The sequence below is a fragment of the Agelaius tricolor genome, unplaced genomic scaffold (assembly GCF_023055355.1).
Source record: "Agelaius tricolor isolate 1412-34295 unplaced genomic scaffold, bAgeTri1.0.p SCAF_15, whole genome shotgun sequence".
Classification (NCBI taxonomy): domain Eukaryota; kingdom Metazoa; phylum Chordata; class Aves; order Passeriformes; family Icteridae; genus Agelaius; species Agelaius tricolor.
The window spans coordinates 21171654-21453591 of NW_027269275.1; the positions used below are offsets into that span (position 1 = coordinate 21171654).

At 47.2% G+C, this 281938-nt stretch overlaps 2 long non-coding RNA genes across 2 annotated transcripts; one reads left to right on the forward strand and one right to left on the reverse strand.

Annotated features, from left to right (window-relative positions):
- Window positions 1-36327: 36327 nt before the first annotated feature.
- LOC139596157 (uncharacterized) lies at window positions 36328-232998 on the forward strand. The gene is made up of 3 exons (XR_011681262.1): window positions 36328-36475; window positions 108756-108860; window positions 232889-232998. It is a non-coding gene; the product is annotated as an uncharacterized lncRNA (long non-coding RNA).
- Window positions 232999-236708: 3710 nt separating this feature from the next.
- LOC139596545 (uncharacterized) lies at window positions 236709-239727 on the reverse strand. The gene is made up of 2 exons (XR_011681341.1): window positions 237702-239727; window positions 236709-237117 (listed from the first exon to the last, which is right to left on the reverse strand). It is a non-coding gene; the product is annotated as an uncharacterized lncRNA (long non-coding RNA).
- Between the last annotated feature and the right edge of the window lie 42211 nt (window positions 239728-281938).

Consider the following 281938-nt stretch of genomic DNA (forward strand, 5'->3'; position numbering starts at 1 on the left):
GCTTCTGTGTTTCAAAACTGAGCTCCTGGCACGTTTCCCACATCACCTTTCTGATGACCAGGAACCCAAGGGCGGGAGCTCAGTGATGAGGACAGGCCCCATGGGCTCTGTCCAACACCGCTGAACTTCGCTTTGGTTTAGTCCCACAGGGATTCCGGGCTTCACGAAGCTGCTGCAACATGTTCTCTGTGTCCCTTTCCCAGCAAAAAAAAAAAGACTCCCTGCTGCTGGTGTGAATTTACAGCTGGAGGAGCCATTGGTGATGCACAACTGGTTCTTTCTGTTGTGCCATTCCCATTTGAGAAATGGGATTCATCCAGCTGGAGGGTTACTAGGCTCCTGGGCTGTTGGGAGCTGCTGGATGTCATTTTGGGTTGATGTGGTACTGCAAGGGGATCTCTCCTTTCTGTCCCCACCTCACTGACTTGGGAACAGGAGAAGGTGACTTTATCAGGCCTGAAAAAGTTGTGATGGCTTCTGGGCTGTGTAGGGCTTGCTGTGATTTTACCAAAGCCCTGGAGAACAGAAATACCAGTCTGGCTTCCTTTGTGTTCCTCATGGGAGGTTTATCCTAAGCCAGAGCCCAGGTTTATCAGACGTGACCATGTTTCAACATGCAGTGCCTTCGTGCATTGTTGCTCATGGGGCAGATGTTGAGGCTCTGGAAAATTCCCCGCTGATAAGGTGAGCAAAGGTTGGAGAGAAAAAAGCGTTGCTAATTTTTTCCCCTTCCAAATGTGCCTTGCCAATCCTTCCCAGCTGGTTTCTCACACTAGGGAAGAAAGTGAGCCCATAAATAAACCAGGGCAGGACACCTGGAAAGAATAAAGTGCCCTTCTCAGCCTTGCAGGGGAGGACAGCTTGGTGTCTGCCTGCTGGGACACGGAGGCATTGTGGGAAAGGAGCCAAACTCAGGGCTGGGCAGTGTGGGGACGCTTGGGAGACACCATCATGCTCTTCCATAACAATTTGTCTCATACAGCATGGCTTTTAGTGTTACTGATAGTGGTCTTCCGCTGAAACTCAGTATGACGAGCACCTGCAACTGTTCTGGTAACGCTGGTTTTAGTCAGAGTGGAGGCTGAAACCTGTTTCTTAGGATAACCCCAAATTTCAACCCCTTAAAGGCTTCAGCTCTGGGCGCTGCTCAGGTCAGAATTGGCAGGTTGCTTCCAAGTAAACAGGGCCATATGGTGATGAGACAGTCTAGTTGGAGTGTTTGCCTCTTTTTTTGTCACATCTTGGATTATCTTGTGTCCAAATTTCAGTGTGTGTGGTTTTGTCTATGAGGACAAAAACAATTCCTTCTAATAACCCCATTTTACTTTCTGATGGGAAAAAAATGCTCAACCACCTGAGATACTCCTTAGACAACTCCCTTCAGTAGAAATGGTCTCCTCCTGATTCTCAAACCCCCACTTTTAGGAGGGCCTGAAAAGGAATAGTGGACTTTGATCCAGGGACATGAAATACGGCCAGAAAAGCCCATTGTTTTACCAGCAGCCTTCTCTCTGATGCGCTCCCAGCCACTGTCAGAACCTGAGACTCTTTCCGGAGCACATCAGACCTGTGCATTCATTATCCACTCAGGGCACAGATAAATGAGTATACATGCTTTTCCTCAGGCTCTGGAAAATGCCTCGCCACGCTCCGGCCAGCGTCAGGAGGGGCTGTGCCAGCGATGTCCTTCTCTGTGGGGGCAGCACGTGCCTGGTGCAGGTTCTTTCACCGGCACCTTGGAGAGCCTCCAGCGTGGTCCTGCATTACGGACACATTTCTCTGCAAGGCATGTTTCATATTCTACATGCCATCCCACCTCTGCCTCCCTGCTGTTGGCCACTGAGGCATTCATTTCCCCTGGGCTGTGTCCTCTTCCATGTGTTGCCTCCCTGTTCTCTCTGCCATGCTGGGGTCCGTGTTCGGTGTTGCTGCTCGGTGCCCTGACAGGATGGCAGGCTCCCAGGCACTGCCTTTGAAAGGGAATGGGAGACACTGTGCTCATCTGAACTGAAGCTGCTGCAGGCAGGAAACCAAATTCAACAAATATGGAACCCAATAAACGATTGTATTTTGAAATAATGGGTCTAAGGGCTGATGAATTGCAATTCCAGTTTAACACCAAAATGTGGGGGCACTTCTGGAGAGAGGACTTCAGGCAGCTCCTTTGACCTTGGAGTTACAGAGTTGTCTTGAGATATTAAGAAAATTCCTCTTTTTAATTGTTTCCGGCCTTAATCATCCATTAGCCATTGCTTAGGTCCCATCGGTACATGAACCAGTATTCTGGGTTATTTGAGGAAGAATCCTATTTTCTGTTCCTTCTTGGTGAAGGTAAAATGGCTGCAGCGTGCTTTAAGATGGAGCCTCACTTCTGGAGGGATAGAAATGGAATTAGCAAACATAAATTGTATTCAAAATAGCAGTTTCTGCTTTATCTCACTGCACTCTGCTTTCCTCCCTGTCCTGCTCTCCCTCCCTCTGTCCCAGCCCCTTTCCAGAGCAGAGCAAGTAGTCATTATGGGGGGAGTTTTTTGTCCACTGGTTTAACTTTCATATTTCTGCAGCAGGGCTGCGAGTTAAAGTTACAGCACATTGGGTTTGCTCACGCTTTTCCTCAGAAGTCTTGTAAAATAGCCTGAGAGAGCTGACAGCAGGATAAGACCTGGCATGAAGTTGGGAATAATCTTTTTGAATGCTACAAAAAAATACCAAAATGCAATTTACTTTCCTGTTTTTAGCTTCGCATCCTTCAGGCTGCACACGTTTCTAAGCACCTTCGGTTCCTATTTATTTTAGTGCTCCCCATCTCCTAAGAGCAATTCAACATCTGAAAGCTTTGGATCCAAAAGGGGTTTGTAGGAATAATGCCAGACCCGGGGGGAGGGGGTCAGGGGATCAAAAGAGGGGGGGGGTTAATGTTGGCTGCCTGTGCCTAAATCTGTTTTTCCACCTGAAACCAATAACATTGTGGTGATAGGGATTCTGTAGGTACTAATTATTCTTCTCCTTATTCCTAATTCTACTGCAGGTTGGGCTGGCATTAGGTGTAATTGTTTTTATTAGAGAATAATACTGGAAGCAACCATTTATAAACTCACTAAAGCTGTAGAAACATTTACTCTCAAAGTTTTGTGAGGCTTTTTATGATTTCCGTGCATATTGTGGTTAATATTTCCAATTAAGCTATCACATGTGCCGCATATATTATGTAATTATACTGGAGGAGCAACTCAGAAATTACAAGACAAGGACACAACAAAAAGTTAATTAAAAATGTGAAAGCCTTAAGAGGCAGAGAGAACAACAAATTTCAGGAAATTAATAGTATAGATTAAAAATTATTCAGTGCCTTCACTCTAATGGGAGCCCGTTTTAATATTCAGCATTCCATGTCAATATTGGAAGTTTAAATCCTGAAATGTGAATTTCCACGCTTTTGTGACATTGGCTCACAATCTTAATGTCCTTTTAATGTACTTTTTGTTGTGTAAATCTGTATAAGTACCATCAGTCATCAAACCTGACATGTGCCTGCGTGCGGCAGCCCCAACCTGCATCTATTAGGGCTTTTTGTGTTTGTGCAGTGGAACCTCCTTAGACAAATTCCACTGAAGGCACAAACCTGCTAAAGGAATAAATTTGTTTTCCCCTGAAACAATAGACCTGCATCAAAGGAACATCCAGGGAAACAATAAGTCATTGCAAAAGATAAATTTCTTTCCTACAGCAAGGCAAAATGTACCAAAGGTCTGACTTGTTGAAGAGGTGAAGCTGTGGACTTACTAGGGCAGTGGGCAAACCCCATTAGAATATAGACCATCATTTAAGTAATTTAAAACTTATCAAAAAAGAATCCAGCCAACACCTTGTGCCTTTTCATATGGTGCTGTGGTTTGAGGTGTTTTAAGAAAATGCAAGGAAAACATGAGTGAGAACATTCCTCCCCTCTGAGCTTCAGCGCGTGGCTGAAGCTGAGCTTACTGGTCAACCACAAGCTGGCAGCCACATGGCACTTCATTTAAATGTATTCAAATTTAAGACACATTATGCCTATATCCACAAATAAACAACTGGAATAGAGCAAGGGTTTGGGGAGAGTGGGGCTGCCATAGTGAGCAGTGGGCATCTGTTTTTCCCCACCCCAGGACGGTGCTTTGCTGAGCTATAGTGCCCTGAGTGCTTTTAGCTCAGGGTGTGAGCCTGGCTGGGGCTGCAGGGGAGCCTTTCAGAGGCCACCAGCTGGGCAGAGGTACCTTCCAGCCACGCAGCTGAGAGGATGGAGCTGAAAGACTGTACTGGAAAACTTGTGACACAGCAGGCACCTGCAGCCATGGGGAAAGACGGGGAGGGGAAGGAGAAGGGAAGGGGCTCAGGACTTTCTGCTGCCGTGACAATATCTTTTTGCAATTTTTTATTTTAAAGATGGGACGGGTTGAGTCTTCACTGGCTATGGAGAGGTCTCTGGAAAGTGCCAGGGAAAAGCTTTATGAAGGTCTTCTCTCAATACATTGTCAAATATCCTTCCAAGTGTGTCTGTGGGGAGAGGTGAATGGCACAAGGTGCACCAAGAAAGGGAGAGTCACCCCACACACCTGGTGCCTCTCCAGTCCTGCTGAAGGGCCAGAGGTGTCCTGGCAGGTTTCTGGACTGGGTCCTTTGACATGGTGCTTGTGAGGATTGGCTAGCTGACACCTGGGCAGGGAAACCCTGGATGAGGATGGACGTGGTGAGTCCGTCACTGTGAGCTCCAGGCAACGCCAGCCTGGAATTGAAGGAATGCATTTTCCTGTCTGGATTTGAAGTAGATTATTTACCTACCTGACACAGTCGAGCTCTAAGAGTACTTTTATGGGTGTCTGCTCTGTACTTGGCACTCTAAACTGGATTTTTGGCCGAATTCTGTCCATAAGTAGATTCATTGCTGTCATTTGGATTTGTGGTGGCAGCATTTGCCCATTATTGTGTTATTTTAATTCCCTCAAGAATCTAATGAAAATTAAGTGAAAAAATAAGGCTTTCTGTATTCTATTTTCAAAATGATGGATTGATAGAAGGACAGGCGACTTTGACTTGTAGGCTGAAGATTTTATGCATATATACATAACAGATATGGAGACAGAATTTTTCCCTTATGGCAATGGAATGGTTTTGATAGTCTCCATTAAAATAGATTTGAAAATACCATTTGTTTTATGTTTAAACCTTAAATTAAATTTTTCAATAATAAAGTATGCTTATTATAACCCAATTCTATCAATCACTGAAATGAACAGCATATTGGTGGGTTCAAGCAAGTAAATAAATGTGTTATTTTACTGCATGTCAGGAAGGTTTATTGGGTAGAATTCTTCCCTCTGAACTGGTGGGTTAGAGGTTTAAGCATCACACCAAGGACTTGCAGTGATGCAGAGTGCTGAGCCTGCTTCTTAGGGCCTTGGGCAGAGAATGGCAGCTCAGACAAGGCATAAAAGTGTGCTGCTCTCTGTCCAAGCTGTTCCCATGGTTGCTTTGAGAAAGTACCTTCAGAGGTGTGGTGTTGGGAGAGCCACGTGATGTGCCGTGTTCTGCAAGGATGTTGTTTGAGTTGTTGCTATGGATCTTCCAGCTGCTGTGTTTGTCTGGGGTCATTGTGATCATTAAACTGATTATTTTAATACGTGCTTGGAGACATGATGAATGAGAAAATAGTTTTAGATAAGATTTGATTCTCAGCTGGAAGCAGGTGTGGGCATGGGGAACATCTCCCTGCTTGGTCATTGCTCAAGGCTTTGCAAAATCTTTCCTTTGCACAATGCAGTTATTGCCTATGGAGAAGGTGTGTCAGTGTTGTAGGACAGGGACCTTGGACTGAACAGGTACGCTTGAGTGGGCGTGGACATTTCCGGGTGCTGGGCTGGAACCTTCCGTGTCCCAGGGATCCCCTCCAGCATCAAAGCAGCTCTAGGAAGGAGGCACAGGCACTGTTGTACACCTGTGTCTCTGTGGCTGATGCTGTACCAGGCACATGTCCTGTTTTCCCTCATGTCACAGATGTTTATAGAGCACAGAGAGTGCCCAAAGCTGGCTGCAGCGGCTGGGTGCAGGTGTGGGATGGGAAACATCCCTCTGTTGTGTCCTGCAGTCCCACGCTGGCTCTGCACATGGAGTCTTGCTCTCCTTACCCAGCTTGGCCTGCCCTGCGTATCCTGGTGGCTCTGGACACACGGCCCCTGGCATGGAGCATCCCTGTGCAGCGTCAGTGTGCTCGTGGCTCGTGGGCAGGGGTACAGTCAGGGAGCACAGCTCCCTGTAACGCGCAGCTGGGAGCCTGTGCTCCTGCCTTCTGTTCCACTGGGCCCCCTGAGTGCTCTCTGAGAGGAGACCTGAATAAATCACATTACAGTAGCCTGAAGAAGAGGTCACAAATCTTTTTGAAGAGGAAGAAAGCCACTTATGTCCACTGCTGAAACATGAACTTCCACATGTATCCTGTTAGAAAAAATTAATTCCATGTTGGGAAACTTATCGACATGTTTGGGCATAGCTCATAGACAGGGAGAGCTACTAACACTCCGGTGACACTTTCCAGATGTTCTCCCTTCAATAATTATCCATCTGCTCCAGGCTGGCTTGCTGCTCCCTGGACATCCCGGGCAGGCGGGATGACAGCCGCTGAAGGCCACTGACAGGTTTGGCAGAGGTGGAAATATTCTGGCAAGTTGAATAAATTCTGAGTGTTCTGGGTTATCCATCACTAATGTGGCTCAAAAGAAAGAGCAGGGATGGAGTTTGGAGCTCACCTCTTGTTCAGACACAGTGAGGACACCATCCCTCCACCCTCTGCTGAGGAAAGCAGACTCTCCTGCCCAGGTTGTGTTCTTCCAGTCCCCACTGATCACCACGTGGAGTGTGCCCACCATGGTAACAGCTGTTAGAGGTGTTGATGTAGCAGATCATCAACTACCATGAGCATTGTGGAGAGAAAAATTGCCATGACAGGTTGAAGTCTTTTCCCAAATTACTGGAAAGCATGAGAAGGTGAGAGGTGCTCCCCACCAGTTGTTTTCGCAGAGCAGGTTGGTCCCAGTGCGTGGGGGTTAATTCAAGACCTCCAGCCTGTGCTTGCCAGGCCCTTCTCCCTTCAGCACCCTAGGGGTCTGTCCCACTGCCAGCCCACCCAGCCAGCACATTCACAGGGCTCCAGTCACTGCAGCCTCTAGGGACAAGCAGAAAGTTAAATAAGTATTTTTCCCAGAAAGATGAAGTAGAAGAAAGATGTGTTTCTGCAATGATGGGTGAAATCTCTTCGTACAGATACTTTGGAGATGAAGTGCACAAAGTGGAGCTCACACGGGTCTTTTGTTTTACAGAATGTGCAAAAGCTCTGCAAGCAGCTGTAGCAAAGCCACTGAAGGGCTTGCCTTGCCTGTGTGAACAGCGCTGAGGATAAGGGGTTATCAGTTCAAACCAAACAAGATAGTTGCTGATCTGGGTTAGCAGTTCTGGCCCTCTCCCCAATTTTGTGTCCCTTGGGGAGTAAAAGAACTGAGAAGATCAGAACTTAGTTAAAAAAAAAAAAAGCATATCACAAGATTCAGATTAACTGAAAACCTTCAGATCAGGAATATTCATCAAACATGAAATTTTTGGTGTGCAAAATTCTTTAGATTACTGTAATTGGGTTTTGCTGTTTGGGACTTGAGACTTATGATGTCATTTCATGTTTATCTATGAAGGAACCTGGGTATAACATCATGTGAACATGACCAAGTGTGATGGAATGCCAAAAGCTAAAGAGAAACACATGAGTTCTGGGCTGGATACCTGCTTTACCCTCATATCTAATAAGGAGAAAACTGGGATGTGGAAACAGGGTGAACAGTAAGAAGAGAAAAAAATTTGGCACGTCTTTTGTTGAAATTCAATCCTCCCCCTCCCTAGAATGCCCAGAAACCATCTGCAAACTTTTCAATCATTTTTTAGGATACAGTGAATTTTATCATAATTTTGTCAACCAAAACCATATGTGCTTTTTCTATTGACAACGTAGAATAACAAAATCATATTTGTTCAGACCACAAGGCAGGTAATAAATAACTGTGGACACACTTCTACAACCTAATGCTTTTTTTTTTTTTTAAAGGTATTGAATATTACCTAAAAATTTAATTTGGGAGGTAAAGTAAACTTCTGAAGAGAAAACCATCTGAGAGAAAGCTTGTGGCTCAATAACTTTCACCTTCCTGTTAGACTGATTCTAGCTCAGTGTCCTGAGGCCATAACAAAAGGAGCTCTTCCCCTGCCTGCCCACAGCCTTCCATGGTTATCCATGCACGTGGTTATCCATGCACGTGGTTATTCATAGTTATCCATGCACACGGTTATCCATGCACACGGTTATCCGTGTTATCCGTGCACGTGGTTATCCATGCACACGGTTATCTGTGCATATGGTTATCCATGCACACGGTTATCCATGCACACGGTTATCCATGCACACGGTTATCTGTGCATATGGTTATCCATGCACACGGTTATCCATGCACACAGTTATCCATGCGCACGGTTATCCGTGCACGTGGTTATCCGTGCACACGGTTATCCATGCACACAGTTATCCATGCACACGGTTATCTGTGCACACAGTTATCCATGCACATGGTTATCTGTGCACGTGGTTATCCATGCACACGGTTATCTGTGCACGTGGTTATCCATGCGCACGGTTATCCGTGCACGTGGTTATCCATGCACACGGTTATCCATGCACACAGTTATCCATGCACACGGTTATCTGTGCACACAGTTATCCATGCACACGGTTATCCATGCACATGGTTATCCATGCACATGGTTATTTGTGCACGTGGTTATCCATGCACATGGTTATCTGTGCACGTGGTTATCCATGCACACGGCTATCTGTGCACGTGGTTATCCATGCACACAATTATCTGTGCACGTGGTTATCTGTGCACACAGTTATCCATGCACACGGTTATCCATGCACACAGATATCCATGCACACGGTTATCCATGCACACAATTATCCATGCACACAGTTATCCATGCACACGGTTATCCATGCACACAGTTATCTGTGCACACAGTTATCTGTGCACGTGGTTATCCATGCACACGGTTATCCATGCACACGGTTATCTGTGCACGTGGTTGTCCATGCACACAATTATCTGTGCACACAGTTATCCATGCACATGATTATCTGTGCACACAGTTTTCCATGCACACGGTTATCCATGCACATGATTATCTGTGCACACAGTTATCCATGCACACGGTTATCCATGCACATGATTATCTGTGCACACAGTTATCCATGCACATGGTTATCCATGCACACGGTTATCTGTGTGCATGCGGACTGCTGGTCCCAGTCCCAGTGTGTTCCCTTTGTGCTCTGGCACCATTTTGGTCGGCTGTATGTTCATTGCTCCGAGAAGTTTGGGCCTGTGAGGTAAAAAGATGAAATGTGAATTAAAGTAATTCAGGATGTTCTTCCTCCTAATACACCAGCCATGAAATATCCCTCCTTACTGATATTAGACAAGTTAATCTTTCAGGTCTGACCAAATACTGCCAAAATCATGCAAAAATCCTTCCCTGTGAGTGTGGTGAGTTCCTGGCACAGGTGCCCAGAGCAGCTGTGGCTGCCCCATCCCTGGAAGCATCCAAGGCTGGGTTGGCTGGGGCTTGGAGCAACCTTGGATAGTTGAAGGTGTCCCTGCCCATGGCAGGGGTGGGATGAAATGGACTTTAAGGTCCCTTCCCTCCTAAACTATTCTGGGATTCTGGGATTCTATGAAAAATCTTTACTCTAGAGCATCAGAGTAGTCCTGCCCTGGGTTGGCTTTGCTGACAAGCAACATTTACTCATTCTCTGGGTCTGAAAAATGCAACAAATAGGAATGCAAGGAACCACCTAAAGCACATTAGAGAAGTCAGCCCTTTTTGTGGAGCGGGCTCAGCTTCTAATCACCAAACTCCAACAGGGAATATGACACAGATGTGTTAATACCAGTTAGCCACTGGAAAAGATTCCCAAAAAAGCTGGTGAACTCCTTTGTCTCAGACTGTCTATAACTTGGACAGGGTGAGAAACTTGCCACCCAAACTTGCCTGATGGGTGCTTTAGCAAGACTTTGAGCATAAAGAATGAGCATTACAGTGGGTTACAGTGATGTTTGGGTCAAATGAATTAAAGAAAATATCAGTGAACTCATGTGTAGACAAACACATGGTTTGAATATGATTCCATATATTACATTATTAAACATGCAGTTGTCATGGTATTAGCAGTGATAAACAGCCATAGGTTTTTATGTCAATGCCTCATTAGGATTCACTTGGGGACGTGGCTGGATCTCCACTGCTTGACTTTGCACTCTCCTCACTGTACCTGTTTTAGTGCAGCACCTCCTCACTCCTCGTCCTCAACCACAGCATTGGGCTCTGCCAGGTTGTTTTCATTGTTTCTTCCTAACACTGAGATAAACAGAAGGACAGAAACCTTGGGCTGAAGAATTTACCCATAAAGCTCTGCTTATCTGTTGTAATAATACCTCAAGACTTCAGCTGTGTTGTGGCCTAGGGCTTCACCTTAAACCTTCCCAAGCTACAGGACTCAGTGGAGGAAGGAGGAAAGGAGGAAAATCATACAATTTGTCAGCAATGATGATAAAATAATTAATAGACTTTGCAGGTCATTAAAGCCTTCCTTCTAAGTTCTTGATGATCATAACAAATAATCAAAGCCTTCTGAGATTAGCAGGCATTATTATCCCTGTTTTATGGATTAGGTGACTGAGGTACAAAGAGATTAAGTCCTCAGCCCTGTATCTTCCACCCAGGTCAGGGTCCTCCTGTCTGAAAACCTTGGACATCCATAGACGTGCCAGCACGCCACAAATGGAGGACTGGATGGTCTTGAGGGACCATCTTGTCCCTCAAGCTGGTCTCTTCCAGCCTTGATGATTCAGTGGCATGACAAGAGTAGGTCCTGGGCACTTCTGAGGATGACACATGGGAGGCAGTTGTTGGGCAGCCGAGCTGTTTGGAGTCTGTTCCTTTATCCATTAGTTACCACCTTCATCAAGGTCAAGCAGGACCCATCGGGTCACTGGAGCCGCTGCTGTGGAGGGGCTTTGGTCCCAGCAGTGAAAATCTCTGGCCTTGGGAGTGTGACTGCTCAGGAGTCTTGGGAATGGTCTGTCTGGGGAGTTTCCTGAACAGAGACCACAGAACCTACAAACAGAGGAGATGAAATGTCCCACCAGAATTAGTGATTAGTAACTGGCTTCATGTCTCTTAAATCTTGAAACCTGGCGTAACCATTAAGGAAACCAGCCCTTCCTTGGGAGTGCCTGGGAGGTCCCTTCACTGAGCAGAACGTGTGGATACCACGTTTCAGCAGGGACCTTTTGAGCTGTGGCTGTTGCTGGGAAGGTCAGAGCTGGGCTTGCCTCCCATCCTACCACAGTGTCAGCCCAGGGAGAGCGATTGGAAGAGGGTTGGTGGTGGTGATAGGGGATGCTGGGGAGTGTGTTTGAGAGGCTTGGAGGCCAAAAGTGGGTGTCCCCTCTGGCTGCAGGGCAGCCAAGGTGGCCAAGTGTTGGGTGGTGAATGTGCGTGCTGAGGTGGTGAGAGACAAGTCACCTGTGTGCCCTTGGCCCTCTCCTGCTGTCACCACTGACAGATGTTGCGCTTTGCTCGCAGCCTTCGTTGTCTGCCTCTGCATCTCTGGGGCTGGGCTGGGGGTGCCACCACCCTGCTGAAGGGCTCAGCTGAGACCTGAGAGCCCCACCAGGCCCCTCACCCCAAAGACCTTGTGGTGCCAATGCATCCCCTGCTGTGAGCTGTGCATGCAACTGGAGACTCTCTCACCTCCTGGGCTCCCCCAAACCACGGCTGGGCCCACCGTTCAACTGCCTGACAGCTGCTCCAGGGACTGAACCTGCTGATTGAACTTTTCACCACGCAAGGGCTTCTTCAATACGTGCTTTAGTAGCAAATCCAGGAGATTTAGGGGAAACGTGGCAACTGCTGGACTTGGGAAAGACATGTTGGAGATACCCAAAGGGTTTCAATTCCAAATGCAGTAGAAATGAGGGTTTGAGTGTTTTTTCGTCTTCCAACAGATGCTCTGTTTTCCATCCCTTTTGCTGTTTTCCAGCAGAAGTTCTGCCTCCTCCTATATGTGGAAATTCTTGCCCTGTTCCTGAAAAACAGGCCATTTTCTTAGAAATCTTCAGTTTTCAAGACAAAGCACCTGTGCCCAGGTTTCCTTTCAGGCAAATGGTAAGGGAGTACACATAGTCTGTTTTGCAGTGAAAATTAGACTATTTTTATCTCTGAAGAGCTCTCATTAACACCTAATTTCTAGGTAAAGGAGCCACTTGTTTTTCCTTCCTTTCTGAACATTGAATGAGGGATATTTCATAACTCTGTTCTGTAACGTGATCAAACCTGCAGGATCCACAACTCCTTTCATAACTCACCATGCCGATTGCTTTGTCTGGGTTATAAATTCAAGCTGTTGCCACCAGCCTCCTTTTTTCTCTTCAATATTTTAATATTACATCTAATATTTAACAAGCGTAGGAACGATGAAAATGCTATGGTATGTGTGACATAGGACTGTGAATTGGGTTGAGGCTGCTAAAAATCCATGTTTTTTGCAGAGGTTGCTGTTTTTGTGTTGGTTTGTTTTTAAACCAAAACAGAAACCACTCCAAGAACACGAAAGGAAATCTAAGAGGCAAAATGCTTCACAGGTCTGGGTGCTAATAAACACAAGAGCCCTGTTCTCAGTACACTTTAAAGAAAAACAAGATTAGGGTTTCTTTCACAGCTGCCTGAGTTTGAAGGCCAGAGTTTTAAAAAAAGCACCTTCTGCCTTCCAAAACCAGAAGGCAATTCCATTGGGGCAGCTCCTCTGTGCGAGCAGGGTGAGGGCCAGGAAGGGAAGCTGAGTTGAAGAAAGTGCTACTTAAAGTAAATGCTAATGATTTAAAATGTTATTCCTTCTGTGCTTTTAGAGACAAGGAAAAAAAAGAAAAAAAAAAAAAAAAAAAAAGAAAGAGTAATAAAGGCTTCCAGCCTGTACCTCATCTCCAGTCACTCCTGTGAAATTCCCAAGAGAGCATCCAGGCTCCCCTCTCCCCCTCTTTAAAAATGGTGGACCTGGAACCACTTACAAGAGAGGCTTAATAAGAGGCAAATGTGTTTTATATTTTGTATCTTGTTAAGTGAAAAAAGATGGATTCTCACAAGTAGTCTCCTGGTGCAGATTTGAGTGGTCTGTGCATGCAAATGTTGTGATGCTTCGGCTGCCAGCATCCTGCTCCAGTCCCCCTTGGCCACTTAAAATCCCACCCCCAGAGCGAGCTGAGATGAAATTGCTTCATTTGTACAATGGATCTGCAGATCTGGGGAGCTTGTTTCTATCTGATTTGCTGATAATTTACTCCTCATTTGATTTTTTTTCCTTTTCTTTTCCCCCCACCTTAGAAAGGAAACCGTGTCTCAGCTCACATCTCTTCCCTAAGGAGGGAGGAATTGTTTCACCGGGCTGAGAGGATGATTGAAAGCAACTGAAAAATATTAAAAAAGACCTACACAAAGATGAAACATTTTTTAGAGGGCCAGAAAACCCCTTTACATCTGAAAACTGATAGTAAAATTTTAATTTAAGCTCCTAATTGCTGAAAAATCTGCTAGAAAAATCCACAGTGCCTTTATGAAGGTGTGTGTTGAACAGTGAGACATGTTCCCCCTCATAATCATTTTTATGACCTTTTGGTGCAAGACAGTGCTGTGCTCACTGTCGGCTTTCACTAGTCAGTGGTGAGGAAACGCCTTCTATTTGTCTTTGATCCAGAGATCTGGATTGCTAAACCTGATGGCCACAATTAAAGACAGTCCCGCTGCAAACCTGACCTCTGCCTGCTCTCAACTTCATGTAAACTTTTCAATATGGATGTAATTTCGTATTAAATTACCCGTGCTTTATTGCTTTTTAGCACAGTGCTGTCCTGTTGCCTTTGAAAAATCCAAAGAGTAACAAAAAAGAAAACTTGCAGTGCATCTGCTCAATTATGTAATTATAGACTTGTTTTCCTGCATTTAGGAGCCTTTTTGGATGTGTTGTGTGTTGGAAAGCTGTGATACTTGTGCTGGATTGGTTTGCTGTGTCCTTGGAGCACATCCAGAATAAAACCTGGAGCTGCAGTTGCGGGTTTGCTGTCCTGAAGAGCTTGTGCTAACATGTGTCCTGTTTTCAGGGCTGTAAGGTTTTTCCTCCAAACCCTAAACAAAACCTTAGCCCATCATTTTTGCTCTGTGGTCACGTGGACCTGTTTAAATGAGGACTAAAACTCTTCAGCTTTAGGAGATAGTGGGAATCACATGCAGTGATTGGAAGGGACTAGGAGGCATCAACTGAGCCCCTACCACTTCCAAAAAGAGAAGAGAATTCAGTGGCCAGGAGACTCTGGGCTGCTGTTGGGTGCTGCCAGCTCTCCTGTGTTAGTGCCGGTGCCCCCCGTGAGCACCTCCCTTGCCTCACAACCACTCAGGCACTAAAGTGAATAAATAACCAGATATCAAAACACCTCACCCAAGGCAGGGAAATGTGATTTATTATAGACTTAAAATATAAAATTATAAGGTTAAAAATCATTCAAAATTGATCTAACAGGTGCAGTAATAAAGAAAGAGTTAAAGGTGTTTGCAGCCTAATCTGGTTGTGGCTGTTGCCTTCTCTGGCACTGCCTCACTTTGATCCTCTTCTCCTTTAAATGTAAATGCAGCTTTACCCAACTATTTATTTATTTATTGCTTTTTTGGGGCTAAAAAATTGCATTTACCGGGAAAAAACACACACTGCATGGAATTCTAGGAGCTGATGCAAAAACGGTACTACAGACCATCAGGCAACTGGTGAGAGTAGGTTTTACCTCTTGCCTGGCTTTTCTTGTGTATTTCTCAGTAAAGCTCTGACTGAATTCTAGTGCAAAGACACTTGTCCAAGTGTCCCATCCCTATGGATACTTGTGGTTCCCCTTCCCACAGTGAGTTCCCGAGCAGCGCCTGTGGTGTGGGGTCAGGGCCGAGGCTGCTGTTGTCCCATGCTGAGGCCTGGGGACAAAGAACAATAAAGCTAATGAGGTGGCTGCCTCATCCCTGGAAGTGTCCCAGACCAGGCTGGACAGGGCTTGGATAGGGCCTGGGATAGTGGAAGGTGTCCCTGCCCATGGCAGGGGGTGGAATGGGATGAGCTTTCAGGTCTCTTGCAATCCAGACTGTTCTGGGATTCTCTGATTATGCTGAGGAACAAATGTTTGAAAAAAGCTGCACTTGCCCTTTTTTCACAGCTAAAAATGATGTAGTAAGGAAATGGAATTTTTCACCTAAATATCTGTTTTGATTGAAAATCTTGGACCTTTAACATGAAAAACAACTAATTTTTGAAAACAGATTTTTTTTAAGTTTTTCTTTTTGATTAAACTGAGTCAAACAATTCTTTGTGGAAATGGACTGGGGTGGGTTTATTTCCCACATGAAAATGGGAGAATGCGCTTTGTGACAAGCTTTAATCAAAAGGCAGTTAAGGGGATGTTTTCTCATGTGGATTCCATTTCCTGGGATGCTGAGCCTAGGACCTGAGCTGTCTGGGTTTTCATCCAATGCATTTGCTCTGTAGTGAAGAGGGAAACACTGGGGCATTTTAAAGAATAACATCTACAACCAGCTTGGTGGGTGCAGTGTGAGCCTTCCTGGGGAGCTGCGGGGCTGCAGAGATGAAGGAAGTGTTTTTCATCTTGATTCCCTATAATTAGAAAGTGAATTGTATGAGGTAGCTGGGTTTTTAAAATTGTTGTCATTAACAACTACAATTCTGGATTTTAAAAATATTATTTTAGCATTACCAGAACTGTTCACTCCATTTTTGCATCTGTCTGTGCTCCTTTGCTTGGCATGTTCAGTGTCAGGGAGTCCCCAGGTTTAACTTGCATTTGTGGAAAGAAATTCCCCTGATTGGTTTCAAATGCATCACCTTTTAATTTCATGGAGGATGCCTAGGTACTTGTGTTATGAGATGGCCCAGAAGCCGCTGATCTACCCCCTGTAGGTTGTTCATTATCTTATCACTGTTGTTATGTCTCTTCTTATTTATTGCCTAGTTAATATTAGAAAAAAAAAATCTTTCACTCTGTCCGTACAAGAGATTTTCCATATCCCTGATCATCCCTGGCAGTTTGCTGTGAATCATGTCTAATTGTGCAATATGATTTTGGAAGTAGGATGGTCACTACTGTACATTGCAGCTGAAAATACTGCATTTCCATGTGTTACATGTTTCATTCCTGTATTACTGCCTGTCCTCCTGCACTGTTTCCTCTCTCTCCCTTGTGAACCTTGGGTTTGCTGCTTTGCAGTCCTGGAAGCTTCTTCTCACTCAAGGCCTTGGGCCGCTTCTCCTTTGTCCATTCCGTCTCCTGAAGCAGGGGGGTGGCCGCGCCTCCCGTGTGCGCAGCAGCAGCGCGCTGGACAGGCAGAGCAGCCGCTGCTCACCCACGGGCTGGGCACAGCGGACGGGACCATTTGAGGCAATGCTCTTTCCCATCTTGCTCCCAGTTTGCTGCCCTAGGGCTACGTGGCCACCAGCATCTGTGATGGTGCCAGGGGACGTCTGCTGCCAGTGCCGATTTCTCTGGAGAACTTTGGGGAGCCCTGGGTCCACCACTGTGTTCCTTTGTTGTTACTACAGCTTTTTTTTGTGTCTTCATGTGTGCAGATGGAAAAGGAAAGGGAAAGGAGAAGGGAAAGGGAAAGGCTGGGTTTTAAGACAACACCGAGATAGGTGGAAGTCGATAAATTTCCACTATGTGTGGATGGGATGGGCTGCAGGCTCAGGCCCTGCCTGTGGCTCTGCCTGCCCAGTGCCCATCAGGATCCCAGCAGGTTCCCACCAGACGCTCCTGTCGTGGTGGCTCTGCTGGTGACGCTGGGAAAGGCTGATGGAGACTGGGTGTCGGAGCTGTTTCCCTGGATTGCCAAACAGGGCAATTTTGTAATCATGCCAGTTGCCTGCTTTGTACTGAAATTCATTGACGTTTTGGGGTTTTGTGTTGTCACATTTGTCTGTCTTTTTTTTTTTTTTTTTTTAATTAATCTTTCAAATAGATGTAAAACCCAGCATAAAAATTGCAAAGTTATGTAGTGAAAATTTTGTAACATGGAAAATAAATTCTCAGTTTTTATCAAGAAGCAAAATTTTGCTTCTTTGGTTTGCATAATTTTTGGTTTGAGCTGAGTGGTTGAGGCTGAGATGTCTGTTTGATATTTAGGGAAAGATTTGATGCTTTAATAAGGGAATCCTCTACCTCCCTCATCCATCATTCGTCATCCTCATCCATCCAAACCCCACAGTAAATTTGTTAGAGCCTTTTTCATATTCAGGGCTTGTATAAATAATGGCTGTTGTGAATGGAAAAAGGAAATGGGAATTTTCTTGTTTGTGTTCTGTCTCTGGTCATAGCCAGAGAAATGTTTAGTGGTTTTTGCTTTTAGTGTTGCCCCTTATTGTGGTCACCACTTGCCCAGAGCCCCGAGTTCACGAGCCTTGCTCTAATATCTATATAATATATGTATGAAACTGCCTGTGCTCGTTACTGCGCGCTTTTATCCTGCTCCATCGTGTCTTGCTCCTTCTCTCTGCTATCTTAGGGATTATGCAGCTTCTCTGCAATATTCTGAAATTAATCAAACCAAGGCAAACCTCATGCTATATTATCCATCACTGGAGGAGAATGATTTCCACAAGCCAGGCAGCTTTACATTGTTTTGTCCAGGGGCTGCAGCAGAATTCCATTAACTGGAATACGCTGGAAATCTGATTTCTCACAAAACGCATTTGTTAAATATTCGCAAGCAGCAAATTTTTAGATTTGATGCCAAGTGTAGCCCTAAGCCCTAAGTTTCCTTTTCTCTTAGTTTAATTAGGCAGGGGACAAACACACTGTCCACTCCTTTCTGGGTGTTTTCCCCCATGGAGCAGCTGCCAGTGTGGATGCAGCCAGGCTGGAGCAGCTTTGCCCTGTGCTGAGGGATGTACAAACTGAATGGCTGCTTACCCGGACTATTTTATATTTCGTCTCTTATATAATCGAGCTCTACAGGTAATTTCTTTCACTAAATTAGTAACCATGCTGCAGATTGCAGACACTTAGTTTGATTGAAAGTAATAAAGGGAGATTATCCGCAGAGTTCGTTGAATGACGGTTCTGACTTGACCCACTGCCCAGAGAGATAAGAATTAATCTTATAAACCTCTCCACACTTCCAGGGCTCTGATCCGCCGAACAGCGGTGCGGGGGCCCGGCTGCCCCTCTTTGTTCCAGGGCAGCCCTGGCTGGGAGAGGGAGCCCAGTGCAGGCAGGGCTGATCTGGGTCCTGGGAAGGCCATGGATGATTTCTGAGTGGTGATGTGCTTTCCTGACAGTGGTACCCAAACCACACTGGAGGGGCAGCTGGGCCCCCAGCCACATGCAGGAGCAGAAGGATGGAAGTTGGAGACTGAAAGGGGAATATGACTATTCCCCAGACACATGTGCTTTTCCTCCAGACAGAGAGAAGCTGGATGGGTCTTTAGACACTTCCCATTGCTACAAAGCTGCTCCTGAGTTCAGATATAGTTTCTGTACCATTTTCCTTCCTGTCCTGCCCACATGTTTCTTTGAGTCCTACACTGCAACAGACTAATTTTTTTCCCAGGTATTTTGTCTTTGTCCAAGGTATTTTCTCTTTCTAAATGGCATTTTAATGAGTGCTTCCACAATTACTGACAATAAAGTAATTGATTTATTTTGCACAGCTTTTGCTAACACCTGTGAGCTCTTAAAGTGTGATGATCCTGACTTCTCTTCCTTGGCATTTTGGGTGCTGAGTGTTAGATTAAGTAGGGAAAGTGGGAATGCCAGGAAAGACCAGAATTGAACCACTCTGGCCCTTTGGGGAGTGATGATGCTGACCACGAATGGGAAGAGAGGCAGAGGAAAGGCTTGTGGTGTCCCCAGGGGACAGAGAGGACCTGGCACATCGCCGCGCCCGTACACTCAGCTCCTGAGCCTCCCTAGGGCAGAGGGACATGGAGAAGAGCTGCCTGGACTTGCCTTCCTTTGTGAAGCGAGGCATTGGTGCTCTGTGCTGTGCCATTGCACATCTGTGGTGTGCTGGTGCCTCCTGCCAAGGACGGGCAGCTGAGAGCAGGGATGTGGGCAGGGTGCAGAGTTACCTGGGGGAGAGGGGCTGGTGCATCTGAGCTGCCCTGGGTTCCTGCCCTTCCTAGGAAATCATATACCTCTGCTTCAGTTTGTGGAGAAATTATCAAACTTCTGTGTCCTTCCCTTCCTTCTTTCCTGAATTTTTCATCTCTGCTAAAATTCAAAGATTAGGAGAGCAGAAATCTGTTATTTAAGTATCTCAACCCTAGAAAAAGTAGTGTGCTTTGTATTGCCTCTGTTTCACGCTTTCCTAAGGGAGAGAAGGACTTCAGTCACTTCTGAATGATAAAACGTCAGAAAAACTGTCTCAGAGCCAAGGCAAAGTTAAACATGAATGATGCGAGTCAGCAGCATTTTCAGCTGACCTAACACCAGAGCCTTCTGCCACACCAAACCCAAGACCCTACAGACAAATAACCATCATTGTAAGTTAGTGTTGGTGAGGGGTTGGCTGTTCCTTCATTTCTTTTTTCTTGTTGCCAAATTTTCCTCTCCAGCTGGATGGCCTGGACCTGTGTGCCATTCTCCCCTGGCCAGACAGCCCCCCGTCCTCATTAACCATTCTGCAGGGACAATGCAGGGGTTAATGCAGCAGCTTCATGTCTGGTGGTGTGACATCCCCCCCAGCCCCATGTGCTGGTGAGCGAGATGTGGGTGATGGTGGCCTCACACAGATCTCTGGTGGACATTATTTTATGTCAAATCTTACGATTCCTCTGATTCAGTGCACAGTTTTTGCTTGGATACCAAAGAAGAAGGTCCAGCTCTGCAGTTTTGGGATGCTCTCATGTGAATCCAAGCAAACATTGTGCATTTCCCAGCACTTAAAATCATGAAGGAAACACTGAGTGCTTTCTCCTGCCACAGCTGGGTGCAGTGTTCCCAAATCCTTATCTCTGCTAGGCAGATAGACAAATGCAGATGTAGATGGACAACTTCCTGCCAGAAAGGGGGATCATCCTGTTGCAGGAATTCAGAGATACAATGACAAAGTGAATTATTGGGTGAACTGGGAGCTGTTGTGTGACTCACATTTGGTCATTCCCTGTGTGATACAGGCACACACACAACTCCATCTTTTATTATATTTTTCTTGTGGTAGGATAAGCTTTTTTCACATACTCCTAAAAAAACCCAAAAACCCACACCCAAAGCACAGAGGGGTGACAACGAGCCCTGAGCATCTGGGTGTGGGGCCAGTGTTGTGGCAACAGTGGAGTGGGGGTAAAGGGATATTCAGATGTCTGATGCAAATAACAGGTTTAAGTTCTGGCTTTGTCAGGACCCTCTGGGTGTTCTGCTTTGGGTTAAAAACATAGGAAAAAGGTCAAGCACCACTGAGCTGGCATGAGAGAGTAAACATGATTTCAAACGCTGGGGTGTGCTCACTTCTACCATGAGAGCTTCTGCTCACAGCAATCCAGTAGCATTCAAGTATTTAGGTCTCCTTAAAACTGTTTCTTCCCCCACTTGTGCTAATACAGATATTAAGCCTAATAGTATCTACTTAGCATAAACAAGAAGATAAAAATGATTTCTGTGATTGAAATGTTTGTTATTTAGCATTAAGCATCTTCATACTCTCATGTGTTTTGCATTTTAATCCACTCTGTGCTTGGTTTTGGGATTGATAGATTAGTTTTAATCCCCTGTCTAATAGTGGAGGACTGGTGAGATTTATTAAACAGGCAGGGTTTGGTACTTGGATTTAAGAGGACTCACATGCAGTGTTCATGCATATTAAATTTGGGAAACCACCGGTTCAGTTTATAAAGAGCTGTGATGTCCTTTATCACTGAGTGTTTCTGTTGTGCTTCACTAGCTTAGGAAGCCTTTATATTTCTGAAATGGAACAGTTTTGATGGTTCCTTTCCACTGCATAAATCTAATATTCCAAAGATGTATCTTTGCTGTTATTGAAATTCTGTTCATTTTATGCCAAGTTTGTGTTGTCCCTCTCCTTCTTGGCTCAGGAGCATGGAAGGTTGGCTGAGGATCCCATCATACCGTAGCTGGAGCTGAAATACAAGACATGTACCAAGGGCCTGGAGTGCCAAGACAAGGGGAAATGGCTTCCCACTATCAGAGGGAAGGGATAGGTGGGATATTGGGAAGGAATCCTTCCCTGTCAGGCTCTGGTGTGTCCAGAGGAGCTGTGGCTGCCCCATCCCTGAAAGTGTCCAAGGCCAGGTTGGAGAGGGCTTGGAGCACCCTGGGTCAAAGGAAGGTGTCCCTGCCCATGGTGGGGATGGAATGAGAAGAGCTTTAAGGTCCCTTCCAACGCAGCTCATTCCAGGATTCCTTGCAGTAGGTGTTCCACAAGCTGTGCCACACTGAGGGCTTTGTCATTGCTGCTCAGGGCTGAGCCTGCTGGGGAGGAGGTGCTCCCACTGCTGCTCCATGGAGAGCCCAGCAGGGACTGCCTGGCACTCCGAGGGTGTGCCCTGCCTAAAGGACAGCAGTGCAGGACAGCGCTCAGCAGATCTCTGGGGACAGCCCTGGCGTGTCCCTGGCTCTGGGCACTGCCGCAATGCCGCGGGTCGCTCTCCGCTCCACGCTTCCCTGCTGGCCTTACTGCAGGAGACAGCGGAAAAGGCCTGAGTGGTGATTAGAACAAGGCAATGGCTCCTGGGTGGGTTTTACTGGTACGCTGGGAAAAGCAGAAGCTCGACAATAGTTAAAAACCCACTGAAAACTTCCAGCCTGCCTAAATTACAGATTCCTGCCCTATCAGTGGAAGATGAGTTGACTTAATTTGCAGGTTTACTGGTTAATTTGCCATTAACGCTGTAATACCGGTAATGTAGTGAGAAATGGGGGAAATTTACTTTTTTGTTAATGTAATTATAGGATGGCTGTATGAAAGTTATTAACTGCAGAAGTGAAAACCAGGAAAAATGAGTTTAAATTTAATGATAAGTTAGAGAAACCACTCAAAGCTTTTTGCAAGAAGATGCTTTATTATTTTAGGCTGCTTCTTCATCTGTGATCTATTTTTGATTTACTAAATAAACGTGTAAAGCAGAGATTGCAAATACAAGTGGCACTGCTGTAATCACCAGCTTAGGAATTCCTGTATTTGATTAGAACACAGATAATAAAAAAAACAATCTTTCTGGAGTTTCACTTGGTTGCTGGGAACTGATCAGTCCTGTGAACTGAAGAAGAATATCAACACTTGGGTTTAAGATCTGGTAATGGAAGATAGTTAGAAACTGTAATTGCAAATAAATTCTGTGATATGCTGGATAACTGACAATTCCACCTCAGTTAGAGCAAATTTTTTGTTCTGCTTATGATATAAAAGGAAATACAGAAGGCTTATATTATGCAATTCTTCCTTCCCACTCCTTTCCTTTCCTTTTCCTTTTTCTTATGTAAGAAGCCAGTGACACTAAAAGGTGACAAATTTAAACACTGATGTTTTCACATTCTGGGCTTCCAGCCCTCAGAGTTCATCACCACCAGATGTTGATGCAACAAGATGGAAAATATTAGATGTTTTATTTTATGGCTAATGAGAACACCCATGCTAATATATGTAATTTCAATTAAATAATCAAAATTTGACAGCTCCAGGACATATGATGATCCCTAACCAATGGTGCTGGAGAGGAAACTCCCTTGTGGCCATGGTATTTCATAATTATCAGCTGCAGGTTTCTGGCCCATTTGTGGTGGATACTGAGCAAAATTAACCATTTGAGGTATGTGAAAGCTGGAAACCACTTGGATCATCAGCATTTTATGTCCCTCAAGAAAAACAGCCCCTTACAGTGCAAGGGTTTCCTGGGACCTTCCTTTCTGGTATGTGTAAATTCAGAAATTCTGCAATTATGATGTCATCAGAAGAGTAAAAAAAATCACTTTAATATATCTGCTTAACAATTTTCCCTTTGTTCTTGGAGCTTTAGCAATTTGGCACAGGCAAATTCATCCCAATGTAATGTCCTAAAAAAGAAAATTAGGCTGTTGTGTCAGAAGCTGTCCCAGCCTCTCCCCCATTGGCCCATGGTGGCCGTGCTGGTGGCCCAGGGGGGATGTTGGTCCCCTGAGGGGCTGGATTATGGCAGGATGTGATGCTTTGGCCCAGCACACCTGGGAGACTCCCCACAACACTCTGCTTTTTAGATGATGATCCAGGGTTTGAGCAAAATGAGGAAAACCATGCAAAGTCTGTACTTTGGTAGCTGTGATCTTCTGAATGAGCTGCATTTATCAGCCTAAACTTGGCTCCTGACTGATGGGAGGTGGCTGCTAAATCCCGGCTCCCAGGGGACTCTTTCTGCCCGGAGCTGCTGTGGCTGCCGCTGGTCCCTGGAAGTGCCCAAGGCCAGGCTGGAGGGGGCTTGGAGCAACCTGAGATAGGGGAAGGTGTCCCTGCCCATGGTGGGGTTGGAATGGGTGAGCTCTAAGGTCCCCCCAACCCAAAACATTCTGGGATTCTGTGATCCCATGTTCCTTGCACTTTGAAACATGTTTAGAGATGCAACTCCAAGAGCAAGCTCCTGCTTAGCACTAACCCTGAAGTGTTTCTCTTCCTCCCCTGTTCCCACAGAAGGTATTTTTTTCTCTGTGGATTGTTTTCAGAAGCTCCAGCCCTGTCAGTGCAGTCTTGACCCTATGTCCTTCTCCCCAGGACTGGTTCCAGTCCCTGCACACTGGGATGGGTGTTGTTTCAGCCCATAGATCTTGAGTTTTAAGTAGGAAACTCCCTGTTTTCTGCTTTTGATAGTACCAAAGTTGTGTGTGAGATGGTGGAGGCCCTGGGGTAGGCACACACCACCTTGGTTGCTGCTCTCTCTCTGCCTGGTGAATTTGGCTACTACAAATCTGCCTGTGTCCTCAGCTCTTTCAATTAGTTCAGTACAACATGACCACGTCACATGGGTAGATGTAAGAAAACATCTTCTGAGCTGATTTCTGGCTTGCCTCACTGTGTGCCAGCAGTTCTTGCCAGTTGAAGGAAAATTTTTTGTATCCTTTTATGTAAACACATCGTGTTAAAAAAGGCAAACTATAAAACATTAAAAACCCTGCAGGGTATTAAAAATACCGGTCTCAATGCACGTGTTCATTCCTTTCACTTTCTTTTTAGATCACTACTGTTGGTACAAAATGAGCTGAGCAAAGGCAAGAATTCTAATTAGGTTTAAAAAAGAAAAAATATGGCAGTTTATTTTGAGCGCATGTCTGCTTCACCAAGGCATCTCCCATTTCAGATGCAGGCAGAGTGAATGATTATTACACATTTATCATCATAAAAATGCTTATTTGGACTTTTTTTTTTTTAAGGAAAGGAAAAAAAAAATTAAAAGGGCAAAGCAAAGAGCCATCTCGGAAGGGCAGTTATTGCTTGCCCTTGCTTGGGAAAAAGCCTTCCTCAATGGGATTATGTCCCCACTCATAACCTATCAGCCGTCTGATCAGAAATTCATAACGCAGGCCATCCATTTCCAGCTCGGCGAGGGCTGCGTGATTGAATTTAAATAGGCAAATGCCAGACTTGAGCTTTGACATTCTCTCTGTCTCTCTCAATCTCTTTCCCCTGCCCTCCCCACCGTAGCCCATTTCTTATTCCCTCTCTTCCTGCCTTCCCTCTGCACGCCACCATTTCACAGGAGGCTGGAGCGTGTGCCGAGGAGTCAGCGGGAAATGGAGGATGGATGTGGGGGGAGCGGAGAGGAGGGAGGCGCAGCCACGGAGAAATATGGAGGGGACCGGACAGCAGAAAATTATAAATTGTTGCTGTCGTGCTTTCATTGGGACACTAAAACCTGTTTTCCAAGCCCCCCACCTTTTTTCCTAATTTAAAAAGAGATATTCCAGCAGACGTTTACCAGCGTGTCCTCAACCAACCCGCGTGGTGGCTGCAAGCACAAAGCTCCCCAGCAATTCTCTTTTTTCTGCATCTTTCAGAGCTGATAAGGATGAAAATGAATTCAAATCTGTGCGCTCTCACTCCCTGCACTCTCTTCCGAGGGGCAGAGACGGAAAAGCTGCCTGGTGGCAGGGGGTTACTGGGCAAGGGGCCGTCCTGTCCCATGTGACCTCTGTGCATGGCCTTGGGATGGCTGGAGATGGCACTGGGCACCATGACCTTGGGATGACACAGGGCACCACTGGGGACAGGGGCAAGGACAACAGCCAGGCTGAGCTGGTGCTTTGGAGAAGGCAGAACACGTGGGACGTGTCTGTGCCATGTGTTGTGTTCCTGCCATGCCCCGTGAACCGTGTGTGCCCCTGCTGAGGCACACAGCCTCGTGCTGCCCTGCCCTGCCCTGCCCTGCCCTGCCCATGATGGACTTTGGGGTATTGCAATGATATTTCTATTGCTTTATTCCCTGCTGGGCCTTTCATCCCCTCTCCAGCACAGGGATGTGGTTTCAGCCCAAATCCTTGCTGTAAATTGTGCTTCAAAACAAACATTTTAAAAGTCTCATTTCATCCTTCAGACAGCAGAAATGCTCCAGACCCTGCATTTGTAGCTGGCTCCACTTTACTGCCAAGAAAAAGGGCAGAGAAGTACCCCGAGTGCAAGAGAGTGCTTACACTGGAATGGTTGGGTTTGACTTGATAAGGGCACTCTGAGGGCATTTTTGTTGTTGTTGTGGTTTTGGGTTGGTTGGGGTTTTTTTCCTTTTCTTTTCTTTCCACCTTAGAATGTTAAGCTGCAGAAGTCTTGGGCTGCATGACCTCTCTCGAAATTGAGGTTTTCTTAATTACTGATTTTTCTAGTCCAAAACAAGATATTTACTTGGCTTCTGCTCAAGAATGGCACTGAAGTTAGGGTTAGAATTGTCCCATGGAGTATCAAACCCCCCTACCCAAACATTTTGCAGAAATTTATTACAGTTGTGGTAAGAAGTGTATCCTCTGATTCTCATTTGAGTTGTCTTCTAACTTCATCACCAGATCTTTGTTTTTCCTACAGTAAAGTACAAGACATAGAGGGGCAAGGACCTGGTGTGGCAGGACAAAGGGAATGGCTTCCCACTGCCAGAGGGCAGGGTTGGGAAGGAATCCTTCTCTGGGAGGGTGGGCAGGCCCTGGCACAGATTGCCCAGAGCAGCTGTGGTTGTCCCTGGATCTCTGGAAGTGTCCAAGTCCAGGGCAGGGGGTGGAATGAGAAGAGCTCTAAGGTCCCTTCCAAGCCCTTCTGTGGTTCTCGGACTCTGTGATTTCTACGTCATCTTAACCATCAATAATGTTATTATTATTATTATTATTATTATTATTATTATTATTATTATTATTAAACTGTTGCCCCAGGCTGTGCCTGGCACAGTCCTGCAGACACTGGTCTGTGCTCTTCATGGAGGGATCAGTTCTTTGCCCACCAGTCACTGCTCCCAGGTGGACCCTCCAGAGCCTCCTGAACCCTCAGCCAGCTGTGGGTGTTGGAGAACATCTGCTCTGCCCAGAACTGACCAACATTCTCCTTCCAGTTGCTAAAGCCTTATTTTTCACCAGAGCTCAGCACCACAAACCCCTTAAGTGCTTCATGGTTCTTTGGTAACTTTCTCAAAATCCATCATTTGAAGTAAGAACTGTGAAGACTTCTACGTTTTCTACTTCATATTTTCCATTTTGCCATCATCATCTCATTGTGGTTTTCTATCAGAGCTATGACTTCTGTGTGTTTTTCTAGAATTAAAAGCTGAGTATCCCAACTTTGTAACCATTTTCCTGCTCTCTTCAGCCTCCCCCACTCATGTCCTGCTGCCCACAGCTTCTGGTTCATTTTACTCATTACCTATTGCCCTTGTTTCCATTTGTCATCTGGGTTTTCTATTTTAATTGCTGACTTTATACCACTGATAAACCGAGACTCCTTTCAGCTGAAGTTGTCACCTTTCTTCATTGTCTAGTTGTCTTTTTAGACATTTAATATGTTTCTTTTGTGGTTTGGGTTGTTTCCCCCCTAAATCCTTCCTTATGATCAGTTTTCAGTGCTTTTTTTAGCTTTAGGAAATACCATGTCCATGTACTTTGGAACTGTGATCGGCATAAGCAGGTTAAAATAAAAGGTGAAAGTTCCTGAAGCCCTGGCTTTAGACTTCCAGATGGGAATTATTTGGTGCTAAACCATGTGTCCTTTATTCTGTGTGCCTTCTGTGAAAACTCATTCTCCTTTCTGAATAGCTTATCCGAAATTTAGGGTAGAAAGGAGGGTATAAAACTAGCAAAGGAAACTGTAATTTCAGATCTGAATTTAACAATGAAATACAGAGTAGAAAAATGTGAAGAGACTAATTTTAATTCAAATAATTAAATTTTGTTAATTCAAAATCTTATTTGAGAGTCCAGCTGTTTTTGCCTCCTGCTGTGAGACTGAGCTGGTGATATCAAGTAGAGCAATGGTGACATTTGGGATAATTCCTTCGCAGAGGCATTGTGGAGAGCGAAGCTGGTGGTGAGGTGGGATTGGAATCACAAAGTTTTTGATCGACTGAGTGAGGGATGAGCTTAGCTCACCTGGCAAAATCCACAGTTCTGCTGAAAACCAGCTGAGGTTTTTAATTCTTCTGAAGAAAAAACTTCCCTTAAGCCAAATTAAGTTATAATTAGCTGGGGCCAGTTGAGCTGTTCCTCCAAGATCACCCCTTCCAAACTGAGGTCATGGGTTTGGATGCAGAGGTCTCAGTCTGTGGTCACGGGGCCGAGGCACCGGCTGGAGCTGGCCCCAGATCTGCGTTCCATGGAAGGGGAGTCCTGAGGGGCAGCTGGGCTGGGCTGATTCTCTTCCAGTTAATGAACACGAACGTACCCTGGGTAGGGCTGGGCCTGCACTGCCTTATTTTGGAGTACATTTTCTTTGTGTACATTTCCACGTCTTTGTATAAAAACTGCCTGCACCATATGCCGCGACTTTGGAGATTAAATCTAAACTGTGCAGCAGAACGTCTGTGCTGCGTGTATAGTTTGTGGTTTTTGTTAAAGTCACAGTGCCAACACCCCCTGTATTTACAATTCCAGGAATAATCATGGAGTTAGTCGGAATATCTATTTCATCGTGCATGAGACTTGTCAGCTGGCACTTACAGGAGTAAGCTGCTGGTAAAGGGAATGGGCTTTGTGCTTTCTTGTTTAGAGGTGTGGCACAAGAGTTGCAGATAATATTTAATTGACTGTGTGTTCTTACAATGCCTTTCTTGATCTTTCTGGAAGAGATTTTGTTTATTCCCTATGTCATACATATCCAGTCGCTGGCAGAGGGAGGTGAGGAGCAAGCTTGAGACAGAAGCATGTAGGTTCAGTTTCATGGCTTCATACTCCAAATTTTCACCCAGATAATTTTACAATTTTTTATTTCTTTCACTTCTATTTTGTTATTTTTCAAATGGATGCATATCTATCTGAAAATATCTGGTTTAGGAACACAAAGGCCGTTGAGCTTCAGGAGGAGTTGAGCTGTTCAGGCCCTGTTGATGCAGGAAGGTTACACCTCCTGGGCCAGTATAGTTCTACTCATGATCACTCCATCCAGAATAATGGGCTTTTTTGGCTTAGTTTAACTTCTCCAAACCACTGGCTCTTTAACTATAGTCTCTAGAATTCCATTAAACAGTAAAATTTATGAACGAGTCGGCTCTGTGTGGTTGTGCAAGGTGACTCGAAGGAATTCCACTAATGGCAGCGGTTTCTTGGTCCCAACTTTAAGAACCATTAAATAGAATAAAATAAAGATGTCCTTATTCCAAGTTAAGGGCATCTGGGGAGTTACAACTGAGTATGTTTAAGTTCATGCCTAGGTTTTTATTAACGTAGGCCCCAACTCATTAAGGAAATCCAATCAGAATTACTCTGCACCTCTTACAGTGCAGAGCCACAGCCACACCCTTTAAGAAAGGAGAATGACACAAATATTGATATGATGTAGAATATTTTAGATCTTAATTTTGAAAGATAGGCACACTCATTCAATTTCTTAATAGCTAAATTGCAATATTGACTATATGATTCTGAAATTCTTATGCAACGCCAATAAAAAAGTAATGCCATTATTCTGCATCAACTGACCATTGAGGGTGTATGAGTTTCTATTTTTTTGATGTTCAGAAACCAGATTTTTGTGCTTATGACAGCTTGGAGTTGTAGCATGATCCTTAACAAAAAAGCTGAATATTTTTAATTTTCCCCTAACAACAAAGTCTTTTAGGCACTGAAATATCTTCCCAGAATCGGCCTAAAAAGGAGCAAGTTTCATCACTGAGACAAATTCAGCATCTTCCTCCATATCACTCTCAGTTGTAGTCAGGTGTGGGGATTTATTTAATGATTCATAGGCTTCCTTTTGTGTCCTTTGGTGGGAATCATGGTCTTCTCCAGGAGCTTCTCTATTCCATGCAGAACTGCCAGCTGCTCATGGAGGAGCCTCTTGTAAGGCAGAGGATTCTCCTGAACCAGGTGGTGCAGACACTGAAACACCCCGAGGCTTCTCTGTTCTCACCTCCTCGAGTCCCGTGGCACGTTTTCCTCCTGGAACAGCCTCATTTGAAAGACTGCTCTCTGCAGCTCTCACTCCTAATGCAGTTCTCTGCAGGGTTGAAATCCCAGTTGTGATCTCTGCTTTCCTGCTCTGTTTTGCACACGGATGCAGCACTGCTGGCTGTAAGTGGAGAGGAGGAAGCATTTCCCCAGTCACCCGCCCTGGACCGCTGCCTGGGTGTTTTTCTGCGTAGATGGTTTTGGCAGTGTTCAGATGACTGAAAACGGAGACTCTGCATTTCTGTGGCTGCAGTGTAGTCCTGGATATGCCACCACATTCTTATTCTTAGCACTCTAAAAGCGCTGAGACACCACAGCCCAGATCAGGGTTTCACTACACAGACACCTGAACTTGCTTAACCGACTGTGTGTGTTTATAAGGAGTGAGCCAAACTCACTGGGCTGTGAGGAGCTAAAATTTCACTCCCTGTCTTGTGGAGTTTTAGCTTAAATAGCTACAACAGATGAGACTTGGGGAAGATTGCTGCCCTCACGCTGCAGGAGCATTGAGGAACCATCCACAGCCCAGAATGCAGCAGGTGGCGTGTCCAGGGCCTGAAGCACACCTTCACCACAGAAACCCTGGCCTTCTGTACCAGTTCTGCACTCAAACCAGAATGAACAAAAAACCCAAACCCCTTCAGAACTTTTCAGAGGACACATGCAGGGGCTTAATATATTTAAGTACTAGGTTTTGGGTGCTAAAAGCTTTGCGAGCTGCTTTTCAGTAACTGAGAATGATACAGCTTAGAAAATTGAGCAGGTGAGTCCTGTTCTGTACAAAACAGTTGGTTTATTTTTCTGTTTCCCAAAAGAATGCCTTAAAACGCACCTGTATATTTGTTATGGATATAATAAAGTTACAGGATTAGTTGCAGAGTTTTCTGGCATTCTGCAGCTGTTTTAGGTGGCTGTGGGTTGCTGGGATATTCGGGAGCAGGGGAGGGCAGAACTAGAGTCCTGGCAGAAGGCTGCGGGAGACCAAGGCAGAATGGGGCTGTTGGCTCAGTGCCTCCTACCTGCTGTGGTCCTGCCTGTTGGGACTCTGTGCATGGGCACATCATGGAATTACAGATTTAGGAATGAGAACATACTTATTTGGGATGTACTGATAACTGGAGCAGAATTCAGTGGCAGGTGACACCCAGCACCTTCCACCTGCTCTCTGCCCAGTACAAAACCATAGCGACAATGTGGGCTCACAGCCAACAATTCCAAGTGTGTTAGACACTACAAAGGCAGGAGAAGCAGATTTTAGACTAATAGCATATGAATGAACTGTCTTTCAGCTGCAGGAAAGTAGATTTACATTAGATGCTGGAAAAAAATTCTTGCCTGTGAGGGTGGTGAGGCCCTGGCACAGGTGCCCAGAGCAGCTGTGGCTGCCCCTGGATCCCTGGAAGTGTCCCAGACCAGGCTGGATGGGGCTGGGAGCAGCCTGGGATAGTGGAAGGTGTCCCTGCCATGGCAGAGGGTGAGATGGAATGGGCTTTAAGGCCCTTCCAGCCCAGAACAATCTGTGATTCTGTGATTCCATTATAATCCAGAGAATCCAAAATGGCAAGAGAATCCTTGAAGAGTTTCAAGAAGTGAGGCAGGTAAACACCAGAGGGCCTTATGGGGGGACTGTACGCAGGGAATAATTTTGGCTTTTGTTTCTGTAAGTGTGGTTTTGATGTCCATTCAGGAGGACATTGCTGTGAGAGCTGCAGGGGATTAGAAACCCTCCAATCCACCCTCTCCTCTCTGGCAGCCTCGCTTTGCCTGGGTTCCTAAGGAGAAATAGTACTTTATATGGGATCAGCTGATAGAACTGAAAAAAATGGACATGAGATCAGAGTTTGGCAATCAGTTCTGAAAATTGTATTTTTAAATCCAGTAGAGTGTTGCCACGGTTCGAATACTCTTGTTACTTAAGCTTTACCACCTGAAGGCTGAGCACAAGAGCTGCTTAACACAGTCCTCTGAGTCTCCACACCTTTGATTTTACCCTGAAACATTTGGATATTCCAACTGAAATGTGGAGCATCATGCTTTTTGCTGTTATTATTACTTATAGGAGGGATAGGATTAAAAACGTGTATTTAAAAATGATCAAATACAGTGTAGGTAAGTGAGCCATATAATAATGTGTTGATAAAAGTTACTTCACCCTTTGGGGATGGAGGAGTTGGAAATGTCTGTATGTTCAGATGCTGATAGGACCTGTTTGGCTACTTTGGATGATTCATGAAATCAGGATGCCAGAAAGGGAATAATAACTGGGAGGGAGCAGCAAGGCCTCTGGTTTGTTTCTACCTCTTTGTCAGGTATCAGCTTTAATTCCTTGTTTATATTTGGTGCTTTCAAACACCTAGATTTCATTTCCTTGCCTTAACTGACAGTTGCCCCTTGCTCTGAAGCTTTTTGTTTGTGATTTGTTCTCCCACCATGCTTAGTTAGTATTTCAACCTGCTCTGTGCACTGATGCCACTGACTCTTGCTGGTTGTGATGGGGACAGGATGGTTTGGGACAGAAGTGATGGACATGTTCACACTGGGACCCGTTCAAGGTGTTGTGGGACACGCTGGCTCTCTGAGAGAGAGCTTGGTGTGCTCTGAGGGTCTCGTTTCAAGCCCCACCTCTGATCCATGAGTGTTCAGGACTATATGTATATCATTTACATTGTTTCAGTGTGTAATGGCAGTTACATGCATCTCATGAAATTTCCTTCACTGATTCCCACTGTAGCAAGGATGTCTCTGAATGTGCAGGAAAGCCCAGTTGCCTTGGACAGCTCAAGAATTGCTGTGGCTCTCGTGCTCTTAAGAATTCTCTCAAATCCCTCCAGTAGCTGATTTTGTGAATCCCTGACCATAAAGCACCCACCCCCTCAGCTCAGCTCCATGCAAGCCACCCTTGGCTCGGCCAATTGCCATGAACGGCTCAATCCTGTTCTGTATTTACCTTGAGGATGTTATTTATCATTGATCCCCGTTCTCAGCAATGTCTCCCATGTGCACTCAGCTGCTTTGCTGCAGAAAATTAATAATACTTGAGTCCCAGTTCTGGTAGGGGCTCCCCTGGCAGCAGCGGCTGCAGGCTCTGCCTGTGCCCTGCTGGTGCCAGATGGGCTCTGCAGACCCTCAGAGGTCAAGTTGAAAATGCCTGTCCATAAAAACTGACTCAGAGAAGGCAAACGCATCTGCAAGAGCAGCTCAGCTCAGTTTCTGTAAAATGTGATCTCTCAGGTGCCAGTATACATCACGGGATTGGTGTGTGTCTGCCCAGCGGGACCTAGCAGGGACCCTCTCTGGGGTGTCTCACCTGTTATCCTGGGAATGTTGTGGGAATCAGCACAGAGGGTGGAGGGTGTGTGCTGCAGGAGCAGTGGGAGCAGGGATGGAGACAAAGTAAATTTTTCCACCGTGTTCATCTTTGCCCCAAGATACCCAATGTCTCTGTATTTACAGACCGCAGAATCCTGGAATGATTTCAGGTGTTCTGACACCCTTTCACATGGCCCTGCTGAGGATGGCCCCACAATGCAGCAGGTCCTTTTGTGTTTCCATCATGCAGTCCCTGTTATCCACCATGTTGGGTGTTTTCAGCTCTGCTCACATCTGATGTAAATGTGGAGCGTGCTACTGGAAACGTTTGGGGCAGAGTTTGTTCCATAAGGCCTCAGCCTGATCTTAACTGTTTCACACCTTTCCTTTTTTCTGACCATTTGCCATAGTGGGGGAAAAATAGTCTTTTTTTATTTTTCTAAACCAGATTTTATTCAAATAATAAATAACAACCCATTAACCCAGCATGCTTTAATGCTCTGAATCTGAATCTAAAGACTAGAGAGAGCACAAACATACCATTAAAAAAGCGTGCGCGGTTCTTCCTCCTGCCCAGCCTCTCCCCCATCGCGCACGCAAGCTGTCTCTTTAATAATGCAAAGGAGCAGTAAATTTCAAGCTGAGGATGGGCAATAACAAGGAGAGTTATTTCCACAATGCCCCAGTGTCAGCCCCTGGCTTAGGCGCACACCTTATTAGTTCTAACAGGCTGGTTAGCATCGGGTCACCTCTGCGGCTCCGCTCCCCGCAGGGTCACCCGGCTCCAGGCGGCATTTGGGGAGGGGGAAGGGAGGCGAGATTTACAGATTCCCTTCTCACCCCGCATTTTTAGCACTGGTTATTTTTATTTACACCGCCCCCCCCGCCCCGCCTTCCCCTTTTACAATCCTTGCCTTTCTCTCACCCCCTCTCCCACCCAAAACCTGTGTAAATCCTGGTGGTGGGCAAAGCCCTCCCCAGTGTGTGTGGATAGAGGGACTCCTTGGAATGGGGGGTTCCTCTGCTTCTCTTCAGAAGAGAAATAATTCAAATTAATCAGCCTGGGCGTGTGTATGGACAAATAACAACATCCATAAGCCAGTGTTGATGAAAGCAAGCCCAAGGTGGTTGCACTCCCAATTAAGCATGACGGTAGCATGTCTGCAGTGAATACATGTGTGTGTGTGTGTGTGAGAGGCAGAGAGATGGGCGATGCCTCACTCCTCTCTCACTTTCTCGAGGCCACAGCAATTGTCTGTAGGATGGCTCTTTAAAGTGAGCTAACCCAGGGATGTGTTAAAAGGAATGTTCATTTTTTCCCTAACTGGAACGTAGGAGAAGCTGCCCATTATGGAAATGCACGGGCGGTTGTGGCCCTCTCCCAGCCCCCTCCCCCACCCGCCAGCTCCCATCCAAAAATGAATGCAAAGAAATACTATTAGGCTGTCTGGTTATGTATTTTTTATGAGGCCATACAAGACACTGCCTGACCTCGTCCAGCTCATGTTATAACCACATTGAAGATGCTTTTCATTTGGGTTCTGCTTTTCAGCCTGGGTGACCTCTATTAAATAAAAAAAAAAAGAAAAAAATGGCCTAATATGTGACCCCTGGGACGAGTCGCTTCAAGGATTACATTTAATTCATATGATAATATTGAAATATAATGTTTCTGTGTCTAATGTTTTGGATGTTTTTCTTTCTTCTTTATTTCAGGAATCCTTTGAGTCTTGTTGAGGATTTTTTTTTTCTTTTTTCTTTTTGGAGGGGGTAGAACAAGTAACTCATGCTTGGCAGACAGATTCTTAAAAATCATCTTTATTTCCCTTGGAAAGCCAGTGTGAACACAGCAGCCTGCTCTTCCCCTTCCTTTGAAGGAGAAGAGGAGAAACAAAGGCAGGGAAATTATTTTTTGTAAGAAAACATGTCTGGCTCGTCAAAATCCAGCCCCACGCTTTGTTTTGGCGTTTGCTTACCCAGTCGATAAGGAGTGACCTGCTTTCCTGGCCGGGGGGGCACGGGCAGACCCCTCTCTACCTCCCTGCTCGCCTCCAGCTCCCATTGTCTGCCTCGGCCCCCAGCTCCCCTGCACACGGAGCTGGGGCACGGACACCCCCGCCCGGGCTGAGCATCCCAGCCTTTCTGACACACAACGCCTGTTTCAGGGCCGTGTAACTTCCCCATAAAATGTACTCCAGCATGAAACACGACTTCAATGCTTCAGCTTAGGAGCACATTTGCTTTTGCCAATTGCAAAATTTAATTTGACTCTTTCCTAAATATTCAGCGTATGAAAAAACAGTCAAGAAAGTGCATTTTTCCCCCCCTGTCCTCACACTAAAATCCTGTTACCAGGTGTACAGGGCAATTCAGTCATCAGTCAGCAATCCAAGCCGAGACCTTGCACTGGGAAGCAACGAAGCCCTTAATCATTCCCGGTAATGACATGTTTGGAAAAAAGTGCCACACGTGTGCACCGTGTATTTTCAGCAAACATCTAATGCGAGTGTGTGAAACAGTGCTGCGGTGCACGGTGTGCTTGTGCAAGGGCTTCCCTCCCCTCTTCCTCCTCCTCCTCCTCCTGCTCCAGCCTGGCTGTGCTGCCCCGCTCACAAAAGCCGTGTCCTTAGAACAATAGGCCTGTGCTCCTGGAGACCCATCCCGGCACACGCGATGCTGCTTCTGTGACGTTTGCAAGGGGATACACAACCCTCATTATTAATTTTTTTTTTCCTTTTCCCCACTGTGAGTGGAGCTGTGAAATAGTAAAATTAATTTGTGCAAAAATACCCCTGGAACAGCGCTCGGGTTGAAATAGTCCAGGTCGGTGCCGCGTGGTTACGGCTGACCTGGGTCCCCGCCGTCGTGGGAGCTCTCGACGCGCCCCATAAACGCTCGCCCTCCTGGGCACCCGCTCCGGGAGGCTCGGGCAGGTGAGGGCTGAGCGCTGGGGGGCTCGGGGCAGGTGAGGGCTCATGAGTCCCAGCCCCGCTGCGTTCATTCGTGTCATAGGCTGAACCTCGACAGTTTTTGGCAAAAACCTAATTAGCGCCAGGTCTGGGGCCTGTGTTACGTGTATATGTGCGGCAGCGTTTTGTGTACGATATTAAAAAAAATATCCAGGCTTTGGGTTGCCTTTTGTAAGGCATGGAGCTGTGACCCTCCCTCCGCTGCTCCCTCCCCCCGGAGCCCCAGACTTCGCCGTGCCCTGGCTGCGAGCTTACATGGAGTTGTCTTTTTTTATTTTTTTTATAAACCCAGTCACAACACGGGAAGAGGAGGAGGAGGAGGAGGAAGAGAGAGAAAGACAGAACTAAAAACCCTTGAAGGATGGCTCTCCAAAATTCCTGGCGGAACCACGGGGAATCCCTGGTAGCGCGGGAGCGGAGGTAAGGCAGCCTGCGCCCACCCTCCCGCCGGCCCCCCGCGCCCTCGCTTTTGGGCTGGGAGCGCGGCTTGCGGGGAGCGGGAGGGAAGGTGGAGGTGGGAGCTGGGTGGTGGGTGGGTGGTGGGTGGTGGGTGGAGGAGACACCTTCGCCTCGCGCTGCTTAAGTGGGCGCGGCGCTGATGTGAATATGCAAATGGGCGGCCGGGCGCGTCACACGTGCGGCTGCTCCCCCTCCCCTCGCTCCCTCCCTCGCTCCTTTCCCACCCGGGGCTCGGGGGGAACGTGGGGACATGGGGGGCACCGGCCCCGTCCCGCCCGTCCCGTCTCACTCGTCCCGTCCCGTCCCGCCCTGGGAGCGGCGGAGGTGCGAGGCCGGGATGGGAGCGGGGGCGACTCCGACACGCGGGGAACGGACGCGATCGCTGCCGGGGGGCGCGGGGGGGGGCGGCTGGCTCCCCCCGCGTCGCTGATTGATGTCAGGGGCCAACAGGATCCGGCTTTCCTGGCGATGATGATGGTGATGGTGATTGCGATGATTACACTCATCATTAGTGGGAATTTGAATTTTGCGATGGTCAAGGCTGGGCGGGGGCGCGACCCCCGCGCCCGGGAACTTAAGGAAAGAAAATACAGGATTTGGAAAATGATTAATTTATGCACTGGAAGGGTCGAGTTACAAAGGTTTTCACGCAGCCCTGTTTTATTGCGAGTATACGCCGAGATCGGCAAAAAGATGGGAAAGGCGTTTTTGTTATTAAAGGAAAAGCCTTTATTGGAGGGATGATTTAGAAATTTACAGTCAATGGAATTTAATTTTATCCTTTGCCTTTTGCTTTATCCACATTTTAATAAAAGAGCCACGAAGAATAAGAGTAGCCAGGTGATTGCTGAACAAAGCAGATCTCGAGTCTGAATAGGATTTAAAATCGGTGCCTGCGCTCCCCACGCCTGGCAGGGCCACGGGTGGCACCCCCAGCTGTGCTGCCGGGCTGGGGGACACTGCGGTGACGACACACACCTTGATGCAAACTTAATATTTCCTGTGCAGGAGGCACAAACTTTGTGGTACATTTTTCCTTCCCCTCTGTTTGCTGACCTGGTGATTTGGGTACGCCTGATCACGTCTTAGGTTTCTATGTGGTTATTCCATGCAGAGAGTGATTTTCAGGGGAGTGGAGTGCTGCTGGGGATGTCTGCCAGCACCCCGAGGTGGCAGTGACCATGTGTGGTTCTGCAGAACATCACTGGCATTAATTCACTGGGAAAAAAAACAAATGCAAATCAACTCCATTAGTTTTTCTTAGGTTCTACCAGGGACTTTAAAAGGATCTACTAATGGGATAACCGTATTCACTAGATTGATAAATAAATAGAAAATCCCTAATTCTTTTGAGGCATGGGGCTGGAAGCAGCAGATGGAAGTCACTCCAGGGTAACTGAATAAAACCCCTGTGCTGATAGGGCCTGATTGATCATAGTGTAGTGCACTAAGAGACAAGGAGTCAGCTGAGGGGAGAAGAGGGAAAAGGCGAGAGATGGAGCAGGAGAGAAGTGAAACCCAGTTCCAGCAGGACAAACCAGCTGCCTGCGTGCCCTGCTCTCCAAAGCGTGCCCGGTGTCCCGCATGGCTCTGCCACCCAAACGCCACGCTGGCCTTCAGCTCTCAGGAGGTTTTCTCTCATTATCCCAGTCTCTGTGCTTTCCCTCGCTGTGGCGCAGGCCCGTCCTGGCTGCCCCGCGCTCTGGGCGCACCTGGCACAGCCCGGTGCCAAGGGCACCGTGCCCGGGGGCAGCGCGGCTGCCAGGGCGCAGCGTGGGCAGGCCGAGCCCCGAGGACGCGGCAGGGCAGAGGGGGCTCGGGGGCCCTTCGGGTGCCCGGCCCTCGGCCGGCACCTGCAGCCGTGCGCGCACTCCATTCCCCGCGCTCACTCCGCTCGCTCCGCCGTGCCAATAAAGAAGAAAGGCAGGGATGAGGATTGTTGCTATTGATCTGCCCAAGGGGATCATTAGGCATCAGTATCAATCTACAAATCAGTGGGCCTGTGTTACTTGCTTGGGCAGTCATTGCCAATTTGTTCCTATTAGATGGCCGAGCCCGGAGGTGTTTGATGAGCAGATTGGGTCTTTATCTCGGCGCTGGAGAGCAGGCGGGCGTGGGGAGATGCCGCAGCTTTGCAGGATTGCTGCTGTTTGTTTGTTTTCTTCTGCTGAAACCCTTTTCACTTCTCTGTACAGAATTTTGTAGGGGCTGAATGTGTTTCTGCTTTATGGATGGTTTTTCATATCATCAGATTAAACATATTGAGAGTTTAGGAGAAACTATTTTCAAATAATCCCCTAGCTTTTATTCGGTCTGTTTACCAGCAGCACTCCCTATAAAAATACATATTCATGCCAGATTCTTTTGTTATCCTTTCCAGGTCAGACCCAACATTAGGAACGCAAACAATTTTGCTTTTGCTATCCCAGTGCCCATTCCTTGGGATTTATTGAGTTGTGCTTAGTGAGATGATTGTTTTCACAATATTTCCCTCTGTGATTTAATTATTTAGGCCAAAAAATTAAAGCTTGTGGATAATATTTTATTTTCGAAGCATTTTTATGTGGAGGACAGCCCCAGGGGTTAGTGGCCCCTTGGACACAGCCCTGCTCTGTGTGGTGCCTTCCGGAGCTGCCTCCCTCATCTGCATATTTACAAATAAGAAAAATGTTTAATACCATGCAAAATTAATAATGAATTTAGACCATAACAGGAGAATGGAAATTAATGGCAAAAAAAAGGGAAAAAACCAGTTCACATGAATGTTTTGATCCGACATCAATGCCGTGTTATTTAATGCAAACCTTGATTCTGACTGTTCCATCTCACTCCTCACATGAGCATCGCACAGTTTAAACATCTGTCCAGCCGTTAAAGACCCTATTGATGCTGTGTTATTGGATTTCTAATTTCCAGGTTTTGTCAGGGGGTTTAACAGACTATATGAGTGTTTATAATTTCTAATGAGTTTAATCTCTAATTTGCCTCTATTACCTGGGACTGTCAAATCCCATTCTCAGCACTGGGTCTGTGAAAATTCAAAATACAGAAATACAGGTTTCTAAAGAACTCGAAATATTTGTCATATCTTTTATATACAAATATGTGTGCAGTAAACAGAACTATACATTCTTATTCTCTTTGAAGATCAAGCCTGATTTTAATCCTGCCTATCTGCTGCAATCACAATATATTACCTAAACCCAAGTTTCTTTGAGGACTTTTGGATAGATGTCACTATTTCATTGGAGATAAAATAGGGTGTGTTTTAGGATACCACATTATTGCTGCCTGATTAGTATTTGATCAAATCCTATCTGTTTTTTTGTCCCTGAGACAATCCAGCTCCTCCACATCCGGAGGCGAATTCGCCTCATTCTGTCTGACAAGTGTTTTGTTGGGGAGCAGCGGATCAGATCCGTGTAAACACGCGGCTGGGGCGGGGAGCCCCGCACTTTTAATTTATCATAAACTCCACAGAACTCATTAGCTTTCATCTTTACATCGCACGTATAGAAATGAATTCTGAGCTCACTCGGGGAGGCTTTTTTTTCTGTGGAGTTTGCTGTACAAATATTTATGGACCTTTTCCTTTGTAGTAGAGATTCCAGTGGCAACAGCTATCACACGGCGAACAGCAGCTTGTGACTTAGGGAAGAGGTTGCCAAAAGCTGTTGTTTATTTAGTTGCGTGGCATTTTGTCTTGAAATTTGTTTTGCTACTATTTGCAAAAAAATACAAGGCTCTCTTGGGAGGAGAAATCAGGATTTTTTGCCTATATTCCAGTAAAAGAAAAAAGGGAAAAAAGCCTCCCAGAAAATGAAATCTAAGTGTGTTTGTATGTATGAACATAACTTTATAATCAGCATATTCTGAGGATTTTCAGAGCAGGAGGCTGCTCACTGCCCATTCACAAAACACACATATGGTGATTTTATGGTAGGTTTTGTTTTAAAGATAATGATTTGTCTCCACGTTGCAGTTGTTTATGTTTCTGTCTATATCTCTTTCCTCACCCCTGTTTTATTTAGTAAGGTTTCAGCTGTGAAATTTCTCCATGAAACAATTGATACATTCTCCACACGCTGCAGCGAGGGAAAAAAAGCCCCTTAGATTAATGGTCAGTGTCTCATCCACACAAATTTGTGTTACGATACTACCGAGAAGCTGCGAATTACTGACAAGATCTAGAATAATTCCTAATGCTGTCGAAGGCTTCATTTTCTCCTCCGCATGATGGATGAGGCATAAGAAGTGCTTTCTGAGATCGTTAATGTGCATCATTCTGTTAAGTGTTATTAAAGTCCGTCTGTCTTCAGCAGCAGAAACAATGGCTTAGCCCTTATTTTGTCTCTCTCTTTGCTAAACTCCAACGTGCTTTTACTAATGTGGCCTGTTTGGGGCTCTTTCGGTGGCTGGTTTGTACCGCGGTGTTTCTGTTGCTTGGGGGAATTGTATTTTCCCTTCGAGTTTAATGTTGGCTTGTGGCACGGGGAGGCACGGCGAATTCGCGGTGATTCTGTCTGTAACCTGTGGATAATGTCCAAGCAGTGCAGGATCTGTACCAAAGCTTCCATTTAAGCCTGGAAAATAGGATTGAGCTTTCCCTTCGGAAGGCTGCTCCTGCGGAGTGACGCTGGGCTGTGAAACTACCCCAGGAGCAGCCGTGCCCGCTCGTTTTCCCCTGGATGAATTGTTTAAAAATCTGGGAATTGCTGTCTGAGGAGACAGTGAGCTGGTCCCCTGCTGGGAGGGAAGCTGGCACGGGGTGACCCAAACTCGTCCTGTTCGGGCAGAAATCGCTGCCCTGTCCTGGTCCCGTGGGCATCGCCCCATTCCCCAAGGGGGAGGAGACCAGGCCCACATTGCAGATGGATCATATTAAATCAAAAGTACTTTTAACCAAACAGAAGAATTCACTTTAAAGGTTTTTAACCTTTCTTAAGAGCCAATTTTTCCTTAAGCCCTGCGATAATAAAATACAATATAATTTATAGAGCACTCTCCACGGGTATGCATTCCTCCTCTCTTCTTTTTTTTGGTACAGTCAGATAAAACATCCAACAACTGGGATGATAATCAAGAAAAAACAAAAAGCAACTGATCATAAAGCATTTAGAAATGTAACATTCCTTTTACAAGGGATTCAGACATCCTTGGGAAGCTTCACTTCTATACTTTTAATAGAATTAGAGAAGTGTGATGCACAGCTGGTAAAAGCTCAGTCATCCACAGCGCAGCGAGTTTTTGAGTATTTAATTTTATATTTGAATAATTCTCCAGATCAGGCTATAATCATGGATGTCATATAAAAAGATTTTTTTCATAAATTACATTATTTCACAGATGTGCAAATACTTCTGTGAAAAAAATTACATTGATCAGTTTTTAATACCCCCCTGTCTCACCCTTCAGTCAAAAGGAAAAATAGCTTTTTTCCCATCTTTGTCTTCAGAAAGGTGCTAGATTGTAAACATCTGAAGGAAATGAAAGGGGGTTGGCCAGTCCACCCCAAATTCTTTCCAGATTTTCATTCCTTTCACCAGCAGCCTTCTGTTCTTGGAGGAGAGGGAGGAACAGCAGAAGAAAGAGAGAGATGTCTCTGTTTCTTATTAAAATTTAAAGTGCAAAGCAGGGGCTGTATTTTGCTAATTTTCAATCTGCTAATTGGGAAGGGGGTTAGGAGGTGAGGGGCCGCGGGGACACGGGAGGCTCGGTGGGACGAAGCCTGGCCAGTGCCACGGCCCGGCGGGGACAGCAGGGACAGGCACAGCCCCGGCCTCGCTGCCAGGGAGGGCTTGGACTGGCTGCGCTTTGGAATCCCACACTATAACCTCCTGTTTATTCTTCTAATTAGAAAGCGACTCGTTTAGCAAGAATAAACTTCCCAACAGGCTGGTGCTCTGCCTGCCCGGGGCTCCGGGGTGCCTGAAGGCCTCGCCCCCGGTGTGGGACCGGGGGCCTCAGGGCCACCTGGCCCCTGGAGCTTGTGTCCCTCCAGCTCCTGAGCTCTTCTCCTTTCATCTGCTCTGAACGTGGGAAACATTTCATCGAGGCACAGGCGATTCCTCAGCACATCCTCACATGCAGAGTATCTGGTTATCTTGGATATTGTTGTGAATGGAAAAGTTTGCCCTAATGTTAAATTCAGGAATGGCAGTTAAGATAAATGCCAGCTTCCCAGCTCTCTCATCCCATTTTCTATGAAGTTTAGGGGAAAGGAAGGCTGAAAATAACTTTATAAAAGTTACCAAGGTGTCACACCCTGCCTGCTTGGGCTTCAATCAGAGTTGCCAACTTGTTTTTCAGGGAATTTGAGTAGCAGATGCACTTGGAGAAAGCAAGCTAAACATCAGAGTTTATTTTCAATATGCAAGTGGTATAAAAATATGCAAGCCCTGATCTGAGTGCTATGGAAACTGCTCCACAAAAATGTGGAACGAAAGCTGTTACTGTAAGCGTGGTTCATGTCCTGTAACAGCTGTGACAGCCCGGCAAGCTCAACACTTGTCCAATTAGATGAAAATATTCAAAAGAAAACCTGATTTAAATAAGAGCTGTAATAATCTTTCACAATTACAGAGTATTCCAGTGACCAACACTGTTCCCCTGCCCGGGTTGCCCAGACCCTGCGTTGCCCTCGGCTCTGCGGACGCCGTCTCTCCCTCCTCGCACTGGCTCCAAAAGCATTTTTCAGGGCTTATGTTACAGTTATTTGCAGATTATTTTAGGTCTGTGTTCTTTTATATCCACTTAGCAACTTGGAAGGAATATTTCAGGAGCAGCCCATGCTTGATGTGCCCCTTTTTGGGGAGCAGGAGGACTAGGTGGGGCGGATTTAAAAGCTATTATTGTATTTATGACAGATGGTTTTCAGTTTAGGCAAGAAAGCCCCGATAGACACTAGCACAGAGACAGGAATGTGGACACGTATCATTAAACTCTTTCTGCTAATCAAATGCAAGAAATACAGTAAATTTCTTTTTATACCTGACCTGTGGAACAAATATGGCCAATGGATATTACACATAATAGGTCTTAAAAGGAACAATTATAGTTTCCCTTTAACTTTTCTGATTTGTTACAATTTGTATCTATTTCTAAGGTTTTAAGGATACCAACGATTAAAATCATCCTACTGCATAAATTTTAGTTATTTACCATAGTTCATAAGTATCGTGTGATGACCTTTTTCTGGCTTCATAAAATTGGTGACTTAATATAATTTAGGATCTGAGAGTGCAAGTTCCTCGATTCATTTATCATTTGATGCTGAAATTTGTTTAGTCTGGATCGAAGGCCCGACTCAGCTTTTCCTACTGGTCATAGATTCTTTTTACACTGGAAACTGGGAGATCTTTGTGTCTTGTCTCTTTCTTTCAAGTTTGACCAAAAATAGTCATTAAAGACTTCAGAAGCCCCTGACTTTATAAATAAAGGCTCTTGACTGACTCTGATGGGAGTTCCATGCACAGAACAGCCCCTATCACTAATTTTTCAGAATGGGAAAGTGTGTTAATATAGAATACACCTTGAATTAAGTGGTCAGTTTTGACTGTATTCCAGACAATTTTTTATGAGTGCAATTAAAGAGGGAGTTTTAATAGCTTCAGGAGAATTACATTTGAAATTGTTCTATAAACAATGTTTATAAATATATATATAGATAGATGATAGATGCATCTGAAAGCAGTAATTTATTTTAAAAATTCTTCTGTAGTCAGTGTGAGTGATTTCAAATGGGATCCCAGAATATCCAAGCCAAAGCTCTCATCTTCTAAGGAATTTCACCTGGAATAAAATGTTGCCTTAGAAATTGTTGACGTAATAGTCCCCTTGGGAACCCCAGAGCAGTCAAAGAGAAATCCAACAATAAATCCAGGGGCCACCTGGATAACTCCCATTAAAGGCTTTTTTTCAGCGGAAAAAATTCTTTAAAAGCTTAATTCTTCCTAAATGTAAAGTCCAGCGATCGTGTTTCTGTAGAACTTTTACAGTTGGGTGTTTCAGGTGGTTTTGTTTGAAGCGCTTCCCCAGGGCTCGGGGACAGTGACAGCAGCGCTGCGTGTTCCGTGTGCCCTGCACCCCTCTGCAGGGGCTGGGAACCGAGGGCACCGAGCACACCCGGGCTGGGCCTCGCGTGGGCTACGGGCGTGACCAGAGCCGGCCCGGTGCGGGCCCAGCAGTGTCCCCGACACGGGAGTGACCCTGAGCCCTGAGCGGGGCTGCGAGCTTTGAAACGCGGCTGCAGAGCGGCGCAGCCTGGGGCAGCCGCGGCAGCTCCGCAGCGCTGGGGATCACCCACAGCTGCTTTTCTCCAGAAAAATAAAACATGGGAAAAGCCCTTCTGTGCCCATGGCTGTCCCTGGTGTGCACGAGCAGCCCGGCGGAGCAGCTCGGCCGGCGAAGGCTGGAAGCGGCCGAGTTTCCGTGGCCGAGCCGGTCCCGGAGCGCTCCCTGCTCCGCAGCCCGGCCACCGCAGGGCTGAGCTGGGCGGCCCCTGCTTGTCAGAGGCACCCGCAGCCAGCCCGGGCAGTGCCCCTCGGACTGGGCCCTGTGCGTGCTGTGACCCGACTGAAACCCTGTCCTGTTTCTGAGGGGGCTCTGAGGGGACGTGCAGGGACCGCAGCACATCCTGGGCCCTGAGCGTGCGGACCCACAGAGCCACCGACTGCGCCCGCTCCTGTTCCCCACAGTCCCGGCTGTGCTCCGTGCTGCAGCAAAAAGGCACCGTGTGGCTTCTGATTGAAAATACCGGGCAGAAACAATCAGCCCACTAACCACTGGAAATTTTATCACAATTTAATTCTCTATCAACATTTTTAAAAGGCAAAAAGGGTCAAAAATGAAGGGTGTTATTCTTAGTTGTCTGTATTATTAGTTAACATCAGCTGTCTGCTATCCACACCTCCGTGCCCAGTACAAAGGACACTGTAAACCACATTTTTAAAAAAACAAACTTGATTTTTGTAGAAATACATATAAAAATAGATTCAGGATCTGTGGGTATTTACATATGGTCATTTTACAGATTTTCTGGTGTGGTGGCTGGAAGACAAACTTCTTTTAAACCCTGTGAAATTCAATATTTCACTGAATTTAACATATTCTGAGTTATACATAATATATATAGTGAAGCAGTTTTACACTGTTTCAATGGGCTTTGATTTTAAACAGTGTCTACTCTTCATATATAACAAAGGTATAATTTATAACAATATTTTAAACAGTCCAAGCCAGTTATTTATACTGGTTTTTATCTTGAAATGAGTTTTGCTGAGTCTTTTGCTTTTGCTTTATTTACCTCATCATTCCCTTATCACCCAGAGTCTTTTTTGCAATTGTATTTATTTAAAATGGTATTTTTTTACTTTTAATATAATCGTGTTGTTTAGACAAGAGGTTTTTTTTCTTGTGAGTATTGAGGAACTTGTTTTGCTGCTGTCCCCAGAGCAGTTGAGTGCAGCAATACGTGCAGTCAAACGGGGAATATTCCCAAATTGTCTGTTCTCATGCTTGGAATTCAGACAAGCAGGCACTGTCTCCGTTCCTGTAAGGAGCAGTGAAATTTGCTGTGGTGGATCTGGGCTTAAACGGTTCCAGAAGCAATTTCTGTTTATAGGCCACTGTTTTTCTGGACATTGTCCTGTGTTTTTGAGCAGAAAGCAAGTTTGCTGCACTAGGGACACAATCACTGAGTGTGGGCTGCTCTGGGTACAACGGGGCCATGTTCTCACTCTGGGATAATGCACAGAACCGTGTGGGACAAGGGCAGCAGAGCCACTTCTGTTCATCCTGGCCTTGCTCATCACCTCCCCTGCCACAGAGCCTCCCACAGCCGCCTGAGCTGTGTCTGCCTGCCACAAACATGGGGCAGCCCAGAGAGCTCAGCTCCAGCCCAGGGAACCCACCCCCATCCCATCCCATCCCATCCCATCCCATCCCATCCCATCCCATCCCATCCCATCCCATCCCATCCCCTCCCACCCCACCTCCAGCACCATGAGCCCACTGTGGAGCTCCTTGTGTGTCCTCTCCTGCCTGATCTGCCTCCTGCTCTCCCGCCCTGGCCTCAGGGATGAGCTCCCGCAGGAGGTGGGCAAGGGGCAGGTGTGGCAGGTGAGGTGGCCAAGGCCATGGATGGTGGCAGTGGTGTCCCTGGTCCTGAGTGACTCTTAGCTCCTTGTCTGTGTCCTTGCAGCCTCCTGGCTGCACAGAGCAAGGACAGGCCCTGCCTGCTGGGTCCGGGAGCTGGGACAAGCTGCATCCCCATCTCTGAAATAACCATGGATGGTTTTCCCACATTGTTACCAAAATTGAGATTTTTTTTCGGTTGGAAAAGCCCTCAGAGGGCATGGAGCACATGGCGGGGCCGGGCGATTCCCGGCGTTGTGGCCCCGGTGCCAGGGCCGGGCGATTCCCGGTGCCAGGGCCGGGCCATTCCCGCTGTCGGGCATTCCCCGCCGTTCCCGCCGCGCCCGGCAGGGGGCGGTGCCGCCCGCGCAGCGCCGCCGCCTCGCCGCCCCCGCCGCTCCCGCCGGGGCCGCGCGGGGCGGGAGCGCCCGGAGCCTTCCCGAGGGTCCGACACGCGGGGCCGGCACAGCGGGGCCGCCTCGGGCCCTTGGGCTCCCACCGCACCCATGCCATCCCATGCCATCCCATGCCATCCCATCCCACCCCCATGCCATCCCATGCCATCCCATGCCATCCCATGCCATCCCATCCCACCCCATCCCATCCCACCCCCATGCCATGCCATGCCATGCCATGCCATGCCATGCCATCCCATCCCCATCCCCATCCCATCCCATCCCATCCCATCCCATCCCATCCCATCCCATCCCCATCCCCATCCCCATCCCCATCCCCATCCCCATCCCATCCCATTCCCATCCCACTTGATCTCTGCCATCTCCTCCCAGGGAGCACAGGCACAACTCAAATTGTTTGGAGACTTTTGCATTCAAACGTTGTTTTCTATAACAATATCCCTAAACCCCACCTGCATTTATATGGAGATCATCCTCCTCTGGGCTGTTGGGGAACAAACTCAATTCCTGCCACAAAGACAGAGGTGGTGGCCAAATAATTTCCATATAATATTAATTTTATATGTGTATGGTTGTACACCTCGAAGTGTGAGATCACAGAAATGAGGTGGTTTTTGTGTGGGTGCATTGGGTTGCTGGGGGGAGCGGTGGCTATTCCAGCACTTCTGTTTCTGCCTCAAATATTTGTGTTTGTTTTTCAGGGGCTTTGTTAATACCTGAGGGAACCATTAATGCAGCCGAAATAACAGGAGATCTGATGTTCTCATGGTATTTTAGTATTTCACTTCCTCGATGGAAATGCCAGGAGAACACCAGATCTCGCGGTATTTGGGCCCCAGAAATAGCTCCCTTGGGAATTTTTAAAAAGCCCATAAAATACATAAACACAAATATGGAGATATCCAGGTTCCTGCCGAAGTTGCCTGCGCAGCCTTCCCTCGATTGAAGCCATCAGTCAGCAGCTTTCCCTCCCTTCCAGCTGATTTGTCTTTGTCACTGAGCGAAACTACTCGTTCTCCCTCAAACCGATGGCAGAGAACCAGACCCGTGTCGGTAATTGTGATTATGGAGAGGACAATTCTGGATTGCTCACACACACAGAAGATTTCCCCTAGTCCGCTTATTTTTTTTCCTAATATGGCTGTTTCCTTTTTAAAAACCATGTTATTATTTTTATTATTATTTTTGGTTTCACTATAATTTTCATTGGATATTTAGCTGTATCTAGTTAATTATCTAATCAAGCAAATGGTTTCTTTGGCTCTTAGCTAAAACAGGAAAACACCCCAGTATCGGGATTAAGTTTTCATCTCTATCAACTGGCTTAAAAATACTGAACTTGATTCCTTTTGAATTAACTGAGTCTTATTTTATTTTTTTTTTTCAATATCACCTATCACCATAGTAACCACCAGCTGTCAGTTCAGTTTCTGACATTTTTCTCATTTGGTAAGATTTCAGAATTGCCATCCTCCCTGCCAACATGTCATGAACAAGAAAAAAAAAAATTGCATGAAAAATCTAATGGGTGTCTGGTCTGATTGTCCTCACTCGTGGCAGGGAAGACAAAAACTGATGAATTGTGAAATGTATTCAGAGGGATTCAAGAAAAGCAAGTGTCTCGGACCCCCTCCTCACCCACACCTCCTCGTTTTCATCTTGTTATGCTTGATGCACCAGACATGCTTGCCCTGACACTCGGGTTTGTAGAAATTTAAGATTAACAGTTTTTACATTCACCTCGCTGATCCCCGGGTTTTAAAGTCATCATTAAAAATAAAGTTCGCAGAGCTCGTATTTAGCACCATTTCCCACTCATTGATGAGGTTTTAGCACCTGCGAATTCTCAACAAAACACTTCCCGTGCCTGAAGTCAACAGCCAGTTCGGTACATTCCCACATTTCCTCCCCGTTTCTGTATTTTATGTACATTAGAAAGCAACCTTTGAGCAGGCCTAAAGAGAAAGGCAAATTCTGGGTAACTCCCTGGGCTGGGGTTTTGTTTGTGCTGGAAAAAGGGCAGCAAATGGGAAAGTTTGACTTTTTTTATTTCTCCAATTGGTTTACCTGAAATAATATAAATTTAAGAAAAAATGGGTTCGTGTTCAGTAAATGACGCTGCACTTCCTGGATGGCAAAATATCGCTGAGAAACCTCCTCGCCAGTGCTGCAGGGAGGCAAGAGAAAGGGAAAGGACTCATTTACTTCTGGCAAAACAAATAAAACGCCAGCAATGCCTTTCTAACGTGTATTTTTGGGGGATTTTCTATACAAGACACACACATGGCGCTGGCACGTCGTGTTTCCGTAGGTATAAAACAAATCCCCCCAGCTGCCTCCATTGGGGCACAAAGAGCCGTCCCCTGGACGTGCTTCCAGGGGGGCTCTTTGGGGCTGTATCCATCTCTTTTTTCCCCCGACTGTCTGTGAATTCAGGCTCAGCAGCAGGAACTCATTTCAGGAACATAAACCTGATTTGATGAGCAGCTGCAGCGCTCGGGTCCCTGTGCTGCCGGGGACACCCCGGCGCTGCCGGGGCTCTGCCCCGCTCCCGGCTCACGTTTCACATTCGGGGGCTCAAACCGGCGCTTCAAACCCGGCCAGCCCAAAGGGGAATAATTGAAACAATCCCGGGACATTATAGCCACTTGGGAACATTTGGGGCAATTTGTATTTGTGAGTATATTCGCTCAGTTCTGCTGCATCTACACGGAGCAGGGAGGTAGCTCTTGCCAGGAAAAGTACCGACTCCCCTAGGAAGAGCCAGGGCTGCTGAACACTGTTAGTCGGTGTTTTCTCTGGGCAGTGGTCGCTTGCGCTGCCCCAGCCGCGTGGTCTGGGTGCTGCCGCTCGGGGTGCGAGGCGCCGGCTCCGCGGGGAGCAGCGGCGGCGGCAGCTCCGGGAGGGACGCGGAGCGGCGGCAGCGCCCGGCTGCGGGGCTGGGCGGGAGGGACCCCCGGACCGCGCACCGCTCCTCGTCCCAGCGCCTCGTCGAATTAGACATTTCAGATGTAGCTAGTGCTTAAATGTCTTCTCGGTTTTAAATGAAAAACCATCATCTTTGGGAAAAAAATGGAAAATGATCCCATTTTCCTGCCTGTTTCAGCCATGCATTTTGCCAGCTGTATTTTTTAAGTAGTTCTATAAATGTATCTCATGAAATAAATGCACTGGGAAAGTGTAACTCTTTTAATGATAAATAATATTGTTGTACATAATATTTGAAAACAAATGGGGTAAACAAAATGCACCTTAATGTCTTTATGGTTTGTGAGATTTATAACAATAATCAGCAACCGACTGTAACACTGTTTGCACCTTGTGTGCCCTAAAGCCATTGGATCCCTCCGTTAATTGTATAAATTCCATGCACTATGGAAAATCATGATGTATCATTTATATTCAGCTATGTCAGGTATATAAATATTAAAATATATTGGCCAAAAATGGCTGATTACCCCTCAAACATTTCATGATAAATCTTATCTTTTTACGGTGGTGGTAGCACTGAGGGTGGGGTGAGGGGGGGAATGGACTAAATATTTCATGTTATTTGGAAATATTCTTTAAACAACCCAGATATATTATTAATGTTTTACAACTGCTTCAAAAATCCGGCAGCTCGGTTCAGGTTTAGAGGATACAGTGGTTCAGTACCTGAAGAAAAAGTGATTTTTATATATGCAAAGCACCCCAATGGTGGGGATTATGTTATTTATTCAGCCTGGGATCCGTGTGGCTCGTGGAGGCTCCGAGCTGACGCCCTGGTATAAAATAGAGGTGACGTTCCCAGAGCCAGCGACAGCAGCACCTCCCTGCTCTGCTACGCCAAATATTCATGGGCATTTATCAGGGCCTTATTATTCACCTATAGTCTTATTTAATAAACTCCTGCTCTCCCCTGCCGCGATGTAAAGGTACAGGGACAGTGCTTGTGACAATCTTTTGCCTAAAAATATTTAATGAAATATGGCCTATTTCTCTGTGCTCCCCACACAGCCCCAGCCCGAGCCCCGGCCTGTGCAGGGACAGGGAGAAAATACTGTTATCCATATTTATTGATACTAATGCCTGTGTTTAATGGGTAAAGAAATACACCGTTGGGCTGTGGCTCCAATGTGTCAGGCAAGTGGCCGTCTGCAGTGCGGAGGGAGGAGATGTCGGCAAGGGGCTTGGAAATACGCGTGGCTGGGAAGAATGGAGCGGGAATGACGCCTTGCACCGACAAGCAGACTTGGGGTGTGTGATAGACTTTGTTCATTTGATTCTCAGAACTCAGTCGGGGTTAAATTGGAATCCAGACATCAAAGAATTCTTCCAGCAGCCCCAAATTTTGCCCGTATAATTTTTTTCTTGCAGTTGTCATAATTGTAGCTAATTTCACACTGCAAATTTTTTTTTTTCTGTTTGAAGTATTTTCCTAAATATGCACAGAATATGGGAGTGGGATTATTTGTTCTCTCTGGTGTTTCCCTGACAGTCACGGGCAGGCAGTTCCGAGCCCTTGGTGGCGTGAGGAACCCTTGGGTTTGGTGGGGTGTGTCCACGTCCCCTGGAACTCGGGGATCTGAGCAGGATCCTGAGATCTGAAGGGAGGGGAAGGCTCAGGGCTGGAAATAGCAACGCCCTTCTCCCTGTTCCTTTTTTTCGCCCGACTGTTGTGTCTGAACACAAGCGTGTGGTGCTGCATATTTGGTGGGTTTGCAGATTTCTGTGTGATTTTTATCTGAAGGTCAGGGCTGTGGAAATACATCAGGTTGGGATTTGGGATGTTTGCCATTTGCCATTTAGCCTCGCTCCTGCTTATCAGATCGCTGGGAGCACGGGCCTAATAAACCAGGGAGCTGCTCCGAAAAGGAAAAATAAATATTGTTCTGGTTTTATGGAGTCTCTTTACTATTACACAGCAGGAGATTTAAATGTATTTATTTAAGTTTTTCCCTTTTTGCTTTGGAATTGTGGAACTAGGGAAAAGAAATTAATGGTGGCTATTTATAATTTCACTGGATATTTGCATGCATTAATTTTTTAAAAGAAAAATTTATTTCCTTTTTTTTTCCACATTGGAAAAATAAAAAAGGTAAAGAGGTGTAGGGAGGCCATGTCAGAAAGGGGGAATGGGGAGGCCTTTTCTGCATCCAACATCAGCTTGAAACCAAAATGTGGTATTTGAGGTTGCTCCTGCTGGGGTTTTGGGCTGTTTCTCCCATGGAACAAGCCCCAGTGCCAAGTGCAGAGCTCCTGAGCTATGGGATTGCAAGTCAGTGCCAGGGCTGGCAGAGCCACAGCCAGGGCTGTGCTGGTCTCAGTCTCTGCACCCGCAGGACTGGCATTACAGACAGTGGCAATGCCATTTGCAGCTTTAATTCACCTTTCTAATGCTGTTTTTTATGGTCAGGATCAGGCCTAAACAAGTGCTCAAGAAGGGGGCAGCCTGCAAATGGTGTTTAAAGGCAGCACTTTCAGAGTAGCCTCCTGGAGGTGGCGACGGGTGCTGACAATGCTCTGACATCTGCAGGCCCTGTGGTGCAGGGGTGCCCCATGGCCCAGGGGTGCTGCTGGGTGGCACAGGGGTTACCCCATGGCACAGGGGTACCCCATGGCCCAGGGGTGCTGCTGGGTGGCACAGGGGTGCCCCATGGCCCAGGGGTGCCCCACGGCCCAGGCATGCCCATGGTCTGGCCAGCTGGAGGCAGTGGATGGCAGCAGCCCCATTGTGCCCCCAGCCGAGCACCCAGCTCTTGGGGACCCCATTTCCTGGTGTCACTGCAGGGCTGTTGGGGCAGGTTGTGGATGGCTCCGCTTGCACAAAGCCACCCCAGCTGTGGTCTGGGCACAAACCCCTTCCCTCCTGATCACCCCATGGCCAAAGCCCCTCTGACACAGGAGTCTGTTTTTCTCTGAGCTGGCTGGAGGGGGATGGCTGGAGGGGGAGGGAGAGGACTGAAAGGCCACGACAATCCTTAGGAAAACATTAGTTTGTTATTTTAATATTTTTGAGAGGAAAGCATTTTGCTCCTGTGTCGATACCTTTTTGTGGTTTATTATTTTGTTGCTAATTTACTTAACCATTAGCAAATTAAGGTGGATTATGGCTTGGATGCATTAAAAGCACCAAGGAGTTGCGGTCCTTGTGGCTATTTCGGGCAATGTCATAAGCACACTCTTTTTTTTTTATTGTCCTCCTAGGGAGCAGAATTTGAACTTAATATTCCATGAAATAAGCCATTGTAATCACGTTGGGTTAATAGAAGAAGTAAAATTGCCTCTCCTCTCACAAGACATTAGAGCAAGGCTGCATTATTAAAGTTTTCTTGCGGACAGGCGGTTTAAAATATATCCTCAGTGGCTGACGCAAGTCTTTTCAGCGGGGATGACAGCTTTTCAGATCTTAATAGGCTGTTCATTTCTGGCCTACGAGTTTTCAGCATTTCTTCTTTTCAAGCCAGGCTGTGACATGATGGCTAAAAACTGACATAAAGAAGTGCCATGTACTGTGAAAACCTTTATTCACTAAGTGGCTCCATGTAAATTGGTGTCAATAAGCAAACAATTAGAACTTAAAAAAAAATTGTTGGTTTAAATCCCTTTTCTCCTTAATCATTTGACCTAAAAATCTCTCCTTTCTCTCTCCTTTCTTTGGAAGTGGTGCATATAAACCAGTGACAAAGTGTTTTGCAAGTGAAAGTGGATCAGATCTTTGTTAGAAATCAGATAATGATATTTAGCCAAGGTGAGTTTGGCATAAGGTTTTTTGTCTTTGAAATAAAATTTACAGTGAACTAAATTCCAGGTAGACCATAAAGGATGAAGAAGGGGCTGGTTCTTCTGCCCTTTCACCCCACACTCCCAGTCTCCCCTGTTTTGGAGCCACAGCCTCCTGCAGCACGAACAGCCAGGAATTCCTTCCCAATATCCCATCTATCCCTGATCTCTGGCAGTGGGAGCCATTCCCTGGCTCCTGTCCCTCCAGGTCTTGTCCCCAGTCCCTCTCCAGCTCTCCTGGAGCCCTTTAGGGGCTCTGAGCTCTCCCTGCAGCCTTCTCCTGTCCAGGGGAGCACCCCCAGCTCTCCCAGCCTGGCTCCAGAGGGGCTCCAGCCCTGGGGCAGCTCCGTGGCCTCCTCTGAACTCACTCCAAGGGGTCTGGTCCTTACTTTTGGGGCTCCAGTGAGGAACTGGTCTAGGTCCACCTGTGTGCTCCAAATCACTTGATATCAGTGACCTTACATTAGTTTCCTAATTAAAGGCTATGTAAATGACTTCATCAGGAATTTCTCACAGACCAGGGCAGGAGTGAACATTTGAGGGTGCTTGGGCACTGCAGTGGGGGAGCAACAGGGAAACCTCTGGGTCCTGGAAAGGAATTTTTACAAAGGAAAAGAAAATGGCTGATTATTGCCTTTAGTTAATAAAAAAATCCGTGAAAAAATTATATTCTAATTTTAAAATAATATAACTTAGGAAGTGTATGAATGAAGAGGAATGTGGCAGCTGGCTCTGGAAACCTGGGTGTGGAAACCAGGTTGTTTTATTTTAGATCACTTGCAATGAAAATTATATTCAAAGACAGTTTAATTCCAAGCTTTCATTCAGATCTGCCTGGAGACAAGAGAGGCAGAACATCAAACAGGCTCTGGTTCTCCTCAGAATCCATGGGTTTTTCTCTCAAACTGAGCTGTAAGTGAGATCCCCTGCAAAGGCTCTGCAGGGCCCAGGGCAGCTGGGGTCCCTCAGTGCCAGCCCTGGCTGCTGCAGCCTCCCTGCTCCTCCTCAGACTTTCAGAACCAGATTCTGCTCACAGTCTGCTCAGAGGCCACAGGAAACGGCCCAGAAAGAATTAAAAGAATTAAAAGAAATCAAAGGTATAATGAAAGCTTTTGCGTTTACAGGAATTAAAGCAGCAAACATTTCTTAAAATTTCCAGAAATAACTGAAATTTATGTAGGTATAATAGGACAGGTTAGGACATACTGCTTACACTGAAAACATAATTCCAAAAATTATATCGATGATTTCTGACAGTTTTCTACAATTTGATAATTACACAACATTTGGCTATTTAAAAAATTATTCCTGTTGTTCCTTTTCAAGCAAAGAATAAGGAGCCATGGCTGTAGTCCTCGGAGGCGGGCTGGCCTCCCCCCAGATTTGTGTTTATATATCTTGCAATATTTTTCAGTAATCAAGGCAATGCCTTTAAATAAAACTGAAAAGTTATGTGACCTTGGTTGTCAGACTCAATTTAGACTCTGCTGCAACACTTTGCATTTTATTTTTTAAATTAGCTGTTGCCATCTTTTACAATTTGTTTATAGGCAGAAAGAGCCACATGGAATGGGAAGTATCAGGGAGGAGTTGAGAGGTGCTGCTTTGGCCTCAAATAGAGGTATTTTTAATAACTTTAACAACTTTTTCTTTTATTTTTCCCTTTAATCTCTTTTCTCAGGTGGTGCCTTGATTCATTCTGCTTTTCTTTGCAAAAAATTTGTTTCCATTTTGAAGAATGTTGCGGTTCTGTTCCCCCTTCTGAGGGAGCACATTGAATTTTTGGAAGCTAATTAAAGTTAAAAGGTGTGCAAGGTAATGTTCCCTCTTGGGTTACACTTACCAAACCATTTTGTTTCCCAGCTGTTTTTTGCCTGTTATCAGGATCAGGACAAAGGGAGTTTGCTGTGCCCATGGTGTCCATGGCCTCATGCTGGCACCACCTCCCTCCAGTGCCCCATTCCAGGCTGGATTTTTCTTCCTTGGACATTTGCACAGGTTTTGATATTGACTCTTCCCTTCCCTTCACTGCCACTATCTATGAGTTTTCCCCACCTTTATGGCTGAAGTAGGTCATCTGCTTTGCCAGAGACACCAATCAGCCCCTCTTGTATCTGACTTTTATTTTTCATAGGATACATTTTGAAAGCATATGTAAAATAGGACTGAAAATAGCATTCCAAATGTCAGCAGCCCTGTAGCATCTTGGCTGAGCTGCTCTGCTTTACTGTTTGGAACAGATAAAGTCATTCTGCTCAATGAAAACCAAAAGCAAACATGAATTGTAGCAAAACTACAACATTTTGTAGTTGTGGCCTGGCACACACGGCGGCAGCCTCTCTGCTTTTGAGGGTGGAATAGAAAAGGGAAAGTTTGAGGCTTGCATTCATGAAAAATACAAGAACTGTTTTGACCTAAATAGAATAAAAAATTAAGGAAGAGGAAGATCATATGGCAAACCACAAGCATCTGACCATGTTGTGCTTCTCTGGCTCCCTTTTGAATATGAGAATTCAGTGACTGTAAAATCAGGCTCTGACTGAAGACGGGGTGAGGGTGTGGGCAGCACCCCCAGAGCTGCTGCACAACAATGACATGGACATATCTCACATTTATCATTTCAGCCTTTACTCTCCCACAGCTCTGCATGCATTTTCAAGGGAATTGGTACATTAAAATGCATACTGGGGAGTATTTTAGGCTTGATAGAGTCAATTGGGTTGTTCCATATGACTCTTCTGCTACCAAAAATTATAATTAGATCATTTCAATTGGTTTTAATTTTGTACTTCTAATAAGAACAAAACTCTTATAGTCTACTTAAGTAAAAGTAGGAAATTAACACACATTAAAATACATCTTTAAAGCTTTAACCCAGCCTATCAGTGCGGGAGACGATGGGCTGCCAATTACTGTGTGATGCTGTGGCAGCACCTCACAGTTTGTGACTCTCTCTGCAATCCTGTTTGGGGACAGTGTTGCTTGCTTTTGAGAAAGGAGCTTTTTAAGATGCTGAGTGTGCGGCCGGGCTGAGGAGGCACCTGCTGTTCTCGTCGGACCGGCAGAGCCACCACATCTGGAGCAGGAAACGGCGGCGAAACGTGGCTCACCCAAAGGGCTCCTTTCTGTTCAGGCCCTGCCGTGCCCTGCAGGGGCTTTGCCTTTCTGTGCCCTTTCCCCAGCCCCAGGCTGCTGCTGGTGCTGCAGGTACGGCTGGGCTGGCTCGGCCATCAAAGAGCCGCCGGCTTCGGAACGCGGGGCCGGGCCCCCGCCCCCTCTTTGAGCATATTCTATCCCCACGTTATTGCATCAAACATCCCTTCCAATACAATACCACAGGAAACTAAGGGCCCTATTCAGAGATTACATGCACCCCATGGAAGGGTGCTTTTCATCTATTGGAAACCTGATTTAAAACCCAGCCCTACGTGACTCTTCCCTGTACTGTAACTTGCACAAAACGGGGAGTTCTTGAGGTTTCCTGTATTAGTCCCTGCTCCTTTGACACGCCTGGCACAGGCCCGACAGGGTCTCATTGTGGCATTTTTATTAAGAAAGAGGATGCTGATTCTTTTTTCTCTGTCAGCTGCTGAAATAAGAAGGTTTTAAGAACAAAGAAAAAACTTGTGCCAAGGGGAGACACAAGAGGATTATGATTCCCAAAGGAATGTGGATGTTCCCCACACCAAAACACTGTCCTAATGAGCGCATGGGTTTTTCTGGTAAATATGTTTAGGGAGAAGTACATTTGGGTGCCATCTCTACTCATTTATTCTTCAAACTGTAATGCCTCACATTTTGGGTTTCACTATATTGCATTTTAAAACTAATGATGCATTCATTCTCCGAGCAAATCTTATTTCTAAGCCCTAATTTAATAGAATTAAACTCTAAGCTGAATTGGTTTTATGAGATAAAACTCTGAAGTTGATAACTGCATTTAGGAATAGTTCAGGTATTGAGTTTCTAATTTGCTTCCTGAGCATGGAAATCCCTCAGATAGTCAATATTGACGCCCTGTAATTGGTAAGAGTGGGGCTTGCTGAGTTTCCTCTCGGTGCTGCAGCGATGCTCGGAGCACGGCCCCGGGGCTGCGGCCAAACCCTGCCCGGCCCAGCAGGGCTCTGCCTGCCAGGGGCCAGCTCCACAGCCCTTCCCAGCACCTGCTGTGCCAGCAGCAGTCCCTTGGCCTCCGAGGAAAATGGTGATTCCAGCTTTGCTGGGGGTCCAGCTCGGACATGGAGCCGTCGCTTCGTGCTGCCCTTTTCCTCAAGAAGAGCGAGACAGAACTTGACCATCTCTAGATGATCTAGAGCTGCTATTCAGATCTAACCCAGGTCTTAATTGTGCTGCTCAGAAGCCCCTGGATGCTCTCTCAGGAGATACCAGCCAGGTGGGGAATTGATGCCACTTGTGCTTTGTGGCACCTCCAGATTTTGCTCTGTGTTCCAAAGTACTTGATTTTGCTGCTTTATTACAAGAATGGTTTGGGAACTAAGCCTGAAGAAGAACAACAGACTTATAAAACATCTGGATTTTGCAAATTTACCAGTGTTTAATTACAGACAGGGAGAAATGCAAATAAAGTACAACCCTCTCTCAGGGAGATCACCAAATACTTCATTTGGAGCTCCCTGAAGCTTTGGTGACTGAGGGTGTGTGGACACAGATAATGCAGCAAGTTTCCACTTAGTGAAGTTTGTTGGTGGGTGGCTCTGTGGAGAAATCAGTTATCGAGCCTAGTTCCAAAAATAAAGTAAATCACAGAGTTGTGTGATTTAAAAAAAGAAGGGGAGAGAAAATAACTTATTTTTATTGTAGTTGCTTAATAAAAGGGTTTGGTTTGTACCTAATATGTAATGATGTAAAGCATTGGGAAGAGGTTTGCCAGATAGGTAATGAGATTTTTATTGAAATTTTCCCCAACCTTTTCCTGTTGCTCCAGGTATCTTCCTTGCATTTAAAACCCACTGTATAATATTAAATGAAGGAGAACACAGACCAGTTGATGCTTCCATGTTTTCTCAGGTCTAGAACCAGGCAGGGTTGATGATGTAAGGTCAGTTCATAGAGTCACAGAGTCACAGAATGGTTTGGGTTGGAGGTGACCTTAAAGATCATCCAATTCCAGCCTCCTGCTGTGGAGCAGTGGCTGGACTCCAGTGACAGCGATGGTGCTCAGTGCCTGCTGGGCAGCCTGGAGGGCTCCAGGGGCTGATTCTCACTCCTGTGTCATTGAAGCCTGGGGCCAGGGGTGCTGGTGGCATTGGGAAGGGCTGAAGCCATGCCAGGAGGGGAGGCTGCTCCGGCAGGGAGGAACGGCTGTCCTTGGCTCTGTCCATCCTTGGCTCTGTCCATCCTTGGCTCTGTCCATCCGTGGCTCTGTCCATCCTTGGGTTTGCCATCCTTGGCTCTGTCCATCCTTGGCCCTGTCCATCCTTGGCTCTGTCCATCCTTGGCTCTGTCCATCCGTGGCTCTGTCCATCCGTGGCTCTGTCCATCCATGGCTCTGTCCATCCTTGGCCCTGTCCATCCTTGGCCCTGTCCATCCTTGGCTCTGTCCATCCGTAGCCCTGTCCATCCTTGGGTTTGCCATCCTTGGCTCTGTCCATCCGTGGCTCTGTCCATCCTTGGCTCTGTCCATCCGTGGCTCTGTCCATCCTTGGCCCTGTCCATCCTTGGCCCTGTCCATCCTTGGCTCTGTCCATCCGTGGCTCTGTCCATCCTTGGCTCTGTCCATCCTTGGCCCTGTCCATCCTTGGGTTTGCCATCCTTGGCTCTGTCCATCCGTGGCTCTGTCCATCCGTGGCTCTGTCCATCCTTGGCTCTGTCCATCCGTGGCTCTGTCCATCCTTGGCCCTGTCCATCCTTGGCCCTGTCCATCCTTGGCTCTGCTTTGCCTCTCTGTGCTGTGACTCAGCCAAGCCCCTAATGCGAGGTTTCGCTTGGCTCTCAGCAGCGACACGAGCGGTTCCCTGGAACGCCTGGAAATTTCAGTCATTTTGTGAAATGACTGGTTTCATAATCCCACGGTAACATGTCCACTGAGCCAGCAGTCGGGTGACAGGGTAACGGGGGCTGCTCTTTCCTCCTGCAGTAAAGGCAGCTTCTCTTCTGCATGCTCAGGGATTAAAGTTTCTTCTCCCTACCAAGAGTATAAAGGCGGCTGTTTAGTGATAAACAGTTGCAAATGATAAATAAATCAATATTTGTTAATGTTATGATGCACTCGCATCTCTCAGATACACATGGAATGATTTATAGAGTACAGCATTTCAGGGCTGACCCTTGCAGGTCTCAGAAAGCACTTAAAAAATAAATTTACCCTGGCCTCTCTCACCCCATTTCAAAAAGGGTGACAAAGATGAAGTAATTTATAAGTCACACTTTTATTAATGCTTTTAACTTTCATATACTTGGCTTTCTTGCCCTCTGAGCAGCTAAGTGCAGCTCTTGGTCGAATGGTAACCTTCGGTGCTTTGAGAGGGGTTTTGTACAAATGATCAACTCATAAATAGGTGCTGTGCTCCGCATTATCCTGCCATAAATTCCCAGGACCTTTCAAGTACATCAAGAAAGAGCAACTTGAACTAGGCGTTCTGCGCTCGAGTTTACAGACTAATGCAGTCCTAATGAGCAGCTGGGCAAAGGGTTTCCAGAGCATGTCTAATGCTTTCTGTGGTGATCCTGGGCTGGGAGAGCCCATGAGGCAGGAGGGAGGTGGCCGTGGCAGCAGGGCCCCCATGGCAGCGTGGCAGTGTGGCTGGGAAATGTGGCAGGGGGATGTGGCTGGGGGCCGTGGCCGTGGCAGGAGGGGCATGGCTGAGGTCACCTCCCCTCTGCAGCTCAGACATGGTTTTTGTTGTGAACTCACAGTCATGGGGAGTATAGGGAACGTTAGCTGGATTAATGTGTCTTGACTGTTTATCACCCCTCTGGTTATAGGTGTCGTTGGGAAAAAATTGATCTAAAAGAGAACAATACACAGATAAACTTCAAAATGCTTCTCACGGTGAATTCTTGCTGTGTGTGTAGCCCTCACACCCAGCCAGTGTTTGTGTGGCTGCCTACCAACATCTCCAGCACATTTTCCATACAATAACCACCTGCTTGGGGAAGGGTTGTGTGGTGATGCTTGTTTGAATAAAATCCTGCCTGTACCAAACAGCTTCTGCAGCCCTTAGCAGGTCTGGCTGACACAAATGAATTGTTCAGCTTCAGCTCTCCCCAGGCAGTACTAAATGTAACCCAGCCTGGGAGCTGCTGCTAAGGGAGAGCTCAGGCCATGGAGGGGAGATCTGCTGGTACACCTGTCCTGTCTTCTTGGTGAGCCCTCAAATGGGGAGCAGAGGCACAGCCTGAAACCCAGAAGCTCCATTTCAACACCAGAAAAGCCTTTTTCACTGTGAGGGCAGTCAGGCTCTGGCACAGGCTACCCACAGTGATTGTGCAGTCTCCATCCTTGGAGATTTTCATCTGGACATGGTCCTGGACTCCTGCTCTGCATGGCCTTGCTAGAGCAGGTGGGTTGGATGATCTGCATGTATGATCTGCAGACATGACTTCTAACCTTGGCTCTGTGACCCTGTAGTCCCCTTTTTGCAGCATCATGTCTGGGGGTTGATTTATTCCAAGAAGCAGAGCCAGCTCTTCCCAAGGGGAAGTGTCATCAGGACCTGTTCTGCCTTAGGAGAAAGAATGCTGTGCCCAGCTGCAGCTCCATGAGGCAGCCAGAGCCCATCTCTGCTAGATCTGAGTGGGAGGCTTGGTCACTGGGGTCAGGTGTCTAATTATGAGTAATGAGGGAAGTGTGGCAAACACAAAATTCTTCTTTTCTGGAAGAATCATGTTTAAGGCCTCTCTGGTGCACTTCTGCTATGGGAGCCTATTGATAAGGAGCTTATTTTGGACTTAGGGCTGTAATGATTCCTCTGGGTTTATTGCTAATTCTTTTAGGGTTTTTTTTTTATTTCAAAGGGCTGCTTCAAGGGTGAGGGTAATGGGCTACACCTGGTCCCTGTGTGTGACCATACGAGCATCAGCTGCTGCTCGTTGGTGGCATCGTTACCCAGTCCTGCTCAGGAGTGGGAGCACAGGTGTCCTGTGGGCAGGAGTGAGAGGATATATGTAAGGGCAGAGCAGGTGAGAGTTCTGAGGAGTCCTGGAAGAAGGAGGGAAGGAGCTGCTCTGAGAGGAGTTAAGGTACATTGAGTTTTCCTGCTCTGGTTTGCTGGTTGAGCTTCTCTGCAGTTGTAGGAGTCACAGGATAACTTTATTTCCAAGTGTCTCTGATGAAATGCCCTTGTGCAATGTAAGTAACCCGAGCAGGGAAGGTTCTGCTGGAGTTTGCTGTTCTCAGCCAGCCTGTCCATTGTGTTTGGAGTGCTGAAGTGGTGCTTTGTGGTCCCTGTGTTGAGGAGGCTTTGGGAGACCTGTGTGGTGGGGCTGAGGGCAGCTGGGACTTGAGATTTCTTGAGCCTTGTTCTAGTGAGAGAGCACATCCTGGCACATCTTGATACTAAGTCCCCCTCAAGCTCCTGCTTTGTCTCCTTCCCCAGGCAGTTATGATTTTTTCCTGGTATTGTTGTCACTGTTACTGTCTGAAATGTAGGCTGTGTGCTCAGGTGTCACTTACCTGGTGGCTGTGAAACCACCTTGAGCTGTGTGCAGCAGCAGCTCCTGCTGGGGTGTCCAATGGAATACTGTGGGCTTGGGTATATGGTGTAGCAAAAATACACGTGATTTTTACTTGAAAGGAACTTATTTGTGCACATAAGACTTTCATTATTAATACTGTGAAAGCTGTGTTGGGTTTTTGACTTGATTGCAGGGAGACTTGCTGCAGCAGGCTGGAGTTTTTTAGAAGAAAATCTCCCATGAAAAGCTGTAGGAACTTTAATTTTAAAAAAATGTCCACAGACCCTTGTGTAATAAAGCATTTGAAGCTGGGGCAGAGCAGCATGGGTTGAGGCTCTTTGAGTGCATTGATTGCCCTTTTTGGAATCAGATCCATCTGCCAATTACCCCAGAAGTGGGGAGAGGGGAAAAAAGCTCTTATTTTGGTATAAATATGTAATGCAGTGCATGGGAAAAGCAAATTCCCTGGATTCAAACCATATGGCCGGGCTGAACATGGGCACTGTCTGGTCTGTTATTAATGGATATTGTTAAGTCTGGGATCAATGTGGAGTTGCCCCTGCATGCGGTGTCTGGTGGCCAGGAAGAGCTGCTTGAGGTGGTTGAGGGGCAGCAGGTGGGGCTTGGAGGGTTTGGAACAGAAGTGGCTTTTCACCATCACTCTGTCCCGTGTGCTATGTTTGGAAAAATGTAGTCAAAGGAGAGAAGGGGCTTTGCTTGGGATTTTGTGCTTTATTGAGACTTCATGCAGTTGTGACACTTGATTTTTCTTTTTTGACTAGTTAGTGACAGCAGTAGGGGTGTAACAGGTAGGAAGTTATTTCATCTTCCTAAGGAGAAGATGATGGAGATGACCTCAGTGAGCTGGAACCCACAAAGTTCTTGCTGCTCCTGTCCTGCTTTTCTTCTCTCACTTTCTGGAGTCTCTGGGGGTTTGATTTACACCAGTGTGTGATTTACATCTTTGCTGCTTGTGATTGTACAAGGTGTGTGCTTGGCAAGCATTGTCATAGTTGGTGGAGGAAGCCATGCTCCTCCCAGTCTGAGGTTTGTGCTGTTCCAAGGTCTTGGGGGCACCTGCCCAGCCCTGGAGGGTCCAGGCAGTGATGAAGGTGATGTGTCCTCTGTTGGGCAGCTCCAGGCCACTCACTGAGTGAAGGTACATGAGTGTCAGTCTGTGGGTGACCACCTAAAGGAGCTTTTCCAGCTTTTTTCAGTGGTATTCTCATCCTAACTTCCCCCCAGATCAGCAGTGAAATGAAGCAATGACCCCTATATCTGAATTTCCCCCAGTTTCTCTGTTCCACTGGATGTGTAGTGACATGTTACATACAAGCCTTTGTATGTTAAAGCTGCCCATTCCAGCTCTCAGTTGGTGTAATTCTGCTGTTAATAATTTAAATGATGAAGTAGAGTTGGTGAGAACAATAACCGTGAAACAGATGGAGCTGGGAGCAGTGCAGGGCACAAATCCGTGAAAACTCGAGGCTCTGCCGTGGAGCATCCGAGTGCATTAGCGGCTCTGGGGGGCAGGGGAGGAGCCCCAGCAGCTCCAGCCCTGAGACAAGCCCACAGAGCACCCAAGGCACACCCAGCTACAGAGTAACTTCAGTAATACTGGGAACGAAGCTGCCTGTGGTGCTTTGTGCTGCTCTTGGTGTCTTGGAAATTCCCCCCTCCTCAATGATGCTTTTTATTCACACCCAGGTTGATTCTTACTCTCAGCTTGTCCTCAGTGTGGGTGGAGGGCAGGGATGGGTCAAATCCTTCAGCTCACATGGACTGACACCCTAAGGTCACATTGGTACAATCTCCAGCTTCTAATTAAAAAAGTTTGAGTGAAGCCTTGGCAGACAGGAACTCCTGCACTCTGTTCTCACAGCTCTGTGGATTGCCCAGGTAGCAAGTGACATGGCAAGAGGAAACAGCCTCAAGTTACACTAGGGGAGGTTTAGCTTTGGTACTGGGGAAAATTTTATTTGTGGAAACCCGTGGAAATATTGTCCAACCCTGGCAGAGGCTGCCCAGGGCAGTGCAGGAGTCCCCATCCCTGCAAGTGTTCAAAAACTGTGTGGATGTGGCACTTGGTGATATGGGTTAGTGCTAAACATGGTGGTGGTGCTGCTGGGCTGAGGGTTGAACTTGATTATCTCAGAGGTATTTTCTAACCTTAATGATTTTATGATTCTCTGACTCATTTGGATATTATACTTGCAGAGTCTTAGGTCTCTTAAGTGGGAAGGAACAGGGTCTTCTTCCCATCCAGCCCTTGAGCTGTGCTGCCATGGCTCCAACAGCTGGAAGGTGACTTGGTCTCTGCTCTGTCCACTCCTGCAGTTCTCCAGAGACTCTTGGAAAAGAGACTAAAATTTCATGGTTTCCAAGAAAGGATTAAAACAAATCGCCCCAGAAGTTTAGATAAAGAATCCTGAAGTGGGTGTTTTTGGGGGGAATTCCATGCTTTCCAAGCACCTAGATGTGAATGTGCACGCCTGGAAGTGTCTCTGTGCCCGGTGAGTCCCAGCAGTGGTGCTGTCCTTGGCTGCCCCAGCTGGGGCTGAGCCCAGCTCCCCTTGCCCAGCACAGCTCCCTGGCACTACAGCTCACTTGGAATGAGATCGGGCTTGTCACAGGAGGAGAGATGAGGTGGGATTTGCAAATTGCTTAAACTTACTGCAGTTAATTACAGGCAGACCTGCCGAGCAGCTGAGGGGACTGTGGGCTTCGTTAGCCGGCTGCGCCACGGCGGAGCTCGCCAGACTCAGGGCCGTGTCCCTGGGCCGTCCTTGCACGGCGATGGGATCTGGCCGTGACATTTCATTATGCTGATTTTAACTGGCATGAGGAGAACTTGTAGACAGGCTCCAGTCTTGTGAGGGAGAGGAAAGAGTGGAAAAAGCAAACCATAAATTAAAATAATAACAGTATGGGCCAACAAACAGCACACACATGTGCAACAAAGAGAGGCGACCTAATAAATACATTCACTTTGATTTACGGCGTTGTGATAATCCAGACCGTCATCCTCGCTGTGCTTGGGAAGGTTTTTGTGTGGTCATGAAGGACAAAATCAATGGTGGGTCTTTTCATTCTTTTAATAAGAAGAAAATAATTCCCCCTCTGTGTTCTGCCAGTCTTGGGACTTGGCTTCAAACCTGTATAAATCTGTAAAAATGTAATTCTGCCTTAGGAGCCTCTTCCTCCCGCTCCTGAGGAGGGTTTTCCTGGAGGTGTTTGAGCTTTGGCTCATAGGTCTGCCTGCTCTGGCCCACCTTCACCTTCCCCTCCTGTTGGCTCGGCTGGGGATGGCCTGTCCTGCCCTTGATTTGATTTCTTTGAAGTGAATAATGCACCTGAAATTCTGCTGCAAGAGTAGAACAAACATCCTTTGGGTCTGTAAGAGACAGGTATTCATTCTTAATAGCACAGAATCATGGAATGGTTTTGGAAGGGACCTTACAGCTCATCCTGTTCCACCCCCTGCCATGGGTGGGACACCGTCCACTATCCCAGGGTGCTCCAAACCCCATCCATCCAACCTGGGTTTTTTTGGGTTTTGTTGCTCTCATTGCATGAACACAGTAGAAAACACTGTGTTTAAATTGATAAAAATATTGATAAAATTAGCCTGTTTTATTTACATGTTATTTTAGTATAAGCCTCATCATCATCATCATGTGATATTTCTGAAAAGAAATTACAGCAATCTTAGCAATGCTTTTCCAGATATAAATCAAGATTCCTTCTTCGCCTGCCCTCAACCAAGGATATTTAGAAAAATTAAACATATAAACTCTTTTCTTCTCTCTGTGGAATTAGCTGATGAGTAATTTAATATATGTGCTTTGTGATGCGTTATTGTGAAATATATTTCATTAGCTTTAAGTGCATTAGCTGATACTTTAAATTCTATGAAAATGGGAGTGTAGTTTTGAGCTTGAGCTTTTTGCACAGTGTGGGCACGTTCTTCAAGAGTTGGATTAGCAAACACTTCAGTGTATATATAGCATAGCCCTGGAAGGGAAGTTTTGAAGTTTGTGCATAGAAAGCACAATTATTACCAAATTAAATTATCAGGGTAATAAACCTAAAAAAATAAAACCTAATAACCTAATAGATGTTTGTTGGTTTTTGTTTGTTTTTTTTTGTTTGTGGGTGTTTTTTTGGTTTTTTTTTTTTTTTTTTTTTTTTTTTTTAATGTAGGGAACCTCTGTTTTTTCCTTCTAAATGTGTTCATGGTGTTCTGTGTCACAAAGGCTTTTCCTGCTGTTTGGGAGGGTGGGTGTGTTACGTGTGTGTATCCATAATAGTGCACAGGCTGGATTTCTGGAATGGGGAGATGGAGTGAGCAAAGGTGGGATTTCCCCACAGGGCAGCCGGGGGGGCTGGAGTGATGCTGGACCCCCAGGTACCACATCCCAGGGTCACACCAGGGGCTTCCCCTCACTGGGATACAGCTGGGCTTCTGCACCTACCAGACTTTCTTTCCAGCCCCTGAGCATCCCTGCTCTTGCTCAGGGTCCAGGACCTGTTCTTCCACGTTCTGTGTGATTTTTAAATCACTTTCCTGTGGCCTTTAACCCCCACAGATTACATTTTGGGGAGCTGCAGAGGACAAGCCTGCTGTCAGAGCAGAAAATCAAATTTTTTGATGTGATGTTGTTGCATTAAAAGGGCCAATCTCGTGTCATGTAACATGTGAATAATGGGACTAGCATGTGATGTCAAAAATTTCCAACTGCCTCATAAATAAATGCAGTCCCTCCCCTCCCCCCAAAAGGTCACCCTGCTTGAACCTGGGCTCGCATCCCAAATTACCAACGCGCTCAGAGTCAAGGTTAAAGGTACAGTATCCCCTTTCAAAAGGCACATGTCAGTGTCTGTGCTGGGAATGATAAATAATGCCTGGAACAGGCTATCAATTTCCCAGGGCCCTGCCTCCCCTTGCTGCTGAGCCCTGGGCCTGGGAGGGAGCAGATTCCTCCTGGCTCCCAGCCTGGCCTTGGTTTTGGCTCTGCTGGCTCCTGCCTCGGACCAGGGGCAGCTGCTGTGTGAGTGGAGCCTGTCAGTGTCACCACCCTTGGCCCAGAAAACTCCTTTGGAGGGCTGATTTCACACATTTTAGTGTTCAAAGCTTTATGTCCCTGTAAGTCATTAAGGTTTCAAAATCAAGCAATGAAGTGAAAATTTTTGGAAGTGCTCAAGTTTGCACAAAAACCCTGGCTTGCCCTCCCTGAGTGGATGTGTCTGATCCAGCCTGAAATGCCATTGGTTTGGGGGGCTCCTCTTGAGGAGGCCTTGGCTGATGTGGGCACAGGGAGCAGAGGTGCTGATGATGGGAACATCCCACCTTCTCCTTCCCCCTTCTCCTGCCTCTGTGTTATTCACTGTAGACAAGCTGAACAACACACAGGCTCCAAAATTTATTCTCTCCTTCTCAATTCATCACCTGTTGAGTGATGAGTGGCATTGGGACTTAGTTGGGAAAATACCCTCAACACTTCCTTATGAAATACTGTTATCATATTGTATAAAGCCAAAATAAATTGCCTTTAAGCCCTTTTTGCACACAGGCAGCAGAGTTGCCATGGTTAAGGTCCCGTGTGGGAGTTATGTACCTGAATTTGGTTGGAACAAGGCTGCATGTCTACAACCAACAGAGAACTTGGTTGGTGATTGAGTAGCACCCCATAGCACACCTTGCTGTGCTCATTAAATGGGGTCAGGCTCCTGGCCAATGATGGTAAATTAGCATCCAATTCAGGCACATGTAATAATGCATATGCAACACAGGGACAAATTAAGGGTGAATAGGTAAACTTAATGGTAGTATTTTATTGTTTTTTGCAACTTAAGCGTTTTAAACATAGTTTTTGTTGTTTTTTTTTTTAATAAACACTATGCATAGTTCTTGGAGGGGACAGCTGTAAAAGCCAGTGGTTACCATGGAGGATGTCCCAGTGTGGACACTGGGAAGGTGGCTGGTTCAACTGGCTTGGCCAAGGGGCTCCCATCAGCTGTGGGGCTGGAGAACTCTTTCTGTTCATCTGCTGTGTCTCTGGGTTTCATGATCTCCAGACACTTTTGTTTTCTAGGCTGCCTCTGTGTTTGGAGTTTTGCTGTCTTGGGTCTCTGGCAGTCTGAGCAGTTGGGGTGCCTGTCCTTTGGCACAGGAGCGCTGGCAGGGTGCGGGTGCCACCTGGCTGGTGTCAGGTGCCGGTGGAGTTGGGTGCAGCTGTTTGAGCAGTGCTCAGGGCTCGGTGTGGGCACAGATGAGCCCTCTCAGGGAGCAGCTCAGATGGGTCAGGGCACTGCCTGTCCCTCCCCAGGGAGCTGTTTGTCTGTGGCCTCGGCCATCCTGTGCCACATGGTCCCCTCCTGTGACCGTGCAGGGAGCAGGGGCTGCTGAAATCAGACTTCCCAAGGAGCTGGGTGTCTCAATGGGGACAGAAACACACCCTTCCTGTGCCCCCAAACCCTGCTGGGTGCTCAGGGAGATGGATGGATGGGTGACCTCAACCCTGAAGAACGACACATCCCTGGTGCAGCTGTTGGCTTAGCCAAGGGAGGGAAGGAGCTGATGTCACTGGTCCAGCAGGGATCATTATCCAAGTATCTGCTATTAACCAGCAGCTGTGATTGAGCTTCCCAGTCTTTAGATGATGAGGTGTCTGTGTGGTACCTCTTTGCACACGTTTTTATCTGGTACCTGCTCAGAGTTATTTCCTGGCAGGGTTGAATCTGTTGCCTGATAGCCAGCGTGAGGACCTTCGGAAAGAACTTGAAAAGGTTGAGAAGTTCTACAGCCTTTTGTGAATTTAAAACTTCTTCTTTAAAAAGTGCTTAAAAATGCCTTTTCTATCCCTGGCTCTGTGCTAATGAAATGCTGAGTGTCGTGTTTGTGGTGGGTCACTTCCCTGAGGTAGGATGATAATTTGGGAGGTGAAGCCTGTCCCTGCCAAGCAATACCCTGTCTTCTCCTTTTTACTGGTAGTGCTGTTTTGCTAAATTATACTTAGACTAGCAGTAGATGAACTACTTGGGCACTTAAAACCCATATTCATGGAACCACAGGTTGATTTGGGTTGGAGAGGACCTTAAAGCCCCTCTTGTTCCACCCCCAGCCGGGGCATGACACTTTGCACTAGAATTGCGTGTTGGTTGCTCACACGGGGGGAGCAGGGTGTTAGGGAATTGGGTGCAGAGGAGGCCGGCAGGCAGTGCAGGTCTCGCGGGCACTGCGGGGCGGCTCTGGCTGTTGGCAGCGCTGCCCGTGCCGTGCCCGGCTCCGTGGCACTGCTGCCGGCCCGGCCGCGGCGGCTCCATCTGGTTTGGCTTTGTTTGCCGGCAGAGGGGAGGGAGGTGCTCGCTGTGGTCAGGGGCCAAACTACATGTCATATTTCATTACCTTCATTAGCTACTACAGAAGGCTGTGTTAAAAGGGAGAAGGTTGTGTTTAACTCTTCAGCTGCCAGGGGCTTATTTTCTGAATGCATTTTTAATTTTGCTTCCTGCTCTTTTCAATGTGTCTTTACCTTTGTTTTGAGCTTATCAAATCCACAAATCATTTTTCTGTGCAGGGTTCTGCTCCTTGGTGCTCAGGAGGTGCAGGCCGTTCCCAGCTCGCTGCTCAGGCAGCTGCTGAACCATCTGGAAAGAGTTACAGGAGCAGGAGGGTAAACCCAAAAGGGAAAGTGTGTTTAGTGTTAATAGAACTTTACTTTTTATTTTGTCCACAGTTGTCTTTTTCTTTTTCACCTCTCATTGTTCTGGTGATTTAATGCTGCTGATTTGTCCAGAGAAGCTGTGGCTGCCCCATCACTGAAATGTTCAAGGCTAAGTTGGACGGGGCTTGGAGCAAGCTGGGATAGTGGAAGGTGCCCCTGTCCCTGGCAGGGGGTGGAACAGGATGGGCTTTGAGGGCCTTTCCAACCCAAACCTGTCTGTATTTCCATGATTTCTTTTGGGGGAAGTAAGGGCAAAAGGACACTTTGTGAACAAAATGTCATAGAATTGTGGATTGGTTTGGATGGGACCTTAAAGATTATCCCAGTCCAACACTTTGCCACAGGCAGGGTGTTGGCTCTAACTGATTCCCATTGTAACCTTGGCACTCCCAGCAGAGCTCACAGCGCTCCCTGGAGCTGTGGCTGTTTCCAGAGGGAAGCAGGATGAGCTGTGGAGAGCCACAGAGTGGCTGGGATGGGCAGGAAACTCTCAGGTCCTCTCAGCTGCTGGAAGTGCTTTTGGGTGTCACCCACATCATGTCTGCCTACAAAAATGTAGGAATGGATTCACAGCTCCAGATGTTTTCATTGGTACTTCTGTTACAGATTTACAGTAGGACCAAAACCAAATTGTGTATTAATTAGTAAAAAAATTAATGAGCAAGAGACTATAAAGCCAGCCCCATTTCCCTCTCACTCTGTAAATCTCCATTTTCCCAGGCAAGTAGCTGGCTGGTGTTTGTTCCAGCGTTTTGCAGAGATAGGCTGTGGCGTAATCTGCACCGAGGCAAGATAGCAGGGAGGATTAAGATTTAGCTTTTTATCTGATAGCAACAACAGCACATCCAGTATCTCCTCTATTATTCTTAAAATTCCGAAAGCCTGCATTCTGAAATTACTCAAATTTTTAAAGGGCATGTGTGAGGGGCATTTGTGGCTCTGCCTGTAATGTCAAGCCTGCAGTGCTTTTTCTGAAAATTTAATGAAAATTTAGGTTTGGAATGAGGTTTTTACCTGGCTGTGTGTTGTCTGGGACAGATGATGGCTATGTCAAATTGTAAACCTTCAGTAAAAGGTGCTTTTTGATGAGAGCTCACACTACCATAGCCAGAGCCCTGTGAAAAAATTAAAAAATGAGGCATAACAGCAAAATACTGCTTTTAATTTATCATTTAATGTGGAATAAGGCTTGTTTACTTCTTTTTCATCTCCTGTGCTCCTAAGTCTTTCAGCCATTCTTTTGAAATGTATTTTATAGTAACACCGTGGTGGTTACATTGCCTAGGGGTTTAGTGTCCGTTGTCAAGTAAGGGAGTATTTTTAACCTTAAAAAATATTCTGCTGACTGATTATGTTTCAGCATTTGAGTTGGATGCTGCTGCCTTGATATATATACTTATTATACCAGCAATTTAAAAATAATTCATTGGGATCCCATGAATTCAGAAGATTTGGTAATGTGTGTCCATTAGCCACACAATGGAATTTTTATTCTATTTCAAGCAATTAGTTGAGTTTTACATGGTTGCAGTGTGCTGTAGTTATTTTTAATAATAGCAGTAAATCCGGTTGCACATGTGTTGGGTGATGTGTCCAGCCAGTGTCGAAGCAGAGGTGCCCTTTGGTGACGGGCTTGAGGCCCTGCAGCCCCGGGCAGGGCTGCACCCTGCTCCTGCCCAGGGAGGGTCCCAGGGCTGCCCAGTGCCCTCTCCCAGCAGGGCTTTGCCAGCCCCATCGGTGCCATGGGGACAGGGAGCTCTTCCTGCCCCTGTGGGCCTCATCCCAAGGAGAGGGAGGAAGGTCCTGGCAGGCAGGACCCTTCTCCAAGGCTTTTTTGCTGGAGTCAAAGTTGATCTTGTCATGTGCAACAATTTTTCTTTGCCCTGGGTGCTGTTGGTGCTGCCCAGGGTGAAATGTGTGGGTTACTCCCAGGGCTGTGCCAGGCTCTGGGCACGGTGTGGTGATCCTGACCCAGCCCAGCTCACCACAGAGGTCCTGCAGCTCATGTGGTGCCTGGGAGCTGTTCTAATCCTCAGGATGCAAACGTGCAGAAAGACAGGGATTGCCAGGAGAAGCCTCTCAGGCTGTGGCTCTTGCAGCAAGACCTCAAATTAATTCTCCTCCGTGTCAAGAGTATTTGGCCTTAGACACAGCAGAGACAGTCACATCTCATTGCCAAGTCAGGTTTCAAAGCCTGTTTGCCCAGGTGCTCATCCCGTTGTCCTCAGTGGAAGGACCTCAGGCGAGTCTGTGCTGAGCAGGAACGAGCCCTGGCTCACTCCCAGAGCCCTCGGGCCTGATCTGTGCCTGAGCCTCGGCCCAGGGATGCTCCCAGCAGGGATCTGAGGCAGGGTCAGTTGGCATGGGCACAACGTGCTCAGGAGATGAGTGGAGGGTAGATCCTCCTTTAACTCTCCAGTTCCCTCTGAAAACTCGGTGTAACTGTAATCCTACATCCTTAGTCATGTGGCAATTCCCAAACCACATTCCTCTTGTTTTTCCTGGGACGAGTAAGCATCTGCATGAGTGCTGAAGATCTCCTGTGAACAGCCGTGTTGTGAAAGAACAGTTACTGAATGTGTTCTCTAAACCCAGCTCTTCCTCAGGGCTGCAGCTGGAGAGCACACCCAGAGCAGGGATGTTCCCACACGAGGAAGGCTGGTAATTATCATGTGCTACAGAGTGTTAATGCCTTGCATTATTTGCACAAGGTTTGCTTGATTTTTCTGGGCATCTAAACAGAAGGTTGAGTGGGAAGTGTGGAACGAGACGTGATTTCCTGGCTGTGAGAAGACACAGGAGGTGAAACGTGGAGGAAGGCGCTCGGGGTCTGCAGAGATGGGGGAAGGCATTTGCCTCTGGCTGCATGAGGCTGCTGTTTCCACACAGTGCCACTTCAGGGTTCCCCACTCACCAGCTGCTGGGAAAACCCAGGGGTTTGTCTTAAAGATCAAAGAAAAAGTGGAAACAATAAAGAGCACTGAGTCCCCAGCAGCACCGTGGCTGTCTCCAGCTTGTGCCCCAGGAGCTGGGGGGGCTGTGCCCACCCTGGGCCACAGCTGGGGCCAGGTGTTCACCAGGAGCTGCTTCTCTCTGCACAAATTACCCAAGTGCATGTAAAAATGGCCAAGGAAACAAAACACATAGAAAATCGGTGTATGCTGCAGCAGTCCTTTGATCACAGGTCTCTCTTTTGTCTTTCCAAGACTGGTGTTCAGGGGTGGAAAGGACGAGGAGTGTGGTACCTTGGCAGGACCACGCAGGGCTGGAGGGATGGTGCTTTTGGGCTGTGTAATTTAAGAGTAGGAATGTTGCTGAGGTGCTGTACCGAAGTGCATCCTTCCTGCCTCTGACTAGAGCTATCAGTGTATCACTTTCAAATGAGCAGCTGAAATTAAAAGCGAAACTAAATGAAACCTGGCTGCATCTGGGACTTGTCAGAAGCCTCATTCAGAGATGCCATTGTCACATTTTCCAAGAGCCTGAAGATGTGGAAGATAATTATCCCATCCCATAGACAAGTCTATTTGTTCCTTACACCAGTTGCTGTGCAATTTGAGTATCTCCTTTTTTTTTCCCTCCTTATTTAAAGGGTCCAATAGATGGTCCAGGCTGCTGCTCAAGTAGATTCCCTATTTGCATATGTTGCCAACATAAACATTTGGTAAAGCTAAATTTGCCTGGATTCCCCATGTGCCCATTCACGTTACAGATCTGCAGGTAAATCTGCTGTGCTGGTCCCTGGCTATCTCTGGGCTCCCATCCTGCTTGACAGATGTAGCAAGTGTCCCCTGAGTTTGGTCAGGCTGATCAGGCAGATGCTGCTCAGTCTGGCTGTGGTGTAGCACAGTGGGATTGGCTTTGTCACATCTCTGGGGCCCACAGGACCATCCATGTGTTTTAGGGTAGTGTGGAAGGTCCCCTGTGGGTCTGAAATCACAGTGCCTGGACTGGCTCCTGCATCCTGACCTGGGAGTTTGGGGCACTGGAACAGACCCAGATCTGCACTGTCCCATGGGCTGCCCTCCCTCCCTCCCTCCCTGACATTCCTGGTGTTTGGACTTGCCAGCACCAACACATCAGAAAGGACTTGTGAGGAGTGAGCTGTTGTGGTGACCTGATGGTACAGAGTGGAAATGATGTCCCCAGATTCATCACACTTTATTTAATACTCTTATTGCTTGGATTGAAGCCTCTGTAATGAACAGGCTGTGTTCTCACAGTAGCAGGTTTGAGGGGTGGATTCTTTTGTATCAGAAATCTTAGTGTTCACAAATATGGAGTATTCTGCAGAGAAAAATCACTCAGGAGAGTTTGTGCTGAGGTACATTTTATCTCTGATGGAGAATTTTCTTTCTGAATAGGCGGTCAGGGCCCAGCATCCCACACATTCCCTGCAGAGTCTGGTGAGGCAGGCCCAGGAGCACCTGCATGGGCTGAATGACAGCAGGAGCTGCTGGGGATGGGGTGCAGGGTGGCCTCAGCCCCCCAGTATTATCACAGCAATCTTCACATTTGGCTAAGAGAAAATTGGAGACGCCCGTTTGTACTGGTGAAGGAGGAAATACAGATTTCAGGAGTGGAGGGAAGGAGGGGAAGGGATTGCCTTTCTTTGCATTAATATAAGATGAAGATTAATTCTGCTAGCAGGATTCTGTCTGCTTGTCAGAATTCAGTGATTTTCCATTTTGGATCAGTGCGGTGCCAGAATATAAATCCCACTGCCTTGTGTCTTTCAAAATAAAATCAAAAAGCCTCCCTGATTGCTTATATGGGCAGCTAGCACACCTTAAGAAGTAAGAAAGGTTCAGACAGGAATATAATAAGGCCCAGGAAAGTGGCAGCATGAAAGGGATGACCTTTATTTGCAATCATAGCTGAGATTTACAGTTTATTACTGATAGCTTTTATAAAGAGCCATTCAGTTCAGAGGTGAGAGGTTTGTCATCTGGAAATGCAATTAACTTTAGCCTTATCCCAATCCCCCTGGTCTTAGTGTGAGAGCAGCACTTGAGCAATATCATGATTTTCCCTCTAATTTCTTTTTTCCCTATATTTTTGTCTCTTCAATCCCTTGTTCTTTGGCATAAATACAGGTGCATGTTTTTTGCTGCTATTATTTCATTATTATTAGTTGCACCTTTGAATTTATTAGCTGCAACTTGATTATTGAATGAGAAGAATTCACAGAAAGAGTGACATTTATACCTGAGAATAACTAAGATCACTCATAGAAAGGAATTGTGCTATTTATGTCAAAAATTAATTACAGACATGGAGAATCTAAAAAAAAAAAGTGTGTGTGGGGAAGAAGAGAAGAAACAGTTGCTTTTTAAATGGCAATGCTTATAGCTGTCCCCACAAAAGCCTGTGTTCCACACCATCCTTGGGAATTTGTCTTTGGTGTTTGGTTCTATGCCCTTATCCATGATCCGGGTGCACCAGGAACACCAAGGGGTGTGGAGTGAACAAATAAAAGGAGTTTTGGTTTCCCTGCCGTGTGCACATGGGAAATCCTGAAATGTCTGTTTTGGTTTCACGGGCTGGCTTTTATGGCCCCCCCTCCCCTTGTCTGCTAAGTCAGGTCTGTAGGAATCTAAGAGCAGGACTCAAAGGCAAGAATTCAGTGTGCTCAGCCCATTGCTCCTGGGTTTTCCCCATCCAGCCCAGGAGGTTTTCCACAGTGGGCTCTGCCAGACAGAGCAGCTGGAGGCACTGACCCCGTGGGTGGCAGGGCAGGGTCCCCCAGCCCTGCTGTGCCCTGTGCACGGCCAGAGGGACCAGGAATTCCTACAGGCTCTGCCTGCTCCTGGGTAAATGAGAGCAGAATAATTACTGCCACTGTGGCTTTCATCTGCTTTTATTGTGGCTATTATTTTCATCAGTGTTAGAGGTTAATATCCCTATTTTTCTCCTCTGCTGCCTGAGCACAATGGGGGCTTAGTGCAGCCCCAGCCCAGGTAGCCGAGGCAGGGACAGCAGCTCCGGTGAGCCCGGATCAGCACATCCCTCCCGAGGGTCCCAGCCTGGCTGGGAACGGCCCTGCTGCACCTGGAGCATTGGGGGGGTGCTGCACCTGGAGCATTGGGGGGGTGCTGCACCTGGAGCATTGGGGGGGTGCTGCACCTGGAGCATTGGGGGGGTGCTGCACCTGGAGCATTGGGGGGGTGCTGCACCTGGAGCATTGGGGGGGTGCTGCACCTGGAGCATTGGGGGGGTGCTGCACCTGGAGCATTGGGGGGGTGCTGCACCTGGAGCATTGGGGGGGTGCTGCACCTGGAGCATTGGGGTGCTGCAGAGCATTGCGGGGGCTGCAGAGTGTTGCTTCCTTGTCCTGGGTGGAAAGGACAGGCTGAAAAAAGGTACCAGGCATCCAACCTTATCCTGCCTCTCGGCCCCTCCTGCCCCACCCAGTGCTACCCAGGGGTCCAGCAGAGTGGAGAAAAGGCAGCTGGGCATCAGTGTCCTTAAAAACACCTTTGTGGGGTGCAAAGGAGTGGTGATGTGTGAGGGGAGATGGGCTCAGACAGGAGAGTAAACACTGCCCTTTGCTGCAGAAAGCTTTTGTTCTAGGCTGCTCTTTATCTTGATGATATTCCAATCCAAAAAGCCTCCTTCCTGCCACTTGGCAGCAATAAAGAAACCTCGGTTGTACTTATAGATTTTTATTTTTCCCCCCGAAGATGTGGGGCTGGGTTCAGGTGTCCTTGGGAGTGATGCCTTTTTATTTCCTGCTCTTTTTTTTTCCTTTATTTTAAGTTGAGTGCTTTTATCTTAAACCTCCTGGTTGCACAGGAATGTTCGTGCTGCTTACAGTGCAATTATTTATTTTGTTTGGAGGCAGAGGATCTGATTTTCCTGAGCTGAGAAATGGGATCAGTTTGTACATCCTGAGGTAAATCCACCCAACTCCCACAGAGCAGGAGCAGCAGTGGAGATGCTGCAGGTGCAGCAGGACCCAGCAGTGCTGGGAAACAACTGGGTTTAGGGGCTCCTGGTGTGGCATGGAAATGGAATAAGCTAAAATGTAAATAGCTGATAAACATTCATGTTGTTAATATTGGAGACAAACTGTTCCATCCTGGTTTTTGTTTTCCTATTCCGAGTTATCAGGGATGAACAAAAGAGTTCACGGCTTGTCTGGGACTCAGCAGCTGGGTGCATTGGTAGAAGTTCTTGGTAAATGGCAAAAATAAAGGAACACCAAAGGAAAACTCGTGTTCTGCCTTTGGAGGTAGCAGGCTGATAACCCCAACAGGGCTTGCAGCAACCTGCTCTAGTAGAAGTGCAGGGATGGAACCAGAGGAGTTCTAAGGTCCCTCCCAACTCAAACTGTTCATGATTCTAGTGCAAGAAAATCAAACAGGGCTAATTGAGATGGGCCTCAAAATCAGAAGTAGGAAATGCCAGTGGGTCAGAAGCTAACTTTAGGAATGCAGAGGAATAAGAAATATGTACTTCAGGTACAAAAATGACATTCAGCCCAAAGGAATGAGTCAGAAAAGGGCCTGTCATGGGTTGCAATCACAGTGTCAATGGCTTTTCCCCGTGTGGATGTGCTGGTGTGTGCTCCTGTCCAAGGTGTGCCAGGCAGAGTGAGGCAGGGCAGGACAGGGCTCCCCTGGGAGAGCTCTGGGAAGTGCTGAGCTCCTTGGCCAAGGGAAGGGAGCTCAGTCATGGGCCATGGCTCTGGGGCAGCTCTCCTCTCCTCCTGTGCCCTTTGTTTCCACTGCCTGGGACACGTGGCAGCTAAGGAATGGTTAATAAATTTTATGGTTTCATTTAATCCACTAGTAAATATATTCCCCATGTGCACTGAGTGAATAATCTGTTACTTTTTGATCACTTGAGAAGATAGCTGAAAAGAAATCCTGTGTTCTCATCCATTGAAGCTTTACAAAAATAAAAAATCTGATTTCAGTGTAATAAATAAAAGTGAGAGCATTCAAAAAACTTGCAGGGGCCATAGGGCTGATCACAGTGTGGCTGCTCCAGTGTTTGTACCTGTGTTTTCCTTAGGAGTGTGAGGAACATCTCTCTTACTCTCACTCTCTCCAAGTTTGTGTTGAATTTTAGGAAGACTCAGAGCAAGCCCCACTGGGAAAGTCTGTGGCTGAGGGAGCTGGGCTGCTCTTTGGTTGGCTTCCTATTTTCATTCTGGCAGAGAACATGGATTTTGGTAGCAAATAAATATTGGTGCCTCCACTCCCTGAAGGTCCCTGGGAGGCAGCAGAAATGGTGGAGCTGTGTCTGTGTGGGGGCAGAGCCATGAGACAACAAAACAAGCACACCTTAGAGAGCATCAGCTATTTTCCCTTCCTCATTTGCAAATGAACACAAATGGGTTCATGTGAAACAGGGAAAATAGCCAAGATGTGGTAGAAAATGAATTAGAATTTATTTATAATTACACACCTAACTCAGACCTATTAGTTACATTATATGTGTTTTAATTGCATTCCATTTGTGGATTTCTTTGGATTAAAAAAAAATTATCCTATTTAATTCAAGCATTCTGGGAAGTTTATACCTAGAGGCATGTTTCATCCAAGTGGGGCAATTTTCTGCAACTGGGAAATTGTTTTGAAGAAATGCCCAATGCTTGACCACTGTTCCCCTCATTGAGGAAAGACACATTAAATATTATATGATGTTGCTACATTATTAAAATTCTACCTCATGGATTTGCTCATACTGATAATTTCTGGATGTTCTTTAAAAGCAGTTGAGAAATAGCACAAAAAATTATGCATACATTAGATTCTCTCCCAAAAACTAGTCTGGTTCTCTCTCTGCTTATTGGTATAATTAAAGTTGTATTAGTTGGATGGATTATAATTTCCTTGAGTCTTTAGGGAGTTTTGTCTCTTGTGACTGCCCCGTCCCCAAATTTAACTGTTACAAACTGGCTCATTCCAGTCAGGTTTGGCCATGGTTTGTTCCTGAGCCTGTCTCTGGTTTCTGACTTGTACATGAGTGTGAGATGGGTTCTGTGATTGGTGAGACCTGAGTGGGAACAGAAATCCTTCAGATTCCCCACTCGGGGGTGAAGCCAGCCCAGGGTGAGTGGGGATACACGAGGGTGGTTTAAAGCACTTTGGAACCTACACCAGCAGGTGTGGCCCTAAACTGAATAGTTCTGCACTAAGGAGCAGCACTGGCAAGGTCAGCCAGGTTTTCTGGAGAGAGGGAATATTCATTTCACAAAAATACTTTAAGTTCCAAGCTATTGACAACATTATTTGCTCATGGTAGCAGCACTGAAGATTTTCTATGAAATTCTCCTCTACTGACTAAAGCAGCTATGCTAAATGAAAAGATTAATTGTATGAATCACAACAATACCCACAAACACATCACATTTGCTACCAAATAGAATTTTGTATGAACCCATCAGCCAAACCCAACCAAGCAATCAGAAATGGTGGTTTAAAAGGGGTGTAAAATGCAGTATAGACAGCTTAAAAAATGTTAAAAAGTAAAAGCCTTTTTACTGAGACAGGAGTTAGGGCTGGGGCAGCCACAGCTTCACTGGGCAATCTGTGCCAGGGCTTCCCCACCCAACTCAGAGACAGCCCACATAATAAAGATACAGGTTAGAGTGGGTAACCAGCCTGGCAAAACTTCTGGTTTGGACAAGACACACTCTCTTGTAGCACTGAGCAGACAGAAGAATGATCTGGGTTGGAAAGGGCCTTTAGGTCATTGAGTCCAGCCATGGTGATGCTCTACACAGAGCTGGGAGCTCTGCATCCTTTCTTCATGGCACCCTCAGCACTGCAGAGGCAGAAATGCTGTGTGCTGGTCCTCAAGAGAGGGAGATATTCTCAGGATTGTGGATGCTGAGGTCTCCCAAATGGCCCAAAGCATGTTTTACAGCCAGGAAAGCCTGTGATGGGTGAGAACAGTCCAAGCTCAAGTAAACAGGGTGGTCAGTGTGGCTTATTTGGACCCAGAGCAGCTGTGCTGTTCTTTTCTGAGAGGTTGTCAAGTAAAATTGAAGGCTTTAAGTGTCTGACCTTTTGCAGGAATTACTTCAACAATGGCTTATTCTACTGTGTCAACTGTGGCTGTGGTTATAACAATGGATTTCACTTTGAGAATGCAAATTGAGTTCCTGATTGTTGGATTTAATCCGGGGTGGGCAGTAATCACTGAAGAGTTTTGTTCCTGCTAAAGCATTTTAGGTTCCTGCAAGAGTCAAAATACTGCTCCAAAGTTAGAAATAGGATATGTGTGGGGAGAAAAAAGGGAAAAATGGTGATGTTCAGGGGAGCAGTGCTAGCATGGGAAGGAAAGGGCTCCAGGCTTTGTGAGACAGGGCAGTTTTAGATGCATAGGTGCAGATGTTCTCTGTGTGGGTGCCCTTAGGAACTCCTATGAACATCTGGGCTCACTGGCATCCCCAGGCAGTGGCCACAGAGGAAACCACATCCTGTGGCTGGCAAATGTGGGCCATGGGCAAGCCAACTGGGCACCTCTGCAAGTAAGGGATTTAATTGATGTTCAGCTAAATTCTGGGCTGTTTTCTGCCATTTTTCATTTTAGTTCTGAGAAAACAAGTGGAAGGACTTGGATATCCTTTTTGTCATCTTTTAATTGCTGAGGGTGTAGCTCTGGAAGAGTTTCTGAACCAGGCACTCAATATTTTTAGGTCCTGCAGTTTCACTGTGGGCTTTGCTAGAGATGTTGGAATGCCCATGTACATTGAGCAAAAATCCCCCAAATGGTGATTAAATACCACTTTGTGAGGCTGTACAATTAAATGTGTTTTACCTGTGAAGATAAAGATTTAGTGGAATTTCTTTGTGTTTTTTTCCCAAACCAAGTGTCTGATTTCTGTGACTTATCAAGAGGCTTATTTGGATAATGACTGCAAATTTGGAACTACTTTTGTACGTCAGAAGGCATCACAGAATTCCAGTGTTATGCCCTTTGGGTTCACACACAACCAGAGTCTTTTACAGATTAATGAACCCTGTCTTGCAAAGATTAATTTATGAAATATTTGTTGTCTGTTTCTATGAAGTCACACTGGCACTGTCTGCTTCAGCACAGTGTGTGCGAACGGCTGAATTTAAACATGAAACGCCAAGAAAAATTAACTTCCTGTGACATCAGGTCATGATTTCAGGAATGACAGAGCATCCTGCAGGAATGGGAAACGTTCTGACGTGAAACATCCTCCGCTGCTGGGAGACGTTAGATAACGAGCAGGAGGATGATACCCTTGCCAGTTCCACCAGATTTACTTCATGTGCAGGAAATATAAAGCTGGAAACAGTGTATAGGAGAAGCTTGGCAGCAAGTAGAATATGTAAAAAAACCAATAAAAACTGAAAGTTGTGGTTGCCCCATCCTTGGGGGGTCTTCCAGGCTGGGTTGGATGGGGCTTGAAGCAACCTGGCCTAGTGGAAGAGGGCATGGCAGAGGGGTGGAACTGGATGAGTTTTAAGGTCCCTTCCAACCCAAACCATTTTATGATTCCATGATCAGCAGCAGTTGGTTTTTATTTCCCCACAAGTTGCTGTAAAGCAAGAAAATCTAATTACAGTGAGTGTTCTAATAAAGAACCTTTGAACACTGGGATCACCAACCTCACCCCATCTCGGTGTTGATAGATCCATCTTTTGGCTTTCTGGTGGCTTTACTTGAACTGTTCACTGGTTTCAGGTAAACAGCTATTTTCACTAGAAATTCCAATGCTTTTTTAGTGCATGTTTCCATAAACTTAGGGATAGTTCAAAAAAAGTAATTTTCATGGGAGACAATTCTACTGTTAAACAGTCTGATGGAGGATTTTTAACTGATGATCTGTGTGTGACATTGATGTATCAATTTCCACTCATTTTTTTAGTTTATTTCTTTTTAATGAAACGCTTCTTTTGACTATTATTTGGGTTTTTCTTGAAACTCCTGTTTGTCCCAGTTTGGCTCTTGGCAGTCAGGATGGTATTTGCAAGTACCCTGTGCTCCTGGGGCACAGTGTGCCATGGGACCATTGTCTCACTGTGCCCAAAGTTGTGTGAGGCTGGTGTCCCACAGGAGGGGTGGGATGGTTTGGGGTGAGCCTTTTGTCCCCAGTCCCAGCTGCAGGAGGCAGCTGGGCCCCTGCAGAGCTTCTCTTGGCAGGAGTCAGAGGGGAAGGTGCAGCTTATTTAAGTGGTAAACATGGGAGCAGGCAGCAAAGGCAGCGCTCTCCAGGCAGGATGGAAAAGCCATCCCGAGCAGGTCCCGTGCCTGTGCAGGAGCAGCTGAGCTCTGCTTTTGCGCTCAGCCTCGCCCGGCTCCGTGTGCAGCAGGGTTTGGTTTCACTGAATAAATCTTAGGGCCATTGCACGAAAATTAGACAGCCTGCAAAATGAAATGTAAGCATCTGGTAGATGGCTTGTAAAACAAAATCTTGGCAACCACCTGGATTTTAGGGGTGTGGGTTACCTGAACCGAGAGGAGGTTTTCTGGTGTCACTGACCTGTGTGAGCTTTGCTTTGGAAACTTCACGTGAAACCAGTTTTACAGATGTTCAGATTGCTGTGTGTGTTCTCCAAATGCAGGACGTGGTGTCACCCCGGTGACTGCCCCATGAAAAAGAAGGCTCACATGCAGCTTGAGGATTTATGGGGCTCTCATAGCTCATCTGAGCAGCTGCCCTGGTTGAGACTGTGGGGGTCTGATGGGAGGGGAGCGGGGATCAGCCGTCCATCCCTGCACACCCCTGGACCTGGGGGACCACAAGGACAGATGTTGACTTATGAGTTAGTTCACACTCCTCTCCTGGGAAGTGGTTCTGTGCTCATCCCCTGCTGGTGCAGTTCTGGGGCTCTGTGAGTTCCCTAGGTCTGTGTGCTCTGCTGATTTATGAAATATTATTTGGTAGTGATTGTGAACAATCAAGGCAGCAGAGACCAAGAACTGGCTCTAAAACAATGTTTCTCATCAACGAAGGAAGTAAAGCACAAGTAACTCCAAATAATGATCTTGAGCTTCGAACACTGTCACTCAAACTACATTAGGAGCTCTGAAATTGTATTTTATTCTCTGAGACATCTGCTTTGTGTCTCATCTTCCTCCACAGGGTTAGACCAGTCTTGACTGGGCAGGATGAGCCCACATGAGTTTGCATCTGAAGGTCACGAGGACCCTCCTGACCAGACTGCAGGCACGGGCAGGCTCTGCCCAGGGGATTGAGCCAACTCTTGCACGTTTTCTTATGGAATCAATCGCTGTGGAATCTCCTCCTTTTACATCCTTTTGGTGATTGCCTTTTACCTGACAGATCCTTTCTTGCTCTTCCTCTGTGTAGGTTGTCACTTGTTATTTGAGAAACTTTACTTGAGGAATTTGGAGTGTCGTGTTATACTTTGCACATCATCGGTTTATGTGTGTGAGCTGCAGTAAAGCACAGTGATTGCTTAAAAACACTATAGTTACTTAAAAGAGATGACTTTGATTGTGTGTTTTTTGTTCCCATCACAATAACACTTTGCAGGTGATTATTAAATTAGAGATTTTCTTTGTTTTTTGAACAAAAAAACCCCAACCTTTTTCATGTCAGTGCCAATTATGAGTAGTAATTTTTCACATTTTACAAAAGAATTTTCTGTCCTGCCTCCACGCCCCCCCAAATAAAGAAGGGCTTTGACACTCTATGACAAGGAGGTGGGGGGTAGGGTTTTTTATTATTATTTTTTGCAAACACAGTGCTTTTGACTTTTCTTTAAAAAATCTGTTGACTCTATTGAAATGTGACAGGGCAATATTTAACCTGAATAGAGGCATGTTGACTCCTCTTATTAAAACTGACAGTTAAGGACATTTCTCTCTTTATTCCTTCTGATACACGCAGACAAGTCTTCACTGCTAACTAGTATACAAAATCAAAAACAAAAAAATACCGAGTGAGGAGATGAGTACCTTATAAACAATATATGAATGACAATTGCAAGTTTAATCTAGCAAAGAAACCTTTTTTTATCCTTTAAGAAAATTAAAGCCCTTTCAAATTAGCTTGATATATGAAGACAGGCTGACATCATTAATTTTCAAGTATTCATTCTTCTTCCCTCACACACGGATGCGTTCCAGGTGCTGGATGGGTCCACAGCGACACCTATAGCGAGAGGTGCCTCGTGCCGAGCCTGGGGTGGCACAGGTTGGCTCACAGGTGGCACCTGCTCATGCCCTCCCCTGGGCCCTTGGTGTGGGCCTTGGGTTTCTTTTTGAGAGGAAAGACAATCCAGTGTTCCCACGGTGAGCTGCTCTCCCTTTGGGCTGTGAAGAGTTTGTGGACTCCCCATTCCTTGGAGCGTCCGAGGCCAGGCTGGACAGGGCTTGGAGCAGCCTGGGACAGTGGAAGGTGTTCCTGCCCAAGGCAGGGTGGAACAGGATCAGGTTTAAGGTCCCTCCTAAGCTGAACCATTTTATGGCCCTGTGGCAGCCTGACCTGCACTAGGCTCTTTGGGAAAATGGAATTTAATTCTGACTTGTCGTTCTCAAGGCTGAAATGCCCAAGATGTTCAATATTTTCCTGCTTGTGTTCTGAAGCAATTGTGTAAATATCTGTGTCCATGGGGTGTGCTGGCTGCTCCTTGCCCGTGGGAAGTTGGCGCTTCTGGGGTAGCGGCAGCATTTCTGAAAAAGGAATTGTTTCAAAGTAGCATTAAATGGAAGTTTGTACCCTTGAATGTCAGGGAGTTGTGAACATCAGAGAGGCAAGAGCCCGGAAACAGCTGGTTCTTAACCTCATCCCCTCTGCTGAAGTGCAGGGGTGAAGCTAGGCATGAGATGAACCAGCAGTCATGGGGGCTGGACCAACCCTTCTCTTTGCACCAGCTGGTTCACTTCAAAGAGGGAATGATGTGTGCTTTGTGCCCATCTCAGAGGAGATCAGGGAAGCTCCAACAGCCTCAGGCAGCAGCTCAGGCTGTCTCAAGGAGGGAGCTGGCACACAGTGTGTCCTGCAGGGTCCATGCTGGAATCTGGGCTCTCCAGACATTTGCAAAGGCTTGAGAGAAGGATGACTGTTTGGAAAATCCTGGATGGGCAGTCAGTAGTTGGAGAGAGGATTGAAAGAAGAGCCCAAAACTGGGGATTAGAAAATCTATGATGTTGGACCTTCTGTAAAACCAACTGAACTTAAGGTACAAGATTTAACATCTTTATAGTAGGAGTCATGTTTCAGAATTAAGCTGCTAGTGAATTTTTTCTGGAGTAATCTTGCTCCCAATACCTGTGTGTGCTTCCAAGCCACAAAAGAAGGTCCAAATCTATATGGAAAATGTGTGATCTGATGCCTTGGTTAAAGTGTGTGGTTAACAGCTGTGTTTCTACAGATAACATAGGGATCAAGGACTGTGGGCAGAAAATTCCTGTATGCTTAGATGCAGGGACAAATGGAAACTTCCAGGTGATTGGTACAAGGGATGGAGAGAGGAGATGGTCTTGTAAAGCAGAGGTGGTAATTTTGTGCCAAATGGTGCTTTGTGCACTGTTCATGTTGTGTTGCTATTTCTGCTCTCGAGACTCCCCCAGGTGCTATGGGAAGCACGGCTGTAACTGTGGCACACCAGCCACAGGCTCTGCTTTGTGTCAGGGCTGGGCACTGTCCCTGCTCTGGAGCCCAGCCCCATCGCGGGCAGCCATCGCCTGCTCTGGCTGCTGCTCTGGGATCCGCACAGATCCGCCCTGGCGGGCGCTGTCGCAGCCCTGGCTAAGGCCCGCTTTTGCTCCGCTGCACCCAGCAGAGCTCTGTCTTTCTTTCAATCCCCTCGTGCTTTTGCCCAGGGCTCAGCTCTCTGGTCTGGTTTGGGGTGGGGGCCCACCCTCCTCATCCTTTTCAATTACTCGTTTTTCTGATGAGTGTTTTTGCACCTTCTCCGGTGGTGTCACTAAAGGGTGAGAAAAGCACAGAGAGTCTCCAGAGGCACCGTCCTCCCTCCTTTTGCCTCTCTTGTGCCCCTCGGTGCCCACTGAAGCCTGCAGTCAGCAATGGCTGAGCCCCTGGTGAGCGCCCACGCAGCTCCCTTGGGAATGGCTCACAGCCAGCTGAGGGGAGCCCATGCTCTCCCATCACCTGCCTGCTCTATTATTTACGCTCCTCCAGGAGCTCCTTTTTTTGTTATTATTATTATATATTATGCTCCTCCTCTTTGAAGGCTCTTGGATGCTGGACATGGGTCTAAGTGGACATTTGGAAGGACTCAGTGCAGCCCTTAGTGTTCTCTCCTCCGTGCAGTAGTTTTGGGAGAGCAGAGCTGCAGCTCAGTGCTGTTTGTGTGATGTATTGATCACGGCAGAGATCTGGTCACGCTCTCACACTCACAGCTCCTTGGACTCTAGCCCAAGCCCAGGTGGCCCATCACGATGGTGGTGGTGGTGGCCATCCAGGAGGCTCTCAGAACATCGCTGTGGATTGGCACGTGACAAGAAGTGGCCTTCAATTTGCTGGCAGTGTTCATCTTGGTCTTTCCAAGGATTAGCAGAGGAAGGTTTTAATGTTGAGGGCAGAGCACAGTTAGAGGCTGATTCTCATTTGCTCCTTGTCTTTGTCCAGTCCTGCAGCTGAAGAGAGGCTTGGTTTAGAAACCTTAATTTCAGGGTTGTATATAAAGCTTTTAAAAATAAGTCTTTCTTCTTCAAAAGAAGTGAACTTTTATTGTGCTTTTTCTATTGTTGTAAATTTGATTGGCCAGATGTTTAGGTTCACTGTGGTTTTGTTCAGAAATTCTTTTTGTAGATTTTGATGGGGGCCTGGTTTGGTGCATGAGGAAGTTCTCAAAGGAGGAAATAATTTTATTTTGTTGCACCTTAGCTTCTGCAGATGTTGAGTTCTATGATTTCCAACATTTTCAGCACATCTTTGCTTTAGTTTGGTGAAATAAAATATCCTGGGTCTGCAGAGGTGATGGGGTGACAAGCTGAATGTTCTCAGCTGAAAATTTTCTCCCTGGCAGAAAACTTCATCTGTAACTGTAGGTCCATCCTGTGAGAAAGGGGCCATGGGTGTGTTCTGATCCCATCTCCTCCTGTCCCAACACCAGGCAAGTGTTACACAACCAAGGGCACAACAACCTCTTTGGTAGTGCATTAGGAACCCAGTGCAGTCTAATGCTGGTGGCCTTCAAACACAGAATTTTAACAGTTCATCTTCCCTTGGGATGATGGCAGGGATGCCTTCCTGTCACCCAGGATTTTCACCCCTCTCAAAAGTCTCTTGCTGTCCTTGTCTTACTGAAGAATCTTTGTGGTTTCTTGGTGGTTTCCCTGAGCACAGCGATGGGCGACAGTGAGTGGAAGGAGCTGAGGGACAGCAGGTGCCAATGTCCAGCACAGGCATGACTGTTGGCATGACTGACATTCAGTAAAAAAAAAAATCATCACAGAAGAATTTGTCTTAAAAATACCTGTTAATTTAGGCTTTTCTTTAAGAATAATGTTAATGCTGTGGCAGCCAGTTTGGCTGCTGCTGAGAGTCAGCATCACTGAACCACAGCCCAGCGAGCCACAGCTTCCAAGACCAAGGGTGTTCCTGAACCCTCATGCTATCCTTTTGGTCCCCTTTGGAATAAGAAGGGTCATTTGAAAGACAATGCTGTGTATGTCTGTGGGAAATTACATAACATTCTGATCCAGAAATAAAAATTAGTCTTCCCTGGATGATAACTGCATTTGAATATGCTGCTGTTGAAGCATTGTCTGCATCTTTGTGTTCTTTATTTCTGTTGGTGAGCAGCAATGCAGCCTTCACCCCTGAATTAGGATGTTTCTCTGCACGTTCCAGTTGGAGTCATATTAACGAGAATTAACTTTGGTAGCCCCACACTGGAGCAGGAATGGCTCTCTTAGCTCGGCGCCGCTTGGGGTCCTCAGGTCAACCTCTTTAATTAAGTCTTGTAATGTTAAGAGTGAATTCAATACCCATCCTACCCTATCAGAGCTAACACTCTTTCCTGCACTGCTTTTATCAGCATGCCCAATTTTCCACCTGGAATTTGTTTTAACGAAGCCCAAATCCTATTTTGCCGAGCGCTGGAGGCTGTGTGGAACATTCCGCCTGTGATTCCGTTAGCCGCACTCTGGAACTCGGCACAAACAAGCTGTAAGCTGTGTTTTGATGTCAGGTTAAGCTATTATGGTACAAATTGTGTTTAATATATTTTTAAATACTTTCTTTAATATTTTATAGGGTTTTTTCCCTATTGAATTAGCAGTAAAACAGCAGTGCTTCATATTTCAGATCTTTTTCCACCTTTCGGAGGCCTGTGTTCCACATGATCTGGTTACCAGCTGGACAGCCAGAGGCTGAGCACAAAGCAGCACAGCAGACTCAATTTCTGCCCTAGTGTTTTTCCAAAAATAACCCACTTTCTTATGTACTCCCTTCCTAGTTTAATTCCACCCAAAACCCAGAGATATTTCATTCTTCCTTCCGAGGGCCACCAAACCCATGGAAATTTGATGCATGTGTTTTTATCTGCAAGTAGGGTACATCACCCTATTTGCTCACTTAAATATCCATTCAAATTAGATACTCAGATCTATTTATCGCTAAGATGAGCTGTTCTGCTAATTTCTCTTTATATTTTATTTGTTTAATGGTGACCGTGTGCTTGAAGTGTAAGTGAGAACTGTGGCATGACACTGCCAGACTTAACAAAACATGAAAAGAAACAAAGTTGTTAAAATACAGGTTTGACAACAGCTGGATTGCCAGCAGTGACAAACCCAGGGAGTGTAGAGGGACATGTGAGAAGTTAATTTCTCTGTCTCTTAACAAAAAGAGGAAAAAGAAAAGCTTTGGGAGATGCCAGCAAATACTGTCTGGCCAAAGCAAGCACTGGTGCAGGTGCATCACCTCTGGTAAGATCCATGTCAGTCACTCGTGCGAGTGTGTCCTTGGAACTGGACATTGTCCCTCTTTTTGCCCCTTCAGTTAGAACTGATGAGAGCTCAGTAAACATGGAGAATTTGACATGAGTACTGCTACACATTTATATTAGTATCTACAGTGACGTGGGATCACAAAAATTTGGCAAATAGCTGTTTTGTCACTAAAGTCAATGGGCTTGACCGTGTTTATATGTGGGGAGGGAATCTTTGAGTATGAAGTTGTAGTTTCTCTTGTGATTTTTCGAAGCAAAGCCACACTTAATGCTCCAGCTGGAAGGAAGAGGGGTGGGTCTGCACGTGTTCCATGTCCGCAGTGAAATCCCATTTGTTCCCAAATGCAAACATTGGCGTCAAACCCTTGAACTCGTCTGGTTTTAGCACTTACTCCTCCTGTGATCATGCTTAATTTAATATAGTTTAAAATTAAAAAGTTAAATGAAAGCTGTTTTTCTGCAGGCTGTTTTCCAAATTTTCCCAGTCCTCCTGTTTTTACTGTGCTTGTTGCATTAACCAGCAGCCACACGTGTGTGTGTGTGTGTGGGTACATCTGTTCCGGGTGGGGATGGCTGTGTCTCAACGTATGTAGGAATGAAGTGCAGCTCAATATTGGCTAAATGACAGAGCCAGGAGGTGGCCACCTGCCCTGACACGGCCCTTGGTGTGGGCAGAGTGAGCAGAGAGTTAGAAACAATTGCAATCTCACATGTCCTCGTTAGAGCAAAGGAACAAACTAAACTAATTTCAACTAATGTTTCCCCTAGGATGGGAATTCACTGACAGGATTGCCCTGTTGTTTGCACAGCAGAGAGTGTGAGATACAATTAATAAACCAGCAAAACTGTCCTGATATGTTTGATCTGTATGACAAAGTTTATTTTTTGCTTTCTGGTGAGAAGCCAGGATTTGAATTCCTATAGATACCTGAGGCAGATACAAAGCCTGTGGGTGGGGTGTCACTGTGGGGGCTGGAGGTGGTGGAGCTCCAAAGGGAGAGTGCAGCACTGCCAGGCCTGTCTGTGCCTGCTGTCCCCATCACTGCTGCTCTGCCATCTCTCACTTTCTTCCCATGAAATCATAGACTCGTGGAGTATCTTGAGCTGGAAGGGACCCACAAGGATCATTGCAGCCCAGCTCCACCATGAAAGGTGCTGGCTGTTTACTGAGAGCAGCAGCATCATCTCATGTTCATACATGTGTAGCTAGGATGACCCAGCTATTGCCTTATGTTTCATTTTCTTAATATATAGGGGTTTTTATATAGATATGTCCAGTGAGAAACAGACCAGAAATATCTGCAGAGCACAAAGCTATTGCTGTGATGGCTGTGGGTCCAAGGACACAAGGTGCCAAGGCTCTGCTGCTTGTCCTCAGTGCTGAAGGGCTCGCATGGGGAAGTCGCTCTGGAGTAACCTGAGGTGTGGATTTCAGCTGGCTTGGTGCTGGTTCTCTGGGTGGGCAGTCTCAGGGCAGGGACCTTCCCTTGCCAGGGGCAGCTGGCTCCGTTTGCAGCCTGGTGGGATGTGCTGGACCCAAGGGCTGTCCTTGGGGAACAGGGGTGGCAGATGCAGGCACAGGGACATCCCTTTGCAATGAATTCAAGTTTCAATATTAATGTGTAAATCTGCTTGAGACTCCAGAGGGACAGGATAGATGAGCTTTAAATGCTGGAGGTAATAGGGAGTCTAGTTGTTCTCAGGGTTCCTCCCTGCTCCCAGGGAATAAGGGACAGGACAAGAGGAATCAGCCTTAAGTTGTGCTGGGGATCATGAAAAGGATGACCAGGCATTGGCAGAGGCTGCCAGTGGTGGGGTCCCCATTTCTGGAGGGATTTAACAGCCATGTGGATGTGGCACTTGGGGACATGGGTTAGTGGTGGCCCTGGCAGTGCTGGGGAAACAGCTGGGCTTAATGATTTTAAATCCTTTCTCAACCCAAAGGATTCTGTGATGTTCACAAGTGCTTGTGTGGAAGGGTCAAAAAGCCAAGTTGTGTCTCCTTTAGTACCAATGCTCCTGGAGGATGGGTAGGGTGATTTAAATTTTGTCCTAACAAGTGTCCTTACAGAAAGCACCACGTGGAAACAAACTTCACAGATCCCTCACTCCTTACCAAGAGCAAACTTGCTGCTTTTCATTAAGCTGTTTGATTGCTATCGAGCTCCTCGTGTCAGTGCCAGAGGCAGCCAGGGCTTTGTGCACTGCACTGGGTAATTGTGCCGTTTCTGTGGCCCGCTTTGGAACAATGGCTCATAAAAATCTTAAGCAGCTATCACTTTTCATGGCTAATGAACTGAGGATCTGGGAATTAGATCCAGAGCCAATTCTTGGATTAAACCTTCTGAGCCCAAAACAAGGCTGTCTTCAGGAATAAAAAGCAAGCCAGGGCTGGTGGAATAGGAGAGTACAGAGTGTGACCTTCAAGATGTGAGATAAGTGACCAACATGAAGGGTACAGCAAAAACTAATCAAGGAGGAGGGATGAATACCAAAGGGCTTGTCGGAGAGTCAGTAATGCAGGCGAGGCACAGGGGGGAATTGTTTGTTTTTAGATGTGATTTCTAAAAGGCTTTTTTAGCTTCAGAAATATTTGAAGTAAGTGTCCCACAACATTCACATGCTGATCAGGGACAGAATGAGTTTGGTGGCCTCAGCCTGCCCCGGAGAATGGGGAGTGGGAGAAGCCCCCAGCCCCGCACAAAGGAGCGAGAGCAATGGTAATCCTGGGGCGGGTGGGTGGTCTGCATTCACAGGGAGCTTTCACGGCACATTTCATCCCCCAGACCAATAATATTTAATAACTGCATCCCCAAACCCGCAATCTCCTCTACGCCCTAAAAGCCAAAGTAAATATCTGTACAAAGTATAGATTTCAGCACTTCCTGAGAAATGAGAACATGAAGAACAACTGGAAGAGTTGTAAATAGCGGCTTTAACAGGAAAATTCCAGAATGTGTTCAAAGTAAATTAGCTCCTGCCATGGCTCCTCACACCCCCCTTCCTGTCCTCCCCCCAGCCCACTTTTATTTGCTTTGAATTTCCCTTCCGCTCTCTTAGTTGACAGCATTTGCACTTATTTCTGTTAGGGAACACGGCCATTCTTTTTTATGGCAAGGTGAAAATAATTTTATTTTCATCACTTTTCCCCCACTCCTGTGATGGATTTACTTGAAAAAAAATAATGACGGTCTTCACAAACTGGCCTGACAGTTGTGATGCAGAGAGTGAGCTGGCTGAGCGGGGACAGTGAGGCATCTCTGTACCTATTATGGCAAAAATCGATAATGCTTTCTGTAAATTGCTCCTCCCAAAGGAGATGAACAAATGCAGGAGACAAGGGAAGCCATCATTCTGTATGAAAGCCCTGCACATTTGGACCAGTGCAATTATCAGGAAGGGCTTTTTTTCCCCTTTTCTCTCCCTTTTTTTGGGGGGTGGAAAGTGAGAAAGAGTGGGATGCGAGAAAGGAAAGACTTATTTTTCCAGAAGTGTAAATTGAAGGCAGAGATTCTGTGGCTTGTCCAAACAGATTGCTTTGGCACAGAGCAAGGAAGGAATTAAGATAATCTTGGAAGTACTTGTACTCTTTGGATGTCTTTAGATTCCTGTTACGCATTCAGACTTGATTTTTTCTGGGAAAGCAGTTCCCTTCTGTTGTCATCTGGACCCACAATGTTAATACTCCCCCATGTTCTGTTACCCTGAGTGGGAACACCAAGGACATGTTTTTCCTATTGTGGGGGTCATATAAATTCAATATCAAGTGGTATGGAGGGTCATCAGGAACCATGTACGAGGAGCCTGTGATGACTTTACTACTGCAGGGAGTAGTAAAGTTGGCTGGAGTAAAGTCATTATTTGTCCAGTAAACAAGGAATAATGAGGAATATGAGAGAACATTCCCTTTGTGAATCTCTTTTCTTGAAGAAGACATGAGCTGACATGATCCAAAACAGGTGTAATATACAGTGGGTGAGGGTCTCCATCCTTGGGGCACCACCTTACTACTGGTTTCCCGTGAGGCCTTTGGCAAGCCCTACAGTTTCACCAAGTCTCAGTTCGCCCATCACACAAGTGAGTTCATGATGACACTTCCTGGGTTAAGGTCTTCAGTTCTTCCAACAGCAATAGCTGAATGCTGATTCTGTTACTGATAGAAGCTCCTCTGCCCAGCAAATAGACAGTCTGTTCTTGTGAGACCCTTTGTGCTCTGAAAGAGAAGCATGAAACACAGCTCTTCAGTGACATGATAATAAAATATATGAATTTGTGCTGTTCTGTCACCTTTCTCTTAGCCTGACATTGCTGTTTCAGTGAGGAAACAGTGAAAATACCACAGATGAATGAGAAGTATATCAGAGTTGTTGTTTCTTATCAGAGATGGAAGACAAAGAAGAGAAACCGCAGGCAGGTGCTTGAATTTCAAGTGCCCTGAAGTTCAGAAAGACTTTTCGCAAAGACATATTTGGAAAGGGCATTCAGCAAGTTCAGAAAAAGCCATGGTAGGTAAAAGAGTTCAGCACCTATCACCTTGAATTAAATCAGAAGTGAAAGGATAGGCACTGGTGGGAGATGTTCAGCCCTTCAAAATGTGTCTGCGAGCTGTTGTCCCAGGAACACGGTGAAGTGCTCAGGGCTGTGTTGCCAGATGTGGGCATGTGTGTATCACCAGCAGGACTGGGGAGAGCACAGGGAGGCTCTCGCTGTGTGGGGTGTGTTGAAGTCATGACATCATGTCGGAGGAGTTAAGCTGCTTTTCCACTGCTGAGGTACGGATGTTGAGTGAAGATGGATAAATAACAGATGGAAGGGTTGGGATGGAAAAGAGGTTTTCAAGATAAACTATTTATTTGCATGGATTTCCTAAATTTATTTTTTAAAATTAGTAAGTCTTTTTATTAATTTCAGTTTCATTGGCAAGTGTTTTGTTCATGATTTCTAGGTGTCCTTCTGGAGGCCTAATAGTTGCTTCAGAGCTGGAGGAGAATGTGGGAATGAAAGCTGACATTGTCATTCCAGCAAACGGTTTTGTTGGAGCTATTTCATGGTTTGTTAAAAACACAACAGCTGTTTACAGTTTGTGTCCATCTCCTGCACCCTGCAGACGTGGTGCTGGTGAGAGCCTTTCTGTCCTGTGATAAGCACAGAAGGACTGATGAGCTTCTCATGTCGCGTTCTCAGAACCTGAGAAGCAGCTTGAGTTTCGTCTTCCTAATGCCTCTGGCACGGCCCCGTGCCTGCTGGTTGGGAGATGTGGCAGATCAGGTTTCTGCTCTGGCAGTGGGACGCCATGAGCAAAATGCCCGAGTGGGTTTGGCAGGGCAGTCTGTGAAGGAACACGTTCTGTTGTTCCCACTGTTGGGAGGTTGAGGAATTATGGTGGAGCAGGGAGTGAGGCCACTCCTCTTTAAGCCAGTGTTCTGTCTCCCTCTCATGGAAGGGAAAAGCATGGCTTTGCCATTTATCTGAGCCGAGGAACAGAACAAGCAAAAGTGATTTGCTAAAATCAATAATTCTCATGTCATCTTAATGCATCTAAAATATTTAAAGGAAATATGTTTAAAAGCTATTATTACGGTTTACATCTACTGCAAGTTTTAAATAATGAATTTGAGAAAGGCTTCTGAAAAATAAGGGTGGTTCTCATAACCAGGAGGCAAGTCTGGGAACGCAGCAGGCTGTGGGTCAGGAAAGGGCAACTGGAAAGGTGACATCCATCACCCCGCTGCCAGCGGCGGGGTGTTGGTGATCTGCCTCCGCCAGCAGTAGTTATTCTTCTGAAGGGAAAGCCTTCTAAACAAGGCTGTGAATTGGTTTTCATGCTCGCATTGACAGATTGGGAAAGCAGTTTGTTCTACCAAATTTAACAATGATATATCATTATCACAACTTTGGGGGAAATCTATAAAATCAATAAGTTTGTAGCCTGAACAGGATTTGTATCGCTTGCTTGCTGTGCTGGTGTCAAAGCGTGAGCATATGGATTGAGTCACAGCCTGAGATCAATGGAATTTGTGGACAGTAAGCTCAATAACAAGCCCTTCTGAAAAGAAATAGATGTAAAAAGCAAATTTACTAGAGTATAAAAAAAAAGCTAATATCTTTTCCGCGTTGGCTGCAAAGTGCTGCTAGGCTGCCGTTGGCTGCTGGTACTTTGAAAGCTGTCTGGGGTATGTGCTCGCAATGCTGAGTGCTGCTCCCGGCTTCCATGCGTCGCATGTACAGTTGGATGCTTGTGTTTGTAGGGCTTGTATTAGGAAACTCGCCAAGAATAGGAGGAGGGGGGAAAAATAGCCCTTTATATTGTAAACTGAATAAAGAATAAAAACAGTCAGTGTGTCTGCTGGGGAAAGACCATGGTGGCTTTATTTACTTTGTACTGGCAGGGCTTGCTAATGGAGAAAAATAAAAAGGCATAATTAAATAGTTTAATGAATTCGCAGCTCTTTTGTTTGAGTGGGGCTGGGAATGCATGTTCCAGAGGGCCTCACAAAGAGCTCGGCTGGTAGTGAGTTAAAAGTAGGAAATCAGTCCTTTGAAGGCATTTTTATACTTCATTATCCCAGCATGTAAAATGACTTGTACTAAACGATTGAGGATTTTTTTTTTCACTCTCTCTCTTTCTCTCTTCTTTTTCTAAACAAAGGAGAGCATCAGGGCGGCAGGAGCATAATTCCCCTCAGTGTCCTAGAGCCAATAGATCAGCTTGTCAGCAAATTGGTGGGCCTGTACTTATGTTTCAGTAAAATATAGGGCTCTGGGAAACTGTAGTGAACAACGAAACCACAAGCCAACCACCACAGAAACACACACATTCTAAGAGATCCTGGGGGAACGGGGATGATAACACCTCCCTTTTCACTTCAATACTTTGCAGTAGGCAGATACTCACTTTTAAAGATTTTTTCGTGTGTGTGTGCAGTAAAAAGAATAATGTTACATTTCCCCCCTCCCAGGTTTTTTATTTCTTTCTTGTTGTGGAAGAGTAAAGTGGGATCAGCAAAGGTGGACTTCCTTCCTCAAAGTATGCCAAGAGGGTTTTAATGAAATTAGTAGCATTCCTGGGTACTGCCCAGGCAGTGTGTGCTCTCTGGGTGGCCGTGGAGGTGGAAGGGTGGCTGTGCTGTGGAGCCAGGTGCAGGGACTGCTCTGGCCCTACATCTGTGTCCCTGCTGTTCCCCATCAGCCTTTGGCGCTGGCTTTTCAGGGGCTGGTCTTCAGTTTCCACATCGGCAGCATCCCTGGGCCATGCTGGGCTGTGGAAGTGTGGATGCTCCATCTCTGCTGCCCTGCTGCTGGAGTCAGCGTGGGGAGGCTGCTCCTTGTTGTGCTGGCGTTACTGGTGCGGTCAGGCTGCACTGCAGGGGAACCCTGAGTCCTCCTGGGGCTCAGCCTGATGAAATCATTTCACTAAAACAGAGTACATTGCAGTGCTAAGTAAAAATATGGGCAATTCCTCTTAACCAAGGTGGCAGTGGGAAACCAGAGTGTACTGAATTTAGGACTGGGTCCAAGCACTCTGCCCTATGCCCCAGGGGCCTCGAGCAGACTCTGCTTGACTTGCTTGCTGCTGGGTCACAGACTGCTCTTCCATCTCTTGGCAAGCTCATGGCTTAGCAGTGGCCTTGGCAGTGGTGCATTAATGGTTGGACTTGAGCAGCTTAGAAGCCCTTTCCAACCTAAACAACACCAGAATACTGTGAGTAGTCATTGTGGCTCTTTTGGGTACGGACAGGACAAGGGGGTCATTCCATGCAGTGGAAGGGAAGACCTGTGAGAAGAAACACCTTCAGCAGCAAGTGAAGGTTTTGTCCCTGCTATCCTTGGGCACAGCCACTGGCTCTGATGTCACCTGGAGCTGGTCACACTGTGTGTGTGAGAGCCAGCTGCAAGCAGCAGGGAGCTTCCCTCCAGGACCTCACCTGGCCCATGGACGGGCATTTACAAAGCATTCCCTGGATTTTACAGCTCGAGTTTGCTTATAAACAACACTAACTGTTTGTTTCTTGTTAAAATTTACCTCATAAACAAATTTTACTGCCTTAGTTCCAGGCAATAATTGTTTAATCCTGACTTTCTTTTACCCATAACGCAGTGACTGTAAAGCTGTGGTTGGCACTTTATGGAATTTCTTGGTGCTGTCTCCAGCCACGTGCTGCTCCCAGAGAAGTTTTGTTCCTGGGAGGGTAACTATGACCCTCCCCACCGAGGAGGCTCTTAGTGGGAATGGCATAAAACCAAGTGCAGTGCTTTGCTCGGCCAGAAAGAATCAAAACAGAGAAAATCCCAAAAGAAGCCCAAAAGTCCAAAATAAAAGCAGGCTCCTGTTTCTGAAGTTGAACTTTGTGATGTAGCACTGAGGCTGTTCTGCTATTTACAACCTGTGGCACTCTCTCGTCCTTCTTGCTGAGTAGCAGGGAAACGCCGTGGAAGTGACTGCTTATATTGATTAGCGAGACAAGAGAGAGCTAGAGACCCTCAGCACTGCCACTTACAGTGGGCAGGAAACCCAAATTGAGCAGTAATAAAGTGTTTGAGGTTGGCTGAGGCGGCTCCTGGGGAAACGGCCCTCTCGGAGTGGGGATGCTGGGGGTGGAGAGCTGTCAATTACCCGTGTTTGATGGGACTAAGTAAACGTGCTCTAAAGGCAGCCTATTAAATGGGAGAGAGAATGTGCTGGGGCTGGGCTCCATGTGCAAAAGTACTGCTGCAAACTTGGAGGAATGCATGTTCTTGGACCGTGAATAAGTGCTGCCATCAGCAATGACTGCAAGCCTGGGCTCGATTTTTCTCTTTGTTGTGGCCTCCAGTTACAGACCAGGAAAAAGTGACAATATTGTTAGTCCCCCATATACTAGTAGAGCAGAAAACTTCAACACTTGCTGAAATGTAGAGCGGATGTGTCAAAGGAAGGCAGAAGGCCAAGCCAAAACTGCTTGGGCCATCACAGGCAAAAGGGCAGCAAGTTTTGAGTTTAGTGGGCATTAAAACTAAGAATGATCAGTGACAGTGAAAGTGTTGGACACCTTACATGGCAATTATTGGGAATTATTCAGACCCAAAATCTGAATAATTACATAAATGGGACCTTTTTGTCAAATGCAAACTATCCTAGTGCTGAGGATGGATGCCAGGTGTAAGGAACCACCTTGCAGACTGTCATAAGTATAAGAATACTTATGGGCAGAGCACATAGTGATAAAACCAGAGAGGCCAAATCATCAAATAGGACGCAAGATGTGTCAAAATGGCAAGAATAAGGCTGCTAAGAGCATGAGGAATGGGAAAATAAAGAGAAGTGTAGGATCACCATTCAGTGGAGAGCAAAGAGAGCTTTGAGACAGCCAAAAGTTTCTCTATCATCTCTCTTGAAGCTGCCCATGGCACAGCAGTTGCCACAATTAATGCCCTTGCCAAAGGGGTGAGATCTGAGTCCTGAAGAGAGAAGAAACAGCTTAAAGCGTCTAGGAGAGCTGTTGTCAGAACTGTTGGTTTCAAAACTCATTAAAAGAATACGTAGAGCCAAAATAAACTCAGAACTAGAAGTGGCTTGTTTTGAAGACTTGTGCAGGGAAGGTGAAATCCTGGAAGACAGTTCAGTGTCCTGACTTTAGACAGGAGTTACAGACCAGTCAGGTAATCTCCAGTTCCTGCTGAAACTCTGGGAAAAACAACCAAACTATTTGTGAGCGCTTGGAAGATGACAAGGGAAGGAATAACAAACACAGACTTGACAGAAAAAACATTGTCTAAGGCACACAACAAATTCTATAGCAGAGTAACAGGGGTGGGCAGGGAAGGAGCACTCGCTGTGGCAGATCTCCAGTTCAGGGAGGTTTTTGACTCTCCTCACACCAGCTTTATTCATTAGCAAGCTCAGGAAATTTGGTTGAGATGAGTGGTGTAGACCAGGTTGAAGAATCATTTTTAGAGCAAACTTATCACTGTCAGAATGCAAGGAGGTATACACTGAGGTTTGGCAGGGGTCTGCCCTGACCCTGGGTCACTGCGGTGTTTGCTGTAATGAGCTGAATCACAGAGTAGGAAATATATTTACTGAGCTTTCAAACAACAGAAAGCTGAGCTAGTGAGTGCATTCAGTGATAGCTGCACGACTGAAAGTAATCTGACAGGTGGGAGTGATGGTTTGGCAAAACCAGAATTAAATTCTGCAGGGACAACCACAGGATCTTCTTAGGGAAAGTTGGTCATGTGCACAAAGAGTGTGATGTGTTAATAGTAGTGGTTTCTTGGCCAATTGCCCTGGTGGTGGCTTCATACCCTTTGTTATCCTTCTGCTTTGAGAACTGAAATTGTCTACCTGTGTCCCTCCAGCCTGGTTTTGTTTGTTTATTTAGGAGTAAAGTCCAACACCTTCCATGAATCCCCCTAGGATCCTTGAATCCGTGTGTTGCATGAAGCCATTCAGTTACAGGCAGTGACACTTCCTTGCTTATTATTAATTTGTTACAGGCAAAACTCCATCTCTGTTTTGATGATATTTGTGGCACTGTGGATGCTCCCTCTTTTCCCCTTCACTGCCCCCCAAAAGCTCACTTCAGCAGTATGGAGTGAACTATGCTTGGAGTGTTGTTAAGTAATATTCCTTATTACAAAAAGCACAGGGCTCCCTTTAATGAGAGCTTCAGTGCTCCCAGCTCATGTCACTGTCTGGGGAGCCCCTTTCCTTTGTCCGTAATGAGCACCTCCTCATTTGCACTGTCCCTGGATTTATGGAGGGACGGGAGAAAAAACCCTTCAATTTATTATGTCTTAAATGAACTGCTCCCAAAGCAAAACCAAAGAGAGCAGTAAACTGGTGCCTCTGCATTATATAGTTTGATTTTTATGGAGCTGTATCGTGATGTTCTGCCTCACCTTAGCAGGGTGAGCACAGGCTATAATTACCTCTTGTGAACCCCATTTTCTGATAACCTCCCTGGCCTCTCCCTCTTCAGGATGTTGAATCTGTCAGTTAGGGGATTTTATTTGTTCTCACTGATGGAGCTGGATATGGTTAGAAGCAATAAAGCTCATTTGATATCTCATTTACCTGAAAAAATGGGGCTTGCTCCCTGAATTTGAAACAGGGAAAGCATTCCAGTTTTGTGAATTTTACTCCACTATACTTGAATTATTTCTGTTAATTCTCTCTCCTTGTGTTCGTTCTCACCTGCTCCTGCTCCAGCTGCACTCAGTTCCCCTCTTTGGTAGATATTCCTGCATACCCTAAGAGTTAACTTGAAAGAAAACACATTTTTATTGATGAATCCCAGTTTTAGAAAAAAGGGCTTTAAGGTCAAAGCCTTCCTATGTAGAGGGAACAGCCAGGCAGTAACAGCCGTGTTCCTGGGCTGAGATTAAACCCACGTCTCTTGTGCAAGATGAGCTGACATAATGGTGTTACTCCTTGCTTTTCTGACTTAGGGAAAATGTACTAATTCCCAGAACTAAAATGTACGAGGAAAACGAATTCCTTAAGGTTTTATTATAATTTAACTTCTTCACAGGAGTGTTTTGGATAAATGTAACTGTGCCTTTGATGTGATCAATATGAAATAAAATTTGAGCTGTAAGAAGGTGGTTTCATGATGGTGGGTTTTGTTTGTTTGATTTGGTTTTCTTTTGACTTTGGCTCACCTTAGATTTCCTTGTGCTCCAAAATGTGGAGCCACCTAAGCCATATTTTTCAGCTGGATATCAGCAGTCCAGAGCTGTCTGTCTAACCTATGGCAAAAAGCAGAGATCAATAATAAATGGTCTGGTGCCTTCCTGCTTTTGCTGCATGTGAGTGTTTTCTCTGTAGTTCAAGGGTTATAGAAATTACAGTTGACAAATCTCAGCTACAAATAATATTCCTAACATTTTGCATAAAGTCTTAAAACCTTTTTATTTATTTCCTTTCTTGCAAGAGTCAAATAAGAGGCTTTTACATACCAAGGGAAGGGTTTTTTTAGACTTAAACTTCAGAATATTTTCAATATCTGCAACATTATCTTTTGAATAATAATTACCTCTTATATTAAATTATAAGACAGCAGGATTCAGGATTAGATCTCTGCATATTATTCTAGTGAAGGAAATTATGACAGGGGTCATTTTTTAGAATTATGTAGGAGGGTAAAAGGTCCCAGGCAGCATTAGAAGGGAAGGCGTTTATAATTAAATTGTAATTTAGGCCCATGATTTATAGTTTTCCCAATGAAAAATTTGGTGCTGTAGAGAGATCCTGGGAGGAACTTTAGTGAGATACAACTTAATGAAATAATAAAAAGAAAAATGATTCTGGAATAGACTGTATTGCAGTGGTCCCTGGCAGGATGCTGCAGTGGGGCTGAGCTGTCCCTGTTTCCCTGTGGCTCCCTGTGCCAGGGCCGTTCTCCAGGCACTGGAGTTTGTTTAGGCTGAGACAAGGCCTGGAGGGTTTCAGACCAAGGCCATTTTCACAACAGATACCTTTTAAACTCATTTAGCTCATTAAAACTCAGGGAAGTGTTCTAAACCATGCAAGTGGTTAGTTCAGGACAAACTGCTGTTTGTTTTTGTTGTTGTTAGTCACGAGCTGCAAGAAAACCCCGAGCCTTGTTCTTCATCATTTGTGAAGCCATTAGAGTGTGGATGCTGAAAATCTGCTCTGAAATAGCACCCACTTACCTAGAAATAGCTCATTTCTACCTAATGTGCAGAGGAGTTTGGAGTTTCAGTATTATTCTGCAGAACAGATCGCTCCTGGATTTAAAAAAGAGTATTTTTATAGTTATTTTTATTAATTAATGGGCTAAACTCCTCCCGACCATGATGAAGAACTATTCTACTGGCAGGAAACCATTAATACAGAAAGGTTAAATGGTTTGCCAAAGGTAATTGAGGCAGTCAGTGACTGATCTGACACCAGGAGCCATCTCTGACCCGATCTCCTCTGGCGGTAAAACTCTGCTGGACTGGTTTGCACGGTGGCCAACAGCAGCTCTGGCTTGGGCTAAACCACATTTAGGTTAGGAAGGACTCATTTGCATTAAAAATTACTTTAAGGAAGGGATGTAGGCTCAGACATTGTTTTTAAATACTATTTTCTTGTGTAAACTCAGCAGTTGTTCCTACAAATGGTAGGAACAGTCTGGCTCAGGCTATAAAATATCCTTTCTTTCTTTCTTTTTTTTTTTTTTTTCTTTTTTTTTTTTTTGCAATTACTTGATTTTTGTGTATGGTTGTAGAAAGTCAACAGGTAAACTTAGAGCATGAGTTTCAAGATCAGCTCCTGGAGTTTATTATGTTCAGATTAAGGCACTGTATTAATCTTCTGGTACTTAAATTTTTTGCAGTAACTTTGAATGCAAGTAAGTATCTGATTGAAATACATGTACTAATAAGCACCCTCTGGTATAAATGAAATTGTTGAAATTGTGTCTGGACAAAGTGTGACATTTTCCGTGTCACAGAAAGATGGGGGAAGGAGGGTGTGGCTTAAAAGTACCAGATATGGAACTTCAAAAGAAGGAAAGATTCCGAACCAGCAAAATTCTTTTGCCTTCCCTCTGAGAGAGTTGCTGAGAACTCAGGAGCTCCCTGCAGGTCCAGCAGGGCTGGGAGGGGAAGGGTGGGCTCCCGAGGGGCTGAGACAGGGAGCACCTGCCTTTGTCCTGATTGATACTATTTGAATCTTCAACATTCACTTGAAAATTCGCCAGATATCTGTTTATTTAACTTGTGCACAGAATCCTCCCAAGTATCCAAATTTAATGAAAAAACAATCAGCTTTTTAAAGGCTGTGTGCTCCTATAATGAATATTTAGGAATGTTAGCAAATAATGTTATGTATTAGAAAAAAAATCTTAATAACACAGATTGTTCTTTGGTTTCTGGGTAAATAACAGCTACTTTAGAATTTATCTAAATGAAGAAGTTATGCCACAGGCTCTAGGATTTTCAGAGGGGTATTTCATTTTTTAATGTGTCAAATTAAAAATAAAACTCAGGGTAGCCTTTTCTGTTTTCCAAGCTAACCTGAAATAGAAAAGGTTAAGACATACTTGAAAAAAGGGATATTTCACCCTAAAGAAGAAAACGTTTCTTCTGCTATTTGCAGAAAATTATTCTTTTTCTTGTAGTTTTGTGAGCATTGCTTGCGGTAAGTGTTGATTATGGAAACATTTGTTTGCGATCTCGGTTTTTAACCCCTGGCTGCCCTCAGTGGCGGTGCCGTGTTTGGCTCCTTTGTGTGGGGCGCGGGATGCGGGAGCGGCGCCTTTGTTCAAAGCGAGAAGGTCGCGATGAGAAGGAGAGGAGTGCGGGGCGCCCCACGGCCCCGAGCGCGGCACCGGTGCGGGACAGCGCGGGACAGGGGTCACTGCCGGGACAGGGACACTGCCGGGACAGGGGTCACTGCCCGGCAAGGGACAGCGCGGCACAGGGGTCACTGCCGGGACAGGGACACTGCCCGGGACAGGGACACTGCCCGGGACAGGGACACTGCCGGGACAGGGACACTGCCCGGGACAGGGACACTGCCCGGGACAGGGACACTGCCGGGACAGGGACACTGCCGGGACAGGGGTCACTGCCCGGGACAGGGGTCACTGCCCGCACAGGGGTCACTGCCCGGCAAGGGACAGCGCGGCACAGGGGTCACTGCCGGGACAGGGACACTGCCGGGACAGGGACACTGCCCGGGACAGGGACAGCGCGGCACAGGGGTCACTGCCGGGACAGGGACACTGCCGGGACAGGGACACTGCCCGGCAAGGGACAGCGCGGCACAGGGGTCACTGCCGGGACAGGGACAGCGCGGGACAGGGGTCACTGCCGGGACAGGGACACTGCCGGGACAGGGGTCACTGCCCGACAAGGGACAGCGCGGCACAGGGGTCACTGCCGGGACAGGGACAGCGCGGGACAGGGGTCACTGCCCGGCAAGGGACAGCGCCGTGTGCGGGCTCACTGCCCAGGACAGGGACAGCGCGGCCCAGGGGTCACTGCCCAGACAGGGACAGCGCGGTGTGTGGGGTCACTGCCCGGCCCAGGGGTCACTGCCCGGACAGGAACACCGCGGCCCAGGGGTCACTGCCCGGCCCAGGGGTCACTGCCCGGTCCCGGGGACTCCGCGGTATGCGGGGTCGTTCCCCGGCTCAGCGCTGAGCGCGGCCCGGCCCGGGCCCCTCCGCCGGGAGCTGCCGCTCTCCCTTCAGCGTTTGTAGCTCCGCAGCCTCGTGTCCCTGCTCGCGGGGCCTGCAGGGATGGCTCCCGCTGCCAGAGGGGATGGATGGATGGATGGATGGATGGATGGATGGATGGATGGATGGATGGATGGATGGATGGATGGATGGATGGATGGCAGAGAGGGAGGGGATCCTTCCCTGGCATGGTGGGCAGGCCCTGGCACAGGTGCCCGGAGCAGCTGGGGCTGCCCCTGGATCCCTGGCAGTGCCCAAGGCCAGGCTGGACCCTGGGGCTGGAGCAGCCTGGGACAGGGGAAGGTGTCCTTGCCATGGCAGGGGTGGGATGGAATGGGCTTTGAGGCCCTTCCACCCAAAGCATTGCCTGTGACTGAACTTTGACTCCCTTGACTGTCGCCACCAGCCGAGGCCGTTCTGGTGCCGCTGTCGGGGCCCGGCGCTCTCAGAGCCCCGCGAGGGTTCCGTGGGCACGGGGGGACCCCAGCGCGGTGCCGCCACCCCGCATTGAGTTCCCGGCCAGGGCGACAGGCACGGCCTGCGGGGGCTGCGGGCAGCCGGGCCGGGGCTGTGCCGGGGAGCTCCGCAAGGACCGCCCCGCTCCTGCCTGGGCCCGCTGTGCCGCCCGGGGCTGGAAAACACCCGGGAAAACCAGTCAGCAACCAGTTAAATGCTGGGAAACGCTCTGCTTCAGAGGAAAACCATCAAGTCTAAGGTGGCTTAGACTGGATACCCAAAATTAATAGACATATTTGACCTTAATCTGTCTTCCTGGACAAGTTTAATTATAGCAATTCTTAACTTCAGCTCAAAATCTTGTTTCAGAAGTGTTAGTGTTCTTTCAATGTGTGGGGTTTTGTGTTTAATATCACCGTGTTTTCTAAGGAGAGGCAAAAATTGACTGGACTGGAATCACCCAGGACTGTAGAGATGCCTGTGATTAATTTCTCTTTCTAAATAAATTAATGTTTCTGAGATGAGATTGAATTGGGGGCGAGGAGAAAGAAATTAGAAATACTGTTTTAGAGCAAAATTTAAAAGGGAATTTATTTTGGAATGATTTTATTCCCTTTGCGCTCGCAGCCTGTCCTGGCAGGAATCTTTCAATGTAAACCATTTGGCATGAGCTGATGATTAAAACCTGATGATGTACATGTTGATTTACACCAACTGGAGTCATAGCATTTGTTTTAGCCTTTATTTTTTTGTCTTAAATAACTTAAACAAAGATGTAAAGGTTGTAATATCTCTGTGTAATTTGAAATATAAATATTTGAAAATGCAGAATGTGCTACCACGCAGGGAGTTGGATGTGGGTAGCAGCAGTACGTGCTATAACGCACCCTCAGCAGTGCCAGCTGCGGAGGTGCTGCAGCTCTGGAGCTGCTTTTCCTCAGTGCCTCAGTCCTGCCTGCAGCCTGGTGGGGAGCTTTACACTCCCCCCAGAGCTCCAGGCACTGTCACCCACAAAGCTACAAAACCAACGGCTGGCCAGAACAGGGGCTTTGGGGCAACTCTGCTTTTCCTTAGTTGGTGTATAAAAATGCATTTCTGATTTTCTAGAAGTTTTAAAAGAGGTGTTTTATCGCTTACAGAATAGATATGATTTTACCATGTTTTACTCTCTGTTTACAAGAAAAAGCTGAAAATGCAAAATTTTAGACATGAAAGGCAATTTTGCATCTCTATTTTCATAAATTTGACACCTTTTATATGAAATAATTTCAAGTTTTCTATTAAAATGGAAAGAAACAATCAGTGCCTTAGATTGAAGCCTCTAAGAAAGCAGTTTTGAGCCATGCTGATAGTGTAGAAAAACTCCTGGGTTATATAAATAAAAGAAATTAAATTGTTTTCCTCTTTCTTTGCACGGGCTGGTTTGTGAGTGGGATTCTAACAGAGCAGATGGACTCGTTGCTTGAGTGCACTTACTTTAGTTCCACATCTTCCCCAACTCCAGGAACTTGAACTTGTCATTATCAGCCCCAGAAGGTCAATGCATTACCCAGGGTAGCAGCTCTTTCATGTGGCCTTTCTGAGGAGGGAAAAACCAGCTTTTAATCTTGGCTTTTATAAAACACTCTGTGTACTGGATACATCCTAACTTGTCATTTCCTCGTGTGTTTTAGTGCTGGGGAGATCTGGAGATGCTTTGTGATGCCACACAGATACGCACGTCCGCAAGAGGCCTAATCTGAAGTGAATCTTCTATAAATAATAAACAACAAATAGGCTCCTTTTAGTTATATTAGCCCCAAAATAGGTCATGTACATTTGTTTTAAATGCAAACTTAACAATAAAGTAAATTCCCTAGGTGGAGAATTTGATGTGTTTGTGCAAATTTTCTGGACATAGTACAAAAAAAAGCCAGCACCTATATTTTGCCATTTAAAATATTTATACATTGTCTCTTAAAGTCCTGTGTTTGAAATACTGTTTATAATAAACTGCCTAGGAGAGAACTAATAGTCACAGGTAAACACTTGCCATTTGTTAACTTAAACACAAAGTAATCTTTAACTTTTTAAAGAGAAGCTTGGTGTTTCTCATTGCTTCCAGAGAAGCTGTTGCCTTTGTCAGCTTCCTGCCTCCAAATATTCTGATTTTTCACCTGATGGTCCACATAGCCTTGGAGTTCCATGGGTTTCTCGAGGAAGGTGATGAAGGAGAGTGAGCCTTGTGTCACCAGGCTTTCTCCCTCTGGGCCTCCACTGGAAATATTAGTATGATTTTTAAATAAGAAAAGGCTGCCTAGGCCATTCTGTTAGTGCTCTCTCATAACATATAAAATGTTAAATTCTGTGGTAGCTGATAAAAGAAGGAATATCTGAGCAATGGGTGATTTATTGTGGTTGGAATTACAATGGCTATGACACCTATTGTAACTTTCATACTATTTCTGCCTACTACAGCTGTGTTAGGTTTTAATTGGCATCTCTAAGTGCTTCTGTAATACAAATAATATATATAGGATGTCTCACAGTAGAGCTAGACAAAGGTAAAATGCTCCAAACTGCAGTGCCACATTTTCAGCTGGTGTTGTTCTGTGGAGCGAGGCTGGATCTCAAGTTGTGGTGTCAGCCATTGTAACACACATAATTTCTCTGTCCCTATTCATTTTCATCCCCGAGATGCATTGTAAAAGTGCAAATCCATCACTAGATAATTTTCAGTTCCATTATTTACCAAAATGAATAGTTAAGGAAGTCATTGTTATTAGTGGGATGCTATTGTTGTTTCGCAGAGATAGGGCCTGCCAAGGCCATGAGTGATGTGCACTTGAGTGTTCTTTCAAGATCCTTGTACCTGTTTCATTTGGGAGGAGTTTCACTCATGTAAAATCAAACAGAAACAATTTTAGTAGCCTCTGAAAAGAGAAGAAGGGAAAATGGATATTAATGAACTGTTTAATATTCTGCTATGGCAGAGATGCAGTGATTTTGCTGTTGACACTTTTGCATGGAATTAAAGAGATCTGGTGGTTGTTTTACTTGTCTGTCTTTGTTCCTGAAAGACTTTTCAGTGTCATCAGATTTGGTTTTGTAACCTGAGAGAGATTTTACAGACATGCCGACAAGAAAAAAAAACGCTTCTTTTTCATGAAATTCATTGGTATTCAAAACATGGTCCTTTGATGAATTAGAAATTTTGGCTAAAGCTTTAATGAGATTTTTATTTTCTGAACTTATGTTGGAAAATGTGTGAGCTGCACAATTCACAATTCTGAATAAGGGTGGGCTTGGTTTTTCTGTTCAAGAATATTTCTGGCTTGTTGTTTATTGCTCAATACCGTATTGATTGCTGAGTTGAGAAGTTCATGATGAAGTGGAACAGTTTAGAGCTATGGATCTTTACTCTGTGGTGTGTGGCGGGTGGGGAGCCTTTGGCTGTGGGTGCAGCAGGGCCTGGGGAGCTGTGCAGGGACAGCAGGGGCTGCTCCTGTTCTGCCTCCCTCTGCAGGGCTGGGGGTGCCCTGGGCTCTCTGCCCTGGCCTGGCTCTGCCCTGCAGGTCCTGAGCCGGGCACACAGGCTGGCACCTTCACAGCTGCCTGCACAAACGGAGCCAGAGAACCCTTTGTGGTTATTTGTGGTTAATAGAATCTCTCCTTGTGTGGGTGGTTAGTGGGGACAAGTAATTTGGGAAGCTTTCCAGAAACCGTCATTGAGTGGTCTTAGATTTTATAACGTTCCTTGTGTTCCTGTGCTGTGCTACGCACAAAAATTCTCCTGACTCAAGAACATTTGAGTGCTCTGACTTACCACAGTTTGAAACTCACATGTGTTCCAGCATGTTAAAAGTATTAGGAATATTCAGGTAATCATTGTACCTTGTCTTTTAATTTACTTCAAATCAAAGGTTTTTTCCTAGTGCTTACAAAAATGTTTTGGTGTTGACTGAAAGGAAGAATGCTATGGAAGATTTTTGTTAGTCATGTGGCCAAGACAAAATTCTGTTTGTTCGCATCCAACCCCAGCTAAATGTGTGTTTTCCATTTCTTTGTGCCAGCTACTTTCTGGATTTATCCTGAACGAGAAGAGGAATTACTGAACTAACGCCCAGGCAGGGAGTGTCCTGTGTTAGATGCTACAGTCCAGAAGTCCTTCAGAAATGGTGAGTAAACCTCTCTCTTTGGATTGCCACACTGAGTTTTAAGTGAAAGCTGTCTGATTTTCAGCTCTCAGTCTGGAAATTTGTGAATTGTGGCCACAGTGTGTGTTGAAGTATTTGCATGTAGATTATGGTATTCTGTATTTTCAGAACTTATCTCTATATTCGAGCATTGAAGGCCTATTCCAGAAATAATAAATGTAGCAATAGTTGTGATCTTTATTATTTTATCTGGGCAGCTGCAGCAGTCAATGATCTGTCTGTGTGAATGGCTCCAGAATACAGAGATCTGAACAAGTGGTTTTGGGAAGAGAAGGTTTTGTCCACACTCTTACAGTGTTCTGGGAGAGGGATTTCTGAAAATGTGACATAAATGCAAATCTGTGTTTAAAAATACTGAAATGCCTGTGTGCTAATGCTAGTTGCTTGCTGGGGGATGTTTGGGGTAAGTTTGCTGATGGTGTAGTCAGTGTAATTTTATTGTGAAGTATTCAAATAGAAGATGCAGTATTATTTGAGAGAACGAGGTCTTTCTCTTCATTATCTGGTGCTAAATGCTGCTTTGCTTCTCTGTTGTCAGTGTTATGGCAGTCTGCTTGTGTGTTCACTTTTGGCCAAAATAGCCTGAGTTGGAGGGGGCTGGGAGAGAAGAAGGTGCTTGTAGACAGGTTTGTGGAATCACTGCAGTAAGTTTTAAATGATGTATGAAATGAAAAATTCCTGTCTGATGCACAGGGCGAGCAGAGCCATTGATGTCTGTGAAATTGCTGCTGCAGAGGCTATTTCAGAGACTCACAGGGTGCTTTGGGTTGGGAGGAACCTCAAAAATCATCTCGTTCCATCCCCTGCCTTGGGAACACCTTCCCCTAGACCAGGTTGTTCAAGTTTTTCTAATAGTATTTCAGAAATGCCAACTTCTAATTTTTTTATAAAACTCTTCTGCTTTTGAAAGGCAGAAGTCTTTCACAGCAACAAAATTCATTAGAAAAAACTTTCAAGATGGTGCATCAATAAATATCCTGAGGCAGTTTTCTAGGTTTGTGTGGGTTTCTGAGCCTGAGCAGCACTACTTTACAGAATGCCACGTGGCTGTGAGGGTGCTATGAGGATGCTTTGAACTGTCCTAAAGTGAGAAGTTTAAAAGTTGAAGGATGGGATTCATGATTAGGAGCCCAGTGGTTTGTTTAAGAGGTAGAGTGGGTTTAGGAGCTGGAGTGGAGGAAGAGCTGAAAAGCCAGGAGTGCAGGGTTTGGGGGAAGGATGGATTTGTGTGGCTGATACACAGCAGGAGCTGCAGGGCAGCAATGACACAGAACATGCTCTGTTTCCAGCTCAGTCATCCAAACTGTCCTCCTGCATCTCATGATGTGGCTCCTGTAGGGAGAAGTAAGGTGGTTTCAGTTCTAACAGACTCACAGGGATCCAGAGCAGCAGCATCCTGGTTAATCAAACATCTGCATTTCCTAGCAATGGAGTTTGGTACATCTGTGCCAGTCTGCAGATGGAGTTGTGAGAGTTTAAGGAATGTGTGCACAGGTGACTGCATACACTTCTGCATTTTAGTTTTGTAGATGTTCTAGAAGTGCCCTTTCAGCACCCTTTCTGTGTAGTCTTTGCATATTTAAATCTCTTATCAGAGAGTTTTGTTGTATTTTTAAATTGCTGATGGTTGGGATTTTTTTACATTTTTATTGAAAACAATAGTGGAAGAGAAATAGTTTTTATACTGTGCCATCAGGTTCTTTAGAAAGGAGAACACAGTGTTTGAAGAAATTCAGAACACTTTCATAAATCCTGCTTTGGTGGTTTTTTCCTCTCTTTTTTTTAGTTTGTTTGTTTTTGGTTTTGTTTTGGGCTTTTTTTTGGCATTTTCATGTTGTGTTTCTGCTCTCTAAAAGCACAGACTTCCTTCCAGCTCTGCTGTTGTGCTGTGCTGATGCAAGCAAGCTTTTGAGTGGTCAGAAGTAAAAAGGATAAGAGAGCAGCATATACATGGCTTTTCAAGGCAGCAGCTGATCTGTTTGTTGCCGTGATAGTCAGAGTTGCCCTTTTTTAGCTCCTCAGAATCGTTTCCTTCATTCGGTATCTGGGGCTTCTGAATTGCCCAACTGATCCTGCAGCTGAATTCCCTGCTGGTGAAGAAAGCCCTGAATTCCTGGTGCTGGCTGTGCTCTCACAGCTCCCCAGCTCTCACCCCTCCTGTCCCCAGGTGTGCCCGTGGCCCTGGTGCTTCCAGCCCGTCTGAGCTCCTGCCAGGGGGCTTGGGGGGCCTTGCAGGGGTGGCCTCTGGGTTGGGGACCTTGTTGAGGTGTTTCATGGTTTGTTCTTCTGAGGAAACAGTTCTTCCTTCCAGGCCATGGGCATCTTCTGGCCTTGACGTTGAAAATGAAGGTGTTACCTTTATGGTCATTGACTGTAGGTAGTATTTTGTATGTGTTATTACAAATATTAATTAGACTTTGTTTTACTTGAAATGGTGGGGTTTGGATTGCATATGCCATGGAAAAAAGGAAATAAGGAGTTGCATGATGTTTGCAGGGCAATTACGTAGCAGACCGTGATAAAATAAGAAGCAATAGCATGAATAAACCAGATAGTAATTTTTTTTTTTACCGAAATTGTTTGACACAGTAAAGGACTCTGATTACTGCAAAGCATTTAATACTGAATCTGAACAGCTTTTACCAAATTTGGGTGTGGATCTTAGTCTCTGAAAAATATACCCACAAAAAAGTGCTGCAAGCTGTTCTTTCTTGAGTCCTGCAGAGCAACTGGTGCTGTCAGCCCATGGAAAATTCTTTTTGCAGCAGATTGCTTGTAAGATGTGTTGTGCGAGAAGTTTGTGGGACTAAAGTGAATTTATCAGGCTCTCTGGAAATTACTTGTTCTTCAAAGTTCAACCTTCTTTTATACATATTATTTGTAACTCTTCTGTATAAGTTACCTGCGTTTACTGGAACTGGGCTGAAGAACCAGTGCTAGGAGATGCTGTTAATGGAGCAGGAGTTTGGGATGTTAAATAGGGAGAACTGGATGACTTGGAAGAAGTGATGAAAATAAGGTGACATTGAATAGATTCAAGTAAGAATGGCTTTTCTGCTGGCTGGAAGGGTTGTGTTCTCTGGGGAGGAGGGGCCAGGAGCTGACTCAGGTACGACTGTGCCCCCAACACGATGTGAAAAAATCAAGTGCCACTCTGAGACACGCAAAGGAAAAAGTAATTGCAGAGAAGTTTGCAAAATACTGGTAACTGCCGTGGTAACAGCAGCTGGCAGGAGCTCATCTATTTACAGAGGAAAAATGGGAAATCAGGACTGTCTCTTAGTCAGGGAACCGTGCAGGGGGATCTCTGGATCTCACCATTACTCAGGGCTGGAACAATTAACAGAGTCAGGACTTTGTTTTCCTTTAACAAGGAAAGGACGATGGGTCATTTCTCCTGATGGTGCTCCTGAATGCATTCGAGATAAATGATTTGGGAATCTGACAAATTGGAAGAATAACAAGAAGTGTAAGATTACGTTTTTTTCCAACTGAAATGTGTTAGAGCCTCTATGACACTGGTAGCAGGTGAAAGAGGAAAACAGTTCTTGAACTCTTCGCTAAATTGATATACTAATCAGAGTGCCTTTTCTAGAAAAGAAAGAAGAGCCCCATTTTGCCTGGACTCTATCTTTGCTATTTCCCTTTTTCAGAAATAGAAGATTAGGAGGTGTCTGCACCGATGTGATAAAACGTTCCCCTGGAATTGTATTGTATTTTCGCCTTGAGTTGCTGGAGAAATGAAGTTGTTGGCTTTCAGTGCTGCTTTGTTTTTGACCCCTTTTTGTGAATTCTCTGAGGAAAGAAACATATTCCCATCTTTTATAGTAATCAAATTTATCTGGCATCTCTCAGCCTCTTGCATTAGTTATGCTACAGTTGACCAGCCTTGGGAAGGGTTTAGCGGGTTTATTTATTTATTGTTCTAAAGTGAAGGTTTTTGACTTGAGGTCCCCACGTAGTCCATGGGGATTTGAAGAGAAAAAAATGAAAGTGCTTTCTGCCATTATTTTGATACAGTTATTTTCTGTGAAGCTGTTTAAAAAATACCCCAGACTACCCCAAACCTAAACAAAGCCTCCCATTAGTCCAAAACCCCCAGGAAACACTGAGAGAGGGAAAAACTTGATTATCTTAGTTGTGTTGGAAATTCAACTTTGTCAACTTTCTTTTGCAGCTTCTGTTTATCTTGCTGTTTTGTCATCAATTTATTTAGATGATTGAAAAAAGTAAAGGTTGATTAGAAGGGAAATCTGGGTGTCATCAATTATTTTGATTTCAAATATGATTTATTTGACTAACAGCCTTAAAAGCTGGGACTGATTTAATTTTGTTTTATGCTCATGAAATCTAGAGAAGGCTGACCTGGCCATCTTCCTCATCTTCTGCTTTGTAAGTCCCATGCAGTGTTTGCCCTCTGATTCTTTGATTTTATGCTCTTTGAGGAGCAAATGATGATAGTGTGGAAATGTTCATATTATGTTTCAGATGTATATACCCACGTAGAAGGATTTTTTGTTGCAGGAGAAAAATCAAATCCTTGTCACCTAAACTGCTAATTATGTTTGATAAATGTATGGTATATGTTTAATGCAAAGAGAATTTAAGAAATAATACACCTTGTGTAATTACAGCGACCGAGCTACTTCCATCAATCTAATTTTTCTGATTCAGGTTCATTTGCATTGCATTATTTTTATTAAATGAGCTTTCAGTGGAGCCCTGCTCTCTGTCAAGGGGAAGAATCAAACACTGCAATATTTCAGAGTGTACAGGGCAGGTTTGCAGGTGGCACCACGGCAGTGCCCGCCCAGCTGGGGCAGCGGGGCCCGGCTCTGGCCCTGGGCAGTGCCCACCCAGCTGGGGCAGCGGGGCCCTGCTCTGGCTCGGCTCTGGCCCTGGGCAGTGCCCACCCAGCTGGGGCAGCGGGGCCTGGCTCTGGCCTGGCTCTGGCCCTGGGCAGTGCCCACCCAGCTGGGGCAGTGGGGCCCGGCTCTGGCCCTGGGCGGTGCCCACCCAGCTGGGGCAGCAGGGCCCGGCTCTGGCCCGGCTCTGGCCCTGCTCTGGCCCTGGGCAGTGCCCGCCCAGCTGGGGCAGTGGGGCCCGGCTCTGGCCCGGCTCTGGCCCTGCTCTGGCCCTGGGCGGTGCCCGCCCGGCTGGGGCAGTGGGGCCTGGCTCTGGCCCTGGGCAGTGCCCACCCAGCTGGGGCAGTGGGGCCTGGCTCTGGCCCTGGGCAGTGCCCACCCAGCTGGGGCAGTGGGGCCTGGCTCTGGCCCTGGGCAGTGCCCACCCAGCTGGGGCAGTGGGGCCCTGCTCTGGCCCGGCTCTGGCCCGGCTCTGGCCCTGGGCAGTGCCCACCCAGCTGGGGCAGCAGGGCCCGGCTCTGGCCCTGGCACAGCCCAGGAGCTCTGTCCTGCTGCCCTGGTGCCCTCGGAGCCCAGCTCTGCTGCTGATCCAGGGGCCATGGCTGAGGGCAGTCAGCGCCCAGCCGTGGAGGAGCTGTGTTGAGGCTGCTCTCCTGTATTTCCCTGTCTGCTCCTCTGGATCTTTGCACTTTTCTGTCCTTTCTGTCTCTGCAGCACTTGGGAGCTGTAGCTGTTTTTCACCATAATGCAGCCCAGGAATTCTCCCATCTGATATTGAGTGCAAACCAGCCTCCCTTGTTCCCCCACCCAATTTCCAAACTTCCAATTAAAAGAACAATAATTCGTAACTCTGTTTCTAGTCACAATACTGCTAACATTTAGCGTATGTAGTTGTAATTATTCTTAAAGGTGAATATAAACTTAGGTTAGTGTTTGTGTGACTGGGAGGGAGGGACAAACAGGCTCTGCTGCTCTCCTTGGGAACGAGCGCATTGATCTTTGTGTCTGGAATAAGGCTCAGTACAACAGAAGAACACTTGCTGAAGGTCTCCCTGAGCCGAGCCACTCCTCCCGTGCCTGTGCCCTGGGTTCACGTCCTGCTCTGCCCTGCTGCAGAGTAGTGATGCCCACAGAGCAAATCTGAGGCTCTTCCTTGTCTGGGACTCGGGGTGGTTTCCCTCAGCCAGGGTCCATCGGGTATGGTGAGGTAGGAAACCCGACTTGCTTTAGAATGGTCCTACTCAGCTGCAGATTAGAGTCTGGAGAGTTTCCTTTAAAGGACACCGACTGCAGCTTTTGTCACTTCAAAAGAAGCAGGGCATGTTCCACATACCTTCCCTTGGTGTAATGATTGTTAAAGACGTTTTCCCCCTTAAAATTGCTGGAATTCATTAAGTTAAATTCATTGGCAAGGAATCTGGGAACTGAGTGTAAATTATTAAGTCTCAGGACTAGTTAAAAATAGTTCATCATGTGCATTAATTCTGTGGAAAACAAAGAAAAAAAGAGTAAATAATTTCCATTAGTTTAATGGAAATGAGATAATGGCAGAGTTTCTCCAGTGTGTTATAATTACACAGTTTATTTGAAGAATAATATTCTAGAGTACTCTAAGGGACTCCGTATGGTTGTTACTACTGTAAACAACCATAATTATTAAAGTAGAAGGTTTTTTCAGGTCTGCATAGTCACTGAAATTTGTTAAAACTCTTGCACAAAACTGATTTTTAAATTTTTTAGGTTTTTTTAAATGCTTAAACCAATAATTTTCAGCTGGAGAGAGAATGTGGAGGAACAATCTGAACGTTGCAGTTTCTTGGTGGTGTGCAGCAGCTCTGCTGATGTTTGGGGATGAGCTGGCTGCAGTGAGCTCAGCAGCCCCCTCTGCTCTCCGGGGAACTGGAGCGGGAGGGACTCGGGTCCCTGCTCAGGAGCCGGGAGCAGCGCTCTGGGAGCCACCGGCTCCTTCACAAGAACAGCAGAGCAACTCTGAAGTGCAGCTGATGGATTCTTTCATTGATTATAGATTTGAAGGAGTGTGAAACCATCTAATCTGACATCCTGGCTAGTGTGTGCCATTAAAATGAGCCCTGTTAATTCTGTATGAGCCTTAACTCTGTGTTTCAATAGCCCGTGCTGTGCTGGTTCAGCTCCTGCTGCTGTTTCCAGGAGAAGCTGTTCTCCCCTCACCACTCAGACCTTGCAGTGTAAACCTTTGTGTTGGAGTTTCTTCCCCTTCCCAGGCCAGCACGTTTTAGATTGGTCAATGAGCTCATTCTCACAGAAGCCCAGAGTGGTTTGGGTGGGAAGGACCCTAAATCCCATCCCATCCCATGGCAGGGACCCCTTCCCCTGTCCCAGGTGCTCCCAGCCCTGTCCAGCCTGGCCTGGGACACTGCCAGGGATCAGGGGCAGCCCCAGCTGCTCTGGCCAAAGCTCTGCATAGTTTCTGCATGTGCAGATTATTGTGCAAATGGGTTAATTACATCTTTTATTGTACTAAAAAATAAGGGAGCAGTTTTAATTTTATCCTTCCCAACACTGTCAACCAAAATTGTCATCTTATCAAAACTAAAATCTGGTTGTTGTCTTTTAAAATCCTGGAATTTTTCTGTATCGTTGTACCATGGTGAAAGAAATTAGCTCTGTGACTACTCTGAGGGCTTTGTTTGCCATTAAATATATTTCAGTCTAAACAGGAAAATACTTGTTTCTGTTTTGTATAAAACAAAATATACACGTGGTATTGTTTTGACAAACTCGAACACTGAGGCTCTCTGTTCTGTCCTAGTATTTAATGACATCATCCAGATTTCTTGGTGTCTTTGATGCTGTTGCAGAACTACCTACCTGTGTGAGAAGGAAAATATTTTCTAACATTAGAAAAACGCTATAAGGGAAGAAAACGCTCACTAAGCTATTTCAGTGATCTCCAGAGAAAGGGCTGGGAAAAATAAATTACTTTCTAAAGTTTGGGATGCACATTTAAAATGTGATCTGGCAATTTTATTGGATTATTTGAATTTTCTTTTTAATTGGTTCAATTTTATTGAACTACTTGAAGTTTTAAGCTATATGGTATTTCTGCTATTTGTGTGTTATTAAGCTTCCAGTTCAATTAGCTTATGGAGCAATTAACAGGGTGTTAGCAGGTGATTTAACAGAGGATTAATCCCTGCCATGGTCTGGGGTAGAGCCTGCGAGGGTAAAGGCACAGGGCTGACCTGTTTGTCTCTGGTTATTAAATAACTTCTGTGATTGACTCCTGGGTAAAAGAGCTCAGTACAGCAACTTGGAGGATTTATTTTAAAACAGATTGTCTCGTTGGTTAAATTGGACCTGAAAGTGTGTATTTGGCAAAAATTGCAGCCTGTTTCAATCAAATTTTTCAGGCTAATCAACTATAGTTTTACCTAATCAATCACTGAGAAAATAGTGTTGTTTATAACACTGAATAGGTTATGTTTGGAAAAAAAATATATTAATCAGTAATTCAGAGAAATTAAAATCCTGAATGCCATGGAAGTGCATCTCTGTGGATGTAATTGATTATGCCTTTGAAATTAAAAGCCTTTATAACAGTTTCCTTATCTGGTATTGCAGTTTCCCTGCCGTTCACCAGCAAACCAGATTTTCTAACTAAAAAAATTAACTGCAATTCCCTGTGAACTGTGGTGTTGGCTTTGGTACAGGGCATGAAATAATTTTTCCATCTTAGCCCGCCGCTCTCCGAAGGTCAGCCTTTCAATTGGGCTGGTACTGTCTTGCTGCAGAGTTTCCAGGCTGCGTTAATTTTTGGGCTGCCATTGATGGATGGAGCGGTTGGGATTGTGACACGCAGCAGCCTGACTGCAGTGACCTGCAGAGGCAGATGTCGGCCTCTTATTTCATGCCCGTTTGTCAGAAAGAAAAAACAGCTTTTTTTTTTTTCCTTTTTCTTTTAAAGCAGTCCTGCTTTTCTACACGGAGAGAGCACTTGTGGGTGGGTGTGCTCTTGGTACACATACATAGAGAGGCATATAAAAAATCCCATTTATTTATCATTGCTGGGAAACCTGGTGGAGTCTCTGGAGAATTCCTCAGTGCCCAGTACCAAGGATGTGCATATTCTCAATTCTGGTATTTTCTGTGCTGTAAACCGGTGTGCAAGAATTGTCTTGAGAATTTATTGTTTCATAAAAAGCTTTTATTTTGCCCACAGACAAGCTGAGAAAATGCACATTGTTCTTTTGTGGTACCTGGGAATTTACAGTTTCAAAAGAATTTCCTTTGTGATCTGCTTTTGAAGATTCATGGTACATCAGAAAGATTTTCTGTTCCTTGTCCAAAATTTCTCTGTGAGGATGACACAGACCCTTATTGGGTGCACCGGGCTGGTCCTTTCATGTGAGAGCCAAACCCTCATCCAGAAATTAATTTGGGGAGGGAGTTTTTCATTAAAATATAAAAATTCAGTTTAAAGGACCGATGCAGACAGAAAAAGCTGAACTTTCCCACTTGGCTTGTACGGAGTCCTGAGGGAGACGTAAATTATTTGGTTGATATGGGTAGAAAAAAATGGAAATATTTAAATTAAAGAATGAAAAATCACTGTAACTGTCAGGGTTAAATGTGAGCAGATCTCAGTGAAGCTTTCGAGTGCCTGTCCTGCCTTTGGACTCTGCCAGGGACGTGGAGGGAAGGAAATCTGGGGTGATTCTGTCACCTTAGTGGAGCAAAGTTTTGCCATTGATGTTGATTGAATCAGAATTTTACCTTGTGACCTTTTCTTTATTTCATCACTCTCCAACTGAGATTGCTTCCCTTTTCTTAGTAAATTTTAAATTCTTAGTTTTAATTTTGGAACTAATTCGTTGTTTCTAAAATTCACAGAGGACTTAGAAAACATTAAAGAAAAAAACCCATAACTTAGATCTGTTGTGGTCTAGTTGGAATCACATAAGAGTCAACTTATTAATCATAAAGGTATGAAAGAGTTCTGCAAACCTGCAGATAATAAAAAAATCTATTGTAAAGTAATGATGGGTCCAGGTCCATTTTAGTGACAAACCCAAATAATTTTTAGGGTCATCTTTTATCGTTAATGTACATTTTAATACTTGAGAATCCAAAGTTGTATCTTCATTTAAAGAAAATAAAGAACTGTAAGCTGTGAAAATAGGAAAAGAGCGGGAGCCTGGTCTGTGTATAATGTAAATAAATAAAAGATGTGTGTTTTTTGCAGCACGTGTCCTTGTCTGCTAAAACAGCATCTCTAGAGATCCTGTGGTCCCTGTCACTGGATGCCTGGAATTTCAAGGCTGGAGATTTTGAAGGTTTTTTCCTGTGTAACTGGAACAGCTAAAGCAGAAATGTGGATTTGGTGCAGAGATTATTGCATGGGTTTCTTTGTTCACGGTTCTGTGGAAGACAGACAATATTAAAAGGGCTGACTCTTTTCTAGGTACTGGCAGTCTTCAATTTCTTGAGTCTTTCAAAGTCAAAGCAGAAACCAGGGAAATGCTGCTGGTGAACACAGGGTTAGTGGAGGTGGAGAGCCTCAAAACACAAAAAAGAGCAAATTTCTAGGAATGTTGCTAACAGCACTTGGGCTTCCTAGTAACTGCACAGAATCCCTCTTTGCAAATTGTGCACAGGTGTTTATTGTAAAATTGGTACTGAAAAATATACAGGACTTATTTAAAAATAAAAACTACCAATTTAATTGTTCTGTGCCTGAAAAGAGAAACCTTCTCCCCATGGCTGTGTACCTTGGGATTCTCCTGAGCTCTCAGGCTGTGAAGTCTCTGGCCCCTGCTCTCAAGTAAAGGGCTGTTTTTCTTGGGAATTCCATCACTAACATTTAAAATGCTAAAAAGTTGCTAAAATCCCTGCCTCAGGGGTGCTGCAGTGCTATGACAAGAGCTGAGCACACAGTTTTCCTTATTGCTGGAAGATTTCTCTGCGTTGTTGATATCCCTAATGTTTTGCCACAGGTGAGAACCCCAGTGTTGCAAATCTCAGGTGTGTTTAGAAATCCTTTTCTATGTATTTAAAAAAGAAAGTCAGTACAGGAGTGTCTGTCGTGGCAGCTGTGGCTGTGTCCTTTGGCTCTGTTCTCCTCCTGCTTTTCCATTTCCATGTCATTGTCCCAGGTGAGGCTGAGTGCTGCAGCCTGGTCACGAGACTTGTCTCAAAGTGCTGCAGATGCTCAGGACAAGTTGTCATTTCTGTTTCAGAAGTCACTGGTGGGGACTGACAGAGCCCTTTTCCCCTGCTGTGCCCCCCGTTCCCAGGGAGCAGCTGAGGACAGGGACCTTGTACCTCACTGATCCATTGGGTCCTTGGTGTTCAAGGACTAAAGAAGGCTTGGTGACATCTCTCTCCTGTCCATGTTTGGAATGATGGAAGGAAATGGGTCAGTTGCAATTCTCTCTTTATGAGGTTATTACTATAAGCAGATGTTGAGGTTTTCCCAACATGCCCCATGGTTTGTCTTTGCTCTCCAATGCAAATGTGGAAGCCAATTACTTTGGACAGCGTTTCTTAGTGCAAAGCCAGGAGCTAAATCTGGCTGTGCTGCTTGAAGTGCCAGTTAAAGCTGCCTTGGTAGAAATAAACCTTGCTGGGTGTGTGGGGGAGTTTGCCTTCTGTTAGGGACAAATGTTCCCATCGTCGTCATCCGGCTCATTCAGAAATCTTGCTGCTGCTTTGACTTGCTTGAGGTCATAAGTGCAGGTTGGTGACAGTTCATGTTGGTGTCCTGGGAGGGTGTGCAGCCCTGGGGGGAGCTGGGGACAGCAGGGGTGGCTCAGGGCACAGTGCACATCCTCTCTCATGGGGTCGTTCCTGTGCTTCCTGCCATGCAATGATGCAGGGAGCTGCTCCAGCTCACCCCTCCCACTGCCCTGTCCTTGGGCTCTGCCCTGGGTCACTTCTCTTCCATCACAAGTTGTCCTCAGAGATGTCACTTCCCAGAAGTGGCACTTCAGGTATTTTCTTTCCCACCAGTCACCAACTCGCTCTAGTGAGGATCCAGTAGCACCAGGGTGGTTTGGAAAAGGGGCACAGAAGGGTTTGATGGCACCACGTTCCTTGGAGATGAAAAGGAAACAATTTTTCCTGTTCAGGAAGAGAGTGGTAGGAGATCTCTGGGAGCTTCGCTTTGCAGCATGGATGTCAGAGATTTTACCTGGCTGGAGTCCTCAAGTGATCAGTGCTCTCTCAGTGTGTGATGTCAGATGCTCCCACGTACCTGCCTGTTATCTCTGCTCATCCCTGCTGTCCCTGGCTCTCCTCTCTACGTGCAAAGCAAGGAAGGACGTTTTTCCTATATCTGCTTGTGTATTTTTTCAGCAATGGTGACACCACGATGGTGTAACCAGTTTTCTGAACATAACATGCTGTATTTCTTTCCACAGTCAAGCTTTCTGTGTGCCCACTGCTGCTGATAAATAAAGAATAAAATGCAGTATCAAGGGCCATATAGCGAAGTGGGATGATGATTTTTGTTAAATTTTCTTGATATAAGTCTTCCTGATAAACTTCTCATTTGGCTGATGTAGTGGAGCCAGATCAGAGCTACACTGATGAGCTTTTATTACCATCAGATTCTGCCATTCTCCCTGTCCATTTTATTGGTCAGGAAGTACAGACTGTTCCATGTTCTCATGATTCAGGACATGAAACATTCCCACCCTTTGAAAGATACAATGTTTATGCAATAGGATCCAGAAAATCAACTTAATAACAAAGATGAGCTCTGAAAAATACCAGGCAGTGTTTAGAGGAGAAACTGACTCCTGGATCTGAGACAGGTAGAATGGGGAGGAATAATTAATTATTCAGGTGTCATCCATTACTAAGAGTATCCTTTCACCAAGTCCTGAGAATTGTCTTCCAGTGGAAATTGTACAATTACCTATGGAGTAAATGGTCTAGTGTACATTCATATGTCAAAATGTGCTTTGAGGTGTATGTCAGCACTTCTGTGCAGGAGAAGGAAATAAATCAGAGCCTGAACCATCTCCCTGTGCTGGTGCTCCAACGTCCCGTTTCACCAGCTGCAGCTACTGTGAGGTCCATGAAAGGCTGATAAGGCTTCCTTGTTTTGTCAGGCTTCCTTCTCCTTTTCCCTAATTTTCTTATTTCACTTTGTAAATGAAGTGATCAAGTGCAAAAGTTTCCCTTTAAAATCTCTGACACTTTTTTCATAGACGATTTCTGTGACTCTTTAGTTTGCAAATGATCATCCTTCATTCTCTTGTGAGCCTGGGGTATTGAAACCCTTGATGAGTAACCACTGCTCAGAGTTCTAGAACACTTATGGGCTGTTTTCATGGGAGAGCCTCCAGCTCTGCTCAGGCCAGAGCACCCCGAGCTGGGCAGCAAATGGCTCTGGTGTCTCCCAGCCAGCAGGGCAGCTGCTGAGCAGCCATCAGCATTCATGGAGTTTTTCCTGTGTGAGAATCCCCTGGGGGATGGCAGCACGCTGGGGTTCCCAGGGCTGGCTCCTGTCTGTGATGCTTGCACAGTTTTTAGTGTCTGTGCTGTTCAGAACTTGGATCTGGAGTGTTGCACGTGCTGCTGGCTGGTCGGGGCTGTCAGCAGTCAGAGCAGGCTCCTGGTTCAATGGCTCAAGGAGAGCACGGAGGTCTCTGGGTGTCCCTGCAGTGTCACCTGGCACTCAGCTTCCCTCAGTGCTGGCAGCTGCTGTCTGACACCGCCTGGCCTCGTCCAGCACAACTCCAGGGCCCCTTGATGCCTGGGCTTTGTGGCTTCTTGGCTTGCAGGTTGCTTTTTTCTTCTGGAGCAAATGACTTTGACTATCCAACTCCTGTTGCTTAAAGAAATCATATTATTTCTTTTTTCTTAGCTCCCTTTGCCTCTCTCTGACAGATTTAAATAACAGCAAGGCTCCTATTTCAAATGATAGCATCCAGGAAATTAAAAGTTAAGCCATTCCCTGTCCGTAGCTCGGTGTCTCTGCTTTCCCCTCTCAGCTGTGGTGTAAATGAATGAAGAGGCTCAGCCTGGACTTCCAATTTCCTGGCTGATGTCTCTGTGTATCAAAGGCTGCTGTTGTGCAATCTTCATCTCTGGGAAGGATTCATACACAAAACACTATGGAAAACTAGAGAACAGTCAGAGGAGGAATTAAATACTCTGCAAAGGTTCATATTAACCTAAATTACCTCAATGTTTTGTTGAGTAAGCAACAAAATTTAGAAACTGAAGTGCTGTAAGCAAAAGGCTCATCACTTGTGGGTTACTTAAAATTAGAGTTTATAATCTCTCCTATCTTTGCTTTGCCTTTGAGTAGTTGAGGAGCTGTATCATGAGGGTGTGTTCCCCCCCAGCCTCCTGGCACAGGAGATCTTACTGTGGATCTGGATTTGGAGTGCTCCCAGGGCCCTGGCAGTGCAGGGGAGGACAGAAGGGGACTGCAGGTGTTGGGAAGGGTGTTTGGTGCCCGTGCTGTGCTCCAGGGAGGGACTGAAGAGAGACTGTTCAGGAGAGTAGAGAAAATCAGCAGGTGAAAGACACAAAGGGCAAGTCAGATTTAAGACTAATTAATCTGTTGCTGCAAAAATGTAATTAAATATTTTATGAACTCTCACAAAACACTTCAGTTTCTGGTTAGATAAAGGTTGTTGGCCAAGAGCCTTGGCAGGGCCCATCCACACCTGAGCTGCTCCTCGTTGCCTATCACAGCTTACAAAATCCTTTCTCTGTTGCTGCTCCACTGCCGCTCCCAACCTGGAGAAGCAAAAACAACAGCTTTTTTATTGCTTTAAATTCATCGTATGACATGCATCTTTTGGTATGAAATGATAGATGAGCTCTCTTTTTTGTATCAATACATATTTTTTTCTGGTTTTAACTTTACCGAATATCTTCCCAGTCTGTTCCTGGTCAGGCTCCTGGCAGGTGCATCTTTCTTTATTGCTGTGAAAAATGGGGTGTCTTTATTCTTATTAAACTCAAAATATCTGAAGTGAATTTCAGATTTATACAGGGAAGTCTCGCTATTTGCAGAATGAATCATAAATGCCAGTAATACAATTTTAAAGAGATGTTTTTTCACAGAAGAAGAAAAATTCTTGAATCTGGATGTCTGGTTTCCCTGCTCTCACCAAAGCAGCTGGGAATTTTCTCTGTATTGTTTGTTGTTTCAATACTCCAAAGCTTAACAGCAACAGAAAAGAGAAAAAATATCGTTTTTTCTGTCTGTTCAGGAATTTGTGGGTATTTTGTGTTTGAGAGGTGCTGGAGTTCTCCTCTGTGCTCAAACAGACCAGCACAGTCAGTGGCAGTGAATGGGAGAGGAAGATTTCAATTCCATTGATTTTCAGGGCTGTGATTCCTCCCGTGCTGCCTGGGAATCAGGACACAGCCCTGGCTGCAATCCCTGCTCTCGTTCCAGAGGGATTCCCACTGAGCACAGCCGAGGGATCGTTGGGGACCTTTCTTGTGCTCTTTGGGATGTTGAGGAAAAGCTGCCGTTTGTGGGCTGGAGGGAATTGGGGCGGGGGCTTGCTTGATTTTTTTATCACTTTGTGGGACTGTAAATCTGTTCTTTCCAATTAGATTCACAGATTTTATTCCAGAATTTGATCCCTCCTCAGTCATTTCACAGTAAAACTGGGAAAAACCAGATCTAAGCAATCCGTAGCCTAATTCTTCCCTTCCTACAAACACCAAGACATGCCCCACCTTATCTTTTCCACCTCTGCTTTCTGCATTTGCTGAAATTAAGGATCAGGTCCTGCCTGCTCCCAGGGCTCTTCTGGGGAGATGCAGGTTGGGTGTGTTTGGGAGCTGCTATTTTCCCCTCCCCTTTATCATTTCAGGAGAGTGATTTTCATCATAAACCAACATGTCAGCCAAAGCATCTACATTTAAAAAAAATATTATTTCACAATTTTCCACAGGCACATTTGATGTAAACCCTGGAGGTGTATTCCCCGAGTACCTATTACCTCCATTTTAGGGAAATTACATTAAATTATTAGTGACAAATTTACTTGTCTGCCAATGTGTTTTTCTTGAATTTTACTACAACATCAATACTTGGCTGTTTTATATGGGCCCTCATTTACCTGTCTTTGAAGGCAGTCACCCCTCTGGGAGCCTTGCCTGTCACTAACATGCACTAGGAAGAGTCTTTAAGTTTAACATTTGCTGTTTTGAATCACAGGAAAAAATATGTTGCACTTTAAATATATAATCTGTTTCTCCAACCTTTTAGTGTGTGCTGGCTCTTTTCTAGAGACCAAAGCCAGTTAGGAGGGCAGAGGAGATTCTGGTTTGTCAGTGAAAGGTGTTCACCGGGAGGGGCTTCAGCTTCCCTGCTCTGGTACACCTTGGCTTGGGGAAATAACCAGACTTTGCTTGTGTTTGTGTCTGTTCAGGAATCCTGTCTGATGCCAAAATAAAAGCAGATGGGAAAAAATGTCAGACTGGGATCTAAATTCAATGAAATTCAAAGCTCTTCCAATTGCATGAGAAAATACAGCCACAAGGCATATGGAAAATAATTTAGGCTTTTTCAAGCAGTTCCGGCATGCTGGGAGTGAGGGTCACTTGTGGCCTTTTTAAAATCTTTAAAGTCTTTGTCTTCAACTGCCATTAGTGTTAATTCCAAAGAAATGAATGTTTCTGGATTTACTATGCTGCAGTAATGTTTGTGTAAGCACACCAAAAATATTCTGCTTCTTGAAACAGAAGCTTTTGCAGCCAGAGTTCACAGAATCCTGGAATGGTTTGGGTGGGAAGGGACCTTAAAGCCCATCCAGTCCCACCCTCATGAAGTGATTATGAAGGTACTACCACAGAGTAGCTTTAAAAAGCTTTAGTCAAATTCCTCTCCATTTAGCAAAGCAGCTGATTAAAATCAGCTTCTAAGTGGGACTTTAGTTAGACTCTCCAGAATAACTCCTGCTCTGAAAGGAAGAGAGGGGATCTCTGAGTACAAGTTTGTGGGAGGAAGATGATCGTAGTGCCAGGATAATTCACTTCCACTACTGAACACAACAGGACTAAGAGGAATTGTATTAATTTTTAATCTTTTTAATTCTGTTTATAAACTGCTGATAAATTCAGTTTTTCTTTGACATCTTCCCCAACTCTTAAATATTATTTCAGAGACTTTGCTCTGCATCTTTGGCACTGGGACTGCCATAGATCCGTGAGAATTCTGTGGGATAAGTGTTACTTTCCCTTGTATTATATCCAAATCTTGAACAAGCAGCAAAATGGAGCATATACTTAAGATGTACCTCATAATTCATTTCAATTTATTCCCTCACCGAATCAAAATGATTATATAAATCAATGCAATTTTAAACTGATTAACCTCAAACCCTCTTAATAAGAAAGTGGGGGCCACAGAGTTCAGGGGATGTAAAATGCCTTTATGTTGGTTTGCTGATTTTTTTATCCTAAGACTGAAAATAGAAGATGCCTATTATTGCCATCAAATATAATTTGATGAAGAATTTATATTTGTCAAGGACTTTTTTAGATGTTTCTGTGCCAAAATCCAATGTCAGTGCAATGTGTTTTGGCCTGAAAAGAAGGTGAGGAAGCAAAGGGGACCTTGCTGCTTCCTTGGGGTTTTTTACTATGCACTGAATTTTAAAGGAGCTTTGCACTTTTTTTGAGGGCCTGGTAGAAATTTTGGAGGGATTGTGTAAAACTGTTTCTGAGCAGTTCCTCGCTGCTCTGTGGGACTGTCTGGGTGAAGGGCTCCTTTCCTGTTCCCTGCTGTGCTGCTTTCCCCACGTGTGTCCTGCAGGACGTGGTGCCTGGTGCTGCTGGGCTGGGCTGGAGCAGCTCCAGGGTCTTTCCTGTCCACGAGGATTGCTCTGTGCAGAACTCACAGCCCAAGCCAGCTCTAAGAAGGCAAGGACCAGCAAAGCCCCAGTTTCAGGGTTTGCCTTTGCTTCCTACAAAACCTGCTGAGAGAGAAAAGGTGGGAGCCTTCCCACCTTGTGTTTTGTTTTGGCACTCCAGCACCTGGGACAGGAACTGCCTGTCCAGCTGAGCTCTCAGTACATGGAAATGGGCCAAGTCAGGCTTTTCTGTGGGAACTGTCAGTAAAACCTGGCTGTCCTTAGATCAGTACTTCATTTATGTGTTCTCTTTGTGTTTTGGACAGCCTGTTGTTCAAGGGGGTCAGCTTGTTAGTGAGCAGGTGAGCCCAGTGCTGAAATGTGGCTGGATGTCCCTGTTTGGGAGAGGGGAGGTGATCCTAATTACATTTTGGGAAAGGGAGATGATACTTAGGGTAATTACATACTGCAATGCTGCTGCTGCCAGTGGCTGATTGAATTGGGATCAGACGTAGCCAGGCTGGAGCAGTGGCTCACGTCAGTGAAACTCTTCTCAAAATACAAGTGAGCCAGTTCTGAATGGAGCAGTCACCTTGGCTGACGTCTGTGCATCCTGCTGGGACTTGTTCCTGTTCCCATTCAGAACCTGGCTCACCTTCCTGGGACAGGTCACTTACTGAACCTTCAGCCATCTGTGCTTGTACAGATGATGGGACCTCGTGCTGTCTGCCAAATATTGTAAAGAAATATATTTAAATAATTGTACATTAAATGGTTTCCTTATTTTATATTTATATAATTGTAAATTCAGATGGAAGTTTATTAAAATACGTTTTTCTTCATGTGCCCTCCATCTTGAATGTACAAGGAAACCTGGGTGGGAGCTGTTTTTCCTAAAATACTTGCACTAAACGATTTGCTTGGAGGAATATCTGAAGTATCACTGAAGAGTCCTCTTAATGTGTTAAGGATTATTTTTATCTCAGGTTGGAGAACAAACAGCATAATTAGGTCTGTTTGTTCTAAACCTTTGTGCTTGCTTGTTCTAAACTTTACCTCTGTTTCTGTCTTGGAGGGTTTTTTTGTGTGTTTTTGTTTTGGTTTATTTTCCCCCTTTGATTATGGCTTGAAATACAAAATATTTCAGACTCTTAGTGCCACGTTCAGTCCTTTCTGTTCCTGTTCCAGGTATTCTCTATGTCTCTGTAGCAAACACGTGTGTGTTTATCCCTTGCTGTAGCTCAAGATGGAGGGTAGTGATGAATCCAGTGGATGCAGAAAATGTCCGGATCCTGGGGCTCCTGGAGCCGTCTCATGCTCGGTGCACGCGGGCTCTGAGCATCCCTGAGAGGGACGTGACAGCAGCCCTGACCTTTCCCTCCAAGCCACGTGGGGGTAGGGGCAGAATTAGCACCATCCAACTGCATTTCCACTTGTTTTAACTGCTAACTTCCATATTTACACACCCTAATGTCTTCTGGAAATATAAAATCCATTTTAGCAGATGTGGTCACGTGGTCATTTAAATGAGATTTAAAAATTTCACCTCTCTGTGCATAACGAAATGCCCTTAAGATATTTTACTGACTGGGATAATGCTCCTAAAGGTCAATACAAATATTTAGCTTCTACTTTTACTTGTGCTGTTTCACAGGTTGGACCCGTTTTTAATTTAGAGTCATCTCAGAGAATATTTTAAGGACTCTTTCGACGGCTTGTGGGAAGGCAGGAACAATAGGTCCTACATGCAGGAAGGTGTTGGTTATAAAAGGGCTTAAATTGGCTTTAGTGTAACTGGAAACCAAATAAATGGTGCTGGAAACTCCAGGAGGAGCTGGAGCAGGTTTTTCTGTAGTCCCCAATTAGTGCCATTACAAAGTCTAATGTGCCCAGCGTGGCCCGGCAGCAGCTGTGATTGATACAAAGCTCAGCCAATCGCGCCGGGGCCCTGTCAGCTCTCATTAGGCTGGGATCAATTACCAGGATTTGAGACCAATTTGAATGAAAAGTAAAAACACATTGTTACCACAAATTTCATCAAGTGAATATGCTGTATAAGGAAATAGATCAGCTATGACCTCTTTGACATTTTCAAAATGTTTAAAAGCTGAAGTTAATTCTTTGTGATGTCCTTTCATCTTGAGTTGACAACAGAGAGACCTGGAGTGGTGACAGGCCTTGTCAAGTGGCTCTGCCTTATCAAAAACAATACCCTCCAGATCTTTCAAGCCAAAAATTCTAATCTAAGATAATTGCAGTTACAATTTCATGAGCTTTTCTGCCTTTCCCTGAACCATTATTTTGTGTGAAGTAGCAATTTTTCTTTCCCTCAGTGCTTTTTTCCCCATGAGAGGTGTGATGGTCACTGAGGGTGGGTGTGGTGGGCATGAAGGGGAGCCCAGGATGCCCAGCCAGGGCCAGGCAGTGCCTCAGCTGGGCCTGGCCATGCCTGTGCCATCCCTGTGCATCTGCTGTCCCCAGGCTGTCCCACAGCTCTGGGCAGTGCTGCTGGTACAGGCGCTGGGACATTACCCTGCTCTGGGCTCTTCCCCCTCAGCCTCCTCCCGTCCTCTCTGTGCCTTTCCACGTGGGATGGGTGCTCCAGCATGAGTCCTGGTGTGGCTCAGCAGGTGACAGCAGGTGACAGAGGGTGAGCCAGCTCCTGCTGCCAGCGCCGAGTGCTGGTGCCAGCCCACTCGACCTGGTCCCTCCTGTAAACTGCATTATTTAACAGGTGCTGACCCACAAAGCTCATCTCAACAGCATCAAGGAAAAACATCTGAGCCAAATTTCATTTCCCTATCATGGTAGTTTTTTCCTAGTAATTTTCTCTGCGTATCTTTCAAATCAAAATATAAACCAGATCAAAGACTGAGGCGGTAGCAGAAGAAGTCTGTACTATGAGATGGTGTTCTGGAGCACATCTAACATTGGACAGATCTGAGGGGAAGGAGGCTCAGGGACCCGAGCTGTTAATTACCTGGTTTACTCAGGACGATGTATTTTCTTGGCTGACATTTTCCTTAGATTAATTCTTTTCTCCTTTTGGTGATCACTCCAGTCTCTTCAGGTATGCATTTACATGCCATGTCAGTAACCCCTCGCATGCATTTTTGCTGTGTCAGTAAACATTTCTGAAAAGAAGATTTTCAAGTGTGAATTATTTATACCAAATGATAAGCAAGTAGAATGTTGAAATTCAATACTAGTTCGTAAGATTTTTTTTTTGCCTGATTTCTCTGCGTCTCCTACTCTAACCCAGCTTGTGTTGGAAAGAGCCCTTTCTTCTCTTCTGACACATTACTAAAGGTATTATGCACACCTGAGATGATGTTCATTATAATCTGTTGAAAATGGAGGTGGTAGAGAGCTGAATTTCATTGTATAACTTGATCTAAGGGAAGACTCTAATGGCAAACAACAGTCAGCTGAAGGTTGCAAAGACTGATTTTATTAGAATTATGAAAATTATTCCTACTTTTGGACAGTTTTGGTTGTTAGGTCAATCGTGTAATTCCTGTGGACCATCTCATCTTCCCTGTGTTCCTCTTTGTCACCTGTGAGATACCTGAACATGACAGGGTTGTGGTTGTTTGCTTGGGGCATATGGAAATCCAGGCTATATTAGTTTTCACAAGCCTTTTTGAAGATAGAAATTAAGGCTATATTTAGAAATGTGTCAGCACTGTTTACATTTAGTAAATATAAACATGTTGCTGGGGTTTTGCATGGTTTTATACCTCCTTTAATCAAGGAGTGTGCATAGCTACACTCTGTACATACAATACACCCTCATATAAATACTCAGTGTGAAGTGCTGCATCCAGAAACTCCAAAAAGGGACTTAGCATTTCATACTGGGAACTGGTTTGGTTTTTCTTCCCCTTCAAGCTGCAGAAATCCTAAATTATTTACACTTGCTTTTCAGGCTGTAATAGAAATAAGTGCAGTCTAATGTGTTTCTCATTTGATACCGACAGTGTGAGGTGTGAGCTTGGACTAGGGAGGAATTTTCTGTGAAACAAAACCTTGGGAGCTTTTGCCATGGCTCAAAACCTCTTCACTCTAAGCATTGGAGCACCCTGATTTCCTGTGTCCCTCTCCCACCCACCAGTATTCCTTAACAAGCCATTGGATGGTGGATGAGCTTATCCTACAAAAATGAGTCCTGCCATAAGTACCTCAAAAACAGAGTTATTTCAGGACTGTTAGAGCTCTTACCCAGGGGCTGTGGTTTTACTTGGAGAACTCCTTCATAAACTATTTCTGCAACACAGGGCTGCTCAGATCAGTGGCCCAAGAAATCTGGGGTTGCAGAGCTGTGAGAATGGTGATGTAGTATCCACACATTTATTCCCTTGTGAGGGATTCTGGCTAGAAGCAGAAGAGACCAAGGGTTCCTTGGGTTGTAATTCATTGTAATGAATGAAGAGAAAAATGTTACTGAGAGTTTCATTGTTGGGAAATGTTTGCATTTTAAGTGTGAAGAAGAGAAATAAATACACATGTAGGCGAGGCTTTTTCAATAGCTGGGGTTCATGCACGTAGGCAAATGCACAGAATCCTTGAGGTTGGAAAAGACCTTTGAGATCCTTGAGTCCAACTCTCAGCCCAGGGCCACCATAATCAGCCCTAAACCATATCCCCAGGTGTCATATATACACACACATATGGACACATATATATACATATAAATGTGTATACAGTCCTTAAGTACTGGAATTGTTTTGATGAAGCCCACTGGGTTATTGCAGTACATTTAATTACTAACTGCAGTCACAATGCTGCCAAGCTCTGCAGGGTTTGCTCACACCAGCTCACAAAGGAGAGCTCTCTTCTCCAGTAGATTCCAGCTCTCATGATTGGTGTGGAAAGGAGCTTAATTTACCTGGAGTAGCACAAGCCCTTTGGAAAGAGGTGCCCCATTCCACAGAAGTGTCATTCTCCGCATACTCTAAATACTGTACATATTTACCAAATTTAAATACATATTTACATATGTCAGAATGACCCAATTGAAGGGAATGACTCCCTTGATACCTTTTAGAGTCTATTAGGTAAATAAGCGGCTGCTCCTGGCACAGCAGGCAGGGATGCAGCTGGGATCAGGGCTGGGGGCTGGCAGCTTCCTGGGGAAAATGCTGCTTTTCCTCCGTTCTGGAGCCTGTCTGGCAGCGCTGCTGGTGGTGACAGCCCCACGATGCCACTCCCAGCTGGGTGGCCAAAGCTGCCTCAACGCTGCCTCTGCCCTCCCTTCTCCCCCTCCCCACTGTAAATCTGCCCTCCTCAGACTGACAAAACGCTGGCATATAATCCTCACCTGTGGAAGAACGTGCTTTATTTAACACATTTTGTCTTAATTAATCCTTTATAGATTTCTCGCTCCCTTTGTACAAACGGATGAGATGCAAAGGGAGGAAACAGTTTCTGTTTAGCTCTGTGAAGCCTTTGGGCTGCACGGTCCCAGCAGTGCCAGGGGATTGCCCCACTGCAGCTGCCTTTCTGTCTGTGTTGGTGGAGCACAGTCCCAGCACACAGGAACCCACGTGGCTGAAGGTTCTGGAAAACCTGCAGTGCCCTGTGGCTGCTCCATTCTGCCGGCTGGGGCAGTGCCAGGCTCACTTCACGCTGCTGTTGGGGTTCTGGTGGCCTGGAGTTGGGCAGAGGTTGTTGTTAGTGGTCACACAATCACAAAATTCCGGGATGGTTTTGGTGGGAGGGGACTTTAAAGCCCATCCAGTCCCAGGCCATGGGACATCTTCCCTTAGAGCAGGTTGTGTTGAGGTCCCTTCTAACCCAAATCATTCTGGGATTCTGCTCCTCTATGAATCAAATGGTGACCTCCAAGCAGGGTGTGGATGCTGCCTACACACCCTGTGCTGATGATCCATCTGTTGCCATATGGAGTCTGTTGCTTTTGGAGATTAGAATCAGGAATTGCAAATTCTCCTGTGAAGGCACGTGCCTCCTGACTGTAAATACACCAGGGGTGACACATTGACAGGGGCTGCTCAGCTTATTCCAGTCTGGGTCAATTCATCACCCCGTGATTTACAGAGCTGTTCTACTTTTATCTTACTGATTTGCAAATTCTAGTGACCAATTACATTTCAAACATCAGTTATTTTTATTACATAGTTTGTTTTAACGGAGCATATAGAAAAGCCAAGCCCTACTTCTGAGAGCTTATGCACTGGTTTGAGATATATAGTGAGAATCATGAAGAGAAAAATGAGGCAGCCCATGGAGCAGTGACAGTTGCCTGCTCTTGGCATGTGCCCATCTTGCTGCTATTTAAGCTTCTCTCCTAAGAATTATCTGGTGGGGAAAACAAAAAAATCAATTATTTTAGACAGTGAGCCAAAAACTAATTTCCAGAGGAATTTCTGGTCCTAAGCCCACGATGGATGTCAGGGGAGTGAAGAGGAAGGGAGGCTGGGTGGAGTGAGAGCTGCTGTGTGGAGGTGCTCAGGGGCAGGGGGGTGCCTGTGGTGGCAGTGGCACAAGGTGGAAGGCAACAGTGGCAGGTGGGGAAGCAGGGCACTGCCAGGGTAACGCCTTCATGGCCAAATGCAAGGTGGGGGATGGATCTGGGAGCCTGCAGGATACACAGGCAGGAAGTGGAGCAACTGCAGAGCCCCAAGGGCAGGGACAGTTGTGTGGCTGAGGTGGGACACGGGCGCAGCAGGATCAGGAGCCAATGAGAAGCATTGTGAGAGACTCTTCTGGGGCCATGCCAGCCATCCTGTTCTTTGGGAGAAGCTGTGGGGAGCATTTCTTATTAGGAGCACTCTTTGCATTGAAGTATGATGTAAAAAGCCTTTCCTCCTGGGAATATCCATTACCAGTCGAGGTGTCAGACTTCCTTAATTTCTGCTCCTTCTATGTTGAAATGTCCATAGCAAAAATGTTAGAACTTCTGTGTGAGAGGTGATATTTCTGTTAATATCCAGGGCACTTAGTGCATTGATCTGTGATTTATTGTTAAAATTTGTCTTTCTGTTATATTTTAAAACTTAAAAATAGACTCATTCCATTGCTCTTCCTCAGGGAGCATTCAGGCTGCTTTGCAGAATCACTGAAGGAATGATAGCAAGGGGATGAAAGAACTTTGGATGTGTCTTAGACTAAATCCCAAATGTGCATATTTACAAACAGTTATGGATTAGATGCTGAATTAATATCCAATGTGAAACTGAAACAGTGACACTTTCAAAAAGAGCTGTAATTTCAACATGAAAATTTGCTCCTATCACTGGGTGTTGTGTTCCTGGCTGAATGGAAAGCTGTAGGATGTAAATTAGGGTCCCATACTTGCCTCTCAGCCACTGAGTTTGGAGTTGTGGCGCCTCCTCAGGGACAGGAGTAAAAGCTTTGCCCTGTGTGGGGGCTGCTGAGGGACCCCCAGCCTGGGGAGCCCCTCAGAGCAGGGGCTGGGACCTGGAGGCATTCCACAGGGCACTTGTTCTTTCTTAGAAAACAGAAGGGATGCTGCTCCCATGCCAGAATTCCGCCCTCTGCAGTAGCTGGAGTGTGGAGGGAGGCTGGGCAGAGCAGTTTCATAGCAGGAGTTCCCTTGCACGGAATTTCAGCAGTGCCAGCAGTGCCTCATCTGGAGCAGGTGCCTCTGCTCCTTCTCCCTTTTGTGTGCCAGAGCTACTCAGCTGCTGGAAAGGTCCACCCAGTGCCACTCTTGGGTTTGTGCTTGTGAGTTTAAAGCTGGAATTACTTTGGTATCCCCCACACTTCAGGACTGTACCAGCACTTGGAGTTGGAATGGGAAACAGTCCCAAAATTGACCAAGGCAGCTTCAGTCCAGGTTTTACTCCTGCCATTTCGTGGCTGAGACATTCCTCTGGAAACAGTGACCTGCTCCTGCAGCCCCAGGCTGTTGTTGGTGTCCCATGCACATGGTGGTAAGATTGGGAAAAGACTCATGATGGTTCCTTGAAATGTATTTTTTCAGGTGCCATTATCTGGATTCTTCTTCACTATCACTGTTATTGCTGCTGCTGCCTTACAGCCTGGGCCAGGGAATCCTCCTGAAACCCACTCTGGTGCAACCTTGCTCTCACTGTTGTTACACTGAAGTGTCATCAGCACAGGCTCTACAAAATGGCTTTTTAAAAGATCCTGTGGGTGTATAATTAGTTTTCAAGTTGTCTTAGAATACAGGCAACATAAAAATTGGGAATTGTTAAACGGTGTCTCTTGAACTTTTTGGAGACTTTGTTGCAGAAGGAAGAGCACGTGTTAGTTACATCACTGTTAGTCTAAAGCGTATCCAGAGCACCACGGAATCACAGCCTGGCTTGGGCTGGAAGGGGCCTCGGAGCTCATCCCTTCCACTGTCCCGGGTTGCTCTGAGCCCCATCCCTGGGACCTGGCCTTGGACACTCCAGGGATGGGGCAGCCCCAGCTGCTCTGGGCACCCTGTGCCACCTACGGGAGGTCAGAGGAGCCCTCAGCTGCACACAGACCCCATGGACTGAGGCACACACGTGGAGTGGGGCTCCAGATCCTGCACTAACCAGCCCTCACTGCTTTGCTGACTGCATTTTCAAAGGATCAGTGGGGTTTTGGTATTGGAGGGGAACATACACTAAATACATCCTCCCAAGGCAGAGTGCAAAGCTGCATAAATGAACTGCACAGAATCGTGTGGAGACACGAGGCAGCCGTGGCTGCAGCGCACACAGGCGCCCTCCACGCTGGGAAATACCCTCCCTGCAGAGAATATCCTGCATGCTGGGCATACATTTTAAGGATATTTAAAGGAAAAAGCTGAATTCCAGTCTCGTTTCTAGGAATACAGGCAGGGCAGAAGGTCTCACTGCTTTGGACTCTTCAGTAATTTTTTGCTGCCTATGTTCTTATAATGTAATTTATTGTGAATGTTATAAGGGAGGACTAGAATCAAAGCAGCTCAACTGTCTGGAGACATGCATGTTAAAAATCCCAAAATGGGAAGGATGTTGCCTGGGTCACTGCCCATTTCACAGCCCCTGAGCAGGATGTGAGAATGCTGCTTACGGCAGAGGCTTCACTTGCTTTTTTCCCTCTCCTTTGTAATAATTCTTTATCCAAATACTCCCAGTGAATGAAACCTGCTGCAGTGACAGTCACATTATCTATTCTTGCCCGCTCTCCAGGTCCTTTGGTTGTCCTTATGTCTACTGTGGTGAGGGGTAAATATTTGACCACTCTGCTCGCCATTGCCTCAGCGGCTCTGAGTGACCCTGCATTAATTAGTTGGGAATTTCGGGGCTTTGAATCTGATTGAATCAAAATATTGTTTTTACAAGTTGATGAAGGCTTGATTGATGTGGGTTCTGCTGATTCTTGAAAGGATTAAATTGTATGTACAGATTACAGAGTCCTGCCTGTCACTGCTTAAATGGGAATTGTTTTTTAACAACGCCGAGAGGAAACAGTGTTTTCCTTTAAATCAGAGAAAGAAAGAAGTCCCATGGTTTCCCAAGGTCTTGCTCTCCCTGTCTTTGTGGGCGGTGTATTTCATTCAGTCTAAAAATAATCTTTTCAGGCTTGATCTGTGCTTCCCTGCTCCTCCAGCTCTGCTGTCCTGCACCCTGCTCACAGGAAAGGGGACATCTGGGTGCAGGGCTCACAGGTGACCCAGATCCCAACTGGCAGGAGCATCTGCTGCTGGCCCCTGGATTCTCCTGACAATAGCAGGAACATCTATCCAGTCTCTTAGGCCTCCCTCTTTAGAAGAGGAAGGGATCTCATGGACTTAGTAAATGCACTGAGGAGAATAAGGGGAGATGAGAGACAGTCACATACCAGTAGTGGACAGAGCAAAGCTCTTCAGCTGTTTGAGGAGGGGGAGATGCAGAGTAGCTACTCCTTAAAGAAGGACTCTGTGGGCAATGTGTCCCTTTCTGCACATAGGGGATTCTTTGGGTTTGTCCAAGGGCTTTAGAAAGCCATAATCTCATTTTACTGTAAACCTATTACACTGAAAAATGGCTCATTCCTTGAGACTCTGTGATGTGATGGATCAGCCCAAATAAACACAGAACCAGGAAAACCAAACTGATTTGGTGCAGGCCCTGCTTGGAATTGCTGCTTAAAATGCAGGTGATCATTTCCTGAATTCCTGCACTTTGGATTTGCTGCTGCCAGGGAGGCTGTGGGAGCAGGGGACAGTGTCCCCATGCCCATGGGCACCGCGGGGACGGGGGCACACGGGCCTGACAGTTCTGCCTAAATGTCGTTGTGTAGCCTCAGTGTAAAAATGGCAGGAAACCTTCCCACATGCCCACGACTCGGTAAACAAACAATAAATCTCACTCTGGTCCTGCCTGCTGGAAGAACTACATCTGTGTAACAAAAACTCCTACAAAAATCATGGAAGCTGTGAGTAAAAATTAAGGTCTAGGTGAAGTGAGGACTGATGCAATGAAGTCAAACAAGAGGTTGTTTTCTAATGGTAGGGGAGGGGAAAGGTAAAGCAGGAATGAGAAGCAGATGGAAAAAAATTATTTACTTTTCAAGGAAATTAAAACCTGTTTTGAATGCGGGGTCAAGCATTCTTTTTGTGGCATCTTCCTAGACGTTCTCTGGGCAGCAAATTGTCCCACTGTCCTTTAGTGTGTCTTGAGAATATGCTTTAAATGATTTTTAATTTATTTTCACGTGCTGCTACAAAATGTAGGCGGATATGACATGAACAGATTTAGGTTTTTAAATTTTATTTTGGAGCTCTGCCTACAAAAGTGCTGCTTAATATAATTTCTGGTGATGTCTGAGGGGTAGTGAGCCTTGTGGATAGAACTGCACCTTCCTGCTCCTCGTAAAATCCAAACCCATAAATTACTCTTGGTCTGGTTATATACTGGGCATCCTTCCTTGCATCTGATTGTCTCTGGGTGGGTTTTGGGTGCTTTCCTGGGGAAGTGTGTGTGTGCAGGAGCTCTGAACACCGATGTTCAGTGGTGTTTGTGGACATCATCCTGGGAATGACCCGGCAGCTCCTCCGCGGGCGTTACTGTGGGGCGGCTTTGGGGAAATGGGTTTGGGTTCCCAAGTGCAGGAAGGACAGCTTTCATTCTCTGTCCATGGCATTGTGTAGCAGAATAATGCCAGCCTGGATTTTAGGATTTCCTAAGGAGATATTTGAGTGATGCAAAATAAAACAACCTAGGGAGTTTCTTCCCAGTAGAAACTTCCATGGGACTAAATTTCTGATAATGATAGTAAAATAGAGTTCTTGGGGTTCATAACTTTTCCATTAAATTCACAAATATTCATCAGTTGGCTTCCAAGAGCCTGAAGGAGCCATTAATTGATATAGCTGCATTTAACAGAAAGCTCTTTTGAAGGAGAGGCTGAGGAACGGCTGCAGCCCCAGGACAGTGTGCACACTAAAGCCTGATGTGCACGTTGGGGTGGGGCTGTGGGGCCGTGGCACAGCAGGACATGGGGCAGGGGCTGCTCCCACCCAGGAGCCCCAGCAGCTGCGCTCAGGCTCTTTGTGCTCTGAGCACTAAATCTTGTCAGGGTTATTTTGTGCACAAACCCAACTGCGCTGGAAAGCACCGCTGTGCTTGGGGTTGGCTTTGCTCCCTCTCTGGAGTCCTGTCAGGAGCCTGCCCATGTCTCTGGTGTCATCCTGCAGGCCACCAGTCACAACATCCTGAGTGGGAATAGTATGTAGAAACCTGCTTCCATTTTAGCTTTCAGATGTGTTTCTTGCCGGCAGAGCTGTGCAGAGGCTCTGCAGGCGGCTGCTGCGCTCTGCCTTTAACTTACGAGTGGATTCACAGGAGCCCCTCCGAGCCAGCAGTGCCAGCTCCTGTCCAGAGCCCAGGCCCCCAGCCGCTGCCTCTCCATGCCCTTTTCCCTCAGGATTACACACAGGCTTTGGAAAATAGTTTTGTTTTGTACTTATATTTGTACAAGGCAGATACTGGTGGTATTTACTGATTTAAGGTATTGCCATTGATAATTTTCGTTAAGCAAATTGCCATGAAAAATGAACACTGAGTGATTTTCATCCAGTTTTTATAACCTTGTCTTTATTCAGTGTATTTTCCTAATACATGTATGTGCTCAGATCTGTGTAACAAACAGTTTTGAAAGATAGCAAGGGACTTTAATAACAAATAAAAAAGCACTTCCCATTCAGCTCTGAATTGCCCACAGCTAAATTCAAGGGAACGTATCTGCAGCCGGAGCGAGCAGGCAGGGATGGGTTTAATCATTTAACCTCGGCATTACGAGTCAGGACGTTTGAAAATCCAGAGTGTGGGCTTTGCTTATTACTTATATGAATCACGGCTCTTTACTGCAAAAACCACCCTGGAAAGTGGCGTTCCCCTGCTAATGGTGGGGTTGATTTCCCTGTTTGTCAGGCTCACCCTCGGGAAAGAAAGGGAGAAGAACAGTGAAATTGTTAAAATAGGGACATTTAATTTCTGTCGACAATTTGTTAATTATTGCTTTAAAAGAGAAGCTTCAGCGTGTCAGTAAATAGCGCTACAAAAGGCTTTTTAAGAGATCCCAAATTAAGCCGCTAACATTTCCCATTCTCAGATATCCTGATTAGATTAAATTATTTCTCCTGATTTTGCTCCCGAGCGAGCTGTGTCTGGTCAGATCAGAGCAGCTCAACGAAATTACAGACAAACAGCGGCTGAGGGCAACGGTTGCACTTGGATTCAAACAGGGAAGTGTCAAGGTTCTCATTTTATGCAATATTTACTGAATTAAAATATCTTAGAAATGTAAAGGCTTCGATAGTTTCTGCCTTTCCTGTGGCAAAACACTGTGTTTAGAGTATTCTTCATTTTTGCTACTTGGAATAAAAATGAAATAACAAATGTCCAGGTTGAATAGCTGCTTGTAAGCTATTCATGAAAATAGTTCCTAAAGTTTAAAATTGAACCAATTCTAATTAATAGCAATATCTGCCAGACTCTTTAACCAAATCATTTTAACTGAGTGAAACAGAGTCCAGAATAAAGGTTTAGTCAGGGCTGTTGTTTTAAAATGGAAATGTCGTTGATTTTATTTGTCCTGTTGTAAATACTTTGAATCCAGGATTTTAACACCATTACAGAGAATTCACATCATGGTTTCAATCCTATAACCCCTCGTGCTCTGCAGCAGGAGGCTCTGACTTTCGTTCTGAACTCAGGGCTATTATCAAAATTAGAAATGTCATTTTCTCCATTATTTTAATGGAAAGTTACCTTTGGAAGAATAAGTCCATTTTGACATGATATAAATGTTTTAAAGTAAAAAAGCATTGAGGGAATCACAGAAACATTTTAATCTTAATTATTCATAAATAGCTACCTCAAGTCCATTTGAACAAAATGTCAGTTGACCAAGAAACATGCTTATTTTGCATGAGAAAAAAGGATATTTGGGCTGTAAGAGGAGGATTTATCAATGTAGATTTAACTTAAAATGAAACCTGCAAATCAGAACCAACCATTTATCATGAAAGTGCATTAACCTTACAGCATTTGCTGCTGAAAATTCAGCAATATTATGAAATTTTTAACTCTAACTAAAAAGGAAATGGCAAATGACCCCTTTTATTTATCAAGAATTTAGCAGAAATATTTTGATAAATCAATCTGAAATATTTGGAGGAGCTTGATCTGAAGGAAAAAAAAATTAAAATGTTATAATGGTAAAGTTTTGAAATATAACTAACACTTTTAAATATGTGAGCATCTTGGTATTATTTTCCCCTGCCCTGCCCTTGAGAACTGAAGTCCCCAATGGATGTTGTGATATACTGGGCACTTTGCACTTAAACATTTCCTTTCTATAAAGACATCTGGAAAAAGACACGCCATTGGATTGCTAAATGCGTTTTGCAGCAATTGATTGTTTTGTTCTTTTTAACTATGCAGATTAAAGTAATAAAAAAGGACTTTTTGGAGTTAGGGGAAGAATTAATTGTTCTTTCAGCCCCTCTAGAACCCATAATTTCTGTGTTCATGCTGCCCTGCATGGCTGCTGCTGTGTTTGTACATCCAGGTTTCATTGGCAGACCTAATTTCAGGATACATAATGCATGATTTTGAAACCAATTTGTTATTGTAATAAAATATTTTTCGGAATGCATGGTGGTACTGGAGAGGAGAATGTTAAATTATACATGTATTGTGGCCGAGCGCATTCATTTCGCTCGGTGTGCAGGTGAATCTCCCCGTGACCTTGGCGCTCGCGGGGTAGCACAGAATAACAATCGAATCCAGGATCGGAAATCCGACCATTTCCAAATATTAACAACTTCTTTCAAAGGAAATGCTGATTTCAGCAGTTATGGTAATGGAACATCAGTATATCTTTCAGAGAACTTAAAAAAAAAAGAAAAGGCATGATCTTAATAGGATTAAAAGCCAGGCTTTTTATTTCCAAAATGCTAATTTGTTTTCTGCATTCTGTTTTCATAGCAGGTCTTGTTAGGCAGCGCGCTGGGATCTAGAGGACACTGAGAGCTGCCAGAAATGCGTGGGTAATGATAGGAAAGCTACATAAAAGGTTTCTCTCTGATAGAAATTCTCTATTCCTCACAAGCCCATTTCTCCTCTCTGCGAGTTGGTTGGAGAAGCCAAACGTGGCGAGGCTGGGGAGAGCGAGGGGAGAGCGTTTTGCTCTCTGAGGCCATTCTGTGCATTCCACATTTATTCCTTTCCCATTAAGGAACAAACGTTGGTCATTAGAGATGCATTAATTGAAATAGCCTGTGACCCACGTTGGGGAGAGGAGCGGCCGGTGCGGCGAAGTTGGGCTGGAGCAGCCCGAGGCACCTGCCATCCTGTAATCTGCTTATCTGGCCGCCTTTCACAAGGGCTCTCCCACCGCCATTCATGCCGAACAGTGGGGTGTGCAGAGGAGGCCAGAACACAGATAATAATTTACCATGTAATTTGTTTTGAGATTCCTTTGATAGATTTCAAAACCGAAGCATCCTGCGAGAGCACGGGGCCTTTAGAACCTTTAAGGCGAGGCAGTTCCGTGCTGGGTGGTGGGTTCTGTCCGTGCCCAGCAGGACACAGCCCTAACGAAGGGACACCCAGGGCCCCGCTGGCGGGCTCCGGCTTTGTGCGGGCCGGGCACGACGCTGCTGCTGCTGCTGCTGCTGCTGCTGCTGCTGCTGCTGCTGCTGCTGCTCCAGGGCCGGGTGAAAACCCGGGGACAGCGGCGCAGCCTGATGAAAACCATTTGCAGCAATCAAGAGGGGCAGGTAATTTTGGAGACAGATTTGTTTTGTAAATGAGGTGTTCCATTTGGGCAGCAGCACACCTGGCGAGCAGGGCTGCGCTCGGGACAGCTTGCTTTAATTCCCTGCCACTTAGGGGATATTTCTTCAGCCCACAAACTGCCGTTTTAATGCCTTCGTGGAGGCATAAAACATAACAAAAATTCAGGTATTTTATATTCCCAACTTCAAAACTTTCATCCAAAAGGGAAAAGGATCAAAAGGAAAAGGTGGTGTGTTTCATGTTCTCTTGTGGTTTTAATACTTGTTAACTGACCTATAAACTGAGTTTTCCAAGTAAGGAAACGTGAGGGAATTTTATTACAGAAAAATCCACTACGAATCATCCCCAGCTGCTTGTAGAGATAGGAGAGACTTTTCCACGCCTGCCTTCCAAGGTGATGGATGCCGTCTCCTCACCTTTCCTTTGTTTCCATACAACATTGTGCATCCATGGCCATATTGCTCTTTTTGTTTACTGTGTCGCTGAATATTTTTTCTCATTTAGAGGAGCTGCTTTGGGCTTTCTTTTTCAGCTAAAGGAAAGAGAATCACATCAAATCATGTTATTTTTCCTGATTATTTCTTCAGCGCAGGCCAGGTTGTATCATCTTGATGCTTACAAGTACCTTGCATGTCCTTGGATCCGAAGGACTTTTTGAATCCTGGCTGTTAAGATTTCAGAGGTGATCATGGAGCCTGTTGCTGTGTTAATTATAGAATTGTATCTGGAAGTGGAAGTAGAGGTGCTGGGAAACTTCTAAATCTTTAGTTCTGTGAAAAAGAATTCTAATTATTATTAGGATGATAAAAATGATGAATGCATTGAGCAAGGCAATGCCTAGAGAGAGGTGTCTGGGACTCTGCAGGCTGAATTTTTCTGATCTGCTTGTTGTGTGTTCTGTATGTGCCCAGCACAGGAACCCTGGCAGGGCCTCAGCTACCACTGTACTGCAAAATATAATAAATCATAATAATGGACAAAGCATGTTGCTGCTGGAATGCACGGCCTTCTGCTGAGCACTTCAGATGGTGTCGGGGAACGCCAGCTCCGTCAGCTCCGTAATGGCAATCACAGCAGCTGGGGCAGAAAAGCTGTGATGCTGGGACAACTGAAGCATTCAAGAGCCCCTGTTTTGTTTTGAATAGAGAAGCAGGAGGGAAAGGAAATTACCTGAGCTGCACCCCCAGGTCCCAGTGGAACTGCAGGAGGCACCAGGGGAGATGTGCGGGAGGACTGTGACACACAGGGCTGGCTGACCCAAGGCTTGTCAGCGTCCTGAAAGCTCTGAAATCAGAAAGAAAAGAGCAAATGCAGAGCTGAGGTTCCTCGTGCAGAGAGAGGAGGGCTCTCTGTGGCAGGCAGTGCCCAGTGTGGGCAGAGGGGATGGGAGGCTGTGTCTGCTCCTTGGCTCCTATCAGAGCCATTCCCAGGGGTTTCTCCAGCACATTCCGGTTCTCAGCGTGCTGTGTCCGTGATCCCACAGCAGCAAGGATTGCTACAACACCAAACATATCTGTTACATTCTCTATCATGTGCCATTTTTCAGAAGCAGCAAATTCCTAATTTTACAAGTCAGGGGTTTTATTCTATTTATCCTCTGGCTCGGGTGACCTGAAGGTTCATTTGGGTTATTAGCAAAAAAAGCTGGAGCTGAAGCTTGTGTAACAGCATTTGGGGTAATTGCCTGAATTAGAAATTGTTCTTCTGTCATCAGTTCCACATGTAGCAAAGTGTTCCAGGCTGGAAAGTCATGACAGTGGTTTCAGACCTCCAGGTTTATGTTGTATCAGGACAGCCACGGTGTTTGCAGGAAGGATTTTCTGCTTATCTGTCTGTGCTGATGTGGGAGCTTTGCTACGGGGTGGATTCTCAAGTATCACTTAACATCAATCCATTTCCTTAAGATGGTTGATAATGTGGTTTGTATTTCACAACTCATAAATAGGCCGTATCTCTTAGCAAGGTTTTGAAAAAAGCTAACCAAAGGCTCTGCTCCCAAGTTCTCATTACACGGGCATTTTTCCCTCAGAGTCCTGGTTTTGGAGTTCTGCGGTATCTTGGGCGTGGGGAGCAGAGCATTTTCCCATTCTGCTGGGATTCTGTGGTGGGTCTGGTGGGTCTGTGCCTGCCTGGTGTCGCTACTGCTGTCCAGGTACTTCTGTGCCTGCTGTGTGAGGGACCAGCAGACTGGAGGCAGGTCTGGAGCTGGGCCCAGAGGGACCAGGGCACCAGGGGCAGTGCTTTCAGAAGCAAACTGCTCAGACTGAGGAATTCTTGAATTCCATTCATTTCTGACTGATTCCTGGAACCACACAGAAGGATCTGCACTAAGTCTCTACTACTGATTTGACTAATGTTTAGTTTTACAGGTCCCTGTTTTGTGGAGGTGCTCATAGGTGGTTTCCCTTAGATGTTCAAAAATAACTGTGAGGTTGGACAGAAATTTGACTTTTCAGGTTTAATAATCTTCAGTTCTTCCTCAGTTACGTTGAACTTCGGTCTTATGTGGGGCACAGAGTATTCTCTTCTCATTTTTCAAAAGAGAAGTATAAATACATTTCAGGGTACAGAAGAGGCGCTGAGAACCGTAGCTGTCATTCAGTAAGGCAGAGCAGAGAAAAAGGCCATCTCAACACACCCAGAAAAAAGTCGAAGAAAAAATGTTGAAATGCAAAAGCTTTCACAGTCAAATACACTGCTGAAGTGTCTAAGTGAAAACATGGAGATGAGTAAATTTTAATGCAGCTGTGGTGGGCTCGATCCTCATCGCTTCTGGGTTCACTGCATGGAAGTTTTATTTTGTTTTATTTTATTTTATCTTTCTTGTTTAGAGAAAACAGAAATGCTGTAAGAGCACCCCAGGGTCACAGCGGCTGCTTACTGTGGGCTGTGAAAGCTCTGCTGGTATCTCACCGCCCTTCACAGAGGAAAGACAAGGAAAAAGGTTTCTGACAGACAAAACCAAATGGGTTTTTTCCTTGAGATGAAAAGTAAAATGTAACAAGCACATTTAATTTCTCCCCTTCCAGGCGGTGTTTAATAAAACGGCACCCTGCAATGGAACAGATAATGTTTGTCTTATAAAACCCAACAGCCAGTTCCCTTTTTAAACACAGATCTGCTGGCTGGCCTTTGTTGTGGGCCGGGGAATGACAAGTTTGCAGATGCTCCAGCTTGTTACCTAATCAGAGCCAGATGCTGCTCCCCGGCGACTTTCTCACTGTCACCAGGCCCTCACCGCAGCCAGGGACGGCCGCGCTCACCACGGGCCTGGCTCTGCCGGGAAGTCTCGATGTATTTTTTGCTATCTGGAGTCTCTGTTTGTTTTTAATTTCAGGGGGTTTGCACTGGCCGAGATAGAGGCGAGTGAATGGGAGAGGTAATGTGAGCGAGGCTGATGTCCACTGGACATCTGTTTAAATTCAGCAGTCAGACACACAGAGCAGCCTCTGTGCCTTTAGTTTGTTGTCGGGAAATGGCCTGCAGCAAAATGAGAGTATTTGATTTGAGAATTCATTAGATAATTCTGTATATTATACTTCAAATAATACATAGGTCTGAGAGAATGTTTTAAGTAAAATTAAACATTTCAGTGTGGCTGTGGTGGGTGTCAGGCGGTTCCAGCACGGGGGTATGGGGAGGTTCCTGCCCCCTCTGAGCTGCAAATCAAGTTCAGTATTGTGTCTGCCTTCTTAAAAAAGGTACCAAAGGAATCTGGACTCTAGGAAGTCAGGGCTGTTTGTCTGAGATCATTAGTTGCTTCAGCACCTTTTGCAGCCCTTTTCTTTCTGCCACCGACCGGAATGCTCAGGGCTTCGTGCCGCTATCAGTGGTGCCTGAGCTGCGGCTTTAATTGACTTGTTACCATCTGCTGGAAGTGGGAACTTTGCAGCTCGTGTGCGTTGTGGTGTGTGTTTCTTGGGTTAAATACGGTGTGACAAGAAAGGGGTTCCCCTCCCCATGCCCAGTGATGCCAGGAGTGTCAGGCACTGCACAGGGACAGAGATGTTTGTTCTCAGGGCTGCGTTCGTGTGTGGAATTATCCTTGTGCTAAACCACTGCAACGTGAAATGTTCAGGAGTTGCTCCTGTTTACAGAGGGATCTGCTTTCTTTCTTTCTCTCAAGAAGAAACCTGTTATGCAGTGGGTAATAAAACTAAAAATAAAGATCAGAGCCAATGGAAATGCTGTAATGTTTCTCGGCAGAAGCATTAGAAGCTGCCCATAAAGCATGAGGCATTCAGAAATTTGCACCCTATTATTGTGCCCTCCAGCCCCTCTGGAATCTCTTTTCTCCAACAGATTTGTTGTATTCCCAACACCTCTGTGCTGTAGGTTGTGCTTCTGCGCCTCGAGCTCCTGACACCCCACGGGGGGGATTTGTCCTGGGTCCTTCACACTGCCACTGCTCCAGGGTGAGTTTGAGCTCTGCTCCTGCCTTCCCCCAGAGCCAGGAGAGGGGCTGGAATATGCAATGGTAAATGAGCAGCTTGGGAGAAGCCTTGGTTGGATCTGTGCAGTTGTGAGTCGTGGTAACTCTGATTGATCTTACAGTGAGGACATATTTAAGACTTTTAAGCTGTGCTTTCCCAGAGCATGCACCATCTTTTGTTTTTCTCTTTGGGGTTCTGTTGGTTTGTTTGGGGGTTTGGGGTTATGGAGGTTTTTTTTCCCCTTAATATTTTGTCCTACTGTCTTTCCTAGAAAGCTGTTTCATGTCCAGGATTTATTTCTCCTTTGACATCCTAAATAGCTGTTACTTTTCTGTGTACATCTGGCTACTGGATTCAGAGGAGTCCCTAAGCCAGAATCCATCGTGAGTCAGCGCGTGCCTTTCCCCCACTTGGTTATTTCACAGCCGCTGCTCTTCACAGAGAGGCTCCACTCTTAAACAAACCCCATCTCTGGAGAGAGCTGCCAGGAGGAGCAAGGAAGGTTTGCAAACTCATCCTCCCCAAACAAATGCCCCTGAAGAGTTAAATTAAGTCACCTCCCGAGCGCTGCCCTTCCCTCTGGCTCCCCGAGCCCCCGGGTTTTCTCGGGAGAACAATAAACCATCTTCTCTTCTTTTGGTGCCTGTCCAGTGTGGAAAGAGAAAGATGAGGTCAAAGTGGCAGGCTGTACAGCTTGCTTTTGAGCCAAACAGATGGTGAAGGTTAAGTGACAGCTCTGTGACTGCCTCTTTTGAAGTAATTGGAGATAATTTGTATTTTGAATCAGAACTTGACCACTGTCAGAAGGGAAGAAGGTTAATATGTAAACGATTTTACATTAGCCCCTGTTTCTTGGGATTTTTGCTCCCTCCCACCCCCCCTTGGATTCTTGTTTCTATAATCCTTGCTCCAGGCTATTGGTAAGATTGTCTTTGAGCTCGGTGTGACTCGGCCTAGGCTGCAGTTGTTATGAAAGCCAACAACAGCTTATTAAGGCCAGGGATAATCTCTGCTACTGATGCATTGTTGCTTTCCTGCAGTCCAGTGACAGCTTGGAAACAAGACTGGAAATGCAGTTCTAACTGGTGAGATTGGCAGAGAAATACCCAAAATATGTCTTGTTTCTGAAGCTGGACCCATTTTGCAGATTATTCTGTGTGGTTAAGAAGCTCCCCTGAACTTCTCTCATGATCAACAATGGAAATTTGATTTGGGCTTCCTCCTCTCCCATGGGAAATTGTTTTGGCTTTGAGCAGATTCCTGTTTATTTACTTAGAGTACAGAACATACTGTATGTGTTGTGTTTGCTGATGCTTTCCTGGTGGAAAGTGGAATATTTCTAGAGCCTGAATTCAGAGTGGTAGAGAGGAGCTGCCAAGCTGCTTCTCAGTGATTCTTGTGGCTACAGCAGTTCCACCCAGGTCCTACAGGTTGTCAGCAAGCACCACGTGCAAGAGCAGGTGGTGATGTGCTGGGGTTTCTGCACCCACTCCTGTTTCTTCATGTGGGAACTGAAAGGACCTTGTAGGGAAAGAACCTGTGAAGTCACCTTCATGCAGTGTCCCTGTGTAAGGAAAACAGGCAGCAGCTTCTCACGTATTTAAATCCTGCAGTTTGGATTTCTGGATGAATTTAATGTAACGTAGCAGCTGTTAGGCAGAGACACCTGGCTGGGAGGTAACTCGGGCTTTCTGTGGACTGTAGTCGTAGAACATAGAATACTCTGGGGTGGAGGCAATGCCCAAGGACCAGCTGGGAGATCAGTAGCCAGATTATTTTGTCCTGGCCCAATTCTCGCATACTGAACTCAAGAGATGCTGGTGGAGAGGCCATCAATGCAGAAGGTCTGGGGTATTTCTGTGCATTCAAGTGCTGTTTTCTCAGAAGCAGAGAAGGCAATATTGTATTTTATTCACATACATCAGGTTGATTATGAAACACATTTTTTCACTAACTTGAAGAAGAAAAAGGAGATACTGGCTTGTTATTTCTGCCTTTTTCTTAACCAGGCAAAGTAAAGAAATGGTTGCAAAACCTTTAGAAGCATTCAAGTACCTCGGTGACTTTCATCAGATGTTCTCTGTACAAGAAAAAGAAAAAAAAATCGTTCTATCTTTTTATTTTTACTTTGCTTTAATCTTATTTGATGATGTCTCAACAGGCTGGGACATGCTTTCTTGGATGGCAATTTCACTGCACCATATGTGTCTCTCACTAGATAGCAGAGTGAAATGAGTCTTGGCAGGAAGAGAACTAAACACATCGACAAAGAAAAGAAAAAAATTATTTACTTAACTCCCTGTTGCCTGCATACATTTTTCCCTGGAACTGCATCTGGTACAACAATGCAAAGTTGGCTTCTTATAAATGTGTGTCTGAGGCACAGTCCCACATTGATCCCTTTTTCTTGCCATCCATGCTGGTTGTTTGGGTTTTCCCCAGTAATCCTGATTTAAATGTTTCAGTAGCTAGTGGTGAGCAAGCTAAGAAAAAAAGAAAAGCTGGTTTTACCTGAGAATTTATGTTGCTTGTGGTCTCAGAGGGACAGCTGGTCCTTACTTGGCCTTTGGAGGATTCAGTGATTCTCAGGAAGAAATAAAAGAAGTTGCCAATATTAAATTCCTGCCCAAGTTGGGCATTTTTCTGGCGAGCTCCAGGCCTGGTGTTTAAACTGTGGGGAACAGAAGTGGGGTCAGGCCAGGCTCAGCCCCACAGGCTCCCAGCAACGGAGGGAGATTGCAGATATTTATCGTGGTGTGGAAAAGATTCCAGTTTGGGCTGATAAGTTTGGAAAATTTACACTGGATATATTTCAAAGTAAGAACGGGGAATCTCTCTGGGCTGAAATAGTGGAAGGTGTGTTTGAATGTTACGATCAATCCACTAAGCAAAATATTTTGTATTTGAACCCACTGGTGGGATAAATGACACGGTGGTGGCACTCCCAGTCTGTGCCCCAGTGTCCAGGGCCAAGTCTCAGTCACAGTCCCCACTCACCCAAAAAAGGTCAGCCCTTTTTATTCCAAGGGAACCTGCACGGGTCTGTTTCTGACTCCCGTGTTCTGAGGGCTCTGCTCTGTATTGGGTGGTGTTTACATGGACTCTTGAGGACAACTTCTGAACCCTTGGTAAAATCGGTATTTGTACACTTGGATATTTGGGAGGAAAATCAATACAGGTTCTGCAGTGACCTTGCTGGTTAGCACAGAAATGTCTGGCAAAAATGAGAACAGAGGACCACGCAGGTGATTTGCAAAAGATAAAATAGGAAAGGAACAAGCAGGTTTACGGTGTTTAAGGAAATCTGCAATTAAAAACAACGGAGCGGTCACATAGGATTTTAGACATCACATGAAAAGATAGGAAAGAGGGGGAAAAGAATCCTTTGAAGCATGGACAGTGTAGAGATTCCCACCAGGTGCACCACACAGGTAACGTGTGTGGGGCAGGTGCAGGGAGCAGAACTGGCTGGAGAGTGTTTCTCAGGGCTGAGCCGTGCTGTGCAGGGACAGGCTTAACAGTCAGCTGGACATGGAAATTGAGATCGTGTGGATGCAATCTTTGGGGTTTTGTTATGTACTTAGAACCATTTTTCCTTTGTGCTCCTTCTAAATGAAGTGGGTTGAAATATTTTTTTAAATCCTTCTGTTTTCACAGTATCTTTTCCCAAGGTTGTAGCTGTTTTATAGTATATAAACTGACTGTCACAGGGAGGTCTCAGTGATTGTTGGAATGTAATTGCTGTGTAGGTTCAGGGGTCAAAGGTCCGTTCTGTCTGGTGAAGTTTGGAGTTTTCTGCTCCTCCCCCCGTGGCCAGTGTGACAGGGCCCGGGCAGGGCAGGGCTTTGTGCACACACAACGCTGCTTTGGCGTTCCAGCCCTCCCTGGCCGGTGTCTGTGGGCCCTGCGCTCTGGGAGTGTGCAAGTGCTGCACTCGGGGCTGCACGGCAGGAACGGCCCCGCTCTGAGCCGGGCCCCGCTGCGCCAGCTGGGCAGCAGGAACACCGCTCGCTTCTCCAGAGGCCTCAGCGTGCCCACAGTCCCTGCTCTGCCCTGACATTCTCCTAATCCCACAAATTTATGGCAGTGGTGGATGGCTGGCAGCGGGCGCTGGGTTCAGACCCTTGCCTGCTGCTTTTCCCATGGCTAAGGTGCTCTGTGCGCTGGCTCTGCAGGGGCATCACCCACAGGCCTGGACCAGGGCACAGAGAGGGCCCTGCGGGAAGTGGCACCTTCCACAAACCACCCTTCCGGGCACCGTGACACCCCTCGGTGCCCACAGGCCACTGCCAGCGCAGGAAAGGCTTCGTGAAGAGGGCAGTGAGCTGAGGGAATGGCACAGAGTCGGGAATTTCCTCAAAACCTCTGGCGACCCAAAGCCGAAGGTGCCCGGGGTGTCAGTGAAGAGCTTCTGTGTCGCTTGTTTCAAAAGGCCTGCTCTGTTCCTCCTAAATGAAAATATTTATATAAAATATACATCGGTTGTATTCCTAAATATTCGATGTGGAAATTGATCCGTGCAGCGATCCCTGTGCAGCTGCTTGAAATGGAAATGCGGCGGGAGGATGTGAGGGGAGCGCGGCACAAAGAGCAGCCGTGGGTGAAGCTGCGGGCAGCGGGGCCGCTCCCCTCTGACACCGGCTGAGCCCGCGGCCTCGGCCCGCAGGAGCGGCAGCCCTCGCCCTAATTGGGGGAGAAGGCTCTCTGCAGAAACAGGGCTGCTTCTCCCCCTGCTCCGTTTCTTCTTTTCACCTTCTGATGAACTAAATTATTCCTTATCTAGAGCCCACGTGCCCTCGGGCCCCGGGAGCATGCACTGCCGGAGAATTCCGGACTATTCCTAATATTTTAAAGTAACAGGTCCTTCAGGGAAAAATAAAAGTTGGCATTCTTCTTAATTTTTATGTATTATTTTAATCTCAATGAAAAATGATAAATTATATAAAAATACATAAATATAAAAAAATTTCAACTCATTGAGCAAAAGCCATTACCTGGGGGTAGGAAAATACTTGCTTGTTGTTGGATTCATCCAAACGCAGCATTAACTGAGTTAGTCAGAAACGTGTCACAAAATTGTTGAGGCTTTTTCAATGGCTTTTTATAAATATGTCTTGAAATCTGAGCATGTTCTGCAGTTTAGACAATGCATTATGCCAAAAAGGATGTTTCTTTTGTTAAAAGCTTTTAAGGTTGAACTGAAAATACAAATCAGATCGGAATAATCTGGATTATACTTACGTACTCTTTGGCTGTGTTGTTTTTTTGTTGACTATTAGGTTAAAAGAAAATCTCTGTGCTTGATGTTTTTATTGATAAAGTATTTAGGTACTAGGTTTTATTTAAATTAATTTTAGACAAATTATTTAGCTATTGTAAAATTGCTGCATATGTATGCTCATATATATGTGTAAATATAGATATACTCCTATATTATATGTAAACCCCTAAATTTTTAGGAGGAAGTTTCTTTCCAGTAGAGCTGTTTAATGACCTGTCAGTTCCCCACTTGTGTGGACTGTTTAAAATTCTATATAATTTTCTGGTTTAATGCAGTATCATTTAATTCTCTAGAGAAAAAGAGATAAGGTGTTAAAATTGGGATAAAAGCTTCCAAATACTAGAAAATTTGCTGTCAAACCCAGGCCCCTTTTTACTGGCAGAAACTTAAGAAAGTAAATACTAATAAGATCATATGAAGCAACAACAAAAAATAGATATAATTTCTTTAAATAATATAAATGCAATTATCAATACTTTATCAGAAAACAGCTAAGGTTGACTTTTCTGGTATTTTTTTTTTGTTTTGGCTGATGAATGCGGAATCAATACTTTGAAACTTGATTTCTTCTCCCAAAAATTGTTCTTTGGATCAGGAAAAGTGGTGTATTTTGTTATTTTTCCCTTTTGATTATTTTCTTTCCTAAGAACATGGTGTGAAATAACCCGCCCTGGCATAGTGGCTGTGGTGTTTTCAGGGGACGTTCCCCAGTTGCCTTGCACTGGTGGTGGCCAGAAGGCTCTGGTGTCCCCCTGTACCTCCCTGCTGTAGCTGTGGGCAGTGCCTGCCGTGACAGGGACAGCACGGGCTGCTCCTGCTGGGCTCTGGAGCGGGACCGAGGGCAGGGAGAGGAGGATGGACCCAGGGCAGGCAGTGGAGTGAGGAATGGAGCAGGGACCCAGGGCAGGCAGTGGAGCAGGGACCCGGGGCAGGCAGTGGAGGATGGACCCGGGGCAGGCAGTGGAGCAGGGACCCAGGGCAGGCAGTGGAGAGGGGAATGGAGCAGGGACCCGGGGCAGGGAGTGGAGCCGGGACCCAGGGCAGGCAGTGGAGGATGGACCCGGGGCAGGCAGTGGAGCAGGGACCCAGGGCAGGCAGTGGAGCGGGGAATGGAGCAGGGACCCAGGGCAGGCAGTGCCGGTGGCCCACGGTCTGCCCGTGGGCAGCAGCAGCACTGAACAGTCCGGTCCCCCCGTGCCGCCGGCGCAGACGCGCTCGAGAGCAGTGTCCAGCCTGTCCTGTCAGGTTTATTGTCCACTCCATCAAGGGGTCTAATGGTCAGCGGAGGGGCTGAGCGTGTCCCCGGGGGCCTGCCATTAAGCGAGTGGACTTGTTTAAGCTCACGCGGGGTGTCTGGGGCTGATGGGGACGCCAATAGCCGTTTCCCTCAATGAGCAGCCGCTCGGATCATGACTCAATAGAGGCTCCCCGGCCGCGGGGCTCCGGCGGGAGCTGCCCCGAGCGCGGCCCCGGGCGGGGGGGGCGATCGATGCCGCGGCCGGAGCGGCCCGGCCCGGCCCGGGGCCCCATTAATGCGCAGCAAATGGTTTGGAACCGCCAGCGCCGCCGCTCACCCCGGCCGGCTCTGCCTGCGAGCGTCCCAGGCACAGCGGGCGGCTGCGCTCGGGAATTCTGCGGGAATTCTGCGGGAATTCTGCGGGAATTCGGGAACAGCAGCGGCACCGCAGGCCCCGAGCAGAGCTGGGGGGGAACTGCCGCGTGTGAATTCATTGCTAAGTTTTATTCCAAACTGTAATTTCTAACAATGCAAGAAAATCTCATTCCATCAACGAGCCGGGAATACTTAAATCCTAAAATTAGATTGCTAACAAAAAGTGCAAAAAATGCAGCTGTGGAGCTTTGGGTAGTTTGTGCACAGGGTTTTTCATATTCATCTTAAATATATCGTTTCTTTCCTGGATGATTTTAAAGTGCTTTCTTTTGGAAAATAGAAAGATGTTTTTTTGCATATCAAATTGCTACCTGAAAATATGTTTTGGTTTTTTCCTAATTAAACCAAACATACTGCACATTAATATTTTTTTGGGAAATAATTGTGTATTAAAACAGATTTCTATTGTTTATTTTTTTTTATTTTTTAAAAGAGCACAATTTCTTAAAATATTTTGAAGGAAAAAAAACACAAAAAAATTTCTTTTTAATATCTAAGTAAAGAAAATGCCTTTGACTGGGCTTTTTCCTGCTGTACTGACAGAGAGCAGGGGAGGCTCTAAATCTGCTTTTCCAAGGCAAGCTAAAGATGGAAATTGTGAAGAAAATGAGCCAAATAATATGATTTTTGATAGGTGTTTGTAGTTTGTCAAAGCTTTTTGTCATTCAGATGACTAATTTGTATAAATAAGTCTGAAAACACTTTGTATTAACATAATTATTTACATAAAATATCGTTATTTTTCTGCTTTCATTAACAATTTTTTTGTTTAGTTTCAGATCCGCTGTAGTAAATACTTTGTGCATATTTATATGCTGCTGAGTGTTGTCTTGAAAATGTTTGATAGTATCAGTTTCCTAAAGATGATGTTTATAAAATGCACATAGTTGTGTGAATTATTTATACCAAACGAATGAGAAAGAGATCCTGCTTTCCCTAACACTAACAACGGATCCACTTTTCCTTTGGCAACACAAATATTTATTATATTGTTGTACTTAAAGAAGGCTTAAGCCTCTGAAGTGTCAAAAGTCAAGCTGAACAAATTTAAAAGCAATGAAATGAAACCCGAGTTGGGCACAAAGGATCTTTTCTGAATTTCCTGAAAGGCAGCGCTGGAGAGGGCAGGGTGGGAGCCGGGGGTGCCAGGGCAGGGTCTGGGGATGCTGGGGGTGTTGGACACCCCAGCCCTGGCAGCCAGCCTGGGTCAATCCTGCTGAACCCCTCGTGAGCCCCCTGCTCTGGGCACAGGCCGCAGCAGCAACGCTCCGTGCAGGAACACGTGTGCAAAGTGTATGAGCAAGGGGGGAGCACCCCCGGTCACAGCAGGGCCAAATGAGCACAGAGGGAGGGGTTCATTCCCACAGGGATTTTGTACTTAAAGTTGTCTTTTCCACGTCCTCAGACTCTTCCACTTGTGTTGCTGGGCAGGATTTGCAGAGGGATTTGGAAAGCAGCAGGAGGAATGATTTACCTGCCCGAGGAGGGGGGTGGGACACGACCCTGCCTGGGTGGGTTTGGGAATAGCTGGACAGGGATTCACAGCACTGGGGGCAGCAGAGGAAATTCGGGACAGGGTGCAGAACTGTCAGGCAGCAACTGCAGGGCAGAGACAGAGATTCCCTTCCCTGAGATGTGAAATCCCCTTTTGTGAACGTTTGGGAGACAACCAGTCATTTGTAAAATACAAAATTAAGTTCCCATTTTTTCAAGCTAAAACTGTATTTCAAATTCACCAGCTGTGTTTTCTGAAGTTCTACAGAAGGGAAACACGATTTGGGATTTCAATTATAGTTCCAAAAGTGACAGCAAATTTGAAAAATCTCAATTCAGCAAAGGTGCTTTTCCTTTGGGGAGTGCTTCAGGAATAAATCCCAGGGAAGGAGTGCATCAAGAGAAAGGAAGATAGGAATTTTGTGTAAAACATGACCTAGAATTACAATCTGAGTGGGTCCTGTAGGATGTTCTTCTAAAAGAAATACCACTCTCCTTTGAAAAACTAATTTTGTGGGGGGGAAAAAATCCTTAATTCCAAATGCAACACCATGGAGGGGATGGGCACGAGGCCGGGGTGCGAGGGAATGTGCTGGAAAGGCAGCACAGGGAGGGAGCTCAGTGCTCAGGCACAGAGGCAGGGGCTGGCAGTGCTGGCACTCGGGGACAGGAGCCCCTTGCCCTGCACATCCGTGGGGCTGGCAGTGCTGGCACTCGGGGACAGGAGCCCCTTGCCCTGCACATCCGTGGGGCTGGCAGTGCTGGCACTCGGGGACAGGAGCCCCTTGCCTGCACACATCCGTGGGGCTGGCAGTGCTGGCACTCGGGGACAGGAGCCCCTTGCCTGCACACATCCGTGCGGGTGGCAGTGCCAGCACTCGGGGACAGGAGCCCCTTGCCTGCACACATCCGTGCGGGTGGCAGTGCTGGCACTCAGGGACAGGAGCCCCTTGCCTGCACATCCGTGCGGGTGGCAGTGCTGGCACTCAGGGACAGGAGCCCCTTGCCCTGCACATCCGTGCGGGTGGCAGTGCTGGCACTCGGGGACAGGAGCCCCTTGCCCTGCACATCCGTGCGGGTGGCAGTGCTGGCACTCGGGGACAGGAGCCCCTTGCCTGCACATCCGTGCGCTGGGGACCGCGGCTGTGCCCCCCGTGCGGCAGGCGCTGCCCGAGGGCCGGGCACCGCACGGACAGGGACACAATGGGATGGATGGCCGTGACTTCGAACAAATAAATAAAACATGCGGCTGGTCCCTGCCGGCCCTCCCCCTCCCGTGCAGCCGCGGTTGCATTTGCCGCGGTCATTTCCCAGCGCCTGCCTGTAGCAAAGCGCCCGTGGCCCCGCGCGGCCGAGGCCTCCCCGGGGCTGCAGCCCTGGCCGCCCCCGCCCCAGCCCTGCCAGCCCCGCGCACGCCTCACACCGGATCGGGGCCCCGAAAATCATCCGGGCTCCCACCCGGCCCACCCCGCAAACACCCGCTCCCTCCAGCATGGGGCTTCCCGCGGCCCCGCCGCCGCCAAGCCCCGGCTGCGGGGAGCAGGAATACATTTTAATAAGGCTGGGAAGCAGAAAAATGAGTTTGCTCCGCAGTTCTGTTCTTTAGGAACAGAAAAAGGTGAGCATGTTGCAGGGCAGGGAGGGGAAATTTAATATTGCGAGAGATAATGGCAACTATGTTAATATCCGGAATTTTCAATGTACCATAAGTACATTTTGTTTTTCCTTTTAGCACGATTTATAATTAAAGATTTTAATCTGGCTTCACATTGAGTTAATAAGCCCTTTGATTGATTAGGATTCATAAAATTGCCATTTCCCGCTGCTGCTTTGTGTTTCTGGGATGTTCTTTTGAAAAGCCGGGGAAAGGTGAATGGGAAGCGGCCATTGTTTGGGCTGAGCTCCACCAACTCAGGGGGCTCGGGGCTGCTTTATGTGGAGTTTGTCCTCACCAATATCTTGTTGTTCTGCCAAATGAATGCAGATAGAATCTGCTGAGCTACATTTTAGCGATTTTTAGGGAAAACTTGTTGTTGTGTATAATTTCAGCAGGTGTTGCACACAATTGCTGCGTCGTTATTGACCTGTGCTTGATGGAGGAATTTGGGATTAGAAACAGAACAAGAAAGGCAAAGTATTAGAAAACAAATATATCTGAATACAGCACAACCTTGATATCCGGGCTCTCGCGTGGCTTTCAAAATTCAGTTTACAGTTCTGTGCCCTCATGTGTCACCTCCTTTGTTATTAGGGGCTGGTGCTGCAGCAGTCCCCGGGTAAAGCACTTGTTAGACAAGGAAATGGAATAAAAGGAAGAGGCCGTTTTGCTGCTCTTTGATCACATTGTACCTGTTTAAATTTTTTTAAAGTAAATTCCGATAAATTCTAAAGTCTAAATGGAAAAATGAGAGGCAGCTCATGATTTTTAAGCATCTGGTTGAGTGGAGGTGGGCTGCTTTCCTCAGCTGGGTCGTGTGCATGTGTGTGTGTGTGTGTGTTAGAGGGGGAAAAAAAAATCTTTTTTCTTTATTTTTAGCCAGGGTAAAAGTGACCCTCTTTAGCCCCAGAGGGGCCTCACTGTGTGGATTGAATCAGAGCAAATTCCCTTTGTGTTTCCTGCTCTAAGGGGACACGCTATTGTTGAGTGCGGGGCCTCTCGTACGCGGAGCAGCGCAGGACCGTGAGCAAATCCTTCCTGGATAATGCTCAAGTTGTTTCACAATCGATCCGGCCTCCCCTCCCCCAGCATTCACCCCAATTTACTTGGCACAACTATCATTTCCTGGCCCTTTTATTGCCATTCAGATGTCCTACAAATGCAAACATTTGGGCCAGAAGAAAGGGGCTGGGTGAGGCGAGGGCAGGTTGGGGAGCCCAGGAACGCGATGCTGCCGAGCTGCTCGGCTTCGGAGCCGGGAGCAGATGCCTGGGTAGGGCGAGCGGCGAGCTGGATGTGTCAGCACTTCCAGGGGGCTTAATTGGCTTTATTTTTTTAATGTAAGTACCTGCTTCCTATTTTTATTTCACACAAAAATATTTTTAATCCCCCACCATTAATTTTCCAGCAGCCTTTGAGACAATTTTGCTTTTAGTTCTCATGTGCCAGCACAGGCTGATGGTGATGAAAAGATGAAAACCCGGCAATAACGCAGGGTTTTGCTTACAAATTGACAAAACCAGCCCTGCCAATCCCCAGTAATTTCCTGCATCTCCATAACTGACCTCATGCATCCAGCCCCGGCGGCGCTGATTGGCGAGGTTAGAATGGGAACGATGAGCAAGGTTCATCCCAAAGAGAAACAAACAAACCAAACCCGCCACAAAGCCCCTTTGCTCTGTAATGAGCGTGGCTGTCCCGCTCGGTGCGGGCCGGGCTGGCCCCGCAGGCGGCTCGGGATGCGGGTGCGGGATGCGAGTGCGGGATGCGGGATGCAGGATGCGGATGCGGGATGCTCCCTCCCGGGCAGGAGCGCAGTGGATGTCAGCGCCTGGCTGCCCGCGCCGGCCGATCGATGCTTCATTAGGCCGAATTGTCTTTTGCCCATGCAACCTTGAAAACAGTCCCTTAATTACCTGTGAGGAAGTCGGGGACCCTGCTCCCCCTCGCCGCTCCCCCTCCCTCGCTGGCGGCAGTGCCGGGGTCACCCGCGGCCCCTCGCCGCCGACGGCGCGGGGGTGGGGGAAGAAATATGGGACCCCGAGGTGAGAGGGCAGGGTTCAAGTCCAGACTACAGATCTATTGAAGAGGTTTCAGACAACCAGGCCTCCACTTGACTTTCCATCAGCCCGCCCGATTCCTCAGCTGCTGCCTGCGCACGGCCGCGGCTGACGGCTCCGCGGGGCTCGGTGCTGCGCTCCGGAACGGCCGTGCCGTGCCGTGCCGTGCCGTGCCGAGCTGGGCCGTGCCGGGCCGTGCCGAGCTGGGCCGTGCCGGGCCGTGCCGAGCTGGGCCGGGCCGTGCCGAGCTGGGCCGTGCCGTGCCGGGCCGAGCTGGGCCGGGCCGGGCCGAGCTGGGCCGTGCCGGGCCGGGCCGAGCTGGGCCGTGCTGGGCCGTGCCGAGCTGGGCCGGGCCGAGCTGGGCCGGGCCAGGCCATGCCGTGTCGTGCCGGGCCAGGCCATGCCAAGCTGGGCCGTGCCGGGCCATGCCGAGCTGGGCCGGGCCGGGCCGGGCCGAGCTGGGCCGTGCCGGGCCGTGCCGAGCTGGGCCGGGCCGGGCCGGGCCAGGCCATGCCGTGTCGTGCCGGGCCAGGCCATGCCAAGCTGGGCCGTGCCGGGCCGTGCTGCAGCCTCCCCCGGCCCCTCATCCCCCCAGACCGCGGGGATTTGGGGCACAGCTGGGCGAAGGAGGGGAGCAGGGAGTGCATCTTCCCCCCAGACCTGGATTTCAGGAGAGACGTCTGCACGTCACCATGGGCCCTGCAAGCAAAGCCAAGAAAGTGCATAAATAATCTTATTTGTTATGCATTATTAAAAATTCAGAAAGATTTTAAATTCAAGTGATAATCTGATCATCCTGAGGGATAGGTTTATATTTAATAGCCAGGTGTTTTACCTATTCATTTGTGATAGAAAATATTATAATGAAGTAATAAACCGTAGCACAGAAATGTTAATCATATATATGTGGTCTGCAAACCCCCTGAAATCACAGACCCCTTCTGCTGTCCCGAGCTGTCCTTATTGGTAACCTCATGATTTAAGATAATTTAGGTTTTGGGACTATGCCCGTAGACCTCGGGGCACGGTTGTTAATAATGGAAAGCTTATTTGACTGCATGATTCTCCTCCTGCATCTTATCTGTTCTGCTGTGAAGTTTTCTAATATCATGTGCTGTTTCTTTGTTTCCTATTTTAGAAGAACATGGAACAAAATCATGAGAGCCGTTGAGACTATTGCAGATCTGATATAATGGGGTGGAGGGATTACGGGGAGATGAAGAGTTGTAGAGGGGTTCAGCTTTAAAAATTCACAGAGTATTTTCATTTTAATGCAAGCTGGGGGTTTGACTCCTCAATGATGCTGGGAAATGAGATGCCTTCCAGCGCTCCATCTCTCCCCCCACCTAAGAACCACCTCCTTCCAGCCTGTGCATACACCCCCTCCCCCAGATGCAGGGGACTGCCACAGACAGGTGTCCAGCTGCTCTCCCGTGCTAGTCAAAAACGAGGGAGCCCATTGCAAGTGTCTCTCCAGGTTTCAGTCCCAGTCCAGGTGTGAGACACGGTCACCGTCCCCCCGGCTGCAGCAGGGCTGTGCCAAGCGCCGCGAACCCGCGCGGAGCTGTGCCAGGACAGAGCATCCTCTGCCTGGGGACGAGCACTAAATAGCAAAGCTGGCTAAATCCCATCGCTGGGAGGTGATCAGTGGAGCCGCGCTCTGTATTCACAGCCGGGGCTTTACTCACCGAGCGAGCTGTGATGTCACCGCATTAAGCTAAAATAACCACTGAACATGAGAACAAGAGCGATGGGGGGGAGGTTTGATGGGGGAGAGAGAGGGAAATAGCAGGCATATTACCAGTCCTGCATGTGGATCACAGAGCCAGATTGTGAGCAATCCCGGCGCTCAAAGTGTCTCCTTAGCAGAAAAGGGAGAGGGAGAGAGAGGGAGCCAGCAGCCAGCCTTCAGTCCCCACCACGAGAGCTCTCGCGGTGCACTCGGCCAGGGTGTCAGAGGGCGTGAGTGCATTTTTCATTTCTTAGCCTTTGTGTGGTCTGCCAGAGGAATTGGATTCTGTCTGTATTTCCATGTATTTGCCTAACCGTGCTGTGTATTTTGATCCTGGATGTGAGCAGGCATTAACACGTAAACTCACACGCACTTAAATAGATGGAGCGTAAATGGATGCCCAGGGAAGACATTAAAAATAGCCTGAGAGTCAGCTTTCCACCTGAACTGCCCACCTTGCGGTGCCCAGTGCTGCTCCCATTTCCCAGATGTGCAGGAAAATGGGGTGTTACTGGGAGGGAAGGACTGGAACGGAAAGGGAGGAATCTTTCTTTCCTGGCCTCTGTAATTAATGTTGGCCTTTGTGTGGCATAAGGCCAGGGAACGTTGCTCGTGGTGATGGTGCTGGTGCTGAAAAACCACTGCTCAAATGGCTGTCCTGAGCTTTGCAGGGAACGTGTCTGCAGAGCTTCAGCATCAGGCGCCTGGGAAATGAATCCAGCCCCGTGCTGATGTGGTGGGATACTGCAGGATCATGTGTGAGCGTGTGGGGTGGCTCCGTGTGTGTGAGCGGTGCTTGCAGGCTGGGACTGGTGGGAGCTGCAGCACATCTGGGGGTCACAGCTGCACCCCACACACGGTGCCCTCACCGCTCAGGGTGCGCAGCTCTTGGAAATGCTGCAAACTGCTCTGCCTCCGCCATAACTCATCCTGCATCCAACCTGATGTCGGCGATGGAGGACAGAAATTGAGGAGAGAGGGGGATTTAACCTCAGTTCTTCCCACCAAATTTCCAAGGCGGTGCAATTTATGGACATGAAGACGAGTCTTATGAGGAAGGGCCAAAAATGCAGCAATTTAAGAGTAGGGAAGTATCAAACAGTGTAACAGCTCCAAGTCATAACCCCATGTCATAAAAAGGTTCTAGGGGTAATGTAGCATTTTCACGTTTTCTTGTTTCTAGGTAATCCAAAATTAAATTACAGAAATGCCAGAAAAAAAAATTCTAGTCAAATTCCTAGTGGTCACTCCTGGGGAGGTGGAAAAGGCCATTGTGAAAGCCTGGAGAGTACTTTTGTACCTGCCAAACCCACGGGCACTCCTTGAGGTGGGAAAGGTGGCCAGGCCCAGCGTAACGTGGGTTTTGGCTGTTGTTCAGGTGTGCAAATGGTCCTGGTTGCCATGTGTGTGTCCATGTGTACCTGTGGCATGTGTGTTACATGTGTACATGTGTGTACCTGTGTGTTACATGTGTGTACAGGGGTGTGTGAGTTCCCTGTGTGCATGTACAGCGTGTGTACATGTGTGTGTACGTGTGTGTCACATGTGAGTGTGTGCCTGTGTGTGTGTTACCTGTGCAGTTTACCTGTGTGTGTTACCTGTGTACATATGTGTACCTGTGTGTGTGTTACCTGTGTGTGTACCTCTGTGTGTGTCACATATGTACTTGTATGTTACCTGTGTACATGTGTGTTACTGTGTGTGTACCTGTTTACACGTGTTACCTGTGTACATGTGTTACCTGTGTGTGTACCTGTGTTCATGTGTGTTACCTGTGTATGTGTGTGTTACCTGTGTGTGTACCTGTGTACATGTGTGTTACCTATGTGTGTACCTGTGTACGTGTGCATTACCTGTGTACACGTGTGTTACCTATGTGTGTACCTGTGTACATGTGTGTTACCTGTGTGTGTACCTGTGTACATGTGTGTTACCTGTGTACATGTGTGTGTACTGTGTGTACCTGTGTACATCTGTGTGTACCTGTGTACGTGTGTGTTACCTATGTGTGTACCTGTGTACATGTGTGTTACCTGAGTGTGTTACCTGTGTACATGTGTGTTACCTGTATGTGTACCTGTGTACATGTGTGTGTACCTATGTGTGTACCTGTGTACATATGTGTTACCTGTGTGCGTACCTGTGTACATGTGTGTTACCTGTGTGTTACCTGTGTAATGTGTGTTACCTGTGTACCTGTGCATGTGCCTCCCCTGCACAGGCAGCACTCCTGCTCTTGCCACCCCTTCCCGAGCTGCAGGGCTGGGGACGCCATGGAAGCTCCACCTGTGACAGGTGACCCACGGCTGCTCAGGACTGCCCTGAGCTTGGGAGCCTTAAAGGCAGAGAGGGAAGGAGAGAGCCTTTGCCTCAGGTGATGAGCAGCAGCGCAGAGCCTGGCGTCCTGGGGAGTGCTCAGTTTTTATTTCTGTAGTAACCCAGGTTAATTGATAGTAATTATTCATTCTTGATACATATTCTGTGTAATTATTTGTTTGCTAGATTTCACCTGTGCTAACATTGGCTGGTCTTTGTTGTGGAGGTGCCCCCGAGAGCCGAGCACCCAGCAGTGGTCCCGGAGCTGCTGATTCACCTGTGCCTCTGCTGCTGACACAAGTGGGGGCAGCTGGGCTAAAGTGTAAATTGGGGGGGATTTCTTGTTAATCATTTTTTTCAGGAGGAAGAAAGACTTAAATCTGAATGCTGCTGGAAAATAAGGCAGAACTTTGGATTAAAAAATAAATTATTTTTGAGTCTAATTAACAACCTAGCCACAGGTGTTTGGCTTTTTGTCTCAATTCCCTTTCTCAGGTGTTGGCTCCTTTCCAACAGACATTCCCAGGGAAATGTCTTGGAATCCTTGATGGTGGATTATAAGAAGCAGGTGATGATCAAAAGTTAGTGGTTAGGACAGAGTTCTGCTTTTCTTTCCTGCTGTTTTTTGCGTCTGTGTAGTGAGAACACGGGAAAGCCGCTGGGTGTCATTAGGCCAGTGACATCCTAAAAAACTGCTGCTCACATTTAACTTCTGCTTTATGATTCCTTTTTGTCATAGTGTATTGGACATAGAAAATGCGGGCTCTGCAAAACACAGGTGCGGTGAGTTAAGGAGTTAATGGATGGTGATTAGCAGAGATCAGGGACACCTGTGGGGGGTGGGGACTGGTCTGGCTGCTCCCCACTCCGGGCAGAGCCACCGAGGGCTGGGAACGCGTTACAGGAATGGAGCTGTGTGGGTTCTTCTGCCTCAGGAATGCTGTGAGGGGCTGCTGGAGCGAGGTTTGTCTGAGGAGCCTGGAGGATCCCAGCCTGGAGGACACGGTGGGGTGTTGGATTCTCGGAGCTGCCTGCAGGCCAGGCGCTGCTGCCAGGGGTGAGTGATTTGCATCACCAAAATCTTGGAGGTGCTGAGGAGAAGAGACCATTGTAATGTAAAATACCAGAAGGAGTCCTGGTTTCCAGCACTGGGCAGCTGGAAGGTGTCGAAGTGTTGTGGGGAACAGCTGAATATCCACAAGGCTTGACTGTAATCTTGCAGAGCTGTTGAGGTGGCTTCGTTTAGGTCAGTTGAAGCTGTGAGTGCTGAGAATCTTGGAGAATTGGGTCCATCTTGCTCAGGCAGATCTGAAGTACTCTGTCTTTGTTGAAAGGTGCTTTTCTATTGACTCGTAAACCTCAGACAGAGCTGTTGGCAGCACCTCCAACGTGGTAAAAATGAAGTGAGTTCCCTCTTTCTGTTGGACCAGCTACACCAAGCCCAGTTCAGTGTGCTGTGGGCTCGAGTGAGCAGGTGGATTTCCAGGTTTCTGGGGGGGAGATCTGAGATTGAGGTGGTGTCCAAAGACATTTTCTCTGAATAATAAGTCTGGATAGTCCTGAGCTGTATCTTTGCTGAGAGCCATCTCTCCTGGTTCCAGCCCTGGAGAGAGAGTTATCAGAGGGTGCCTTACTGCTTTGGAAAGCCTGGCCTGCTCAGGGGTTCTGGAGCCCAGTTATTGCTGATGATAAGCCAGTGTATGTTCTGGTGGTGCTCTGGGTCTCTCCAGGCACCTGGCACAAACCTTTAAGCCTTGGGATTTTTTTAACTTTAGATTTGCTCTGGAGATGCAAAGTTAATTGTGAACAGCAGTCTCTTGTGCTTCCATGCAGTATAAGTCAGTAACTTAGGGCAAGAAGGTAGAAGAGCATAAACCAAAGGCTCAAAAAGTTGGGGTGAGAGCCCAAGTCATTTAAACCAGGAAAGAAGCGTCTTTTGTGTATCCTGCTTGTGAATTGCTGGGATGTGGTAGCAGGTTGAAGGAGCAGGGTGGTGGCTGAGAGTTTGGGGAGGTGCACAACCATGGAGGTGTGGGTCTGGCCCCTCCTTGCCAGGCACCATTTATTTTTCAGCACTTCTGTCTAATTAATATAAGGCCTGCTCAGGCACAGCCGCCCTCGTTGGACGTGTCACTCGTTAATCACGCGACCCTCCTAGCCTTGGGTAATGACCTTGAAAGAATATATCAGCCCATGATGGCGGGAGTGAGGAATTAAATTGTTTCTCTGAGTGCTTATGGTCATTGCTGACAATTTATATGACACAGCTGCCCTAAGCTGGCCGTGCTGGCCATTGTGCCGCAATCATTTTCCCTCCGGGAAGCGCTGGCTGGGCAGGCCCCGCGCGGCTGCCCCGGCCTGGGGAGCTCCTTTGTGTGAGGAGGAGAAGGGCTCTGCAGCCTGGAGCCCTGCCCGAGGGTCTGAGCCCAGAAATCCCGGGCAGCCTTTGCTGCAGCCTCTCTCTGCGGCCGTGTCGGCGTTGCCGTAGCCTTGGGAATGGCGTTAGCGCGGTTGTTCCAACCTGAGGAGGGCTCCAGGATCGAGCTCCCTTCAGCAGGGCGTTCCTAAGGTTTGGAATGGGAGAAATGGGCAGGACACCTTAAATAGGCTTGAGATTTGGTAAGATTTGGGTACAAACACATCACACAATCATGCACGTTTGTGTGCAAAATTAGGCAGACCCTTTAATTACCATAAGGACCCACATAATACTGTGTGCGTGTCCATGGAAATGAAGAAGTAAATGTTAAGATACATTGATGTAAGCATTTATGGGTTAATATCTGTATTGCTATATTTTTGTCTTTTCCTAAGTGTTAGATGTACTTGGGAAGGTATTTATTATTTGCCGATAATGAGTAAATGGCTTTCTTAGTTGTTATATATTGGTATCTGCTTTTAGACTGATGAAATAATTTGTTACAGTTATTCAATCATATTATTTATAGAAAACATGTAGCTGAGGATCTAAACATCAGATTGTTCTGCTGTTGCCATATGGGCTGCTTTTATCTAAATATAAACAGTTGATAATTATCACTAGAACTATTGGCTAAAATCACAAAATAGACCGAGAACAAATAACAATCTCATTCTTCATTAACATTTTAAAAATGAAATAGATGTCCTTGTTTATGCCTTCAGTAAATTTGGCTCTGCTTTTACAGAACTGTAAATGAACCAGAACATTTGTTTTGTATAATCTATGCAGTGTTTTATATGTATATTTGTATTGGTGAGCTCAGGCTGCTAGATTTTGAGAAGGCTGGTATATATCCAGCCCCACAGAACTGCTATAAAGTACATGTATTAAAGTATTCATAGAATCCCAGAATGGTTTGGGTGGGAAGGGACCTTAAAATTCATCTCATCCCACCCCCTGCCATGGGCAGGGAGACCTTCCACTGTCCCAGGTTGTTCCAAGCCCCGTTCAACCTGGCCTTGAGCACTGCCAGGGATCCAGGGGCAGCCACAGCTTCCCTTGACAAATATTGTTTGCTTCCATCTCAGATTCCTTTAAAATGCTTGGTCTTCTCATATGGTCTAGTGGCTTATTTTTCCTTTATTTTTCAAATTTTTCCTGTTTCTCATCTCTACCACCTCCATGTGGGGGTAGGACACAACAAAGGATGTGTTGTCACCTCAGTGTTCTGCTGGCTTGAATTCCTCAGGGAAAATTATGCAAGTCAGCAGCAGCCACATGAAACGTTCCTGTAAAGTACAGACAAAAACAAGCAACAAGGCAAAAATGAAGATGGCGACTGGAGGAAATACTGTCTTTGTAGGGACATGCTTTTTTAGTGTGTGGTTAGAGCAGAGAATGAGGAGTTTATGTTCCCTTTTTAGTTATGCCAATGATTTACTGTATGAAAAAGGACAGATTATTTTGTCTTGTTGTTCCCGTTTCTGTGTTTAAGATTAGAGTTCAAAAATGGCAGTAGTTCAGTATCAAAATTATTATTCACCTGGGTTTGGTTTGGTTGCATCTTGCCCTTTCCAAAAACCTGAAGAGATTGCTTGCAAAGGGACCTGCTCAGGAGGGCCTTGGCTGCAGGTGCAGCCTGGCTCGGGGCTTCAGCAGTGCCATGGCACCCTCTGAGAGCTTGGCTGTGCTCTCTGAGCCCGGCCACGTTGGCTGTGTGTCCCTCAGGTGCCTCCATGTCACTGTGCGGGGCTTGTGTCTGTCCCACCTGCGGGAGGGCAGCGACCTGCAGGCCACCAGCGACCTGCAGGCCACCTGCTCACAAAGAACCCCTCCCGAGGGCCAATGCCGCTGCAGCAGCAGCTCCTTTGAGCACCGCTGTGGTTTGAAGGTGAACACCAAGTTGGTGGGAATTGCTTTAATTCCCCGTGGGAGATGTGCGGTCTGGACGTGGCTCCAGGGCTCTGCACGGCAAAACTGGCTCGTGGCCGGTCCCCTGTCCCTTTCTTCCCATTGGGAAGAGAACCCTGAAAGCCTCCTCAGCTCAGGCACCCAGCAAGATGTCGCCATTCCTTATTGAAATTCCCTCTCTAATCGGCTGAAGGGCGAGCGAGCGCTGCAGCCCCATCCTCGTGCTGCGCTCGCCACACTGACGTCAGCCTTCTTGTGCGGCAAGGATATTTTAAATTTGTTTATCTCTGTGATATCAGGTGGTTTGGTTGCTGGCAGCCCCCATTAGCATGGCAGAGCAGCAAATATGTACATATATATTTATATTTAGCATTTTTTTCTGGTATGTTCAGCTGAAAAGGCTTGGCTTGATTAATATTTTCCGCTGTCCGGTAACCATGGCAATGGGGTCAGCAGATATAATACTTAATTTAATCTTCCAACTGCCTCAGTGTGCATCACCAGTGTCCCGAATAATAGAAAGCCTTTTGCTTCTCTCTCCCTTCCTCCCTCCTTCCCTCCCCTCCCTCCCTCTTTCTCCCTCTCGTTCTCTTGCTTCATATATTATTATCTTCGCCAGTGGCTCCCTCATATGACCCAGAAGGAATAAATGGAGGTTTTGCATTCCATGTATGTAGCTTATAAAATAAAAAAAATAAAATAAAAAATTGGAAGCCCCTCTCCCCAGGCAGGCAGATCCCCCCAGCAGCTCGCAGTGGGTCCCCCCTCCCCGGCAGGCTCGGCAGCCAATCTCCACGGCGTGCCGGGGCCGTGGGCAGACGTGGAGCGCTCGGCGCGGCCGCAGACGCTCTCCAGCCACATGCGCCCCAGCGGACCTTCCTCCCGCCACAAAGCCACCCAGCTTTGCTCTCCAGGTGGGTCCAGTCCATTGCTTTGTCTTTGCTCGGCCCAGGTCCCCCTTAGGTATTTCCTTTTGCTCTTTCAGCTTGATTTTTTTAAGTTGTTTTGGTTTGGTTGGTTGGTTGTTTTTAAACCATTGCAGTCTTTTTTCACAGTGCATATTGTCACTTTTGGGTTGGTTTTGCCGAAGGAGATGACCTCCCAGACAGATTTAGTCATACTATTTAAAAAAGGGGGGGAAAGAGCATTTTCCTGCTCAAATACTTTGTTGAATTGCCCAGTGACCAGAGGGGAGTGACCTGGTGCAGGTCAGGCTGCTGCTCTACTCTTCCCAGCTGTCCCGTGTCACATCTCTGGTGAAAAGAGAGGAACGTTGCCAGCTGGGATAGGAGTTGTTATTCCAGAGACAGAAAGGACATGAGGTGGGAGAGACACTTGAAATTTCCATAACAAAAATCCTTTCTCTTATTTTTAAATCAATTTTAACCCATCCTTGAATTTAATCAAAGAGTAGTTATTTTGTTTGTTTGTTTTCTCTTTTCTAATGCGGTATTTGGGAAACAGAGTGACTGTGACCTCTGGGTGAGTAAATGAGGGACATTTTCCTTTCCCACTCAGTGAAAGGAATGAGCTTGTGGGTTTTTTTGTCGCCTCCAACACCATTTCTATGGGCATAAGGACCGAGCAAGCTTGCCAGGGTCTTGGCAGGGTTCTCCCTCTGCTCTTGCTTCACTCTCTGATGATGGTCAAAGCCCATTAGATGTTGTGACTTGGTTCTTGTCCAGGTGTTGCGTGATGGCTGGAAGGGCTAAAATTGGGAAGGAACTGAAGTTCATCCCATCCGCCCCGGTCCGAGCCAGTGATTTGCCAAATTCCTTGGTGCCAGACAGAGACTGCTGTGGGACAAACATTCCGGCCTTTTCCCAAAGGGTGTCCATCACTTCCCAGTGAGTGTGGGACCGTGACCAAGCCATGAGCAGGTGGGAACCCAGCAGTGGCAAAACCCAACCATGTCAGTTAGAAATGGCCCAAACTCATTCAGCTGCTTGTAGCTGAGGGTTTGACAGTGAACATGGTGGTCCTGCTGGGTTTGAACTTCATGATCCTAAAGGTCCTTTCCCACCTTAACAATCTGGGATTCTACACATTAAAAAAACCCCAAGCAAGCCAAGTGTTGGTCCTCTCTCATGTTTCTGAAGTGCTCAACCGTTTTGCTGGGTAACGTTTCCTTTACCTTTTGTGTGCAGCCTGTTTCATGGTTCTTCTGCAGGACAATTTTGGTCATTTAATCTCCTGGAATAAATCCTGCCCACGTTTTTGCGTAGAAAGGAGGCCTGATTTAGGAAAACTGCTCTGTCCTTCCCAAGGGGGAAAGAGGAGGCAGGACAGTGTGGGCTGTTGAAGTCCAGCATGGGTGAGGACCCCACAGGTTCAAGGCTTCCTAGTGATGGACTCCGGCCTTGACTGAATAAATACTCAGTGACCTTTGTAGCAACTACAGCTCTATTTTCTTTGTTCCAGAATATTCCATATATCCCACTTTTTCTTCTGTCTTTTCCTTTCTGTGTCATTAGCAAAAGTACTGATGCCTGCATAGCTTCATGAAGAAAATTACTGAGATGGGCTTTAGATTTGATTTAACCTTATTTTGACTATTATAGTTTAATGATTTTTCTTCTTTTAATATGTATTTAAGCATTTTATAAAGTCCCTTTCTGTCCCATAAATCTACTACATAACCTGCCATAATGCAACTCGGATAAAAAAGTTAGAAATTGAAATTTTTTAGTTTAAAAAGTCTTTAAAACAAATTAATGTTTTTTGATCCTAAAACACCTCAAATCTTAAACTTACTTCTCAGGGAATAAGGACCTTCAAACCTATTTCTCAGGAACAGAAGGAAGATACCAGATATGTTAGAAGTACAGACTTTCTTTCTTTCTTGGCTATTGCATCTCACTGGGTAGAGCTGGCCCTGAGCCCCAAACAGGCTTATGTTAAGTGCATTTCACCACATGTCCTTGTATCTAATCACGTGGATATTGTGATCACACACACTCTAAGTGTGTAAATGTAAGAGCTCTCCCTCCCATGCAAATTTATGCCATAGCATTAAAATATTACATGCACTAATCTCTGAAAATGTAGGAGAAAAATGTGGGAAATAAACAAGCATCCTTTCAGATTTACAGGATTCCTGCCAATCATTTTCTGTTTGATCTAGAAAGAAGAAAAAAATTCAGTATAAAACTGAAGTGAACCCCAAAAGCAGTAACAAAGCACTGCTGGCTCCAGACCTGCTACAGTCAGATCAGTTTAAAATGTCTCTGCCATAAGCAAATACTGTGAGTACCTGCTCCTGGACAAGCATCTCTGCTTCTCTCCCCTTGCTCTTCTTTGAGCCTTCCACAGGGGCTGGTCCTGCTCAACCTGACTTGCTCACCCACTGAGATCGATGGCAACTTCCAAAGAAAGAGGGTCAGTAATTGTTCCTTTCTAAGGAAAATTGTTCGTGTAAATAAACAGTATTTCTAGCCTTCCCTTTCCTCCCCAAATAACTGTCTCCTTGTTAGAAAGAGAAAGTGAAGGTGTAGTTTGCAACCCCCCTGAATGACACTGCTCAAACCCTCTTTGCCTCTGTGGAAGAACTGAGGGTGCAGAGATTTGGTAGATTGGGTGTGCTTTCTTTGCTGTAGTTTGGCAAATGAGGTTGTTTGTTTTTTTTTTATTATTATTTCTGGTGATTTTTTTTTGTTGGAAATTAGGTCTTAGATGGTGTGACTGAGGGTCTGAAGTAGTACCTTCCATACCGGGGCAGCTTGGAAGCCTGGAGCACAGGAGCTTGTTGCATGCTGGTGCAGAGTAGGAATTTGTGTGCTCCAAAGGGGTGGACTGGCAGGGCTGCTCCACAGGGTTTGTGCTCTGCTGTTTTTCTTTGTAAAGTCTTGGGAAACAGGTTGGAAGCAATCTTGGGAGATCATTTATTCTATATTTTTGTTTGAGATGTGATGTATCAGAGCCAGCTCTTGCCATACAGAAAGCACTTTACTGTAATAAATAGCAATGATTTTTGCCAAATTGAGGTTTGCTGACAGTTCCCAGATTTTACACTTCAGGCAGTGTATTTAAATGACTTACAAGGTGTAAATTGCTGTGTAGCTGCTGTAGAAGTCATGGCCTTTTTACTCCATTCCAAGCAGAAGCAGCAACATGCAGGAGATGTGGGGTGTGACAGGAGCTGGCTCGTGTTCTCCCCACGTCCGTGGGCATCTCCCAGAGCCATGGCCCTGCAGGGAAGCTCTCCCCAGAGACACCTGTGGCTGTGTGCAGGTCAGTGATGCCCGAGGCCTCACAGGGGTCACTTCTGTTGCTGTGCATTTCACAAATAAAGATAATCCTTGCTCTGAAGAGTTTGTGTTCTGTTTGCAACCTAAGAGAAAAATACTAAAGAAAAAAGCTGTTATTGGAAAAGACTAATCCAATATTGTTTATTGCTCAGAGTTGTTCTCTGTTGTTTGTGGTTTGAACAGTAGCCACCTCCTGCTTTTTCATTAATCATAATTTTCCCATGCTATAACATCTTTTATCCTTCTCTAATTTTCTGTTGCACTTTGCTTTGGTGTGGAGTTGTTGGTTGGTTTGTTTTCTTGACCTTCTGCTGTTTCTAATTTGTGCCCTGTATCCACCCTCTGGAGCCCAGGGGGTAAGGAAATGCAGGAGAGGGGATCAGGACTGGTGCTGGAAAATGGAGAAGGAGTATTTGGGATGAAGAGAGTGGAGCTGGGCCTGGCAGGTGCCAGCCCGAGGGGCTGGTGGGCACAGAGCGAGGCTGCCCTGGGCACAGGCACAGGGTGGGTGAAGGATGGATGGGCCTTGCAGGGCAGCCCTGGAGCCGCCTCTGAGGCTCCTGCCCTGAGGGGCCGGTGGGCACAGAGCGAGGCTGCCCTGGGCACAGGCACAGGGTGGGTGAAGGGTGGATGGGCCTTGCAGGGCAGCCCTGGAGCCGCCTCTGAGGCTCCTGCCCTGAGGGGCCAATGGGCACAGAGCGAGGCTGCCCAGGGCACAGGGTGGGTGAAGGATGGATGGGCCTTGCAGGGCAGCCCTGGAGCCGCCTCTGAGGCTCCTGCCCTGAGGGGCCAATGGGCACAGAGCGAGGCTGCCCAGGGCACAGGGTGGGTGAAGGATGGATGGGCCTTGCAGGGCAGCCCTGGAGCCGCCTCTGAGGCTCCTGCTCAGCTGCAGCTCCATTAAGGCGCAGCCCTCGGAGCAGAGCAGCCCCTCCATCCTGCAGACATTTGCTTTACGTAAAGCAGCTCGCAGCTCTGTGAGTATTGATGTAGACATTACCACAAATCGCCACTTAGGGACCGGCAAGAATTGACTAACTGGTTTCAGATCCAATACACATAACCTGATCAGACGCAAACTTTAAGTACACTTGCAGTCGTGCCAACTGCACCAGCGGGGAAGTGACTCTTCTGCCGGCTCTTTAAAGAGGCCCTGAGGGGAAACCATGAAAAAATAAAGATATGGACTTAAGGCTTGTGCTGCAACGGTTGTAAGGTGAAGAGTTAGTCCTGGCATGAAAAATGAAAACACGACTGCTCTTTGTGAGACTTGTTTTGTAAATATTTTTTTTATAAAACTCACCAATTTGGGTTTTACAGCCACCACCGTCAGTGTGGATTCCTGAGATCATTCTGAATCTTCTTGATATTAAAAGGTCTGGATGCTCTCCCATTCCTTGAAAAAGGACCGTTCATGCTGCCAGTTAGGCAAAATATTGACTTAGGGAAGAAATACAAAAGTAAGTGAGACCATTTCCTAATTTTCATTTTTAAGTGTGATGTTTTCCAAAGCTCTGGAGATGTGCTGGGCAGAAGAGAGGCTGGAGCATTAGCTGACCCTGGCCGATGGCACGTGTGGGCTGATCTCATGGCTGTGCCTCGGTGTGGGGAGTTCAGCAGGACCTCAGGCACGAGGGTCTGGGAACGCTGAGCTCTGCTCTGGCAGTGCTAGAGACAGCAGCATTTCATGGTTTTGGCATTGACTCGTGGTGTCACAGCTGAGAGCTCCACTCAAAAAGTTGGCAGTTGTGAATTTTTTAGTAGATCATAACAATCAAGCAGGATTCTGCATGCTGGGATTGAGAACTATGGAATGATCAAAGAAGGCGGGAAGAGTGAAAGACAAATTCAAATAATTAGTGGGAAATGGAGCCTCTTGTGCAGCTAAGTTGGGTGGTTCAGAGAACAAATCTGTGTTTAGCTGCGTGCATCTGAGATGGGGAGGGAGGAGAGGGGCTGGTGCTCCCGGCCTGTGCGGAGGAGAGGCGCAGCTCCAGGGCTTTCATGGCAATGGTGGCTCTGGGGGCTCAGCCCACAGGGCAGCACCAGCATCAGCATCAGCCTGCTCTGCTGAGCACGGGGCCTCTGCTCGGGCAGCTCTCAGCTGATGCTGCTGTCCCGTATTTAGAGTTCCCAGAACTCAGAATTGCCGTGGAAAGCCCAGGAGGGTCCAGCAGGGCACTGAGGACTGTTTTCTTATTACTAAACAAGGAGATATTAACAACACAATGTAGGAATAAAAAAAAAAAAAAAAAGCAAGCAAGCAAAGCCGGCCGCCTGCTCTTTTCTTCTCAGCATTATTATTTGTGACAAAGCCTTTGGTCCATTTTTCTTCATAATTTGCAGGACTCCTAATGGGAACAGCACCTCCCAATTACCATGGTTGCCAAAGGCTAATTTGGTTACCCTCAGGATCCACAATAGAGAAACTGTGTCGGCCCTTTGTAGATATTTGCATACTATACATACCGGGAATGTAAAACAGCTGCCCGGGCCCTATTCCACTATCATGGCAATTATGGGTCATTAGCTTTTTCTTTTTTCTCCCCTTTCTCCCTCTTCTTTCCTTGTTCTCATCTTCTAAACTCTGCCGGGCAGCAGAAGCAGCTGATGGCTGTGGAGGGAGCCGCAGCAGCCGGGGCTGTGCCCGGCCCGGGGCCGGGGCTGGTGCCAATCGCCGCTCCCCGCTCGCCCCCGCGCTGTCCCCGCGCGTCCCCGGGGCCGCTGCGCGCCGTGCGCGTGCCCGTGCGCGTGCCCGGCCCGAGCCGTCCCCGCCGCGCGCGCCCTGTCCCCACCCCGCTCCTTGGGGACGCCTCCCCGCAATGCCAAAACTTCCCCGGGCTCCCAGGGGCCCGGAAATCAAGGGAGGGCACAAAAGAGAGCTCCTCTTAATTTGGTTGGGATTCAATTTGTTAATGGCCAGAGCCTTTTAATAGTTTATCTCCCTTTTGTTCTGGGCAACGTTTACAGTCTTGGTGCAGTTTACAAGGAAGTGATGGTTTTGCATATACATTAATTTTTTTATGAACTGCTAATTTTATTGACAATAAGGATAGATTGAAAGACCCAAAGCTTTTGTGTTGTTTTGTTAAAGCAAATAAGTAAAGCACAAATGTAAATTACATCTCCAGGTTCACATTAGAGGTTTGCAAATAATACTGAGCTAATGGTTATTGCTAAGGAAAATAGCACTGGGATCAATATTCTATACAGTAGAACGCAATACCTCTCTCTCTTTTAATCACCTCATTGCAGAAATGGCATTGAAATTTGAAATCTCATTTTCTCCATTTGTACAAATTGAACATAAATCATTGTGAGTGAGGGGAGGTATCGGGCAACTTCACTCTTTGTGGGATTGCATTGCTAATTAGTGCTGGAGGGAAAGGGGGATAGAGCCAGGGCTCCACTGGACTCTGAACTGCCCGTGGATAGGTCTGTAAATAAAAAAATGGAATAAATGGTGGGCTCCATCTTCTCTGCACCGGGGCCTTCAGAGCAAAGGCAGCACTTGTTAGAGTCATTTCTTACCACCATTAAAAATGGGTAAATAATGAAGAACAAAATGCTGACATGGTTTTAGTTGGTGTGGAGTGTACCTGGTGCTGCACAAAGCACAAACTCGGTGTGCAGCTGCTTCCCCAGAGCCTGGGCTGAGTCTGGAGCGCGGCGAGCACCCAGCTGTGCCTGCTGGCCGCACCGCCGCTGGTCACGCCGCCGCTGGTCACACGGCCGCCGGTCACACGGCCGGTCACACGGCTGGCCACGCCGCTGGCCGCACCGCCGCTGGCCGCACCGCCGCTGGCCGCACCGCCGCTCACACCGCCGCTGGTCACACCGCCGCTGGCCACACCATGGCTGGCCACACCGCTGGTCACACCATGGCTGGCCACACCACCGCTGGCCACGCCGCTGGCCATGCCGCCGGTCACACTGCTGGCCACACCGCCGCTGGTCACACGGCTGGCCACGCCGCTGGTCACACCGCCGGTCACACTGCCGGTCACACCGCTACTGGTCACACCGCCGCTGGCCACACCACCGCTGGTCACACTGCCACTGGCCACGCCGCTGGCAGGGTTCGGGGAGCTCTCAGTGTGTCATTCCTGCTGCTCAGGGTCTCTAATTTGCCTTAGTAGTGTTTATGAGAGGAACGCTCACGGAAGAGCCTTTGCTGATAACTTTGAAACCCTTTTCCTGTGGGGTACTGGAGGTGTCCTGAGCATGCTGGCAGCACGTGCCGTGTGTGTGTCCCCCAAGCAGCTGATTCACACTGATCCAGGACATCACAAACATTGAGAGAAAGGTGATCACTGTTGGGTAAGAGATTCAGGCCAAGAGGTGGGAGAGATTTGGAACAAACAGGGTTTTATTTGTGTGTGTGGTGACAAATCCTATGAGTAGGATACTACTGTGAGTGTTATGGAAGGAGGAGTTGAAGTGACTGGTAAAGGTTCACACAGAGTGGGAGAGTTCCAAGCATCACCCCATGGATAAAGGCTGTTTTAAATTATTCACTATCAGTCCCAGAGATTTATCGCTACACCTGTATTTTTCCATCATTTTTGTGCTTTCTAAACCACTACAATAGGAGGTAAATAGGGAACTTTATGGGAGAAACTGTTATTAAGGCTCATTATATAAATTTGTTCTTGCTATCTTCAATAGCTGAAAGTGAAGAAAATAAATAAAATACCCTTGAAAGTGAAGAACAAACACGAAGCTGGCAGAGCTGCTAGAAGAGAAGAAATGCCTCAAATAATTTTAGAACGTTGGGGGCAGAAAGCTCAGACTCAAACTAAGGGATGATTTGGGTCTAACTATTTAAGAGAATGAAAAAGAGATCAAAATTATTAGAAATGTTGATTTTAAATCAAGATGCTATTTAAAATGCATATTTAGTTTTAAGGAAAGATAAGTATACATGACAGAAGTTGGCTCATCCATGGCTTGGTCTGTGCTGTCAAGTTCCAGCACATTGAGAAAACACAAAAATATATTATGTTTAAACAAAAAATAGTTTTATTTAAACTCTTCTGGATAAGCACTCTAAAGAAATTGGGGGTAAAATACCCTCCTGATAAATGTCTTCCTTCAAAAGTGATGGACTTTGGGTTTATGCAGCTGTCAATGCTGGAACAATGGGGGAATTAGCTCTTTAACCAGTAAATTATGGACAGACATTTATTTATTTATTGTGTGATTGACTGAAGGGTTTGCAGTTTTGCACATAGAACAGCTTACTTTGAAAACACAGAAATAATTTGGAAGCTGTGTAATTTGCTAACATGTAGAGAGGGTCTCACAGAGTCCCCAGGGATCAGTCACAGGCAGAGGACTGGGTAAGCTGAGCTCCAGAGGCTGCCAGAGCTGCTGTGCTCAGGACTGCTGTGGAACACATCCCATGGAGGAGGTTGCTGAGAACTGCTCTTCCCAAGTGTGAGGCTTTGGGATTGCTGGCAGGAAGGTCCAGGCTGGGGCACCTGGACGAGGGACAGAGCTCTCGGCTAAACGAGGCAGGGGGATCGTGCTTTATGAGTTGATATTTTTCTTCTGAATTTATCATCTTGTGCTCTACAATATAAATGTTTATAAATTAAATGCATTCATAACTAAGTGCTGCATAAACAATTGATAAATAACTACAGGCTGCGTGCACGGATACACTGATGTTTGTGTGCCTGGTATGGATGAGGCACGAGCAGCTCCTGATGCTGCAGAGTGCTTGGAACAGTGGCTGTGAATTATCTGCTCCTCATATTGATGGGATATTTCTGGAGCATAAAGATAATAATTAAAGTGTCACTTTTTTTTAGTTGCATTCCATATGAAGATCTGCTCAATATTTTATAAGTTGTATTTAGCTTCACTGGTGCCAGTAGAGAGAATTCATTTTGGGAGCAGACTAGATGAGAAAGAAGCTGCTATATTTTTAAAGAAGCTCCCAGTACAGGCAGGCTCCAGCAATCCCAGCTGGCATGTGCCTGGAATGCTGCACGCCTTTGGTGTTGGCAAATGTTACAAAGAGCACGGATTCCATGTGGAATAAAGCTCTGTCCTTCACATGGTCCCAGAGCAGGACCTCACAGCGAGGTGGTTCAGAGCCAGGCCTCCTGAGCAAAGGGAATTTCTCCCTGGAGCAGTCAGAACAAATGATGCTCTGGGTTAACAGAGCAGGTCCTCAGGGTTGGTGCCTCCAAGCCAAAGAAGAGGGCGTGGGAGGAGGATGAAGAGGCGGAAGGGAGGCAAAGGCCTTGCCCGAGGGCTGTCTCCTGGGAGAGATGCTCCTCTGCAAGGTTCTGTCTGTAGTGCTGCTGGCACATAAGGGACAAACACGTCCTTAGGCTCCTCCAGCTCCCCGAGCCCGGGCAGAGGGCAGCTGGCAGAAGGCTGTGGGGGCACAGAAGGGGCCAGGAGTCCCCTGGCAGAGGAGCAGGCGTCAGGAACGCATGGTCAGCCCTGCTCAGGAGCACCTGGTGTGAGGAATGCACCCACAGAGCCCTGTTTGGCCAGCCCCTGGCCCAGATCACCTCCCCTGCCCCAAAAGAACCTCACGTGTGTGATGGAGGAGGTTTTTACAAACCTACGGAGCCCAGAAGGAGAGAATTATTGTATGAGTAATAATAAGCACTTAAATAGCACTTGACAATTTGATTGATACAAACATTAACAGATTAACTCCTGCAGGACCTGGTGATGGATCTGTGTTTCCCTGTGTTGCAGTTGGAGAAACTGAGGTATAGAGGCAGATTAATTTCCTTGCTGACCCACGGTGTGTTGCTGGCAAAGGCAGAATTAGAATTAGAGACTTCTTAATGACCAATTAGCAAAATTATGAAACAAAAGAGCGATAGCTCCAACAGCAACCTCCAGGATCAGCACGAGAGGACCCTGCATAGCCTCAGTATCCTATACCTAAGTAGTAATTTTAGTCAAGAGCTCATAATTGTATCTAGAAATAAGGACTATTTTTATCATGTGTCTTGCCTTGCATTTATCCAGTTCTCTATTTCGTGTCTGCAGATTCTGGCTTTGCAGATATTTATCTATATTTAGATGCATGCAAATACAGCTTTAGCAGTAGAACCATAAAATACAGCCATCCATAAACTAACTGGGATATATGACTCTCCCTACTTATTGGCACTGCACTTTTGGGTATGTACATTAAATATGTGTCTATTTTACTACCTGGAGAACACAAAATGAGTGAAATCCTGCTATTTGCCTATTACTCCTTGACTGAAAAATTGTGTATGTTTATAGTTGAGATAGATACACGGTTCCTGCTGGGCTGTGGTGGAGTCAAGGTGTAATTGATGACTTTGGGATGAGGGCAATGCTCACTAGGAGGGGGCCCTGCGTGACTTACGGGGCTCAGCCCAGACTAATGCCAATAAATCGTTTGTGTCACACCACATCTCGGTGTATTTTGGGTGTGCTGCATATTTTACAGGCAAACTATTTCAGAAAGATGTTAGAGACTTCAATAAATGATTTGTACCATTTTTCATAGACTTCTCCATGTGAAGGCAGACTGGCAGTTACCAGTACCAAGTTGTACAAATAAGATTTTAGAAACCTTTACTTATAGAAAGTATGATCTTTATATGTATAATAACGGGAAGATTTTAAGATCAAACATATCTCCGATTTCCTAGGTGTAAAGTGCTTTCCTCATTTGATAAAATACCAACATCTTTATTCTGTTCTTAGTGAGCTGCAATAGCATTGGTGGCCAATATCTTGTCACCAGTGCCTGGGTGCTGTTCTGTGCCCTACCTCATTGGGCTTTGCAGATGAAATTTCAGCAGAAGTTAGGGATGCTTGAAGGGAAAGGGATGGAGGAGGGTGCAAAGAGTGCTGTGCCCCAGGCACCTGCACCCAGCCCCTCTGATGGCAGCACAGGGCACTCAGGATTTGACATGGGGCGTGGAGAACATCCTGATACACGTCAGCTAGCACAGTTGATGAGAGGAAGTCCTACATTTCTGAGGCACTGCCGTTACTTTTTGACTGCTTGTACCCACGCTGGTGGCCTTGTGCTGCGGGTCCCTCTCAGATCCCCACAGAGCCAGCCTGGCGTGGCACGAGGCAGGGAGGTGTTTCCAACATGGGGGCTGATTTAGCTGTAATTTAGAGATGAAGGCGTTCTCAACAAATCAGGTAGTGCTGTGAGGCAGGAATTCCAGTACAGGCCCAGAGGCCTCATTGCAGTGCTTGGTGAGGGGTTGGAGGAGGCTGAGGCACCAGGGCAGATTGCCGGGAGCCCTCTGCTGCCCCAGCCCGGGTTAATCCCTGCTGGGCTCCCAGCCGGGCCCCCATGGCCATGGAATCAGCTCCAGAGCCTGGAGAGGGACTCTGGCCCCTCGGTGTGCCCGTGTCCAGCCCAGCTGGGACATCAGCAGCCCAGCATTTGCACCATAATAATAATTCTGCAGATCAAAGCAGCTCTTCTTCAGACAATTACAGTAAAATTGAAGCTCTCCTCCAAGAGGAACGTGTGCCCTTGTTGTGGTTTCCCTTTTTTGCCCTCCTTTTCTTTCTTTCTGTCCCCCCCCTCCTTCCCTTTTTTTTTATCCTTTATGAGCAAATTGCTTTTTCAGGGCTATAGAAAGAACCGATTGGAAGCTGAAATCCTCCCTCTCTGCCCAGGGGTGGGATTCCCAGGGTTAGACATGTAACATCTGAAGGGTGATTTTTTTTAAAATTGATATCCGAGAATAAAAGAGAGAATAGTAAGAGAAGCTGATCAGGAATGAATAAAGTCTCCTTTTAAGCTGAAATAACCTTCCCCCCCCCCAATTTTCCCTCCAGAAAAGCCGGACTGTAATTGCTTGCAATCACTCGGCACAAATTGTCTGTGCGTATTTGCTTTTTAATTTTGTATAATCTGGTCCATTTCGCTCTCTCTGCCTTTGAGCTTAACCTCTCTCTTTCTCTCCCTCCTTTTCTCCCTTGCATGGCTTCCCTTTCTCTCTTGCTTTAATTCTTCGATGCTGCTAAAAAAAAATTATTACTAATTCACAATGATCTTTGATGGCTTTTACTAAGGAAAAGACACTCAGGAAAAAAAAAAGAAACTGAGTGGACATGTGCTGCAACTGGTGAGATTTCCGTGTTATCTTTGAAGTGTTTGTTAATTTGTGTATTTATTTCATTTCTGTTTCCTTAAGACTCAGCAAGCTGGTTTAATCCCTCCGTGGGACGCCGCTCCCGCTCTCCGGGCAGGCTGGGGTGCAGCCCTGCTGTGGCACTGCTGCTCCTCTGTCAGGGAGCCCCAGGCCCTGCCAGGATCAATGTCTGCTGCAGCTCAACCTGGCCCTTCGTAAATAATGCTTGAGACGGAAATTATGACTTCTGAGATGCTTAGAATTTAAGGTTCTCGTTCAGATTTTGCGCTAAAATCTTCTTCAAGCAGATGCCTGTGAGCTGCTCTCTCAAGGTTTGGCCCAATGTTGGAGTAGAAGCCTAGCTGAAGTTCCAAAATAAATTTTGTGTGCTGGAACACGATACCAGAGGTCCTGGTAATGAGAAAATGTAGAGATACCATCTGTCAGAGTAGCTTCTCATCATTAATGCTTTAAACATTTAAAGATGAGTCCGTATAGCTTGGCGGTCTGTCTGCACCAGGGAGGGGATGGAAAGGCTGAAGACTTTGACCTCGTTGCAGTTTTTTGATTTTATTGTTTAAGCAGCCCCTGGCTTTGGCAGCTCCCTGTCCAGCCCTGGGGCAGCTGGGTTGTCCTGCTCTGCCCTGGGAACCCTCAGCCATGGGCTCCTCTTCCTCTTCCTCCCCGGCTGTGGATCCTCAGAGCCTGTCCTGGCTCTGTGCTCGTGGTCCTGCTGCCTGGCCGAGCCTGAGAACTCCTGGAGTCTCTCTGAGATTTCTGTGGATGATCTGCTGCAATATCATATTAGATCTTTTGGGAAGTGTTGGTTCAGTATTCGGCTGCTGCATTTTGGGGCTTTTCCCTGCCCTGTTGTTCAGGATTTATTTGGTTTAGGTTTTTTTTTTCTCATTCTGACAGTGAAAAATGTTTTAAAAACAAAAGACCAATGAAAATTAATGTAGTAATATGTATTTTCTTGTAACTTGGGATTTTTCCTTGCCATTTCCAGAAGCAGTGCTTTCACCCTTCTCAGATTCTGCTGGTAGTTTGTTTGCTACAAATGCTCTGAATTGTTTACTTCAAAGGAAGCATTAGGGCTTTATTTTCTTTTTAAAGAACTTCTAATGAGTAGTTCTAATCATGAGCAGAGATACGTGTATGAGCAGTCCCCAGATCTCCCAGAACAATTTTGGAAAGAGCCACACATGCTTCCCCCGTGTCACAGGAGGGTGGGGGCTCCAGACCTGTCTGAAATCCTGTTGCTGTTCCACTGGGTCCTACTTTCTGCAGCTGAGAATTTAACTTCCTATTTGGAGTCATTCTGTGCTGGGATGCTGCTCAGTATCTGGTTTCTCTTGACATTTCTCCCACAGGTAATTTTTTTTTTTTTTTTTTTTTAACTCATAATACCTTGAAAGGGAAAAGAGAGCAAACCCATGGCTGCATAGAGAAAGCTGAAAGGGTCTGGATTCCATTCTTCAAGCTCTGGAGGGATCAAGGGGCTGCCTGGTACTGGCCTTCAATCTAAACAAGAAAAGAAAATTAAAAAGAAAGAAAAATAAGGAAAGGCAGCTTTACCCTCAAAACAAATAGTTGCTAATTCCCAGCAAACAAACCTGTAGGAAAAACCTGAGCAGTTTCAGAAGGAAAATTCCATGTATATTTCTCTTGATGCGTTTTAGGTTTGTTTGTAACAGATTTATAATCCTGTATTATTCAGCTTTTCATTTGAAATTCCAATGAGCTGTTTGAATGGTCTGGTGCAGGCTAGGAAGTAAAGAGCATAAAATAGTCCCATTGACTTATGATTTTCTGCTGACTTTTTCATTGTCATCCCATATCTTCATTCTCTGTCATCAGAGCGTTCCGGGAATGTCCTCTGCTGCCTGTCTGATAGCGCTTTGGAATATAGGAAATGGGATGAATTGCAGATGACTCAATAATTTATTCAGATGTGGTCTGTCATCTCTGGGCAGGCTTCAAGCACACGTGGAGAGTGGGTGGGAGATTTTGTACAAGTTTCCTCCCAACTTCCTTCCCAGACCATTTTTCCTGTGACTCGTGGTGTCTTCCTTAACAGCAGAGCCTTGTCCTGGAGGTTTCAGAAGGGGCTGAAAAGATGGGGATGGCTGATGAAAGCAGCACCTTGTCTGTGTTACATCTCAGCAGTGAAAGCCACAGCTCCTGGTGCAGCACAGGAAGCAGTGTCTGTCAGCTGAATTATTCTGCTGGATTGACCTTATGCTTTTAAATCAGATCTTGGTGGGAAGAGCAGGACCTCTGTGCTGGACCACAGGGTTGGAGGGTGCAGAGCCCCTGTTTTGGCTGGTCGAGGGTGAAGGTGGTGTGTTCAGCTGGAGCTGGCTCCCACCCAGCCCCCGTGTGAGATTTCTGATAACTCTGTGTTTGAACCTTTTTGTTCCCCTGAGCTGTCTCTTCACAAAAGATATTTCAGGGTCTTTCAACCAGTTAGGAAAGTTCATTATATTTTTAATACAATGTGGAAAAAAAATTAAAATAATGATTTGATATACAGGCATTGATGAAAGATGTATTTTTAAAGTAGTAAATTAAAATCTCATTAATATTTCAGTGAGAATATTTTGTGCTTATCTGTTTCATCTCTATTTTTGACCTATGGCTGGAAGTTCACAGCATGAAGGAGATGGTGAAATCTGTTCACCATAAAATGTTAATTATAAGTAAATTACAGCACAAACGTTCAATCAGCCACATTAATTCTACATAAAGTGAATTATTGTAGCAGAAAATTTTAAAATGTGACTGAATTTTATAATCTGCATCCTCCATTTTCTACCTTTGCTCTTAGTGCTGTGCTGTTCCTCCCCAGCATGGCTGAACTCTGTGTGCTGATAAGAAGTGCTTTCTCCTTAGCTGATATTAAAAAATGGAAGAGTACAATTTGATCCAGTTGTTTGCAGCTGCTAAATGCCTCTTAAATACAGTAAATTCTCTTTGCCCAGTGAGGAAATGCAATAGCAGCTGCAGGTTGGGAAGGCAGGAGCTGTGGGTGGTGGGGCTGGGGCTGGCAGCCCGAGCACTCTGACCTGAGCTGGGTTATCTCAGCCCCACGAGTGTTTGCAGGACCCTGCCTTTGGTTTAATCCTGTATTTGTTTTGACAGCCAAAAGGCACGTGAATCCCCATGTAGTTTTGAAAATGTAGCTGGAGGTCTTGCTGGCTTCCTGACCCTGAGGGGAAAGGCTTCCTTTGAATCCCAGGCTGGTCTGTAGCGTCACTGCCTTTGTCAATCCAAATGTTGCTGTGGCATTATGAAAGGATTTCTGCTGAGAATCAGGAACTCCCTTGGAGGGAAGGGAGCAGAAGACATTCCCCATTTGCTCCTGGGAGGTGTGTGTGGATGCAGGAGCTGGAGAACCACAGGGAAGGGCTGGAGCTCTATCCCATGGGCGGGAGAGCAGGGGACCAGGGCAGGCTGGATCTCACAGCCATGGCCAGCTGGGGATCCCAGAGTTTGTACCTCGTGCTTTGATGTGTCCTGTCAGTTCTGAGTTCTTGCAGGTGCCATTCGGTGTCCCTGAGCTGTTGGGCCTCTACACCTGAATAATTCCCTGCCAGTGTGAGATGTGGGCTCCAGAAAACGTGTGAGTCACTGAGAGCTGAGCTGAGAAGTGCTGAGAGGTCTTGGAGACATCTCACCGTTTATTGGGAAATGGAGGTCTCTTTTGTGGCAAGTGTGACGGGAAAGCAAAATGAAACTCAGACACCTAAACAAAGTAATTTGTGAAAAGATAATTATTGTGGGATGGATTATTTGCATGTATGTACAGAATATGTAAAACAGTCACTGTGGTGCACGCGTGTCAGAGCCATGGGACCGAGAGCTGTGACAGCCAGGGACCAGCCCCTGCCAGGCACAGGCTGTGTCCAGCCAGCTCTGCTGGGACGTTCTGCATCTCTGCCTTGAGCTTCCAACATCCTGGGTGCCCTGAGTCACTCCCACACCCATTCCCACAGGCTGCCTGGTCCAGCCTCACTGTGATCTGATCCCACAGCTCTTTGGGAGAGGTCAGCGTCCCTGTGGGCTCTGCCAGCTTGCTGTGCTGGCTGAGCAGCGCCTCAGCACAGCCCTGGTGGTGCACAGGCTCTCCCCAAAGGAGCAGAGTTCCAGCTGGAACGGGTATGTTGAGGGGATGGTGCTCGAGGGACACAAAGTGGAACTATTGGAACAGGTGTGGCTGAAGACAGGGGGGGAAAATACGAATTATCAGAGGGCCCTGAGGGGTCACCAGTGCACTGGAACTGGACCAGGCAGATGTTTCTGAAGTACCTGAGATGTTCTCGATGTTCAGGCATCGAGACACACTGTGTTATGAGCAGACCAAGCTCAAATAAAAAAGCTTCTCCTGGCTGCATTCCCCTTTCATGGTTTCTATCAGGCCACCACATAGTGAAATGATTTTCATTTCATTATTTTCATTTGAAATGAAGGGTTTTGTAGGTTTCAATCAGCTGCCTTCATCAGCTAATAGTAAACACTTATTTGTCTTGTCTTTTCTCCTCTCCCATTCCACACAGTGAGTTGCTGCTGGCGTAAATTGTGCCCCCTGTATAGAGGTGGATCTCAGTACAGCCCAAGGGTCCCTGGGCAAGGTGTGATCTTCAGGCTGGGTTCATCAGGGTGTTGAAAGAACGGGCTGTGATGGTTAAAGGCCCTCAAAAGGCACGAGCACAGAGGGGAAGTGAGGCAGGCTGGAAGCCCCAAGCCCTTGTTTTCCAGTAAGCAGCGTGATTGGCAGCAGGAATAAACACGAGCGGGAAGCTTGTGTATCAATCTAATTGTATAATTGCGGGTTGCTTTCTGCCTGGTTTGATGTGCAGATTGTAGTAATGTGGAGTGTCTCTTTGGTAATTTGCTATTAAATCCAACACTAGGAAGTAGTTCAGTGGTTTCCTGGATGGATACCTGGTGTTTGTGATCTTTACCTGCTGGAGCAGAGCCCGTGCCTGCCGTTTCCTTTTTCTCTTGTTTTTGATTATATAGTGGTCAAAGTTTTTTCAGCAAGTTGCCAAGGTGAGTTAGACATAAAGGTCAAAATGTGATAACTCATTACCCAGTGTTGTAAAAGTCACTGCCAAGAGCTGAGAGCAATGTTTAATTATTCCCTCTGAACTTGTACAAAGTATTATTTTATATATGTTGTAATCAGTACACTGGGAACACTGCCTGCCCAAATCTCGGCACTGGCTCTGCTCAGAGCTCCCAGTCAGTCACTGGGCAGGAGGGGAAGGGTGGTGTTCAGTGAAACCCATGCAGGAAAAAATCCTTAGCAAGGGAAAAATGTCAAATAGTGTCTTCTATGATGGATGTAGAACAAAGCCACAAAGGGAGCAAGCTCCTTCTTACTGGGAGAACAGGAGAAGGCTCCAGCCCTGCCAGGTCCTGTGTCTATCTGGCCCATTCCCCTTACCTTGATTACAATTAATCAGCTGCTTTTCCAGTGCAAATACCCCTTTCCTATTCCTCAGAGATGAATTGATTTCTGGCTGACAATGAATTGATTTCTGGCTGATTCCACACCAGAAGTTCATAGCTTTATCTCAGAGCACTGAGGGCTGTTACAGAGTGACAAAGATATACCTGTCTGAATTCTTGAAGGATCTTCCCAACTCTTCTGCTTCTTACCTGCCACTGGGTTTTTGTACGCTGGTGGTTACATCCTTTTCTGGCTTTGTCATGGTTGGAAAACTGCTTAATAATAATAATAGTAATAATAATAATAGTAATAATAATAATAATAATAATAAGTAGAGCCAAAGCCATTGGGGCTTGCAGAGACATGGTTTTTAATAGATTCTGCTAAAGACATTTTCAGTTGAAAGGTAATTCCAAGTAGATATTGCCAGGCCAGGAGGTTTTCCAGTCAGGTGAGTGTCCCTCTGTGCATTATTTGTGCCCCAGTGTTGATGACAGGATTGTTTTTTGGTATGTTGTGTTGCAGATTCATAGCGGACCAACGGGTAACCAGAATGCTGATTAAAAATCTACAGTATTTCCCTGAATAAAGAGAGTTGGCATCTATTGACCTTTGGCCTTGCTGGAGTTGGCAGAGGCTTTGTGAGGCACTGGTGAGACATCCTGCCCTTGGTGTGACATCTGGGAGCTGGTGGGCAGATAAATAACACACACCTGTAGGAGTCGAGGTTTCTTCTCTCCCAGCAGTGTTTTGTCATGACCTCGGTGCAGCTCCGTCCTGCCTGGCTAAGACACTGGTTGCATCCCCAAAAGTTAACCTCTGAACTCCCCGGGGTTATGCTCGAGCCAAAGATCACCGAGCTTTTAGAGATCAAGAGGATGTCAGTGAGGAGGGATGGCGCGATGAGCCTCAGACACTCATTAGTCCTCGCTGAACGCCTGAAAATAACGAATTTCAGCTTAGTCAACAGCAGTGAAAGACACTTATTGTGTTCAGATTGCCTTGGGATGGCTTCTGCTTGTTGGGGCTGGCAAATGGCATTATCCAAAGGGAAAAGCCCTCTGTGTGGTGCTCCCACGAGGGTGGCTGTGTCCTCACTCCTGCAAATACAAAGCATTCTTGGCAAGCAGGGTTTAATTAAGAGCCTCCCTGAGACCAGCCAGGCCGGGCCTTAGTAGCCGAGAGGGGCCCTGGCACCTGTGTTAGGGAACATGCTGGGAAAAAGGCTGGAGCTCTGGCAAATGTCATCGCTGCTGCCTCACTTTGTGCGTCCTCACGCACGTTTTTAATATGGCTGCGCTTTGTCTACCTGGAATATGCAAATAGTATTCAAATTAGAGCTCAGCTTTGTGGCTGTCAGCACATACCCCCCAGCTTCCCTCTAGCAAGTGACTAATGGGAACATGTGTTCTTTCTATTTTTGTAAAGCAGGGGGAAGGAGGGGAAGGAGGGCCAGAGCTGGCAGGGCTGAGCCGCGGCCTCCTTGTCCCCAGAGGGAGCAGAGGCTGGGGACGGTGGGATGGGGCCTGGGGCTGCTCTGCAGACCCCTGCCCGGGGCAGTGCTGGTGCAGGGCTGTGAGAGGCCCCCAGCCCACTCCCCACACTGCGCCTGCCCAGGTCTCTGCAGCTCCCAGCACTCAATGAGCAGCACAGAGTCCAAACTTTGTCCTTGCACGGGCCATTTGCTTCCTTTACCCCATCCCTTTTATTCACAATTATACCCATCCCTGTATTTGTTAGTGTTCCTATGGCAACAGATCTAACTGCTTGCACAGAATTGTAATGTCAGGAAACTCTTTAATGTTTCTGTGGATGACTTAATATGATTTAGGAGAAATCCACCTCATCCAGTGCTGGGCACTGGCTCTGGGCCCTGGGGGCTTCCCACCACTTAAGGTCTCTGAACCTGCCTCCCGTGTGGAGCAGGACTTTTGCCTTCTATTGATTCTGAAAGTTGGTCAGCAACAAAACCTAAAATACCAGCACACACTCAGCACACATTTGCTGTTCCCAGAGGACTGTAAACCAAAGGCCAAAGGCTCAGATACTGCTGCAGCTCCTGGTGGCTTCAGGCTTTTCCAGTCACATATAACAAGTACTTGAGGTAGGGACATCTCACGCCTTGCAGCAGCTGTGTTTCACTGTGAAGCAGGAGCCATGGTGGGTGTCACAGTCTGGTCTCCAGATCCGCTGGAGCCACGGCCACGCTGCTGCTGGAGTCAGCATGATGGGACCCCAGCAGGACAGCCCGGGCTGTCTGTGCAGCCAGCAGGTCTAGGGGAGGGTGACTCCAGGAGACAGGAAATATCTGAATGCAGCTGCAATAAGGATCTGATACTGAGAGACTCAGAATTGGTATTTTGCAAATACTGGTGGCTCCATAAAGCTGTCCTCCCAGGCTGCTCAGGATCTGTGTTTTGGTGGAGAGGCACGTTCCCACTCTGCCAACAGAGCTGTGCTGCAAATGTGCTCGTTCTGGCGTTCTGCTCTCAGGTAGGAGATGTTTCCAAAGCAGGATGCTGTCCTCACCTCTCCCCGAGGGACAGATCCCCCAGGTCCCAGGGCATGTGTCATTTCTCTCTCTCCCCCCTCCTGCCCCGTGCAGCCTCACTGTCCCTGCAGAAGGACGGAGCTGCTTGGCCCCATTTGCCAGCTCAAAGTGTGGCTGAGGTGTTGCCTTCTGTTTTCAGTAAGACTGTCAGCACTGCTTTCTGCTCTGGATGAGGAGAGGAGGGTGATTTAAGCAGCCAGGATAGGAAAGTCACTCTTCTTAATTAGCACTAATGCAGTGAAGGTTGTTTTCTGGCCCTGGCAGGGGAAATGGTAATTAATATGGCAGGGAGACAGCAGAGAGACAGACGGAGAGTTCAGGGCCGGGGTGTGAGCCTCCGACCCCAGGGCAGTGCTGGCAGAGGCAGTGGGACACGAAGCCTGTCCCTGTGGGGTGCATGGAGCACTGGCCATGGCCTGCACCACCACACATGGGGCTCCTTCACCTGCTGTAGCCTGACCAGCCTTTCCCCCTCACAGTTTAACTGGTTTTGTGTTCCAGTGAGCAACTTCCTTTGCAGGAAGCGCAGCCTTGGGGTTGACTCTTGCTGCTGTCAGTCTGGCTTATCTGCACCCTTGGGTCACATCAGCAGAGCCAAGACCAGAGGAGAGCAGGGCTCCCATATTCCCACCAGCAAGATCAGTGTCTCTGAGTCCCCCTTTGTGCTGCTCCAATGGCCTTGCTGGTCACAGTTCAGGAGTTTGTCTGCTCAGGATTGTGGTGCTGAGCTGAAAGGTGCTGTGCTAATTTCTGTCTTGGTGAGTTAACACGTTTTCTTCAGAATATGTATTCCTCAACAGGTTTTTTTGGCATGTTATGTACCCACAAGCTTCTAGCATGTTTGGCACCTGCCGTTATGCCCAGGAACAATGGAGCAGGTTTCCTTAATCGGATGTTCCCAGTTTTGTTGGGAAGTAAAATCTGGATACTGCCTGGTGAAAGGGCCTGGAGTTAGTCATGCAATTGTAAAGTCATTGAGACTTGTAATTTTAGCTGGGAGAGAAGTCAACCAAACCTCTAATATGAGATTTTCCTGAGTCCCTGGAAGCTTGAAAAACCAGATAAACACATGTGCTTACAGGATGCACCCCTTAAATGTTCTAATAGAAGTTGTTTAGCTGAGGACTTGACTTCATTAAATGGCCTTGGGATCACTTTTTGAAAAGGCAGGTGATGTTCAAGTAGTGAAGAAAAAGCAGTGAGTGGGGTGGCCAAGGTGTTCATGTACCTGGAGCTGTGTCCCGTAAAGCAGCTTGGGAAACTCCTGCAGGGCAGCAGGATCTGATCTGTGTCCAATGGCTGCAGGAGACTTTCTAACAACAAAACCAGTGCCCAGGGCTGGAGGGGGTGTTTCCACCTCAGAAGTGTCACCAAGGAGGCCACACTGCTCATGTTCCTCTGCTGAGGCATGGGAGACCTGGGCTCAGAGCTGCTCTCTCTGCTTCTCCTCTTCCTTGTGGGGATAACCCAGACTGAATAAAGCAAATAATTGCACTTTGGATCAGAGAAACCTGTGTGATGTTCCCCATGGCTGGGAGCACTGTTATGTCTGAAGCAAGCAGCAAACGCTTCTTTCCCACAGGAAAACATTAGCTCTTATGTGACCCCTCCTGCTCAGCCATTTGGTGGCTGTTTTTTGGGGGAAAATTCAGATTTTCTTCATTGTGGATTTGGGGGTTTCCCCTTCTGTATTCCAGGGGATTTGTTGGTATATTTTGTGTGCCTGTTCTGGGAGCCAAAGTCTTTCTGCCCAGGAAAGAAAATGAAGGCAGGTGTTTCCTATGGGGGGCTGTGGCTGGCAGGAGGCATCTGCCCCCCTGCCTGGGCTGCCCCTGCCTGCAGCCCTGCAAGAAAGGCCCTGGTCCTGTGTGCCACGCTCCACCAAGGACTGCAGGGACACCAGGAGACTCGTGTCACCTCAGACTGAAGCTGCAGGGAGGTCAGAAAGGTGAAACGGCAGTATTTTATCCAATGAGAAACCCATGGATTTGGATTTATGCCAGAGCAGCAAGTGCTAAATCATCATATCCCAACCAGGGGATTTATGGCAGAGTTACAAAGATGATAATTTATTTAAGCACTTGTGCTAAGAATTTTTTTTTTCCCCTGTTGATTCTTATTAGCATGGAATGTTTTACACTTTTTAAAGGGTATCATAGTGAAAGAGGGAACATTTGCAGGGAAATGTTATCCAGAATACACACATTGTTTAAATGAGCTGCTCTCCAGCTTCCAGACACGCAAACGTTTAAAGCGAGAGGCAGCACCTGATGTTTTATTAATCGTACACACATCTGCAAACTTTCAATATCTCATGTTTGTAAATACAAGTGGCAGTTTAGAATCTCTTTTAAGATAAAGCATAGAAAAATATAGATTTTCTCTACAAAGCTGATTTCAGGAGCAGGTCATGGTGTGCCTGAGGGATGTTTCCCAGTGCCATCCATACTCTGCCCCTGCATGATGGCTGGGATCTGCTCCATGCCCCATTCCATCTTGCACTGGTACCACAGATACTTTTTTGTATTGAAAAATGTTTTCATTGCTGTTTCTTCAGCTCAGTTAGCGGGGGAAGGCGGGCTGGCTGGCTCTCAAGGCCTTGCTGTGCAGAGTGTGTGTTGGGATGATGCTCACAGGCAGATGGGCAATGAGGAAGGATGGTGGAGCTGTGCAAAAGGCTGCGCTCAGATGAGCAATCACAGAATCCCAGAGGGGTTTGTGTTGGAAGGCACCTTAAAGCTCACCTAATTCCAACCCTCAGCCATAGGACACCTTGCACCAGACACCTCTGTGAGTTACACTCTGGCCTCGGTCCATTCACAAACAGATGTTGATGTGGAGGTTATGTGCTGACCTGAGACCATGGGTTATGTTTGTGAAATGCAGAAGCCAAAACTTAAAATATGCATGTCCTGGAGTTTAGCAAATTCCTTCAGCTGAGGCAGGCTGCAGTGAGATGCCAACGGCTTCGGGTGGGAGATAGACCCTTGGAGATGGCAGCCAGGGCTGTTATCTATTGAGGATTGCAAGCAGCACTTCCTGGTGCTTCCAAGGAGTGATGATCCAGCACAACAATAATGGCAGTGGAGGAGATTTCCCATTTAGACTGAGTCTACCCAATAGATTGATGTGTTGAATATGAACTTGTACCAGTGAGGCTTCAGGGTTTGTGTACAGATTTAATCCAGTGGCTAAACATTCCTCCTGGCAGCAAACACAACTCATCAGTTGTTACCAAGAGTCAGTGCTGTGGGTTTAGTTGTTTAAAGCTGAATCAGCATGTAGGTAGCACTTCAGTCCTACTGTGCAAGCATCTGATTTTCAGTAAATTATTACAGGTTTAATCTTTATTCAGGTCTTTGTGTCTGAGTCAGTGACATATTAAGATTGAAAGGTGGCAGGAAAATGTTGGTTGATTCCTCATCAGTTTGTATGTCTTTCTCTGCCTATTACAGATTCTTCATTGTCTGCCATCAAAAATCACATGAGTAAGAGCATCAGCAGTCTAAAGTGGGCAGTCCTGAAATCAATCTTAATTTCATTTACAGCAGCTAGATTTTGTTTGATTGTAAAAGAACTTCACCTGAAACTGGTCTGGTGCTTGTCACCCTGCCCTGGGGTCTCTGGCCCCTTCTCTGGGAGTGCCTGTGCTGTCATTGTTGGGACCATGGGTGCTCCCTGGCCTTCAGGGTCCTGCTCTGAACCCTGAGAACCTCAGGTTTCCATGGCTGAAGCCATTGCTTGTTCAGGGCCCTCTCCCTGCGAGATTCTTGCTCAGGATCATTTTCTCTCTGCCTCTATTTGTGATGGTATCTCCAACAATAGACTCGTGTTCCTCCTCTGTCGGTTCCAGCCTGACACAGTTCAGTGCTGCGGCGCCTACGGGGGCTTGAAAAGAGCAGCTCCCCCCATTCTCCCCCCTTCTTTTTTTTTTTGGCTGAGGCCAAATTCCTTCACCCAGGCAGAAAGATTGGCCACTCTTGCTGGCTTTTACTTTTCGAGAGCATTTTCCACCCGGCCGTGGCTTCCCTGCGGAGCGCGGCTCCCGCTCCATTCAGGGGAGAAGGGTGCACTTTGCGCATCTGCCTTTTGTTTGGCCGGAGCCTCTGGGACTTGGAGAAGGGGGAGGAATTGATAAAAGCAAAGCATTTTGCCATAAAAAGAACCGAAGAGGGCAATGGAAGGCCATTTGTGTAATTCCCCAGGCTGTGTCTCTCTGAAAGCGAAGGTCTGGCGCAGTCTGCATAACCCGCTGACTTCGGATCTGCCTTTATCCTTTACCACGTGCAATCCCTTCTTGTACAGGAATTAGAGATTAAAGGAACTTAACCTGTGCTTTTCTTTTTGTTTTTCTGCAGTTTTCTTTGGCAGTGAAATGGTGGAGCTGCATTTCAGATCAGACAAGGGCGGTGGGTGTGAGCAGGGAAAACCCCCAGCAATTTCCCACCTGGCAGCCCAGAGCTGCTGTTTCACTGTGTGTCCTGGGGAAAGGCCTTGCAGGGCTAAGGGAATTACTGGGGTGTGCTCAGGGCTCCCTCTCTGATGGCCCTAACACTGGTTTGTGGTGCTCAGGGGTTTGCATGTGGGGCGTGGGTGTCCTGCAGGGCTGGGTAGCTCTGGCTCCATCACAGGACAGCTCAGGGACCCTTTGCACCTGAATACATCAAACTGTCAGGTCTTGCATTAAAAAAAATCACTGTTTTGGAGGGGCTGCCCATATTCTGCCACTTCCACTGCTGAGAAATGAAAGCAGAGACACCTTCTTGGGGTGTGGTGAGAAATACCTCATTTGTACTGTGGTGACAAAGCAACCAAGTCGGTGTGTTTGGAGAAAATTGCTCCCAGTGCAAGAAGGTGTTCTGGAAGCTTCTCTGCTGGTGGGGGTCCCCGTGCATGGAGAATCTGTTGGGGCACCGAGGCTGAGAGCTATCGGCAAGGCACGAGGAGATTAGAGAAGAGCAACAAAAAGGATTAAGGGGCTGAGGGATTGATCTCCGAGGGAAGATTAAAGGAGCTGACTATGTGTAGCCTGGCAGAGAGAGAAGTACAAGGCAGCTTGATAACAGTGTACAGATGTTTGAAGATCTAAATGTGAGGGGGTTGATCCTGTACACCTCACTTCCATAATGCCCCTGCAAAATCAGTGGGCATTGGGTGTTCCTTTTGCAGGCCTGAACCCCAATACCAAACCAAACTTGGTTATGATAATAAACCTACTTGTGTAGGGATGCTGGCAAAGTAATGTGAATAGCAACAAGAAATTTGCAGCACTGATATGCTGAAATTTTAGATTTCTCCTAAAACAGAAGGTACCAAATCCTTCAGCCTGGACATTTAATCTGCAGAGGTCACTCGGCAGTGAGGGAGGAGTGATCCTGGCAGGGGAGGGTCTGCATGGGCTCCTCCACTGGGTTCTGCTTTCTTTACTGCTCCGAGTCTGCACACCAGAGTTCAGGGTCTGCATGTGTCTGCATGGTGCTGAGAGCAGAAGTGTGCTGCCAGGCTTCCCCTGAGGCTGTCTGTGGGGAGTGAGGGTGCAAGGGATGCTTTGGTTTGGGGTTTGTTTGTTTTTAATACGTGGCACGAGTGGCTTTACCGTGGTAATAAAACACTGGATGAAAACCCAAGTTTCTGCCAAGGATTATTTGATGTTGGTACTTGGAACTGTGACTTCTGTTTGCAGGTGCAGAAAATGAATGTGACACCTCTCAATCAGGTAGTAAAATGTCATGTTTCTCCTATTCTTTTTTTCCCTCAAGATTGTATTTACCTGGCAAAATTCCCAACCGTCACTCTAAAATTAATATTCCCAACTGGGGAAGCTTCCAAGCTACTGCTCACCCTCCTCTGAGCTGGCAGAAAGAATTATATCCCTTCCATGTGCTCAACAAGTCCAGCTATTTCCCTTCATTTCCAAAAGACTCCAACTAAACATAAATCTGTCTGTAGTCCTGACAGCCCCCAGTCATCTGTTTACCAAAATAAACTTTAAGCATATATTGAAAAATAATTTCTATTGAAATATGCATCCCTATGGCATTCGAGCTCAGTATTTAATGCCTTTTTTATGGTTAATAATGCATCAAAAGCATTTTGAGTCTCAAGCTGTCATTACATCACATACATGATGTGCCGGATGCGTTTAATTGACTAAAAAACTTGGAGTCAGTTTTTATTAAAAAAAATACCAATATATGATTACCAAGTCCTACTTCCCCTGATGTGTGTGTTCCAGTGCAGTGTCAGCTGGTGATGGTGCTCAGGGAGGGAGGCAGGTCACAGGAACAGGCAAAGCTGTTTGTCCTGAGCCTTTTCCTGCAGCAGAGTTTGCTGGGATTGCATTTCTGCAATGGAAAAGCAAGTTAATGCAGTAAAATAATATTAGACCTGGAATGCTTTAATTGGAGCACTCTTGTCTGAGAGCAGAGTCGATGGCTCTGCCCATGGGAGGGTTTGGCCCCCAATGCCCAGGTGTTTGGGGCCAGGCCTGTGGTGTTTGCAGCCACACCTGAGCACGGGGGTCATTGTCACCTGTCCTAGCTCCAGGCTGGGCAGCCCGGGGCCTTTCACCTATGGCCTTGTGGACAAATCTAATGCATGGGAAGGTTTTTCTTTGTTTTTTGGGGGTTTTCATCGCTCAAAGAACCTAAATACACGTGGAAGACCCTGCTGCAGTCAGAATCCCCCTATAGGACTGTGATGTTGTTAGCAAACAGATAAATGCTCTTGGAGAAGGACACATTTCCTTCATGCCGTGTTGGGGCCTTATTTCAGTTCATTTTTTAATGTGGTTGACTCTGTTCTGTTTTGTAACAAGAAAGTCACTGTTTCCCTTCCCTCTTAGGTCAGTTGTTTTGGCTTATTTTTACTTTTTCTTTTAAAGTTTCTGTTAAGCCTTTTAAAATCCTTTTTTATTGATTGGTAGGGCTTAAAATCCTGTGATTATATTCCAGTGGAGGCACAGGAAGGAGGAGAGAAGACTCATATTTTAGGTCTGAGGTGGCCACATTTGTAAGGGTGGCATGAACATGATTTTGGAGAGGGGACTTGGTCATAAGTGGGAATTATTCTGTTCGTGCAGGTTAAACTGAGTGCTCTGGGGACATCTTTGTCCTCGTCTCGTGTGGTGTGACAGGGGTTTGAGGCAGGTCTGTTGGATCCCCTGATGCTCAGCTCCCTCTCTCACTTGTCCCTCTGGCCAGTGCAAGTGCTGATCTCTGCTGCTTGACCCTCGGTGCAGACTGGAACAGGTTTCTTTGGGATTGCTCTGTTAGATGGGTGATGTGACACCTTTCAGCTCTATTTCTAAGCTCCATATTCCATGTTTTTTAAATCCTCAAATTTTAAATGACAAATGGGATAACTCCCTAAGCTTTCTTTTGGTGTTCCTATTCCTCCTCTAGCTGCCCATCTTGGTCCCAGCAGCTGCCTCATTTCCTGGTAGGTATTTGTCATCCCTTAGAGCAGGGGCTGTTCTGTCATCCCTGCTGTGACCCTGCACTCCCTGGCCCCGTGTCCCGGTTCCACAGCACTCTCTGGCTGCCAGGACAGCTGGAGCAGCAGCAGCAGGGACAGGGACAGGTTTGCCAGCCCAGGGCTGGGTGCAGCCCCCAGGCCGGGCACGTGTGCAGTGCCCAGGGCCCCTGTGCAGTGCAGTGCCCTCCCCTGCCCTGTGCTGTGACTCTGGCCTCATGTTAATGTTTCCAGGTCAGCTCCGGCAGGGCACTGTGAAGGGCCAGTCACTTAATGAACCCCTCAGGGACCTCCCTCAGTTGCTCACGATTTCTCTCCCCCTCGTCAGGCAGGGAAGCACAGCCCATGCTGTTTCACTCCATCACTTTTTTCCGCTGCCTTTTCCGCCTGCTTGCTCCACACAAACAAACCAATTATCAATGAAGACACAAACTGGGGCCTTTTTCCTTGAAAGCTCCTCCAGCTTTGCCCTTACCCACATTTCACAGGTACACATCAACTTGCATTTCTTTCTGCCCCTTCTCCCTCTGTGTCTGCCTTGCAGGTGCTGAATTGCCTGTTCCCAGTTGCCCACGGTTTGTACCTTGGATCCAGACCTGCTCTTGATCTGTGCAGAGCCAGTCAGTATCCACATGCATGTGCTCGTGTGCGTGGGCTCTCACATGAGCCCAGGAAAGGGACCTGGGGTCCTTCATTCATTGGAGAATTTCATTGTTTCCTTTGGGTGGAAGTGACCTTACCTGCGTGTGTTTCAGACAAAAATACCCCCCAAATCAGCTGTTCATCTCCAGTTTACATCAGTGAGGCTTTCATCTACCATAAAATGGGCATAATACCACTGGACATAGCTGGTTGGTGAGTGCTGCATGCAGGCAAGTTTATTTTCTGAGGGTGCAGATGTGTCTCTGTCTTCTTGTAACACTAAATATTTCACATGGAGTGTGAGATGACAGCTGGGACCATCTGGAGTCTTTGTCCAGGTCTGGAGCCATGCCCTGGTGTTGGATCTGTACTTTGTGCGTGGAAATACGGCATGATGCATATTTAATATAAGGAAGTGAAATGGATCAAATCTTCCCGAAGTGTAGCTGAGCTTCCCTTTACCTCGCACTGGCCACCTCTGGCATTCCAGCTTCTCTGCACCCCTCAACTGATCAACCCCTGGCACCTTTGTAAGGCTGTGCAATCACCTGGGACAGCTTTAGGTGGCGAAGGTGGGAGGTGACCTGCAGCGAGCCAGCGACTTCCTTGGAACAGAAAGCTAAAAGAAAGGGCTCTGAGCTGTGTAGGGCTCTGTCAAGGTATCACATGTTTGAGGAACATGTGCTCCAAGTGCTTCTGTGCCACCAGCATGTCTCATGCCCTCGTGCCCTGTGTGAAATAATTCATTCCTGCACTCTGGCAAACCGTGTTCCCCCAGCCAGTGTCTTTCCTTTGAGGAGGGGCTCTTTGGGCTGCCCTGCTGCTTCACCCCTTGCTCCCACTGCTGACCCTGGGGTGTCTCTGACCCTGGGGTGTTTCTGAAAGGGCTTTCCTGGCCCACCCACAGCTCCCCTGCGTGGGGAAGGCTGAGCTGGTGCTGCTGAGGGGGCTCTTGGCAGGGAGTTGGTCCCTGGCTGCAGTGAGCCCGGTCTGTGCCTGCTGCTGGCTCCCTCTCCTCGGTGCAGATGTGGGCACTGTGCAGGGCTGGTGGGTACCAGCCCCATCTCCAGGAGCCACAGGCTCCAGAAATCTCCTTCAGAACGGGCTGCCTAGATAAGAGTCATTCTATCAGTAGTGAAATTCCTATTTTAATGTAATTTTACAGACCCTGATTCACTGTCCCTTAACTGCAGCTTGTTATTTCTGGCATTAGAGGGTAAAAAAAAAATAGCTTCTGGGCATGTGACACTATTCACAGGCCTTTAATGTCAGAAATAATGATCATGTTAAATTGGAGCTCATTACGACGAAATGAGACCTCATTGAGCCCTCTTTTTGGGGGGTTGTTTAATGATTTTCCTTTTTCTCTCCTTTTTTTCCTTCTAAGTAGCCCTGAATTGGTACACTAGGGGAGAAGCTGGGAGGTTTGGTGGTAAATTTAAATCGCAAGAACTGTATACCTTTAAAATCTATTAAAAAAAAAAAAAGAATCCTGATTTTTCTACTGTTCTCCCCAAGTACTCTGGTCCTTTGTTACGTTTTTAGTTATAGAAATTTCTCGCACCTCTTAAGGCCACTAATAATGGTGATATCTAAGGCAACTACAAAACATATTTGGGACTTTATTTCAAGCACTACTTTTCTCATAATGAACATGAGGATCCCATTTTCCAGTCCTTTCTGTGATCACATTCAGGAGGGCGGAAGCTCCTCCTGTGAGAGCTGCGCTGCAGCAGCTCAGCAGCGTGGATGGAGCTGCGTGAGACCAGGCAGGTGCCCCCACCCCGCCCTTCCCAGGGGCCCTGCCAGCTCTGGAGCCTTTCTGGGCATTGGCACCGCTCTGTGTCCCACCAGCCCCGTGTCCTGCGCGTGGCCTCTCCGCCCCTTGTGGATTTGCTGTTTCTCAGCCCAGATGTGCTGTAGGAGAAAGAGGCTGTAGTTCAGAGGGCAAGTAGTTTCAATACATTTGTTGGGATAAAACCAATCTCTGCCTAAGGGGTTTTCTTGTAAACCTAAGGGTTTTTCTTGTCTGAGACGAGTGACAAGTGTTACTGAAATCAAGAGGTGACACAAAAACTGTGGGGATATGGGGTGGTGTGATCAGCACTGGGCTCCAGACACACTTAACTGCAGCCAACACTGAAAAGGAGAGCTTTAGTAAACAATTCAAAAATAGTGGGTTTGTTTTATGGGTCTTAGAGAAGGCCCAGTTAAAAGAGCAGCACAGGAGAGAACATGAATACAGAAAAGAATTGTGATGGAGGCTGATGGGAAGAAAAGTACAAGGATGGAATTAGGTGCTGGATACTGAAGGAGAAGTGGTAAAGAATGGACCATAAGGGACCATAAAGGAGGGAGATAATATATATGCACTAAAAAGGAAGCACCTGTAGATGGTTGCAATGCCACCGTGCTAAACTTGGAAGATTTTTTTGCCCTGGCTCATGGAGGAATAAGAAGCTGTAAGAGTGGAGAAAGGATGTTTCCATCCTGTGTGTGACAAGCAATGGGTGTCTAGGCAAGTATTTAAGCAATAAAGATGTTAAGTAAAAGATTTTTAGGGGTGTTAGGGAGAAAGAAAGTCAACAGGAGACAAAAATCTGAGAATGATGGCAGAGAAGAGCTGAAGTGAAAGCCGATGGCTGAGATAGTTCCTTCAGTGTCAAGGTATTTGAGAAAGCTGGGAGTGAAAAAGGCTCTGCAGGGCAGATTAGGACCTCTGCTCCAGCTGAATGGGGTGCTTGATGTGATGGACAAGATTTTGAATTATACCTTCAGATAAAGGGATAGACCTCTGAATCCTCACCGAGAGGCAGCTGCATCTGTATTTGTGCTGAGAACATCCCTCCCCTCCCGTTCCCTAACACATGGAGGTGGGTGTGTATGTACAGCCATATGGGATGTGCTCTGGGATTTCTTGCAAGGAATTTTAGGTCATGTAGGACAGAAAACCTGACTGCTGTTGATGTTTGGTCACTGGGAGAGGGGTGGAGAAGCTGAGCCCCTGCCTGGTGCCAAGGCTTTGGGAGCCAAGGGGCAGCTCCTTGTGGGGCTTGGGCAGAGAATCCCCTGTGCTCTGGTGATCCTGCACACCGACAGCCTGAAGCTGCAAGGAACCTTCTGTCTCTCTGCACGTGTGCTGAAGTGACCCAGAAACGGGCATGGTTAGGGAAATGACTCCCTGCTCCTGCTCCCCTTTGCCTCGGCATTGCCGGTGACACCGTGACTGTTACTTAGCTCAGAGAAAACAACACTTGAATTGTGTTTAGCATCTTCCCGTGTAAAGAAAAATCCTGGAGATAATTATTTGTATCCAAATTATTTTCCATTCTTTAGCAGATGTTTTCAGACTTCAAATATGTTGTTTTCTGCAAGTGCTGCATAATAAATTAATTGTTTAATTAGTAATAGATGTGTCACTCCTGGGAGCAAATCCCTTACTTTGAACAAGTAAACCAGACACCCCTTTCATGTTTAATATGTTGGGTTTAAGACTTTTACCTCTTTTAAAATACATGCACTTCCATAGATCAGATAATACCTTAAACTATTGTCAGTGATTATGTGAGATCTCATAACACAGAATGGAGCAAAGTACAGACATTTCTTCACTTTAATCAGCAATAAAAGCAAGAAGAAATTAGAATTTGCTTCCCATCAGTGAATCTCCTGCACATGTTCCACCTACTCTAAGGGGTCCTCATTACCATAGATGTGAAAATCTCAGCTCTGAAAATCTTTGTAACATAATCCAGCATGAAAACATCATCTTGTTGTGGAAGGAAATTGAGGCACAGAGAGTCTCATAGAACTGGAAAACTTTTGACCCAAGACTGGCCTTCTTCCTGGGGAAACACTGACCCAAGATATTAGCTTTCCTGGTAGGAAACTTCTTGAGCCCAGAAACAGAAGGAGCCATGATCACCACTTCAGCTCCATTGTATAGGAGCTTTTTTATGAGAAAGGTTTTGTTTCAAAACTATTTCTATGTTTATATATTTTGTGATCTAACTCTTTATAACTACAAATTCCTCAGTTTGAGTATCTAGTGATTCTAGAGAACCAGTTCAGACAGTACTGACCTTATTTTGAATGGATGCCTTGCTTCCACCCTGCCACTAGGAATTGCTGCTTTCATCAGAACAGTTTTCCGTATCCATGGGGGATGGTCCTGGAGAGAAGAGGCCTTCAGAAGAGCTAGGTTAGTTTTAGGGGTCGCCTCCTCCTAGACAGGAGGTCCAGCAGGATTGCAGAAATACCCAAGTGTGCTCTGGTCTGGTGACAGGGTGTGGGTGGGTCACAGGTTGGACTCTGCTCTGGGAGGGCTTTTCCAGCCACAGTGACTCTGGGATCCTGGTTCCTCAGGTGTAAAGGAACACAAGAGACAACCTGGGGCTGCTGTTGGATGTGTCTGCATGTGCTGAGGAGCGTGTGGCTGTGTCCATAGCAGCACTCGAGCATATCTGAGACTTGAAATGTGCTTCAGGTTTGGGGAACAATGGCCTCAAGGGAAGGCTGTGGTGAGAGTGTGCAGGTGGTAACTCACAGCATGAAGCTTCAGCCTGCCAATGTCCTGGTTGAAGGGCAGTGTTTGTGACACGGCAAGTTTTCATAGTTAATGTGTTGGTAAAAAGAGGAGGAGAGACAATCAGGAAAATTGTGAAATTTTAAGGAGCAGTTTGGAATTTACTAAGTGTAAAGGAATCCAGAGACTCCTGAGTCCCTCCTGTGCTGTCAGCTTTGCACTGCTGTCCCTAGCTCTCGATGACCCAGCCCAGGACGACCTTGCCTCTTTGCCCAGCTCCACAGGGACACCTGGCCGTGCTGGGTTTGCAGGCTGTGCAGCTACCTTCTGCAAGGAGGTGGGAGATCTAAAAGTTACTGAACCAAAGCTGAGTTCTCATGAAACATCCCCTTGGGTGGTGTTACCCTGGGCTGGGTGTTCGCAGGTGGCTGGGGTGTGGCGGGCCTTTTTGCAGCACTCTCCCCTGGCACACCCCTCTTCCTGAGCTTTGTTATCTATCCAAATTGTTAGCAGGAAAGATAGATGTATGCAAAGCGCTTTCACTGAGTCCAGGCTGGAACAGCTGTCAGAGATGCAATCCCACTTAGTTGGTCTTCATAAAATGCATGCAGCATTTTTAAGAGTCTGGATAAAGGGTAAAGGCAAACTGCGCCCATTTAGCAGGAGGCAGCATGTGACAGCTGACAAAGTGACAGTGGGCCCCTGAACAGCCCATGTCACTCTTCAGCAGGAGGCCCTGAAATGCCCATTTTAATTTAAATGTTATTTTCAAATAAAATTGCCACTTTGGGATAATTGCTTCGTACTGTGTAACTTTGAGAACACCGTACCGAGCAAAGTGGGTGCAGCTTTCCTTATTGTTGTTCTTATTTGTTATTGTGTGGCACCATATGGGGCTGCAGCCCCGTGCTCTAGGTGGTCCCCAGCTCTGCCTGCTGCACAAATCAGCCTTTTGTTCTGCGAGCCATTGTTTTAAAAAACAGAACAACACAGAGCCCCAACCCCCCTCCCCGAGCCCCATGCAAGGTAAGGCCGGGAATTGGGGTGACCTCAGCCACGAGCATTGTTTGGGGGCTGTTGGCGCAGTTTGCTGGTGACCACATCCACATCGACAGGCACGACACAAACGCTTGTTTTCCTTTGTGCAGAGTGACTTGGGAGTCTTTTCATCTGAAAGCTCCACTAACTATTCACTTTCCCTTTTCTTTCTGGCCTCTAGAGCCTCCTGGTATGGCACAAACGAAAAAGCAAAGCGTTCGGCAAATGAAATCAGCGTGTTTACAAATTCTGGTTATTTAAATCTTCCCCTCATTTGGAGAGGAAGGCGTCACCGATGGTTGCAATGGGCATGTAGGGTTCCTTTCCTTGTGTTTTGGTTTTTGATACCCTGAGGCTCGGGATGTCCTGGTAATGGAGTGGAGAGGTCAGGAGAGTGGCTCTGAGAGCCTCCATCTAATTCACACCTTGGCACCAGCACGCTGGGGCTGACACGTCCAATTTGCGGTGGCACTGTGTGACAGGTGTCAGCAGCCGCACAGGAGCGCGCGCGGCTGCGGAGTGGGGAGAGAGGGATGATTGAACATTCTGCAAATGAGACACCCAGGGAAAGAAAAACACCGGCGCACCCGCACACAACAATTCCGCAGGAAATCTGCGCTAATTAACGCCTGCTGTTGCCTGATGCGTGGCACGGCCCCTCAAGGACTCCTTGCCATTCGAGACTTGAAAACATGTCAGGAGGCTCTTCTTTTCCCTTGCATGAAGAATATGATGACATTTTAGTGCTAAAAAAAGTTATGATAACTTTCTGAGTTTTCAGAGCAACTTGTGAAACTTCTTAAAGTTCAGCATTACCAGCTGCATCCTTTCCCTTCCCATCTTGTGTCTTAATCAGGTCACCTGGCCAGACACACCTCCTGAAATCCAGCCTTCTCCTGGGTACATGGCTGTGTCCTGTCCTTCCCTGTAGGCCTGCAGAACAGGGTCTTTGCCTTCCAATGGCACAAATGATCCTTCCAAATTTGCTATTGGCACCATTGGCTGTGGAAGCATCACTGACTTTTGGGACTGGCTTCCCCAGATGACCAGTAGCCAAATGCCATAGATGTTACCCTCTCCAGCCAGGGAGACAAAGGCTGCAGAAATCTGGGGCACTCTCCGTGCCTGGTGCTGGGTTCAACCCTCATTGGTGCATCTGGGAACATGTGCTGGGAGCAGCACCATTTGCAGCTGAGAAGAATTTGCTGGAGAAGAGCAGGGGTGTTTCCATGGTTCTCCTAAAATTCTGGTGGTGATGGGGAAGAAGCAATTCCCAGGTATGTTTTGACAGAGCACAACCCTGGCCTGGCTGCCCAGGGCTCTGGAGAGGCTTGGGTTGCATCTGGTGTGTCTGTGGCTGTGAGTGGCACAGCCCGTGCCAGCCACCCCTAATGAACTTTGCATTAGTGTCAGAGAGGAAGATTCCCAGACCTTAAAATTGCCTGCAACGTGAGAAATGCAGCTTGATCCTAACTCTCCATCCTATGACCTTCCCATCTCAGCATCCGTCGTGGTGCAGCTCTGTGGCTTTGTGCTTCCCTGGGACTGAATTCTAGAATGGGTTAGCAGTGGGGGACTGCGATACTTGAAATTTGTCTGAAGTGGGAGGATCCCATCATTTGGGGAAACAGCTCTGTACAATGCTGCAAATCAACGGGACACAGGCTTGTCCTGCTGAGAAAGTCAGTGGAGCCAAAACTGAATTTAAAGGAAGCTTTTACTATTGTTATTATTTTTATTATTATTATTCATGTCAGGGCTCTGTTGGGAAAATCTTTATCTGCATTAAAACGTACATAAGAAGAGGAAAGAAGAAGAGGCCGAGAAGGGGGTGTACTACAAAGCATCCCTTTGAGCTCAGCTCCGCGCTCTGTAAAGTTCATTGCCAGACTCTTTGCAGGGGGAGATTTTGGGTTCAAGGTTGAGCTGGAGACATTTCCTGGCAGAATGTATATCCCCTGATCACACCTTTAGGAGATTATCCCATCATTAAATATTTGTAGGATAACAGGAGAAGCCTAATTTAGTTTTTGTTTCTTTTTCTCTGTGGTTTAATCACAGATGAAAGAGACTAATAGCACTACAGAGCTTTCTGGTGATCAAAGGCCAATCAATCCTCTTTGTGGAGTAATTAACTATTTGCTAAACTTGCAGAATTGATTTCCATTTAGGGCTAAGAGAGAGGGTTTTAAATGAAGACCGATTTACCAGGCATGAGGAGGGAATCTCAGCACTGATGCCAGGAGATACTCAGAGTGATGAATTGGAGCCTGCTAATTGGAGGATGAAAAATACAGCTGGAATCTGGCCCCGTTTGCTCCTACTTTGGTGGAAGACAGGAAAAGGGAAATCAGGCTGAGAACCTGACAGATGGCTTTGTGCAGCAGCAGCAGGAGCGCGCAGTGTGCTTGAAGCAGCGTCCCACTGGCTGAGGAAACGTGGATGGAGCCAGCACAGGACTGGGTTGCAGTGAATCCATCATCCAGGTAGATGTTCTGTCAAGGAATGGTTCTGGCTGCTCAGGCACAGCTTTGGCCTGGTTGCAACTGCACCACTTCCCTCAATACAAAATGGGTCAGGCAGCTTTGTATGGCTGCAGCTTCAGTTTGCCCAGGAATGTTTGGCACCATGGATTAAATCTGGCTGTTTGAAAAGCTGGGGGACAGAACATCCTTTGGCACTCCAGAGTGGAGATATGGGGAGTGCTCTGTGTTCAGAAGTGCTGCAGCCTCAGAAGGATGCTCAGGATGCTGGGCCTTACCTGGGAGTGTCCAGATGGGCAGCTCAGTTATCAGGCAGTCAGACTGTTCAGGGACATGAGGCATCTCCTACCAGCAGAGGAACTAAAAAGTTTGGAATTCATAATCCATGCTAGTAAATGGGACGAAGAAATGCAGTAGCAGCTTGTAAACTGTGAGTGGCACAGGAAAAATGATTGGGGAACAATTAGAAGAAGCAACTGAGGTATTCACCAAACGGAGAAAGTTAAACCAAAGACAAATTGGTCCCTTTTCTTAGGGAACAGAATTAACTCATGGAATTTATTGCACAGGATATTGTGGAGGACAGAGGAATAAATGAGTTCAAGATAGATGAAATTTGTGTGGAAGAGGTTCATTGGTGGGTACTGAACACAGGAGCTGGATGAAATACCAGCTGGGGAGTCCCTGAGCAACTGCCCATGTGCCCAAGTTCTCTGGCCATGGCTGCAGACAGGACCTGGCTTTCAGCTGGACCCAGCGTGGTGGTTCTCAGTCCCCAGCCTGGGGCGTTTGGAGCCCTGCATTGTCAGGGCATGGCACAGCAGCACTGGGAAGTCCCAGGCAGGTAACTTCTGGGTTTTGGGGCTTTTTGTACAGCTCTCAGAACCCCAGACCTTCCAGGGTCACCTCCTGGATCTCAGAGTAAGTCCAAACGTTCCCTGAGGAAAAAACAAATTAGAGGAAACACTGTAAATCTGATCTTGCTCCATCCAGTTGGTGCACAGATCTGATGTTACGGTAGCAAGGAGAAATTTGGCTCTCCTGTGTCAGAAGATCTGTAGGAACCATGTGCAGCAGCAGCTGGGCGGGTGTTGTTGCAGTGCTGGTGTCGAGATGATTGTATTTGCTTGTCATAAATTGAATTCGCCTATTAGAGAGCTAAGACTTGATTTTTTTCATTAACACACAAAGCTGGAAGGGAAAGTTTCTTCTGAGGTCCCTCCAGACCTCTTTAAGCAGGGGTATAATTATTCTCTGTTGAGAAAGAGCAAAAGGAATTCCAGAGCTGTTGAAACAATTAGGAGGGAGCTGTGCCTGGTGGCGCTGCCCGGCCGGGCGGCCTCGCTGCAGGGTAATTGCGTTAGGGACCCCGCTCTGCCTGCAAATCAATTCTGTTGGGCCGGCAGCGCGTTCGTTGGGAACCCACTCAGGCAATCCTGGAGTCCATTAGGCTGCGGGCCCCGCGCGTGACCTCCCCAGGATTGGGGTTGACACTTGAACGAAGGCATTTGTCCAGTAAAGGACAGTGCTACCAGCAGACTCTTATCTCCCCTAAATTGGATTACTCAGATCTGCTTGTTCTCTTTAAAGATAGCGCTTCAGGTTTTTTACCCCTCTCTTCCTGTCTGTCTGAGACAGTTACCTGTGATTGCTGTTAGCATCCCCTCCCCACTGCTGCCAGGCTGTTACTGTGTGATGGTGCCCTTGGGCTGGCCTGCATCAGGGACTCTGTTCTTCCAGCCCTTCTCCAGCAGCAGCCTCTTCACAGAATCCCAGGCTGCTCTGCCTTTGAAGGGACCTGAGAGCTCACCCAGACCCACCCCTGCCATGGCAGGGACACCTCACACTATCCCTGGGTGCTCCAAGGCCTCTCCAGCCTGGCCTTGGGCATTTGCAGGGATCCAGGGGCAGCCACAGCTGCTCTGGGCACCTGTGCCAGGGCCCCAGCACTCTGTGAGTAAAGAAAATAATGGGTGATAACACAAGACTTACCTTGAAGTGCTCAACCCATAATGTATACAGAAAATCCCAGCAATCTTGAACAGTTTTACAGGGGGAAACTTCCACTTTTTGTTTTTAACTCCAGGAACAGCTGTTAGTGGACTCTTACAGTGATGAAACTCAAACATCTCTGGCAGAGCAGGTTATCATCTTATTCTGTCTTCTAGTGCAGAAGATACTGTATGAGGACATGAAACAGAAATGTTTTCTTGCTTTTCTCCAAAAGTATGGAGGGAAAAGTGGAAAATAAGGCTGAGGAAGAAATAACCAGTTTGAATGAGAATTTTTTGTGTGCATTTTGTAAGTTATGTCTGAGAAAAGAAGGGAAGGAGGAGAGGGGCAGGAAAGGGGTTGGGGTGAGTGGTGTGTTAGTACATTTTGTCAGCAAGCAAAGATCCTTAACAGTGGTCTTGCAGTGGCCAGGGACCAGTGGGATGGGTGTATGGACACTGCATAACTGGAGAGAACACCATAAACAATGGGAAAACCTGTTTGAGCAAGCATGTGGAGGAGCTGAGACGAAAATGCACTGGACATCATGATTCAGTTGAATTTTTTTGGTGCTGACAAAGTGCTTCCAAATCAGTTTGATAATATCTCTGTTTGGGAAAGATACACTGAGATAGGAAAAAAAAAATCCAAGTCTTCTCTGTGTATGCAGAATCTCTGTTGCAGCTCCCATGGGAGCCAAAGTTCTTGCTTAGCATACAAAGGCTTAGGAGTTTTATAGTGTTCAGACTCTTAATCTACAGAGCGTAATTTAATCCTCTTTTATCTGGCTGCACCACAAAGCCCCAGTTGTAAATAAATCCTATGGTGATGTGGATGCAGCTGCTGCTTCCTCACCTGCACCCGGTAAATATTTCTGCAAAAGAGCTGAAATTAGGTGGTAAACCTGAAGCACAAAGAGTGAGGTGTGCAGAGGGAAGGCTGGACGCAGCAGAGCTTAAACACAAGTGATGGCTCTGAGTGGCTGCTCAGCCGCCTGCCGATAGCAATGATTTTCTGTTTTCCTGAGACCTGCTGCTTTGCCCTCCGCTCCTCAGGGCTCTGCAAGATTGGGAAGGCACAGGAGTCCTCCAGACTGGCTTTACAAATGGTACCAGCTGGGAGATGGGGTCAAATGGAAGGAGCATTAATTTTGCTGTGTAAAGCACGGCCCTTGTGTAGCGCCCATCCACCGTGTCCACGTTGGATGCCCCTGTGTTGTCACCTCCAGGTCCCGCAGTGGTGCTGACCTCTGTGGGAAAGGTTTATTTGCATATTAAAATGATCAACATGCTTGACTAGGGAATACTTTTTTTCATCCTTTTTTTGGCACTATTGTCATGGTAATGGCAGTTTTCCATAGTGCTGAGATACATGCAATTAGGATAACTCCATGGTTCCTAAAATAACTCTTCCCAGCTATAGAGAAGAAACTTCCATTCAACAGGTAGTAAATTGGCTTTCTTGGATGAGGGTCATGGCTGAAGTGGACTGGAAATCAGAGTCCAGACTGGAGCCAGCATTTAGGAGGGGACTGGAGGTGCTGGCCTGGAGAATGTGCAGCTGCATGTGTAAGTGGAAGTCTTCATGCCAGGAAACTGCTCCCAGATCTCTGCTACTGTACCTGGGCAGGTTTCTACTGAGCTCAGTAGAGCCCTGGAAACTGCTGAGGTAGCATAAATTGCCTGGTGGGTTGGAGCTGGGCTTTGGGAGAGGCTAAGTCTGATTATGTGTGAGATCACACACATCATCTTTGTTCCCTCCAAGTGCAAAGCCAGCTCACGTAACTTCAGATTCACATCTCATCAAAGCTTCAGAAAGCAAATGTTAAAGAAAAAATAAGACAGAAAAATGGCATTTTCTGTCAAAAGTGTTCCAAAGAGGTTGTATCCATCACTGGGAAAGAAAGGGAACTTGGGGCAAGGAGAGGGTGATTCAAACAGCAGTGCTGATGCATGAATATTTTGATGAGCACTTGATCTGCAGAAGCTTCTGTTGTGGGTGCATTAGATCATGTCTTTGTCTGCTGTCCTTGGTTTACCTCGGTGTCCTTGCCTGGTTCTCCAGGCGTGGCCCACGGTGACCCTGGTGGGGAGGAGCTGCTCCTCCCCAGACAGCGATCCCCTCTGCCCGCGTGCCCTGCAGCCCTTCTAATGACATCCTCAGCACCAGCCAAAGATGAATAATAAAAACTGCTGCCATTGGTCCCACAAGGGCCTTCCGAGGAGGTTTGTTTCAGAATAATGAGTATGGAAATTCTGCATCCATAATGAACTGCAAGCAGTCTTCCAACTCACTCGTGCCGAAAATTCACACTTGCCTTTCCCATAACTTGTCACTTTTCTTTTATTATTATTGTTCAATATGTAAACAAGGCCAAGAAACTCTTTGTTCCTTTGTGCCTCCTTACATTTGTCCATTAATCCCAGTCTCCCTCCCCTCCCCCCAACACAGGCAGGATTACACAAAGCAAAAGTCATTAATTTTTATCTCTGACTATCTGTGGGCTTTTTAATGTGGCCTGGCTTGCTTATGCACCAGCAATTACATGTCATAAGTGCTTGTAGATGCTGAAGCAGTATCGCGGGCTGATGAATCACTGCCTTCCCCTCTGATTAGTATGCGAGGGGCTGTGCTCTTCTTTGAGCAGCTGGCATGCCAATGAGGATCTGGCTCTGCTGGTCAAGGCATCTGGACATGAATTCAATATGGATTGCTTTAATTAAATGGCTAAGCACACAAGGAGCTGAGGAACAACTCCATCATTGAGTGAAACTTGAAAATAAAGTCGACGTGAGAGCGTAGGTAGTAGGGATTGTTTAAACACCTGTTGGCTCTCTGGTGAACCTGTGGGCTCCTGTTTCCTTAATGAAGTTCCTGCAAGTGGCTGAAAATTCTTCGTGATTTGGTCCTCAGAAAAATCTCATTTCTAAAATTAGGTTTATCCTCAAAAGTTTAGGAATAGGTGAACTTGGTTCCAGTTCTCTGCTCTTTATAGGAATTGTTATTCTTTTTTAAAAGTAAGATTATTGCAATTTGTAGAGCAGCTGTTTTAAGGAGGGATTGGGCAGCTGTATGTGGTGCCAGTGGGATGTGGAAAGTAGCAAAACATTTCTGAATATGCCAAGGTGGAGCAGTAAGAGATGAGAGAGAAAAGCACTGCAAAAGACTTCCTGTGCCCACTTGGAAATTCTGAATTAGACCAGTTGAGGGTATATTTCCTCCAGCTTGGTATAAGTCTTTACAAAATGGAACCGTGAAGCCTGTTTGTTGCTTTTAGATTTTTCTGGTCAGTTATAGCCTTGATTTCTGCTCTACAACTTCCTGTACTGGACATTGAAGCATTGAGTCACTCTGAAAGATTCCAAGTTCATTTAAACTGTTGAGTTTATCGACTAAAGTGTTATCAATAAAAATGAGGCCTTTCAATGTATGAAGTTAGATTCCCAGACTGCTTCCAGAGCAGCCCTTACCTCTGTGCTCCTGCCAGCACTGTCATATTGACTCATGCAAAATATGGTATTTACCTTAGATCACCAGAATCCCTTTGTTGTTTGAAAAGCTCCTACAAACTGAACGTGGAGCTGTGGCTGTGCAGATGTACAGGTGCACTCCAAAAGCCTTTTGTGCCCACATGTCCTTGCCAGCTGCTGCCATCCTCTCTCCTGCCTGGCTGCCCATGCATGGGTAGGGAACCTCTGGGTGGGAAGGGTGTAGGGTTCTCTGGGCTTCTCAAGCACAGACAGACTTCACAGACACAGGTGTGTGCAGAGAAAAAGGGAACAGCAAAGGGATGGTGAGGGATTGCTCTTTGATGCCTTGTGAGGTTTGGCCCAAGCCCACCTCTGGCATTTTCATCTGCTTAATGATTTCAGGCACTTTGTAGCTGTTTTGGCTCTCAGGAGGGAAGGTGAGTGTGGCTGTTGTAATGGTTTGATGGACACCAGAAGGTTGCTTTTCTTCCCTTCCACATGCAGTTTACCATCCTTCGGAGGTCATTATTGTTCACTGTGTTTTGGGGAGCTGTTGTTTCATCAGTGACAGAGATTAAATGAATCCTGCTTTGCTAAAATCTGGGGACTCACATGGGTGACTCCAAAGCCACCTCCTGACCCATGGTGAGCCTTACTGCATCCTCATTCTGCAAATTAAATTAAAACAGAATCTGGATTAAGGGTATTTCCCCCCATGTTTTATATTTTAAGGGACTTTCTCATGTCTGTTGTATGATACACATGCTTCATAAACCAAAGAGATTCATCCTGTTCTTCATCTAAACGAGGGACAAGTGGATGATGAGCTCCCCAGCGGTATCACAATTTTCTGTGCTATCAGGAAGAGGTGTAAATCTGTTAAAATTAAAAGAAAAGCACACCAATAACATAGCAACAGGGATATCTTCTTGATAATCTTGGGTATTCATTGTGACTAAATAGATGTTGCACAGTTTCCCACTTGCTAGTTGTTTGGGATTTTAATGTAAATTGCAAACTACATGATTGCAGTTCACTGCTGCAGCAGCTATTTCCTAAGCTTTATCTTTACCACAATTGGTTTTGTGTTGATGGGGGTCTCCAGTGATTCCCTTCCTTTCCCAATTCCTTTTTTTGCCATGGCTCCTTGAGGTCACGTCCTAAAGAAGTTCAGTGCCCTCTGGATGATGCCACTCACGTACAGAAAACATCCTTTGGCTTCTAAAGGCAGATTTTGTATCCAAGCAAAATTTAGTTTATCATCTCAGTAGCTGTTGCTCATCTCTGGCACACATGTAGAACTGAGTTTGTCCCCCCCGTTTTCCCCTGGCCCCAGAAGTGCCCTCTCCCCCTTTGTTCTGGTCCCTGCTCCTGCGCCCGTCGCGGCTCTCCCGAGCGCTGCTCCCGCACACAGGATGCTGTGGGTGCTGCGCCTCGTGCAGCCCGCTCTGCTCTCATCATTTCAACAGTGGACCGAAGGTATGTTGCCATGTGAACAAGTCATCGTGTCGCCATGGCAACGGCTGGATTGCAGCACCGCTCGCAGGACTGGACTTTTTTTTCCCTTTCCCCCCCCCCCTTTTTTTTTTCCTACTCGGTGCTTTTCCTATTGTTAAGTCTGCTGAAGGGCTCACAATGGGAGGATTCAGGCTGCTTTGGGAAGCAGCTTTTCATTTAAACCTGGAAGTTGTTGTATAAACAGCAAGGCCAGCGTGCCACAGGATTCGCTTTCAAGGCAGACTTGAGGAGGGCTTTGAAGCAGGACCCCGGTGTGTTCTGCAGCTTGATCAGGACTGAGACAATTACACGTCTTGGCACCTTTCAGACTCCTCTCCACACTCCCTTCTGCTGCCCGCAGTGGGGTCCCAGACGCTCAGCTGTGGATTGGGTGACCCCCGGACAGCCCTTTGCTGCTGCTGTGAGCCTTTTTTGCTTTTGGAGATAGCAGTAGGCCAAAATTAGACACACTGAGAGGTTTCATTTTATTTAGGGGTTTTTTTTTTCCCACCTTCTCCATCCCACGTCACATAGGCAGCTTCCAACACCAAGCAGTGGGGGCAGAGGAGCAACATGAAAAGATAAATGATTCAGGCACTCAGACATGAGAGCAGCGAGAGCCTGGCGTGTGCGTCCCTGTGCGCAGGAGTGCTGACGGAATACAGTGCGGGACGCTGCAGAAGGCTGAGGAAAAAACATGCAAATAAAATACAGCTATTCAGCCTGAACTGTGAAATGTTATTTTATACATTAAATTCCAGTAATTCAACTTGTTTTTCTCCTCTGGCACTACATGAGAACTTAGAGGCTGGGATGGTAGGGATCATTCCCAGCCCCTTCCCAGGTATGGATTGTTCTCTCCACAGTCCTGGTGTGGCATAAAGAGCTCTTAGGAAAAGGGCGTCTCCTGTAGAATTTCCAGAGCTCAAGTAGCAGCATGTGGGATGGCAGCACGTTCTGACCCACTGCAAGTACAACTGGGTAACCTCAAGGGACCCCTCAGCCTGCCTGGATCCAGTTCTAGCATGGCCCTCCTGTGTGATTCTCTCCCGTGGCAGCAGATTAGTAAGATCAGGAATGAAGCAGGAGAAAGAACAACCCCAAACAGGTTGAAGAGTCATTGGGCCAGGAACTGCTGCTGGTGGCTGGTCTTCACCAAATCATAAAGGTTGGAAGGGAGAAATATTTTGTTACTGTGCAATCTGTCTTGATGTGCTGATGCAAACTGGAGATCAAATCTGAACTCACAGGGCAGTTTTGCTCTGGGTGAAGAACAGGGAGAGGCAGGTGGAGGTGCTGTTTGGATGGTGCTTGGGATAGTGAACAAATACAGCAAATGTGCAGCTTTGGACACAGGACAGGTGTGCTCGTCCCCAGTGCTGGCCTGGAGCACATCAGCACCAGCAGCAGGAGGATCATGGTGCCATCCTACTGAGTCTGTGTGTCATCAAATCCCAGAGTGGTGGGCTGGGAAGGAACCTTAAACTTCATCCCATTCCACCCTGTGCCAAGGGCAGGGGCACCTTCACTATCCCAGATTGCTCCAAGCCTCGTCCAGCCTGGCCTTGGACACTTCCAGGGATCCAGGGGCAGCCTCTGGGCACCTGTGCCAGGGTCTCACCGTTCTCACAGCAGGAATTCCCTCCTCTTGCCCCATGCCTGCCCATGGGGCTCCAGTGTTTGTGTGCTGACAGCCAGGCCAGCTGGCTCTGGCAGCAGCCCCTGCCCTCCGCACTCACACTCATTTAGGCAGGCAATTGGTGAGGGGAATCGCCCTCCGCAGGCAGCCGGGATCATCTCTTCTTTGTGCATAAAATTACAGCAAACAAGCCTCAAATAACACAGGACACTTTCATAATTGATTTATGCGAGGACTCTGAAAGTTCTATTACCTTTTGTTTAGCTCAGGGGGCCTGACTCTGTGCAATCCATTGCTGAAACTAATTACAAGATATAATTAAACTGTGACACGAAGATATTATACCGTTAGTTTACTAATGACACCGCGAAGCTGTACCACCAGCGCAGGACAGTGATTATGCTTCATTCATTATTTATCCCTTTGCTAAATGAGACGCTGACATTTTCAAAAATTACTTTGAGGTTTCTTAATTGTCAGCAGCAGGATGGACTAGAAGGAGCTCTCCTTCCTCTTAGTTACTTATCTGAACCTCAGATGTATTATTAGCAAAAAAAAAAATAAAACACCAGCTCCCCTCCCCCCCGGGACTCTCTGGGCACTGCTGGGCTGATCTGGGGCCGTGGCTGCTGGCAGGTGATGGACTCAGCCTGCAGGGCAAGGGTCCCCTCTGCGCCTCCTGCCACAGCCTGGCTAACCTGGGCTGCCTTTTAGGGTAATGTTGAGTTTTAAGTGGTTCTGTGCCAGCTGGAGGAGTCTGTCCCACTGCTTCCTCCGAGCATCTTCTTGCATCTTTGTTGCTGTAATAACTTTTTGGACTTTATCGATCAGTAAAGGCATTTTCCATTAGTACTACTAAAATAGAATTATTTACCTTAAAAAAACTTTGTTAGAAGGGCTGTAATTGGCATAAAGCGGAACAGTCACTGCCATATTCTCAGAAAAAGAGATGCATTTACTGACTTCTTCATGAGAAGTTCTGGGTTTTTGTCCATAAAAGCTTCTCTCCTTCTCCCTCTGTGCCTCCCCACCCTCTGTATTTCTTGAGTCCGGAGGACCTAAAAGCACATCTGGCACCAACCTCTGGGTCACCTTCCCACCACGCAGCCTGTTTTCCTCAGGGCACCACTGGACAGCTTAAGATGGGGTTTAATTTCTTCTGGGTGTAATGGCATCCAGCATCTATAATTACACTGTTTTCTGTGCTGTGCTGATTAAATACGGTTTACCCAGAGAACCAAATGATGAATATTTGAGCAGAGTGTGTAGAACCAATAGCTGGTTAAATAGTCCTAATAAATAAATTTGAAAGAGGAGAAGGAAGAGGGGCTCATGAGTTATGGGACAGTAGCCGGTGTGAGAAAAAAGAAAGTGAGATTAACACTAAAGGCAGAAGAGTCTTTCTAGTGCTTCATCTAAAGAGAAGGACAAAAGGCCCAGCTTTAATGGCTGCCAGTGCCAGAGGGCAGGGCTGGATGGGATATTGGGAATGAGGAATTGTTCCCTGGCAGGGTGGGCAGGCCCTGGCACAGGTGCCCAGAGCAGCTGGGGCTGCCCCTGGACCCCTGGCAGTGCCCAAGGCCAGGCTGGACCCTGGGGCTGGAGCAGCCTGGGACAGTGGAAGGTGTCCCTGCCTTGGCTGGGGTGGGATGTGGTGAACTTTAAATGTCCCTTCCAATCCAAACCAGTCTGGGACTCTGTGAAGTCACAGGTTTAGATTTTTTTCACTGTCTTCCAAAGAAGAAGGATTATTTTCCTTCTTTTTGCTCCCTCTGAATTGGATTAGGAGTTGCTCTGATTTGTTCAGCTCTGAGGGTGATTAACTCCCATTTGTTGCACGTTTTAACCTCAGAAAGTGCAACAGGCCACGAAAGGTGAGGGCTGTGTCCTCTCCAGACATCCACCTACGCTGGCTTCCCAGCTCTCCTCAGAACCAGGAGTGGCTGCAGCTCTGCACCCCCTGGCACTGGCCAGGAAGGGAGGAAGAGTGTGCAGTGTCAGCAGCATTCTGGAATATTTGTAGATTCCTCACCTGTCCTTGGTCTCTGTTAGTAGAAAGTGTAGGAGTGAGGTGCTGGTGGGGTCACAGTTCAGCTCTTGGCTTTTTCCAACCTGGAATCAAGCAGCAACTCAGAAATGGGTGAGTTGGAAGGAAACTGTTTCCTGGAGCCTTATTTACCCAATAAGCACTAAATGTTTAATGACCTCAAAGTGTGCTCCAGAGAAACCAAGTGATTGCATTTGCTTAGACACTGGTAGAAAAGGGATTAAGAAGACATTAGATGAGTACCTGGTGCTTTGTGAGCTCCAGAAACCCCAGATGGTGTCAAGCTGATCTTTTCCTAAAGGCATTTCAAGCAGAATGTTTCCATCCTGGGTCCAGGGGAGCAGTAAGTGCCAGCTTGCTCTAGGAACACTCAGACAGAGCTGTAGGAGCTGCTGGCAGCCTGATCTTCCTCACCAGGTGGGATTTAGGCTGTTCTGGTGGGCACCAGGGCTGGGACAGGGACACCAGGACTGCCAGCTGCAGCTGGGGAGTCCTTGGCACCAGCTGGGGTTTGTGTCTCTGCAGAAGTTACTCCCTGGAGTAACCAAGAGGGGCTTGGAGAGTTTGTTTAAATCCAGAGTGTGGAGCCCCTCACAGAGCCAGAACCTTTCCTATGAGGTCATTTCCATTCAGTGCCTCTGAATTTCTCCTGGGTTCTTGTGCCATGGTAGGAATAAGGTGCTTTGGCATTTTTCCTTGCTCTCTCCTCCCTCTCTATCCCCCCAGTGGACTGCAAGGCTCTAAATATAGGTCACCCCAGGCAATTAGGGAAGAGCTGCTGCTTTTGAAAGACTGAACAGGCAGGAAGCCCCGTTTCCAATGAGTTATCAGGTGAGATGGTGTTTGGCCTCAGCCAGAGTGATTGACAGGGGGTCTGCACGTTCACAGATACATTATTTAAACATGGGGAGATATAAGAGATCTTCTGCACTAATTACTTCGAAGGCTGTATTAATCACAAGACACTTTAATACTCAATCAATACTTGCATTTGTCAATGACCTTGTAAATCTCCTCACTTCTCTGCTGTGTGGCAAAAGTGGCATTTGACATCTTCAGGGGGCTGGTTTTGTGCAGCCGTAGCTCAGTAAAATATATGTTTGGAAAGTCTTAGTTCCAGTGCTCAAAGTTCAGTTTCAGAAGTGGAAATAGGAAGAGGATAGATGTCAAAGCAGCTGTGTAGCTGTGTTTCAACCACTGGGCCATCATTTTTGATGTGAACTGGGCTCACACCTGAGGGGGACATTTCATGGGGGGCATCCATGGATTCTAGCTTCACCTGAAGACTGGGCCATGGTGACGTGGTGGCAGAACAATGAGGTCTTTGCCATACTATAACTGGATGTGTGTATTAATGGGAGGGTACTGGAGTGCTGACCCTAATATCTTTTAGATGTCAGGGACATGAAATTTGATAATTTCATCAGAGTAAAGGAAGAAAGTAAAATAACGTCTTCAAATTCAGACAAAATTGCATTGCAGCCCAGATATTCAAAGTGGAAAAGAGCCCTGATGTTGGTTTTCTATAAGGCATTGAACTGGAAGAGGGAAACTGAGAGGAAAAAAGCCCTGTGCACTATTAACTCCTGGCTAGCTGGAGCTGTTTACCTTTTCTAGAGTTTTTTCCAGCTGTTATCCTGTTGTTTGAGCAGATATTTCTCATAGTCCCAAAGGAATTGTACAACTAATAATACTCTACCTGCCTGTGTTTGGGGTTTTTTTAAGCGAGTCCTGTGGGTGGTTTTCTCAGTTGCTTAAATGTGGCAGCCGGAAAGCAGAGCCTGGTCCTGGGCTCGCTGAGGCTGGAAGGCACCTCTGGCTGCTGTCCTGTCCAGCCTGAACGGCCCTGTCTGTCCAGAGCTGGGCCAGTGCTGCAGGCCAGCCTCAGCAGTGCTGGGCAGAGCACACGGAGGGGATCAGCTGCCCTCAGCCACGGGCTGTGTCCCTCAGCACAGCCCAGAGCGCCCTGCGTGTGCTGCTGCCTGCCTGTGCTCCTGGGCTGCCCTGCACGCTGGCTCCATGCCATCCAATGCCCCTGGCCCATTCTCCTGGGCTGCCCTGCACGCTGGCTCTCAGCATCCCAATGTCCTGGGCTGCCCTGCACCCTGGCTCTCAGCATCCCAATGTCCTGGGCTGCCCTGCACCCTGGCTCTCAGCAATCCCAATGTCGTGGGGTGCCCTGCACGCTGGCTCTCAGCATCCCAATGTCCTGGGGTGCCCTGCACCCTGGCTCTCAGCAATCCCAATGTCCTGGGGTGCCCTGCACGCTGGCTCTCAGCATCCCAATGTCCTGGGGTGCCCTGCACCCTGGCTCTCAGCAATCCCAATGTCCTGGGGTGCCCTGCACCCTGGCTCTCAGCATCCCAGTGCCCCTGGCTCTGCTCCTGGGGTGCCCTGCATGCTGGCTCTCAGCAATCCCAATGTCCTGGGGTGCCCTGCCCGCTGGCTCTCAGCAATCCCAATGTCCTGGGCTGCCCTGCACGCTGGCTCTCAGCATCCCAGTGCCCCTGGCTCTGCTCCTGGGGTGCCCTGCACCCTGGCTCTCAGCATCCCAATGCCCCAGGCCCATTCTCCTGCCCGTTCCATGCATTTTTTTCCCGGTATTCTTGTTGGTAATTGTTACAGCATTCCTGCTTTGCACTCCGGCCTTGGTATCAGATCTCCAGATCAAGGTTTGCAAATATTTAGAGCATTTTGTTAGTCATTGCATGTGACCCTTCTCTTTATAATGAAAAAGGTTTTATCTTTAAAAATCCCTTTATTGGGTCAGTACTTCATTTCCCCATCCCTGGCATGGCAGTTTGGGCTGGCACACAAACCCATTTTCCTGTGTTCTCCACTGTTGCATACATTATATTCTTCAGAGAAATTTCATCTCTGCGCTCCTTTCTGTGGAATCCTCCTGCAGAAATCTCATTGGCAGCATACAAAAATTGCCTTTTCCCATTCCAACTGCCCCTGCCTTAGTCACTGCTGTCAGATCTGAAGCTGCTCAGCTGCCGAGGGAGGGGAGTTTAGTGCTTTCCCTCTGCTCTCAGGCCATTTTTCCTATGCTTCTTTTTTATTCTTTTATTTTATTTGTGGTCCCTGTCATTCTGTCGGGGCAAAGGGGTAAAGAGATTTGACACTAAGTGCGGGGAAATGCTGTATCTGGAATCTATCTTCCAGACGGCAAAAGAATAAAAATTCATGGCAGGACAGCGGCTGCTGCCACGTTCCCTAAGACATATTGCAGGTAGCGTTATTTATTGTGGCACGGAGTTCATGGAAGTGCTACCTCAAAGCACCCGGAGAGATCCTAAAAAGCCCATCTCCCATCAGGTGCAGCAGATTTACGGCGCTGTGCGCGCCGGGGTCAGAGCGCGGAGCCGGGGCCGCTGCGGGCGGGGCCAGCGCTGCCCGAGCCGTGCGGGGACATTGTGGGGGGACATTGTGGGGGGACACTGCCCGAACTGTGCGGGGACACTGCCCGAGCCGTGCGGGGACACTGTGGGGGGACATTGTGAGGGGACACTGTGCGGGGACACTGTGGGGGGACACTGCCCGAACTGTGCGGGGACACTGCCCGAGCCGTGCGGGGACACTGTGGGGGGACATTGTGAGGGGACATTGTGGGGGGACATTGTGAGGGGACACTGTGGGGGGACACTGTGCGGGGACACTGTGGGGGGACATTGTGGGGGGACACTGCCCGAACTGTGGGGGGACACTGTGGGGGGACACTGTGGGGGGACACTGTGGGGGGACACTGCCCGAGCTGTGCGGGGACACTGTGGGGGGACATTGTGGGGGACACTGTGGGGGGACACTGCCCGGGAGCCGGGGCTGCAGTTCGGCATGGCAGGGCTCGGGGGCACACCGGGCTCGGGGGCACGGCAGGGCTCAGGGGCACTGCTGGGCAGCCTCAGAAGGGCAGGGCTGGCCGACAGCGCGGCTCCCACCACGGATTCTGGGGGAAATGAGAAGGTTCCTGGCCGTGTAGGCTCCAGGAGGGAGGCCCTGAGCGTTTATTCACTTGGGGTTCTCAGAAACCTGCAGGGTGGTAAACCAGAAATGTTGGAAACCTCAGAGGTCATTAAAGACCTCTCAAACTATACAAATATAGTAGCAAAACCTCATTAATTCTTGCAGGCCTTCTGGACATTGGTTCCCCCTTCCTCTCCTCTGGAGTCCCTGTTTTCTCACAATTTTTGACAGTTAAAGACAAACTTGCATCTTTCAGCTTTCAGAATTCCAACGCAGTGACCACAATAAATGTGAGAGCAGTTGGGAGCAACAAATATTCAGTTCATAAACCCACACAAAATTAGATGATGTTAGCTAAGCTAATAGCAGTTCTGTTCTCTGAGTGGTTGTCCTAACCCTGCCTCTGCTTCTTGCAGAACTCCCAAAGATTCAGATTTCTGAAGACAGAGGAACTTGTTGGCAGTGACACAGGATCCTCTATCTTGTTATTAGAGGTTTGTGGGGCCTCCTTTGGTGATGGTACAAGCCAAGCAGTTTTCCATGTTTTTTTCAGCGGTTTCCCAGGATTCATCTCACTGCCTTCACCGGTGCCACTGCCTTGCCTGCCATTTGCTGCTGTTGTGTTGGAATCATGGACTCATGCAATGGTTTGGGTTGGAAGGGACCTTAAAGCTCATTCCCTGCCCTTCCCCTGTCCCAGGTGGCTCCAGGCCCTGCCCAGCCTGGCCTTGCCCCCTTCCAGGAAGGGGGAGGCCGCAGCCTTTCTGGGCTGTTCCCTTTCAAGCTCCAGAGCTGAAATTCATCACCCGGCTGCAGTGGAGGTGTGGGAACCCCGATGGCCGTGCTCAGAGTGACCTCTGGGGCCACTGCTGCCCTGCCCGCTGCCAAGGGCAGCTGCTGCTGCTGCTGCTGCAGGAGCAGGGATGTTGAGGGTGCTCGTTTCCACAGCTGGCTTTGCTGCTGCTGCTGCTGGAGCAGGGATGTTGAGGTGCTCGTTTCCACAGCTGGCTTTGCTGCTGCTGGAGCAGGGATATTGAGGATGCTCGTTTCCACAGCTGGCTTTGCTGCTGCAGGAGCAGGGATATTGAGGGTGCTCGTTTCCACAGCTGGCTTTGCTGCTGCAGGAGCAGGGATGTTGAGGTGCTCGTTTCCACAGCTGGCTTTGCTGCTGCTGCTGCTGCAGGAGCAGGGATATTGAGGTGCTCGTTTCCACAGCTGGCTTTGCTGCTGCAGGAGCAGGGATGTTGAGGTGCTCGTTTCCACAGCTGGCTTTGCTGCTGCTGCTGGAGCAGGGATGTTGAGGGTGCTCGTTTCCACAGCTGGCTTTGCTGCTGCTGCTGCTGGAGCAGGGATGTTGAGGGTGCTCGTTTCCACAGCTGGCTTTGCTGCTGCTGGAGCAGGGATGTTGAGGGTGCTCGTTTCCACAGCTGGCTTTGCTGCTGCTGGAGCAGGGATGTCGATGTTTCCACAGCCAGCTTTTCCTCTGGCCAGCTGGAGGTTATCAGGGCCAGAGCTGCTCCCCAGCCTCATAAACCTCGTGCACTATTCGGAGTCATGACTCTCACCCTGAGCCGCCGGTGCTGTTCCCTGGGACAGCTAATCCCTCAGCGTGCCTGCTGGAAGCTGCTGTATTGATTTCTGCCTCTCTCTAAACCTCAGTTGTGTTCAGTGCTTGTTAGACATCTGAAGGAATATCCAGTGGGCTCCAGGGGCAGCCAGGGAGTGGGGCACAGGCAGCAGGGCCAGGGATGTTTGCATCAGGCTGGAGATGTGCCAACAGGAAGGTGGCAGTGGGACCCCTGAGCCCCAGTAAAGCTCTGGGACAAGATTTAAACTAGCTCGACACCGCTGGCTCACTCTGTAATCATTGATAAGTAGGTTTTTATGTGTTGGGCTTCGGGGATTTGATGGTCCTCTGAGGCAGGTTTAGGGCAGTGGATGCCCTTTGCAAGCTGTGCCCAGATGCATGTGCAAGGGAGCCACTGCTGGGCACTTTTCTTCATTTTACTCCCTGCAAGTCACAAGAAACCTCTGAATTCCAAGCCCCTGTTGGCAGGATATGCATGGCTCTCTGGAAGCACATTTGGGCTGGATCTGTTGGATTTCCAGTCCTTGGGACCTGTCATGGTGCCCAGTGTCACCCTCTGCCACGTACCCCGTTCCCAGACTGACACAGCTCCAAAGAGCTCCTTTATGTGGAGGGAGCAGTGGGTGATTAGGGAGGCTGTGTGGACACTGGAATTGAAGCTTAGAGCCAGGATGAGAGGGCTGAAAGAGGCAAAAAGAAGGATTTAGCATATTTTTAATTAAAATAACAAGCTGGGACCTGTCACTACATAGATTCCTTTGTATCCAGAGTTCCTTTCCCTCTTTTCATCTTTGACTTTTCAGATTAGGCACTCTCAGAGCAGGGATCACACTTTCCTCTGATCTGGAAAATGCCTGGCATGCTTTGAGGGCTGGCATTGTCTATGCAATAATGAAATAACCACAGTTTTGGTCTCATTGCTGTCTAACTCCTATCTGCCATCGTCATGAGATAGGGCTTGCAATAATTGCACCTACACTTACATTATACTTTTGGTTGTTCACAAATTAATTCTCATACCGCTCTGAGATCAGAACTGGTACAGCTGCTCTGTGATTTGGGATGAACACACAGAGATGTAGCTTTTTCTCCCCAAAAGTGGTGGTGCCTGCTGTGTCATGGTGAGCTGCATAAACACAAAATTCATCCCTGTTTGAGCATTTTATACTTAGTGGGGCGTTAGGAAAAGTGGCTGATCTGTCATGTTCTTTATTTATGTTAAATTAAAAATTAGTAGATTTAGCCAGATTTTGCTCTATTAAACACAGATAGGCTGGTTAAAAGCGACCCTATCAATCAAAAAGGTGATTTTATCACATGATTTAAAATTTGTTCCAACAGTGGCACAACCCAGAAAAGATCACAACCCAGATCTAAACAAAGCTTGACCCTCCATCCATGTAATTTAGCATAAAACCCTGAAAAGAAGCAAAGCAAACTGAAGTAATTGCAAAATACAAATTTTAATAGACCTAATCCCCAGGAGGATCTCTGCCAGGGGAGTTGCATTTGGATTTGTTTGTACAGATGAGTCTGAATGGCACTTGAGTGCTGGTTTAGAGCTGCTCCCGGGCCGTGCTGGGAGAGGTGCTCCTGGTGCAAAGCAGGAGCAGGAGGTGTGTGCTGGAGCCTGGAGGTTTCTGAGGAATAACCTTCTGCTCCCTGCTTTCCCCTCTCTCACAGTCCCCCCTCCCACGGTCTGTGTGCCGCTGGTTTGCCCAGGGGTCACTCACTGCTTTGGGCACAGCTGCTGTCCATGGACATCCTTCTGCTCCTGTGGCTTCCAGCCTCAGCAGCCATGGGAGGGGAGGAAGCAGGAGTCTGTCACTCAGACCTCTGCCATTAATTTCGATTTTCCCCTGTTTGTTACATATCTTCATGAGGTAAATCCTGAGTTGTTCTGGATATTGCATTCTCTGTTGGTGGTGGCACTTTCCTGCCTTCGTTCCACCTTCCTGGAGCACCAGCCCGGGGCCCCATCAGGCTTCATCTTCCCTCCTTGTGTTTTCAATTTGCCAAATCCAGCCTTGTGTGTTGGTGCCACTCTACAAAATACACTGTGTCATTTATAGCCTCATCTTGGCCTTAGGATTTTACCTCTTCACAAATTCACCAAGGTGGGAATCCAAACACCTTCCCTGTCCCTAGCTGGTGGAGGCTCAGCTAAGCAAGATTCAGCAAACATAACTTTGGGTTTCATATCATATTTCTTTCCTTAAACTACTTGCAGCTACTTACAAATTTATTAATCAATTTTCATGTTCCCTGGGCACAATTCACAGGGACTTTGCTGCCCAGCTGTGCACCCTGTATCTGTGTGAGACCACCAATGTTGGATTCTGATCACACCTCTCTTCTGCATCACGTTCCATTGCAGACTCCTTGGTCAGACTGTCCTGCCTTTTCTTTTCTGAAGCTTTCAGACATGACTAGTTTTGCCACTTAAGTATTTTCATCCCTCTGATTAGAGGTTTTGTTCTGTTTTAATATTTGTCAAGCACTAATGGTCACTGGGTGTTGCTTTTAATTGCAACATCTGCTCCAGCTGTAGAGGAGTAGAAATAGTCTCAGCCGTGTGCATAGGTCAAAGATTTGGCCACTTTTTCTCTAAACTGAGTCCAGGCAACTTATTTCTCCAAAGCTGCTGGTCTAAGCCAGCACTTTTATTGTGGAGATGAAAGGTGAGTGCCAGGTTGTGGGGCTGCCGAGCCTCTCCATCTCCTTTCCCCATTAGCAACTGGGAGCGGAGCGGGCAGGTGGAGCAGGCTGAGCGTGCCTTTGCAACACCACCTAAAATCACGTTTGATTTGCTCCTTTGATGGCATGTTCACAGTTATCTTGCCACGACTCTGATCTTCTCCAGCTGCATGGCCCTTTAAATCCCCCATTTCAAATAGGAAGGAGAAAGCGATTTGGTGGAGCCCTTCCCATCCTTCGGATCCGCGCTCTTATTAAGGCTCATATCTATTACTTTCTTCCTTTCTGAAGGAGTCAGCTTGATTCAGTACTTTTGGGACTTGGTGACATTAATGTATCTGTTTTATGTAACACGGAGTCATTATTAACAGAATCCTAGATCATAAAAAAAGGGCTAACGAGAGACAAGGAGGGTTTTTCCCCTTGAAGCTCGTAGCAGCGGTGCCGCGGAGAGGCCGGGGTCAGGGAGCTGCCGCCTGATTGGGCGCGGGGCCGCCGCAGTGGCATTTCTGCAGTTTCATCAGAAAGTCTAAATAATCCATGTGAAAGCCCAGGGTTATTTACAGGAGCCAGATCCGTGCTGCCAGAGCAGCGAGACACCGGAGCATCGCCTTGGCCCTGGGTGTTGGTGCTGGGACACCGCTGCTGCTGCTGCTGCTGGGCCTCGCTGCTGGGCAGGAGCTGCAGCCACGCACACAGGAGTCCGAGAGTTCAAAAGAGACCAAGAAATGACCCGAGGAGGGGAAAGTGGCAGGGACCCAGGGGCTGCTTAGTGCTGCTCCGGGAAGGAGTAAGGGTGGGAACTTATCACTGATGTGTGCAGGGCAGGGCAGGGCTGCTGCTCCCCTCTGGCACCCCAAATGCTCTCCCAACATGGAGCTGTTCCCTCTTCATTTTCTGTGTTTGAGCACAGGTTGCCCTTAAGCCAGGAGAAGAAACTGGAGCTGAGCTTGTGGGTCTCAGAGGGCTCTGACCCAGAGAACCTGCAGTGAGAAGGGGCTGAAGCAGCCGTGGAAGCTTTGGTAGTCTCCTCATCCTGGAATCACAGAATCCCAGACTGGTTTGGGTGGGAAGGGCTCATCTTGTTCCACCACGGGCAGGGACACCTTCCATTAGCTCCAAACCCCATCCAGCCTGGCCTTGGACACTTCTAGGGATGGGGCAGCCACAGCTTCCCTGGGCAAATGTCCTTTGGGATTGCCCAGGACCTCAGAAGGCTGGCAGGAAGCAAGCAAGCTGTGCCAGAGAGATTACCAGCCAATCCATTTGTACAGGATAAGAATTTAATAATTTTTTCTACCTTCAAGTTTTAAACTTATTTACAGGGAGCTGGAATGCCTCCTTTGCTGTTTATATTGCTGTTTTAATATTTTTCCTTTTCTTAGTGAATGGTTTTGTTTTATATAAATTGACACGTGAGTATTTGGGGAGGGGGAAGACTATGGATGTTTCCTTTAAGGTTTTATTAAAGAATCACACACTCTTATAAAATGGCATAAAAAAACCAGCAACTACACCATGCACAGCATGACCAGCTCCATTCCAGCCATTTCAGGAGCGTGTTGGGTGATCATTGTGACGTGGTTCATGTCTTTGGCACGTGACAGCACAGCCCCAGAGGCACAGCCCTGCCTCCTGAGCCTGCACAGCCACACGCCTGTGGCTCGCTGGGTCACTTCCCTGCCCGGGCATCCAGCAAGGATGTGTGGGGTTTTTCAGAGCATACCATGACCCAAACCTAGAGGTCAAACTGGTGAAATCTTGAGATACTCCCATCTTGGAAGTCTGCAGACTCTGAGAGCCACTCAGGTGAGGTGCTGAGCTGGTTTCTAGGTTAGGAACTCCAAACTCAGGTCCATCCTGCTCTCTTGATTTAGAATTCATTTTATTATTAATTTTAGATATTAAGTAAAACAAACCTGTCAGATACTTCTTAAGTTACATGTCAGTTCCACCAAAGGTTTGACAGACAAACTCTTGACTATTGTTCTCTTCTGCACACGTAAGAATTCTCTTTTATATCTGTTTTCTTCATTCTGTTCCTGAAGGAGAACAGTCAGGAGCACGAGCTCCCCCTCATCTGGGGGAACTGGAATCAGGACACATGTTGTCAGGAAACCACCTCTCTTGCTGGTTCATGACATTTTGCATCTGGCTGAGATCTTAGAGCAGTGCCTGGGCTTCCTCTCTTCCCTCTCAGCAGTTCTCCTTGCGAGGGGTGGTGTAAGGAATTAATCTGCTGTAATTCTGCTCTTTGCAGAAACCAGATTTCTGACAAAGGAAGGACAAGCCTGCAGCTGAGCTTGCCATGGGGACCACTCCCAGATGGTGTTTGGGTTTGGAGCTCCGTGGCCAGGCTGGGATGTGAGCGCGGGGCCCCGAGGTGCCACAGAGCTGGGTGTAGGTGCATGCAGGGTTAGAGGGCATGGGAAATAAAACCCCTGTCATGGCTATGAGCTGGGCTCCCTAAAGCGCAGATTTGACACAAATATGTATAGACTATTAAAACTTATGTCGTTCCTATTTTCCTTGGAATTCTGGTTTCTGAAACTCGGTGATTTCCACCACAACCACAAACATTGGGAAGGATTTTTAACAGAAGGCTGAGCTGGGTATGGCTGTGAACAGGAACTCCAAGGAAGCCACCAAGTTGGATGAATAAAACCTTCCCAACAAAATCTTGGGTCATCAGCTCTAGGCTTGGGTGAGATGGTGGAAAACCCCTGTCTGGACCCCAATGTGGGCCCCAAACCCAGCTGAGCTTGCAAATGGCTGCATTGGTTCTCTGGGCAAAGCACATCCAGAGCTGCTGGATGTGTTCAGTGTGAGCCCTTCTTTCAATTTGCTTTGAGATTAGACTTGGCCGCAAGGTCACAGCCTAGGGGGAAATTTTGGAACAATTTTCAAAGCAGTTAACTTGGACATTTTTCAAGTATTTAAATGCAAATACAAATGAATAAATAATTTATGCTTGCTTTAACTGAAAAATATTTTAGTTTAAGAATACACAAATTGTCCCACGTTTAGTATGGGCTGTCTATGGAGCAGCTGGCAGCTGGGAAAAGCAAGTTCTAAACCTGGGAAAGTGGCCACGCAGTGCTCAGTACCTTCCAGTTGTGTTTACCTTTGTATCTGTTGCTTTGACTGGGCTGTTAGGGAGCGAAGGAAACCGTGGCAGTACAATAATGTGCACTTTAAAAAAAATTATAGAACCTATTACAACATTGTTTAAAAATCATTATTATATTGTAATGGAGTTAAATGCTGTGTTTATGTAAGGCTTTAATTCCTGAGGAATTCCAGACTGTGGGGCCAGGCTAATGTGACAAAATACTGAACTCAGAGACATGTGTGTTCATGGCAAAGGCTCCTGCAGGGACCCAGACAGAGAGGGAAATAATTTATTTTCAGAAAAGCAGTTTTTAAAATTTGCAAAGCTATGTTAAATGGAAGAGATTGAATAAAAGTGAAGATGTTTTAGAAAAATTAGAAGAAAATAAAATCACTACATTTTGTTAGCAAGGTTTTCTTTTGAAACAGAACTTTTTTAAAAACCCCATAGTCCAAATGAAAAGTTTTGCTTGTGTCAAACTAAATATTCTTATAAAATTCAAGGACAGGAGTGACAGGACAAGGGGAAATGGCTTCTCACTATCGGAGGGCAGGGATAGATGGGATATTAAGAAGGAATCCTTCCCTGGGAGGGTGGTGAGGCCCTGGGACAGGGTGCCCAGAGAAGCCCCTGGATGCGTGGAAGCATCCGAGGCCAGGCTGGACAGGGCCTGGAGGGCCCTGGGACAGTGGGAGGTGTCCCTGCCATGACAGGGGGTGGGATGACGTGGGCTTTAAGGTCCCTTCCCACCCAAAAAGTTGTGTGTTTTCATGGTTGGTTGCATACGTCAGGAAACCCCTGTGATTTTGGTGGCACGGTGTGAGTTTGGGAGCACATTTGCCTATGCTGGTGCTGAGGAGCCATGCAGAGGGAAGGCAGAGCTGCGTGAGGGGACTGGCTCCTCCTGCCACAGGCTTCCCCATAACCGGGGGAGAATCAGCCTCCCTCCTGGCTCCTACTCCTCCATGTAAGCCAGTGGTGCCATCCCTTGTGTCCTGCGTGTGGGAGGGCAGGGGCTCTCCTGCCCATCAGCTCGAGCTGGAACTCGGCACTGGCTGCTCAGCAGGGTCCTGGGGAACCCAGAGAGTCTCAGCTTGCCATGAAAAACAAAGACTGACTGATTTAAAATAGTGGTGCCAGAATCCTAACAAGATTATTTAACTTTTAAGGGGGGGGTGGGAGAACATTTTTTCATGCATTTTTATTGATTTTCAGTATGGTACAGAACCCAGCCATGTGCAGCAGTAACGCAGGCAAAGATACAATCATTGAAAAGCAATTACAGCTCCAGCAGCCAGCTCTGGGCTGTGGCTGCTCACCCAGCCCCTCGCTCCTGCTCAGGCCCCCTCAGGAGCACACTCAGGGTAAAAACAACCAGGATTTCAAATGTACCAATTCCATGTCCTGCTGCAGTGCTCTGCTGGGGGATTTCCTCCTAGAGGTACTGGGGATGTCGCTTTCCCCTCAGTGCCTGTTGGTCCAGCCTCTTCCCAAGCCAGGAGCCCAGGCAGGACCTGACCCAGAGAGGCCCCCAGTCAGCCCCAGCAACCAGAGCAGCTCCTTGTCGTACAATCCCAGAATGGTTTGGGCTGGAAGGGACCTCAGGGCTTATCCTGTCCCACCCCTGCCATGGGCAGGCACCTTCCACTATCCCAGGGTGCTCCAAGTCCTGTCCAGCCTGCCCTTGCACAGTTCCAGGGCTGGGGCAATACCTGGCCACATCCTGATGTGTCTCAGCCTCTCCATGGGGGATCTGTGTCCCTTCCTCAGTCCCTCACAGAGCAGCCCCAGTGCTCAATAAACGGCTTCATTTGCTGTGTGAAGCAGGGCTGCCATCGATGGTGGGTCTGTGCTGGGGGGACATGGGGACACAGGCCCAGCCACGTGTGTGCCAGCCCTTGTGAGCAATGGAGTGTAAAAACCAAATAACCAAAAACCTCTCTAGCATTGTGAAAGTTTTATGGTCATTTTTCCAATTACATAATAGAGTTCATAATCTGTTATGAATTAGCATAAATCAAAATCAGCCCACAATTAAGAAAATAAGTTAAATTGCATTTTGTGAAGCATTGTTCTGTCTGAACAGTTTGCTCTCATGCTGCTAACCTGACAAATTCGGTAATTCACAGCATCCTCCTTGAAATCAGTTGGAATTACTGAGGTTTGACAACAGCTTGTACGTACAGGTTACAACAGCCTTGGGTGCTGCAGGCGGGCTGGTTTCAGGAAAGCAGAGTGTCCTTCAAAAGCCAAACTGCTGAGTCTGTGTAAGGTTGGGTATTGGGAGAAATTCCTTCCAGGAAAGGGCTGTCCAGCCCTGGCACAGCTGCCCAGGGCAGCGGTGGAGTTCCCATCCCTGGAGGGATTTAAAACCCTGGGGACATGGGGCAGTGGTGGCCATGGCACTGCTGGGAAATGGCTGGACTCAATCAGCTATGGGACCTTTTCCAACCCAAAGGATTCTGTGCTTCTTCTGAAGGGAATCACCACCCAGAGATGTCAGGAACATCACCAGCTTAGCAAGCAGAATTTATGGATGTTTTGGTGATCATCATGGTATCGCCAGATGCTGTCAGGAGTGATGTTCAAATGACAACAGGAGACAAGAAGCAGCAAAGAGCATGTTTTCATCACCTGCTCTCCAGGTCTGGCTGTGGCTGCTGGGCAGCAGGGCTGGCACAGGGCAGCAGGGGCTGGCACAGGGCAGCAGGGGCTGGCACAGGGCATCAGGGCTGGCACAGGGCAGCAGGGCTGTCCCTGCTCTCATCTTGGCCATTCCCAATGTGGTTCCTGTGCCCAGGGAGGGCAGGGGTGCAGGGAGGGCACAGCTGTGTCCTTGCTGCTGGCTCTGGGCTGTGGCTGGGAGAGAGGGATGTGCTCTGTGCTGCGTTCCACGGCTCCGCAGCAGCGATGCAGCCTTGGGGTGTCAGCCCCCGGATCCAGCAGATTTCTGTAAATTTGTGGGTTCCTGTGACGGAGCAGGGAGTGTGGCAGAGCCCCTGGCCCGGCTCGCTCACACACGGCATCCTCAGGGCCAGGCCTGCAGCTCCTGCCTCCTCCAGCGCCTCCACGGGTATTTCTGACAAAGAAAGAGTCCGTGAGCCCTCACTTGTGAAACAAAGGCCTAATGAAAGGGCCGGGCTGCCCCGGCTGGCAGTGGCTGTAATTCTTGGCAGGGTGTGACATGCCCATCCTCTCGAATTAGCGCGGGGCACGAGGAATTTGGCACGGTGCTAATTGCGATCAGACGGGAACAAGTGGCCTCAGTATGTGGGCACGTGGTGGGACAAAGGGACCCCGGCCTGCCAGGGGCAGGTGCTGCTGGCCTAGGCAGGCCTGGGGACCCCCCTTGTCCCCGTGCTGGCCAGCGGGACTCGGGTTCCATTTAGGGGGGCTTTGTTGGATGCTCTTTCTTTGCCATACAGGAACTCAGCTGGGGCAGAGTCAAGGCAGCTGCTGCTGGGGAGGCTCCTGCCATGCTGGGGAGGCTCCTGCCATGCCAGGAAAGCTCCTGCCATGCTGTGGAAGCTCCTGCCATGCTGGGGAGGCTCCTGCCATGCTGGGGAGGCTCCTGCCATGCTGGGGAAGCTCCTGCCATGCTGGGACAGCTCCTGCCATGCTGGGGAGGCTCCTGCCATGCTGGGGAAGCTCCTGCCATGCCAGGGAAGCTCCTGCCATGCTGGGACAGCTCCTGCCATGCTGGGGAGGCTCCTGCCATGCTGGGGAGGCTCCTGCCATGCCAGGGAAGCTCCTGCCATGCTGGGACAGCTCCTGCCATGCTGAGGAGGCTCCTGCCATGCCGGGGAAGCTCCTGCCCTGCTGGGGAGGCTCCTGCCATGCTGGGGAGGCTCCTGCCATGCTGGGGAAGCTCCTGCCATGCTGAGGAGGCTCCTGCCATGCTGGGGAAGCTCCTGCCATGCTGGGAAGGCTCCTGTCGTGCTGGGGAGGCTCCTGCCATGCCAGGGAAGCTCCTGCCATGCTGGGGAGGCTCCTGCCATGCTGGGGAAGCTCCTGCCATGCTGGGGAGGCTCCTGCCATGCTGGGGAGGCTCCTGCCAGCTTCAGCCAGGCAGGAGGGATTGCCATGTTATTCTGGAGTCCAGGAGAGGAGCTGGCAGGGCCGGGCAGAGGGACAAGCTTCCCTCCAGCAGAGTAGCCTTTCCAGAAAGCAATCCTGCTTGACAGCTTCAGAGCCATTCCTCTCCATCCGCCCCACCCAGGGAACGTGGCCTGTGCCCCGAGGTGACACTGGGACTGGCAGTGAGCCATCTGCAGGCACATTCCTGGGCATTCAGGAGCAGCTTCAGCAGCCCCTGCCCACTGCATCCACCCCAGAACAATGACAGGGATTTCATCCCGTTTGCAGTTGGATTTGGAGCATGATCCTCTGAGGTGGGAGGTGTTTGCAGGGAGATTTCTCACAGCCATGGTGAAGCTTTCCTTCTCTCATCAGTCACTCAGAGGATGGAGTCAGCTATTCACCAGGAGGCAGCCTGGTAGTAGCCAAAGGATGGTTGTCACATCTCCAGCACCACCTCAGAGATGAGGGAATCCAGGCTCACAACACCCACCAAAGTCCAAGGCGTGGATCCCTTTATGTGGCCCATCTCACAGATGGGCACTGGCACCGTGGCTCCACTCTGAGCTCTGGGTGCTTTGGCAGGAACTCTTCTCTCTTCAGCTTGACTTTCCTGGAAAACTCTGCGTGTTACCCTCATTACCTGCGTGTCACTTTGCTTTCTCCTCTTGTTAGCTGTTAATGACTAAGCTGAAGTAGTGCAGAATTTCTGCTCCATCCCTTGCTAATGTTGTGTTTGTGCCCTTTTTTCCCTGTCTTTTTATCAGGAATTAACAGGAAGATTAATCCCTCTTACTCCATGACAGTTTAGTTTCTTTAAGAACCTTTAGTGAGGGATGTTCTGGAAAAGCTTTTAGAAAATCAGATTCCACTGTATCAGCCCAAATCTCCTGTATTAGCAGGGCTGGTTCCTCATCAGATGACTTGGATCTGTACATATAAACTCTGCTCTTGTCTTCCAGGCTCTGCCCCAGACGTGTTTATTCATTGCTGCTAATTCTGATCAGTCCCACAGTTTTCTACTCTTTTGCCTGTTCTGGAAATCAGACTTTGTGCCCTGTCATTCCCAGGGTCACTCCTAAAGCCTTTTGTAAAAATTTGTCACCTTCCAATCCTCAGATGCAAAGGAAGAAAGTTCAGCAATTTCATATTTGGGCTCCTTGAGGAAGCACTGTCGGCCTCTGGTGATTTGTTGCTCTGGCATATGAACCCTGCTGACCCCTGCATAGTGAACGGCAGTGCAAGGAATTAATTTAATTTTGCTGCTGTGCCCTTATCTTTCTTAATTCCCCCCTTTACTCCTTGCCCATCTATCAGCAGCTCTGGGTGACAGACAGGCTTCCTGCTTTTGTGTTGGAGAAGCTTTTATTAGCTCCATGAACTCTGATGATTGTTCTCCAGACCCTGTTTTGCCTTGGCTTATTGTGGGTTTGCACTTAGTCTGCTGGGTTTATATCCTTTTCTATTTTTATTGTTTGGAAACAACTTCCATTTTCCTGAAAGTACCTTTTTTATTTCAGATAACTTCCTTTTTCCGTTGGTTTAAACCAAGCTTTGAATGTGTGGTGGTTTGGCCTTTCCCCTGCTGTGTCTCACACATGCTTGTGTCCCACGGTGTTCATGGAATCCAGGCTGCTTTGGGCTGGAAGGGCCTGAACACTCACCACATCCCACCCCTGCCAAGCAGGGACACCTCCCACTGTCCAGGTGCTCCAGCCCCAGGGTCCAGCCTGGCCCTGGGCACTGCCAGGGATGCAGGGGCAGAGCACGCACAGAGCAGCAACAAACTGGGCAATAGCAAACAGCATTTCCTGAGACTTCTGTAATTTCTAGTTACAAATTCCTGACAGCCACAGATGTGTGACTGCAGCATGAACCACCACTGGAGTGGGGAAGTTCCTGTCCCAAAAACCCCTGTGGGCAGCTGCCCACCCAGGTGCCTAGCTGTGCCAAACCCAAAGAGAGGGCTTTCCTTGGGCAGCAGCAGACTTCTCAGCAGCCAGGCTGTTTCCCTGACTCTTCACTGTTTGTTTTCCCTCCTGGTGTCTCTGCTCCCCTGCTGGCTCCTGGGCTGCTCTGCTTAGAGCAGGAGAGCCCACAGAGCTTCTGGCTTTGCTGAGGGCCGAGCCAGAGCCTGTGGTACAGTGGCCACGGGGGTTCCTGTGGGCAAAGCCTCCTGCAGGTCGTTGATAAAGGCTTTTCCCTATGAAGCCAGGAGGCTGGGAGGTGCAGCTTTGCAGGAGGAGGCAGAGTACACCTGTCACACAGAGTATACCTGTCACAAAGGTGCTGCAGGTCAGCCCTCAGTGACAGAGGAGATGGAACAGCTGGGGATGTTGGCTGAGTTGGAACTGAACACAAAAAATATCAATGGCTCCATGCTGTACCCAAACTTCTGTTTCTTTTGGTGCATTATTCCAAATCCTTCAAAATATTTTATATTCTTCCCATTCTTTTGTTGGCAGGCTCTGATCTGGAGAGTTTGTACTGACTTTGTCTGGTCTGAATAGGAACCATTCCCCTGCTCCACTCATCGGCACCAGATCCTGCAACATCTCCACATTCCCACAGTGAGGTAGGAAGACCTAATTTTCATAAGCCTTGTAGGAGTGATTTTTGTGTTGGTCGCCCTCCTGGGATGTGTAATGTAAATCACCTGGATTAGGAGAGATGTGATTACATGTAACAGAGCTGTTCTCAGGCAGAGTTGAGGGCTCTTTGTGCTCCCTGAGCTGCAGAGTTTGCTCTCTCCTGCTCCTCATGGTGTTTAAATGCCACCCGCCTGAAGTGTTTCTGAGCACCTCACTCACTGCCCAGTAGTGTTGGCTCCTCTTACTTTCAATGAAAAGGTTTTTTTGAACAAGACCATCCATAGATTGTATTTTTCCTACATGTCTACAAAGCCTTGCCCGGCTGCAGCTCTCTCTGGGCTGGTGAAGAACCATCAGGGCTCTGTTATTTAATTATTTATGTTGTCCTTAACTGTTAGTTTCTGTCATTAAAGAACAGGCCAAGTGATTAGTGCCCTTGGCTTAATCTTCTTAGCAGGAAAACTGTCCCTTGACCGTCTGTCCTAATCAAACAGCCATAAGGGAGGATGAGGAAAGGGCGAGACTCCTGATCTGGTTCATTTTCTATGTGAATTGGTGAAAGTAAATCATGTTTGGATGATCTGTTACAATTTGTAAACATGAGTTTCCCAAAATGATGGTGAATGTTGTGCTGGCAGAACACACACCTTCCTGAACATGGGACAAACATCATTTCCTTCCTCCCACTATCCCCACCGCGAGATTGGCCACTGGAAAAATACCTGTGGTCCAAGAGTAGTAATTTCATTATTAAAAATGATTTTGTATGTAAATAGACTTCAGTGAGTCACTGTGAAGTACCTGCTTTTAATATATTTGTATTTACTTAGTTATTGTAAGGTCATTCATAATCTCTGGAATACTTGGTATTACCAAACTAACCTTGTGTGATACTGGTAGCAATGGAAAGATTAATGGCATGTTTCAAAAAATACTCATCAGAGCTCTCTATCTTTATGGAAAACTGAGAAATGCAAAATTTGGAGTTGGATTTTTTCCATGTATTTAGTTTTTGGAGGGGTTTTATCATTTAAAGAAGGTTTCTTTCCTCTTTTCTTCCTACATTTTTATCTGAAGTATTTTGTTTACAACACCAGTGCGCACTTCAAGTTCTTGAGAATCATCAGACTTATAAATGTAGTGGAAACCTTGGGAAATCGTGTGATAGGCAAAGTCTCATTTGCTTTGTGCTCTCAGTATCTCAGAGGACCCTGTGGAAAGCATCTCCTTTTTCAATTTAGTTAGGAAATGTTCCAGGACTTGGTGTTCTTTGAGGGGATGAATAGTGTTCTTCAGGTGTTATAAACTGAACCCAGAGATTTTGTGGAGGAATGGCAATGCTGAAATCCCACCTTCCCTGGGGTCAGTGTTCTTGATTTTGATATGAGAATGAGAGGGGCAGCAATGGATGGAGCACGGAAAGGACAGAAAAGCACTGAGGGAAAAGCACGGTGGGACAGGAGCAAGTGCAAGGGGTTGCATGGGGACAGCTGGAAAGATTTTGGAGAGAAACACTGGTGGTCAGTTGTGACTTTCTCACACTATGATGTCCTCACTGATTTTGTTGTATTGGAGATTGCAAGTTTTCTTTAAGAATGTGTAGCACCTGTAAAAGAACTCCATTTGGGACCGATCTGTGTGCTGTTTCCATTAATGACAGTGGTAGAAAAAGTGGGATTGTGCTGTGGGATTCCAGCCCACCCTCAGAGCTTCGTCAGACTGAGTGGGACAATGGGGCTGTGAGGGGACACAAACTCCAAAGAAAACCTGGTACTGGTGTGACAGAGAAGAGATGGGTGGTGAATGCCTCGGGGAGCTCTGGGATGATTGGTTTGAGCATCTTAGTTAATTAAAACTGCAGGATCAATTGTGTTGAAGGGACATGTACAGGTGATGAAAAGCAAGTGTGAGGTGAGTATGGAAGGACCTCACACAAGTGGAAAGAAGACAAGGAGAAAGCCTCCAGAGGAGAATTGCTCTTCTAATGTCCATGGGAAAATTGGCTTTTGTTGAGCAGAATTGTAACTTTTAAATTTGTACAGCTGGTACAAGTAGGTACAATTCTATTTTGCCAAAGGGCAGGATATTGTGAGGCTCATGTGCTTCCAGAAGAGACTCCAGGCCTTAACCAGCTGAGGGAGAAAAATCAGCAATTTTGGCTCTGTGTCAGTAGAACACACTCTGTTCACTTCCCCTGTAAAAAGGAACTTTCTTCTCTGTGCTGGTCAGAATGGTTCTTTTGGACCTAGAATAGACTTGGTCATTAAACTGAAGGCTTTGATTTCAACCTGGTGAGGAAAAGGCCCTTGCTCATACTCTGTGATAGTTTCCTAGATGTAATTATGGAGTATTATTTTAATTACCTGTTTAGTGGCTAATTGCTCTTCCATAAGTGCAGAGGAAGGGGAGAACATGGGACCAAGGCTGCATTTCAGGGTGCAAGAGGATATTTGTTACTGGCTTTTAAAGCACCTCTTGATCTTCTGGTTTAAGAATTTAACATGTTTTTAGTAACTTTCCTCTATTTTATTTCAATACCAAGAAAAATGCCTGGGAATGTGTCTGCAGCTCATCACCTGGGTGATATGCTGGCATGAGAGACACTTCTCAGGTGATTTTCCAAAATACTCTTTAACTAGCACCAGGCTCTTTCAGAAGCTGCTGTGAAAATGTGTTTTGATTTCAGTGGCTCCAAAACCCATCAGCAGCACATCAAGAGTCCAGCCATGGTCAGCAGGAACCTGAGCCCACAGCAAACGTTTGGCCCTGGCACAGGTGCCCAGAGCAGCTGGGGCTGCCCCTGGATCCCTGGCTGGACACTGGGGCTTGGAGCACCCTGGGACAGGGTGGTGTCCCTGCCCACAGGACATGGGGTGGGACTGGATCAGCGTTGAGGTCCCTTCCAACCCAAACCATTCCATAATTCTGTGATTTCACCATTATTTGCTGTATTTACAATTAAAACTTTAATGATAAGGACTGATGGTAGTTTAGGATAAATTTTGAAAGTTCTTAGGGGATTTAGTTTGTGGAGATAGATTAAAGTCCATTAGAGTAAGATTATCCAGCATGTCTTTACCAGGTACAAATGGGAGAGGTATCTTCAGATAAGAGTTTGTTGTTGTTATTGTTTTCCTCACTGGAAAATGTGGACGTGTGGCAGGTGTAGAGAGATTTTCTTCAATTCCTGCAACAGATAGAAATCTCTGTGTGTCTGTCTTTGATTCTTAGCTGATGAAATCAGCTGGGATTAGTGGGATACCTCACTGGACACAGCAGAGCCCTGGAGCCCTCGCCCATGGACCCAGCCAGTGTAAGAGCTGGGTACAGACTGACAAAGGGGCTGAAGCCCATTTCCCTTTTCCCTGCTAACATTTTTGCTTCCCAGAGGTACAAGTTACAGACTCTTGGAGCTCCGAGAACTGTGCCAGTGACACATCTTTGGGGATGCCATGGCAGGGGCAGGGAAGGGTGTCCCCAGCTGCACATCTGACCCCACAGAAGGGCACACTCAGCCTGGGCATGGAGCTCTGGGGCAGAGGACATTCAGATTTGCCTAAAAATCCTGTTGACAAATACATAAGTTGTGCCTCTGTGATATTTAAAGCCCCCCCACGCCATTTACAAATAGAAATTATACAACGTAGATTATTTCCATTTTTCTCTTATTTGATCAATTCCGATAGAAAGGCCATGCTTGGATTAAATCTTTTTATTCTCACAACCATGTGACACTTCAGGGGACAGTAACATTTGTGAAATAATCTGTATAAGAAATAATACAGAAGGGGAAGAGAGCTGAAGAGCCTGGTGTCAGGTGCAGCATCCGGGGCCAGGTCTGGGACAGTGGCAGTGCCAGGTCCGTGCGTCCCCTGTGGCCACCACGCCTTCCCGCAGGGCTGCAGGACACTGCTGGGCCACAGCACAGGACCCATCGAGTCCTTGGAAAAGCCGAGTGATTTTAAATCTTTACGGGCATTGCAAGTTGTTTCTAATTAAAGCCCATCGAGTACCAGAGGAATTCCGGCATTACCGGCAGCCGGAGCAGGGACAATGAGCACCGACCTCTCCTTCTGACCAGTCGCTGGGATTTGTTTGAGGCTCTGTAAAGACAATGCTACAACATCTTTACACACACCACCGGCTTTGTAGTAACTGTCTCCTTGGAGCCTTGGCACGGGGAAGGACACGCATGTCCAGGCATTTTCCAGGTGGCAGGATTTCCTTCTCCTTACTCCCGGCGCCACGAACCCCCTCCTTTCAGCCCCAGCACCGTTTAAATAGATCATTTGTTTTCATTATAGGTTTTTGCATCCCCGTCTTTCATTGCTGTTAATGAATTTCTAGGGTCTGATTGGGAAACAAAAGGCAAACAGCAACATAAAAAGGGCTGTGACAAAGGAGCCGGTGGAGCTGTGACAGGCTGTGCCCGCATGGCCGCGGCTGCGGGGCTGACACCGCCCGGGCAGCGCTGGTTAATATGCTAATCTGCTCCTGGCCGCTTAACATTCCGCTCAGGTCTGGGCAGGCTCGGCAGCCGGCGCAGGGAAGGCGAAGGAAGGGGAAGGAAGGGGAAGGAAGGGAAGGAAGGAAGAGGGACGGGGTGTCCGCCTGGCACATGCCGGCCGCTCCGCGCCCCGGCCCCTCCGCGCCGCGCTGCGCTCGGGGCGCCCCGTCCCGCACCTACCATCCGCAGCGTCCGGAGCGCTCCCGCAACGCTGCCAGCCGGGAATGTGCAACAGCCACGTATGATTGGCTCGTTCCTCTGCCTCCGCGTCCCCAAAGATTCCCACTTTAACAGACCATGTGTTCCTGCTGCTGGAGAAGCCCAGAGTGTAACGTGCCAAAATCCAGCAACAATGAAGTCAGACGGAGTTTAGCATCCAAAACAAAGGGACGGCATTTCTGTAGCTCACTGACAACACAGCAGTCACAGGATGGTTTAAATTTCCCTTTATTCTCTCTCCCCACCCAACCTCAGCCCAGGAGAAAGCCAACATTTATTAAAATCCATCCGTTCAGGACAGCAGCTAGATGCCCAGGTTGGAAGGAAAGCTTGCTCCTGGTATTCCCGATGACCGCCACCTTTCCTGTGTGCTTGTGAGCTGCAATCCCCAGCTGGAGCAAGGGGGTTCTGATTTCCAGAATTAAGGAAGGAATCTATTCCAGAGACAGTTTCCATGGTCAGGTCCATCAGGTCCTGCAGCCACAGGAGAACTTAATTCCTCTAGCTCCCTTTCCTTTGTTTTCATAACGTCACAGTGGTTCTGGAGAGGCGTCTGGAGAATCCTCAGCTCCGGCTTCAGCCAGGGGATTTCAGAAGTTGCGTTTTCAGTGCAGGTCAGATGTGGACAAAATCAAGTCTCCACCTGACACATAAGCAGACAAAGCTGTTTACCCTCTGAATTATAGCAGAGCTCCATAGTTCTCTCTTCTGTGGTCTCATGCTCCAAGCAAACTGCTCCTTGCAGTTCTCTCTCCTGGTGCCAAGCACGTATTCCAGCTGCAGCTCGGCAGCGCGGGGAAATTCCTTCCAAGTCCCTGGCAGAACAGTCGGCGCTTTCTCCGGAGCTGCAGGCTTGATTGTCCTTGATTATTTTATTTCTCTGGCTCTGATCCAAGATGTTCCCTGTCATCATTTCAGTGTCTTTTCTCATAATCCCTTTTCTAAACATCATCAACAATTAACTGATTCTCTCATATCTACAAACACATGCACACACACGCAGGCACGCGCGCACACTCCACCGAGCCTCATCAGGGTCTTTTTTGCCTTTAAGTATAAGAAATTACAGCTTCTCATTAGCTGAAGAGCATGTTTTGAAAGGCTTTGTGTTTACTCACTTTGCAAGTGATGCTGGCGCTTTTAATTATTCTCCTTTTGCATATCATAAGCGAGCAGCGAGCTGCTCCAGCCAGCCCGGGCGACGCGTATTCCCAGGAAGGCAGGAGGAAGGGATCGCGTTTTACCTCACTGCTGCTGCTTTCTTCCCTTTCTGTCAGCCATCCAAGGAATCCCCCCAAAGCTCTTACGTAGCAGATACCAAAACCGTGAGTCACTTTTCACTCCCGAAGCAATAAGTCCATCGCATCCCTGTGCAGAAGGGCGAGCACAAGGTTGGAATCTCTCCAGGCTGCCGGCGTGCCCCGGCACCAGTTCTCCAGCGGTGACTTTTGTTTTTCCTGCTCTCGCTTTTTCTCCTCGGCTCTCTGTCTCTCCATTCCTTTTCATGCCATTCCCATTTTCTTCCTTCCTTCCTCTCCATCTGTCTCCATTGCTGGCAGCAGCAAACCCAGCCAGATCTGGGTCTCTCTCGCCTTCTGTAGGGCTTTTTTCTCCTTTTTTTCCCCCTCTGTATCTGCTGCAGCCTTTGGCTGCTCACTCTGCCAGGTTGGATCACCAAAGACACACGACTCGCTCACAATGAATAATCAATACAGATATTGATCTGCGGAAAATGTTTGTAAATTCCTGAAAGGGGAATCAGGAACAGCGGGACAGGGAGGCTTGTGGGGGACGACAGGGTGCTCCGGGCTGCAGGCAGGCAGCGCCTGGCCAGAGCCCCATCCTGCCGCCTCCGAGGTGACGGGTGCTGGAATGCGCGCGGGCGGCGGCGGGTGTGTGCGGGGGCTTCTGTATTTTCATTTCTCTACAGCTGCTTCCCCCGAAGAATCGGGAGGCGAGCAGCTGAGAGGCCCCGTCGGTGCCATGCCTTGGCTGCGCTCCAGCACTGTTTTGTTTCCATCATCACACGCCACTTTGAAATTTGCATAAATACAAGGGTTATTTTCCCTCGTGCCTCCAAAAAGGTTTAAGAAGGTGGGAAAGTGTTTCCATAAGGAGAGATGGCTGGGTTTAGTCATCATTTTCAGGATTTACTTTCTAATCCATGTGTTTGTAAGAAAAGGAGCCAGAGATGAAAATAAAGGGCAATAAGAAGGACATGGAGAAGACGGAAAAGCTGTTTGAATGTAGAAGAGCCTTGGATTCCAAAAAAAACCCCCGTTGTCCAGTGGGGACCTGCATGTGTTTGGTTTATGTGGGTGGAGAGCCATATCAGACCTCCCCATCCAGGACTCTTCCCATCTCGCTGTGGACAGGCCTGCCCTGGTCAGGAGCTGGAGATGATCATGGTGCTTTAAGAGTCTGTGAAGGCTGGAGTCAGACCTCTTAAGAGCATCCTGAGCCTGTCCTCAGGAGCCGCCTCCCACCTGCCCACCGTTCATCTGACGGCCTGTGTGGTGTGTGGAGCACATGTGTAGCCAGTGGCATTCACCCAGTTTGCTCTTGGCATGGTCCACCTCACTTGTTGTGGTTGTGGTCCTTGTTGTGTCTCTTCCACCTCATCTCTCTGGTTTTCTGTCTTTCTGGGGAAAGGCACGTACTGAAGGTGTCAATAGACACGGTATTGGGATCATTGAGTATTCAGCTCCTTTCTAATGCTTGAGGTCAGCAATGGAGAGCCCAAGGACTGCTGAGGGGGGCCATGGGGTGTCTGCAACACCGGCCAGACCAGGCGGCCATGCAATGCCACGGCTGTACCCTGGCCCAGGGCTGCCTGAGGTGCTGCTGGCCAGAGCAGCCAGCGGGGTGTTCTTGGACAGCTCCTGGCCAGAGCAGCCCCTGTGCCCCTGGCCCCACCCACACAGCCCCGTGGGTGTGAGCAAAGACCCATGGTGTGAGCACAGCCCCGTGGGTGTGAGCACACCCCGTACCCAGCCCCATGGGTGTGAGCACAGCCCCATACACAGCCCCATGGGTGTGCACACCCCCGTACACAGCCCCGTGGGTGTGAGCACAGCCCCATGGGCAGCCACCCTCCCTGCTGTGCTGCACGGCCACCCCACGCCAGTGGCCCTGGGCACCCCGATAGCCATCTCGGGCCAAGATGCAATTCCCGCAGATGCAATTCCCGTGGCTGCCAGCTTTATCAGCCCACGCCAGCAGCGAGGAGGCTGAGCGCCTTCATTCTCTCTCCAGTTCCTGATTAGCTCCTGCAATCCAATTAGCAGAGGCATTTATATCACAAGGGGCTGAGGTGCCCCTGCTCATCACGGCAGCTCAGAGCCAGTCATAAATTCTCCCGACACTACATCTTTCCTGTGGCATGGATTAATTACAGCTCTGGGCCTCCAAGAGCAGGTTTGCAAATGAAGGTGCCCATGCAGTAAGAGTTAGGGAAGACAAAGCAGGAGTTTCCTGTCTGTGAGAGCCAAGGGGGTGATGCACAGGGTGGTCCAGGGTGGGGGCACCTGTGGGTGAGGGGCTGGGGGCAGGTGGGCTGAGCAGGAGCTTTATTAACTGAGGTTGGCCGGGGGATGTTATGAGTCTGCGCCTGTGGCCATAATGAGAAATTCCTCATAACCTCCCTTTGTATGCTCTGCTGCAGTGCAGATGCTGAGAGTGAAGCTCCAGGAGCCTTAATAAAATTACATTTTCCCACTTGAGATGTTGCAGGCGCTGGCTAGTGGCGCAGCTTGGAGAGGCGAGCGCGGGGCTGGGCCCTTGGGAGGATTTGGCATTGCGGGGATCGGTGCTGCTCTCAGGGGCACGGCCACCTTCTCTCTCCTCTTCATACAATCCGCTTTTCTCTGATACTTCTGCTCTCGAAAGAGCCATTTCCTGGCTCCCCTGTGTCAGCCCTGCTCCCCCCAGGCCCTCTGGCTGTGGGGTGGGATTTGCTGCAGCAGTGGGAGCAGGTTGGAAACGGGTTGTGGGAGAACCCCCAGGAGGGTGGCGGGGCTGGGGACAGTTGTGTCCTCACACCTGGCTCTGCAGCTCTGTGTTTCTCCCCCACGCTGGTGCCTGTGCAGCAGCTGACCCTGCTGGGCACCCAGTGAGTGCTTACCCCTTGCCTGTGGCTGCTCCTGTGGGTACGTGTCTGTCACAGCCTGCTGAGCTGGCCCTGCACGAGCCTTGGATCTGTTTACCCAATCATGTGCCAATTTAACAATTCATCTAAGTTCTCCATCCATCAATCAGGTTTTAATTTATGTAGCAGTCAGTGGTTTTGTTAAGTTTCCAGGCGTTTCTCTCTTGCTTGTTATTGAAATATAATTACTTAAGAAATCCACAAACTTACCTTTGAAATGTGTGGGGAGATGGGAATTTTAAAGACAAGAGGATGCATATTAAATTTAGTAGCATGTCAGCTCCATTTGATCTATTTACTCTAGGCTGCTGACAGATCTTCTGTGTAAGCAAATGTGGTTCCTGCTGATAAAAGGGGTTGGGTTGGGGTTTGTTTGTTTGTTTTTAACAGTGTCCAAAATACAGCCATGACTGTGGAGCAGTTATTCTCCCATTGAAGGGAAATATTGGCTGATCTTTCAAAACAAGAAATCTTTTTGCTTTTGTATGATAACAAATCCTGTGTTTCCTGACCAGCACAATCATTGTTTGTGGTCACACAAAAGAACTCATTCCCCAGCTGATCTCTTCCACAACCTGCAGCTGGACAGCCCCAGATTGAGGTGGGTTGACATGGCAAGAGACAGGTCATGGGCCACTTACCCATCTCACAGATCCCTGCTCAGCTGAGTTTGTACATTAGTATTTATCCTACAACCCCAGAATGGTTTGGGTTGGAAGGGATCTTAAAAGTTCATCCAGTTCTAACCCCTGCCATGGGCAGAAACACTTTCCATTAGACCAGGTTGCTCATTTATGCTTTTATATATATAAATTTGTATTTTAAAAGCTGTAACAGCAGCTTCATGTCTGAATTTGGGGATGGGATCACCAGGCTGTGAGATCCCAGTGTTCTCTCTGATCAGTCAGGTCAGTGGATCTCAGACAGAGCTGAGGCTTTGATCCTGTCTAAGATTTCCTTTGCTTTGCTCATTTTTGCATCCCACACCTGATGTGTCATTGCTTTGGTGAGACTTGTTGTTGCTACACATTTGTTTTCCTGAGTACAGCCAGGAGTTTTCATTTACTACTCTGTAGTTCCACTTCTACAAAGACTTTCTTCCACATTCTAGTGGGCCATAAAATGCCACTGAAATTATTTATTTTTAACAAAACTCTGACATGAGCTTCCCTCCTGGTCTGACTGAAATGACAAAACAATCTTCTTGTAACATTATATTTTTGTAGTTATTTTCTTGATTAAAACTTCTTGAAAATGTTTTGTCAAATTTCCCTTCTGACCCTCACCAAAATGTCATTTAAACAAAACTGATAAACTGGCATTTTTTCCCAGAGCTACTCAAAGCCAGTCAAGGTGTTTTGTTTCTTTATGTTGTCTGGTTTAAGATTTTTGTTTCAAGTTTACTTTTTTTCCCAAGTTTTATACGATTTGTCACATTGCCCTGTGTGTTCCCTGACGGAGCTGTTTAACTTCTGATGATGAGATCAATGAAGCACTTTTTAACAAAAAACCACTTTGATGCTTTTTTAATGGAAAGAGAATTTTAAAAATGGTATCCAAGTGATGTCAAAGAAGAATTTGTGGAAATTCTGCTTTAAAGAAGTAAATCAAGTTTGGTTTAGCGGGTTTGGGATCAGAGGAAGTCGTAGGGGAGTGTGCAGTCACCTCTGGAATCCTCCAGCACCTTCACTGGAGTCCCATTTCAGTGCTTCCCTTGGGAGACTTCATCCTCAGCCTCAGCAGATGAAACGTGGCTCATTCCTGCCCCTTCGAGGTCCCTCCTGCCGCAGCTCCCCTGCCTCTCCTGGGTTTGCGTGGAGCTGCCGGCCCTGGCTGTGTGCACTCCACAGGACCTCGTGCTGCACCTGCAGCTCCATTCACCCTCACGTTCTCAGCCAGCACAAGTGTTCTCTTCCTGATGGGTGACTTTATTCTTTAATAAAATTGTCCTGCTCCAATTCTTCCTGAAAAATACAGTTTAGAGGGAGTATTGTCAAAAATTCTGTCTCTCTCTCTACTTTATTATCCCCTCATTTTTTTTGTCATTTAACTCCAATTATGGGATGCTAAGTGCTTTTGGAAATTTCATTGTTAATATCTTCTTACAGTGCTATTAACGTAAATCAACGTTAATAGTGTCCCAGCAAGTATAAAAGCAATCAAAAATTCAGTACTCACGAATCATTCTGTAATTTCAGCATAAAATGTTAATAGAAATAAAATCCAATACCATAAAATATCAGCAAATTCAACTTTAAATACATGTGATGAATGACTTTACCATTCTACAGCATCCCGTGGACTTTGCAGGGGAAGCCTCTTCTCAGCAAAGGTCTTGCCCCATCCCTCCCTCCTCCATTGCCTCGCCAGCACAAGGTGTGCCCAGGATTTTACGTTTCCAGAAATTAAAAATCCATCCTCACTTAGGATGTGGCATCTGTATGCAGGTGTTTGGTGGTAATAGGAAGGATTACCTGGAATCTGTTAACTTACTCAAGCTAATAGAAACTCCCTGCTCCTTTATTCCATCAGCCTGGCTCGGAGAGCTCTGGCTGCACTTGCCTTTTATTGAGATTGGGATTTTCTTACTGACAAATCTTCTAAATTGGAATTTAGTTGGTGAAGATCCATCAGTTATTTCAAGGAAACTGCTAGGAGAATGGTATAGATTTCTCAAGAAATATAACTGTTGGCCTAAAAATTCAACTTAAAATTATCATGAAAAGGAAAACTGAATTCCCCAAGCGATACCTGAACAAGTGTTGGGTATTTAACCTCTGATTCCTCACCCTGCCAGGCTAGAATCTTTTGATGTTATTTTTTTTTAATTCTCTTGTTTTAATGGACTTGGGCTATTTGTGCTGGAGCCTTTAAAAGCAGGTTGGAGACCCTTTTGCTGGCAAAGGTGGGTACAACACCTGCAGGCAGTGCAGGGGTGGGTCTCGTTTCTCTCCCTCGCCAGACAAGAAGCACCAAACAAGTCTGGGATTTCTGTGATCACAGAAGATGAAAGTGACAGTGTGATGCCTATAAAGAGAGTTTATTTGAGCAAGGATCATCTGGTCATTACATGGATTCCTTTTCAGTTCTTATTCCCTTTTCCCCCATTATCTTGGTGTAATGTCTGTGGTTCTACCCTCTGGATTGGGCCTTTTCTACTCTCTTGGTGCTCTTTCTCCTTTCTCCCTCAATTCACGTAGAATTCCTCACCTGCAGATCTCTGTAGAGTTTTACAGACCCTTTGAAGACAGAGGAGAATTTTTGTGACATTTAGAAAATATTTACAAGATGTTAGGGGACTTTCTGGAATCTCTCAATATCTCATAAAGGGTATCAGCAGCTAAACTGTTCTATCATCACTGCCTTTGTGTTTGTCCCAAGAAGCAGACAAACCAGAGACACTGTCAGCTTTTGCTTATTCCATTTTGGGTACGTGTTGCCCGGGAAAGTTAATGTAAATGATTAAGAACTCATTTGGATCTTTATATGTTACTAATTCCTTCATCTAGAACTTCTAAAAGAAACTTACATTATAATAAAGCAAACCTACCCATTTTTGTAAGATTAGTTCTGGTGACACACAGAATTACCAAAGTCCTTCTTTGGATGGAGTTGTAGGGTCACTGCAAACAAGTGGCCAGTGGCAGCCAGCTCAGGACCCTGACAAGCCTGCCAGACCAGCTGGCCAGGCCGTGCAGCCGCACCCGGGCAGTCACTCACCTCACCTCACCTCACCTCACCTCACCTCGGGAGAGCTACTTCAGCACCCGAACTAATGTGTCATCCAGCCTCTGAACATTACTGTTATTTATTGCTGGTTTCATATGGGATATTTTTCTTTTCTAAATCAATCTGAAATCAAAGGCTTTATCCTCCGGCAGCACCATTTCTCTTGAATTCAACCAAAGTTGAATCAGCCCTAAAGCAGGGACACTTGAAACCTGCAGCAGCACTTTTGTTAGGGTTTCAGCTGAAAATCTTCCTGATTGAGGTCTTTAAGGACTGTTAAAAGTCTTACAACATTTCCTTTACTTCCTCTTCCCCTATTTCCTGTCTTCTGTTGAAATAGGAACTTTGCAGGTTCTGGTCTCCAGCTCACCTGTTGAAGATCATGATATCATATGGATAGTAAGGGAAAAACGACATTTTTAAACTACTTTTTTCAGAATTAGTGTGACTTCAGCAAGGATCCAGTGGGGAGGGATCAATGACTCTTTGCCATTAAATCACAGGAGCTTCACTCCAGAGCAGAGGGAGCTGAGGGACTGCAGGGCCCTGCTGGCATCCAGGATGCTAAATCCTGCTCTCTCCTACTCAGGAATCTCAAGTGCTGCCTTTCTCTTGAGTATAACTGAGAGCAGAGTCTTGCCAACATTGCACATTTGGCTTCATAAAAGGAGTGTTCGAGGGAATCCTGCCATAATCGTATCTACAAGGTTGGTGGGAAGAAAAATTCCCCATATTCAATGAAGTAATGTTAATTAAACATCAGGACAAGAAAATACAGATGTGAAAAGATAAAGACTATGGGTTTGATGGTATTTCAGCCATAAGGTGCTCTGTCTGAGACCCCTCAAATCACAGTTTGCATGGGCCTTTTGCAGATGGTGCTTCAGAAGCCCCAGACTCAATGAGGGGACCTGCATCAGGAGTCGTTGCTTTGGGGCCTCATCCTCCTCTGCCAGAGCTGCCGTGACGGCTCTGAGGAGCCCTGGGAGCTTCAAATCAGTGCTAATTGTTCAGATTTCTTGTACTTAATGGGTGTTTGTGAGGAACTGAGTTCTGGCAGTCAAAACACAGATCTGTGAACGTTTTTGAGTAGGATGTAGGGAAAAATGGTATTTTTCCAGATGTTTCAATCCTTTCAAGTCCGCCCTCTGGCCCTGTTGGTAACTGAAGACTTTCAGTGTTGTTTAACTTTTACTTTAAAAGTTTGTTGACTCCTCTTCCACGAGGGAGAGCGACGAGGTGCCCGTGGCAGGAATGGCTGATTGGAGTGGGTGAATGGGTCCGTGGGTGCCGAGGTGCCAGGACGGGCAGGGGAGCGGCGCTGGAGCCTCCCGGGGCTGCAGCCTCCTCCCTGCAGGACAGGGGCGCTCGGAGCTCCAAGTGCAATAGATCTCCATATTAGAAGGAAGCAAAAGAAACAATCTTTAATCCTTTCAAAGCCCAATAATATTATGTATATTGACTGAAGCCCTATGGAGTGGGCCTGGCAGGGTTTTTCATTACTGCGCACGCTGTAGCCTAGCTACCTTTGAAAAGTAACCAATATCGAGAGCCACTTGACATTTGCAAAGGATTATGGGTGTCCTCTCCATCTCTTCTCAAGTTCCCAAATTTACAATGGTCTTAATTTAAAAGTTAAGCCGGGGGATCAGTTGCTTAGTCTGCTGCTGGGCTGCCCTTTAAGAAGGGAGAAGAGAAAGGAGAGTGTCTGTGCGTGCCTGCACAGAGGGAGAGGCAGGAGCGGCCCTGGCGCGTCACCCGCCCTCAGCGGTGGGCCCGGTCCGCGCACCATGGGAGAGGCCCTGCAGCAGGACGGGGCTGGGAGAGCGGGATTCATTCCTGCAGGTGCTGCTGAAGTGCAGGGAGCAGCAGCAGCTGGTAATGAGTTGGTGAAAATGAAAAAGGGACATAAGTAGCTTCTTTAGCAAATCCCCTGGAAATGACATGGAGCCTCTGGGATCGATCGGATCGATCCCTCCAAAGGCTGCAGGCTCCTCTCATCCGACTGCCAGCGCAGGGAAAACCGTAATGTTATTATCAGCAAAACTCAGGGAAAAGCTGCTGGGAGCAGTGCTCTGGGTGCTCGGCTCCCATCGTCACGGGGAAGGAGCCGGGAGCATCCCCGGCCCTCGGCCCTGCCCTTCCCTGGGCCCAGGGCTGGCTGCAGCTCAGGGGGGAGCAGGATCCTGTCCTGCAGAGCCAGCACAGGGAGCGGCGCTGAGCGGAGATGGGGCTGTTCTGACAGAGGTGCTGACAGCCTTCATCTTCCTCCATCACGTTCATTGCTGATTTGCTCTCTAGCACTTTCTGAGGTTCCTGTCCATAATTTTGTATCTGTCTGCAGCATGGTCTGAGCTTTCCAAGCCCATGCTCTTGGGCAGCCCCCAAACTTCCTACTGGTGTGGGGGATGCTGGCAGGGGACCCCAGTCCTGCAGCTGCAACTTTGGTGTCTCAAAGGGAAACAGTCCTCAAACCCAAACTGCTGTACTTCCTCCAGAACTCTGCAGAAATAGGATGAGGAAAGTTGTACTCTGAGCCTTACTTTGAGAAGAGTGGTCTTAAATCTCCCAGTCACATCCGTGAGTTCAAGGAGCCTTTCCTTGAAGAACTCAACATTTCTTTGTTTATGTTTCTATAATCCTGTTGGGGGAAAGGAGCAATAAATTAGTTTTATTACATCTGTTCTGAGAAGTGTACAGGCCAAGCTCAGAAATCCCATAGCAGGTGTGTCCAGTGCTCTGTGGGATCATGTAAGGGCAGGCCTGGGATGGGGGAGGCTAGGGGCACTCCAGGGACCCTGCACTGGCAGATGGGCTTGTTTGGGTGCTTGTAGGTGCAGCAGGGGTCACCCCAGCTCCTTTAACCCTCCTGCTGGAATCTTCAGACTTTGGTGCAGCTGCACCCAAGAAAGGGAACGGCTGGGACGTGTTACTGGCGTTTGTTTGGGCTTGTGCTCCACAAACTGTGATCCTTTGGCTCTTTTGGACACACTATTTAATCTAAAGTGCATCATTAGAGAGGTGTGTTGATATAGCTGCGTGCTGTGCATATACCCTCTATCACATGGATATGAGGATATTTATTTTACCCACTGAAAGTTTGCCAGTTTGTGGAAAGCCCTAATTCTCAGGAGTTACAGGCATCGCTGCTTCCACAGAATCAATTAAACCAACATCAGCTTAGCGTTTCGGAATCACAGATCTTAGAGGACTTAGACGTGGCCATATGTGACCTTTGGTGCAAGACTGTAAATTTTGAAATATGATCGTTCAGGAATATGAAATAAAACTGTGAAATGAGCTGAAGTTAGAACAGCGTTCAGGAAATATGTGGAACAGTTGCTGTCTGAAACGTTTGTGATAGTAAAAATAGGGAGAGATCAGCCACTTCAAATTCATAAACTATTAAAATAAACACACAGTACTTTTAAAAATTTTATTGTCTGGAATATTTCATCAGTTTTGGATGCATTTGTCTTTCCCTTCATAATGAACTAAACTGATGGACTCTCTCAATATCAGTACCTGAGATGTGGGTTGTCCATAAAGGGTGTAGGACACTGCTCGGGGCTGGGAACTGCTGAGACACTGCAGGAACGTGCAAGGGTGCAGAGGTGTCTGTCAAAAACTACTGGGGCTCCTCACAAGATGGGCTTAAACCAACACATTCCCACGAAGCATCTCATGGCTGACAGATCTCATGAGAAAATGCAGTGCTGGAAAATCTCTGGGGCACTGCAGAGCTGTGCTCAGCCCAGCTTGGGCCCGTGCACATCGCGCTGCTGAGAGGGAAAGGCAAGGGAGGGCCATGATTGCTTCATGGCAATAAAAGTGAGGACAGCACATGAACATTGTAAACTTTCTGAATGCATGAAAATTCCATTTTGTACTTTCTAAACCACCTGATTTCAGCTGTGCTCCAACTGCTGCCCTTGTTGAGTAGCCCAATTAATCCAGATCTGCAGTGGGAAATAAGATGGAATATCTATGGAAGAGCTAACAGAGCTTCACTGATAATTCATTCCTTTAATTTTACTGGCCATCTTGTTTCTGGTTGTCCTGTGCTCAGTTCACTGGCCACAAAAACTCAGCCTTGTGGGGGCACCTGCCCTTTTGTCTTACTTTTGGAAGAAAAGACCCTCTCAAGATAATTTCTTGATTTGGAAAACAGGGACAGCAGAAATATTTTCTTTTAAATCTGAACACATGCTGAAAGTCCATGTTGTTTCAGTCTCTGCTCAGGTTTGGCTGTTTGGGGCTGTCTCCCACCAGTCTGCTGCTGGCTGTCCCCAGGGAAGCTCAGTGAGAAGGTGCCCCTTTACTGAGGGGCAAAGGGGTTTCACCACACAAGTACAGGTGTAGCAGAAATCTGTAACTATTGGATAGCCAGATTCTCATGGCAAGTGACCTAAATTTGTATTTTGACTCTCTGAACAGTATTGTGAGAAAGTCAAAGCAGGATTAGAGCTCGTTTCTCTGAGCACTGACCCTTTTCCTGCAGAAGCATCCCTGTGTGGGAGCTCCGAGGAGCTGGACAGACCTTAGGATGTGACATCGTGTCGGGGACATCAGGCTGCTCTGGTCAGGGTGAGCACAGAGCTGCCACCTGCGACTGCTCTGAGCTGCCTGGGATGGCAGAGCTGTGGGGGAGGCCTTGAGGAAGCAGCATTTACTCACCTCAGTGTAAGAGGAGCTCTTTGTAGTTCCCTGTCCTTGCTCACCACGAGGCTGCCTTCTCTTACCACCTGCCGGCCCGCAGACCAGTGGTTATCTCCAGTTACAACCAAAATAGCATTAGTTCAGCTGCCCTTTGTGGGACATGCATTTTTAATTTCTTGGGGTTTAGCCATACACTTCACAGTCCCTTATTATCTGTATGTGAGACTAATTTTGGGGGTACAAATTTGCTCTAATTCAATTTGGCTAAGAAAAACATCTTGATATGGTACGCCTGCAGCTGCTCAAATTTCCTCCTTGACTATCAAGTTTGTCAATTTGTCATCTTTTCTGACGAACTTGTTGCCTACCTTTGGTATCTCAAGTGAGCTCCATGATCTCACCCTGAGGTGTTAGGAATCGCTGAGGGCTATCAGAACTTGTGTAAATTACAGCGATGCAGACAGCACGTTGAAAAATCAATAAGTAATGAAATAGTACTGCAGTGAAGTAGCCAAGAGAGCAGTGGGTGAAAAAATCCCAAGGACTCAGTTTCATTTTGTCAAAGTATAAAAGATAATGTTCTGCTGTGATGCTATAAAATCATCCCCACTGGCCAGAGAAAATTGAAATACAAAAGAGCAGTGCGGAGGTGCGGGTGCTTCCTCCTGATCCCGCGTCCCCCTCCCCGTGCTGCAGGGATCTGGGCAGGCACTCGCTCCCCCAGGGAAGCTGCACATGGCTCCTCTGCCTCCGTGGCCTGTGCACCGATGTCAGCTCGTGCCAAGTGTTCTTTAAGCCTCTTTCTAATTCCCTGTAATCCTCACATCTACCCATCCAGTTATCTTGTATGGGCAAGCCGGGAAACACCAGCAGAACGCTCTCCCTGGAAAACCAGCACTCCATGGTGCCTTCCCAGGGTGCTCAAGGGGACTGAGCATGGGTTTATGTCAGCCTTGAATTTTATCTAGGGAGGTCCTTCTTAGCTGGAGATGGCACATTTCTGACATACCATTTTCTACAGGAATAGGAATTGCTCTGTAGGCAAGTGAATCCCCAAGGCTTGGTTTTCCCCAAGGGCCATGCCCTCGACTCACTCTGTCCCTTTCATGGCAATATCCCCCAGCTCCTTCCATCTCTCTGGAATGCTGGGACCCTGTGCTGGGGCTGGTGCAGCCAAGAGCTGTGCTGGGCACATGGGCTGTGGCACGGCTGGGCTCCTCTCCCTGCTGCTCCCCCAAGCAGCCAGCATTCCTCAGCGGGGCCACGGTGCCCACACTGCTTCCTCCAAGCCACAACGTCCACAGCCACACAGAATGTCTCTAAGGCTTTTCCTCTTCTTTCATTTTGGCTGGAATTAGCCAATTCCAGTGGGCATGAGGTGGGAATGGCCAGGCAGGAAATCTTGCTTCCTGGCTAAGTCCTTAGAAAATCAGGTTCAAAAAGAGTAGTTGGCTCCAAAAGAAGAAGAAAAATATTGAACTGAAATAAAATTTCCCAAGCTGGGTGTTGCCATGAAAGTCTTTTGCTTGAATCCATAAACTATGAACTTTTCTCAAATGAATTCTTAAAGTTGATGAGTTTTTCCCCACTTGGATATGTAAGGTAGTTAAAATGTATTTAAACAAAATGAATGACTGAAATACCACTAAATTAAATATATATCTTCTAAAAGATAAACCAGCATTTTGTGTGAAGGGAAAGTCCCCCCCACTTCAGCCTTTCTGGCTAATCTGCCTGTTATCCTCTCTGTAGATCTGTGAAAGGAATCAGGTTTAAGAGACACTGAACTGCTCTTTGATCCCAGGGGACCAAAAGCCAGGTTGGATAATGGTCCTGCACAGATTTCCTCTGGATTTTTTTTTTGCCTATGTTTTCTGCCTGCTGCCTGGAAAAGTGGGTTCTGGAGGAGCCTCTGCCAGAGGCAGCCAGAGAAATACAGTCCTTGGGAAAGGAGGAGAGAAAATGGTTCCCTTAATGTGCACAAATGATCTCCCTGATAAGGATTAATGCGTGCTGGGTAAGCAGGCACGGGGTTGAAAAATCCTGCAGGGAGTCCGGGCGTGCTGCCGGCCGCGCTGGGCAGCGCCGATGGCTGCGAGGGTGCTGGTTCCAAGTCATTGGTTCCAATCACCTCCACACACCATCTGTGCCTTTCTTTAACCTTCCATGATTCTGTTTCATTAGGGGGTAACGGGAAATGAACAGTGGCTCTCGCTGCAGCCAGAGCTGTCTGAGTGGGATGGCAGCAGCTCCCGGTTCAGATATTCGGCAGGCCCAGGTTGGGTTTGAGTGAAAAGAGCCCATTAACTCCAGTGACTTTGGAGAGGGCCCTTTGTTCTTTTCAAAGTTGTTATGGGTTACAGAACTCAAAAGCCTCTTTTCTTGTCCATTATTAACACAGTGCAATGAATGACTGTGTTTAGCATGGACACTTGGGAGCATTCCAGATACTGCAGCACTGTTTGCAAGGAGGGAGCATGTAAATACTAAGGAGATCTCAAGGAATTTAATAGAGCAGAATAGGTAGACCTTGGAAGCAGAAGCATTTCTTTACGCATGAGCATCCTACTGGTGTAAATCTAGAATGTTCCACAGTGCATTCCATAGAAAAACTCGGAGGAAAGGTTTATATGGCAGGGAGGGGTGCAGCTCTTCAGCCTTCCCATGTTTCCAGGACACATCCCTGAGGAGCCCTTCCTGCCCTGGGGCTGGGGGCTCCACTTGGGATGCAGAGCTTACCTGCCTTTCCCCATCACCCTGACAAGCCATCTGCTGCCACTGTGAGCTCCAGTGAAGTCTGACCAGTGTTCCTGTCCTGGCAACAGAACCTGAGACCTTCAGTGCTGGGGTTCCACAGCACCAACACCTGGCAATCACAGTTCCCATTCTGAAATGCTGCTTTTACCTTTGTCTGGCATAAACCACTTCAACTGGAAATTCTCCATGTCTGCTTTAAGTGTCATAATGATGGTCTGTGTCTTTTTTTTTTCTCCACCAATCAAACTGCTGATTCCTTTAAAGAAAAAAAAAAAAAAAAGACAAAGAAAAAGAAAAAGAGTTAGAGATACAATAGTCTGTTTCTATTAAGGAATTCTACCAATTTTTTTCCCAGAACTCTCCAGATTTCAAATGTGACATTTGGCAGAGGATGGATTTTGCAGTAGGGATTAATCTTTGGTTTACCCACACTGTAACCTTTAAAGAATGATCCAAATCCTGCATTTCTCAGGTGTGCAGGAGGGTGGGATTAGATCAAACAGCTGTCCAGGAGACTCCATTGGTAGTGGGCACACTCAAGCCAGATGTTGAGGCTGTCCCTGGGTTTCAGGTCAGAGCTGGTGCCTGCTGTACCTCACTGAGGTGCTTGTGGAAGGGTGTGCAGTGCTCCTGAGCATTTCTGTGGGTTTGGTGCTTCCTGTTTGGCATCTTTGCTCCACGATGGAAGCTACAGAGCAGCACTGGGTTTGGCACTTCCCTGTGGGAAGGAAGAGCCTCCAGTGTCCATAGAACCTGGGCCCATGGCAGCCCGTGGGGTGTGTTCTGGTCTGGCACTGCTGGGGAGAGAGGCTGGTCCCCAGCAGAGGGGAGGGGACGAGCTGAGATCATCCGTGTCCGACTGTGCATGAAAAGAGCTGGACCATGTGGTGGCAGCGCCTGTCCCAGGATCAGGGCTGAGGGAGCAGGAGGAGCCTCCTCGCACCATCTGCCTCCAGGGCAGCAGCAGCAGCAGCAGCAGGAGGAGGAGGAGGAGGAGGAGGAGGAGGAGGAGGAGGAGGCTGGTGCTGCCCCAGCGGCTCCGCGCCTGGCCAGGCACGTGCTGGGCGCCAGGGTGACACGGCACCTGCAGGGACAGGCGGAACAGCCCGGCCTGGTGGCACTGCTGGTGGCACTGCTGGTGGCACTCCATGGCGCTGCCACCCGGGCCACCGTGGTGCTGGGCAGCCCGTGGTTCCTGGGCTCCGAGTGACCCCTGCTGGGGCCAGCACGAGGGAGGAGGAGGAGGAAGGACCGGGGGCGGAGGTGCAGGACGGGGCTGGCCGCAGGACCCTTCTTTTGTCTGCTTCACAATTTGGAAGTAGCAAATCAGCCTAAGAAAAGGAGAAGAAAGGATTACTTAATGGTTAAGATGATTGAATGCTGCCTTGGAAAACTGATTGTTTTCCCTTCCTTTGCCACCTTTTCTCCTTTGTGACGCTGGTTAATTCACTTCAACCTAACTTTTCACAGACTGTTACTAATTGGGTATTCTTCAGTTTCTTCATGGTTCATTTGAGATGCAGGGCTCTGAATTTGTACTCAACTGCCGCTGAAGACCATTTTGGACACATAAGGAGTGATCTGAGAAAACAGTTTGTAGACCCCTCTTAATTAGACATCCACAGTTAGAAGATACATTTCCTTTAATCACTATAGATCTCAGTTCCGCAGTCAGTGCAATAGAGGTAATAATAGCACCTTGGATCACAAGGGATTTGAGGAAAAGCTTACAAGGAATTTAATAACTTGGACATCAGAGCAGCATTTGAATTGTATAAAGTAAATAAAGGGAGCCATGCATTGAGCAATGGGGGGAAAATATGTGTGTCTGCTTTATATAATGCAACTGGGAAAATGTGGGGGGAAAATAATTTAGCCCCCAATTTATAACCTGTATCATGAGGAAGGGGGTGTTTGCTTTTCTAATCCAGTTCTTTTTGTGTGTTTTTCTCTGATCTGGCATTGCCAGCCCATTTGAAGTGTCTCTGTCTCCTCACACATCTCCAGCTAGAGTCCTTTTCCCAAGAAACTCTTAAAACTTAATTCCTTCATGCACATTTTAAAAGGAATAAACCAAAAGGATAAACAACATTCTTTGCTAAGGTGATTCACAAGGAAATATTCACCACCTATTTGCATTACAGTGTAATTGCTCATGTCTTCCTGAGCTTCCCTTTCCATGAGCACCTCTGTTCTATTTATACACATCTACCATTACTAATATTCTTACCCACACACAAATATAAAATTCAGACTGGGAGGTCTTCTATAACAATTTAGAGACTTGTTTTCTGTGAGTGTTTTTTCTAGTAAAATCTAGTAATAATAATAAAACTTGGTGGAAAGTTAAATGCGGAGAATCGTACCTCGCAAAGCACTTTTACTGCTCAATTTGAGAGCATCCCCAAAATTTCATATTCACGAGGCTGTTAGAGCAATAGATCAGCTAGACAAAAATAGAGGGAGCATTTCTATTTTCAAACCAAATGATATGACAAAATTAGCAGCTTAGGGAGCATGCTGCTCCTCCTGCTCCAGGCAGATGGTTCGTGGGTGCTGAAGCCAACGGTGGCTCCAGAGGTGCTGCTTCCAGTGCTGAGTGTCCAGTGGTGCTGGCTGGGCACGCTGAGCTGCTCCCACGTTTGCAGAGAGCCTTTCTGGGGAGGCTGAGGGCTGCAGGAGCAGCTCTGGGCTGCAGGAGCAGCTCTGGGCACGGGGAGAGCCTTTCCCCTGGAGATGGCGGTGGGTCTCCCCCAGCCCTGCCACCCACCTCTCGGGTGAGCTGGAGGGGCCTGCTGAGACATGAGAACTACATTTTCATCAGAAACAGGCTCTTTATGGTTTTGAGGACAGAAAATAAAGAAACCAAAGGAAAATGGCATTTAAAAGCTTTCTATAGTGCTTTCTGCTTGAAGCCCTAAAATTGTGACGTGATGCCGTCAGAGCTCCTCTGAATGACTTGATGAAGGTTTTTTTTGTTTTGGTTGCTGCACTCTTGGGACTCATTGGAGTGGCAGGATTAAAATTAATTAGAGGCTGTTTGGAGGGGGCTTTGGAAGATGGCCTGGGGCTATACTTCAGTCTGGTTGTTAGAAGCAATATCATCACCGCCTCCTCTTCCAGTGAGCAGACCTGCGCTGGGGCGGCTGCGGGGAGCCACAGAACATCCAACGCAGACATCAGAGCAAAGACTTCCTCCCAAAGAGATTACTTACCACAAAACCAGTGGATCTACCTGCTGACAACCCTAGAAATATGTCTTGTTTCATTTTATGGTTCCTTAAAGAGGCTGCTTTATGAAGCTCTCCAGAATCTTGATGAAATATCCATGCGAGGATGCTCATTTTCCTTCCTTCTTACCATGAATTATGTTGATTAGTGTGGCTGGGAAGAGATGAGAGGGAAAGCTCTGTTCCAGCAGCTGGAGTTTGGTTTCATTTGCTCTGTTTTGCAAACCCACCAGTGACAAAAGTGGACAAATAATCTTTTCAAACCACTTGTGAGCCTTACTTTGAGTTTTCCTCATTGTGGAGGGTCAGTTGCAGAACAGATAAAATGCTGCATCTCAAAATTTGTGTCAAGTTTTTCAGATGGTTTGTGCATTTGTAGACTCATAGATAATTACAGTCAATCCCTCTGTACGGAAGTTGATGCTTACCTGATCTGGATTCCTACACAGGCAGAGTTAGTAGAAGCAAGAATTTAAACTTTTATGGTTAATTTTAACTTGTAGTCAAGTCCTGTTGACTTTGTAAGAGCTGCCATGTCATACCCAGTTGCAGACTCTGTATGAACGTGGCTCAGAGTAAGGTGAGATGATGCCTGGCTTCCTGCAGTGCAAATTAGTAGAAGTAGCTAAAAATTGTCACTATTGAAACTAAATAGTGGTCATAATTTTAAAAACCAGTGAAGTAATCCTTCTAGAAGTACAGCCAAAAGTAATTTGGTTTCTCCAACTCTGTCTTTTATTTTTTATTTCCTTTTCCATCCCAGTAATACCTACTCATCAAAAGGGCTTAAATATGCAGGAAGAGCTAGGGCCTTTAGTGTGAGTTTTTCCTACTCAATAGCCTGTGTGCTTTGGAAGAAAGTAGACAAATTCACACAAGATGACAACATTTGGTGCCACTGTTGGCTCTTCTTAATGAGTCATTCCACAACAGGTATTATTTTTCTCAGGAAGAGCTGTATCTTCACAGCATTCTCAGAATTCAAGCACTGATTTAGAAATATTATTTTTTTCATATTTCAGGATCAGTAATTGTGTTGTTTTCTCTCAGCATCTTAGGATAACTACCATACAGGTGAATAGTTAGTGCTAAAAATACAAAGCAACAAACCAGATAAGCTTCCAGAAGGCAGACTCATTATCCTCAGGTTGTGATTAATGAGTCCTTAATCGAAAACTTAGTAAAAATATCAAAATACAGTATAAGGACAAGAAGGAAATGCTATTTAAAAATTACAAGCCTTGTGACTTCCATTAGGATTTACAGGTTTTCTGACTCAACCTGCTAAAGCTGTGGATGGCAGTGTTCAAAGTCTAGTGTTCCTGAGATCACAATGGCAAAATTTAATCAATTCCCACTTTAGACTCTTACAGAGTTTGGTGTGAGTGATACTGGGGCAGGAGCATCTGTGGAGATGAGCCACTCTTGGAATTATAAGCAATAAGTATTGTCTCCTGAAATTTCCCAAACCAACAAGTAATTGTTTAAAAGTGTAAACCACATCATGCTGAGCTGCAGCACCTTAGAGTTGATCCTAGAAACAGAGAAGACTTTGGAGTCTTGGTTGATGAGTGATTCCCATCTTCCCTGGATGTGCCCGTGAGCATTAAAGTGCGCACAAATAACCAGTGGTTATTTGTGTGGTTATGTTCCTTACCCAGGTTCCAGGCAAGAGGAGATTTGAGCTGGACTGGAGCCCCAGCAGAGCCCTTACAGCCAGAGCCCTTCCTCCTCCCTATCTCCCCTGTTCCTCTTGCACACCCCGAGCAAACAGAATTCATTATCTCATCTCAGCATTGCAGCTTTCTAAGTTCAATGTCAATAGTGAGTTAGGAAAGGGCAGGCAGGTCAGGGATTAGGACTCCGAACTGTCCTTGACGTTTCTCTGTAGGATGATCTGCTGTTTGCATCAGCCAACTGAAAAAAAATTCTGTCTCCTCTATCCTGGGAATGATCAGGATGGGAAAATGTCAGTTTAGGGGCTGACAGAGCTCTGATAAGAATGAGATAGAAATGCAGGGAGTGAAGAAACAGAGAGGGGCAGAGGTACAAATGCTGTCATTCTAAGTTTAAAATCTCATTTTTAAGTATATTTGCGAGTACACATTCTGTTTTCTTCCAGCATTTCAGCCCATGGGCTTCTTTTTCGAGCAGTTTCATTTTAAGGAAGTCTGAATCTATTTTTATTTGATTGGATTTTACAAGTTCTGGAAAGGTCATCCTGCCTGGCCTGGAAGCTGCAAATACATTCACTCCCACAGAATTACTTATACACACGAAAATAGTTTCCACTTTCAAAAGTATCCATACGTTCTTGGAGTTACCAGCTTGGTCCCAATTCTCAGGCTCAGAACAGGGGGGAACAAAGCATTTAGATGAAAATATTTTTGAAGTGTGACGACCTCTGAACAGAAATAAAAAAAAAATCACTGTGCTGGGAATGATTTGGGTTTATTCACATTTCCATGCCCTTGTTATAAACTTGATAAATTAGGAGAAAAAACCTTCTCATATTATGCACGGTGGGTTCAGTGTGTGGTCCAACAAACACCATCCAAGAGGGCAGTGGGTCTGTGCAGCCCCAGCTCTGCAGGGACTCGCATCCCCTGAGCACGAGCCATTCCAGACTGGTCTGGGCTGCTGAGGGAGCATGTGCTGTACAGGCAGAAAATAAAACCCAGGGAATCGTAGAATAATTTAGGCTGGAAGAGCCCTCCGGGGATCATCTGGGCCAGGCCCCTGCTCAAGGCAATTACAAATAGATCGAGTTGCTCAAGGACTTGTCCAGTTGAGTTTCTGCTCGGTGCAAACAGATTGAACACAAACCCCCTCCTGTCTTTCTCAGCTTCTGTGCTGTCTGAGATGGACAATAGTAAGAAACTTTTTCTGCTGATGGCAAGCACCAAGTGAAACATCTTTACTGTCACCTCAAGTCTGCCTGGGGGAAGCTAATTAAACAGATAAAAATACTCATAAGATACATTAAATATTACCACCACCACCCCCCACCCCCATTAATTACAGAAAAAACTGCATGTGACTGTAAAATGAACCTAAAAAATGCAAGTGAAAAGAAATGATCTTTTTTGGATGGTTCCAGCTCTGTGGAAAAGTCCAAAGAAACATGGATGTCCTTGTGCATCCATCTACACTTCCTGAGGCTGCTGGAATTCTGTGTAACCATTTCTCAAAGCAGAGTAAAACCAGAAATTAACTGTAATTAATGCCACACACTTTCCTTGTCTCCTTAGTCCACATTCCTGGTTATGCTCAGATGTGTTCCACCTGGAGTCTATAATTTTAATCAAGCTGTATTTTTTGGGGGGTGTTGTCTTGCACTGACATCATGGTAATTCAGGCACTTGAAGGCAGACAGGAGTTCTCTGGTTTGTGCCAGTAGCCAACAGCTCAGGAACACCTGGATCTCTGAGGAAGCTTTTCCAGAACACAGGAGCCATCAAGTCATGTCTGGATGCCCACAGTTGTCTGAGGACACATCTTCCCAATAATCTTGGGTATCACAGTTGTGGTCTGTATTGCCTTTAGGCCCCTAGAACATTGCACGTAATTATAAATGAGTGATTTCTTCTGGGCCATGATGACTGGGAGTGACCAGGGTCTGTGCTGGTGAAGGTGGTTGGGCACTCTGAGCTGAACCACCTTGGGTCATCAATTTTGGTTTAAACCTTGCATTTCATCCTGGATCATTTTGTATTACAAGTCAAGACCATGTAAAAAGCAGGTGTTTGAAAGGTGACAGCCAGCATGGCTTCTTCTCTTTTGTTCTAAAAAAAAAAAAATATAAATTTACCAGCAAATCTTTTTAATGGCGTATTAAAAAGTAAAGATATCAAAAGTACAGAGTATGTTAATATGGCAAATTCTTCAGCATTCTGCTGCAGGTGTGTTTCAGAGCAGAGATGGGCAGGAAGGACTCTGTAAGGATTGTTGCTGTTGTTGCTGCTCCAGAGACAGGCAGGGAGGAATATTATTTCCAAGCATTTTAACTTACTGCCCGAGAGAAAACAGGTGTCAGTGGCTGTGTGCTGTGGCAGCCCTTCCTCAAAGCTGGGGAGATAAAGGGCTTGGAAATGCCAGGTCTGTCAGAGCCCAGCCTGGAGCAAGAGTTAGTGCCATCCCAGCCCGGGCCTGTCCTCAGCACTGCTCACCCACCTCGGTCCCTGCCTGCCCTGAGTCCCTGCACAGCCTTTGCTTCACCTCCCCTTGGACCTCACCTGCTTCCCTCGGTGACTTTGCCAGCACTGCCTGGCTCCCAGAGCAGGCTTTAGTGTATGAAAAGCAATTAAAGACACTAGAATTAAATTATTTCTTGCAAACTTCTAGGCATAAAAGATGCCATTGTGCAGTGGGGACCCAACCCCATCGTGTCCACCTGTGATCCTGCATCTCCCATCAGGGCAAGGGTCATCCATGAGGAATGGCATTTGGCTTTTGGCGGATGAATTTTCCTTGCATCCTTGCCTTTCTTTCCCCTCTGTACACAGTTCCAAGCCCCAAAGCAAATGAAACTCCTGTACATTTCCATCCCAAGGCCCCCTGAGGTTTTACAAGGTGCTCAGCCCAGCATGGTGCTGGTAGAGCAGAGGGGCCCATCGGGGCCAGTCTGCTGGAACAGGAGTCAAACAGAAGTCTCTTGGGATGGTCTCTAGGATTCCTATTCGGATCTTCTCTATCTGGGAATATTTCAGTCTAGAGGGAAGCAGCGATGCTCTTTGAGACACTCTCTAGTGTAAGCTCTGTCAAAGGGAAAACAGACATAATGATGCTGGGACAGGCAACAGGAACTTCAAACTCTTCCTTAAATGTCAGTGAGGAACATATCATCTGGGTGTAGCCTGTGTGGAAAAATGAAATAATCTGCAAACAGCCCGGATAAAGGGTAAAAAAGTTAAAAATACACTTAAAATAAAATAAAATAAGAGTGGGTGCTGCAAGCCGTGGCATGCTTTGGCTTTCAGGAAGCACAGCCCTGAAGAAGTACAAAAGGCCTTTAGTTTGAGGTAATGAGGTGCATCTAATTATATTTAAGAAAGAACATCAAGAACTGCTTAAGAATACACTACCCACCCTTTTCTTTTCACCAAGGCTAGGCAGAATCCCAATCCTAAGACACCATTATTTTATAGAGGTGAGGATTTCAGAGAACATCACAGAAAACAAGGTTATTTTCCCATAACTGTGGGAAAAAAATGGCAAAATATTTCTTGTCTGTTCTCTTCTTCCTCTCAATAACTCCCATTAGGGGAGGGAAAGAAAAAAACACAACAAAAAACAAGCAGGCCAAAATAAGCCTGGCCGTCATGAGAAATGAAGGCTGTCAGAGTGACATCTGACACCAGCGGGCCACAGCTGAAGAACAAGGGAAAAGTTTTCGGACGACTGTCACTGACCCATAGTCCCTCGCTCCTAACCTTGCTCTCCAACATATGTTTCTCATTTCCTTGCTTATAGCTGGCCCAAGCTAATGATATGTGTTTTGGCAGTCCTCCCGTGCTTGGCATAGTGCCTGCCTTGTTCTCATTGTCTCCGCTACTTACAGAAACCCCTTTCTCTGTCTTTCTCTCTCTCTCAGAAAATCAGCTTTGTACAACTCCAAGTATGCAAAGCAGTTCTTGCTGCCCGAGCTACCATCTCCCACTCCTCCTGGCCCTGCACCACTGGCCAGACACGCCGGTAGAAACACAGGGAGACTGCCACGGACAGGACTGGAGCCGGGTGGAAACAGTGGAAAATCAAACATATTGGCCCATTTGAGCCTTGCTAAAAATACAGGGAGCAGAGCTATTCTGAGGGACGATGGCATGGGAAAGCTCTGCCTGGAATCCTGGGTCCCTGCGAGCAGACGGGGCTGTCAGGCAGACGTGGGAAGGGGAGCTGAGTGCAGCCCGGGGGCAGAGGGCACCGCGCTTGGCAGCGCCCGGCCGGCCCTGAGCGGGCTGGGTGCTCTCTGCAATCAGTAACGGAGCAGGACACGGACAGAACACACCTTCTGCAGGGCCCGGGGCAGCCACTGGCTTCTGTGCGATGGGGAGCACACGTGGCAGTGAGCTGGGCTCCCGAGCCTCAGAGCGCCGCCGGTCTGGCAGCGTGGGACGGCGCTGGGGGTCAGGCCTGCCCTCGCTTCAGAGGGCTCAGGCTCTGCTGGATCCCGGCTCATGGAGATTTGATTTGTGTTGGCATGGGGGACTCTGTCCTCTGGATCCAAACAAAAGTCTGCTACTTCTTCATGAGGTGCAAACCACCGAGAATGCCACGGCAAACAGAACAAGTGGCAGCAGTGAGCAGCAGCTCCAGGCTACAGAGCGGCTCTGCCCCAAAGGTGTTTGATGAATTTCACTAATTTCTTCTCATAACCTTCCCCATATCAGAAAATACTATTTATATATTAGTCTGGGCAGTGTTTTGGCCACCCTGACTAAAAGCACGGGTTTTTAGAAACTGCAGTTTCTTCAACATGTGCTTTTTTCTAGACATAGGAATATATGGTTGTATTATATACATATACTTATCAAAGGCTCCATCACCTGTTTGTCCTCTGTATATGTACCTTCTACATGTAAATATTCTCAGTCAGTGTGCAAACTAACTTTATTTTGTGCTAGCAGAGGCAGGGTAGTGGTGGTGATGTAAAAGCCAGTGTGTCACGCTCAGTTACATCAGTGTACAGCAGGCATTCTGTAGGATTTTGCAGGCAATGTGATGATTTTTAGGCTATTACCACTGTTTTTATATCCAGGCCAGGGTGAAGGACCCACACTGATAAATCATCAAGAATTAATCTCTGGCAAGAAGAAGGCCATACCATCATTTTAAAGACACAGAGTCAGTTCATTCCAGCCACTCCTCTGAGTTTGGTGCAAAATATTTATGTTCATTTTTGAAAGAGGGAACAGCAGAATTTCAGCAGTGAACTCATCCTCGGCATGATGAAAGTGAAACTTAAATTTTCCTTCTTTCCTCCTCTCTTTTCTGACACTGTCATCCACTTTAGTGCCTGCTCTTTTAGAGCCTGGTGCTGTGTCACCGAAGTTAATGGGAGATTTTCCATGCGCATTGTCTGGGAGCAGGAGCAGGCCATTACCAGGGCTCGTCACCCCCGCACCACATTCAGCTGTTTCCTCTTTGTTCCTGCTCCTTGTAGCAAGGTCACTGCTGAACACTTTTCATTCTTCCCCTGCTCTCTCCACAGACACCGCTTCTCACACGGGAACTTTACTCGCGCTCTGTGATCTCGGGCACTGACTGCAGTGACCCCCTCTTTCTGTCCTTCCTGGTTATTGGGGTGTAATTTGAGTGAGAAGGGACCTTTGGAGGTCACCTTGTCCAAACCCCACTGAAAGCAAGGCCAGCAGAAATCAAGCTGCTGAGGACCCTCTCCAGCTGGGCATTGAAACCTCGGCAGCCTCTCTGGGCCCCTGTAGCACTTTTTGCCTGATTTCATTGAAGATTTGTTTGTGTGTCACCCCTGACTGCACAGCCCAGCAGGACCTGCCTCCATCCCCTTATGCCACTGCTGCCCAGCCTGTTTCCAGGCAGTCTCTGATCCCCTGTGCTCCTGAAGTGTGCTCTGAGTCTCCATGGCTCCATCTCCCAGCATGCTGGGCCATGGACTCAGCTGGAGCCAGCAGACACCTCGTCCTGTGCTGCACGGGTCCCCATGAGCAGCATTCCAGAGTGTCACACAGCCCAAGGGCCAGCAGTTCTCTGGCTCTGTCTTGGAGTGCTCCCAAGGCCAGCTTTCCCCTGTGGGACCTGCAGCACCTCTGCATTCTGTCCTTTCTATTCTGTCCTTATCTCCCCAGTAAATCCAGAACCACTAGCCTGGTTTTAGGGCTGCTTCCTTAGAGGTCCTGGAGGATACAGAGAGAGAAAATTTGCATATTGGAGACCTGTGAGTTCTACAAACTGGCATGAAAATAAGAAAGAGGCACACAGATCTTTTTAATGCACATAATGAGAGAAAAGGGCAGGAAGATGGGCAGGAAAATTGTCTGTCAGAGCAACACATGGGTTGTTAGGGGCTGGTGAGTTTGCTGGGCAAGGCTTGGCCAGGTGTGTGTGCAGGGCACTTCTGCTGTGGGGCAGCTGGGCAGGTGCCACACGGGCACCAGGGGCTCCAGGGCAGGGCGGGAGCGCTGGTGTTTAAATGGTTAAACTATCACCACATTTGGCTGTCTTGGGTTTCTCATAAACATTCAGCAAAGCACTTTCATTCAATCACACATATTAACTACTTAAGTTCCCCTCTCCAAGGATGTGGATTGTTATTTTATGCCAAATGTGCTGTAATTAAGTTTGACATAAGCACATGGATTAAATATGTGGTTTGGTGGGCAAATGGGAGATGGCTTTTCCTTCTGGCCATATGGAGGATGCAGCCACATGATGTGAGGCAGAGGGAAAGGATTCTTTACTCTTTATTTTATTTGGTGGTGTTTCTTTTATTAAAATTGCTCCGATTAATCAGCCAGTACCAAGAACATCAGCGTTGGTTTAACTACCTTGGAAGAAGGAAACACCAAGCATTGCCTGGGTCTCTCCATGCTCTCCCTATGAAATGCAAGGATATGTACATGTCTGCATACAGAGATGTGTTAGGGATATATTGGATAATAATAGATTGCTTGTGATTTTCAGTGATGTTTTTCCTGGGACTGACCACACGATTGGTTTTAATTGTCCAACCTCGGGAGGAACACTGTGCTTTGCAGTGGTGTAACATTGGTGTGCATTGTAAGTTATGGTTTGCAATGACAGAGACCTCACTTCAGGGCCTAGACATCATCATCATTATTATTATTATGATTACTACTACTACATCCTACTTTAATGTCAATAGCATCTACACCAGCACATGGTTGTCATGGTGCTTGCCACTAGGCTCATGAGAAAATTTGACATTTATTCCATAAATAAAACTGTCTAGTTTAAGGCCAAATAAAACTGATGATAGAAAAACACAGAGGTAAGGAGATGAGGAAGAGGAAGATCACATCCTCATGATCAGTGTGCACAGGAAAAGATCATTTCAAATAATTCTGCATTGCAAATGCCATAGGAAAGCAAACTTCCCATGTTCCTTTACATGTCCCTCCTCTCCTATGAAAGGTGGCTGTAGAGTCAGTTGTTATTTGCATATGAATTTATTGAATACTTTTTTCTTTTCCCAATTCTCTGTATGTCAGCAGCTTTGCTGTCATTTCAGTTCCTGAATTCTGCCCTCTGATATAACATCTTGTACTTCTTTGTTTAGAAACTGACCTTTTGGTCAGCAGACCAAAGCTATTCACAATTTTGTGTGTCCAGCATTAAATGCTGCAAAGGGACCTGTTTTCAGGCAGTTGGCGTTACCTGGTGGCTCAATCTGCTGTGCCTCAGCCCCAGGTGGACACTGGGCAGCTGCAGGGGAGCTCTGCAGTCCTTCACTTGTGAGAGCTGACGAGGTTCTTGGCCATGCACCCAAGGGGCATCACCGAGTGGGCGAGCCCTTGTGAGGCTCCTGGCAGGGCTGCAGCTCTCAGTGGTGGGCAGATCCAAGTGAGTCACTCTGCTTTGCCTGGCCCTCCTGGACGTTTTCTGTCAGGCCTCCACTTGCTTCACGTATCGTAGGCAAAGACCATCCCATCGAGTGTTTGGTTTTCCAGTTCTGAATGGAGGGCTAGAAGCTTTTCTCATAGCTTTCCTTTGGGAAATTGCGGCTTGTCACACGTTTACAACATTGCCATAAGTGAGATTTGGTGATCTGAGAGCCCACAATGAAAGCTGCTGAGAAAATGAAAACCAGCAGTTACTTCAGTGCAGTACCATCCCCATGAAGCGTGTCTCCATCCTTCATCTCTTTGCTGGCACATGGTCACTGTTACCTTCCACTGCACACTCAGGTTTGTCCTGAGTACTAAAAGACTTCTAAAAGACCTGCAACCAAAGTTCCTCCCAAGCTTTGCAGAGACTTTCCCATTTCTCAGACATATTAAGGATTAGCCAGAAGCTTTTGAAGAGTTTCCAAACTATTCTTTTAAAATTATTAGATACAAGTGTTCAGAGTTGGTGATTTAAAAATCTTTATATTTAACAGATGCTACTTAACCTACACCTTTACTGTTACATGACCTTAATTATATATTTACATCAACCACTTTGATTACAAATGTGCACCAGGAATGTTTTACTCCACAGTTATTGACATTTTTCCCTTCTCTGTTTAGTAACGGTTAATTATTGCACACAATAATCAATTATTTGAATTTATCGTATCAAAGGTGAACTTCAGAACTCTCAGGTTTATTGTTTGTGAGGGTTCTGTGGGTAGTGCTTGACACAGCTGGCTCTTCTTATAAGTTGTTCACACCCATCAGCTTTGGCTCATACTGATCGTCACAGATGTTTCCTTGTTTAATTTGTTGTACTTTGATTCCTGTTTTTTATAGCTGCTTTCATATCCTCTTTTAGAAGAGATGTATAAACTTCCTTGTGAAGAGAAATTTGCAGCTTTTGGGGCGCCAAATGAATCGTCCTTAGATCTTGGCTGGTTTTCACAGGGAGTTTTCAGGTTATTTGTTCTGTTCCACACAAGTGTCTTTAGGGTTGGGAGATTTACTCCTTTCAAGCACGTGGGAATAGCACTATGTGGGTTTTTTAAGGAACATAACCAGTCTTGTCTCTTTGTGCATTTAATCCACTCAGGGTTTGCTCAGTAGGATGAGGGGCCCATGGTGCATGGCCCCATTATGGCAGTGGACACAGCACAAGTCACATCCATTCCTCAGTGACCTTCCACCCTGTCCCTTTGGGACTATTTTTTCCTTTTTCTTCTACTGGAAATGGCTGAAAGCAAACCCCAAACATTTAAACATGACAGTATAAAACCAGCTGCTGTGCTCTATGAATACCCAGTGGTTTCTGGACATTTACATTGAGAATCCTGGAGGTCAAACCTCCAGGAACACTTCCCTGCAGCTGGCAGAGGCAGGCTCAGTTCCTGAGCCTCTGGGGAGGATTTGCTGGTGGCAGCTGAGCCCGAGGCTGGTGGCCAGGCTGGACAGGGCAGCTCGGAGGGCACAGGGCCGGGGGTGGATGGGGCCCGCGTGCCTGGCTCAGAGGCAGCAGGGCCAGGGCCTGCCCCAGGTCCCCCTGCTCTGACAGGTCTTGTGTTGGAGCTGGGCAAGGAGGGAGTTGGTTTGTCGCTCCAGCACAGCCCTGTGCCTGTGCCTGTTGGCTGAAGCGTCGATGCCAGCCCAAAGAAGGGAGTTTGGCTGCACAGATGGGTGGGTGCAGTGTGGAGCTGGAGGTCTCAGCTTTACACACCTGGTACCACGTGCCCCCACTGATGAGCAGCCTGAGTCCTGTGAGCCCATGTCCTGCCGTGGGGCCATGGTGCTGCAGCTGCTGGACAGCATCCTTTGGGTTTGGTCCTCGTGGCTGTTCCTGGGAGAGCAGAACCCATGGGTGGCACCGTGCTCTGATTTCCTGTGTGATGTCAGTGTCATCTCTGGGGGAGCTGGAGCAATCTGAGGTATCTCAGGACTCCTTACACTTGTGCATCTCATCTTTATCTCCTCAGACCTGTGCTGAAGTTCTCTTAATGAAAAGGCAGATTTGGGGTTTATTTTCTATTTTTGAAGTTTCCAATGGCACTGAGGAGAATGTGCTGACTCCTGCAGGGGACCTGCCAGGGGTGTCACCAGGATCATTTCAGGTCTCTCACAGGACACAGCCCTACAGGGCTGTTCTTGTAGAGACCAGGGACACAGACTCACTCTTACAGGGGGTGTTGTTTCAGAACCCCAACCACTAGCATCAGCTCCAGCACTACTGACTGCTGACACTTTGCTTTGTGTGATGTAAAACAGGGCCATTTCCAGCTCTTAAATATTGAAAAATTATTGAAAACCTCCTCTGTTTGCTTAGTGGTCAATGTTTAATCATGGGTAAATATTCCACATAAAAACAACAGGTTATCATTAAAGTCTAGCAAACTGGCTGCTTTGGGCAAAGAGCTGGGATTGTGTTCAGGTGTGTGACATACACATACGGGCCAAGGGACCCGAGATGGCAGAAGTGGCACGTGTGCTGTGGACTGCAGTTGTGTTGGATTTATTGCCGTTGGCACAGGTGCTGGTGATGAGCTGTGGCACAGGGCGGGTGAGAACCTGGCCCTCAGCTCGTCTGAGCCCCAGAGCTGCTGGGAGCCCTGGGGAAGTGCTGAAAGAGGAACAGGAAACAGATGGGAGATGAGATTTCTTAGAATGCTGCAAATTTCTGAGAGTTTCCAGCCCAGTCCCACACCTGGGAGAGGCAGGGCAGCCCCGAGCTGCTGTCCTTACACGGGGGTGTGAGGACAGAACCAGAACAGAGACAGTAAATTCCTGGTAACAAAGTGAACACAAGAAGCATTTTTCCACTCCTCTGAGGTTTTGAAAACAAATGTAAATATTTTAATCCTCTTCTTTTGTACCAGAGAGCTAGGGGTTCATCAGCCTTGTGGCGCAGGGAGGAGGAGAGGATGGGACAAGATGGTCTGAGCTGCAGGGCAAGCCCTGGGACATGCCTGGGACATGGCTGGGACACGGCTGGGACGTGGCTGGGACATGGTTGGGACACGGCTTGGACACAGCTGGGACACGGTTGGGACATGGCTGGGACATGGCTGGGACATGGCTGGGACATGGCTGGGGACACGGCTGGGACACGGTTGGGACATGGCTGGGACATGGCTGGGACACGGCTGGGACATGGCTGGGACATGGTTGGGACATGCCTGGAACATGGCTGTGACACGGCTGGGACGCTGCTGGGGACACCGTGGCCTCGGGGAAGCTGCTCCCCAGCCCTGACGCGTTGCCACACGTTTCTCTCGGGCGATTGTGTTGGCAGTTTTATTTATATTTTCCTTCAGAGTGGAGCTGAGCTCTTTAACCACGAAGGGAAATTTAATCTTTTTGCTGATAAGACGCTAAAATACTGCAATCCAGCTGACCTCCTGAAACCAGATCCAAAGAGCCGGGCTGTCCAAAAATCCGAGACGCCCCTCCCCCTGGTGTCCCGCATTTCTTTCTTTCTTTCTTGCCCGGTGACCCCGGCAGGCCCCTCTGAGCCCCCCGGTCAGAGCCGCTCTGATTGCCCGGCTCGGGCCGGGGCTGCCGCTCCTGCGGGCTCCGCCAGCTCCGAGGCAAAGCTCCTTCCTCCCCCGCCGGCCCCCTTTCATTTTCCTGCAGCGTATTAAACCTCAAGACGTAGTTAACACTAATCCTGATTTATTTAGGATTTATCTGCATTATTAATTCCAGTCATGTTGTGAAAAAGTACCGAGGGTTCCAGTTTGTATGTAAACTTGTGCCGTTTTGCAGAGAGGTTTATTTCAATCTTCTTCTTGAAGTGATATTTTAGCCGAAATTTCAGACTTTCCCCTTTTTAAAACACTTCAGATGGAAGCTAGCCATAATAATTTGGTTTATTGTTATTTTTTTTCCCCCAGTAAATACCCTCTCGGACTATTTTATGCATTAATCTGGATTTGATGTGGATTTAAACATTTACAATGCAAAATAATTTGGGTTAAAAATAATCCCCCTTGATAAAGCTAAAAAACCCCCCCAACTGTCACCATCTCTGACAGCCAGACATGGGCGATCTTTGAATATGCAAATGAAGGTGAGGAGAAGCCCGAGAGCCGGAGCGGCCGTGGCTGCTTTGAAGGTCCAGTCAGTCAAACATCCCGACCCAGGAGGGTTCTGGAAGGTTCTGGAAGGTTCTGGAGCCGCCGCGGCTCAAAGCCCGGCTCAGTCCCTGCTGCAGATCTCCCTGCTCAGGCTGTGTCTGCCCTGCCCCAGGCTGGGACTCTGCAAGAGGAGAATATTCCCGTGGGATGTGTGCTGGGCAGCAGCCACCCTGAATCTCTAATTCAGGCCTTTCATTGGGAGCAATGCCAGAATTCATTTTGCCCGTTCTCCTCTCTGAGGCCGTGCCGCTGCTGCTCCTCACCTGCCTCTTCAGATATTCCCAACCAGACTGCCAGACCTAGAGGGAACAATATTCCAGGGCATTTATTTGTTTCCTGAGTAGACACTTGGGACACCGGCATCTCTTGGTGGTCTCGGTGTGCAGGAACAACTGAACAGCTTTCTGGGAGAAAAATCCACTGAGGACTGCTGAAAAGTGGGACATCCTTGTAGTTCAGAGAGTCCTTTAATCTGAAGTTGTTGGTGATAGCAGCGCTGTGTCCTCACTAATTCTGTACTCCTGCCTGCAGGGCTGTTGCTGGTCCCTGTTGGTGAGAGGACATTGGCTAGGTGGACCTTTAATTTCATTTATCTTCTTATAATCTCTTAACTAATGAGGGAATGGGATGTATATGGTTTGGTTACAATCTTTCTCCAATTCAACAGAAACCCATAAGGAATATCCTCTCATTACACCCTCGTAGTCACCAGCACGGTAGCTGGTGGGGGGCACTGCCCCATGGCCAGCACTGGATGCTCCTGTGGAAGCAAGGAGTCAGCTGCAGGGTGGGAGGGAAGGGGAGGCACTGAGCAGGGCCTCAGCAGGGAGTCGTGCCACATTTTGGAATGTCCCAGTGAAATCAGGAGGGTCCGTCTGGGAGCTGGGTGCAGGATTTTGGGGGAGGATCTCGGCACACTCCAGGCCCAGGCCCAAACACGCTGGAGGGACGCTGGGCTGTCGCTCTGCTCTGGGACAGGGTGCCTGTGGTGTGTCCACAGCAGCAGCCTGGACACTCCCTGCTGTGGGAACATCCCCGTTCCACAGTGAGCCTCACTCCGGCAGGAGCAGAGCCCCTGCCCCAGGACACCCCCGGGATGACCCCCAGGAGCTACAAAGCCAATCAGCTGGAAAGGGTAACCCTGTTGCACCCAAGTTCCACCCAAACCGGGTTGTCTGACTCGAACTTCCAGTCACTTATCGGAGCTTTTCCCTGTTGAAGACTTAAAGGCCTCCTAGTCAATAAACACATTAGCTCACTAAACATGCGGATGCCTTTTCTTCTCTGGATTAACCCTTTGGGAGCTGGGGCTTCCATTGGATTTGTTAGGATATTGATCACAGATCATGTTTGCCTTTCAAACTCTGTTTCTGCTTTGGACTTGACAGATAGTTCCAGGGCTGAAGCCAAGCAGCAAATTCAGTGCGGCCACACAGAGCAGGAGCTCTGGGAACCACCCACGTAGGGCAGAGACCCCTTCTGAAGCCCTCATTCACCTCACCAAGAGTGACTTGTTCTCATAGGGAACTGCTAATTAAGCAAATACTCAAATGTTAAACAATGTCAAATATATGTCTATTTTCAGTATTAGCTAAAATTGTATTAAATTAAAATACACGTTAGCCCAATTTAGCTCTTCTTCCCCGACTGAACATCACAGGCCCTTGCAATAAATGTCTGTAACTGTGCATGGAATGGAAAAGGAGCCCAGCTGAGCCTGTCCCACTGCTCTGGGTAAGAACACATTAAAGGAGCTCTTAGAGAATGATTTAGAAGAAACTTTGCAAAATGGAAAGGTCATATTTTATGACCCTGCTGACCCAAATGGATGCAAAAATATCAGAATTAGTGACCTAGAAGAAAGCAGATCTGGCTTTACAACACGTGTGGTAACCTTATCCTCTCATTCCCAGTTGCCTAGAATCTGTTGTAAAATGTGGCTGATTTTGGTTAAGGCTCTTCCCTATCGCACCTCTCGTGTGTGTCAGAGTCCTCTTTAACACCCTCCCTTAAAAATGCAGCTGCACCTGCCTGGCTCAGAACTGGGCAGAGCAGATGTCGAGTTCTCTTTAATCTGGACTATATTCTCAGGTTTTTGAGCTCCTAGTAAATCCTCCTCTTGTGTAACTTTGCTGTTCCTGTGCAGATACTGCCTTCTCCTGCCACTCTAATAAGTTCTATCAAGTCTACATGCTTTGGTTTTAGGGCTGTCTGTTAGACTTGCTAAGATCTTCTCTTTTTTCCATCTAGTTGAGGATTTCATCATTTTTCCTCTTTTTATAGTTTTTTTTAAGAGGGATTTTTCAAAATTCTGCTGTGGAACTGCATGTGAGGCATGCCTTTCCCAGTCTGCCATACAAAGATAATCCTCTCACTGTACAACATCTAACTTCATCCTCTTTCTAGGCATTAAATTTAATAACAAAACCCAAAGAAGGTGGTATAAAAACTCATCCAAACCTTGCCTCCAGGCTTGGTTGCCCTTATGGTTCCTTTAGCCCCCGTTTCCTCACACAGTCACTCCCTTTCCATCCATGGGCTGCTGGCTTTAGCAGCACCTCCCTGCACATCAGCTTGACTTATCCTGAGGAGGAACATCATCGTCTGATAAGGTGGAATTTTTCAGTCAAGGAATGCTGAAATACTATAAAAGCTTCTAGAAAAATCATGAGCTGTCACCCTGTAGTGCACAACTTGGAGCTCATGTGGCCCAAAAGGCAATTGTTACGAAACTCTCATTTAAGTGAAATATCTGTATTTTGTGAGTTTAACATACTGCTTCCTCTGTCCTGCCGTGTTGTACAGGGATTTGTCCTAGATGGGATTTGGTTCTCAAGGTTATTCCTATGGTTCTTGTTAGCCTCTGTGTTTACTTTTTGATTTATTCTCATTTAGGCAGCTGAGATTTTCTCTTTGTCTTCAGAATTCATGTAATGGGTTTGCATCATTTTCTGCATTGTGCACTGGGGAAATTATCAATTCGGCACACAGCCATGCTGAAAGGGCCACGCTGAAACTTTTTTTTTAAAAGCTCAGTTCCCATGTGGAGCACAATGTTATTTACCACCCAACCCACCTGACAGCATCCTCTGGAAATCCCTCAGTGCACTGCCATGGCTGTGACTGAAAACTGTGGTGTAATCCGAGAGGGAAAGGCTCGCTCTGTTTTAATGCTCATGCCAGAGAAGAAGCTGATAAGAGTTACAATTTAAAGAAGTTTTTCTAAGGCTGTGAATAATTAACCTCCCGTGCTGCGCGGTCTGCGGTGTCACACGCGGGAAGCGGCGGCACTCGCCCGCTGTGGCAGCGGTGCCAGCTCCCGGCCGGTTTGGGGCACAGGGAGAGGATCTGAGAGCCCTGGCTGCTCTGCTCTGCTCTGCTCTGCTCTGCTCTGCTCTGGAGAGCCAGGCAGCACCCAGGGCTTGCTCACCTGGCTGCTCCAGGCCAGGCTGCATGGCCACCTGCCCTGCCCTGCCCTATCCTGCCCTGCCCTGCTCTGCCCTGCCCTCCCTGCCTGTGCCCACCTGCCCTGCCCTGCCCTGCCCTGCCCTGCTCTGCCCTGCCCTCCCTGCCTGTGCCCACCTGCCCTGCCCTCCCTGCCTGTGCCCACCTGCCCTGTCCTGCCCTGCCCTGTCCTGCCCTGCCCTGCCCTGCCCTGCCCTGTCCTGCCCTGCCCTGCTCTGCCCTGCCCTCCCTGTGCCCACCTGCCCTGCCCTGCCTGTGCCCACCTGCCCTGCCCTGCCTGTGCCCACCTGCCCTGCTCTGCCCTGCCCTCCCTGCCTGTGCCCACCTGCCCTGCCCTCCCTGTGCCCACCTGCCCTGCCCTCCCTGCCTGTGCCCACCTGCCCTGCCCTCCCTGCCTGTGCCCACCTGCCCTGCCCTGCCTGTGCCCACCTGCCCCGCCCTCCCTGCCTGTGCCCACGGCCTGTGCCCCTTCATTGGGAAGCAGAGTCTTACTCCTGCAGGGAGTATTTGTTTAAGAGGATTTCCTTTCTCATGCAGGGCCTGCAGTAGCCATGCCAATAAGGGTGGGGGCGATTATGAGAGATTGACTGCTGGAATATAATCCCTGTGTGCTGCTGGTTTGATCTGGGGAAGGCTGTGTTTCAAAGGTAGCGGCTCATCCCGCGCCAGCAGCGGCGCTCCGCCCGTAAATAGGGCTCTAATGAGATCCGACAGCCCTGATTTCTCTGGTGATACAGTAAAACAACACGACCCGTGCTGATGGTTTGGGGTCCTGACCTCTAACAAGGACTCACGACACAGGGCAAACTGCCCAAGAGAGATGGAGGGGCAGGAGGCCAGGGGACAAGGTCGGTACATAATGAAGTGGTCAGCATTGGATTTCTGTCACTCACGGTGGTTAAGTACAACAGTGAGGGACTTCAGCAAGGGAAACTGTGAAAGAGCACAGGCAGGAGTCACGGAGAGCGGGGGGTCTGGGGAGGGTCAGTTACCTTCTGCTGTGAGCTCCAGCAGTCCCAGTGACTTTGGTAATGAAGAGGGTGAGGGCAGGAATCATGCAAAGACGGCGAGAGAGCAGGGAGGGAGCACAAAAGACTAAAGCAGACAGAGAAGGAAATCCAAGGGGACTGGCAGTGAGTGCCCAGGGCTGTGGTGCCGAGACCCAGAGAGAGGAACAAAGCCCCTGCAGCAGCAGCAGCAGCACGGTCCAGACCAGAGGGGGCCGATGATGGGGCCCCTGGTCTGTCCAGGCAGATTCCAGCATCCCTGTGGTGGCAGCATGGGCACTCCTGAGCACAGCCCTGGCCCAGGACCTGCTGACACCACAGCCCTGGGCACCACAGCCCTGGGCACCACAGCCATGGGCACCACAGCCATGGGCACCACAGCCATGGGTACCACAGCCCTGGGTACCACAGCCCTGGACACCACAGCCATGGGCACCACAGCCCTGGGCACCACAGCCATGGACACCACAGCCCTGGGCACTACAGCCCTGGGCACCACAGCCCTGGGCACCACAGCCCTGGGCACCACAGCCATGGGCACCACAGCCATGGGTACCACAGCCCTGGGTACCACAGCCCTGGACACCACAGCCCTGGGCACCACAGCCATGGGCACCACAGCCCTGGGCACCACAGCCATGGGCACCACAGCCCTGGGTACCACAGCCCTGGGCACCACAGCCCTGGGCACCACAGCCATGGGCACTACAGCCATGGGCACCACAGCCCTGGGCACCACAGCCATGGGCACCACAGCCCTGGGCACCACAGCCATGGGCACCACAGCCCTGGGCACCACAGCCCTGGGCACCACAGCCATGGACACCACAGCCATGGGTACCACAGCCATGGGCACCACAGCCATGGACACCACAGCCCTGGGCACCACAGCCATGGACACCACAGCCATGGAGGAGCAGTGCCCAACACATGTCCCCCATCCCATGTGCTTCTAGCCTCAGCCTGTTCTGGCTCTGGGAACTTCTCTCAGGCCCCAGGGGTGGCTCATCTCCTTTTTGTTCCTTTCTGCTGCTAGATCTAAATTTAGTGGGACTCTTAGCTAAGAAAACTAAAATACCAAAACCATTTGGTATCAGACTGCCTGGGGTGAAGAGCAAAGAGCAAAATACAGAGGCAGCTAAGACCTCTTATGAAGGAGGAACTAGCAGCTGATGGGGTCTGAATTTAACATCTGGTTCCTTTTCAAGTGTTCTCCTTCAGACCTGAGTTTAATAAAAACGTTTCATTGCAATTTTGCTAATATGTCCATTGAGGCTTCAAGTGACAGAAATTAAATGCATTCAACCCAAATACAGAAGAATTCTGTTACTAAGCAGTAACCTCAAAATTCAGGTGACCAGAAACCAAAGTGAGAATGGAAAATCTGAACATGTTATTCATGTCCAGCATGGATGGGATGCTGTGTAGGATGCTAAAAGCAACTCAAACAGTACGTGATGGGTAAGAAAATAACATTTTAAAGCCACTTCAGACATAGTAGCCCAAGCTAGGTGTATTTGCATGAAGGAAAGCATAATATATTGTTTAACACTGCTGATCCCATTGGAGGTATTTGGTCTTCAGGGCCCACAAACGACAGAACCAGTAAATCTGATGTGTACAGGAGCCTCTTATACAAAGGAAAAAGACCTTTAGCCTCAGCTGTAGGACTGTGAGAACGATTGCAGAGAGTGGCCTGTGCTTGCATTGGCTATGGTCAGTGCCAGGTTTGTTCTTTTGCCAGTTTTTCTTTATTTGGGTGTTTTATTGTTGTTTTTTTCTATTGTAAATGCAACCACTGAAGCCAGGCAGCCTGTGAGAGAGGTGAATTGCTTGATTCCACAGCATTGTTTTAATTTGTCTTTGGATGAATTCTCATATGCTTTCATGAGAAAATTGCCCATTAGAAGCATTCATTTAATTTAAGAACAGTTGGGAGAGGAAGGGTTGGGATGACAGATGGAGACTGTGGGTGTCTTATAAGAGAGCAGAGCTTTTTGTGTTTATCTTTTTGTGGCACATAGTTGTTGTTCTCTGCTGCTTCAATTTTTTAATCTGCCCTTTTTTTGTGCAGTATTTCTTCGAAATCTCTTCTCTTTTGTACTGGAAGTCTAATAGATTTCATTAGTTTTTCCTGTGCCATGTCAGCTTTAAAACATTCCAGTATAACAGAGTGCAGGGAGGTAGCCTGGTAGGAAAGCAGAGTGAAACAGGCTGGATTTCAGTCTAGTTTGGAATTGCACAGAATTTAGCAGAAAAGATACTGGAATATTGAACTGATTTCTTCCCTTAACCCACGGACTGTCCAGCAATGGTACCCGTGGGCTGAAGGAGATTTCTAGTGTGCCGATGCCTTCGCTGTGTAGTTGAAGGTTCACTGTCAGAAAGTGGCTTCAATCTCACAGTTAACCTTTATTTAAATTAGTCTAGAAGCAGATACACAGTTTCAAAACATTCTCTTTAAAAGCCGTAGATAACAGCTGTGGGATTTGTGGATGTCAGTGTGTCTGTCCGTGTCATTGCCCTGGGTGGTGCAGCCTGCAGACACCTGCCTGACAACAAACCTGGGTGTCAGTGTCGGGCAGCACTGAGGACCTTGTTCTATAAACACCTGAACATCAGCCCATGCAAATACCAGGAACTGAGTGCTGGGCCCAGCTGCTGACAATAGTTCAGTCATGCACTCCCTGGGTTGGACCTTGTACCTCTTTGCACAGTCCCGAAGTTGTGATGACAAAAAACCTGTAACTTGTGGTGCCTCTGCCTTGGGACTGCCAGGCCCCTGCATGAAACTCATTACAATTTAAAAATAAAATTAACTCCTGTTAAAGGAAGATGGAAAACAGTGCAATGTTCATTCAATATACAGCTTGCTTTGCTCTGCAATATAAGCAGCAGCCTATAAATACAGGGCAGAAATTTCAAGCATTAGTCTCACTTGTTCTCGCCATGTTACACATGAATTTATTTGCATCTCTATGTGCTGTCCTGAGGTTTGCATTGAACAAAACAAACAAGGTGATATGAAAAGCAAAGTACATTTATTAGATTTCTGTTACTTTTCCACAAAGTTTTTCTTACTGTGACCCAGTTTTTCCCTTACCCTTCACAATTTCTGAATGATTGGATCATTCTCCACTCTCCATTCTAATGACAAAACCTCTTTTACAAGGCTCTGTCATTGCTTCCTTTGATTGCCACAGCTGCTTCTTTTTGCTGCTACACACATATTTCAGTCCATAAAAAGTACACCTTAGGAGTTTTCTTCGTATTTGATTTGTCTTTTTTATCCCTTCAGATCCCTTGTTCTTCCTCCATCCCTCCTTCCTAACAAGTCAAGTTTGCTCACCGCCTCCGGCCCTTCCTCGGTGGGTTTTAGGTTCATGTTCCCACAGTCTCTCCATCAGCTCCATCAGAGATGAACCTCTCCATGTACTTCTCTTATTCTTTTGATCTCATAAAAACACCTCCCTTCTTTCTTTCACCCCTATCATTTGTATTGTTGTCCACCAACTGAGCTGCAAAGCTTCTGCTTTCTCCTCTCTGCAGCCTGCACTGGCCCTCCATGGCTCAGCCTTCCTTTGCCTCAGCTGCAGCCTCCCGTGGCAGTCCTCGAGCTGTGTCCATCCCTGCACCAGCGAGCCCAGTAAGGGCCAGTGTGGTGAGCTTGCTTTAGTCCCTGCTGGTGCTGCAAGGGCAGGAAGGGGCTCGTTTGCTCTGTGAGAAAGGGCTGCAGTTGGTGCTGTGGCACAGCTGCCTTTCCTCTGGCAGTCAGCAAGGGCACATCTCATCCCAGTGAGCCCCCTGGGAGCCCCTGGGAGCTCCCTCCTTGGTCAGGACATGCTGACTGGCTTCCAGCTGCCTCTTCCTTCCTCAGAGCACTGCTGGCTGTGTTACAGCTCCTCTCTAGGAGATTTTCTATCAGCTGCCTCAGCCCTGCAAGCCGTTATCCCGTGACCCATTGTCTGCACGAGCAGACGGGAGACAGGGACATTCCTGCATCTGTCTTTTCCTGCTGCCCTGATTTATTACGCTGTAAAATAATAAAACGTTAAAAAGGTTGAACCTGAACTGAAGCTATGACTATGACACTATTAATCAAACTGCTGGAGAATTACTTTATATTCGGTGCCTTAAGCACTGATCCAGTCCACTATAAGTTGGCCTGAAACATTGTCCACAATGTTAGTATTGGGCCTGGGAAAAGCAGTTCTGGATGCTCTGTGCTCCGCCGGTGTGTGGCTGTGCAGGGCAGGCAGGGCTGGCTCCTCAGGTTCTCCTGCTCGCCGGCCGTCACAGCGTCTCTTATCTCAGCCGTCGATGCCACGCTCACTTGATGTCTCAGTTCTGGAGCAGAGACATTCCAGCTGCTATCTGGGAGGGCTCTGGCCCCAAAAATATTTAGTTAGCAGCCATTCAGTTAAGTGGAATTGACTTTTTATCGGCTTTCTTGTGTGCGTCTGCCACCAGCGAAGGCTGTTTCCTCCTTGCCTCTCCTCGGCCTGTCAGCCGCTCGGCGTTGCTATCGGCACGTTAGCTCTGATCAATAGAGCCACTGTGGAGCAGCTCATGCATGGCTGCCTGGGCCCCATCGATCCACCCTTCCAACAGGTACTGCCCGTCTGAGGAGCAACTGCAGCTGAGCACCTGCTGCTACTGCAGGCTCATTCTGGGGGGACTCAGGGAGACCCATTGCCCTTCTCTGGAGACTCGGCAAGAGCACACGTGCAGCAACTTCCCTCCTGCCTGGGGCAATCCATGACCACACTGTGCTCCCATCCCATCCCATCCCATCCCATCCCATCCCATCCCATCCCATCCCATCCCATCCCATTCCACCCCATGCCATCCCATTCCACCCATCCTGTCCCATCCCATCCCATCCCATCCCATCCCATCCCATCCCATCCCATCCCATCCCATCCCATCCCACCCATCCCATCCCATTCCACCCCATCCCATCCCATCCCATCCCATCCCATCCCATCCCATCCCATCCCATCCCATCCCATCCCATTCCACCCCATCCCATCCCTTCCCACCCATCCTGTCCCATCCCATCCCATCCCATCCCATCCCATCCCATCCCATCCCATCCCATCCCTTTGGACATCCAGCCTGTAAAAATGATGCCATACAAGCATTTCCAAAGCACCTAGTCTGGGAATGACACCTTGGTCTGCTCAAGTTAGGAGAACTCAAAGGTTTTGCAATTAGGAACATGTGCATTGATGAGACACAGAGCATCTACAACTGTCCCACCACTGCTCCTCACGGGGGGACCCCCTTCTGTCCCAGCTGGGATCTGGGGGCTGTGTCCCCGTGTGCCCCGTGTGCTCCAGCAGGATGCAGCACCCCTGGCCTGGGCTGGCACTGGGCATCAGCCCAGAGATTCCCTGGGGCTGGTCGGGCCAGGGAGGTTTATTGTGCCAGCTCATGCAGCAAACGTGTCCTCCAGCAGCACCCTCACACAGCAGAGGCTTTTGCTGAAGCATAAAGCTCCTGGGTTTCAGGATGGCACTTTGAGGATATCTGTTCTGGTCAGATGCCATAACAGAGCAGGAGATAATGGACTATGAACACTGACTGGCCACCAGCAGTGTGCTGGCAGTCCTACTTCTCTTTAGGTGCTGCTGTCCCCAGATCTACCAGCATTTAGGGAAGTAGCCACTGTTTAGAAGGAGCTGTCCCTGCACAGATGTGCTCCCCACCAGGCTCCTGCCCAGACACTGCTCACAGCGCTGCTCTGAGGGCTGGGAGAGGGCGCAGGGGCACCTGCAGCCCCAGCTCCAGTCTGGCAGGTAAATGCCCATGGCTCAGACCTGTCCAGCATGGAAAGCCTCTGAAGAAGTTAGAGAGGCCTTTCCTGGTGGTTTGTACGTGTGCCATTACAGAAGGGCTGCAGGGCTGCCACGGCAGCTACAAACTTCCAGTGAAATGAGTGTTTATTATTATAGGTTTGATGCAGTTCCCAAAAGACCCTAATCAACAAGTAATAAGGCCTCGAGAGAGCAATTAGGAATCTGAACTTTAACTCTCTTATAACCACAGAGTAGGAAGTGACTTCTGCTCCAGTTCGGGGTTTGCCACCTGGCATGTGAACGAGGGGGAAATACCAAAAACCTGAAATGCCAAGAACCTGAAATACAGAATAACTGCAGACAAGAATTTGAACAATGAGGTACAAGGTCTATTTCCACAGAAAGTAAATGTGTGTGTGGCAAAAAGCATAATGGTTTAGGGGGATTCATGCTCAAATTTGCAGCCTCTCTATCACATTTAGGTGTTTTCAATGCTTCTTCTCAGCTTTAGACAAGCACCAAGGGTGTTCAGTACATGTGCAGCATCTGCCCCCTTTAAAGAAAAAAAATTACCTCAGTTTTCCCACTTGTGAAACAACAACAAATCTGCCTAAAGGCAACACCAACCCTCGAGATGCGGGTTTGCTCAGAACTTGTTTTGAATACTTTGGATAGGCCACTTCAGACAGGAACTGCACATTGAGTAATTCTTGCCATAGAAAATCACGTGTCTACTGGAAAGCAGAGAATTGCACAAGAGCCCATCTGCGTAGCACGGCCCAGGGGGGAGCTTGGCCAGGAGAGCCTGTGCGCCACCAGGGCTGGGGGCCCTTGGCTTCCCAAGGAGCTGTGCCAGCAGCAGCACACCCCCGCAGCTGGGACACCCCTGCTCCCTCAGCCTTGCAGGGTGTTCCTCAGAAGTGTTACCCTGATTGTTCTTGCTGAGCTGCCAGACGTTGGAAGGCCAGGCTCTGGTTCCCTGAGTTCCCTCGGCTCAGCAGGCACAGGGCAGGGACTGCAGGCACCTGCCAACACCCACGGGGCAGGGACTGCAGGCGCCTGCAAACACCCACGGGGCAGGGACTGCAGGCTCCTGCAGCCACACCGGGCTCTTGCACCCAGCAGGTACAGCCCGGTGAGCTGAGGCCCTGCCCTCTGTCAGGGAGCATGCAGTGTGGAACGGACACACACTCCCCACCCAGACTGACCACGGGGACTGCTGGCAGTGCTGCTCCTGTCCCAAGCCCAGGATGCTCTGCCTGGGAGGACGAAGGGCTGCATCCCTGCCAGCTGCCTGTAAGGACAACAGAGCCTGAAGATGCAGGTGAATTTTAGATGTCCCAGCCATAAAGAAATTTCAGGTCTCAAAACCTTAGTTTGATGTATAACTGGAGCCAGCAGAGGGAGTGAAATGCAGGGACACTGTAGTGTCCATGGAAAAAGGAGCTGCCAGGCTTTGATCCAGGTGCATCTGGCTCCATGACACATCTCAGAACCCAAAGGGAGGGTGTACAGCTCGGCCCTGGCCACAGGTGGCACAGATACGGGTTAAGAGAGGCAGGTGATCACTTGTAGGAGTGAGGGGTTGTCTCCTGCATCATTATCAATAGAAAAAATAGATGTTCTTGGGTCTAACATTGTATGTTTCCAGTATGAGAAGGTACC